The sequence below is a fragment of the Pholis gunnellus genome (assembly GCF_910591455.1).
Source record: "Pholis gunnellus genome assembly, chromosome: 12".
Lineage (NCBI taxonomy): Eukaryota > Metazoa > Chordata > Actinopteri > Perciformes > Pholidae > Pholis > Pholis gunnellus.
The window spans coordinates 14,576,199-14,846,676 of NC_136539.1; the positions used below are offsets into that span (position 1 = coordinate 14,576,199).

At 42.3% G+C, this 270,478-nt stretch overlaps 13 protein-coding genes across 19 annotated transcripts; 7 read left to right on the plus strand and 6 right to left on the minus strand.

Annotated features, from left to right (window-relative positions):
* The first annotated feature begins 8,037 nt into the window (after positions 1–8,037).
* On the plus strand, positions 8,038–21,922 carry prpf40a (PRP40 pre-mRNA processing factor 40 homolog A). Its single transcript, XM_079170676.1, has 26 exons — positions 8,038–8,082; positions 10,311–10,454; positions 12,182–12,265; positions 12,802–12,820; positions 12,900–12,919; positions 13,072–13,113; positions 13,254–13,364; positions 14,153–14,273; positions 14,538–14,562; positions 14,723–14,938; positions 15,190–15,295; positions 16,920–16,984; positions 17,082–17,246; positions 18,049–18,157; positions 18,294–18,444; positions 18,575–18,708; positions 18,888–19,002; positions 19,340–19,431; positions 19,575–19,691; positions 19,941–20,078; positions 20,207–20,302; positions 20,395–20,481; positions 20,617–20,707; positions 20,803–20,864; positions 20,963–21,118; positions 21,330–21,922. The coding sequence occupies exons 1-26, from the start codon at positions 8,080–8,082 to the stop codon at positions 21,417–21,419; spliced, it is 2,559 nt and encodes an 852-aa protein (XP_079026802.1). The 5' UTR covers positions 8,038–8,079; the 3' UTR covers positions 21,420–21,922.
* A 364-nt stretch (positions 21,923–22,286) lies between these two features.
* Positions 22,287–69,342, minus strand: fmnl2a (formin-like 2a). 3 transcript variants are annotated; one of them, XM_079169883.1, is made up of 27 exons: positions 68,841–69,342; positions 53,387–53,470; positions 49,707–49,787; positions 45,590–45,666; positions 42,449–42,532; positions 41,499–41,654; positions 38,135–38,243; positions 37,836–37,912; positions 36,813–36,906; positions 35,515–35,589; positions 33,853–33,963; positions 33,354–33,503; positions 32,883–32,984; positions 32,362–32,683; positions 32,022–32,216; positions 30,615–30,739; positions 30,325–30,527; positions 29,974–30,208; positions 29,747–29,815; positions 29,581–29,661; positions 29,365–29,494; positions 29,109–29,272; positions 28,877–28,978; positions 28,318–28,413; positions 27,606–27,729; positions 26,163–26,282; positions 24,022–24,160 (listed from the first exon to the last, which is right to left on the minus strand). In XM_079169883.1, exons 1-26 carry the CDS (start codon positions 68,952–68,954, stop codon positions 26,191–26,193), a joined length of 3,252 nt encoding a protein of 1,083 aa, XP_079026009.1. In that variant the 5' UTR covers positions 68,955–69,342; the 3' UTR covers positions 24,022–24,160; positions 26,163–26,190. The 3 variants fall into 3 exon arrangements, with proteins under 3 accessions (XP_079026008.1, XP_079026009.1, XP_079026007.1); XM_079169882.1 differs by lacking the exon at positions 26,163–26,282 and having other exon boundaries at positions 22,287–24,160; XM_079169881.1 differs by lacking the exons at positions 24,022–24,160; positions 26,163–26,282 and adding an exon at positions 24,175–24,695.
* Positions 69,343–72,585: 3,243 nt separating this feature from the next.
* On the minus strand, positions 72,586–75,761 carry sumo3b (small ubiquitin like modifier 3b). 2 transcript variants are annotated; one of them, XM_079169627.1, is made up of 4 exons: positions 75,644–75,761; positions 74,458–74,586; positions 74,290–74,361; positions 72,586–73,788 (listed from the first exon to the last, which is right to left on the minus strand). In XM_079169627.1, exons 1-4 carry the CDS (start codon positions 75,662–75,664, stop codon positions 73,723–73,725), a joined length of 288 nt encoding a protein of 95 aa, XP_079025753.1. In that variant the 5' UTR covers positions 75,665–75,761; the 3' UTR covers positions 72,586–73,722. The 2 variants fall into 2 exon arrangements, with proteins under 2 accessions (XP_079025753.1, XP_079025752.1); XM_079169626.1 differs by having other exon boundaries at positions 74,290–74,586.
* A 690-nt stretch (positions 75,762–76,451) lies between these two features.
* Positions 76,452–79,949, minus strand: pttg1ipb (PTTG1 interacting protein b). The gene is made up of 7 exons (XM_079170519.1): positions 79,818–79,949; positions 79,414–79,469; positions 79,198–79,306; positions 78,624–78,726; positions 78,206–78,271; positions 77,724–77,770; positions 76,452–77,206 (listed from the first exon to the last, which is right to left on the minus strand). Exons 1-7 carry the CDS (start codon positions 79,918–79,920, stop codon positions 77,163–77,165), a joined length of 528 nt encoding a protein of 175 aa, XP_079026645.1. The 5' UTR covers positions 79,921–79,949; the 3' UTR covers positions 76,452–77,162.
* A 1,254-nt stretch (positions 79,950–81,203) lies between these two features.
* myo10l3 (myosin X, like 3) lies at positions 81,204–130,783 on the minus strand (the record flags this gene model as incomplete). Its single annotated transcript, XM_079170155.1, has 41 exons — positions 81,204–82,958; positions 83,056–83,247; positions 83,405–83,860; positions 83,948–84,071; positions 84,213–84,349; positions 84,521–84,728; positions 84,831–85,128; positions 85,257–85,380; positions 85,788–85,945; positions 86,070–86,264; positions 86,449–86,591; positions 86,700–86,755; positions 87,656–87,749; positions 87,935–88,030; positions 88,139–88,382; positions 88,780–88,903; positions 89,614–90,459; positions 90,552–90,582; positions 90,687–91,067; positions 92,419–92,525; positions 95,359–95,473; positions 95,738–95,862; positions 97,417–97,497; positions 98,781–98,889; positions 99,003–99,085; positions 100,895–100,963; positions 101,841–101,933; positions 102,549–102,615; positions 102,998–103,098; positions 104,116–104,262; positions 106,009–106,127; positions 106,984–107,113; positions 107,359–107,465; positions 107,946–108,030; positions 108,162–108,175; positions 108,289–108,413; positions 108,613–108,747; positions 108,864–109,051; positions 110,020–110,178; positions 117,986–118,084; positions 130,763–130,783. The coding sequence occupies 41 exons, from the start codon at positions 130,781–130,783 to the stop codon at positions 82,854–82,856; spliced, it is 6,291 nt and encodes a 2,096-aa protein (XP_079026281.1). The 3' UTR covers positions 81,204–82,853.
* Positions 130,784–141,540: 10,757 nt separating this feature from the next.
* glb1l (galactosidase, beta 1-like) lies at positions 141,541–145,127 on the plus strand. Its single transcript, XM_079170797.1, has 15 exons — positions 141,541–141,644; positions 141,718–141,868; positions 142,038–142,098; positions 142,182–142,276; positions 142,356–142,536; positions 142,638–142,696; positions 142,794–142,915; positions 143,125–143,165; positions 143,272–143,390; positions 143,473–143,547; positions 143,635–143,724; positions 143,854–143,967; positions 144,150–144,281; positions 144,599–144,826; positions 144,923–145,127. Exons 1-15 carry the CDS (start codon positions 141,613–141,615, stop codon positions 145,115–145,117), a joined length of 1,695 nt encoding a protein of 564 aa, XP_079026923.1. The 5' UTR covers positions 141,541–141,612; the 3' UTR covers positions 145,118–145,127.
* Positions 145,128–145,139: 12 nt separating this feature from the next.
* ankzf1 (ankyrin repeat and zinc finger peptidyl tRNA hydrolase 1) lies at positions 145,140–150,255 on the minus strand. 2 transcript variants are annotated; one of them, XM_079170795.1, is made up of 16 exons: positions 150,201–150,255; positions 149,716–149,847; positions 149,471–149,622; positions 149,293–149,395; positions 149,009–149,220; positions 148,827–148,936; positions 148,463–148,616; positions 147,767–147,989; positions 147,568–147,666; positions 147,277–147,444; positions 147,022–147,150; positions 146,653–146,920; positions 146,414–146,525; positions 146,163–146,330; positions 145,992–146,062; positions 145,140–145,883 (listed from the first exon to the last, which is right to left on the minus strand). In XM_079170795.1, exons 2-16 carry the CDS (start codon positions 149,819–149,821, stop codon positions 145,757–145,759), a joined length of 2,202 nt encoding a protein of 733 aa, XP_079026921.1. In that variant the 5' UTR covers positions 149,822–149,847; positions 150,201–150,255; the 3' UTR covers positions 145,140–145,756. The 2 variants fall into 2 exon arrangements, with proteins under 2 accessions (XP_079026921.1, XP_079026922.1); XM_079170796.1 differs by having other exon boundaries at positions 145,141–145,883; positions 147,277–147,441.
* Positions 150,256–157,009: 6,754 nt separating this feature from the next.
* LOC306704054 (uncharacterized protein) lies at positions 157,010–161,596 on the plus strand (the record flags this gene model as incomplete). The annotated part of the gene is made up of 17 exons (XM_079170265.1): positions 157,010–157,069; positions 157,154–157,196; positions 157,273–157,332; positions 157,438–157,593; positions 157,725–157,842; positions 158,119–158,297; positions 158,411–158,492; positions 158,582–158,715; positions 159,967–160,040; positions 160,138–160,189; positions 160,288–160,347; positions 160,423–160,575; positions 160,663–160,780; positions 160,913–161,091; positions 161,191–161,272; positions 161,365–161,489; positions 161,583–161,596. 17 exons carry the CDS (start codon positions 157,010–157,012, stop codon positions 161,594–161,596), a joined length of 1,689 nt encoding a protein of 562 aa, XP_079026391.1.
* A 1,515-nt stretch (positions 161,597–163,111) lies between these two features.
* Positions 163,112–167,606, plus strand: tra2b (transformer 2 beta homolog). 2 transcript variants are annotated; one of them, XM_079170683.1, is made up of 8 exons: positions 163,112–163,231; positions 165,045–165,190; positions 165,347–165,509; positions 165,631–165,819; positions 165,917–166,032; positions 166,804–167,040; positions 167,130–167,200; positions 167,285–167,606. In XM_079170683.1, the coding sequence occupies exons 1-8, from the start codon at positions 163,199–163,201 to the stop codon at positions 167,293–167,295; spliced, it is 966 nt and encodes a 321-aa protein (XP_079026809.1). In that variant the 5' UTR covers positions 163,112–163,198; the 3' UTR covers positions 167,296–167,606. The 2 variants fall into 2 exon arrangements, with proteins under 2 accessions (XP_079026809.1, XP_079026810.1); XM_079170684.1 differs by having other exon boundaries at positions 167,133–167,200.
* A 3,333-nt stretch (positions 167,607–170,939) lies between these two features.
* On the plus strand, positions 170,940–210,168 carry igf2bp2a (insulin-like growth factor 2 mRNA binding protein 2a). Of its 2 annotated transcripts, XM_079169821.1 has the most exons (16): positions 170,940–171,361; positions 172,558–172,618; positions 194,507–194,555; positions 195,658–195,709; positions 198,093–198,156; positions 198,423–198,713; positions 198,974–199,108; positions 201,673–201,795; positions 203,515–203,650; positions 205,354–205,491; positions 206,041–206,109; positions 206,836–206,958; positions 207,388–207,462; positions 207,668–207,799; positions 208,016–208,129; positions 208,761–210,168. In XM_079169821.1, the coding sequence occupies exons 1-16, from the start codon at positions 171,187–171,189 to the stop codon at positions 208,857–208,859; spliced, it is 1,836 nt and encodes a 611-aa protein (XP_079025947.1). In that variant the 5' UTR covers positions 170,940–171,186; the 3' UTR covers positions 208,860–210,168. The 2 variants fall into 2 exon arrangements, with proteins under 2 accessions (XP_079025947.1, XP_079025948.1); XM_079169822.1 differs by lacking the exon at positions 206,041–206,109.
* Positions 210,169–213,419: 3,251 nt separating this feature from the next.
* tmem41aa (transmembrane protein 41aa) lies at positions 213,420–217,083 on the minus strand. The gene is made up of 5 exons (XM_079170560.1): positions 216,790–217,083; positions 216,001–216,151; positions 215,375–215,536; positions 214,827–214,965; positions 213,420–214,586 (listed from the first exon to the last, which is right to left on the minus strand). Exons 1-5 carry the CDS (start codon positions 216,963–216,965, stop codon positions 214,366–214,368), a joined length of 849 nt encoding a protein of 282 aa, XP_079026686.1. The 5' UTR covers positions 216,966–217,083; the 3' UTR covers positions 213,420–214,365.
* Positions 217,084–218,180: 1,097 nt separating this feature from the next.
* Positions 218,181–226,368, plus strand: ehhadh (enoyl-CoA, hydratase/3-hydroxyacyl CoA dehydrogenase). Its single transcript, XM_079170495.1, has 7 exons — positions 218,181–218,442; positions 219,140–219,243; positions 220,178–220,347; positions 220,608–220,719; positions 221,266–221,370; positions 223,858–224,199; positions 224,617–226,368. The coding sequence occupies exons 1-7, from the start codon at positions 218,369–218,371 to the stop codon at positions 225,867–225,869; spliced, it is 2,160 nt and encodes a 719-aa protein (XP_079026621.1). The 5' UTR covers positions 218,181–218,368; the 3' UTR covers positions 225,870–226,368.
* A 602-nt stretch (positions 226,369–226,970) lies between these two features.
* Positions 226,971–239,935, plus strand: LOC306703736 (UPF0524 protein C3orf70 homolog B). The gene is made up of 2 exons (XM_079169798.1): positions 226,971–227,431; positions 237,381–239,935. The coding sequence occupies exons 1-2, from the start codon at positions 227,248–227,250 to the stop codon at positions 238,079–238,081; spliced, it is 885 nt and encodes a 294-aa protein (XP_079025924.1). The 5' UTR covers positions 226,971–227,247; the 3' UTR covers positions 238,082–239,935.
* The last annotated feature ends 30,543 nt before the right edge of the window (positions 239,936–270,478 follow it).

The window sequence follows — 270,478 nt, forward strand, 5'->3', positions numbered from 1 at the left end:
CGGCTTCGAAATAGAGCATTCAATGGAAGTAAAAAAAAAAAGACCCGCAAAAAAAAACCTCCCTATCGTAAATACATTTTAAAAGTGTTATTGTATGGAAGGCATAAAATAGCTGAACAAAATGATATTTACCTTACAATGCACGTAAGTGAAAAGTGACTGGAAAATGAATTTTCAGTCCACCTATAATTGAAAATGTCTAAGAGAATGACATATCAATATACTGTATATGTGACATTTAAGTTAAAATCACCATTGTTGACTGTCCATTTTAATGCTCCACTAAGACTAAGGCCATGCTAGCGATTCGGTGGGGCTGATTTCAGAAAAATGCTAACATCAGCACGCTAATGTGCTGACAATGATAATGTTAGCATGTTGATGTATAGTCGGTATAATGTTTACCCCCACCCTATTTTAGAGGGTTAGCATGCAAACATTGGCTAGTTAGCCAAAGTGTTGGATAAATACAATGTCAGGGGATCAATAGTTGTTGGGGTATTTCACACAAAACCACAAATGTTAACCTCACAGTGGCGCTGGAGGAAACGTCTCACAGAAGTCACTAGGATACATTGTCTGGGGACCATGAATGTCTGTAATCCATCCACAATTACTGAAATATTTCCATCTGGGTCAAAGTGGTGGACCGACTTACAGATCAACATTTCCATCCCAATAGCCACGCCGCTCAGGAAAACTATATCTTCAAAGAATGAATTTAGTGAACTTCTCTCAACAAAACTTCAAACAAAATGTTCTGTTCTCTTGTGGCCCAAGTGGTCAATCGCGCATATCTAATTGGTGTTGCCAGATGTTTAGAAGCATTCTAGTGTGTTACAGAATTAGTCCTATTGCATAACAGATGTCCAATGGTTCCTCTGGATGAGCTTTTCTTTTTTTTAGGGGGGGGGGGGGGGGGGGGGTATTTATCTCCAGTTTCTCAAGTACTATGGGATTCAACAAAGTGTGGTGAACCTGCCATCGCTGCCCCATTTTACAGTACGCTTCACACAGCGGCCCTCCCTCTGGGATCTGTCTCATTCCACACCTGATGTTGGTTCCCCACCTGATCTCGTCAGTCTTTCAAAAACAACCACGCTCAGTTTCACAAACAGATGCCGCATCAGACCTACAGACAGTGCAGATCTTTTCCCTCTGATTGTTTGCACGGTGCCGAGACGTATCAAACGCATTTAGATTCATAAAGTTTAGTTCGTATCATTATCTCCATGGAGGCACTCTGACTGATTGACAGGCAGGGTATTACACACAGACAAATGAGCACAGTAATAGCTAATTGACCGCTCATTCATGTCCTGAACACAATGTTCTGTGAAGAGGGGAGGGACTGTATAACAGCAATTACAGTCAGCAGTGGAAGTCAATGTGCTTATCGATTCTGTGTATGTTTGACTTCCTTTGGGTAAGAAAGCCCTATGCTGTACTTTGAAGATAGGACTAATATCAGATGGGTTTAAATGGGCTTCTCTCTTGAAAGCAGTCTATATTTCAAAGCTCGCTAGAGCAGTGTGGTGAGTGTGGTTAAAAGCTATAGCTGATCCAGAGATTACATCGTAACCTACTTGCTCTTTGTCGCGATAAGCTGAAAAAATCCAATGGCTAAAATATTCATCCTGCGTTTGAGCATAAGTTCCCATGTCTATTAGTGTATGTGATGTTGCACTCACTTGGTGGAGAGCTCATATTTTAATTAAACCAGTGGTGTTTAGTACAAAGCTGTAATATGTGGCTGCATAATGCATACATTTAAGTAAAGTGCCTTTAATATGAAATTCTGTACAGAGTAGCTGAGCCGATTTAAAAGGCTGCACAGAATGAATAAAAATAAGCGATATTCATGAATATGTTGTTGATTATGTGATGGGGTAAACAAGCAAGCAAGGAGACAGGCAAGCTATTGCCTATATACATCATCATATAGGCAGTTTCCAGAGGGTGCGTGATAACGTTTCCTAAAGCCAAATGTAACTCGTGGACCTCTGCGTTGTGTCGGTAAGATGGGAAAGACGGAGCGTCAACGGGATCTCTTCATGGTTGGTCTCGGTTTATTCTGATAAACAGAAGCTTCATGTTACTGCCCGCACCAGTCTCTACACAAATAACATGAATACAGTTTACAAAACCAAAGTTAGCTCAGTTTGCCATAACTTTAAGCTAACAGCTCTAACTCTGAAAACAACTATTTTCAAGCACCAGTTTGTGGAGTTTGTGGGGATACATTTTCTTTCGCTGACTGCGGTCTTACTTTTGAGTTGTTGTTTTTTGTCTTCAAGATACAAATATGCATTTTAAAGAACATCACTAGCACAAACAGGTGTCTACTTACCTGAAAACATTCAGGCCAAAAAAACAATCAAGAAAGCTCATTTGAACAGCACCAAACAAGCCATCGTAAACTGGCCTGATATGAACACATTCATATGAAAATCACCTGCAGCAAATGAAACTTCTAAAACACCTGCAATAGTGGCAGCCATAATATTCAGCTATAACACCATTTTCCACGTAAGCCAAGTTATTTTCCAGCAAAATCACAAAAACACATTGCAGAAACAGGTTAGTCTTTAGAAAATTGGGAATGAAGGACATGGAGCATAAAGTCCCATTTCATAGACTGCTATTACACATAAATCCCCTGGCTCCTGCTGCTCCCTCCTTCTTCCCCAACCATTTCCTCTCACTATGTGCCACAGACACAGCGAGTGCCCTCAGCTGGACATCAGTCCTCAAATTAAAACAACTCACCACCTTCATTCCCACTTATATCCATCAAAAGAGAAACTCCATTTTACGATACATTCGAAATGGAGGCAGAGGCATTGCAGGAAAGACTAAGTGCATGACATCTTTAGTAACTAAAGTTTCAATTTAAATAATTATGCCCATGCTGTGAATGCATTTCAGACAAGCAAGAACAAGGTTCACTACATCTCTGAAGCCAGTCATTTAAATCATACCTATGCTTTTGCTAATGCACTGACATAGTGTAGTGGTTTGGTTTGCCACATGAATAGTCATATGTGTGTCACTGCCAGGCTAGATATAAATCACCAGTCCTTCATCTCCCTTGCTACAAGTCATCTTTTCTCAGAAATAAAAATGTTTCGCAAAATTGTGTCAATAGTTGATGGTGTAGCTTTGTGGGATAGAACTCTATACATAACAAATATCGTATAACTCAGAGTCTAATGGACTAGTTTGACATTTTGGGAAATTTGCTTTAAATGAGAAGATCAATACCAAAGTCATTTTTGTATCGATTTTCTCATCTAGCTCTCGTCATGGAAGCAAATAAGTGTATTTATGAAAAATGTCATGAATACCTTCTATTAGTGAGCTGCCCCACAATGCATTATATCTCTTCAGACTGTGCAGTGCCGGAGATTGTGAGCCAGGCTAAGGGCCTGATGCTGTGTTTTTTTGCAACCACCTATTGTTAACATTAGCTTAACACAAACCATGAACGGTACACTACGTAATAAGTAATAAAGTCAAACAGCTTCAGGTATCCAACTAAATTCACCCGGCAGCGCTCAAACCATATCACTCTGATTGAAAACATTTCCCAATAGATGCCCGAGGCTGCTAAAACACGCTCTGTCTGATCAGGGATGAAAGCTGTTAATACGTCACCTTATTGAGTTTTAATATTGTTCAGGCGAGAGAGTAATCATTTAGATTCCCAATATGGGATCAGTTTATCCAAATAACTTCCTGCAATGTTGTCGTAGACGTGAGGGCCGGGCTGGGCGTTAGTTGGGTGAGACCGGCCGTTAGTCATGTGGGTCTCCTGCTTGAGCATACTCGAGTGTGAACAGTGCATTGATTAATCATTCATTCAGTAGGCAGTAAGTACTGATGTGTGAGGCAGTACGAATGTGATTTCGAACACAGCCTGCACGTGTGTGATACTCTCTTTATGTCCATCTCTCCTAAACTCTTTATGTCCATCTCTCCTAAACACACGCAGCCTTTTCTGAGTGACAACCTGTCAGAAGCGTGACCAATTCATTTTCTGACAGATGACAATGCATCTCAGATCCTCTCAAAGTGCCACCATGTCCTCACAGGCCACAGAACACATTCAGCAGAAGCTCACACCTACTGAGCGTAATGTCAGGTTTATGAGACAGGAGATATTCCTATCTGAGCCAGGGGATCTTTCTGAGTCGCCACGTAGTTCAGAAGACTTTTTAAGAGATTTCTTAGTGTGAAAAGAGTAAGACTGACTGAAAATATGGTGTTTGACATTTACAGTGACATTCAGCTGGCACGTCTTATTCATACTTTTTTTTTAGCTGTACTCTGACGTCATCTCAATCAGACAAAGCTGGAAAATGTGGTTCATGGTGTTTGTGGTGTGTGTGTGTGTGTGTGTGTGTGTGTGTGTGTGTGTGTGTGTGTGTGTGTGTGTGTGTGTGTGTGTGTGTGTGTGGCATTTAAGTACAGTAGAACCTTTGATCTAAAGCGACTGATATTCATAAAATCAACATTTCAGAATAAGAGACTAGTACGCAATCACCAGCTTAATGTGTTTGCGCGTGATAATTACAACACAGGGAGGATTCTTACCAAAAATAGTTTCTCAACTCCTGATACAAATTTGCTGTGAAGAGCCTTTGTGAACATTTGTGATGCCGGGGTTTGATAGAAGCCAGCCACAGATAAACCAGCCTGCGAGTAGCATGTAGTAAATGGATAGTGTTAGATTTTATTGGGCTCAGAGGTCATGCTTTCATTGATCATGTGGCACTAATCAATCAATCAATAATCATCCAGAGGACAAATATGCTTTTAGACAAAACAGCAAAAAAAAAACACATCTTGGGTGCATACATACAAAGTGCATGATTTTAAAGATATACCATACTACACCACAAAATGACCTCCTACTACAGTATCAGTGACCATATTAACCACTTCAGAGTGGCTTAAGTTAGAGAGAGAAACTCTTCAACACATGATGAAGGTTTTATGAATCATCAAAAGACAACTGTTCCTTTTCAATAATTTTCTCACACACATGTTTGTTTTAGTGAAAGCTCTATAGACTCATATGACCTAAATCAGGTCTGTTCTGGCTCCTTTATTTTAAAACATGGGGATTGAAAAGCATGCCACAAATGTAATACTGTGTGCTATTGATAGTTAATGTGAATGTGGTTGACAGAAAGCCAATTGTTAGATGAGAGAAGTGTGCCTGTAAGGCAGGTCAGCCGCATGCTGGACTCAAAGCCTACTGGTTAAAAGGGCCAGAGGCAAACATTGACCACCTCATATATTGTGAATCAATAACACACACAACAGTGAGGCAGACACAACTGTGTTAGGATCTATAAATAGAACACTAAAGCGAATAATTTATACCGTGTGCATACATCTGCAGTGTATGGAAACGGATTGAGAAATGGTTTCAGCATGTTCAACATTAATCACCTACAAGCAAATGGATGATAGATAAAAGATAATAGTGAGATCAATACAAGTGTGAGTCCAAAAACTTGTGCCAAAGGGATATTTGATTTGTGTGAGACATCTTTTATTGATTCCTGTTGAGAACATTTTTCTTCACTAGTGATGTCTGGACATGTTGTCAGCTGGAGAACAGCTCCCCTGCTGGTAGCAGGGCCTTGGTGCATTGCTCAAAAACACTAAGGCAACACAAAAGCAAGCAGTGTTACGATCTAAAATGTTTTTCTTTTATATCACATATTAGTTTGTAAGGAGTTAAAAATGCAATCTTTTTTTTCTTTAAAAAATCCTCTAAAATCTTCATACAAAATGTGTATTGTTGAGTTCAGAACTGTAATGTTTTTCATTATGACATTCTATCTTTTTTAAATGTTTGATTTCACAAAATCCACATCCAATTTACATATAATACAAATAATAACTTTTTAAATATGGCAACAATTTATTTCCTGATGCATATGATTTGTCTGCAGTCAATAATTAGCATCTTAACTAGTTTAATAAATATAATAGTATACAACTGATATTTTAAGTTTGTCACACATTATTAAAGGCTAAAACAGTTTAATATGTGTTTAGAGTACCAAGCTGAGGAATGGTCTCTCTAGATACCGTTTCAACTTTCTTTCTGGTAAGCCTGAATTTTAAAATGATCTTTCTTTTTAATCATTCAGTCCAACCAAAAATATTTGCAGCTATTGTTGATTCATGGCTTGTTTCATGTTTGTTTGTTTCCCTGAAGAATAAAAAGAAGTGATGCTCTGTGGTTGACTGACTCCCATCATTAGGTTGAAGCTCGATCCATCACTGCCCCTAACTGTCGCCTTGTTGTCTTTTTGGCTTGTTAAGAGAATGGATAGGGAATTCTCCTTGACTTGTCAGTAAATACATCAGAGCTTATTTCAGTCTACCTTGAGTGTGGGCTCATCTGTTTCCTAACTCTTTGTTGCATGTTTCACACTCCAATAGCACTCTGAATCCCAGTGACAACTTGACAGTAAACAACAGCACTGAGCAGCATATAGCAGCTAAGATGAACATCACATCTGTTTTTTTTTTCATTTTGAAAAGATCTTGAATACCCTGGTCATTCAAGATGTTTAAGACAGTGAACATAGCATCTTTACAGAACACAAACAGCAATAAATGAAAATCAATGTGTTCATTAGGGCGTCAAGTTAATTTTCTGTTTGACTAGCCCTTATAATGGGTGAGCTGCTACTTAACCTTGCTTTGTGTGAGGAACAGAGATCGAATGAAGACCATAGCCCTGTGAATGGCACTTACAGAGGTGAAAAGTGTGTAGACTGAGCTCATTCTAATTTTCCACCATCATTGGGAATCATTCCAGCTTCGCACTGCCAGGAGAATTGTGTCAAAGAAGCCAATACTCTGGAAAATCACAGCTACTTCTCCAAATGATCCCCAATGCACCAAGGTAATTTTGCTGTGTCTGAACACCATGCAGCCCCAGTTTCTGAAATGAACACCTGCTTTAACGTCTAAAATAAAGAGGGAGGAAATCACCCATTAACAGAAAAAAAACTCTTTGGCAAAGCATTCTGTATCATGAGCATGTTGGTACAGGGTCAGGATCGCAAAAAATGTATTATCTAACACAGAATGTTATTAACGTTACAATGACATTTAACGTTGTTTCACAATTTTTTTATTATATCCACCTTTTTAAACAATATCCCTTTCAGAAAAAATGGCTGTGATGGGAAAGAGATACTACTTTGTATCTGTGTATACAACTGTGTATACAAGACATTGTCTTATTATATTGGCCATTCAATAAATACATTACTGTATATAGAAATGTTCTATCGTACAGTATAGTTATCACTACAATCCCGTACAGTATACAGTAGGAATTTTGACATGTATAGAAAAAAGTGTTTTTTGTTTTTTTGTTAATTGTTATACATTTCTGTCTATACAATGTAGCTCTACAACTCTTCTGTATTTCTTGTTGTCTACGTGTTTTTTAATCTAGTTTGCCTGTATCTTTCTTTAGCAGTAATGTCTTTTCTGTCTAATCTTTTTTAATCTGTCTAAATTGGGATATATTAAAATGTATTTATGTACATATTACATTTCATTATCAGGTAGTAATTATATTTACAGTATTTCATTTACTATATATATATATATATATATATATATATATATATCATTTTGTTTAGCGGCATTTCATTCTGTATGTGACTTTATTGTTGCTTAATCACTTTGTAATGTGGTTGCCTTCATTTTTCAGGACCCTTATTTCTCACTCACTGACTTTTTTTGCATTTCACGCTCTTCCTTGCAGATAGAGTTTGCTCATATCTTGTGGCGAGGACTAAGTTGTTGCATGTTATTGCGGCCGATTGTATTTTTCAGGAACTCAAACAGGTATAGGATCACAATATTGCCACTCTGGCTCCTGGTTGTTGCGCATTTCTGCGCAGTACCACCGCAGAATGACGCTACAGAATCTTTACCTTTGACCTCGCCACACGAGGAGGAAGTTGAACCAATCGTGTTGCTCGTTGTTGAGAGGTGTTCAAGTTTCTAGGAGGCTGATACCCTCTCGTCAACATGGTAAGTACAACCATTCAAAAGAATGTATTAATAGCAGTAAAATAAAAGTAAATAACTGTAAAGATGATATCTGCACTTATTTGGCATTGGGTTAACGACCGTCTCTTTAGCTTCACGATGCTATAATATTGTTGCGCGTCCTATAACATCACAGGTTAGCATGTGGTGTTAGCTTAGCGCCGAGCTATGGTAGCGTCACACACATACTGTCATGGTTCCGACTATGTCCTGGAACTGATACTTTTTATAAAATATAGGTAGAGGCCACTCACATACAGTTAACTTTGGTTATGTATCACATTGTTAAATACGTCTAACGATATTCAGAAATGTAAACCATAACCAAAGGCTGATAAAAGTCGTAATTAGCTAGCTGAATAAGTTAGTTGGCTAACTAGCTAACGCTAAACGCTCACGTTAGCTATACGTTAACCATTATTCTTCACCAGGTTTTAGACAGAGCCTGTAGTCATTCATTACGTACAGCATTGTACACGGTAACCGTTACCTAGTAAGTTAGCATTACACAATGCAATGGGGACGTTAATGCAATTACGGTATCCTTTAACGTAACATATAGGTTAAATGAATTTAGGTTACTATCCCTTTTAAGTAAAGTTTCATAAACCTAAACCAATGGAGTCTGCAGCAATATTAGTTTAATTTGAACATTTCTCTACGAATGAATGAGTTGGGTCAGTCAGACTCGCATGCATACAAGTTGTAATTTGCTAGTTAACGTTCGGGATGTTATTAAACCTTAAAACCGAATGTACCTACCCTTTGGCTAAATGTAACAGATTGTTGAGAATGTATTACTCTCTTATATTCTGACACTATGGATGCAAAATAAAATTGAGCGCTACAGGAGTTGTAAGAGAAGAACTAGAATTGAGTCCTGAATTTATCAGATTATTGCACCAAGCAAGAAAAATGTGTAGCTACATTTGAGCTAACAATATAGTCTCTCGTGCTCATAATGATTTAAGTCTTAAAACCCCTGAATGCAAACTCTCCCCAAAGAGTATACAGCAGTTGGCATCCTTATTTGGCATTAGCCCACTGCCTCCTTCTGACTATAGTCTCCCTGAATGTCATTCAAAAACATTGTGTAATTTGTCACCCAATATAGAAACGTCCCTCCATCCACACCTCGTAATTGTGCGATCCCCACCTTTTTCTCTTCTATATATTTTCTGAATTTTACTAAAATATGCTTCGCTGACTTGTTGGATTTTTTCCCAGATAATTAAAAGTGTCTTTGTTAAGGTTTCGGTTTGCCAACAGCCTCCCATTCTTCTTGCCATACCCAATTTGGATGCTATTTTGGTTTGAATGAAGATATCGTTCTTAAGTTGCACTCTCCCAATAGTGTTGCCAAAGTTGTTGTATTTTTCTCCACACTGCTTTTACCCGGTTTGTCATCTCAGGTGCTCAGAAGCTGCCAGAACAGTTAAAGGAAATTGAGAGATCTTGCTCAGAACCGATCAAGTGTATAATCGAGATTGCATCCTGAAATCTGATTCTGCTCTTATAAATCCATGCCTGTGCGCTTCCAATATATTGCCGTGCAGACTGAATAGCGCTTATAATTTGTTTTAGTGCATGCTGATGCAGTCCTGCATTAAGTCATCATGGAGGTTATAATGTTGATGTTTTATAGAGGTGTTTGATTTCACCTAATGGTGATTTTGGAGGCTGTAGTTTGTGATGCTGTTGAATTGTTCTGCCGTGTACTTAGAGGTATTCTCTTATGTTGTCCACCCTCCTCTTTAGGAATATTGTGGAATAATACTCACGTGTCCATTTTATTTATTTATCTTAACTGCAGTATTAATTGTAATATTGTAGCAAGAAAATATAAACAGCATTTTAAGGACATATTTGGAGAAACAGCAATGGTGGCTTTATTGAATTAGGCACGCTGATCATTTTGCGTTACACCACCTGCTGTTTTGAGTTCACTAACTCTGTGTGGTGTTTCTTATTCATGACAGTCTTCATTGGACGCTAATAATGGCCCGAGCCAAGCGCCACCTTATCCAGGTGTAACGCCCTCAGGGATACCTCCCCCATTTGTAAGTCAGTGACGGAAATGTTTACGACAATTAGGTTCTCGCCTTTTGTTGCCAGTCGTCGTAGCGGGTTGAACTGAGAGTGGTAAATATTAAGCTCTTTATTCATTTGAATCTAATCATCCCTCTTTTTCTCCATATTAATTTGTCTAGATGGGACCACCAGGAATACCGCCTCATTTCCCTCCCATTGGAATGCCCCCAATGGGACAGAGACCTCCCAGCATGACTCCTATGCCTCCTGGTATAATCCCTCCTGGTATAATGCCACCAATGGGTGCACCGCCAATGGGACAGGTGAGCCTTGTAGGAAGCTTGTAGGTTTGTCTCTAATTAATTGGAGTTGTTAGTTCTAAGGACTTGGTAGCCTGTGTTGCTGCTCCTCTCACATCAGTAGACATCCTGCTCCTGAGTACTTACCACGGTACATATCCCAAAGCAGATCAGTGAAAAAGCTTGGTGGCAGATGTTATTACTTAAATACTTAAATACAGAAAAACACTACTCCAGAGTTCACAGCGTTTTAGGTTTATGTTTTTCAAACCACTGTACTGCAAAAATAACTTTTTGTATATAAGGACTTTGCCCCAAAGAAGTTTCTAAGCCACTCCGCTGTTGATGATGTACAGCCTTGAAAAGTGAGTGTCAGTTAGGGAACGTTAATTAAAGTTACACTATGTTTCATTACAACTGATTGCTCTGGTCATTGGTTTTATTGGTGATGGCACCCACCAAAGTAATGGCTCAGATATCCAAAAGTGGCAATGTCACAAAAAAATGGGCATTACACATGAATGGTCAGAAGAAGAAACCTCCATGTTATCAAAGATAAGATTTTAGAAAATAACAGACGGTAAATACTAAATATCCATCACAGTTTACAGACCGGCTTCCTGGTTTAACTTGAACCCACTGGAGCTCATGGGTTTTCATGTGCAATGAGGGACGATTAGCGACATTGCGCTGTTTGGTGTCCCTCGAAGTTGCAGCTAACCTGTCGAAAAATAGATGTTTGCTGGTTTAAGTTGTAATAAACTTTCCTTCAACTCGGTCATTTGTTGGTCATTAGAAATATTAATTTTAACTTCTTTGTTTTGTTTGGCACTTCTGCACAGAAGATGTGTTCAGCTTTGACAAATAACAGTTGAGACAAGATACCGTGCCCGTAGTCCTCTGAAGAGATGCCATTTAACTTGTGCATCTTTTTGAATCTCTACCGTCAGCGGACTGAATACTGCTTTTTGTTTTACGGTGACAGCCGTGGCCGGAGGCTTTATGTTTCCAGGTTGTCCGTCTGTCCTATTTCCGTGAATACAATATCTCAGGAATGCATGGAGAGAATTTAGTGCAAACATCCATTTTCACTCAAGGTTGAGTGGTAATTGGTAAATAGACTTGTTTGTATAGCGCTTGTCTAGTCTTCCGACCTCTCAAAGCGCTTTTAGCACTACATGTTCATTCACCCATTCATACACTGATGGCAGGAGCTAGCTGCCTGCCCATCACGACTAACTAACCATTCACACCACATTTTCAGTTAAGAGCCAGGGATCGAACCGCCGATCCTCTGATTGACAAAATTAAGAAGTGATGACATTCTTGACAGATGTTGGATGTAAATTGTAACCGGACTAGTCGGTGGAGGCACACAACCACAACACGGTAATTCTAGTTTTATTTATTTATCTTTTGAAGCAAGAAATGGGTCACATTTAGCAGACATATGTGGTCATGCTTATTAATAAGTGTGATGCTGGAGGGTGTTTGATCAAGGTGCCAACACCAGCCTAAAAAGGTGACTAAGGGACGTAGTTCTGTGTGTTTCTGCTTCACAGATCGCAAGCGATGGCATCACACCATTCAATACGCACAGCAAACTCTGCCTCAGTCTCACCTTTTCCCCCCAGTTGCAGGCAGCCTTTCACACAGACACCAACACCATGTCTCACACTGTGTCTTAATACGTCTTCCTGCACTGGGTGGTATGGAAATGCCAGATGAATATTTCATGATTCTTTTATTAGATGCCAGGCATGATGCCACCTATGATGCCAGGGATGATGATGCCTCCTCGCATGCCAGCTGCGGCTGTTCAACCAACGGGACCGGTAACTCTCCTCACTACTTTTCCCATCAGTGCTCTGTTTCACACTTCCTAAAATTCACTGCAATCTGTGAAATGCTACGGGAATCATCTGCTCTGCCAAGTAGCACTGTTGGATGTGAATAGTGATCATTCACAAAAAATCTGTACATTTTTAACCAAAACGTAATTATATACAGTGACTGATTAAAATGTTCCTTATTGTCACTGTTTTGTTTTGGCTTTGCCTCCGCTGCAATCGTAATGACACACAGTTCTGTCCATTTGTCTTTTATACTGAGAGATAAGCAAATGATGCAAATGAGTAATATGATCTATAAATATTTTGTGACAACATCGAGGCGGCTTTAGAGATCATAAGACATCCACTTCATTATCTCAAGTGTGTTGTTGCGTCTTAAGAGTTTGGAGGTTTGTTCTAATTAGGAAGGCTTTGTCAGTTACTGTGTATTGTGAATGATTAGTATTCTCGGCTGAATTCATCATTTGTGAGTGTTTCTTGGGGAAATAATTCACAATAATTTTTTTTCTTCTCCTCAGCCTGGTGTTGACTCCTCAGGTAAGAGCCTTAATTTGTCACTTTGCATATTATGTATTCAAGTAAAGTGTCTGACTGATTTGTGTTTTTATCCTCTCAGCTGCTGCACCTGGAACCGCTGTAAGTGAAGCATAATCTTTCTTTATATGCAGTAATTACAAGTTTACAATTGCAACAATTTAGTGTTCTTATCATTAGCTCCAGACTATTGTCTTCTGTCCCCTCAATAACTGAAGTCTGCCAACATTTTGTTTGTTGCTTTGTCCTTGCAGAGTACCACAAATGGATCTCCACAGGACGACCAACCAAAGAAGGTTTGTGCACATTGAAAATGGAAAGACAGACGTGAAAAACTTGACAATATTAACTAGTAAAAAGATTTAAAATAGAGCCAGAGATGAGTCTTTTCTGTTCAGAACCGCACCAGCTGATTTGTTGTTTGTTTCTGCCTCAGAAGTCCCTGTGGACAGAACACAAATCATTGGATGGAAAGACGTATTTTTACAATACAGAGACCAAGCAGTCCACATGGGAGAAACCAGATGATCTGAAATCTCCTGCAGAGGTACAAACCGTTATCGCTTTCACAACATGTTTACAGGTGCTACATAATGATAGAGTGGAGTTATGTCTACCTGAGCAAAGAATGAAGCCACACTCCCTCTGTCTGTGTGCTTCTACTCCGAGCTCCACTGCGCTTTGTTTACATAGCCGGTCCCTGAGTCACAGCGTTTGTGCCCCACTGGCCAGCTAGTCGCTGCCGCTTTGCGTCGTTCTCAGACGGTGGTTACCGCTCACCCACAGCTTGTTGAAATTCAACAACGACCGTAATGATGGCAGAGAGAGAAACGCTGTGTCCTAAGTGCTGCATCACGTCATGTAAAAAAAACGTGTACCTATCAGCTGTTTGTTCAGATCAGACTTGAGATGCAACTACTTAAATGATGGGTAAATAAATAGTACTTGTAGTATTGTATAGTATAATAGTACTCTTCCGATGTTTGTACTTTTTTTGTTTTCTTTTTTGTAGAACTTGATTTCCATTATCCTTGAAGTCATTGAGAACTACTAAAAACATGTTGTTGTTGTTGTGTGCAAGTTTAGCTTGAATACATGTTACATTTTGACTGTGTGTGTTTACTTTATTACAATCAGTTGATGTAACTTTTTTCAAATATAAAAACTCCATAATCTTATACACACTTTACACAGCTTTCATGTCATAACAATGTCACAAATCCTTTTGGATTGAATCGTGGCCGATATTTCATATGGATCATAACATCACTCTAGTTATCTTTGTGCTGTTTATCTAATTGAAATATCTTCCCTTTTTGTTTTGCCACCTTTTAGCAAATGCTGTCCAGATGCCCTTGGAAGGAGTACAAGTCGGACACGGGGAAGCCTTATTATTACAACTCTCAGACGAAGGAGTCCAGATGGACGAAACCCAAAGAGCTGGAGGATCTGGAAGGTAAAGAGCGGCTGTCTGATGGTGTCAAACCTGTTGTGAGGAAGGATCTGATGTTCCATACTGATTTATGCTGCGCTGAATGGATGGGCCTTTTAACAGCATGATGAATGGTAGACCACTGGCCTGTTATACATAGAACGCCATGCATTAGAGGGGGTCTGGGGATTGTTGTCGTACAAACACAGGAAGCACGTTGTGGCTCCTGCAGTACACTTATCTCTGTGCTGTTGTTCCCTAAAAGCTGTCACATTTTTTCTATTCCAGCTATGATCAAAGCAGAGGAGAACGGGTAAGAGCTTCCTGTTTACCCTCAGTTACTCTTCAATGCTGCATGTAATATGAACAACAAATACAGCCATTAGTGACCCTTTATATACCAGTCCGCTACATTGCCGTGCTATTCTTCCTATCATGTGGTGTGGTTTGACTCGTCGTGGTCTGGTTTTCAGGACGGCAGAGGCGATGGCTCCCGGCATCACAGCAGCTCCTGCAGTGCAAGCAGATAATTCAGCCGCTATGGTAACCGTGATGGAGGCAGAAACTGCGACAGCGGTCTCAGAGGAGCACCTGTCTCAGGCGGCCGTGCATCACGCAGCTGAGGTCAAGACTGCAGATGCACCTGTGGCTCCCTTAGAGAACACAGCCGCCACAGAGGCCTCAGCCAGGTAAACATGCTGTCTCCAGTACTCAGACACACACTGTATTCATCCAGCCGGGACAGGAATAGAGCCATTATGACCCTGGGTTTATGTACAAAGCACCCTTTCAACGTAATGTATTCATGGATGAGGTCTATTTTTGCGTCTCATAAATTTATTTAATGTTCGCATCTGCCGATGTGATGAATGCTCAGTCTCTTAAATGCTTTATGCAAACGCGGTTAAGTTAATGCATTAACATCTTCCTGTGCCCTCAGTATTGAAGTCACAAAAGAAGAACGGCCAGAGCTGCAGAAGAAAACGTACAAGTGGAACACAAAAGAGGAAGCCAAGCAGGCCTTCAAAGAGCTGCTGAAGGAGAAGGTGAGGCTGTCGTATAACAAACACGCTGTAGGAGAGAGGCAGTGCTGTCTCCGTCAGCCCGTAGTAACTGTTAGCATTTTGACATTTAGCAGGTCAAATACAAAAGAATTGCTCTTATCAGACATACATTAGTATCCATGAATAATTTAGACTTCATTTTGCATGTGCCAGCTACAAAGATAAAATATGCGCACACGCTTGCGCGGTTCATGAGTTCGGCCATGGTAGATGAAGCGTTTAGAGCAGCGGGCACTAATAGGCGGACCGGGTCCGGACCCAGACGCCGTTGTATCCGGACCTGAAAAGTGGACAGCTTAACCAGAACCGTTAACCAAGAATGGACAGACGTTTATGTTAATTCCTCCTCTGGGCAGTTTAAAACCAGCGTTTCATGTGTTCAGAGGCCGTGACGATTATTAAAAGACGCAATGTGAAGCGTTACTACGGGACAAAGCACAAATCTGTTGAGCAAATGTTCCCACTCACGTCTGTTATGAAGGCACAGAAAATAAACCGAACAGCCCAATATGATCAGAATCCTAACGCATGAATTCACTTCCCAACAATGACGTTAACAGAGAGAATAGAGCTGAAACAAGATGTTTAATAACCACACATAAAGTCCATGCACGCAGATTTCTCTTATTAGAAGATGAGAAAAATATAATATTGTGGTTTTCTTGGTTGACATCACTTCACACCTGAATGAACTGAATTTAAAGCTGCAGCACAATTCAGTTCTATTCATTTTTCTAAAATTGAGTTTATTTTAAGATAAACATTTTTCAAAAGCTTTCTGTAATATTTTTTTATTTTTAAATCCAGCCCATTCATTTATTATGAGAGTATTTATAATTCATCCAGTTCAATTTGAAATCTGACAATAAATATAGTCGAGATATTATTGAACTGAACTTTCTTTATTTGTTTTGACAGCCACACAAACACGTGAATACAACTGCTCAATAATGAATTCAATCCGGTCAGTCTCTGTTTACCCGCACGTCCTTTGCATTGTGATCTGGATCTAATCCCCGCCCCTCCTCATGAGACCCGGGGAGGTCTTGGCTCCATTGTTAAGCTTCACCTTCTGGTTGCCGTGGATGTGTTGTGCGGCAGGGCGCCCCAGCACCACCCACCTGGATGCTGCTATATTTAGGCTCTTTATAATTTTGTGCACAAAGCTCTCCCTCTGAGATTGCTTGCCATTTCCTGCAAGATCTTAATGGCTCTTGTCTTTCTGATTAGCTTTATTGGATCAAAGGCACAGGGCGGGCTGGGATTAAGACAGTGAGAGAAAAAGTGGCATGCCTCAGTGAGTTCGAATAACTGTGACAATTTACAAGACAGGCAAGCGGTGGAATCCGTTCATAACGGATGAAGGAGTCGCTCCCTGAGAGAGGCGAGTGGCAGAAAGGGCGATTACATAAAGTCCTCGGCAGCGCTTCTTTGAATTATTGCCCCTCCACACCTCTTAACCAGATATCTATTAGTAATTAAGAAAATGTTTTGGCTTTTAGGAGACAAAGCAGCACGGCTCTCGTGCTTTTTCTAACAAAAAACAATCCGTATGTTCTAGAAATACAAACCATCATGACTTTAAATTGAATTCTCTGTATTTCAGGGTGTTTCCTCAAACTCCTCCTGGGAACAGGCTATGAAAATGATCATCAATGATCCTCGCTACAGGTACACTATTCTCCTTGGAATTTGTATCTTATTTAATATAGCAGGTGATGAAAACGCCCTTCTGACCTTATTTTCTCCCTTTCCCTCATCAACAAAGCGCCCTTCCCAAATTGAGTGAGAAGAAACAGGCGTTCAATGCCTACAAAGTCCAAACCGAGAAGGAAGAGAAAGAGGAGGCCCGGATTAAATACAAGGAGTCCAAAGAGACCTTTCAGAGGTTCCTGGAGAACCACGAGAAGATGACGTCCACCACCAGATACAAGTAAGTGCTGCAGCGATCTCATGTAGTCAGTTTTTTCCTATATTGATTTATAGTTCCATGTATTGTCGATATGATTATGCAGATGGGATCAGTGAAAGGTCACCAATGGGTTTTGCACGTCATCGTGCACTTACAGCCCCGGTCGCTTCCTCTTGAGGAACATTGTGGTTCTGATGTCGGGGGTTAAGTGCTTGTGACATTTTGGATTTGGATGTAATTCTCCACAACTAGAAATAGCAACTTTTTACTAAATGTGTACTTAGGCTCAGGGTTTATTTTTCACAGATAAACCGTAAGTAAGGAGTCATGCATCATATGTTATGCCAACATTTTAAATGTCTCAGCTTTGATCCAGTTCTCTCTTTGGTTCGGTATCTGTGTGAAAGTCATCGTGACGGACAGATCGACCAGTGACCTCGACGACGAGCCAGATCCAGCGTTCTTCTAGCGGGGGGGTTGTTGTGGTGACGGACTGTAATCTGCGATTGCACACAACACGCAGTGTAACTTGATCGATGGGCTCATCGTGTCTCTCCTTATATTTAATACCTTATTTCACAACAGTCAGCCACTGCCTCCTCTGACATGTTTAGAGCTTCAGTGCACATCGTGAAAGACAGCTGCACCTTTTCTTTTTATTAACATGAAATTCATTTTATATTGTCTCTACGCATCTCATGACTGGCACTACGCATTAGAAAACAAATGTGTTGGAGGTAAATTTTCCTGTGAAATGCTGCCCTCATGTGGGTTATTGTATGAAAATATCCTGATCGTGTGTGTATGTGTACCTGCAATCCAGGAAAGCGGAACAGATGTTTAATGAGCACGAGGTGTGGAGCTGTGTACCAGAGAGAGACAGGCTGGAGATCTATGAAGATGTTTTGTTCTACCTTGCTAAGAAAGAGAAGGTACGGCGTTGTTTGTCTGCATGTTTACTATAATATTGTAGAATCATTCAACTTTCTGTCAGTCGTCATAAATGATGTTACTTTTTTGAACACTGACACCGTTAACATCCTGCTTTCCTCCACAAAATGTTTCCAGGAGCAAGCCAAGCAGCTAAGGAAGAGGAACTGGGAAGCTCTGAAGAACATTTTGGACAACATGGCCAACGTCACATACCGCACCACCTGGTCTGAGGCCCAGCAGTACCTGCTAGACAACCCTACCTTTGCAGAGGATGAGGAGCTGCAGAGTATGACATTCATGTTTTTATTTACATTAGTTTGAAGATAATTGTAGTGAGAAGACACAGTCTCTACCTCATTATAGGTTCACTTGGTTCTCAGTTCTCCCTGTTGATAAGTGTCGTTACCTGCTGACAGATATGGACAAAGAGGACGCCCTCATTTGTTTTGAGGAGCACATCCGAGCTCTGGAGAAGGAGGAGGAGGAGGAGAAACAGAAGACTCTTCTCAGGGAGAGGAGACGACAGCGCAAGAACCGAGAGGCCTTCCAGGTGAGAGGGGATGGAGGGTTAAAATATGTGCATCTCAAAACACCAGGGAAAGAACTGCTGCCACTTTTCAAGTTGCAAAAAGTAAATTGTTGCACAGAAGGCACACATTGTATTTGTTTAACTATTGCATACCAGTTGCTGTCCTGAATTCTTCTTTTGTTGTTTTTCTTTCTTTTCAGAAATTCCTGGACGAGCTCCATGACCACGGTCAGCTTCACTCCATGTCTGCCTGGATGGAGATGTACCCGACCCTGAGCTCAGACATCCGCTTTGCCAACATGCTGGGCCAGCCGGGTAGGACAGCAGGCCACAGCCACACGAGCTGAGTGATCTCAAGCATGTGGTTGTGATATGCAGACAGCAGCACATGACATGAACACAGAAATAAAGCGTACACAGCTCAGGGTGTAAAAACGGCACGAACTACAACACTTCGTTAATGCATATGTTGTTTTTTTACACCATTCATTTCAGATACGTTTTGTTTTCATATATTTAACAAAACATTCAACTCAGATTTCTGTATAAGTGTTCTGATCGTGTGTGCGTGTGCTGCTGTTGGACTCTAATATTTCTTTGCAGCATAACACATGTTGTCGACATCTTTTGACTTATCCTTTCTGTTCTGCAGGTTCCACTCCCCTCGATCTGTTCAAATTCTACGTGGAAGACCTGAAGGCCCGCTACCACGATGAAAAGAGGATCATCAAAGATATTCTCAAGGTAAGTGTACCTGTGGTGTGTTTCTATCTGGCTCAGTGTCTCAGGACAATACTCCCCATCTGCTCAGATCAGTGTTTGTTGTGACACTTTATTCTTTTATGCAACAACAACTTGTTCATCTTCTGCTTCCTTTGTGCTGCTAGGACAAAGGCTTTCTGGTGGAAGTCAACACTGGCTTTGACGACTTTGGATCAGTCATCAGTTCAGACAAGAGAGCCACCACACTGGATGCAGGAAACATAAAGCTGGCATTCAACAGTGTAAGACTCCTGTCCCACGTACATCTTCCCCCCCGCTAGCTTTTCTCAAATCCTACACAGTTCCTTTTGAGTAACTTCGTTTAAGGTTTAAGAACTTAAAATAAATGTTATTCTAGTTAATTCATGGTTTTATTATCTGTGTCTTTTGGTCTGGGGCTTAGAAACGTTGCTATATTAAGGCCTTTTCCAGGTTGTTTTCATTGTTTGTATTTATTAGATTAACACGTATTTCCACCTATTTGTGTGTAGTTACTGGAGAAGGCAGAAGCCAGAGAGAGAGAGCGAGAGAAGGAGGAGGCGAGGAAAATGAAAAGGAAAGAAGCAGCCTTTAAAAACATGCTGAAGCTGGCCACACCACCACTGGAGCCAGAGACTTCATGGGAGGGGGTACGTCCTCAATGAAAAATACATTCTTATCGTTTCGGAGCACCAACTGTTCAGTTCTAATCATTTTGTAAATTACTCGTAAAAGCACGACACAGTAGCTTGTCCTCAATGTTTTGTGATGGTTTCAGATCAGAGATCGATTCCTAAAAGAATCTGCCTTTGAAGACGTGACTCTGGAGTCGGAGAGGAAAAGGATATTCAAAGACTTCATGCATGTCTTAGAGGTGAGTCTGCCAGCACGGTGGCAATGCGCTGACATCAATCTTGATGACAAAGGTGATGAAGGTTTACCGTGGCATGTATTTTCTTTTAACAGCATGAATGCCAACATCACCACTCCAAGACAAAGAAGCACTCAAAGAAGTCCAAGAAGCACCACAGGAAACGATCCCGCTCTCGATCGGTTAGTAGTCCTCACTGCTGTGCAGAGACACAATCTAGCAGTTAATAATCTGCATGAACACCTTTTGCCTTGATGTCAATACTTCATATCACGCCTCGTTAATCTCTGAATTACTCCACCTAAATGTTCCGACAGGGCTCCGAGTCTGAGGACGAGGACTACCACAAGAAGAAAAAGAGGTCGCAATCCAAGTCTCCCTCTGAACGCTCATCCAGTGGAGAATCCGGTGAGTGGATTTCAAAGCTCTGAGGATGTGTTTATCATTGTGTGGAAGAAGTGCAGCACTATTGACATTTATTGACATGTTCTGCCTGAAACCAGAGAGAAGCTATAAAAAATCCAAGAAGCACAAGAAGAAGGGCAAAAAGAGACGTCACAAGTCTGTAAGTATACAGGAAGACAAATCCATGTCGTGTGTACATATATACACGTATAATCTGAATGTGTTTGTATGGGAGCTGATGGTGATTATGACACACAGGCGTCGCCAGACTCCGACAATGAGAAGAAAGGAAGAGAGCGCGATGGAAAGCGTGAAAAGGACTTAGAGAAAGATAAAGAGAACGACAAGTCTCGGGGGAAACCTCGCTCAGACTCTAAACAGAAGTCTCCGAAAAGAAAAGCTGCAAAAGAGGAGGTTGGTTTTACTACTGTAAAAATGAAATATTGATCTTTACTTGATCAAACTGATGCTTTAATGGCTGCTGTTAAAGTTACCATTAACCACTATCATTTAGAGGTTGTATGTGACACGTCGGTGACTCACTTTCTTTACAGCGGTTAAGTTTCATTTCTCATAGTTTATATAATACTGAGTGTGTGTCTGTGTGTGTGTGTGTTGTGTTCAGGGTGGCTGGGATACATCAGGCAGTGAGCTGAGTGAAGGAGAGCTGGAGAAAAGGAGAAGAACTTTACTGGAACAGCTGGATGCACCTTGATGACGACCCCTCTGCTGCTCTTTTACTGTATTTGTACACTTCTACAAACATGCATTCCCCTCCAAGCTCACGTGACTGTACTGGGCGAACCACCCTGGACGGATTGTGTGACATAACACCGTTCTCTGGTATTCATGGGAAGCTTACACACTTATTTGGTGACTAATTTGATATCAGGAAACTGATCAGCTGATCAACCTTAAAATATCAGGTTGTCTTTTTGTTGCTTTTGTTAGTATTTTTTTAGTTGACTGTAGCTTTTGACATGTTTTCCATTGCCATCATTTTTATATTCAATTAAAAGTATATCTTGAATGTCACGCTGACTGTCTTTCACCTGGAAAAGTAGCGCAAGAAGAAATAGGTTTAAGGACATCTTTCATTGTCTCTGGATATGTTCAGAGATAATGAAAGTAGTTTTGATTTGGTCTAACTGAACTAGCTGTATTCTCTAATCATCCAAAAAAGGTTTTAATTTGAGCATCTGTTTAAATTGATCTACTGTAGTGAAATGTAATAAAATACTGTTTCAATGGATTACGTCTGTACTTGGATACTTCAGGAGATCAACACCATCAAAAGTAAATGTTATGTACTTGTGTTATTTATAAACACTCCAGTTCTACAGGATGTAGTAATGGACCGTGTTTCATTGATAAATAAGCCGGGTGATCCATCATATGACCGGTATTTAATTCAGTTCAATAAAGAATAACTTCCAGTTTATTAGGTACATCTAGCAACTCTAATGCAGGCTAATACAACTAATGGATAAATAAAATCCAGATAAACAGTGATTTGCAGTATTGAGTTTATAGCCCAAGAAAGAAGAAAATAATTACAAAAGGCAAACTGCTTTATATTCAATGTAAATACTTTATTTGATCATATTTGTTGAAAATCTCATATCACCTAATTTTTAAAATAAAGCTTGTTATTTTGTAATAAGCACAAACTGCCTAAAATACATTTCTGGTGAAAGTAAAATAGAAAAACATGCCAGTATTATCCAGTTAGACAAATGTTACGATTAGACTGAAGTTGAGAGAAAGAGATGAACGGCAGCACATCACTAAGCCACAAAACCAGCTGATCACAGGTCAGCTAACAGAGACTACTTTGATTTAACACAGTGTGATGGATTTGGAGTTTAAATCTGTTCAAATTTACAAACAATTTAAAATCCGTTGCATGTTTTTGTAGCTGGCTTTGATGCGCCTGTGACCCACCCACGTGACAGACATGACTTTACACTAATGTAGATTCTGGCTGCATTTGGCTTAATTAAATATACAAAACAATGGAAACAAAAACTATAAGTTAAAATAACATTCAAGTTGTATAGCACAAGGCAATGAAAACTTTTGTTTGAACAATATGTACAATATTAACCATCTGGTAATGTGAATTAAGAAGAAAAAAACAAGACATTGTAGCAAAATATCTGTACATTTAGGAAACATGTTTTTGTTGTGTACTTTGTTTTGCCATGTTTTTAATGTACATGGACACATTAGATGAAAACAGGAGCTTAAAGAATTCCTTTCAGTGGTTAAATACTATACATTAAAATTACAATAAAGTGAGTAGACACAGTAGCCTGGAATACAATTAATCAGTAAAAAAAAAAAACTTGACAGATGGAATGCAAAGTTTGATCCAGTCTTGACAGTGAGAACCATTTAGCAGGGTTCCGTATCTTTCCTGCAGTTTGTACGTTTAATAGAAATAGCTTTTTGTTGCTTTACAAGCTCGTTTACTTGTAATTTGTTCCCAGAAACCAGACGGACTGCTGTGCTGCTACAGAAATGCAACGGACGGTAAAGTTTTACTTCTATGGATCAAGCGCTACAAATTGAGGCTTGATCCATTAACTGAAGTAAATTATGAAAGAAGTCAGCACGGAGTGGGCCTGATGTAGATAATTCACATTAGCCCGGTCTTGTTTTGAAGTGGTTTTGATGTCTTTTTCTTCATTATTATATTTACTTTAATACAAATATAAAGTCTTAACTACTTCACCTTCTTCATGCCTGATCATCAGCCCTTTCAGTAGAAGTTGAAAAACCTCTTGAGATGTTTGAGCACGTTTGTATAGTAAGAGGAATGGAAAAGAGCACCGGAATGTACCAAGATACCACAGCGACAAACCCAACACTAAAAGATGTCATTTTTGTAACAGTTAAAGGGAACGCGTCCCATACATTCTACAACACGTTTCCAAGGAAGCATCTCTTCACGTGGCTCTTAAGGCCACCGCAAGTCCAGTTTTACACATCTTAAAATCAAAGCAAGGTCAGGTTGTATTGCTTGAAGTGGGTAATATAAAAAAAGAAAACAGTCCTCAGACAGGAGACGGCGTGACATCAGCCCACAAAAATAAGTTCAGGCACTTGGCTTGTCTAAGGTTTCTGAATCAACCTTTCAGACACTTAAAACTCACTCCCACACACACACGTGTCCCAGTCCTTCATAGTGAAAAGCTGCTGCTGTACCACAGACATGGAGTAACATGTATTTTTTATGGTTGCTACACTTGTCATCTTTCACTTATCATCCTTCACTCTGCATCGAACCTCCCGTCTCTCCCTCTCATACGCATCCTCCCCCAGCACATGCACTGCTCCCTCGTCACACGACCACTTCGCCGTTGTTACTCGGCCGCAGGTTCTGATCATCAAAGCGTCTCCTGACGCTCCTCCGCACAGCGTCTGCTCTCCTGTAAGGCTGATTCCTCAAATCTGAGGAAGGGGGGGGGGGGGGGGGGGGGAATAAAAGAGCTGTCAGTCATCTTGTGGAGGCGTTTTGATGAGCCCACATACCCAGAGTGCTGGCAGCCTGTCTTTCAAAGCAGCGTGACTTCTACACAGAAAAAAAAGAAGCTTTGCAGGTCATCTGTCTCTTGGTATTACGACAGTGACAGGCCACGGGGTTTTGACTTGTGAGTAGAAAAGCTTACATGGATCTTGTGAAAACCAAGATGCACCTTTGCCAATAAAATGGGTGAATTATCAACCGAAAAGAGTTGATATTTTGTATCGTTAGACATTCAAATGTATTGTTATGAAGGCGATATAGTGAGTGGAGAACAGAGGAAGAGGTAGGTCAATACTGAGTGAACCCTGAATGAAAATACAGTAAAAAACAGGAAAGGGAGGTAATAAAGAGATGCTTGCCAGGTTTGGGACACATCCACCACTACAGGTGTGCTACTGGAGGAGTTCCTTACCCTCGAGTAGACATTGGGAAATTTAGTAATATTATTCTTCTTTAGGGCTAGATGAAGAGAAGACAAAATGGAGGTTAAAAATGGAGGAGGAGGAGGCTGACAGGAGCATGTCAGCCCGACATATTCACCACTGCTTTGCTAAGAGAGCGCTAAGAGAGCACTGCGAGAGCAAAGCAATGTGGCAGCAGGCTGCATGGGGGGGCAGAGGAGGGGGAAGGGCATGAGAAGGGACAGAGCTGGAGGATGTTAACTGGTTCATCTGGCAGCGAGGAGGATCAAAGCTTCTGTAGTTTCTTATTTGTCTGTGTTATAAACTCAGACTGCTTTGCAGAGTGGCTACCAGCAGGATAGAAAAAGAGCCCGTTTCAAACTTCCAGTACAGAAGCGATTGTGAAGTAAAACAAACAAACATGGTTCCAGGACACAGCAGGATTGTTACATTCAACAGCATCTTGACCAAAAAGCAACCAAAGCATGCATGCAGCCGGCCAACACTGGATGACAGGTAAACTCAGTGAGACAACCTGGCTGCATGTTAGTAGCACGCACACACACACACAGAGAGAATGCAACCGCAAAGACAGACTGCTGCAACGTAAGAGATTATGCATATGTAGACGTCATGCAGAATATTAGCGAGCTTGCCACAACACAGAGAGTCATTTGACAGAGAGGTGACCCGTCAGCCGGCGGCAGGAGCAGGCACAGCATATGGGCTAACTGGGAGAGCAGGGATGCATTGTGGGAAAGCATTTGAGATGAAGCAATCAGCGTGCAAGAAGCGGTTTCAGCAGCAGTGATGACATGTCATAACGAACACACGAACATTCATTTTTCATTAAAACACTGATTGAAACACAAAGAAAAGCAAGTTATAATGCCACAGGCCCTTACACAATGACGACATCAGTCATACCTGTCATGTAGATGATGACTAAAGCTCATATATGTATATTTTACATACACACACTGCATTAAATAACCATTCAATTTGAATCTAATCAGTGATAGACACTAAATTATTTGACTCATGAGTCAGTATTTGTTTTTAATCTGTTAGCACTAGATGGCAGCACGCAGCTTAACCGTTCTACTCCAGTGCTTGATGAGAAAACGTACAATCTTTCACCGATTCCCATCTCCTGTCACTGCAGATAAAAGTATGAACATGGGAGACAGTTTCCTCTGTGACATTATGGTTTGCCATGGTTGATAAAAAAATGATGATGATAAATGACGGGGTCACACTTCATGCAGGTGGGCAGAGAAAACCGTTACACCGAGTCATGCTCAGGAGAGAGAACACACACACACATGCGCACACACACACACACACACACGCACACTCAGGCGTGTGCGCAAAAACCATGAGATCAGGCACGGTGCACAAACACAGGTCCGAAAGTGTGCGGGTTGAGTGAGACGGTTTAAAAAAAAAAAAGGGAGGACGTGTGAAGAGGCATGCAAGGGTGGAGGAGAGAGACGTAAAGAAGAGAATGTTTTGTTCCAGCAACCTTAGAGAAGAGAGACAGTTCTACAAGCTTAGTAATGGTACTCCTCATTGAGGGCGGGCTCGCAGAAGAACCGAGAGCCACGCTTCGCTGTGCGGGCGGTAAAGGGCACTGTCTTCAGCACTGCATTGAGAACAACAAGGACAACAGCCAGGACAAGACAGGACAAACACAGTTTAAGAAAAGCAGACTCCTACAGGGTTTTAGCACCGGTTAGCGCTATGCAAATATCTAACAACAGCATCAGGACGGGCCAGGAGAAAACCTCTTTATTCTAGCAGTTAATGTTCCACTGAAGGGTCTGGCAAAAACTAGAACTTTTACTATAAACTCTCTCTGGCTGGGTTTCTTAGAAGACAGCAAAGTTCTATTGTTACAGAGATCTGAGTTGCCTGATGTCTTTAACGCTAAAATCACATTTACATTATTACTGTGGCTAGCGGACGAAAACATATTGAGAACTTTTACTCTTGTAAAAGGAGCAATACTTCAGTGTAAAAATACTCCATTACAAGTAAGAATCTGCAGAGTTTAAAATCTTACTTAACTAAAACGTACTATTAACAAAATGTAATCCCACTTTTACATTATCACATCATAATATTATATTGTTAATACTAATGCATTAATATGTAAGTAGCATTTCAGTGTTGTAGCTGGAGACAAACGGTACAAAATCTATAACAATGCATTGTATTAACTTCTCATTTTGTATGTAAGATGTTATTTCTCAGAGTTAAGTATTAGAGCTAGACTTATATTGGCTGATATCAGTTTATTACAAATATAAATATATCTTACTGGTGTGTCCCTACTTTGTCCACCAGAGAGCACTGACAAGTTTAGTCTTCAACTTTAAAAATGCTCCGCTCAGTATTTAACAAAAACTAATTCAAGGGATCACTATCAAGATTGTCTGTATGTTATGCGTTTATGGCCTAAAAAAAATAAATATATAACATGTAAAGTACAACTGTACTTAAGTACAGCACATCAGAAAAGTACTTCGGTAAATTACACCACCGCCTACGGCAAGTTTATCACACTTCAGTAAACAGAAGATGTATTTATTCCAGTATAATGAATTCATTTCCTAGGAGCTAGTCCCAACCCGGCCCCGTCTACGTACAGATGTTTGTTACAAAGCAATGACAAAGCAGATAAGATTAGCAATGATCATCAGACACATTTGGAGCTGAATGTCACTAGATTAGCTGGACTGTCAGTGCATGTTTGTACTCATTAGGTTATACACCTTTAGTTCTCAAACATCTGACAGCTGAATTTTAAGAAAAGCCAAAGTCATTGTGTTAGTTGATTTAGATTCCCTTTGTTAATGACTGAATGTATAGCGTCGGAGAGGACCTTCATGCAGAGCGCCCTGTACCGTGTGTGTGTGTGTGTGTGTGTGTGTGTGTGGCAAGAGACAGGCCCAGGTGATATTACCCGTGATGATGTCTTCTATCGCTCCATCTTTGCCTTCGTAGACGTGGCGGCTGTCTTTCACCTGTTTCTTCCTGAGCTCCTGGATCAGCTCTTGCTGCTGCCGCTTGTTTTTATGAGATGGAGACTGAGGAGACACACACACACACACACACACACACACACACACACACACACACACACACACACACACACACACACACACACACACACACACACACACACACACACACACACACACACACACACACACACACACACACACACACACCTCATTTAACATGCATTAATAAGTCATACGCTTAGACATGAGTCCAGTATAATCTACAAAAGGATTCTCCCACCCACGATTTCTTTTAGCTCAAATATGCTTTTGCTCCACACATCGCTTCACTCTGTAGGTTTGTGTATGTGTGAGCTAAGTGAACCATTTAAGAAGTATAACCGCTGATCCTGAGTCGATGTGATGTGGCTCAGCGGGGTGTTAGACTGCAGAACCAGATATAACTACATCCGGCAGGCAGTCAGTGCTCAACTAATCCTGTGATCAGGAATCTGGAGGAAGGAAGGATGAAGCGGAAAAGGGAGGAAGTGGTCTTCATGATCCACTGTAGCCACCTGCCCTAGAAAGAAGGGGGGGGGGGGGGGGGGGGTATAGGGAGGGAGGGGATGAGGAGGGTGGAGGGGGTTGACAGTTGAAAGAACGGCGACTCACCTTCTGGTCTTCCTCCATCATGGCCTCCTGTTCGAGAAGTTTCTCCATCAAAATCTGCTCCTGTCTCTTTTTCTGCTCATTGTCCTCTTCCGCTTGCTGAGGATGTCACATAAACACGGCACACAGTTACAACTTGTTTAAACATACTGCCGTTACTATCATAGAGGAAACTATGCTGTTAACATGAAACAAGAAACTCTCGTTTCAAATGCATCGAATAGTTTCGCACACACGTGCTGTGCAAGCTGAGATTCTATTTCGGCACCATGAAATGGGATGAACGAAGTCATTAACATGGTTTGGAGGAGTTGGAGGATGCACTAAACAGAGTTGACACAGCAGCTGCGAGAGAAACGGCTGGAAACAGTCAAGAAGCTGTGAGTAGCAGTAACACATGGCGTGATGGGGTTTCTCCAGCACATCATGCTGAAAACTTGCAGATTTCTTTGTAAAATACTTCTTAGTTTTGGTTTAGAAGAGAACACGGCGCTGTAGTGATAACACCAGAGGGCGTGTTGATGTCTAGTCACATACACAAGCATTAACACATCACACTCACCCTGTAAGCTCTCACAAATCGCACAAACACGGGGAAGAAGACGGAGGGCGGCGTTGTTTTGGCGTTCTCCCCGAAGAACTTCACTGCCTCGTCAAAGGCATCCTTTCAAAAGACAGACAGTTGACTTACTTAGAAAACACTCGGATGACTTCATTTTAAACCTTGTCACAACAACAGGGCTTGAAAAAAAAACAAGGCATTAGGTTTGCAAAGCGAGGTGCGCTCATGTTACCTGTGCAATCTTGGCATCATCCTGCAGCTTCTTCAGCTTGTTCTCATTGTGTGTGATGAAGTCTTTGAGCATGGTGTTGTGGCCGTGCATGCTGTACTCTCTTTTGGTCAGCTCCATGCCTCTCAGCAGCTCCTTAACGTCCAGCAGGACGTTCTCCAACGACACTGTGAACACCAGCGGACGTGTGAGTGCACGAGCCACGCGCTGAACTGTAAAAAGTCAGATGAGAACGACACATGGGCACGACGCGACTCACCTGCTGCAGCTTTCTCCACATAGTGCAGCTCGTTGTAGAAGAGGGAAACTTGGGAGTATTTCTCCTTCACCACATTGGCGATGTAGTGCAACAACGTTATCTTACGGTCCGTCGACTTGGTATCAAGTAGCTGTGGAGAAAGTAAAACACAAAACTTAAGGAAAACATCTGTGTAGAAAAAGTAAAAGGCTTTAAAGTCAGAAGGAGGAAACTTACCAGGTCTAAACTTTGCAGCTTGAATCCGTACACCGCTCCTCTTTTGCTGCTGTTCATGTAGTTTCCCAGTGCCAAGATAATCTGGCGAAACAAGAAGGAACAAGAATGTGTAAGAAAAAGCCTGCATTCATTTAACATTATGTCCGGATATAAATAAATGAGTTACCTCGAGAATTTTCTTTAGCTTCTGTGACGACTTGATGGACACAGATGCTGCAATGACTGCATGGATTTGCTGCGGGGCAAACGAAGAGGATGACGATGAGAAGATGTGAAATTCAGTAAACGTTCTTTGGTCACAGCATCCCATATAGACTGCCTCTAATCATATTCAGTGTTTTACTGTAGGAACATATTGTCCTACACACACACACACGGGATCCCAGTTCTCACCGGTGTGAGCATCTGCACGCTCTCGCAGAAGTTGCCGATGAAGGCCATGATGGTCATCTTCTGCATGAGCCGCTCGATTTTACTAAACTGCATCATGAAGCGGTCCTCGTCGGTCAGGCTCTCCAGGGGTTTGCGCTCCTTCTCATACTGTCGCATGCTTTTAATCTCATGTTCCGTGGGCTGGAAGCGCATCAGACACTCCACAAAGTCCACCGGCAGAGTTCGCAGGTCGAAGCTGGAAGACGGCGAGACAAAGGAGGGTAGAAACACGCAGAGTATCTTACATAGACCATTTGATATCTTATGCCATGTTGAAAAACTACGATACGAAAATGAAGGACATCAACTTACATCTGAATGGCCTTGCAGATCTCCTCAGGAGTCTTGCCCACTTTCCTCAGTGTGATGGCCAGGTTCTTTGCTCTGTTGGAGTCCAGCAGCGTCACCTTGTTGGGCATCTTTTGGATGATCTTCTGCTTGTTCGTGATGAGGTCGATAGCCGGGCCCTGAGCTTTCGTCTTAAACATCTCCTCGAACTCATCCACGTTTAGGTCCTTAAAGATGCCGACAAAGATTCTGTTAATGTTCCATCATCGCTGACATGGGTCAGGAAAGGGGGACTAAACGATTCAGACTCTCACCTCGAGTATCCTCTCATCGTCGATCTCATTAAAGACAGTCCCGTTGATCTGGTTCGGTTTCAGGGCTACCCAGTTGAAGACGGGCATACGGAACTTAGTCTTGATGGGCTTCTTGATCTTAACAGCTACACAGGAAACAGAGGAGTTAGCAACAAGTCCCTATCTCCTATGAGAGGACACGCACGCACATTCACACACACAGGTGAAGGGGTAGACAGGTGACAAACGTGGATATGACTGTTTGATCTCTAAAAACATACATCCCTACTTCAAGTTGAGTTTGAATTGATTTTAAACTTCACTAAATGGACACTTGGTCCTACTTGAAGCAGAGTAAAGCCTGTCAGCCTCTTATGTAACCTGTACAGTAAATGGTGCACATGGCGAGGATTTCCTGCCTGGCCCGGTGACACACTTTATCGGACAGATTATGGCTATTTGTGGCCACTTGGGCCGATTCACCGAAGCTGAGCATCAAGGTGGCGCCTGGTTTAGTCACAGAGACGAGGTGTGAGCAGGGACAGAAAGATAAGGCCGTCACGAGAGGGCAAACAGCATTCCATCAGCTCTGCTCAAAGCCTATCACTTTCTATCCTCTGCGTGCACCAGCAGGTCACCGTGTCTCAGCAACCAACACTGAGATGTGGCGATATTTAATTCAACGCACACACACACACACACACAAACACATATACAACAAGACTACCGCAAGGTGTGAAGGTAAATCATTTTGAAATGTGGTATTTGCTCTGTCATCTTAATGTTTCACAGAAAGTCTCACTGTGAGAGCAAAAATAGAATTCATGAAGCCACAGTTCACTGTTTGGAATATGTGTTTTTATATGCTGCTGAGGTCATGTTAGAAGTGGCAAAAAGAAAATAATGTCTTTGAGAAACATGAAAACAATTATGAACTACTTCCAGGAGGCTTGAATTGCACAAATGGAAGTTGTTTGTTTGTTTGTTTTCTTTTGGGATTGAGAGACTGAAAATACCATTTTCCAAATAAATGTTGTCCTTGTGATGAAGAAAGGGAACATTGGAGGGACAAAACACCAAACATGACAAGCAGAACCTACAGAAAAGTTTGATGGGTCCCTCTGGTTGGCAGAAAAAGAAACAATTCAAAGACAAATCATTAAGGAATTGGCAGAGTTAGTGAGAAAGCTTACACGTGCACGTCGCAAACACACGTTTACCATCAAGCAGCTGCAAAAAGTGTTGAGGTGGGAACAACATAACAATTTTGCAATTAATAAAGTAGTTGGAATACAAGTCTAATACACTAAAAGTAACACTGTTTTGCAGAAAATATCTGCACATTACTCCATTTTCACCTATTGAAACAGTTCTTCATCACAGAACATCACATGTACACACAAACCTGACTCAATGTGTGTATTTTACCTGCTAACCCAGAGTTCATGATGACAGTGGGCGTCCCACAGCCGGGCAGCGGCGGCGCACAAGGAGGAGGCGGCGGAGGCAGAGGTCCTGAGATATGCGAGGCTAGCCCTGGAGGGGGAGGCGGAGGGGGAGGGGGGGGCGGTGGAGGTGGGGGAGCTGCAGCTGCAGGAATGGCTGACGATGGTCCGTTTAACACTAGGAGAAAGGAGAGACGCTCAATGCTTAGTATCACTTTTATATCAACGTACAAACTGTATATTCCCTCCCATTTTCTCTCTTCTTTCTGCATTTCATGATCAACAGTTTACATGGCGATAAACTGCACTAATATTAAACCTACATGTGCCGTTCACTGGCAGCGGAGGGGGTGGAGGAGGAGGTGGTGGAGGAGCCGGCATCCCAGCTACGACTCCCAAGTGATTTGGAGTGACAGCTGCACCGTTTCCTCCCATCACAACACCCGGCAAGCCACCCACACCGGAGGATGGCGAGGGCAGGATGGAGATGTCTCCGTCTCCCTTGTTGTGGATCTTGATGGTGCCTTGTTTCTCCAGTTCGTGGATCTTTTTCTCCAGGTTACTCTGTCGCTGGATGGCCTCGTCCTTCTCCTTCAACATCTGCCGCAGCGAGTGTACCTGCGAGCTGGTGTCTTTGTAGACTTCCTGTGTGGGGGAGGGGGAGACAGGGGGTTGAGAATTGTTAATAAAGTAATGTATAATCTTTTTTTTTTTATATATATTTCTGCCATGAGAGTGGAAACCTTACAACCCCAAAACTACATTTCAACAGTTGGCAGAACACTTTGAGTGCTTAAATGGATACTTAAAGGATGAATGTGAACGTTCACAGTTGGAGTCTGACCCTAATCGATTCAAGGTCCTTGTTTCTTTGCATCAGCTGCTTCTCAAGCTCCACGATCTTGGACATGGCCTCATTCTCCGTATCCTGCAGCTTCTCTGACATCTACAAGTACAATAACCGAGAGGAAAAGGGCGACACAGTGACATGAACTCATTGCGAAACATCAAACTCAATATGTCAACAAAGAAATCTGAGAGCATGGATGTAATATATATATATATATATATATATATATATATATATATATATATATTTATGAAGACTTGAAAGTTATGAGCGTTACAAAAGTGTGTCCATATTTAGTGTTTCTTTCCAGTCTTTTTATGGTGGATGACAGTTTGGGGAAAGAATGAGATCATAGCAAATCCCACGCTGACATCCTGGACATTAATACATAGCCTTTTGCAAGGGAAAAATATACGAGTTTTGTGGATTTTCAGAGAGTAAAATCAAAAAGTCGAGGGCTCTCACATGAGACATATTCTCCTCCAGCTCCTCCACACGCTCCAGGGCGGCGTTTTTGGTCTCCGCATCCTCCAGAAGAGCTCCCACATCAAACACGTTATCCAAGTAGGCCTGGATCTGAACCTGCAGCTTATCGCTCTCTGTATGCTTTATTTTCTGGAAAACATGCACACAAAAAGAAATGCCGTGGTGATAAGAGCGAGGCGGTTAGGGAATGAGAGGGAGGACACATTTACTTTTTCAGTTCAATGCATGAGGCCGACATCTCAGACCCAAAGGCCAGCATTGATCTCACCTGTGCAGTGAGACGGGAGACAAGGATTTACAGAACTGACAGATTTTTTTTCTCTCAAGTACTGGAAAAGCCATTATCGACTGCGTTTCTATGGTTGCTGTCTCGGGGGTGCTATAATGACAACCTGTGCTCTGGATTGAGCCGAGTATTAAGAGCGGGAGTGTTCGGTCTGTCTGTGAATTTTTCCTGCAGCGTCATGTCTCAACTCACGTCTAAGTAGTCGTCCAGACACAGCTTGGTGAAGTCGAACTGTAGGTGAACTCTGAAGTTCATGTCCTCCACTGAGTGAACGACTATGTTGATGAACTGCATACAGGCCACCTGTGGAATAAACACAGAAGAGAAACAGTGAACGAGGATCCTCGATGTTCTAAAATCCTGTATATTATGCACTCTGTGTGCGCCTGCTGACAATACATGGTAAATAATTGTCAATAAACAAATTTACAACAGGTTTCAATTTCAGCCTGGTACTTCTATAAAATGGCTTTATGCTCATTATCACATTTAATTCCGTTTAATATGGCTTGCACTGAAACTGTGTGTATAAATCCTCATTACTGTGCTTGCTTGGCTGGCAGAGTGGCTTATCTGGTAGATTAAGAGGATGTGGAAAAAACTAATTAACAAAATCAGCCAATTCAACTCCATCGGCTGCCTTATGGGAGCCCGTGTAAACAGATCTGGGGGGGATCTCCTCTTAGTGTCTAATGTACACACTTCTTCTCACGCTGACACTGGCTTAATGAGAGTAAGAAGCTCAGTTGTCTCGGTGAGACACTGACTGCAGCTTTGACAAAGTCTGTTTGCTTTAGTGCTGCTGTCAGACGACGGCCCACCAAGCGACTGTGAGCGGACTCGTGACAGAGTTCCTATTGAAGTCCTATTCAAACACAGCAGCTGTTGGTTCTCACTCACACACACACACACACACACACACACACACACACACACACACACACACACACACACACACACGCAGCATTTGCTTCACATCAATTAAAGACACCTAGATGGACACACACACTGAATCAAATACTGTCTAAGTTGAAACTTCCTTCACAGTGCGTTTTGTTCTTATGTCGGGCCAATTAGCACTACTTGGCCTGGCAAGGGTTCCTTGATTAGTGGCACTCCAGTTTGATGTATTGCATCACATATTTGCAGTTTGTGCTGTGATGAGAGCAATTAGAGGGCTTGCACAAAGACTGATAGCCCTGTGAGTGTGTATTGTGAAACTGGAAGCAAAACTGAATACATTTTTAACAAACATATCAGGACGCATGTGCAAAATATCTATATTTCTAAGCAGCTGAAAAGTATGCTGGTTGCTCTCAAAGACTGGATCGGGACCCACTGATGGGTCGCAGGAGATGTGATTAGGGTCGCTAGATAATGTTTATATCTGCAGAACACCTTTAAGCCACATGAGGGAGCCTGAATGTTCATAGCGTTCTGATAATTGCAGCCCACTTATAACATTGAATCACATCTGAAAGGCTAGCGTACATTGTGTTTGTTTTACTGACGAGAGGAAAAGTCTGTTAACTCCATCGAAAATGTATTTATCTGGTGTCATTTACGAAATATTTAACATGAGCATACGTTTTCAATTACACATGCTTAAATGTATGTGTCTTCAAAATGGCTAGTTTACCGTTTCAGTATTAATTGCAGTGAGAATGGTCAAGAACGTTCATTTACATACAAATTAGCTCTACTATGTATTTATAGATAACGCCCGTTGTGAATTGGGTTGCTTCACTCAAACATCTGTGGGCTGCCTGGTGATGTAGGATTTCAATAGTCATTAGGACTGAGTGTGTGTGCGTGTGTATGTGCATGTGTATGTGCGTGTGTGTGTGAACATACCATAAAGTCGATGTTGTTGTCCTCGTTCTTGAAATACTCCATTAGCCTCTCAAACCGCTGCGTCTCCACACACACCTGCAAAACAAACAGCTTCTGACTTATTGTATTTTTTGGAGTCTAGATGAAGAGAGCAACCCACAGGGATTTATTTACGCGAGCGATCACAGATTTGCATAAATGACACCACCGACTCCTCGTTATTCCCACAAACCGGGTCCCGAAACAAAGAAAAACCTCCAAGTTCAGGGTTAACTTTTGTGCTGCCCGTACACAGTGACACTAGAGATGAATGCTCTTCATCGGGAATTTAGCCGTGACCGTTACCTCATGAACACTTTTAACATATTCATGAACTGCTGTGCATCTGTGTTCAATATCGCTTGTGGTGCAACTTTCACCACTTCTACTGTCGTTTTTGTCCCGCCTATCTGAACTAGAATTTGTGAGACTAGAAAAGAACAAAGCGAGATAAAAAGAGAGAGAGAGAGAGAGATGCTCGGCAGTTCAGACAGTTCATCTGGAGGGCAATGAGGGAGATGGAGCATGATGAAGAATTGAGAAGGAAGGGGGGAGAGGAAGAGGAGGGCTGTGTATCCAAAAACCTCCGAATAACGACTCTCAGCTTGCAGCCCTTTCATCAAACACGGGATATCAAAGTCACTGAGCAAACAAGATCTAATGACGCCTTTTAAATCAAGGGAAAACCAACTGAAAACTGCCTTTGCGCTGCAAAGAGATACAAAAATGTGAGTGAGTCCTCAAATGCTTCCAGCAGCCTACACTATCATGACACTACCCTCCATCTCATTAGAGAAGATACGTTCTCCCTAAGCCTTATTCTCCCACTAATGCCGATGCCACTGAGAGCAACACTCAATATTTCATTCAGGGGTGTAAATATTGCATTAACTGCAGTCGTCCCATTTTCGCGGGCCGTACAGCGTGCATCATGAACCTAATACGCTTTTCTCAAGCAGCCAGAATACCTCATCCAGACAGACAAGGGTCAGGCAAGGCTGACTGTTGCATCTTTCACTCTGCTTTTCTGAAATCTAGTCAGGACACTTGTAACCGTTTTCTCCGGAAGTCGAGTGGGTCCTACTGTTCTATTCAGCTAAAGTCTGTGTCTGTAATCTGTTGACAAAGAGCTCATCACTCGATGCTATCCTGAGGAATCTGCTGGTCTGACATCTGCCGGGGACGCATTCCACCAGGGCTGAGTCACTGTTTGAAATTGCACAGTTGAAATGTAATGACATCTCCTTAGACCCCACTTCCCCTCTCCGTGCAGCTCGTACCTCCTTAAAGTTGTCGAACGCAGAGAGAATAATTTCGTGGCCGCCTCTCACAAGACAAACTGCTGCCAGGAGCTCCAAGACCAGAGCTTTAGTTCTGTAAGACAGGGAGAAAATGAAGGCGGGAACGGTTAGCAAATGACAAGTGCCAGCGCTGCGGCAAACTTTAACTCTGAGCGAACAAAGCGGAAAACAGTGTTAAGATCCCGCCAATGCTGAAACCTCGGTGTAGTATGGATCTACGTGGTGTTCATTACAAATAATATATTTTTAAGTTTATGCATTTTTAGAAATATTAATTTACAACTTGAACAAACTTGAAAAAAGTTTTGTAACGTCAGGAGGAAAGAAATAAAAGAGCTCCACATTTTCATCTTATCCACCGGATTAAAAAGGCTGCATGAATACTTCAGGCCCAGTGTGTGTGTGTGTGTGTGTGTGTGTGTGTGTGTGTGTGTGTGTGTGTGTGTGTGTGTGTGTGTGTGTGTGTGGGCAGGATTTCTCTGCCTGGATGAGATGATATGTGACAGGTGATGCGGAGTGGTTTCACATCCACTTTTGAGGATATCCTTAAGCCTCTGGGCAAAAAGTGAAAACACACCAACACACCGACACACACACACACACACACACACACACACACACACACACACACACACACTATAAGTGAGTCCTTCTGGTTGCTGTCTCAGTGAGCAGCTGCCAGTGAAGTGGAGTGTGCCAGCGGTGCCCTGACCCGTCTGTCGGGATGAATGTGCCCCTCAGCTACAAAGACACTCACTCTGGATCAGACTGTGCAGGTGCACTGAGGCTAATGTGCACCTGCACATTAGCCTCAGTGCTGAAACTCTGAATGTTCCATTATGGGTTTCAGTCTTTGTTGGTAAAATATCTGGATTTGTTGAGCTCCAAATATAAAAATGTCTCCTGGGTCTTCAATGAGCAACTTGAAAACATGCAGGTATTCATTTAGATTAAGAGCAAACAAATGATCTATCTGGAAAAAAACGTTTAGTTTGAACTTACCTCGGGTTCTTATTGTTGAGACTTAGTGCAATTTCATTCACGGCATGTGGGTGAGACATGACCATGTTGAAGCCATACTGGGAGATGAAAAACAAACCAGAGAGAGAAGGACAGAGACAAATAAGCTAATTAACAGAGGAGAGGAGCCGCCGAATAAACAAGAGGTGCATTCCTCTGCATATCAAATGAAACACGGAGAACTAGCAGTGGAGCAAATTCAATTTGGCTTCAGTTAGATAAGTGTGCTTTAGTCCAGAGGGACATGCAGTCTGTGAGGACGGGGAGTGCAGGGGGCTGACCTGGTAGTTCATGATGGCACGCAGGCACATGATGCAGACGTGGACGTCGTCTTTCTTGCAGACCAGTCTGGAGTTTTTCAGAGTTCTCCGGCTCGGCAGTGTGTTGCAGCTAAAAGCAAATTACAGAAAAGACGAAACAATTCAGTGATAATAGGAAAGTGTTTTACTGAAACAAGTGTTTGAACACAAACAATAGTGATCGAGGCCCGGATTAATAATAAAACAGATGCCATTTGCGATTGAGCCTCCATCCCACACCACCTCCTTCACATAGGGAGGCTGTTAAACTGCCACAGCACCTTATATACCTTATAATCTACAACCTCGCCACGGGCCACCGCTTTGTTTTAATGTTATGTCCTTCACAAAAGATATCACTTACAGCTATTACAATAGAAGCCAGTCATTTGCATGCAGCACAGTGATTGTGCAGCTTTATGTGGACAATAACAAGGCCTTTTCTCCTGGTGCAGCTCTCGCAGTACCAAGAGAAATGCTGGAGCAGCAGTATTACTGAATAATATGCAGAGCAAGTCGGAGAAAAACGGTTTATTTTCAGACTTTCGTCACGAGGTTCAATTACCGGCCTGAGTTCTGAGCAGAAATGTGTCTTCAGGCTACTGATAGACACACCGATTCGCATCAGCTCCCATACTTAAAGGCGTGACTCCTCTGTGAGTCAAAACCTGGCGTTTGTGTGTGCGTGTGCATGTGTGTGTGTGTGTGTGTGTGTGTGTGTGTGTGTGTGTGTGTGTGTGTGTGTGTGTGTGTGTGTGTGTGTGTGTGTGTGTCTGTAACTGTGTGTGTGTCTGAAAAAGGCTACAGCTTTCATGGAAATGTCAGCAGTTTTAAGACAAAGACAGAACTATATTTTTAATTAGGCAGGCTCACATCGTAACAAGATGGAAAACAGTAAATCCTGCTTTTAAATTGTTGTGTATCTTTGTAACTATGGGCATTCTACGTGTGTTCAGCAGAATGTGGTACCGGCCGGGTGTAAAACAAGTTCGCTGACATAATTGTGGTCAATTCAGGTGACATGCTGCTACTGCTGCTCATAGCAGCATAAATCTTTAAACAGTTCATCCAGGTTTACTCAACAAGTTAATCAACATACAACTTAAGGCGTGGCGCCATAGGGAGGAAATGAGTAAAACTATTTCTTAATCTCAAACCAAGGTTATGAGAAGGGATTACATAATACAATCAAAATGTAATACAGTGACCTGCTTTGACTTGTCTGAAGTTACTCAACTTATATAACACAACACACCGAATCAAATATGACTCGGAGGAAACTGGAGGAAGAAAAGAGGTGAGTCGTCCTAGTTAAAGAACATGAAAACGAAAGAATCCATTTTCTCAAAGCGGCACGATCACAAACAACAGAGCAGGTTCTAAAAAAACACCACAGAACAACATCAAACACTACAACTATAACTACAGTACAACTATACGATACAGGTCTAACGCAGCTACACATTTCTAGCAAACTCCATACCGTCTAATTTGAGAGCACTTCGGACAGCTCAGCGTGCTTGGTGTCCTTCAAGATGGCAGTTTGAAGAAGACACATACAAATCGTATTTTGACACCAGGTTGTTTGCAGTTATTGAGTTTTACATTATTCTAATTTAAAGCTAATGTAAAGATAAACACAAAAAGGGGCAAATATTCTGTATAATGGACATTTAAGAATTTATAGAGCAAATGCTTTATAATTAGTGTGACATCTCTTGTCAACCAGGACAACAGATAATGTATCCAAAATACAGAAGATGTGTGGAGGCTACCTAAGCAGCGTAACAGCCTGCGCTGTTACAGGGCTCTTGTCGAAACTAGGCTAGTTTCTGCACAGACTGGCATTTAGGGAGCCACACAAGCAGCACACAGGCACATAGACAAGAACAATGACTGCAGAAAAAACATTTGCTCCAAGGAAAGGAGAATTCAGTCTCCAGCGCGGGAGGGGAGGCTGGCAGTACAAATAATTCACATCCCCGACACAGACAGCGGGACAAATAAACTGGGCAGCGCTAGCAGGGCGGTATAAAATACAATGAGGCAGGGGGATTGTGTGTGTGTGTGTGTGTGTGTGTGTGTGTGTGTGTGTGTGTGTGTGTGTGTGTGTGTGTGTGTGTGTGTGTGTGTGTGTGTGTGTGTGTGTCGTGGGAGGAGGGATGCAGGGTTTAAGCTCACTGTGAGCCAGCAAAGTGAGAGACCCAAGACCTGCCTGCTGTCGAAGACTGGCAGACAGAGGAGCAGACGACTATGGAGGAACACCAGGACAGAACAGAGGACACAGTCAGAAGACACTCTGACCTGTTTGACACACTCCACATACTGATGATACAAGGGTACATCTGGAGGAGGCAGATGTGTTAGCGAACGTCACTTATGGGCCAATATTGATATCACAGGCGTACCAATGAAATAACCGTCAATGAGTCACAGATGAAATGAATAAGGATGAAAGAAGCCCTGACTGTCTGATGATAGTTGGATATTACAAAATTGAAGAGGTGTTTTAACAGGCTTTATGAACAGGACACACCTTTTATATCTATGACTGTCTATGATGAGTGGCAAACATGGATTAGAAGAGAGAGAAAAAAGCATGCTAGTATGCTACGTTAACTTATTTTACATGTGTTATTTTAAGTACTTTTGAGACAATAGGCGATAGTAAACAACTGACTTGATTGTCATGCAAGTATAATATTCAAGAGACATGTGCCTCCCTAAATCAATAGTGCTCTTTGTGTAAAACAAAAAAAGAGTTCAAGCTAGAACAGATTAGAAGTCACAGAAGTCAGGGCAAGTGCTGTACCGAAACATCAATCGAACGACAGGGCGGATTAGAGAATTAATACACAACTGAATAGGATTTGTGCTTCAGAGCATACAAAGCGTGGGTTTATGAATCAAATCCGCTGTGCATAGGATTTGGTTTGGTGTTAATAAAAACAAAACAGATTTGGTCCAAAAATAAGATTGTTTCTTCTGCCGCATTGTCCGTCACACGAAAAACTGTCATGTGTCATAACCACGTGCAAAACCAGCCTGACTTCAATCCTAAAAATCCACACAGGGACAAGGTTTAGCCTCCTGCTGCAGAAATGTGTCTTAAGCCATTTAAAGTCTTACAGACCTCATGACTGCATAAAAGGGGCATCATATGAAAAGTGTGACTTCTCAAAATAGTCAAAATATAACCACATTTCCCCGGCTGAACACTAGGTAACTATGGGGGAAGAAAAGAACCCTGAAAGGCAAAGTTAGCTGTGAACGCTTACAAATCACACAAACACACGTGGGTAAAAGTGATTCTTCTTAACCATCAATATGTGTGTGTGTGTTATACCGTATTGTGGAATGTCGGCCAGCACGTGTGAGGCTGTTTCCAGTAATGGAAGACGGCAGGGTGCCTCCTCCATGCAGGTCTTCTATAGAGCGGCTCCAGGGCTTAGACTTATCCATAGGGGCCTCTGGGTTGTTCTCCACACAGTCTCCATCAAACCTGTAGCACCATGAAAACAAGACATAAAATAAGGAACTTGCCATTAAACCCTATAGTAGATTTCTGAAGCCAGTATGATTATTTGTGAACAATAAAAAAAACAATGCAAATATAATTATCTGAGGTTTTCAACACATAACATAGACAAACCATTGTTACCGTTACTTAACACGCTAAATCATGAGGAAAATAGTGTCCAAGTTAAATAATACCGAAGTGTGCTGGCAGAGGTGAAAATGTGTTCAACTCCAGTTCTACCGCTAACGTTCAGCTTTTCGGTTTGGACATAATAATAGGTACGCAAAATGTCTCATGTTATACGATACTTGGCAGAAACCTTGGAAAGAGCTGGAAGTTATGGCATACCTGTTATGATCTATTTCACTTTTTAGACTGGTCGTTTTCATGACTTTTAATTGCTGCCGAGGTGGCGCTGAGGGTAAACACACTTTTACGGCTAACCATTCATAATGTGGACAGACCATAATAACTTACGGGGAAGTGGGGAGGGTGAATACAATGTTTAACTGCGTGGCTCTTTGGCCCAGAACAAGGACCTTGTGACTGACTAATAATCACACCATCAACCTTTGAATAGAAGCCTATGGTTGGTTTAATACACAGTGCCAATGTGTCAGCAACGGGCCCCGAGTGACTGCAACAGCAGCAGCAGCAGCAGCAGCAGCGGTGGAGGAGATGCATCAGCGGCTGTGCAGAATAGCAGCATTATGCTGGTTGTCAGTTCTGCATATAGAGTATAGTGGTACAGAGAGAAAGAACTGGGAGTGACTTACGTGACGGCATACTGTGCAAAAGAAAGATACTCCACCAGCACGTCCAGACCTTTGTTCTCCTCATTTAAGAATTCTCTCACCCACCTGAAAAGAGAGACGGACAGAAGTTGATCAGCACACAAACTCTTATCAAAATCATTTAAACCGTTTCTAGAAAGAGCACACGTTCAAATACGCTCGATCAGCAGTTAGGACCACAACCAGCTTTTATAATATTGTGAGTTTCGGAGTTGAAAAACCCAAACTCCTCTGGGATAATCACAGCAAAAAAAAAAAAACTCATCTCTGAGTCTGAAAACAACAACTAAACATGTTTTGATAGACGAACTTGAAGAATTTCGATATTCTTTTGTCTGTTATCTGGAAAGACTTTCATAATGAATGGGTAGCACTGAACCTCAGCGTCTTTCCTTTCTTCAAGCCAATTTGTTTATAATACGTTTTTAATTAACTACGCCGGCACATTTTGACAAAAACGATCAACGTTTAACATGACGCTGTAATCGACATGCCTCAGAATCACAACAATGAAAAAAAACGTACAAAAATTGCGTTTGCTCCTAGATCTGGAAAAGCCCTTGCTGTTACAATGACACTAAGATATTTTTGAGATTCCTATTTTAGTGTATAATTCTATGCAGGCTTTGACCATACCTGACCTTGGTACACAGATGTTTTCAGATCATTCCCCCTCTCTCCCTTGATTTCTACCTCCCCTTGCCAAGAAGAATAGTAATGACCCGTTTGACAGACTTCAAAGCTCCCTGGCTCAAAGCAGCAAACACATCCATGCATGTGTTAGCAAGAGCACAGGCGTCCACACACAATTATTGAATCTGCCTTGTTTGTTTCCCTACCAAACAGTTTCTAACTGTGGTGAAGGACAAGCACCCAGAATGATCCAAAGCCCATTCTCACCTTCCTTACAGGCCCTGAAGTGGGCCAGCCATTCAGCACTCTGCATGCTTTAAGCCCCCCTATTCACAGGGAAAGCTCCCGCTACCGTTGGCATGTGCTGCTCTCCCTCCATATTTAGAAGCAATGTGAGCCGAGTCACAGTTTTTTTAAATCGCTTCCCATAAAAAGGTGCCTTTCACTGGTGATTAGAGAAATTTGCAGTGGCATAAACATAACGACACGCGGGCAGGCTTTTGAGTGGTACTGTGCTGATGAAGATGTAAGGTTAAACTGCTTTAACATTCCACTAGCTGCTTCTTTATTAGCTCCCCTGTGGTTTGACTGCATGGGAGCGAGTGAGACAAACGAGAGCATCCGGTAAAGAGGTGCCTGGTGGGGCCCGTCATGTTTAAAAAAAAAAAAAAAAAAGGGCCTGTCGGGCCACATGGTAATCATTACCGCAGGACACTAACTAACAATCCTCCCATTCACCACATGCTGATGACCACCGAGCAACATGTGAGGAGCAGGCAGGAGGGGAGCTGGGGTTATCTACCCATTGGACAATCTACCCATTATACACAGCCGACATGACAGATACATTTCTCTGTTTCACCTCTGAAAAGAAGCAGCAGCTATTCACTGTCTGAGTGGGTGACATCTTGCTCCCCCTCCCCACAGTACTATCTCAACCTCTCTCCCTGTCCCTCTGCCATTATGATAATGCTTTGTCTAATCTAGATTAAGTAGATTATTCATGTAATCTAGTTTACCAACATACGGTCTCTAAAAGGAATTAATCCATGTAAACAATGCCTCGACCGGTTTGCCAGATGGACATCGTCTCTGGCGGCTGTGGCCGCAGTTTGTTTCGGTTTGAAGAGCAGAATCTGATCGGTGTGTGTAAACAGTGTGTAGGAGTGTGAGAGACGGTGTTGTCAGGAACACGGGATGATTTGTGTGACAGTCGGTGAAGCAGACAAAGTGAGGTCCAGTAATACGTGTGTGGGAGGGAGAAGAAAGAAAAAAGAAGAAGAAGAGAGAAACAGAGGGATTAAGAGATGTTGTCTAGATTACATGAATGTGTATTAGAGGTCTGGTGATGGTTGTGTAAGCAGCGTATCTCTGTCTGCGGCTCGTCGTGGCTGACTCGTCCTGTCCTAGTCATGCTCTTTATGTCTCTTGTGACCGCCCACCTTCAACACCCGTCCCAGCTAGACCGCATCCTCATTCCTACCAAAGAATCCCAAGGCTCATTTATGCACAGTGTTGTGCTTAAACCATGGATACGCTAGCTGTTCACACAGAATGGAGGTGTCGGTGGGTAGAGAAGGTTGTCCTTTAATCACGCGGTTGGCGGTTTGATCCCCAGCTCTTCCTGTCCTCATATCTAAGTGTCCCTGAGAGAGACACTGTTACAGTATAAAACATGGGTTTTATGTATGTATGTGATGATTAAAATTGTTTCAGTTTAGAGTCAGAATATGAAAATATGTAGATAAAAGAGCATTGCACAAAATATTCAAACTCACAAATGGACAGAGTGGACTGCCATTCTTTATTTGACCATAAAATAATAGTATCTTTATTTGTTTGAAAGCTGCCTTGATTAATGAGGCGCCTTGATCCTACAGATCCCAGAATGCATTAGGCCTCAATAGTGTTGCTGACTAATCCGTCACAGTCTTTAACTATCAGGGTCTGTAATCACGGAGGCGGGCCCTGACATCTATAGCCACACAAAGCACTGAGACATTGTGCGACGCTCATTGAGATATTGATCTCTCCTCGACGATGACTGTTACAGCACTCAATCAATACCAACTGCAGCAGGCTGAGGCTTGTTATCCTGGAATTACACATGAATACCTCGGGGATTTTATCTGTTGTGAAATCATGATCTCTTCCGTAACATCTACAATAAGGCCTCTTTAGGTCGGCAGACTGAAACGATAAAGTCAAGATGGGCAGCAAGAAAAATGTGTTTTACTTCCACGGGCCGTTCACATGTCAACCGCCTCAAACAATTCATCGATTCATCTTTTCTCCATCGCCACATGGCTTTTCTGTGTAATATTAGGCCGGAGCACTGAGGAGAATGGGGGATGGTGGTGGTGGTGGTGGTGGTGGTGGTGGTTAGTGTCTGCGTCTGCGTCTCCGGGTGTCTGGAATGTCAGACTTTTCCCCCTGAATCTAATATAACAAGGTTCGGGACATTCAACACTTCACACAAGAGTGACTCACCCTATGTGATTGGTCCGCAACGAAATTTCCAGTTCTCTCAGGACTTGAGTGGACTCCTGAACTCTTCGTCTGAATTTCTATGGAAGGAAAGAAGGAAGGGAGGGAGGGAGGGGGGGGGGGGTTAATATTTCATCGTACCAGTAGAACTGTAAATCATCAAGTGGAAGCCCAGCGATGTTGTGGCTGGAGAAAACTTTTTCAGACAACACAGACACAACCACAGTGACATCCAAATGTGAAAGCAGGCCAGCAGCCGTGCACCGATTACAGAATAAAGAGTCGGGATTGGGTTTGTTCTCATACGATTTTTAAGTGGGCCGTTTACTTGCCAGTAACCGTTCAACGGGCTAACAGAGAAGGCGAGCTGACTCATTGGAAACTGTGAATATGGAGTAGTTCCTGTTATCTTGTTTGCTCACATTGGTTCTTTATATAGCAGTAATCCCTCCTGGTAGCACTGTGATAAAATCAAGTAACCTAATTGGTTACCTCTCAAGCCGTACCAGCAGCCACACACACACACACACACAAACACACATTCTCTGTCCTGTTACTGTGGCTACCGCTGTATGTATGAGCGACATGCATGAAGGTATGAACTGCCAGTAAATGAAACAGGAAGCAACAGAACATCAGCGGGCTCCTCTTTGATTTCAGCTTCTGATAGGAGGTGATCTGCGAGACCGAACGAACAAAAGGCCCTTCAGGCTGTTACACAACCGCAGCAACAAGACGAGCAGAGTGAACGATCAGCGGGGATCAAACAGGAGAGAGAAATCCCTGATGAGCGGGATTGAAACTGTTGTATCAGAGAGGAAGGTTCATAGAAAAATGTTCAGTCACATATTTTAAATAAGAAAATATAACAATAAAGAGAAGACTTATTTAAGATTAACATTTTTTTTAACTATTTCTGTAAAACATTATTGAGCCCCAGGCCAAACTGAATATAAAAATTTCAAATAATCATAGTCAATTTTTAAGCACAAATGCCAAATATTCCCTAATTAGAACTTCTCAAATGTGAAGATTTGCTGGCCTTCATTTTTTTACCGTTTTCTGACAACTGAGATCAGGCGATTAATCGATGAATCTGGAAAATAATTGTCTGGACTAGCTCTAATCAAAATGTCGACATCAAGATTAAAACAGGTTTTTTAATTTTTGTTCAGGGGTTTTCTGCACATTTTTCGAGCTACAGTCAAAAGAAGAGGATCCACCCAGAGTTGGAGGGCCTGGTCACTTTCCATGATGCGTTTATACGAGGGAGGAAACAGAGCTCAGCCCCGTGTTAGCCTATTATTAACATCCACAGAGATGTGAGCCGTTCCCATAGCTAGGGTCGCTCTCTCTAGTCTGTGGTGTCTTTGGGCTTGGGCGGTGTGTGTTTGGCACATGAGGAGATGAGGAACAGAGTGTTTTTATTAGGGTGGAGCCCTTTGTGCGTTTGTGTGGAAAGCAGAGCATATTTAGGGGTACTGCGCAGGCTCCCAGAGCCTCTCTTCCCCCCCCCCCACGCCCACGCCCTCTCCTCCTTCTTCTTCTTCTTCTTCTTCTCCCACCAAACGCCCTACACTCCACACTTAAGTACTACCAGCTGCAACACAGAGAGAGCAGGACGGAAGAGAGGAGCCGACAGTGGGGGAAGAGGGTGAGGACGGCATGAAGGGAAAGAAGAAGAAGAGGAGGAGACAGGGAAAGGGGAAAGTGAGAAAAGAGAGACAGTGTGGACAGGAGGGACTAAAAAAAAAGAAGAGGTTTTTGGGGAGTGTGAGCTCAGGGAGGGGTCATCCTGGAAACAAATCAATGGCTGATAGATTCTCAGGGACTAGTTGGACTGCAGCTCTTCCTCCTTGGCTGCCTATTGGCTGGGAGCTGCCCAGAGGAATGCACCGGAGCCTGCCTATGGAAAGCAGAGGCAATGACCTCCAGCTCTCTCACAGCGGCACAAAGTGGCAATTGTTTTGAGCTTGAAGAAAAGGGGGATGGAGCAGGAATGTAGAAAGAAGCCCATAACTCTCTTTTCCTCCGTGCTCTCTCTCGTGCTTCTTTTTTGTCTCTCTCTCGTTCTCTGTCCATCTCTTTCTCCCCCTCCAACCCCTCGCCATCATTTATCAGTCTTCCTCCTTCCCTCCCTCTCCTTTGCCCCTCTCACTTTACTCTCTCATGAAATTCCTGTTTCCTTGTCTGCTTCGAATCGTTGATCAATGCCAGGAATAGGCCGAGGCAGCAATTCCCGCCAGGATGATTTTTTTCAAAATACCAAGTATTTCTGAAAACGAGACGAAGGATAAACAAAAAGAGGTTTGGGCATGTCTCTCAAAAGTTGCCCCATCTAGAGTGGTTTAAGATAGACCCAACAACCAGTTAGTCATGCAGCCACAGATGAGTTAAATAAAGAAATGTGATTAAGATCAGCTCTTAGAGACAAACAAACATTGGTAAATGCTGTCTAGAGCTTTAAACGTGGTCACCATCTACTTCATATATCCAGTGCACCCACCCTAAATCTCTTACAGAGACAGGAACTCTGCAAAAGAGTCCCGTTCCACATACCGACGGCCACCGACCGTCTCCCATGGGGCAGTTGGACGTGCCTTGCTCAACAGGACTTCAGCAGTAGGTGTAGAAGCAGGGAAGAGCAATACTTATATTCACAGCCACCCTAGATATTCAAATCAGCTGTCAACACGCCTGCGTCATAACCTTGGGACTATCGCTGCCCCAGCACAAACTGTTTTCGCCGCGCTTTACACTTTACAGGGTTTTGTCTCAACCTGCGTCAGGCTGCTCTTACTTCCTGCTTTTATCAGCTCTGTGTGTATAATCTCTCAGGTGATATTCCACCCACAAGCCTGTCAGATCAACTCAAGTAGCCCTTCGTCGTCACTACTAGTCATGTTCCAAATTTGCAAACCGTATGTTATGTGGCACTATAAATGATATGTTCACACAGTTGAGCTGTCCATGTTTGGGCTGGTTTGGTCAAGTTTGCATTCGTACTCAAACTCTTATAGCAACACATGGTGTTCAGGTGTTATAGCTGACTCAATATGTGGATCCCTTTTCTTAATTAGAAGAGAAAAAGAAGAATTACTTCATAACGATCAGGGGAAATGCAATTTTTTTTACTATTGTAGTAAAGTAAATCTTTCCACATACCCCTGGCAAAACAACCCAACTGAGGTGACATCATGTTGGAATCACTGTCCAGCGCATCATTAAAGCAGCTGTGAACCACATCACACACAGGATATGCTGGCCGACACATTTTTGCAAGTCAACAACTCTGTGTTTGCATGTGTGCTGAGATAAGCAGTAGTCTGTGTGTCACTCTGTTCACGCTGCTCTAGCCGGCATATTGTGATGTAAAATCTTAACTCCAGTCAGTGCCAACGGAATTATTCAGCGATTTGTTGTCATTCTGGCACATTCTATTGGTTGATTTGTTGATCACAGAGATCGGTCTCCCAGCACTGCCCCCCCACAGCTCTCTCGGGCCAAAAAGACTTCACTTTGGCAGAGCCTGAAGGCTGGCTGATGCTTCATGGAGCCCCTCCTCTTACTCTCTGCTGCGCCCTTCCAAGCAGCCAGGGAAACCGATGACATAAGAACATATTTATCATGTAGCTAAGATGCTTCGGATATCTCCTGGCTGCAAGGCAATGTCAATGTCAATGCAGAAATGAGCAAACTAGAACCCTCTCTCTGCCGGCCTCTCTATCAACACGATCATTCTCTCCTCTGTCTTCAAGTAACTCTCATTGTGTGTTTATCACATCGCTCTTCCTCACAGTGAGTTCAGAGCATGTAGCCACAGACATGTCAGCCACAGAACAGCCCCACAAGGGATCGGTAAGGATTTCAGTTTCCCATTTAATGACACATCAACTGGGCAGAGGTTTCTCAAAGCTGGGCGTTCCAGATAAACAACTGTCTTTATTCTCACTAAGTCACCCCGTTGACTGTCGAGTTCCCAAGCTGTCTGCCCCAGAAGCCCATGTGTGCAATCTTTTCTCAGCTGTAAGGATATCCTGGACAAGTGATAGTAGAGTTTCCGAGGGGAAGGAAAAGCTGCGGCAGTGGAACAGGATGGCGTGTTAGCGAGGGCACTCACCTTTCTTGTGACTGCGGGGTCTAGATAACTCCTCAGCTTTTGGAGGTACGCGTGAGGCGGGTTTTTCACTTGGAATCGCTCCTGTGAAAAGAAAAGAGGAAAACAAGACGAGAGAAAGACGACAATGACAGAGAGTTAAACATTTGCAAACCTTTGCAGTAACAAGGACAGAAGTTTACGCTTACTGTAAAATCATGAATTTAGCTTTCATTTCAGGCAGTTATGCAGCTTTATTCATGTTTTGTTCATTCAATGTGGCCACACATAAGGTAATAACAGAAATCCCACCATTACAAGTCATACATATCACCAGTATAAACTGTTGTAAAGTCATCAGATTGAAACTGAACCGGCTTTGAGTAAACGACAGTCATCATGAGTCATCCTTCAGCCTTAGATTATGTTCTACTTTAGGAGGCGGAAAGGATATAACAACAATGATCCCTGTCTTCTAGAGAGGACATGACACACCTTTGTATGACGATGATCTGGCTGGAGATCAGCATTACTTTGCCTCTCAGGAAACCATTCAATGATAATTGTGTTCGATTTTAGAATAGCTCCTGTGTGGACGGTTCTACTGTCCTGCGACTGCAAATGTAATGTTTGTTAGAGGAGGAGTTCGGCACAACGTGAACTGTCATCATATTTCCATTCTTCAATTAGCAAAAATATTCAAAGCTTAACATCAATAGTTCTGTTTAGCTGACAGACAGGTAGACGAACTCCTCCGACGTGACGACATGAGATCACGAACGATCTTGCGGCGGGTGATCGTGATGAGTTTTAACGTGCTGTAAAGCATGACCTGCTTGGGGATTGCGCCTTAACGCATATGGCTCTGTGCGTACATGTCATGTGTTCACAGCCAGGAACAGGTTTTAGGTCAAATCCCCTCTCGCTTGTGCTGTAAATATAAATACAAGAGATTAGCGCTGGATTTGGATCGGTGAGTTGAGTGGGAAACAGTATTGGGATCGGACTAAGCGCCACACCGCATGAATGGTTCTGTTAAGTTATTTACCACACTGCACCAGAGAGTGAGAGACTGGAGAGCATGCCATTGAGGAAATGTATTCTTTATATAATGTGGGCAACGACACTGAAGAGACTTCCTGACTTAGACAACATACTGCTACATATCATCCATTTTTGATTTTCAATGCATACCAGAGTATGCAAGGATCTCAGATGCACATCTAAAGGAAAGTACAGCAGGAAGTCACACATTCATTATTCCGCTGCAGGAAAGCTGTTCACTTTGTGGTTTTCTAAAGCAATCATATTTTCTACATTTTGTGGTTTAAACAACACCAAAGCTCCACGCAGTGTTTTAAAGTGGAGGTGAGCCTCCTAACCTGAAACAAAGACGATCTCCCCTGAGATCAGAAAGTGCTCTGTGCCACCTTGACAACCTGGTGTTGGCTGGATTTCTTTTAATAATCTGGGATGTTCTGCTCTCGTCCTTTGTCTCTTTTCATTGCACCGTCTATCTTCGGATGGATCGCATGAGGCAAAAGTGCCATAACTGAGCCTTGAATCTCTGCAGGGGTCGGTGACAATGTGTGTGCAATTTGCTAAAAACAATATATTTTTCCTCCTGACAAACCTGATAACACACCAGAAAGTGCTATTACACTTGCACTCTTTTACTGCAACAATTTCCCTTCAACCCACCATGTCTTTTTCTACATTCTACACGAGTTAGAGATATTTCATAGAAGGCATTTGGTCATTTTAAGCTAATGGCCATGGACATGTTGCTGGAGAGGGGTGAAGGAGTTTTTCAGTTGACAAAAGGTATGTTTATTTGGAAGGTGTTCCCTCTGTATACGATATGTAAGGGAGGCCAAGTAACAGATATCCAACACAAGAGCACCACAAAAATACAGCTGAAAAAGAGAAACTCCTCTCTGAAAGTCGCCCTCTGTATACAGATACTGAGATCAGATCAAATCTCTAAACTACACTGCATTTTCAGAAACATCATATTTATCGCTGCCAGAGTGTCTGTCTCAGAAAAACAGGAAAGACAACATGGCGTCAGGAAACAGACGGCTCGACCCTATTTGTGAACGTTTCTCTGCTAAAGAATCATCTGTGAGTCTGCAAAATAAATGAGTTGACAAGTGCTGTACATATCCTGTTGCCTGCAAAGATATGTGAGGAATGGAGGGCAGTAAATACATGAAGCGTGAGACTAAATGATAGAGAACGCACGTCTGTATTTTAGAAGCACATATCAACAGGTTCTAACATGCTGTATGGCCGTAAAAGAGTTTGTCTCGGGGAGCTGGATGGGATTATATTTGAGAGGTGAGGTACACTTCTGCACCCGAGCACAGACTCAATAGGAGGAAATCGGCTAACAAGCAGTTGTTTGCCATTCACTGTGTATATAGTATATACACATGTTTAGGATGCTTTCAAGTATGCATGAAGAACTATGAACTTATAAAAACGCTCTGTCGGTTGAAAAAGGCCTGAAGTCTCAGATTTTGACATTTTGAAGTTTTAACCTTTTGCTCACATCAACAGCATCCTCCATATTTCAAAGAAATCCCCATAATTGCCAGAAAAAGATATTTCAACCTCTGGCTGAGTTTGCAGGGCTTGCTTTACAAAAGGGGATGTACCCGTCATCTCTGCCTCCCTCCATCACTGTTGCCATGGTTACATAAAAAGATTGACTGCAGCTATGACACAAACGGCGCTTTACTCCCAGAGCTGTGTGTGCTGTCATGAGTTTAGTTAGGCGTGTTGGGAAAACAAGGGAGGAATAAAGACATTGGAGGAATAGTTTGGCAATATTCTTGGGGGTTTTTTTACGTTAAAAAACATGGATGTTCTTACACCAAAATGTCAACAATCGACCAGCTAATTATGTATCATGCTGTGTAGTTAAGAAACGTCACAGCTACAGTAGATACAGGTCATTTTAAAACATGGACACACTTCCACGTGTGAGAGGATCAAGAAACCAAGCTGCCTGTCACCAAAATCACAGGGAAATGTTTTTGGAAACCGCTTCACTGACAATGAAAGGGAAACCAATTATTTTCCCTTCAGGTCTGACAGAGGAACTTAAGAGTCCACTTCAAACTGAAAGAGGATCTCTGACTGCTGGTCATCAGCCTGCACCGTTCCCTTCAGGGTCAGTGGCTATCAATACAATTTGAGTGGGTGGTGGTCTTGATCTCGCCTCGGTTTTTTTCTTCTCTGCTCAGAGAGGCAGAAAAACTCTCTGGCGTGGAGGTTGCAGGCTGAGTGGAGCCCTCAGACCACAGCTCACTGCACAACGTGCACCGTCTGTTACTTCCTACACGCAGAGCCGACGGCAATAACCGACTGAGTGCTTTTAACGGATATTTGCGCCCCGCTGCGTCGCTTTACTCTATTGACCGGGGAAGCCTGGGCAGTGTGTAAAGGATAAAGGCAGGGCAATGGAGCAGAGGTGCTGTGGTCACGACACACAGTGGATTACATATTCAGCAGACAGGTGAGATAGTAGATACAAGGATCGCTTTGTTAAACTGCATCAAAGGCTCTTTAAAGCCATACAACTGTGAACCTAAACTTCATTACTTCCACATTTGTTCTGGTAATTATGCAGCCATGGTGCATTGACTTGCACTGCACTGCATGGCACCCTATCATACAGACGAGAGATCGATGCCCACCTGATCGCAGATGAGTTCCCACTTCTTCTCGTTGTCGTACTGCCGCAACAGTCGCGCTTTGTCTGGAGGAAGATTCATCGAGTTCTGAAAGGGAGGAAAAAGGTCACAGTTAATTGGACGTGGATAATGAAACGGCTTCAGTCACGTGAGTCCGGTAAAAACTGACATCCCAGATTAACTAAAAACAATGAAGCTCATACACAGGAGGGAAACGTATGCAGGAGGATTGTCTGTCATTGTTAGTGAGATGTATCTGGTGTAGGGAGAGCAGATCTTTCACAGTTTTCATTAAAACACTCACAATATCAGAGAATCTACAGCATTCAAGACATCAAATTGAGGATGTATATACTGAATACTGATATGTGTAGATCAGAAAAAGAGTTATATTAGCCAAAGTGAGGGAAAGGTTACGTGGTCATCGAAATGAACAGTTTCTTCCTCTCTGGAGCAAGAACGTACAAAGCAAATCTCGTGCCAATCTGGCCGTTAGTTTTCAAGTTACAGTTCCTCATCCGTGGATTGTCAAGAAACAACTTCTTACTTCGATCTCTCTCTTTCATTTTATTTGTTTGCTTACTGTGGTTATTTCCCCGACCGTGGAGGATTCAAATTCCTCCAGGTTGAAACATCTTACAGAACTATTTTCCCTTTCATACAACCCAGTTACCACATATGGTTGACACAAAAGCCACTAATGAGACAATCCCAAAATATCTGCAGAGGAAATCTTACAACACAGCTGGGAGAAGGAGGTGTCTCCTTAATGAGAGTTAGGTTGTGACACAGACGCAGAGAGGAGAAACATCGAAGCTCCGTTGCCTGAGTCGAGGCTTTGAATTTGACAACCAGGCGACCGAGTTCGACCCCGGCACACTAAACTGCATCGCATGTATCCGGCAGTCACTCAACACCCGTCAGATGAGCAGAAATCCCAAGAACGAATGGGTTTGAAGGAAAGAATGTCCAAAAGTTTGTCGGCGCTGTACTTTCTACTTGTTTCCTTTTCCTGATTATAATATATTATATTCCTCTTTCATGATGTAAGAGTGATTTCCTGAGAAGTGTGTTGTTCAGGACAAATCTAATCTGACCCATGTGTCTGACAATAAGCCCCGATCATCCAAAAAAACTCCTTTCTTTATCCTGCATGATTCACCCCGCCCTCATGTGAATTAAAAGAAGCTTGAAGCAATTAACCGGCACTTAAATTGTACCACCTACAGCATGGAGAGCACAGGACAAACAAATATGTCAGCAAAAAAAAAATGGAAATAAAACGTGTGTCGCAGCTGGAGATTGGTGGGCCAACAAACACTTCAAACAGACAAGAAAATATACATTCAAAACGTGAAAAAGCTGTCAAGTCAAGGCTACAAACACTAAGCATTTTATCTGAGTCCTTCATCTGCAGATTTCAGTTCTAAAAGACGTTGTTTTAGAGTGAATATTTCCACTGCTTAAGTGTAGAAAAAAGGGGAACTGCGGCCCATCATGCACCGCTCAGCTTGAGGTTCCTTTCCTCTCCACATTCGATGGGCTGGATCATTTATCAGTGTGCATTCAGTGCTCAGACTCCACTTTTTCCTCCGCTGGATTTTCCAGCCAAGCTCGCAGGGGGAGCGAGAGGAAGATGGATGAGGAACATCCTGGGATCCAGCCTATTTCCATGATCAAGTAATACCGGGACAGAATCTGACACTGACCGATTGGTCTGATCCACAACTTGCTTTGGAGTTTTCAAAGTGTTTCATTTTTTAATATTACCACATGGCTTTGCTATTTATCTATGCAATCATTCATCATTTGAAGAGAGCGCATTTGTAAAAGCAAATCACTGCAGAGAGAGCTGCTTAGTGTGTACTAACAGGGATAGGGCTAATACACATCTCCTAAAAGGAAGACTAATGTTAAGACAAACAAAACTAGATTAATACAAATGAGTTAACTGATAACAAGTGACGCCTCAGGATTACAAGTTAACCACGTTTGTAGACTTTTAAGCGAACTGATAACGTCATTATGTTCATGATATCATGTTCTGCCCCTTCCTGTTTGCTCTTCTAAATAGACACTGATGAAGCTCAATTGATTCCCTCCACAGGTTTGCCAATAAATCTCCTAAATTAATTGAAATCCAAATATAAGAGTACAGTTTGCTTTAAATGTTTATTGATGTCTTTAGATGCATCAAAATCAATTTAAAAGCACAGCAGTTTGGTTTTATTTGGTACAAATAGAAGGGTGTAGCCCGTCCAGTCTCTTCTACGAGAGCGAGCAGGGAATCACATTAGTATTCAGCAGACGCCGCCAGCCGGCTGATTGCTGCTGTGCTGACTGCAGGGAACTGGCAGTCGGAGAAGCTCTGTTGACTCAGTCTGGATGCTAACCAGAGGACTAGAGTTAGTACCCACTTTCCTTCCCTAAACACATTAAAACACAATCTGATACCCGAGTACAACGTGACATTTAATGACAGAAAGCCACCAACAGTCTCGCTACATTACACAGAAAAGTAAAAACAGACTCAAATTAAAGGAGGGTAAATCATTAAGTTATTTCTAGACTTCTGTGTTGTTGTGTTAGGATATTGGAGAACTGCTGGCCTGGAGACAAATGGTTTGAGGTAATGATGTAGGTGCTGTGCTTCTTGCAGACTGGTGGTTTGCTGAGTCGCTGTGGGTGGACTGAGCTGCGGGCTTCCTGCTTGGTGAGGCTCCAACTAAAGCAAAGAACCACTTCTACCAGCCTTCATTTCATCCCAACGCTAATGAGCTGTGACAGGCACTCAGCTCGCCGTGGGTCAAGTTACCCTACGTCTACAACCACAGTAGTTCTGCTCGCGTGTGTGTGTGCGTGTGTGTGTGCTCATCTGTGGCGTTAATGGGGTGATGTTGAGGAGGGTGTGGCAGCTTTTCACCAACACCTGATGGCCGACCACCCTGACAAATCCACACGCACCAAAAATGTCACGCATTAGGAGGATTTTGACCCATTCAACAGGCACCAGCGAATTGTGGAAAATCCAAAATGATCACATGGTTTGCCCACAGTAGCCGGGGACGCACTGATCCAACATGCAGTATCAGCATTGTTCTGAAACAAGCCATAAACACTAAATCTGATAGCAGAATAAATAGTTACAGTCAGATATAAAACTAGTGACAAACTTAACTCTAAGGTGTGGGGGGGGGGGTCATGGACTTTATTACTGGGCTGGATGAGCAACCCTCTTCCTGTGAAATGTGGGGTTTCAACACGTGCACATCTCCAGCCTCTCTGCCAATCGGACATTTTATCTCCAGAGCAGCTGTCCCACATCTGTAACTGCTAGTGAGTGAATTTCTTTGGAAAACAATTGGAAAAGGAAACAACTGGGAGTTTGAGCTCAAACATGTATCCAATATTGGACTAAACCACTCCAGGCTACAGTTTTGGGGCTCACACATGGTGGACTCCCCCGATGCTTGGCAAACAGAAAACACTAGGACATGTCAAAATAAAGTCAAATTATTATTTATAGATAGCCATCTTAAGCAAAGTGCATTTAATTTCTTATTAATTCGTAACTTTGTGTATTAAAAAGGAAGAAATTGTATCCGATTAGTGGATTATCGGCAGATAATTATGGTTGCAGCATTATATCAGAAATATTTTCTCACCAGTTTAACTCAGTATTTCTAGCCTTTTTAGTTTTAGTGTGCAAAAATCTTGCCGAGTAATGGAAAGCCACACGAGTTAATTACAAAGACACCCGGGCCAAAGAAAGTGCTGCATATCTTAAAAGGCATGGATAATAAACTGGAATAAAAGCCATATAAGTTATTGCTGCAGACTTTGTAGGAGGCGTGTGTGTGTGTGCATGTGTGTGTGTGTGTGTGTGTGCGTTTCAGCCATCTCTGAGCTTTGGCAAAAGGATGCTCGTAAAAAAAAGACACTCAGCATTTGATGCACTACACCATTAGTCACTGTGCATGTTGTAAAATCGGTCACAACCAATTACCCAAAAAGCACCACTCTACATGTAAACACTTGTATGTTCAGCCAAACAAACCTGAACATGAGTAAATGCTTCGACACACACACACTGCCAATCTGTTTGGGGAAAGTGAAAGCCAAAACTCTTCACCCTGTTGTTGCGTTGGAACAAGCCACAGACTGTTACGGTTCGGCTCTCTGCTCCCAGGTGAGAGCGGTTAGAGTCCACGCCTGTGATCACGTCATGGTGCAGCTAAAAGTATGCCACACTGGACCAGTCCAAAATGTGTAAATACTACAATCAGTAGCTTAACTTTAACAGCTGCTACTGATATCAACAAATGTCAATGGTTAACTTCACATCGGGCCACGAGGCTGAGAAATATGGACAGAACTTATTAGTGTGCATGTATCCTCTCATTCAGCAGTTTGAGTCATAAAAAGAGTAAAAATAGACAGCCGGCTCAAAGCCTACCAACCAGCCACTACCTCCGAGGAGGTCTGCGGAGGCACGGCCTTCACAGCACAGCTGGCTATAAAAGCAAACACACAGCCCACATGAAGGGCCTGCTTTGGGTGCTCTTGCTGTGAAAAGATGTAGACTGTGTTCACAAAAAAGAGAAGCTATCCACTTGAATAGCACCGAATATATTCTACAAGCATGGGTGTGTAAACAGACCCGATCTGAGCTTCTACAACCTGGAAAATAAAATACAGTCACACTTATACGTGTATGTTCCTCCTAAACTGTTGCCAGACCAGCTCCGAACAAGCCGTCTAACAACCTGTACACACTAAATGCACAAGCAAAAAAAGTTAGACCCAAGTCTTAAAGTCTCAATTTTTCGTGCACGCCTCCATGGAGAATGAAGAATCTGCAAAACGTCCTAAAAATATTTTTGATTTAGAGTAGTTTTGCTGTTAAACCAATCGCCCTTCACCGTGGAGGCATGCAAGAATCAATGTTGAAGAATTCAACATGCCGTGAGTAATCGATACACAAATGGTCATTTTCAGGGTCGCTGAACACAAGTTCACTTTTACGCTGTCGTGCCTCTCATCTCCTTGCAGACAGTACACTGAACAAAGTGGACGCTTACTTAACGTCCACATCATCACTTGACCCTTGAGGAAAACTGTCTATAAGTGCTCTTGAACATAAAATCAGCTTTGATTTGAGTGCCACCAACAGAAGTTTTTTTGGGGGGGAGGAGGTGCAAAAAAATGCGATGTGTTGACGACATAAAGCAAAGTCAAAAATCAGAGGTGAAGGTGAGTGAGTGAGTTAATTAGCTCCCGGTACATGCCCCATTAGATAGCCTTCTTGTTCCAACACAATCTAAAAACAAACCCTATCAGCGCAAGAAAACTGCTTTAAAGAAAAGTTTAGGTGATTGAAAACAGACCCATGCTTCACGGTGTTAACTTTCTCCAATATACGTATTATACACAGTAACAAGAGACAGAAACGGACAAAAGTGTTCCGTGCAGCGCCTCTCAGATATCTCTCTGAGCAGGGATTGATCCGTCCTTGGGGACTTTGAGGCACACCCACGCTCTCCTCTTTCTTCCAGCTCTACCTTTTTCCTCTGCTAATGCACCACAACCAGAGGACTGAGTCATCAGACCCAGTAGTAGGTTTTCTCCTCTCTTATAGGCAATATTGACAGATGAAAATCCAACTAATGACCTCAGGGGATTCCATTTCTTCCCGTTGTCAACACCCAGTTTGCATCATTCTAAACAACGTTCCAGCCTCTAATGTATTGCTGTTCATAGATACCTCCCGCTGCCTTTTTAAAGGAGCATTAGAACTATAGACCGCAACAAGAAAACATCTGACTGCATCAGTTATTGATGACTAGTCATAACAAACATTTTCAAATTGCTCAATACTCCGGAAATGACTGGATGCTGCACTGTTCTCTCCCAATGCTTGCTTCATCAGTCCCCGGGGGTGTTGTACGTTTTCAAGGCATTTGCACATTCATAATGACGTTAGCTCTGCAGGCTAACTCTAGGAGTTGTGAAACACCTCCACAGGTGTACCAATACGACGCCGTTTCTCCTCCCGTTCACCCTGCAGTGAAGTGAAGGAGCCCTGCAGCTCACACATATAAAAACCTAAATCATTTTCGTAGTGGAGGAAGTGAGCGATAAGTGAGAAAGGAGTAGGCCGGCCCCGGGGCCTGCGCTATCCAAACCGAGCTGTCCTCCCCTCATTAGCACAGCGTGGATCCGTAATCCTTGGTGTTCTTTGAGGGCACAGGTGTCCCCCGTCTGTTCTCAGATTAGTTTTGTAATCCACAGGACCCCCTGCTCACGCTCAGCAGTGCCCCCCCCCCCCCCCCCCCCCCCCCCCCAGGGACAGTAGTGTTTGTTTGTGAAGCTGTTCTCCGGAATGCCTCTCGACTAAATGGTGAGTTCAAATGTTTGAGCCTGGCCTCTCATCTCCCCCCTTACGAGCACATTCCAATGAAATTCCTTTCATTTACCTCAGTGTGAGGACAGTATGATCGCTCTGTACTTCTGCCAAAACCCCATCCACTAACAGGAGCTCATCAACAGCTACTCTTGGTGAAGGATATCCCCTCATTGGGGTTATTTTCTCAACACACCGTCCCAACTGTCATCATTCAGTGAGCCTCGACATGCACCATCATACTGCTTATGATTCATTACACGGTGAAATCAATGGAGATGCACACAGAATACAAGCAGCTGCAAGTGGGAGGAATCAAATGCAACTTCCTCTGTGCAAAAATATTAAAATGTTGGTGTAAAGCCAAGCGTCACTGTAAGAAGACATAAAAAAAAAATAAAAAAAAAACACTACTTGGCTGCAAACACACAAAACATTGCAAAAAGGCTGGTGCAATGTTTACATTGTGGGTAAAAACACTTTGGCTCGATACAGGATGGCTTTTCGTGCTGGACATCATCCAAATAAGGAAAACCTTATGGAGATGGTTTGGAGCAGCAGGAAGTTGTCCAAACAAAACAAGTGATACATGAACACAGATGAGTTCCAGCCAGGCCAGATGTTGCGAGGTTGCAAAAGTGTCTGGACTGAGGTGGAGTCCATGTTCTAGCGCAAGTGAAAAAAAAAAAAAAAGAATAGGAATCAGAAAAGTTGTTTATCTGTAAGATAAACAATGGAGCATAAATGTAGCGGGCTATTGAATGAAATCATTGGTTTACTTGAAATTTGGTAAATAGAGGTTTGAAGAAAACACCTTCAGATAAAGTTTTGTTATTTGCATAACCGTAAACCTTTTAGTAGGTGGCAGTGGGACGAACAGGACATTTATGAGCTCACAAATAGGAGGCTGACTAATTTAATGATGCTGCTCAGTATAATCCTTTAAGGCTTTTAAACCATCTTCTATTAACTATAACATCCCATGACGACCACACAGTCAACTAAAGTTGTGATGTATCACATATATATGTATCTATATACATACATATATGCATCTATAAGTCGTGTTGATGATCGTCCTACGATCAAAACCTTCACAATGCACATTTTGGATATGTAATAAAGTGATCCTTTTTTTGTTCGTGTGTGTGTGTGGGGGGGGGGGGGGGGGGGGCATCTTCTCCTCTGTTATGGGAGCGTTTTGATGTAGCACAACATTACATAACCACTATAATGAGATTTATTCTAGACTCATCACACTAGAATGGTTGCTGTGGTCCACCTCCTCCTGCATTGAGGCCACGATCAAGCGACTGTCCCCTCAATACAACCCATAAAGTAAATATCTTACAACAATAGAATAGTAGAGTAAGTGCAGAAAACATCTACTACCACAAATAACTATAAACGGACTCAATACATGGATGGATGGATAACCTTTCCAACACAAACAGAACATGCACTTCTTCTAATGACGCAATTAATGCAAGCTGAATTGCAGGTGGCCAACACAGAAATGTGCTTTTGTATCGTGATGAAATAAAAGAACGGCTGAAAAAGACGTGGTCGCTGATCACATCGCTACCTTTTTGTCAACAAACAAATCAAGAAAACAACTCCCGTCCTTCGGGCCAGGCAGACGTTCATCAAGCAGACACAGTGAGGACAAAGTGCCCATTTAGAAATTTAGAAATTAGGATTGGCCCAATTCCAATTTGTGTCTTCACGGTCATATTTGTCAAAGCTAAATGTCGGACTGAACCTCCTCACGAGTCTGTAAGAAATAGATACGTCTATTAATTTGTCCTGCATTGTGACTCATGAGCCAAGTTATTACAGGCTTTTCATTGAATGCGACGTACGACTTTGGTGATCCTGTAATACTCAGTTCTGTGATCTGCTGTATTTTGTGTGATAATTATATAAATGTGTTTTTAAACCACATAGAGTAAAGTGTCTGAAGCCCCCACTGTAGGAAAAATAAAATAAAGCCTACAAAAGCAACAGGGTGCTGTGAATCTTCAGACCCTCTGAATGAATGCTCTTTCTTTTCAGGAAGACATTTGATCAAGTCCCTGCTTTGGCTTTTTGAGTTTTACTGGAAATACATAATAACTTAATCTAAATCCTAACCCATGACACTCCGGCCGGTCCACTCTGCTTTGGTTTGATGTGGGGGGTCCGGGGTGAGCGGCCATTGAAGCCTGAAACAACAGACTGCTGCATTGTCCGGAGCTGCGATGAGGCCTATATCACACTCTGGCGAGGTCCTGTTGCATGTGAATGTACTTCAGTGATCATGTATTCAAATGCAACAGCACCTCTCATTCTGTTCTGCAGATGTTAATTCTGGCAAGTTGTTACCCGACAAAACCTGCCTTTTTGACTCCGGCAGTGTCAAAAGCAGCATATGTGCCACGAAAAAAAAAAAAAAGGTGCAGGAAGAAAAGCCCAAAGAGAAACTAGGCTACTTTAAAGGGAACTTCTGTGTCTTTTCAACAACAAAAATATTAGACCACACGTTCAATCTGAGGATATACTGTGTGGTAAAATTCAACATTGTAAGTACGTGTGCAGACATAACACAGATAATGTACAAGGTTGTAAAATGTCATTGGAAAAACAGACTATTAGTGTGATTATACCAACCCTAACCCACATTCTGCAGATACAACAAAACAGCAGTAAGTAAGTCAACAGAAAACAATGTGAGGTTCCTGCAGATCAGAGGAGGCCTATTGGCAGACTGTAAACATACTCAACATGGCTCAAGGCCCCTAAAAGACAAAAATAATAATATCAATGCCACAAGATAAAGCTGACCCTGAAGCCACAACACACCACTCATTTGTCACAATGACATTCAAAAGGGTTTTCTGGAATTGGCTTCTAATTAAAAAAAAAAAAAAAAGCTCAACACAATGAACACCAACATCTGATTCTTAACAGCTCACAACACAACACCCACTCTTGTGCAGCACTTTGGCCGATGCAATCTCATTTTATTAGCACAGCTGCCATCTTGGAGCCGGGACAGATCCTGCCCATAATGCACTCCTCCACAGAGTGGTGACCCTCCTGTTCTTTTGTGTGGCCGTTGGCCCGGTCCTGCCGGACAACACTGGAAACTGGCTGTGACCGACGTGAAAAGGACAGAGCCGGCCTGTTCCGAGCTGCATCATCGTACACCTGCTCCTTACGCAGGAAGACCTACAGCAGAGATATTCATGGCAGAGTACGACGCGACATCCACTAAAGCCTGACTAAGCAGTGACGACAAAAAGTTTATCTTTCTTTCAGAACAGTCTCTTTTCATAGCTGGCATTCAGTAAAGTTAAGAAGAAGAAAAAAAGCTCAACTGCTCTTGTTATTCGGTAGCTGAGACGGAGGGCCGCTAAGCCTCCAGAGACTCTTATTACTACTCCAGCACCCAAAGAAGGGTCAGGGACTGTCGTAATCAGGTATGCTCGTTCTGATTTAAACGTCATCTTATCGCATGGCTTGGTCAGTACCCGCTGCCACCCACGCTGCAGTGCAGAAAACCAAACCGCCCCCCAAAAGTGTGCATGTCCAAACTGAACCGGGAACAACAATGGTGATTAAAGCCCCGGTGGTTTCAACTCAGCGGTGCCCGCACACAGCCAAGAGAGACCTGTTCCCACGTAACCATCTGACCCTCTGCCGGCGAGACCGGATGCCTCCAGGCTACGCTTTCTGGGTTTTGAGCAGCACATTATCGCTCAACGCCGCAGCACCTCGCATGTCTTCTGAGAGACTGCGGAGCCCGGCAGCAGCACACTGGCTGCAGAAGTACATTTCATCGCTTCCCCCAAGCATTTCATGCTCAGCTCTGTTACGGCTAATTGGTGGGTGAGCATCCCCGGGGCTTCGACTACAGCACAAGCACGCACGCATGTACGCGCACGTGCACACACACACACACACACACACACACATATATTTGGGTATGTGTGGTGGCCTCTCGCAGCCTGCCGGGTCTGGGTCCAGTGCCAGGCTCCGTCTTGGGCTCTCCACAGAATAAAGAGCAGCTCTGTTTCCCGGGCCTGCAGCACGGGATTCAGCCAGTGTTCACCCTCTGCTCCTCAGACAATACCCATTGTTTTGCTTTTTAATGAAGAAGAGTCGACATGGAAAAACTATAGGGTTAGCTTAGTCGCTTCCTGGGCCCCGTGTAGCAGCGTAGGAGATGGATGGACCACTGTGCTCGCACAAAAGGCTAAAAAGTACAGTAAGCAAAACTGAGACAAATCACAAGATAAGAGACAGGCTGTCACTCAGAATAAACTCAATGTGTGTACATAATGCCACTATCTGAGTTGATTACACATTTTTCTTCTCAAGTCTGTCAAACTTCACTTTAGGGAATAAGAGTATATGTAGATATTGAATAACAAAACGGCGATTTTAGACAAGGTATGAACAAACGTCAACAAAATTGATGTGTCCATAACAATATAATATTGGAAACAATGAAAAAGCAAGTATTCAAAAGCAGCAGTAATTGATGTCAAGCTGAACATCACACACACACATTTGACACACGGTCAGTGTGACAAACTACACCTCAGATGAACGTGACGGCTACTCGTGTGATTGATCCGGGGAGTACATTTCAGAAGCACAAAGAACAGCAGTTCAAGGTGCTTCAGCAGCCTTTCAACAAAGTAGCTTAGACATAATCTGGACAGACTATTAAGAAGAGCAGCTAGAACAGCAGCTAAGCCCCGGAGTCCCCATATGGCATTTGAGCAAATAATGGCCGTAAACCCTCTCTGCCTCCCTGACAGCAGCAATGATATTCAGCAAACACCGACGGCGCTGAGATTGACGCGGACGGTGTCCTGGAGATGCGGGTACAATTTCCCTCGATGTCAGCTCCGTGGCCAGCTGAGGCAGAGGAGCAGGCATGAGGCCTGGGCTGAATTCCTGTTGCACAGAGTCATGTTCCTGTGGTTCACCGTGAAGCATATAGACGAGCTCATACTGTACACGTGAGTCACGGAGATTGACTGCAGTCATTTCACGTGCTTTCAGCCAGCGTGCACTTACAGACCAAGACACTTTGTAAGCGTTGCTTGTACCCTCTAATGGTTGGCTGAGTGGCGGTGTGGGATTGACTCGGCAATAAGTGCGGGCAGATTGATCTACTGGGTAACGATATGACCGGTAGAGTCACTGGGATGTCGGCGCTGTGCAGAGTTAACATCCAGAGGGGCTGCCCCTGATCCCGGCTCATCGTCACGTGTGAGCCATCTTCTTTCTTGTAGACTTGTCTCACCAACACTATGGCAACACACAAGAGAGGTGAAGACTTGCAAACATGCGCTCCAGAGTACGGAGCCAACCAGCCACATTGACAAGACACACAAAGCAAAGAGCAGGAATTGAACTGTGGAAGCCACTGCTTATGGAAAAACGTGTGAACATTAACAATGAATGAATGAATTCCATCCTTCCCCCCGATAGCGCTTGAAACAATGACTATTTGGGTTTAAACTACACCTCACTTCATGGCCACGGTCACATGTGGATTAGCCCCTCTTATCACGGCAGAGGCCGTGCATGACAATTAGGCCCCGAGTCTATTTCGAAGATCAGCCCGTGCCTCAAGGGATTCATGAGACAGAGACTTCAATGGGAGCTTTTGATTTAGTAGAAAACGCAGACTCAGGAAGCAGTAAAACCCAACGAAAGAAAGTAGTACTACAACCATACAGCCAGATCACTCACTATGACTTCAAGTCAGACGGAGTTCAAATATCTGGAAATACTGATATGCCTGCTGAAGAATGTTGGCACGATAGCACACACAGTGTTAACAGCTTTGAATGAGCTGAAGTCAGTTTAAATCATATTTGGTTATGTTCAATGTATTTAGTTTGGAAATGCATACCATATGTATGCTAAGTAGATGGGCTGTGTTTTATTAACTGGAAAACCTGTCTTAAAATGAAACGCCATCTCTTTAAAAAGACTAACGTGGACGTGGTAATAAAAGTTATATCCTGGTGGGGACTTCAGTTTCTTACTGTTGCCCCGTAACCAACGTCAGAGTGTAGTACAATATGCATTTGTGTACGTAGAAAACTCACTAAAGTTAGACATAATAAAACGATAAAACGCAATCATTGAGCGTTACGGTTCATTATCGACCTTGGCAACAGCAGCTGACAATCTCCACTCTGGTTCACTTAGACACTTGTTCCTCGCACCACAACTTCCTGGAGCTTTTGACCTACAGTGGACACGGTTTTGTCGACCACATTTTTCTTATGTTTACCGTCGGGCTGCCACCTATTAGTGGATCAGTCGACTAATTGGCCGTTTTGGTCTCAGTAGACTGAGAACTCTTCGGTTAAGTAAATGCTTCTTTTCCCATACAGAATGACTTAGTTCCTAGAAACGTAGGAGTGCATCTCTGGTAAACACAAGATCTCACGGGATTCTTTGTGGAGTTTTACAGATCTGTCGATAAAATCAACTCATCGTTCAGTCGTCAGAATTATATGAGCGTTTCTCAACTAACAATTTATTTGGTCGAGGACAGCCCTAGTTTACTGCCATTAAACGTTGGTGGAAATAGTTTTTTTTATGAATTTTGTTGATTTATTCTTTGATAGGACATTTTATAATCTAAATGAGGAACATTTTAGATTGTTTATTCAGCTAAGAATCAAATAACTTGTACAGCTGATGACAATTCTTACTTATTCTGTATGTGTGGTTACACACATACCTGGTCTGCTCAAATGATGGAGGTCATGAGTCAATATTTGAAAGGAACCTTTTCACATCACACAGTATGGACCCAAATTCAAATCCCGCACGTCCTTGATAAGAAAAATCAAGGGTTTAGTGAGGCGAGTGCACGAGCACACAGCACGAGCCTTTAATCTAAACGGCTCCCCACTGGGATCCAGGACTTGCCTGTTGATCAAACATACGAGGAGTGGCAGGTAAACGGCCCTGCTGCTACTCTATCACGCCTAGGTTGAGGGAAAACTACCATCAAGTCCAAAATGTATGTAATTGTCAAACAACAATGGTCTGTTAAGTGTGACAGAATTGATAAAAGGAACCGATGATTAACGAGTAGGTGAAAGGACCATTGATCAGCAGCCAAGCACACTTTAAATATTGATTCCTCAGGTCTGGGAGCCACTGATAGGTTGGGATACAAAGACAATTGAGAGGCGAGACGAGGTCTCGTCTTAATCATCCGCTATTCAAACCAAAGTGAGGTCATCAGAGTCACACAGTGCCACTCGCTCCCGCAATCAATGGAGCCAACTGCCATCAGGCACGGCTGAGACACATGAGGGTTTAAATGGCAGTAAATAACACTAAATGCTGTGATTATAGCACTAAGTTATTCTAATGCTGGAGGGCTTCCATCCCGCCAAGAGCTGAGGCATCATGCTGGCAGCAGTGGGGGGGGAGGAAGGGAGCGAGGGGGGGGGGGGGGTCCTGACATGCTGTGAGGATCGGCTTTTCTGATAGCCAGCCCACGAAATCCTCGAGTTAGACAGGTAGGGTTTGTTTTCTAAAAAGCATAACAAGGATTAGTTTTGCACAACACATTTATGGATCCTAATCGTTCTCTCATCCCCGACAGTTACTGCCGTTTATAAACCCAGAAGCAAGCGGGGAAAACCTCGACGCTCAAAAAAACAAAAACAAAAAGTAGGTGATTCTAAAAGCGGGAGGTGATTAAGAAGAAGGCCCAAATCCCTCCGCGCTGTGACGTCAAACCTCCCGACACCAAAGGCCGCTGCCTCCAGGCGCAGAGCGGGATTCATCAGTGTCTGACAAGCAGCAATCGCACCCAACACACCCCATGTGGGACACGATGATTTAACTTCCACCAAAACTTGATCCCCCTGTCTGTGATGGGCTTACAGGCTAAAAAGATCTGTGCCCATTTGAGAACCAAACATGAACCAAAACAAAAAGGGGGGAAAAGGCAGCAACGGGGAACCGATAGAACGCGAAACATTTCAAATCACGCTGCCGTGAGAACCTGCTTGCTCAAGTCAAATTCCCCTTACTGAGCAGATCATGTTTATGAGAGCAGTGGGCCAGGCGACAATCACGTTTGACCCACATTTTACCAGCTCTCAAATTTCACCATCGCTGCACTGTTCTTCTATTTGGGCCTTTATCCACTGACTGAGGAGCAGTGTGCTGGAAATGCTCCTCATCAGCTATTTGTTACTCACAATAATGGCCTCTTGGCGCACCAGAGAACATGGTGAATAAACGCGTCAGTCCTTCCCACAAATCAGTCAACAGTTTTAGTCAACCATCAACATAAACACTTTTCCTTCACCTATTAACTGACCTCCAAGGCACTTTAAAGTCTGGAGGATCTGTCAACAACACCAGGAATGTTTGGCGTTCACTCCCAGGTAACATAATTGTTGACAGGCGCTGCGGACGCTTTATGATGTGACAGATGTTTGGAAAGGAGCTGGCATGCTGGGCACTTAGAGCTTCAGTCGTGAGCCAGCGCCTGGACTCATAAAGTTGGGTAAAAAAAAAAGACTGCCATAAAAACAATAATTTGACCGCAGGTGTCTGGGTGCCACTATTACAGAAGCCATCCAGGGCTGGACGTGGGCTGCTGAATGAGAAGATCACTGCGCTGTAAAAACATTTTGTTATCTTGTGTTTTGATGTATTTCCGCAATGTGTGGCCAAAAGTTGAGAAACTTAATGAGTCAAAAATAAGACTAATTTAAAGTGTCAATGTGCTCACAGTCCTGTAACTTTATCACTACTTTGATAAGAGTTAACTAGACTTTACTTCACCCTCACAGTGCAACAGATGCATATCTATTGTACCTCTGACACAAATGGCTTTTTCACGGAATACCCCTTTTCCCCCTGAACAACAAAGGACAGGCGTGCTGGACAAACAGAGGTCCAACCTACACGCACAGCTGTCCCGTCCCGGGACATCGAAGCATGGAGGGGAACAAAGAGAAGACAGATGCAAAATGTTTTTTTTTTTTCTTCTTCTCCTCCTCTTACCAAAACGGTTGCAAATCGTTCCTCCAGTTCACTCGGCTCGGGCATGGGGAGTTTCAGAGGCATGTTGTGTCCTCTAAAATCAGCGTGGTGGTCCATGCTCCCCGCGTTTCCCATGTTGTCCTCTTTTGAGTACAACTTTTCTCTCTCTCCTACTTGAGACAATCTCCACACGGGCGAAAAAAGTAAAGTAAAAAAAAAATTGAATTATCCGCACGTCCTTTGGTTTTTTTGTCGCCCTTCCACGGACTCCTTGTACAGGTTTGTATCCTGGTCACTTCTTCACCATAAAGCACATGTGAGGGAGGCAGGGGACGGGTCCGACAAGAGGCAGCAGCGGCGTGCGGCAGCAGCGGAGCCTCTGGTGAGGCATTTTTCACGGCGGAACGAGGAGACCTGGGGAAACTTGACTCGATCCGCAAAGGACCTTTCTTCTCCGTTATCCGTATCTTGCACAATTTCGGCTCCACTCCCAGCCGGTAGTAATGACGACGACCATGATTCACGCTTATTGCAATTTCCCCCCCACCCCCCCACTGTTAGTAGTGAGTGGAGCTGTGCTTCACTAATCCCTCCGCTGCTGACCAGCTAGTTAAGGAGGAGGGGGCTCCTCAAACACACACACTCACACACACACACATGCACATGCACGCACGCTCACACCGCGGCTGCACACACTCCCATCCCTCTCTACAATGAGTTCTTTCAGGGGCAAGCCTCCCTCTTCTTCTTGGGGCGTAGCTCCCAAAAGCCCGTAGCTAAGTAGATGATATTTGTCTGTGTTGCATTGTGGTACTTCGAGTCCATGGTGAGAGACAACAAACTTGGGCGCTATAGGTGAATTCATTCTTTACTATTTGTGTGTGTTTTCCCCCTCAATTTGTGATTGAGGTACCCTTGATTATAGGGTCACTGCAGTCAATAAGATCCTGGAACTGGCGCACCTGGATGTAATGCAGCAATTATTATTATTATTGAGTACACCTGTGTTTGATCTGTGAAAACATCTGGCAAATTGCACGCAGTAACTTCTACTGTAAGTTAAGTACACGTGTCTTAAAACAGCTTGAATAACATTGGTAGCCTGAGTTAAAACATGTCTGAAAAACAAAGCATGAAAAGCAAATATCACAGAGCCTTTATTCTTACAGATACAGATATGACTTGTGTTTTTAACCTTCTTTTCTTATCTATTCTGTGTGTTTGTTTATCTGGGTTGTGGCAAGCTGAATACATTTGCTCTTTCACGGGTAAATAAAGTGGTTTTGTAACATCATTTACTTCTTCATAGGGCTCCATGAGATGTTTTCAGTGACAAACAGAGAAACATGTTTTGTTTATTTAATCTATTTTCTAGAATTGAATGCTATACTCGGAGGGAACCTGAGATTAGTTTAACCTTTCCTGTCTCCTACTCTTGTCTCTAACATCTCTCCTCAGCCATTATCTACGGGACAAAGCCTTGAGCAAATACAGACAGGTCTTTTGTCCAGATTCTATCTGAGGATTTATGACTTTCAAATATTCCCTGAGTGAGAGCAATGTGGCTTTTTTTTATTTACCAAAGACATTTTGACATGAAAAGAACAGGTGTTTTCTTTCTATGACAAGTCAAAATGTCTAAAAACAAGTTCACCCAAAGTTACAACAACAATTTTATGATAACACAGCCACTGACACGTTTATGCTCCCTCAAGATCTCTACATGCATCGGAGGGAAATCTGATCTGTCAACAGGGTGGGGACCACATTACGCACAAGAGGGTGACATCAGCATGCAGCGCTCTGGAGACGATCCAGAGGTTCTCCAGATGCACAGTGGTTTCATTCAGGCTGCTGGACTGATTCAGCGAGGGAGGGTGTCACATCTGACGATGCTGGCTGGACACATTGAGGATGCGAAACACGGCTGACTGACCTCATACGATCATTATGTGTTCCAAGTTAAGCTGATTTGCTCTGTCTGAAGACCCCTCCTCTTGTGTTGTATAATGTATGTACGTGTGTACTACATGTTAATGCACTTATTGGATTTTACTTACGGAGAGGACGCTGCTCATTCTGATGTTCATCCGAATCACACATCAATAATTCAACTACCACTGTGAAGGAAGGAGGTGAACGGACAGAATTCAGCCCAACAAATACAAATATAGCACATGGGTTTGGATGAAAAAAAGAAAGAAGAGTATTCACATTAGCTTTAATGAAGACAGATAATGTGGAATTTATTATTCAATTCAAGAAAATGTACAAAAATTAACATAATGAGTATTTGGAGCAGCTGGCCTGTAATGTAAGTGCTCTCTGCCCTTACTTTCATCATGTGTATTACTTTGTTACAGATTACAGCCTAAGCGTTGCGTTGAATGTGTACACTAAAGTGACAACAAAAGTATAACAAATAATGGGTAACTGATCACAAGATAAGGAAGAAACTGTGGAGCAGGTGGGCCTATTAACCCCCTATTGCTCCCCTACTCTGTGCGCGTGTACAGTGTTCCTACGATGGATTATTACATGGCCCCATGTTTGCTGTGTGGTAATCCCATTAAACACAAATTAATTAGTTTTTTTTTACATTAGCCATCTTATAGCAGGGCCCACATGAAGGCTCTTATCTTATCAGTTTGAAATGTGCTTCCGGGGCGGTGGGGGTCCGGGGCCCCGGCTGGTAATAAGACTTGTGAAAAAGGGCCAAGTTTCATTCACCAGCATATTTTTTTTTTTAGTTCTCATACAATTCTGTCTTTCATACACAGAAGCCTGTATTCGTTATTCATATGAACATAATTCCTTTTTATTCAGAATACATGCGAGTGACTGTGTACTTGGACTCAATAATCCACCTATTATCTTGTCACAATAGTAAACAAACAATCCTTACTGTATTGTGACAGCAGAGCCGTGCATGTCATACGACAGACTATGAATGAGCGTTAACACAATAACGATAATACAAAGCTTCTCTCCATTATCTGCAGTGAAAAAACAATTGAGGACATGTGGTTCCTGACACAGCTGATGGTGACTCACAGCACCAACTAACAGCAATGCCCTGACGATATCTTTAATTAGTTAACGTCTGAGTGCTTTTATATAACATACACACTGTACGCAGAATCGAGGTGTTTTTTTTTTTTAAATGTATGGGTGGAGCCTGGGGGACATATGAGAGACTCCAGATATATCCACAAGGAAATATAAAATGCAAAGAAGATGCCAGAAATAAAAGGGAGCACAATCAACCCAGTGTGTGAGGAGGCTCACAGGGAGTTCATTTGGCTGCTCAGTTAAGTAACATCTGTGAAATGAAGTTCTCTTAAGCAAAAAGAAGGCCCGTGGAGTTATGGCCCTCACAAGGCTGGAGTGGAGCAACAAATGTGTCTTTGTGTTTTAATTTAAGGGCTGGAGACGTCAGCGATTCAAACAAGTAGAAATGCAGATCTCGCAGAGCAAGCAGTGATCCCGAGTCTTCAGAACAACAGCGCTCTCTGATGTACGTAAAGAGTATTGCCTCCTCTGGATCAAACTACTTTAACACAAACGACATAAACAATCACTCTTTAGTTTCCACAATAGCATTAATTAGGTTACATGAATCAAACCACCGTCCAGGAGTGTAGTCAGCCCTTCAACTGCATGTTGTTAGAAGTGAATATTTAAATTTACTTGCCCTGTAGCATGCTAAAAGATGAATCTTATAGCACACAAATGGAAGGTAATATACAATGCAAGAGGCTGAGTATCAAACTATATTTATTGTATACAGTATAGGGACAACAAATAATGTACAAATCCCAAAACAAAAATGGGGAGGGGGGGGTGATCTGCCAATGTCACCCTGCAAAGCTAACAAATGAAGACACAAAAATGAAGGACATTCTTATAAAACAAGATTTCTACTTACCAACACACAAGAGTCAAACAAACTAAGGATGTTTGGATAGATGTTGGACAAATGTATTCATATTGGCAACACAACATTGACTCAATATATATTTATACACGGACTGAATTATATAACCGCAGATTGGACACTGGTTAAGGGGAATTACTTTTATTCTGAAGTTCTGAAAAGCTGGAAAGAAAACACATCAAGAGAACTGTTTTGCTCACAGTAACTCTTTACATCTACATATTATATATTAACCAAACCCTTTTTTTTAATAAAAGAACACTATTCATTTAGCTTTTTGGTCCAGAAACATGACTGTACTTTATTTACCAAAGAGTCAAGGGTGACAGTATTGAGGTACACCAGCCACATGGATCTTTCTCAGCACAAACAGTTCTTTCTTGGGCAGGGATACATCAAATCATTTTCAATGTTCCTTAAAAACCAACTAAAAAAAACAACTAAAAGTGTATTACTTGAAAGTTGTCAATATGTCTTTCCCAACTACAGAGAGAAACCGCAGGCTGCCATCTAGCAGCTATCCTCCAAGTACATGAATTAAAAATAGTTGAGCCCAACCTGAATTTAAATGCTCACAACTATCTGGAAAACTTAAACAAAAAGAGGGGGGAAAAAAAAAATAGGATTTTGGCATGTAGTTCAGCTTATGGTTTATGAGACATGCATGTGGTCATTTCAACATCAAAAGAGCGCAGTGTGTTATTTTATTTCTTCATTACAAGCCATATCTGTCTGAGACGTGTCCCTGTCTCGGACAATTACAAATCATCCATTCATGTGAATAAAACACTTTTTAAAAAATTACCCTGCATCTCAAAGTTAGGATTTGGCCCCAAATGAAAAAGCTTCTTTTATGTTGTGAACAGCCTGACCAAGCACAGTGGGGGGAGGGGGGGAGAATTAAGAGAAAACAAATACAACATGAAAATAATGATGTGGATGTTCTCCCAAGAGTCCACATCCGACTTAAGAAGAAACTCCTCCCGTCTGTTGTTGAAATACATCAATAGTGTCCTCATCCTCCATCTCCAGCTGAAATAAACAAAACAAAAAAAGAGATTATTCTACAGCAAATATAGAATATTTACCCTCATAAGTAGAGCTGGGTATAGACGCCTAAATACCATTTGGTACTGAAAGCAATGTGTCCTGCACTAGTATTGAAAAGTACCAGAAGCTTCGTGATTCAATCAATAATTTTAGACAAATGTATTTAGGTAATGTTTTTGGATGGCGACCGTCTTTACGCTGGGTTCTTTCTTATTTTAACCGCGATCCAATGAATACGACACCCACCCCATGATCTTTGTTACCAGCTACATGCACTTTTTACACTGATTAAACAGGTGTGAGCATTCATGCAGCTTTACAGAAACACTTCACCAATTTGGACAGTGCACAAAGGTCAATGACATGACACACTAGTGTTCTGACGCATTACCCAATTGTGCCTCAAAATAAAATATGAAACTTGATTGACCCGAGAACAGTTTGCCTTTTTGAGGATTTATGAAGAGACCAGCTTTCACCAACCTGTGCAGGTGTGTCCGTTTCATTAATTGGCTGTCCATCAAACCTAAACCGTATCTGACGAATTGACAATCCCTGTAAAAAAAGACAGAAATAAGATATCAATGAAACAGTTCTATTGTTATCCCTGGAAAATGCGCATTTATGTTTCAGTCTTTCAGAATGACTTACCTGTCTTTCGCAGTATGCTTTCATTAGTTTGCTGAGTGGAGTGTGCCTTTTGATTTTGAACTGTACGACTGACCCGTCCTGACCAGCTACCTTGAGGTTAATGTGGTCGTTCTCAGTCTTCACTCCCTCCTGCAACGAAAAACACTCATCAGTGGAAGCAACATACCTGCTTTATGAGAACGTTATGATGAAACAAAAAGAAAGAAGGTGGATTGCTGTAAGTACTACACAGTGCATGGTGTCACAAATTAATCCGACAGTATGTTGAACAAGTGAGGTGGCTGAGCGATGAGAGGAGACACACACACACACACACACAGCCTGTGCAGGTTATAGTCGGCTCCTTCCTGAAAGGCCTAGACACAAATTACTCCCATATGCTGATTATGTTATGGGAGGGGGTTCAACATTCAAACGAGAACTAGTCAGTCCTGTTAGGTTACACAATCTCACTCACCTACACATCTAAAATGAGAGTGTATTGGATATGTTATTCAGAGAAGATACAGATTATTCGGGAAGAAAGCTCTGCTTTCTCATTACGCTCTCAACCTCTGCCGTCACAACAAGCTACCACACATCAGGCCATTAATTAATCTGACCCGAGTTGATCTGGGACACCGGTTCCCGGTGAATCACGTTTGTCTACAACAAACAAGCTAACTTAACTAGCCGGCTAACTTCAGTTAGCTGCAGTTACATTTAACAAGACACGAGTTGTCCGTGGGGGCAGGCTTCGTCATCCAAAACACTGCACTCACACTCATTTCGGTTCTCCATTTGGTTAGCATAGCAAAGCTAGTCCGCGTTCAAACTGGCGCAGAAAGCCACAATGGCGCAAATGAATGGGAAAACACAATTCGTGCATTTCATTGATAATCGCTGATGCCGACGTTAGCAAACATATTAATTTAAAAGTGAACTAGTGAGTAACTAGCAGTAGCCGATGTTTGCATTAGTGGGACTCTGTAAACACAAAACGGAGCGTCTAAAGCCAAAATATCCGCAAATTGGTCAACCTTTGTTTTCTCCGTCGACCCGCTCAAAATGCGGTAACTGTAGCCTGGAAGCACGGCTAGCTTAGCAGAACGTGCTAGCTAACGTTAACTTGTAACTAGCATCATTAGCAACTAACGGCAAACATGTTCAAAATGTTGCTTCGAATAAACTCAGTAACGTTACCGACCTTTGGCTTTTCTTCAGACATTGTGCTATTTTCCCGGGGAATTTAATAATAACGCAGAGAGACAGACTGTTTGCGGTGAAGCGGGTTATCGGTTCCTCCGGCGTTTTGCTTGGACCAGGAGCGCGCACTGAAATTTAAAATACAATTCGACGAAACGGGTCACGTGCTCCACCTTTTCTTCGGGGCCGCGGATACGTGAGCGCGCAAGCTAATTTGCGCACTCCCGCGACATAGGTAAAACAAACGGGCCGTTTTGCAAGGCCAGGCTTTAGTACAGGCCACGGCCGGTTAAAAGCATTGAACTGAACCTGCAGTGGGAGTCAGAAACAACAACAAACCAACCAGGATTAAAATAAAATGGTCTCAGGATATTTAACATTTCTTAGTCATGGGATGAAATTTAGGATTTTACATGGTCACAACTAGTCCGTCACAGTATTCATAATTTGTAGACGTGCCCCAAAAAACGACATTCCTGGATTTGGTTCAGTGTGGATCTCAACTGTTTTTCTGAAATCTTTGAAGGGAAAGTTATACTCAGGCACTGCAACATGCATTGAGTTTTTTCTGAAAGGTGATAGATCTAGGAGGGTGAGATGGAAGCACACAGATAACATTGATTCCAACATAGGAATTATGTTTCCATACTTTCCCCCAGTTCTGAATAGCTTTTTTTTGTTGCCATCTCTTGTTTCTGTATTTGTGTTTGGGTAGATTGGGGCTTGAGGTAAATGGGGAAATTTGGAATTTGGAAATTGATTGACAATTAAAGTCACAAAAAAAATAAAATTATTCATTTTATTTTTAAATGGTCACAATTTGTTTTTCACAAAAGCTGCACACAAATCAAATCCCTCACACATAGTTACATTTTGTTTATCCAGGAAAGTTCAGGACTATTCTGATCCTGATATTTATTCACAGATAAAAAAAAGCAATAAGCGTAAAATGAGTTACATGTGATAAATTAACTTTTTATATAAAAATAAATGTTGTACTTGAGACATGAATGGCAATCAGTAAAATAGTGTGTATTACTGATATAGTATGACAACGATACTGCTGGTTATAAAAGAAGCACCACAAACTCTGATCAACTCTTGAGTTATAGAAATCTAACAATAGTGCATGTTGTGCAAAATGACACAGTAATGTTTGCATATCATGGTGGACAACAGGTTTTGACAGAGTTACCCTTACATCTAAGTTTCTTGTGTGGACAGAAAAACAAGTTAACTGAACGCATTCTCCTATAATCATTTATAACTAATTAAGGAATAAGAAATATGAATGTGGTATAACAACAGAGAGCAACGTGTATAAAACATGAAACATTAGGTGAATAGACTGTGTTTGAAATATAGTGCACACTAAATCATTTCAAAACATCTTGGTGTTTTTTTTGCAGACACAGAAACCAAATCAGATAATCACAGTTTCTTATATGAATCTCAATGTTACTGGCATCAATAAAATCAACTTAAGGAATTTGCTTATGGAATCACCGCTGAAATACTTCTTAACGATCGTTCATACGGGCGTATGGATTATCCTTTGCCATACCTGTAAAAAAACAATGGAGAACAAATCTTATAACCCATTGTATGGCATATTACTGGATTAGAAATACAACACATCCGGACTAGTTAGCAAGTGTTTGCTGGTTGCATACAATTTAAATTGTGGGTTAAAAGCAAGTAAATCACTGTATTTCTAAAATCCTTGTCTCCCAAAAATCAAAGTAAAAAGCGTTAGAATTGAATTAGTGTCTCAGCTTTGTACAGTGTTGTTTGTATCCAGTAGATGGCGCTACTTGGTCTAAATTGTGGTTTATATTTTGACTCTCTCTTGTTTTATGAAGACTTTTCTTATGTTGTTCCTCGTTCCCTCAGCTCAGGTTCCATTCTCTTTATCTTATGGTATCGATCTTATCGTTCCCATACCCCCTAATGCATTCATTTTGAAATTCTTTTAGCACTGTGCATGTAAGCAAAGCTGTGTGAAAAAAAAGCATATTTGATATTCCAGCATTTACATTTATTATCCCACTGAAACCACACAACCAAGAAACGAGTCTCACCATATTTCTGCCTGATTTCATCGTGTCTCAGCTGCATTTCTGTACTCCTGTAAGGGACGACACAAAGACAAATTGTTGGACAGCAGAGAACACTGGACACACTCACGCCTACAGTGTTTGAATCCTCACAACACAAAGTACTGCTGAAGTAAGCTGATGGTAAATACCACAAAACCTATTAATTCATTTTAAATACCTGCCACTTAAAAATACACAAGATAAAATTACATTTTTGAGAAGGCAAGAACATTTAGCCTGTTTTATCTTGAACATTTATTCATTAACAGGCTGATGTGGACAGTCCACAATACGTGCTTTAGGAGACTCCCTCTTATATTATTTTATAGTTATTGTCATAATGACATTTACAGAAATGAATATGGGTTTGTAGTTTGTTTATCTGAATATATATATATATATATATATATATATATATAGTTATATTTGTTATTTTTGTAGATCCCTCCTCAACGGTTACTTACTTCGCCTTCTGACGGCTCTTCCTCGCACGGGTTTGTCGCTCCACTTTTGCGTCTTCTCTCTTGTTCCTAGAATAAACAGTTATACTATTGTTCATCATAGTTGTGTTTTTGTAAATAAAAGCTTACATTGCAATATAAATGACAATAGTAAGACCAGAAGTCTATATATATATATACAAACGTATATGTATGCCATTGTTAAATTAACACATTTTTAAAAGAGGCGAGACCACGGCTAAATAGAAAGATCAATGTTATTATTTTCAGAGCTAAGCTGCAGTTACACATTCTGGCAGGCTTTTGGAGACGGCGGTATCAGCCCGGGCTCGCACAAAAACGACCCATTGTGTTCCCCGTCCTCCTCCTTCCATGTTAAACCAGATTTCCCAGCCAACACGTCACGTGACTCCATGCTCACCCATGTCTTTCACACTTGCAGCAGCGGCAGCAGCAAACAAGAAGGCCAATAATGATGATGCCACCGAGCACCGACATGGTGATGATCAAAATCTGGAAGTTTACTGGAAATCAAAGGCGGACACGGAGAGAGAGAAAAAGAAACACTGAAAATCACAAAAACAATCACCAACAAAATGTTTTTCTGTAGAGAAAAAGCACCATAATTAGTCATTCAGTCAATTAACTGACTAGTCAATTAATTGACATTACATGATTACTAGTAAACTAAGATGTTCTGGAATTAATGTCCTTATTAATTATTCTGCTGATAATTGTTTCTATGGATTAGTTCAACTTCTAAAATGTCAGAAAATAGTTTATAATATTTCCTAAATCACAAGTTCAGTTCTTCAAATAGGTTTTTGGATATTCACTTTACTTTCAAGTAAGAAAGAAAAAAGCAGCAAATCATCACAAATTAAAGGCTGTAACGAGAGAATGTTTGGGCAAAAATGACTCAAACAATGAAATAGTTGCCATTCATTTTTGCAGGATACACCCAGATGTGAGGTCTAAGCTGTTGTCAGTCTTACCCCAACACAACCCCCATCGTGCATCACTCAATGGACACACACTGCTGGGGGGCAGGATGTTCCTCACTGGATAGTCTATGCATTGTTCGGTCGGTGAGCACCACAAACACTGCAACAAAAACACTGGGCTTAGTATTGTTATTCATAGTAATACACCTCTACCAAAGCTGAAACCCGTAACAGTATTTGTATTTGGCTGGAGTTCATGAGACTCACTGTCACATTCTGCAGACATTCAGCACAACTGGTGTTGGATCTCGAGGCACAAGGAGCTGAAACAGAGATACAATACAGAGTGTTATATTGTTTTATGGCATTCTGGCCCTCTTTTTACTTTGTAGGTTCAAGCTGTTGTATAAATGGCCTTACAGGAAATACAATCTTAAGAGGTTCAACTTTATTCCCACAGTGACAAATCATAAACAGAGTGTACAGTTATTAAGACACAAACAAACTAAAGATAAAGTTTGCTTGCGAACCATTACCATGAATTGAGATGATTATCTTTGCCTCCCCTGGTCAGTTTTTCTGCAGTCATGTGACCACCTCCTGACCCAACTCTGGTAAACAAAGCACAACGGCTAAAAGCTGGAGAAAAACACACACACACACACACTTACTCGGAGCTGGAGAAGGAGTCGGTGCCTGCGCCTCTGTGGTCAAAAACACTCCGTAGAAAATCAAGACAAAAGCAAAGGCTGAAGCTCTGTAAACTCCGGACATTGTGAGACGAGCGCAAACCGCCGACAGCATGGAAGTAACTGACCAAACTAACGTTTCCGAGGAGTGGAGGGTGGACCTCCTCGAGGGCTGACGTCACGTTCTCCTGACGCTGGTTCATGAAACCCAAAATAATGTCTTTTGCGAGGCCAGAACATGTTCAATGTAGGTCACAGAGAGTGTCCGTTCCGTCATGTTGTGTTTTAAAAAACAAACAAACAAAAACTGTCCAAAGAAACAATAATAACAACACGTTTTGGGTTGCCAGGTTGTGAAAAATCTCGAGCAGTTTCTCCTCTTTCAGCACGACACATTGCTTTGTCACACAATTACAGACAAGTGGTCGTAAAAGTCCTTTATTAGTGGCTTAATCTCATGTGTCGTTTTAGAGAACTAACTCTGAAACCTTACCTTTCATTAATGGCCACTTTTAACATTTTTGACAGCAGAATTGATGGCGGATTGGAAAAGTACATCAATTACCATTTAAATATAATTTGCTACAATTTGTAACCGATCCATAAAACGTCAGTGAATAATTTATTAACATTATGAAGTTGTAAAAAGAAAAAACTTTATTGAAGGTGCCTGGAAGTTTTTCCTTCCTTCACAATTAATCCAAATTATTTTAGTTCACAATAAATTAAAAACCAAGAGCCACAATATTCAATATCCAGCCCATTCCAACATACCATGCAGAATCCTAAAGGAAACATATCAGCTCTTTACACAGTATTTATCCTAATTTACTGTATGCCAGATGAGTTCTCCACAGACTAATCGATAGAACAGATTATCGAGTAATAAAAAGCTTCATCAGGTTGTTAATTTGGTTTGACTACAAGGCTAGAGGCAGTGGAATCATCTTGGAATAATACGTGAACCTCTTCAAGTTCAAATAAATGGAGCTTTTTCAGTTCCTCAAATTCTGCCAACAGTGCATGATGCAGCATGATGACGGGCAGAGCTGTGATGATTATAAGAAGTCACACTAATAAGATTGCTAAAGGTGTAATTGGTCCACTCTAACAGACGCAAACACAGACTGTTAACAGTTAGCTGTGGCACAATTTAGCAATGCTTTAATTGTATTGTTTATTAATTAATTAATTGTATACACAAAAATGCACATGGACCACTTCCAGCTTCAGTGTTTCAGCCGTAGTATAATGTTAACATTTTTAACAGATTTACTGTACATACTATTTTGTCCCCCGTGAGACATGACAATGAGACAGTAATAAACACAAAACAGCATTTTCAAATACAATAATTTATTAGAGCATCTTTAAATTCTGATATAAAACATTTTCTGATTTTTCTTCCTCAAAACAATCAGAAATCTCAGAAATACAGTCATCGTCAATGGCTAGATCAATCTCTGGTGTGGCCGCCGGCAGCTGACCAGATCGCCTAAGTGAGTACGATTGGAGAGCGATGGAAGACAGTGATGCGAAGTGAGGTAAATACTAAGCTCAATATGTTTGGACCATAACATGAACTATACTGTAAGTCAACTGGCATAGGCATCCTTTGTGTTCAATTACATTGGAAGAGAGAAATATCCTATTAGATCAATAAAAGGAATTGAGCATGTTGGGTGTCGAGGGCAACACACTTCGGTTATTTGATGTTGATAGAAGCTCAGAAACAGGGCACAAAATGGAGAAAAATCATAAGTAAGTTATGAACAACTTGTCTGAATCTACATTTCGGTGTCCAAGAATGCACAAATAGAAAAATCAAAAGTATTAGGACAACTGCGTCAACACATTTCCAGCACTCTGTTCACCTCCGCTTGTTCTCCCAATCCATCGACACCTCCATAAATAAATAACCCACCCTTACAAGGCCTATGACATCACTGAGAAAAACACAGTAAAACTGTCTTTAGACACAGACACACTCAACAAGCACTATCCTCGTTTCTAAAAACACAACCTTGGACATCAGTTTGAGTTACATACCCTCAAGTCAGTACACAATAAAACAGCTCAACAAAAAGTACTTGTTCTAGTAGAGAAGTATATTCTTGGTTGGATTGATTTTTAGTAATCGTGCATTTTGAGAAAATACTCGACTGCAGTGGTTATAGACGATGCATCTCCACTGATGCAGTGGTTATTCATGTTGAATTTTCTTTTTGAAAAGATAGGGACGGGCTTTTTGTAGCAAATGCACCAGTGGAGGCCATACCTACCACTGACCACTATACTCAACACCCCAAAATTTGTATTCCATTCCTGAAAGGCCGCATATACACTGAATCTTTTAGTCCAGAATAGCTCAAATAAAATCTTAAATAAGGCAAGATGAGGGATATCTCCCTGGGACAGTTTCAGTTTCTGACACATAAACCTGAGGGGATCTCCATTAAGGAGAACATTCATTATAATGGGGCACAACATCTGTAGGAAAAACACTTGAAAAAGGGTGACAACTCAGTCAAGTTGCCACTGTAACACATTCTTATTTCTAGTTTGGATGCACGTTTAAGGAAAATGTACACTTTTAGAAATGAAAAAGTCCTAATTCAGATGTTGAATAAATGTCTGTTTGGAAATTTGAGACATAGAGTCTAGTTTTCTTGAATATTTAGCAAAAGAAATACTTAAAAAAGATGCCTGAAATATATTTCAAGTAAGATGTGACATATGAGCAGTGTAACTAATGAGACTGCATGGAGGGCAGCAACACTTGGACTGTAAAGCTTAAAATGGTGCAGCTGCTTAAATGTTCCCACTTTTGTCACAAGCAGTGGTTCCATTTTTTTGTGTGTCTTTATTGAAAGGAATCTTTCTGGATGGAGTTAGTCTGCGTTGCTAAGTAGCCAGTCGAAAGCTCTGAAACACGACCTCTGTGGAGGTTGCTTTGTTCCTCTTGCCATCTCTACATCTTCTACTGTAGCAGAGTACATGTCGAGTCCTGTCAGGGAATCACCGGATCCAGTTGGTTCCATAACTGGACACGGACTTCACACTGCAGCGCTTCTTCACAATCATGTTGATGTAGGCTTTCATAATCTTTGTGATCTCTCCAACCTGGCAATGTACAGATGAAACACACACAGTCAGCAGACATCCCTGTTTCCTCTTACAAACAAACACAGTCTGATATCTACAGAAAAAGTTGACGCACCTGTGGTGTTTCAAAGAGCATCTCTCTCTCATCCACGGTGATCTTGTAGGTGCAGGGCTGTGGAGCGCCAAAGAAAATGATGTGCTCATATGGGAAGGTCTCCAGAGGCTTGGGCTCTCCTCTCTTGTAGACCGACACATTTTCAGCGCTCACACTCAACCAGAGGTCGTGAGGAAAGCCACCTTCTTTGCACTAAAAAGACACAAACGCAGGGAGGTATGAACATCATCCAGTGTGTGCAGTGGAGTCGCAACTAGGGACGCGCTGATCTGATCTGCCGTATCAGTATCGAGGCTGATACCGACCGCGTTGATCGGATCGGGCATCAATCAAAGACGCGTAAGCTTACCTCAACGTCAAACAGTGTGGATCCATATGCAGGCCACTCCTTGATGATGGTCATGTACCCGAGCATGGCCTGGTGCTGGTCCAGACCACTGAGGCGGGACCATTTCTCCACGATGCTCGCCCTGGTGGCAGACATCTCCTCCTTTATCCACATCTCCAACATCTGCTCCTCCTCCATGCGCTGCTTCTTCATCGAGCCCGTCTTCAACCCCCGTCGCAGGGTCCCGTCCAGGAAGCTAGTCCTTCGACGCTCCAGAGTTTGGCCCGAGCCCGAGGCGGCGCCCACCTTGGTGAACTGGAGGATGCGGCTGCGCAGACGTCCCACGGGGTAGACGTTATCCAGGCTCCAGGTGACCTTCGCTTTGTCGCCAAACAGAAACTGCAGGCGTAGAGCGGCCAGGTGCTGCAGGGTCTCCTCGCGGGAAGGGAAGTGGCCCCGGGTCAGACTCTCATGGGCCTGGAGGAACAGCATACGAGTTATCATCATGAGCACCATTGTGATTGAAAATAGTCAATAAAGTGCGACAGGATGAGTGAAACACACCTGCTCAAACATAAACGCAAACTCCACTCCCTCTTTAGGCATGCTCTCCACATCCAGGAAGCAGTAGAGTTTAAAATAGAGTTTCCATTGGCCTTCATCCTCAGCTTCCTCACTGCCAGCAAGTCTGGTGGGAAAAGCCACAAACTCGTCACTTACATATCGATTTTGGTTCTTTCTTATCAACGGGGGACAGGTATCCTATGTGACAGGACCCTGAATTTAGAGTAACATTATCAAATACTATATGTAATGAAGAGTAACGTACCTTTCAAATTTAGCCAAAACATCAGCCACAAGAACCCTGCTTTCTACAGCTCTGTCTATAGTGTTGTTGTGTTCAAAGAGTGCAAACATGTTCCTGCTGTCCTCCATAGCCAGACCTCGGATCAGCTTCTCCACCACCTGGACAAGAGCAACAATCACAACGCTTAGTATGTATTAGCACAGCGCCTCCTCTTGCCTCGTTATAAACTAAAACATCTGCATCAGCGTTTGTGTAAAGTAATCACAGCGATATCTTGCAGAGGGATATTTTAAAAACTGCTTGTGTTGCAGTGACGACGGCTCTCTTACCTCTCCGGCGGTGGTGTGCGAGTTAATGGAGATCTTGCAGGAGCCTCCTCCGTGGCAGTACACTGTGGTGGTCATTTCCTGTCTGGTAAGCAGTGCAATGATTTCCTCTTGAGAGGGAACAAACTCTCTGTTCTTGGTCTTCTTCAGAGACTCACCGATGAAATGGGCGAACATTTCGATCTCTGTACCAGGAAACAGCTCCTTAATCCTGAAAACACACAAAGACAGTCAAATAGAAGTTCCGACCCGTTGTAATCTCCGGCCATGAGGTTGTTTTGAATCACGGCACGTGGCCAGAAATAGACTGCACCTTTTGAGGTGAAACTTGAGGTAGCGTAGGATGCCTCGGCTGGGCAGGAAGGTGCAGCACATACAGGTCAGGAGATGCCAGTGGGCGCGATTGGCGGGGCTGTTTGGGTGCGGGACGTGATTGGTTTGTTTGATCAGCTGACAGTAAACCTCATCTCTCAATGGCTTCAAGTCTTGACAGGTCTGTAGGATTCCCTGGATGATTGGGACAGGGTCTGACACAGCCTCCATCTCCTGCAGCGAGTTGAAAATCTTCACCGCTTCATCCTGCAGGCTGGTATAACCCTTTTCCTTTTGCACTGGGACAGATAGACAGAGAGGGTATAAGTCCAGCCCAACCAGTTAAAGCATTTTTTAACGGACATGAACATATTTTCTTTACTTTATACCTAGTATTAATTCAATTACAATAGACCACTTCACTCACAGAGTACGCTGACATCTCCATAGGGCAGAGGTAGAAGAGGGGAGTGCAAAGGATGCTGGGTATATCTCAAGATGGGGTTCCTCCAGTATGTCTGCTCCACAGCCTCCACGTTCAAACTGCTCTCCTGGACAGACAGAAAACTAGATCAGCGATCTCAAAGTAAAGATGTCATGACTTATATTTACAACAAAGTAAAGCACCATTAAATAGGCAGAAGGTTATATTTAGGTGACTTTATTAAGTCAGTGTGGGAAAAATAACAGAGTAGCAACATCAGTGATGGATATTAATATTGCAGTAAAGCTAAAGAAACAGCTATTTGTGAGGAAAAAAAGGTAAAAATACTTCAAGAAGATCACAGCACACACTCAGTGAGTACAAGTACCTCACTTTACTACAGTGTGTGTTCCTGCCAATGGTTTGCATGACTGAAAAGAATTGGAGTTCAAATAACATCAATGTGTTAATGACATCGCATGCATTGCACACAGACTAGCAGTTATTAGCATTGCAAGGAGAAACCTTTAATACCTTGATGTCCCTGATGAGTTGCTGTGTTGGCGTTTCAATGGGAACTTTGCTGTCTATTGCTCCCTGTATGGCATTCGCCCACCGCATGGCTTCATTCAGCATTTTGGTGTAAAGACGGTAAGAGTGTTTACGTCCATGGACGATTATATTCCAGTATCCTGGGTGGACAAGACAGACGGTAAGTAGAGGCTAAACAACTCCCTGGTGGAGCTTAAGACAATTGAACAAATCAGAAATATCTTTGCTCAAGACGAGTGAGAATAACGTCGACCATGAACTAACCGGTGTCCTTGAAGACCTTCTCGTCTGGCTGCACCACAGAGCAGAGACTGTTGAGCACCAGAGTTCCGAGTTTGGAGGCGGTGCGCTCTGACGACTTGTAATAGTCCAGAGAGTTGGTGGTGAGAACAAACCAGCGCTTCTTCAGCTTGAGAGAAGTGCTTTTGGCTCCTGACTTCATCTCTTTATGTAGCCAGCCTGAGGGAGGATAATTATGGAAAAATATAAATGATTGTTAATCCTTTTTAATATTTCCTTCCCTCAAACCAATTATTTATCCTCTGCGCAGAACCTCATCAGCCATTAATGGAGCGAACCAGAGTACATAAATCAACTCCTAAATCAGAAACATCCCAGAGTGTGTGTGTCTCAACTGACTGACCTCTGACTAAGAACTCCTGTCCGTCAACCCTGAGGTCTCCCTTGGATTTCTGCAGCAGGCCGATCCAGTGGTGCATCTCCTCTGGCGTGTTTGAGTTGCAGTGGATCACCCGGTTGGCCGTGATGATCACAAACGAGTTTGGTCTGAAGGAACGGAACACATAAAACACACACGTGTAGTTACACCGATGGTGTCGTACTACTTAGACTGCAGTTTGAATCTATCTTTTAGGTTTGTTAGCCGTTCCTCACCTGTCGGGGTTGTCTGATGCACAAACAGAATCAATCAAGCCCACATCTAGTGTGCCCTGGACAGAGAGAAGAGGGGAGGATGAAAATATTAAAATGTTAGTAGCTGGTTGCCCATTTGCAAATATTTTCCTTGGGTGAGTTGAAGGCAACAAGCCCCCCCCCCCCGATCCAGTTTCAAAGACAAAAAGTACATTTCCTCACACGCTCATCACTTCTGCATCGATTTATTTAAAAAGACTCAACATTTTGGTCTTCTTAAAGTGAAATTAAAGTGCAAAATAAGCATGCATTACATTTCTATGATTAAGACCCAGCTAACTCACCCTGACACAGTAAACATTGCCACCTGGTACTCCAAGCTGTTCTATTTTAAGACTGATCCACTATTTGATCAGGGTGTCCTACTGGCCTGATGTGGTTTCAGGTGACGACCATGAAATGTAATCTTCTGCTGTATATCATTCCCCTTCTCTCTCTCCTATAACTTCCTGTCATCTCTCTCCTGTCATCTCACTAATATACTTGAAAACAACACTTCTTGCTGTAAAGTAGAGTTTATTACTACTGTATAATACGGGATAATTGAGAGTCGGGGTGAGATAGTGAAGAGGTTCCAAGGGGAGTTTGGTTTATTGGGAGAAAATGCCAGGATAGTCTGTAACTTCTTTCTATGACATTTGGCTTGCATGTTTGTCTTTCCATCATTTTGTTAAATTACATTTCTAGCTCATTGGATTTCATAAATCTGCAAATGCCATTAACTCCACTGCGATCTTTCAACGTCCATAGAAATGACACACCACCGTGTGTATTCTGCTTCTTCAGCTTAAATGACTAAATGACCCACATCTGAACCGTCACACTGAAGCGGATTCAGTTATGCGCTTCATCTTTACTGCTGAAGCCCGGAGATGAGGCTGGGGGCCCAGGCAGTGGAGAGGTAAAACAGCACTAACCACTGCATTCTTTGGGTTGGCCTGTTCGTGGTGCATCTCCATGAGTTGCTCCGGGCTGGCGCTGTGGACCCGACTCAGCACATTGAACCAACCACTGGATGGGGTCAGAGGGAGTTCAGAAAGTGAAAGTCAGCAAACATATAATTGAAAATTACACCGTGAGCTTCCACTGGCAACCACAAGGGGGAACTTTATTTCCACACATCACTTTTACAGACAGCACCTATAACACAGCAACATCTAGTTAAGGATTTCTACGGTACTATGGATATACGGTACCTCGCATCTTCTGGAGACTCTGCATAGATGTGGTACGTCCTCTCCTCAGTCACAACATTCAGGGCGTTTTCCTTCTCATGATTGTCCACTATCTCCCTACAGACAGACCCGGAGTAGAACAAAACTTAGCGAACCGCAGACTTTTCCGTCTCTTTTGAGCAAAAATTAAGACCCTCAAACACCCCGATGAGAACAGGATCTTACTTGGCTGTGCGGATATCGATGGTTCCTTTCAGCTTCTCTTCGCTGTCGCTCTCAAAGTACATGAGCTTCGACTCCCGCAAAACAAACCAGCGCATCTTCCAGTTGCGCCGAGACAAAGTGGACATTCCTCCTCCTTTCTTGTAAAGCCAACCGGATTTGAGGGATTCCTGCTTGGCCCGAAACCACATGAAGGTCTCGTCCTTCAGGACACACCAGCGGCGACGCCACGGGATCATCAGACCACCTGAAAGAGGGAAAGGTGCGGAGAGCAGAGGCAGACAGAAACTATGCTTGATTACTAATGTATCATGTGGAATCTCAGTATGATGGGAGTAGTAAAAACAGACACATTAAACACCTTAAAACCGCTTTAACACCTCCCAGCAACAGATATTCACACACATATGCATGCATCCTCTGGCAACGAAACACACAAATGTGCAAAAACAACAATAAACTACATTTAACAAAAAAAAATAAATACAGTAGACAATGTAAGCACTAGAACATAAATAAAGACAGCAAACAACGAAGGCCTGTCAGACATTTCTGAAAGTGATGAAACAACGAGAGGAGCTGCGTTCAGCTGTGGAGAAGTCATCCGCATGCCTGCTGGGCGGTGGTTTGGTAAAGCTACTCACTCTTCATGTAGAGGTAGCCGTGGAAGTACGGAGGCCCGCTGCCGTTCAGCATATTCACTCTCCCATTGGAGACTTCCTCGTCCGTGTCCACGTAGCCGTCGTTGTCCTCATCGCTGTCAATGAACTGAAACACAAACACCAACATTTAGCTGTCTTCCATTAGAATACCATGTCCTGCACAAGCAATTTATATAAATTACAGTTCATATAACCGGCACATTAGTAAGGGAATTTTTAAGGGAAGGAATTTTTTTTGTTTTTCTGTAAGTTTTTAGTTTCACTACTTAAATCCGTGCCCAAAATCTGTCTTGACCTGGTGTTGTCGTAAACACACAACCACACTCCCTTCTTTCCCTTTGACATTTTGCTGATCAGACTGTGTTATCTCTGAGCTCTCTGCTTGACTTGCAGTATGCGTGAATAGATTGACACGCTCATCAGCGGAGCCAAAACAAATAACTGCAACAGTTGTTTCACTCACTGTGATTCTAACACGAGCGGAGCCTTTTGATACGTTAGGAGGAGATTCAGGCTCGCACACGTGCAGGCATCATCGCTGCATTTGCACGGGGGAATTAATGTACCCAGAAGAAAGCTAGGTTTGTGTCAGTGTACATGTGAACGATGGCTTTCACAGTTTGATCTGACATGGGAAAATGGAAAATGCAGCAATTCCATGTTTGGGTTCAATTTGAGGGCAAAACGCATTTGTTTTTTGGTTCAACAGCACTTCCTGTCACTGTTAACGGTAAACACTGATACCACGAATGATTACCCATCAGGATTGGATCTGTAGCATTTGACAGAAATGATTCTCAGCCTGTTGGTTCTCACCGAGTCCGAGCTGCCTCTGAAGGAGTCCAGGCTGTTTTGGGTACAGGAGGATTTTCGCAACACCTCCTCATCTGTGATATGGCCGTCGTTGGTGCTAGCACCTGAGCTCCTATGAGCCTCCTCAAACTCCTCCTGGTCGTAGTCTGACTCGGCGTCTGGCAGGTTTGAGTGGGACGGCTCCTCGCTCACAGGCTCAAAGTCTGACCCTCTGCTGGATCTGTGGCACGGTGCCCTTTCTCCATTAGTGACTACAGGAGGAGGAGGAGAAGGCGGTCCGGAGGCTCGGGAGTCTGTGAGAGCCGGGCTATGACTCAGTCCGTTGGGGGTGAGTGGGGAGAGCTTTTTTGCCGGTGTAGGAGAGGAGGCAAAGGAGGGGGTGGCAACTAGTCCTTCTGCAAAGGCAGGCGGAGGAGGGGGAATACTTCGGAATACTTCCTTGTCCAGAGGAACTGCAGCCGGAGGCGGGAAGTCGGGTAAAGGAACACACTCGTCCTCGGCGTGGAAACCCTCGTCCACCTCGTCCACCTCCTCCTCGGCCAGAGGGGCTGTAGATTCAGCCGGGTCGTGGAGGTTCTCCTCACTCGAGAGGGACGGCTCTAAACCACCAAAGTCCAGGAGCTCCAGAAACTCAGTAGCCACGCGGGAAGCTTCCTTCTCCAGTCTGTAGATCTCAGCGTCTCTCAACTGCCGCAGCTCCTCGTCGGAGACGTCCCCGAGAAGGGACACGCCGTCTTCCTGCTGCTTCTGCAGACGCTCGATCTCCCTCTCCAGCCGCTGGATCTCCTCCATCTGACGGCTCTCCTCCTCAGAGGTGTGACTGTGGGACAGAGTCTGGGACAGCTCCTTCTGTAAGAGCAAATTGAATTACGTTACGCCACCACATACACACCTCATAATGTGTTCTGTTATTTGAATGAAAGTTTTTGAAAAGGAATTACCTTCTGACAAACACCATTTACCAGGGAGTTCCTAAAAAATGAAATAAATAACATTTGGGATGACAAATGTGCATATAAAGGAATGATCATCTGAATAAATGCATCATCAACATGTCACAAAGAGCGAAAAACTACCTTTTCTCGTCTGCTTTAGCTGCCATTTTCTGCCCTTCCTCCTTCTCCTTCATCAGTCTCAGCGTCTCTTTCCTCATCGACTCCTCCTCCTCCCGCCTCTTCACCTCCTTGTCCATGAGCCTCTGTCTCTCCTCCTCCTCCTCCCTCAGTCTCCTCTCCTCCTCCATCCTCCTCTCCTCCTCTACTCGCCTCCTCTCCTCCTCTCGCTTCTGTTTCTCCTCCTTGAGTTGGCGATGGAGGGATCGGGCCAGCTGGCCTCTGTGATGTTTCTGCAGGACGATGGAGGCGAAGCGCAGCCGCAGGAAGACACGTCTCCAAAAGTGAGCGCGGTAGTTCTTCTGGATCGTGACGACGCTGGACTGAACCCTCTTATATCGTTTCCTGGGGAGAAAATCAAAAACGCACACCTTTCAAGTCAAGCACGGACGCATATTTAATCCAATGTTGTGTGTCACCACAAACTTATTTGCGACGTTGCACAGCATCAAAAGAAGCTCACTCTGTTTAAACACACTGGTAAGAACGCCTGTACATTGTGAACTGAGCAATGTTGAGAGTGCTGTTCCATTGTGGCGGCCATGTTTAGCCCTGTGACTCAGCCCCATCACCCACACACTGCACATGCATTGACTACACACACATATATGTGCACACACACACACACAAATACAAGTAACTTGCAGAAGGACCACACACACTGCTCTGACTCTCTGACCCGTAGCCTTGCCTAGTCTCCACAGTAATCACTCCGTGGCCTCCGACTGGTCTCAGGACAGAGATAATGTTACATATAATAATACGAAGGCTTTGCTTGGGTCTTTAGGGAACTTCCCTTGCCTCTGTCTTTAGCATGAGTGCCTCTGAAGTGAAGGGAACTCACAACCTGAACACTGTCATCAGTCCCATTATACTCTCCCAGCGGAGCCTTCAGAGGACTGTATGTGACATGATATGTTGTAGCACGCAGGTGCAATTAACATCCCTGAGGGTGTCTGCATGTGAACCGCAGCAGAGATGGATGCCCTCCGGTCTGACAGGGAGAGTGGAGAGGGGGGGAAAAATTGCCGCTCAAGTGAAATATTTGAGCCCAAGACTCTACGTGTTTTTAATGGCTGCACCATTACATCATATGGAAATATTCTAGACATCGTTCCTCCAACTGTGTAGGAATTGGAAAAAAAGGGAAAACTCATTGTACTCAATATATTAACGATGTTTTGTTCCACAGACGTTCAAAACTAAAGTTTACCTTATACGTTATTGATAAACTGAGATCAAGTGATACAAAGAGCAGCATTTTTTATTATTATTTTGCAATCAGACTTTATGATTCCACACTCCTGCTATAAGACTTTCTGGAGTACAACAACATTTGTAGTGAATTTTTTTCCAACATTATGCATGACATATCTGGTATCATAGAAAACTTTTTTTAATGTTCTGTAGGTATGAACAATGTAATGCATGAGTTTGTAATGACCGGCCAACCAGCAAGTCAACAAGTTTTATAAGTTGAAATAACTGAACATCTTTACTGCACTGATCCTGTATAACCCACACAACAACACGCACACATACAAGTAAGAGGGTGCAAAGGCATGCACATATTAACCTAACGCCCCTCCAAAAACCACGCACACACGGCCTGTATACCTCCATTACAAAACTAAACAATGACAACTGTCGCTGCCACTCAGCCCCCCCACCCCCTCCTCCACACTCCACCACTCACCTTGCCACATAGCTGAGGATGTGGGCGCGGATCACCATGCCAGCCCTGCGCCGCACCTCTTCCCTCTCCTTCTCCAGCCTTTGCTCCAGGGCCTCCTTCAGGAACACCTGCGGGACGAGCAGCGCCACGGCCGACAGGGAGTGACAGAGAGAGAGAGAGAGAGAGAGAGAGAGAGAGAGAGAGAGAGAGAGAGAGGGGGGGGGGGGAGGTTAGGGAGGGAAGGAAACCGGATGGGTTAGTTCCTCTTCTTGGTAAGGGCTGCAAAAAAAAAGGGCCAACAGAGATGTGAAGGGCCCCCCTGTAGTCTGTTGGCAGCACCCTGTGCCCACTGCAGAGGAAGCTGTGATGCAGTTAAAAGGCTAGCAGGCTAGCTGCTGCTCTGCCTGGCTGCAAAGCGGAGCAGAGGGGAAAACTGGCACGGGGACTGCAGTGTTGCTGCTAGTGCCGCTGCTGCAGAGCCTCATTGTGTCGAGGCGTCCTTCCTGAACATTTCTCTACTACTACTGCTGCTGCTGCTGCTGCTGCCGCTGCCGCTGCGTTGGTAGCACGACTGACATGCACGGAGAGGGAGTGGAGAGGTAGGGAGAGGAGGGATGGAGGGGTGAGGGGGAGGGATGGTGGCTGGTGTCCAGATAGAAAGCCACACCCCTCCTTGCTCTTGTGAAGGAAGGAGAAAAAGTTGAGTTAACCCCTTCCTCACTCCTGGAGACTTTTTTTTAAAGTTGCTACTGTGGGACAAATGACAGCCTACAGCTCATCCTAGACTAAAACACTAAAACATATAAGTTAACAAAGAGTGGTAATACAACATTATAAATCATCAGATTTATAATGTCTGACCACGTTAGCAGGCTGGGAGAACCAACCAGCTGTGTTATCTGGGTTTATGTGATAATGCGATAGCTGTTGCTAGTCTGGAGGATCAACTGGGGGGGGGGGGGACCTTTGAGTGACTGTGTGTGTGTTTGTGCCCCAGATGTTCCACTAATCAAAGGATCCCACAGCTGCAGCCCTGCAAAGTCTGTGAGAGGAGGAAGCTTCCTCTTCGTCCACATCCTTCCCTAGTCTGTAAAACAAATGTCTCGCAAAAACACACACACACACACACACACACACACACACAGGTTGTGCAACATCACCCAAGCTCCTAATTCTGGGCAACACACTTCCTCTGCACACAATCAGAACGTACATAATTACACACAGATTGTTTCTCCAAAGGAAATGTAGCCCCCATCTGTCTCTGAGCCCCCGTTCCCACAACCCACACTACCCTAGTTCCCTGAGCCCAAAAATATTACGCTGCCATCAAAAACACAACCATGTGGACAGAATGACACAGACTCCGTCTTAATTGAAAAAAAAAAACTAGTCTTGTTCTCCTTCTATTTTTATAGTTTACGGAGTGTAAAGTGAAACAGTCATCGGCAGAGGCAGCAAAAGGTCAAAATTCTCACCCTGAATGCATAATGAAGTGTTATCCACACAGAGGAAACACTTATTTGTCTCTCTGAAGTCTGTGACACACAGTGACTCTGGAGTTTTATACTATGTGCATGTGTGAAAATGTAATATAGATAGGCATGTGCACATTAGTGGTTATGCTCTGGTTATATACCCAATAAGAACCAACACATCAAACACATTAAACATTTCTGGTCTCGACGTGTATTTCAGCATGTGTGCAGCAGACACCGTTCATCCAAATGGGGTATTACAGTGAAACGCTCGGACAAATTTGAATGTTTCAGTGATTTAACGGCTGCAGAGGAACCACAACTTAGAGCAGGACGTAACAGTGGGACAAATGTGGATTTAGCTGATTTCAAGAAAGCCTATAAAACTGTGCTATTTAGACCCCTTTTTTCTGCGGCGTAGAGGCCATCGATGCCGAGTTCAACATGAAGAAAAGAGGTTTCGCTGTCCAGAATCGAACTAGTCATTAAAGGTTAATCATTCAATGGGAGTGCAGAGAAAAAGAGAGGCCTTTGCCGAGGGGAGTTGATGATTGTTTGGAATAAAGAGGCCAAGAGAGAAAACGAGAGAAGATAAACTGTGTTGCAACAGATGGAGATCAGAACGCTACAATAACTTTTCTAAAAGATGAATGCGTGACTTTCCTCTAACCTCTGCAACGCTTCATCACTGCCTCCAAATCCCTCACTGGGAGTTTAGTTTATTAACTCAACAGCTCGACGAGTGTCAGGAGGCCAACGCTCTTCCAGCTAACAATAAGGCTGCCTCAGGATTACCGTAAACCCCGCGCTGGTTTACAGTTACAGAAACAGTTGTTGGTGTCGGGGGTTTTTAAGGAGTAGCCGCGTAACTCTGTAGTTGTCAACAGGAGAGCAGAAGATTGACCACAACCGGCCAGAAACATTGGGACATGAGTCACAGTTTGGGCTGTCTAAACTGTGGCACACATTAACAGCTTGGGAATGACACCAGCATGACTTCTTTAGGGAAAATCAGACCCAGAAGACACCAGATTGAACCAATATGCTTAAAAACTGTTGAACACATTTTCAAGAGCTTGGCTGGTCCACCTTACAGGGAAACATATGTGTGGGTTTGCTCTTGTATTAATTACATTGTGGGGACAAATATCTGTTCACATGTGTTGCATTATGGGGAATCGTCTCCCATTTTGGAGACAGAAAGCTGGTCCTTCCAATGCAACACATACAATTTTAGGGTTAAGACTTTGTTTTTGGATCATTTTGGGATACGGTTGAGGGTTAAGGGTTGGGGCTGGTTTTGGATAGTGGTTATGGTTACTGCTGTGAGTATCTAGGGCATGACAGTAAGTCAACGCAATGTCCTCCTAAATGACAAAAACATGTTGGGGCATATTTGTGTGTGTGGGTGTGTGTGAGAGTGTGTGAGTGTGAGAGTGTGTGAGTGTGAGTGTGAGTGTGTGTGTATGTGTGTGTGCTCCACCTTTGTCTTCCCAAGTTGCCAATCTGTTTTGGCTTTGTCATGAAGTGTGAGAAGGTCCGAGCAGCTCTGCTTCTCATCGTCTGAGTGGATTTTGTTATTCAGGATCATCTTGTACCTGTGGAAACACACACACACACACACATACACACACACACACACACACACACACACACACACACACACACACACACACACACACACACACATATACGTGTTTAGATTAACAGCAGAAGACAAATATTGGGAATTACCGCACCTGAGAGATTGATTTTTTTATTTGGCTTTTGCTGTTTTTTTCCAGTTGTCCAGCATAATTCAATCACTTTTGGATGACTCGTCAGCCTCAGTGTGTTCAGTATTTTCTTGGTATTTTGCTGACCTGCTGTAGAAGTCCTGAAAGGTTCTACGGACGGGGAATCCAGCCCTGCGGATCTTCACTGTTTCAAGCATCCCAGAGTATGTCAGCTGGTTCAGGACTACATCAGGATCAAACCGGTTGGCCTTCTGTAGATGACAAACAAGAAAACAACATGAAAACTACAAACAACCAAAATGCCTATTCATTCCTCTCAAATGAGAACAACACCACAAACCGTTCTATGCTTACAAGTCATTGTCAGCTATGCATTGAAAGCTCAGCACAATTGATGTTTTGGTGAGTATCTGCGAGTGGAAGATATGGGACAACAAAACACTCAAGGCAATGGGGAATGCTATCATTTTACATTAACAATCAGGTTACTGCAAAGAAAACACACCCCATCAGAGAGAAACATGAACAGTGTTAAACAAGACCTGGCCAACCGGGTTTGGCCTTTCTTTCTGGAATAATCAGCTGCATTGTTCACAGCTCCGTGTTACAGATGATCCTCAGGTCTGCTTATCAGAAAGCATCTGTGATGTCTGCCGACTTCCACCCCTACACAGGCCGCCTGACCGCTCACAGGGACCGCACGAAGGCCATTGTCCCCCAGAGGGCACGCAGTGCTGGATAAGCCCCACATAGGAGCACAGCATTCCCCAAATGTGTCAATCTAATTACGGGCTAATGCTACTATGCATGGAAACAGACACTTGGCTGCAAAGGCACGCTTGTATGTGTTCATGTTCATAATCAAAACACACACAGACATAAATGTGCACCACTCTGAGCTCTGAACTCTGCTCTTTAGCAGAGGATTTAGGCAGCTGAAAGAGGTACGGCATGTTGACTTGTTTGAGCGAAAACAAGCTGACCCTTCCCTCAGTGACATATTTTCCAAGGAGGGTGGGTGCATGTAAATCATACAAATACATTGTAGGTGGTGTCTGTTTGCATGCATGCAATCCTATCATTTCTGCAGGATTAACAGAGGCACGGCTTGTTCCATCTTGACCGACTGAGGCCAGGTGAGGAGCGAATGCAAGGCAGAGCCTTGTAATAACTAACAACACTAATAGAGAAAATGCTACTGGATTACGAGCAGCCAGCTCAGTCTCTTACACAGAGAAAACATAGAGAAAACATAATTCACCAATTCACCAACCATCCAATATCAGAAAATTGGATAAAAGTGAAAGGGTTTGCAGTTATCTGGTAAAGAGCGGTGGAGGAATGGAGGCCTATTAAATAAACGTCCCCCCTGGTTTCACTACAGCCACAGCACTGTGGTCTTATCTTGGCATTCCACCGATGCAGCCAGATCAGCAGAGCATCAGCCAAGCCGCTGCAGCTGGAGTGGCCAACTGTGACCTCTGACCTCTGGTAAAAGGGATAAAGTGGTAGGAATGTGCTGGTATATACGCAGACCTTTTATTAGAGGAAGTACAATGGGAGTCTTTGCGCCAAAGCATGAGAGCGGTATCAGTTTAATAGTAAAGAGAATTTGCAGCAAAAATAAAAAGAATAGTTACTTTTCAAGTGGAACATTTATCTGACTAAAGATTAGCTCTGAGCAATGGGAGCTATCAATAGCATCAACGGGGTTTAACTTTGCAGGCGCTGACCTTAACAAGACCTGGCAGGGTTTCTCACATTTTCTATTTTTTTTTTTGTGTAATGAAATTTGCATGACCTACCTTGTCCATGTTTGGTTTGATGCAGCGTACAAAAAAGGGGTTGGAGGAACTGAGTGTTGCCATCAGGGAATGGAGAGAGTCCTGAAACACATCAGCAACAAGAGGATTAAGATCAAGACAGCAGATATTCTATGTAATTAAGTCATTCAATTCAAATATATTCATTTATGTCTATGCATGTGCGTCTCATCTTGTGGACAATAATAAAAAGAACCAAGAAAAGTTGAAATCTATCTTGAAAGAAGACAGCATGAGGGATTGCTGCTTTAGAATCTGGAGAAATGTCACCTTAATTTAGAAAAACTCATAAAACTAGGTCACATCTAAACAGTTGACATTATCTCACTGCAATGCTTTTTTCACCTTTCTAAAGAAAGTAAGACTTTGAGGATAAAATTACACTAATTACTTGGTAACATGAATATTTCTGCAGTGGTTGCATGATGCAGAATGTTAATCTACAAAGTAGGACCAAAAGTACAACAATTCTCTCTGAAATGTAGTAGAGTAAAAGTACAAAGTAGCAGACACTAAAATGCACCACAAAAGTACAGTACTTGAGTAATTGTACTCCACCACTGTCACAGGGCCTATTGTAGAATACGTTTTCAAATGTTGCTTGAGTAAAAGTACCAATAAAACAATATAAAAAGTCCTAAAATTAGAAATGTTAAAATAAACATGTATAAGTATTGTTCACAAAATGTATAAAAGGGTACAGATTCAATGTAATTTGCTACTTTCTGTTTCTTTACTACTCATAACTCAGTCCATATAAACCATAACACACACACACACATGCACAAACACACACACCGAGGACCCTTGAACCTGGCAGGCTATGTCAGCCTCGCTCTCCTCGCTGCCTCAGACAGTCTGTCTCCAGCGAGGCCTGGCCTGGCAGAACTGAGCATGATTGGCCCCTGGTTGGCCCCTCTCTGCCCAGCCATCAACCCTAATCCCTTGGCTTTAGGAACTGTAGCCCAGGCAGCCAGCCAAATCCTCCCCTGCTCCTTCTCTCCCCACTGCAGTTAGGACATGCTTAGATAAGCCCTCCACTGCTCCCCCTCCACCGCCACAACCACATATTTTATACATCCCATCACCCATCATTCTCTGCAGATCAAATACACTAGCAGCATTCTCCTTCCCCCACTGTCTCTTCATGATTTCTGTCCTCCTTGTTTTCATCTGTGCCCTCGCGCTCACACTCATCATGCCAAGATAGACAGCCAAGAGTTAACAGGTTAAGTGATCCTCATATGCAGCAGCACATGGGAGACTATTAACTCGTTGTCTGTGTGATGACACAATCATGCGCTGAACTGGGAGTGACAGTTAGGTCACGGAAGCTTCGGTCTCACCCTGAACTGAGAGCTGACGGTGGGCTTGCGTCGGGCCGTGCCCATCTTTAAAGTCTCGTCTCCATTTCTGCTACCGACGCGCTCAAAGAGGTCGTAGATGAAGTCAAGCCTGCAGACACACAGGGTGCAGAACAGGAGGCGTGAATGTAAAAACTTGCATATGAACTGAATCATACAGGCGTGTGCTCAGCATGCTAGAGGACAAGAGTGCGATATGCTCACCTGCTGTCTTTGAGAATAAACAAGATGTCGTCTCTGAAGGTGTCTCTGTTCTTCTCCAGGATCCCACGCACATCGTAAAGCACCTACAACAGACATGTAAACAAAAAAAGTGAGTAAGCGCAGAGTGTGTTTACATTTCAAATGAGATCAAATAAGACAAGACTGTGTTGATGATGCAGCAGTACTAGAAAAAAAAGTTTAAAAAGAGAGCTATATAATATATTAAATGCAACAAAACAGTATAAAATAATCTACATGAGCAGATGTAATGAATTTGCAATTTGCTTCAGAGTGATTTGCAGCGTTATACAAATATAATCCAAGTTTATGATGACTCAAACTTTAATTAGAACTATTTGTATTCACAGATGTCATAATTTCAAATGCTTTCACGGTTTAATGTCAATCAAGCACAGAGTAGAAAGAAAATGAAGCTCATTTGACTGTATTGATATACACTATATTTATCTTCTGGAGGCTCATTATCCAGACTGGGTGATTAATGTTTTCTGATGACAACATTCACAAAGTGTGACATGATTGGGGGCTGTAAATGCATGTTTTGACACAGGGGGGCGGGCCAGTGGAGAGCCTCTATGTTAATGCAGTCACCTGTTGAGTTCTGTTCAGCCTTCATCTTAGCGACACGGCATTCCTCTGCATTGCCCTGACCCACATGTAATGCACTCTGAGTTTGTGTTTGTTGCTGGTTGCACGTTTGAAGGAAAATAAAGTATTTTATGCAAGAAAATGCATGGAAATAATAATAAAAAAAACATACTGTAATCTAATCACTGAAACATTTGTGTGCATATGTGTACATGAGCTTGTAGTCACAGCTGTGTGTGGGTAAAATATAATCCGATAACAATCCCCACCCCCCCATTCTCAAGCCTTGAGGCTCATGGGAAGCCATGCGATACGAACTTGACAACACATGTATTTATAAATTACAGGCACACTAATTACACTCCACTCCTCTCACATTGGAGTAGACTCGTACAATAGGCTGGCTGTGTTTGTCACTTTCAGGTTCAGTTAACTAGGATGGTCTCAGGATGCAACAATGAGACCAGGAAATGAGGATTTAACCTTGCAAAAAGCGCAAAATCTTACAGGTGCACAAACCATGCAAACACTGAATCCACAAAAAGAAAATACAGTCCATCCGAAATGCTGTGTTGGCAAAGTGGCTTCTTTGCATTCTTGCTTTTCAACTCCTGAGTTCACGAGGTGTGGCAAGTTTTTTTTATTGTTGTTGTTAAAGTTCACGTCCGACAATGAGAACCCCCCCCCAGCACCACGCTGATAATCAAATCAAGGGGAGGACGCTACTATTTCCCCGCTGAACTCACAGCAAAGTTTCAGATAACAGAAGGAGCTTTAAGAGAGACAAACTGGAGAGAGAGAGAGCGAGAACAACTGGTTGGCCTGCCTGTCCTTTCTGAACCAAGTCATTACCATAGACATCCATGCCAGGCTTGTGACTGAGCTGCCACACTGACACTGAGGAGACCTTGTCTGAGGAGGGCTTCATGAGGCCATCCACCACACACACACACACACACACACACACACACACACACACATGCACACACACACACATCCCCCCTGCCCTATTCACTCTCTCCCTCTCTTCCCTGATCTCTTTGACTTTCTCTGCACTTCCTTTAGGAGTAATCTCTGCTTATCGTGTAAGCAAAGGAAGGAGAGGACGACAGTGAAGCAGTTTCTCCTGACTCAGGGAAAAGCTGATTTTGGCAAAGAATGCCCTGCTGCCCGTCCAACAGCTACCTCACTTCCCCAACACACTTGTTCAGGAAGCAGTAGGAACCTGGTTTTTGCCCTGTATCTGTGATTTGATGTATGTGTGTGCAAGTGTTGCTAATTACCTCTCCAGCGTAGTGCTTGATGCCAAACTGGTGGACGGTCACTCTGGGCTTCACATAGTATGGGTTTGTCTGAGGAAAAAAGGACAAAGAGACCACTGACTTTTAGAAATGTTGTTCATGTGCTTAATCAGTGATAATCAAATTAAGCAGAGTACATAGCTAGGGGGAGTTCAACTGTGAGGTTAGTAACACATTGAGGGCGACAACTAATGAAGATTGACATCAAATTTTTATTACCTATTTTTTTCCCTCTAAACTGATGCATTTTAGAAATGTGGAGAAACTTTGTTTGAATAACTTGAACGGCCTCCTGGGCACCTTTGCTGCACTAGTTTGAGATTTATCGCTTTTTGACAGCCGCCTATCACTGTATATTATTTGGTGTTTACATTTTAATTGAGTGTGCACTGAGAAAAAGCTAGATCCTTTTTGCTTTGAGAATCAAAACTGCTGTCGATTAGTTTTAAAATATTTCTATTAACATCAACCAATCAAGTAATTGACTAATTACTTCAGCACTAATCAAGTTGCCTGCATGTAGTGACAAAGCGAGTCCTTCCAACGAGGTCTCACTTTCGACCTCTTCTGTTTTTTCCGTGAGCCACAGAAAACCGTGCTGGGTTTTCTGAGGACACTCTTTTCTCCTGCACACAATGCTCATCAGTCCCTGAGAATGGCTGATCACATTTCAGCATTGTTGTGTTTGCATGCGAGAGTGCTCGGGGGCGTGTACAAGTGCTGCACAGACGTTCAACCCTTCACCGAAGTCAACAGGCGATTCATCGGCCCAAAGAGAGGTTTAACTCTTTGGGGTTGTCTGAGCTGGTGGGGGGGGGGTGGAGGCATTTCTTCAGCTTCGGAGGAGGGATACGGGTCATTTTCATGTCTTTGTGAGGGTCTCCCCGGCATGTGTGAAAGATGTTTTCACGTGTGCGTGTGGACTCACTGCGTGTCGGCTGTGTAGTTTCTCCAAAAGGGTGTAGTCCGTGCCTTTGGGGAAGCGACTCTCTTCATTGATAAGAGCCAACATGCCCAGCTTCTAAAGGGGAGACAGACAAGAGGAGCAGGGAGAGTTAAACACAACGCAGTCATGATGAAACTAGTTATAATCCTAGTGGGGCACATCTGGCAGCTTTTATCATAACAATGCGTACAGGAAACAGCAGAAGAATTCATTCAATTTTCTTTTTTATTTACAAAAAGAAGGTTCAGGGAGCAGGCACTGTGTTTGACAGTTACACATAGTCACACCAATGCAGCAGAAATCCTCTTATAAAGGGCCATCAAGCCCGATTGAGAGTATAAGTAGGGACAAAATGTTTGTAGTGTGTCCTTTTGCTTCCCCTGAACTTTTCCCCAACGTTTGTGATTTTGACCCAGAAACCTTTCAGACACAAGCCCACCTCTGTAGAAGCTCATCTTTCACCATCATTATAACTATGGTGGTAAAATAACACAAAACGTCTTAATGCTTCACTTCAACCAGCCACTGACTGGTGTACATTACTGTGCACACAACATGCACAATGAGACTGTATAAAGACGGAGTATGGAGATGGAGGTCAATGTAAGCACAGTGTGGCGTCTAGGTCGGTACGCTCTGGCTGGTGGTTAGCGGTCGACCCCGGTGGAGACTTTGCTCCCTCTGGGTTACCTTTTCTATGAGATCCAGACACTCTGCGTTATCCATCCAGTCTATGGCCTCCCACTGGATCCCCTCCCTGAGAGGACAAAGACACACACACACACACACACCCACTCACTCACCATGTATATATACAAATATAAACAACTATGAAGACACAATGGCTGTATTGTCCAGCGTGAGCATGTGATGAAATGAGCCATGTCCAAGCTGCTGGCTCATTATACAAGAAAACAACTGTCTGGGCAAGAAACTGAGCCGATCCCCAACCTCTGGCAGACTGCCTGTATCGCCGTGAGGAGGCCCAACCCCCGACCCCCATCCGCAGCTGTATCTGTCTGTGGGACAGTCTCCAGCACATGAGTCTTGTTTTGTTTTTCACTGTATTCGCCAGCAAACAAGCCCCATCTGAAGACATGGATGTCTCTGATTGTTTAGATATGGGTAAACATCTTTACCTGTTGTACTCCAGCTGTTCCAGCGAGAAGATGTGCTTGTTGAAATACTCCTGGAGTTTCTCGTTGGCGTAGTTGATGTTAAACTGTTCAAACCGGTTCACCTACAGGATGGAAGAGCACGATTTAAAAGACAGTTCTGTCACTTAAAGATCCCCTTCAGACATATTTTAAGACATATAAAATATTCTGCTTTGATTAATAGTTAGTTTTTACCACTCAAATATTCAACTACTGTGATAAAAATTCATAAAATCACATTTTCTCTGTCTCCCTAATTGTAAAATCCAAAATCTATGAACATCAAATGTTTTTCCTACAGAGGTTTTTCTACTGGACAAATTGTCTCTTCAGAAAAACGTCCATTCTCAGTGTTTATGCACTGGAAGTTTTGAGTTTCCACACCCCACTTGTGTAAGTTGCATATTGGACCACAATTCACAAAATCCTGCCGGTAAAGTGATCTCCCTTTCCAACTCCCATTGCCTAATCCTGTTATCAAAGTAGAAAAAAACAGCACACTATCAAAACTTGTAAAGATATGTAAAAGTTTGTAAATGACCGTGATATTCCCCTTTTTCTTATTTTTTACTAACAAGCCGGCCCTCTTCAAACCAGCAGGAAGAACACAGAAATGCGGGGGTATATAATGCTCATTTTCAGGTTCATACTTGTATTTGGGGTTTCTAATAGAACATGTTTACATGCTTTAATGTTCAAAACACATTATTTTTGTCTGTCTGTATTCATCCTCTGTCTGAAATGCTTATTTTTCGCGCCGGTCGTTTTAAGCCCCCCTCCTGAAAAAGCCCAGTCTGCTCTGATTGGCTTGTGGGAAAAACATGGTGCACCTTTGCAAAGGTAGTTTTGAAGCCGTGTGTGGAGATACTCGGTATATTCCAATGAGCCAGCACGTGACACAGGAAGGGGATCCAAATCTGAATGGCTTGTTGACTCACATGTTTTATGATCCAGGCAAACCACAAAAAACGGACTGGGTTGACTTATTTCACAGTTTGTGGGTTGGTAGGCAGTAAGTAAGTGTTTAAGCACTGACAATGTGATTTTTTTTCCATTATGTGTCCTCTTTAAAAGCTTAATTTAGACAAGTGAACTTTCACCTCAAAGTTCTCAAAGCCGAAGATGTCCAGGATGCCGATGGACTTGAAGTTGTCTTTGCCTTTGATCTTCTGGTTGATCCTCATTATGATCCAGGAGAAACACTGAGAATAAAGTGCCATGGCAACAGAGTCCCGCGAGTCCACCGCCTGCAAATCATGACACGGAGAGAGACGAAAGGTTACCATGGACAACAATGCAGGAATAAATACAGGACACGTTGCAGTCTGTGTCTTAAACACAACATACAGTTCACCTTGTACGTTTCGTCAGTTCTGTCAGATGGCAGATAAAAACGTGATTGAATGTGATGTGGCGCGTGAGGCCTCGGTCGGGTGTCCATAAAACAAGAAGTGTATTTTGTCGGCGTCTGTCTGCAAGCAGCAGGAAAGGCAATGTCTGTTGTCACAATAGACAGCGTCGTTCATCACCTACATATCTTAAGAGTGACGCACCGCAGGCAGTATTTGTTGTTCTATTTCACAAATCCAGTGAAAACAAAGACAAACGTACAAACATGCTTTTGTAGATGATTGTTTTTTTTTAAACCCTGCACCAGGAGATGACACGTATAACTTTCTTCTCACAAGCTCCAGAAAAGAGAGTAAGTGGACTTTGAGTAATAATTATAACATCATAATCTATTTAATCGACTCTACTTGATTGATTAATGAGGTAGCTGTTATAATTTGTGACAAACTCTCCTAATTTAGCTCTCCACACAAGACAAACTATGACCAAAAAAGAAAAAACAGACATTAGACACAGCTCTGATTTTCTCCAGCTGCGGTGAAGTCGGCCTTTCAGCCAGACAGCATCCGTGTGCGAACATAAAAAAAAGGCTTGAGCTTGCCAGCTACACTTCCTCCACGGGCATTGTGCTTGAATTGAAAACAAAACAAGACTGTCGCGGTGTGTACTGTATTTGGGGCAACAATGCTCCTGGGCTTTTTTCAGTAATCCATCATGCCCCGTCACCTCTTGCAACTAGCGGGTGTGAACAGAGCGGCTGGTGGCTCCAGGATCTCCGTCACAGGGGTGAGAAGAATGGCTGTTTGTCCTGGACGGCGAGGGAGAGGGGCTAGTGCAGGCAGCCGCGGGGTGGGTGACCCCTGGCCGCTGTGAGAAGAAGCCATTCTTACCGAGTCCAGGACTGGAATAATGAACTCTATTAAGACACAAGCTGCTTCAAAAAGGCTTGGCAGAACAAGCAGCAGCAGGGTGACAGCACAAGGTCTTTGTCTGCTGATGAAAAGTAAAGGTCCATGCTGCATATTCGCTGATATTTATGCATATGAGGTGGCTGAGGGCTTGAGCTCAGCCAAAAAGGCTTGTGTCATGCGTCAGAATGTTCTTGTGGCGTATGGTGAATAGGATAACACACGCAGATACAAACTTGTGTGAAATATTCACATTAATTACAGAGCACGACGTGGACATGTGGAGCCGAGACAGAGTTATTACACCGACGTTTTTGGTGCTCGGCTGCGCTGCCTCCAGAGGAGAAGACTCTCGCTTCACCCTCAGTCATTGGCTCTATTGTGCTTTTGACTCAGATCGCTATCACGATGGGTTTATTGTGCCAGGAATCTGGCAGACAAAAAGCAGGAAATGGCTGGGAGTCACGCAAGGGATCTGGAGAGGCATGTGGGGGGGAGAGCGACAGAGAAAGGCTGTGTGTGTGTGTGTGTCACCGGGACAAGGGGAGGGAGAAGGGGTGAGGGGGTGAGGACAGGGGGGCGACAAACAGGCATCTACTGTATGTTTCAGTGTCTTTAATTCAAGAAAAAAAAAAAGACAGTGTAGACGTCTGAACAATCCCTAAATTCTGGGATGTAACGGAGCTGTGTTATGCTGTTTGATTCCTGAAATGAGAAATTTGGATGCGTCGTTACCTGCTCCACAGTGAGCGGTGAGCAAATCTCCTCTCCTCTGAGGATCATGGAGCGTTGGGTCAACACCTCTGAAAGCTGGAAGGAGTCCAGGCCTAGCAGCTCGCTGACATTACTGACAACTGAAACACACACATATACAAACAAATGTCTCAGGTGTAGTGTATATATACAGCGCTCAGGTGTCTCCTATTCATGTCAAACAACAGACGTGACATATAGCCTGTGATCCTATACAGTCTATAGGTAACTCTGCTCTGCTGGCTGGAGTTGTAGTTCTCTGCTGTCACTGTAGTTGACTGGTTCTTTGGAAAAGAGGTCAGACACAGCAAACAAAAGGAGCCTTGAGCTCATGTTACAGCCTGTTCAGAGCTGTCTGCTAGTGCAATGTCAATCAAACTCAGGGGCACGAGGAGTACAGCAGAGTTTGACAAACATCAGATGCATTTTGTATCCAGCTTTTCCAGCTTTGTATTCAGTTCCCACAAACACACATTGCCGTTATGTTTAGCTCATTAGGTTAAAAATAAAAAAATCTTTGTCTGGTTACCAAAGCACTGTGCTCACATGTTTAAAAATACTTTGGTTTTCAAAGGGAATGAGTAACTTCAGATTATGTGTAACTTCCAAATCATTTCATAATGATTTCCTACTTAGTGTCCTAGAAATAACTCGTTTAGTAGTAAGTAGTAGTAATTATAGGGGGAACAGGAATTTCCTTCTAGGATTTGCTCCATTTAAACCCAAGTAAATATACATTTAGTACTTGAAACTTACCTGTTGATAAATCTTTTAATGAGTGTCTAATAATATATTATTAGTTCCAAATGGCATTCCTAGGAAATGACTAAGAACTTATCTGTCTCCTTCAAAGTTTTAACAGTGCGGTACAGATGGAAGATGTGTATAACAGGATTAATTTAACATACTCTGTGTAGTAGATCTGTTATATATCATCCTCTTAATTCCTTCCCTTACCTCCTTTGGAAGTGATCTGAGCTCCACCAGCAGTCATGAATTCAATGTTTCCCATCTGGAGGACAGCCGACAGCAACTTGAACACGTCTCTGATCTCCTCCTCGGTGAACTCCATCACGCTCAGGGCCTCCTGCAACACAACACAGACAAAGTTAGACAACATTTCACTAGAAACACACTCGACCCATTACATATGTGATAGCAGTTAAATCTTTTTTTAAAACACTTATATGAACATAATACATAATGTTCCTCCGAAGCCAAAGAGTCTGTCTTATAAGGCGTTATCGCACTCATGATAAAGGCTTATGGCGCCCTCTGGGGTTCAAACAAGCTACTTACACTAACCAGATGTCCCTCTCATCATGTCCTTACCATCACACTGTCAAAGAGCTGCTTGTCATCCAGACTGCCGTCCTGAACGCAGCCTGACTGGCTGAGGTAGTAATGCGACTCCGGGCCCTCTGACAGGAGGTACATGTCTGCAACACACAGACACGAGGAAACTCACACTCAAATAAATCAAATGTAATCGTTCATGCCCAACAGTGTGAAAAAGCACGTAGTCATATAGACACAGAGGTTTCTATCGCAGCTCGAGAAATATGTTTCAAAACATAAACAGATCTATTCGCTGCATAATGATCTTAAGCTGCACAAAGTATTTTGTTGCTAACCTCAACCTTTTCCTGTGAAATGGTTCTCCTTTTGTTCCTGTTTGTTCAAAATGTGGATTTGTTTTTATCATATTTTTTATGTAATTTTTTAAAAAACTTCACATGGAATGCCTGTGTTTAAATTACAATAAAGCATTTCCTTAAGAGCTGTTATTAAGAGCTTAAGATATCATTTTTTATAACTCTGATATTTTAGGAACATGTTATCAGTAATAAGGGGTTGAGTGTATGTTTAAGTGTTAGTTGGTCAAAAACGGACAAAACTGTGTATTCTTTTACACAAACCTCTGTGGTCTTTGTCTGCTCCTGCTAACAGAGCGTAGAAAATGTGGTAGTTCCTTTCTCCAGGATTCTGTCGAACAACGCGGTTCTTGGAGAGAGAGAAGATGGTTAGAAGAAAATATCAAAAGTATGTCATGAGAGAATGGATTTTGATGATGACTGAAATATTACACTTGCTGATCTCAGTCGCTGCTACTGAATGTTTCAACACAAACTTACCTTTTCCAGCAAATCTGATAATTCAAAGTCAAGGAGAACAATGAAAACGTACAATACGTCGTCTGGAACAGACACTATGGACATGTGATTTGTCTAGAGTAGATCTAAGTGAACCGTTGAAGGATACAGTCAATGATGCAGCCTCCCTGAATGTTTCCGTTTTGGGAAAAGTGAAGCTGGATAAACTTCCCAAAGCGACTGGAGTTATTGTTGTACACGGTCTTAGCATTCCCGAAGGCTTCCATGATGGGACTGCAGAGAGAGGAAATGCAAATTACTAAATTCAGGGGTTTTGATGGGAACGTGATGGTTAATCAAACAAATATATTCCAATATGGACGACATCAAAGAGTAACAAGATTCATTAAACAAACACTTAAACATATGCAAGTAATGCAACACTTTCATAATGTAAAAATAGGAGGCGTTGACTCTTGATTTCAAACAGTACCTGCTCTGGACGAGAGCCTGCTCCACCCTGGTGGTCCTCTCTGACAGAGGAGTGCCTGCTGAGTTTTGACTCATCACCGAGAGAAACTTCAGCAGCAGCTTGGTGCTCTCCGTCTTCCCGGCTCCACTCTCCCCACTGACGGTACAAAGACAAAGAAGGATCTATAAAATGTCCATGAGGAGTTTAAAAATGCTATAAGTTCATTCGTTTTGAATACTTTTGTCATAATTGTATTAAATGTGGATCCTCACCTGATGAGAACACACTGGCTGTCGTGTCTCTTCCACAGACAGCGGTAACACTCGTTGGCCACGGCAAAGATATGAGGAGGCAGCTCCCCCATCTGGTGTTTGCTGTACAGATCGACTGCAGTGCCGCCATACAGGCCCGCTATCTGCTTATAGGGATTTACTGCAGCCAGGATCGAACCTATGTTGGTCTGAGGGAAACGATAAAGCAGACAGATGTTCGAGGGAGGAAGAGGAAATGAGAGAGGAAGACGGCAGGAGGAGAGATGACACACATGGTATGAAAGGACATTTTTTTGGTATTTTACACTAGAATTTGCAACTTTTACATCATGGACAAATATTGCACTTCTGCATGAGATTTACAGTATAATTACTTAACACTACCAGCTCTGTAGATTCACCTAGTTTCCTGTGTAATAATCTTAAAATACTGCATATGGCCTAGTTTGCACTGAGGCCGGTAGTATTTTAGAATCCATTGCTTCGCTCGGGTAATCGCTTTGGGGAGTGCTCAACAAAAGTGTGTTTGTGGGTCATCTTTCCACAATGATATCGTTCTGCGCCGTGCAGACGGACCAGCACACACCCTCCGAGATCAGATTAGGAGATAGGATTTCCCCCCCAAAAAAAAGAAAAGTTACCATGTGACTGTGTGCAATGATTATTTTAATAAAGCCTGGGTAGTGTTTCAAGAGGACTTGAAACACTACCCTGCTGTGAAAGTAATCCTGGGAGTGAGACAGGGTCAAACAAACACATCTGAAATCTTAATACTCTTCAGTGCATTCCATCATTATGATATTTAATATTGTTATCTTTGGTCTGCCTCGCTTGCTTCTGTTAAAGTTAGTTTTAGTAACTTATTGCCCTCTGACAAGCCCCCCAAAAACTGTGCGTAAACTTGTTTTACCATGTTGTTGCGTTGCATTTGAAATAAATAAAAAATTCACACCAAAAACAGATATTTGCGGTTGATGTTTTTGATGCTTTGAGATTTGCTACACTTTGAAATCTCAGTCTAGCTGCACTGAACATCCAGGTTCCCAGAAACATGAAAAATACACCGCTGACCAGGACAATAGACCCCCAGCTTCCAGGTACATCATGGTGGTACACGGTAGATGCGCTCACAGATTAGGACAGTGTGGGGCCTTACATAGATGTTGTCTTTCTGGTAGCGCAGGAAGAGGTTGTGCATGATGGCAGCTTCATGCAGCTCTGCCAGTGTGGACATGTCCTCAACTCCATGGATGCTGCTGGGGTGCATCGGGTACACCGTCTCCCTGTTCAGCTCCGCCGTCTGTAGGTAGATCACCTGGAACAACACAAACGTACAAAAGGTTTCACAACCCTGTATGTCTGTGCTTGAATGAGCTAGACCGGCAGTCTGCATAGCATGAACATGCATCATTTAGTACTAAAACAATCAACAGACTGGAATGGAAGAACGTCAGTTGAATACATTCGAGCTGCAACTAACACTTTAGCCGTGGTGACACGCCGACCAGATCCTGGCACATATTATCACGTGATCAATGTAATTAGTAGATGACGCCCTAAACAGCAGCCACACTCATGAAATACATGACCTTTGCCGTGCAATTATCTAAATTGTTGACGATCAACAGATCAACATATAATTTCAATACAACACCGCTGTCAAGGTGAACTGCACCGTATACATCTTAAATGCTAAAAAGAGGACGAATTCATGCTCACTTTCAGTAACTCCCATCACAGCTGACAAGTCCTACTAAACAGTCACCACAGCCTCAGGGTCTGAACAGCTTGATGCAGAAGAAGGGCAGGTCGACACGTTTACACACATATGAATCTCTTTTCCACTCTTCTACTGTGGCCGTGGCGCTGCATGCATAATTGCCAGCAGATTCCACCCATGATACAGAAATAACTGGGGTCAAAATGACAGATTGAGTCCCTGATGTGTGCCTGTCTGTGCGTGCTGCCAAGCATACCTGACAGCTAGAGAGCCCCCCCCCCCCCCCCCCCCCGGCTAACCCATGCCCGGAATTCTCTCCTTGATTTGATCGATTCCCTTTTTAGTCTCTGTACAACGATCCCACAACATGTCGCATTCCAGCAAAAAGGTAGATAAGATGCAACAGTAGAGCAAATGTGACGATTGGAGCTACAAATTGTTTCTAATTGTGACTTGAAATGGATCAAATGGGAGCTAGTGAGAAAGACAAAGGAAGGAATACGCCTCATAAAGCAACATAGCTCCACAGAGCTACACGAGATGATGGGAAGCACTGTTTGGATCAATACTGATGAACAAGGAGCTGGGGGTTGTGGTGTCCCAGTGCATCAATTCTGGCTCTTTGTGTCCCAGTTGGGAGCAGACACTGGTTTTCACAGAACTGCTGAGTCAGCACAGGGGGGGGGGGGGGGGGCTGCTGCTGGGAAAAGCTGCTGAGGTTGGTATTTTAAAAACTGTAGTAGTGATTAATTGCGTTGATATGTGGATTCCATCTTTCGTGAATCTGTATAAAAGGTGTGGAAAGGGCCTTCCACGTATGTGAGATGATGGCCATTAGAGAATGGGCGTACGCTGGGGCCATAGCACAATAACAATGCAGTCATCAGTGGGTTGCTACTTGTTTTTGTGGTATTAATGTTTGTGAAAGGGTGAAGAGGACCTCGGGGAGACAAGCAGCACGTGCAGTGATGTCATCCGCCGAGCAGAAGGTTGCAGATTTACAGCCAGATGTCCACAAATATTCAGCTTTAACCCCACCCTCCTCTCGCTGACAAATTGGCCCCGATTCACTAGGCAGGGCCGAAAACTGATAAATCAAACTGGCCTTTCGCTTGTTTTACGTCCTTAACCAGTATTATCATTTTACATTCAATAACATCGCTCACTTAATGTGATTGATGTCAGTATCAACACCTGGGCTCTGGAGGATTACTGACTAAAGTGTCATACGAATCGATATTCAATCTATTTCAGAGTTTCAAAAAAAATCTGCACATTATTTGACAAACGCATCAAAAAGCGCAACTGCAAAAAAACACTTTTATATCTACATCATTTTAAATGGATAGAAAATCAATTAAAAGCAAAGGATTTTACTCATGACGCCTGATCTTTAAAAGGTATAATGTGTCATTTTTTCACATTAAAATTCATGACTTTTAATCCACTTTTAAGCCACATTTTTTATGATACACTTTTCAGATCATTGGTCATTTAAAACTATAGACTGTATTTTAACCTGATGAAGGCTGTTCGTCATCAGACATCTGGATCTTAAGTTATAAGAGAAGCAAGCAGGGCAAAAGTTTCGGTTCGCAGCACCGCTGGGACGTCCTGTGTCGGAGGAACATCGATTTTTAAAGTGAAACTGTTTAACCACCCGGCTCCCGGTAAAAACCTCCTAAATGATGAAGGAATCCCAACCAGGAGAAACTGACTCCAATGTAGACAATTGTTGTGAAGACAACAACTCCCATTATCCCACGCTACGCTACGTCACGATGTAAACAAACTTCTTCTTTTGTTATTTTTTTGATCGAGAGATGCCTAGCAGCAGAAAATGTGTTATTTCTTCATTCTAAAAAAGGTACACAGTGTCGCTTTTAAAAGAGAAACAAAAAGCACTTGCAGCTGTTTTGTAGCTTTGTTGGACATGTTGTTGCAGTACATTTGAAGATAATACACTGTTTATTATATTGTCTTTCATACATAATATATAAGGAACATGAATTCAATTCTTCACCCTTTCATTTATTTGAAAATACTTCCGACCTCACAGGTGTGAGTTCACTTTCTGTTGACACCGACGGAGAGACTCAATACAATCTTCTGCCCGTGTTATCATTCTTCACATTCCCAAAAGCACTGGTTCAAAGTTACATCGAGGTGGCTGTGGTAAGAGGATATTACAAGATAACAAGCAGCGAGGAGACGGTACACTCTCGATTGCAGTGGGGACCTCAAGTGGAAAACAAATACGGCTGCAGAACAATATACAACAAAAGAGAGAGGAATTGGCTCGTCATATCGTTGTGTGTGTGTGTGTGTGTGTGTGTGTGCAGATGCTCTGCAGTATGTCTTGTTTCTGTTTCTGTCTCTACATCATATGATGTGACCTTTGTTTTTTTTATCTGCTCTGGATAATTTACTGTTCAGATTTCACAGAATGTGCCTCGAGCGACTTTTTCATGCCAGGAACATCAGAGATGCACAGAGAAAAAAAAACTAAGCTGGAGTCTCCAGCTTCAAAAGAGGTTTCACATTCCTCAGGTTTTGGTTTCATTGTTGGTTATATTCCTGTGAGATAAGTCACCGAGCTTTGTCCCGAAGCATTTCTCATCCATATCCATTTTTGTCTTCATAAATTTGTTTCCAAATGATTTACAACAACAGCAGATACGGCTAGAAGGAAACTAAGATGGAATATGAGAGCAGATAAGGTCTCGACGCAGACTAATACTCTTTACTATTTCCATTTCAATGCTTAGGAGGTACAATCATGTTCTGTTAGTGTCCATTAAAACAATTAGACACACTGGAACATTTTCCATACAGGGACTGTGGAACAAAAGCCTGACTAGCCCAACAGTGATGTAACAATGTGTCTACTGTTATTGAACAACTTCCAAAAAAACAAATCACACTTTGGATCTATGGAACTGCTCTGAATTCATGTTCAAAACACACTATGTGTTTATTTTGAGCACACATTGGCTCGAATTAAAGTTTCATTTCTGCCCATGAGTTCAGTCAGTGCACGTCAGACAATCATCACAGTGTTTGCAGCCTCATCCGTGTTAATGATCTGAGTGGAGTAATGACGGCTGGAGATAATTTCATCCCACTTATAACAGCATGGGACTCGCGATTGATTAGTGAAAATGTTCACTGTTAAAAATCAATATTCTCCAAATGGAGCCTGGTGTTGACACTAGTGCTCTACGCCGCCGGCCACAAGGCTGGACGCAAAGCAGAGAAATTAACAACACTACTCACTGAAGCTTTTGCTGCTCTAAAATTCACAACTTTATTTTACTCTTAGATTTCGTGATGAAGGTTTTTAAGCATCTCAGCTGTGAGAGACAGACAGTTGCGTCTGCCTGTGATCTCTTGTGATAAATAGCAAATCAAAAATAATCAGCAATTATTCCGATGATTTATCACCAAAGTCATTTTTCATGCAACAACATGAACCGTTCTCTGGTTCCAGCTCCTCAGTTGTGAACATTCATCACTCTTATTTGTAGATTATGAAATGTGGATTTCAGTTGGAGCAGTTTTCCTGATGACAATGATGAAACAAAAGCAACAATATACATTTTAAACTTTGCTGCTGATGTAACGCTCTTTCCCTTTTGTTCCCTCCTCCCTGAAACCACACCCTGCTGCTGCTGCTTTGTTCGACCAGCTCGGCTGAATATTCACATGTGGGCGGCGTCAGGCTCTGTCGCTCTGTGGCCTTTTACTGGCAGATATATTCAAGCCTTTAGAAACGACACATGGGCAGATACAGAATCACAGGCGTGTGAACACAAACACGGTCTTATTTATCTTCTTTTTTTATTTTTTACTTTGACTCTCTCTCTCTCTGTCTTACAGTTAATCCATCTGCTGATGGGAGATCCCACCCAGTCCCCCGAGACATGGGGGGGAGGAGACAGGAGTTAGGTTTATTAATGGGGAAAATTGTAAAAACAAATAGCAGAGACTTTTACATTACATCCTGCTTAAAAATCCACAATATCAGAAAACATGGCATAGAGCAGTTGTTTCGCACACACACAGATGCTCACAATAACGTCTGAGAGTGCATGTTATTTCTTGTGAATACACATCACTCGCATAAAGACTTACATAATGCCTCCATTGACCAATAATCCAGAAAAAAAACTGAGGGGCCATAAAAGACCTATTTTAAAGCTCAGAGACTGTTTGGCTGCAGGCCGTGGACGACTTCAGACAGCACACTTAGTGAGAGACACATTTTGTAAAGCAAGGCATCGACACAGAGTAATGTTTATTGTGTAAATATTGTTTTGTGCACAAGATGACAAGAACAAGAGCACAAAAACCACGAGGAGCTCTTTTATCTGTGTTGTCCTTTAGCAAAATGACTGAATTAATGAATTTATTAAAAGGCTGCAAATAACACTTCATTTCCTTATCGATTCATCTGTTCATTACTCTCTCAAGTACCCGAATAAAATTTTAGAAAAAAATACAAAATCACCATTCCCAGCCAATGCTGTCATCATCAAATTGCTTCTTTTGTCTGACAAACAGACAGAAACCCAAAGATTTTCAGTCTAATATCAAATAAGACAAAATTTAGAAACTGTAAGTGGAGGAAATTCATGGAATTTTTTATTAAAAATGTTCTTAATTGATGATTAAATTATCAATTGTCTAATAATAGATTAATCGACAAATTGTTTCTGCTTTGTATTTATTACAAATCAATGTCTGGCCATAATTTGGCTGCTTTTCATTTTACAACAAAAATAAAATATGAGCTTTATTAATAATATGTACTGCATGTGTCAAATGATTGATGCGTAAAAATGGTGTTTGTGGCTCGTAGACCGACAAAGTTCAATCGTATCGTTCGGGTAGGCAAAGATGACATCACCAGCAGCTATTCAGTTCAGGTGACAGAGCCGCTTCCTGCTTTTCTTTACACGTGCGCCCCTCTGGGGATAACTCACACACTGTTAATCCAGCTGGTGCCATCTGGTCAAGACACACACACACACACACACACGGACAGATGCGAACACACACAAAGCCACAAGACATTTATCTCAGCTTGAGTGTGTCTGCTGGATAATACTGGTCCACTCAGGTCTGTGGTGTATCGGGGATGAGACAGTGATGAATGCTGATATGATGGCTAATATGACAGCAGCCAGGTCAGCCTGTAAAAGCCGATGCAGTGTGGGTAAAGACACACTATTGAGTCTGCAAGATGAGCACTCAGGCAGGGAGCTGCACCTTAGTGTGAGCGCTGAAGCAATGGATAATGGTATATATCCCCCCCAAGGTAAAATGCTGCCAGGATTCATTTACCAAACTACTTCTGACACTGCACACAGGAGTGAAGACACCAGGACAAAGACAACACACACACACACACATATTACACTTAACCTACTAGAGGAGCTGGGTTAAATAAAAGGGATAGTTTGGTTGTATGGGGTCCATAGTAAGTGTATTACCTACAGCAGACAGCAGTCTGCACCCCTCTCACTTTGGTGAAGCAGACAGAAATACCAGCATGGACACAGCAATGTACTGCTGTGGACCCGGGCAGCTGAAATGTATTTTAGTCACCAAAAAGTAAGGCCGACCTGAACTGAACTGAAAAGTGGAACTTATTTAAACTGTTTTAGTCAAACAGTTTGCTTCGAAGAGAGAATGTATAAGTTTCACGTTCAGATCGGTTCCTCGTCATTAAGGGCTGTCTGACAGCACGGTAAAACTGTGAAAATATGCTAAGTATCGCAAACATTTAAATAGATTTAGATTTTCTTTTCTAATGAGCCTTTCTTTTAGGTGTCTAAAATACGTTTGGCTGCTTCCCCCGTCCACAGCAGTTTGCTGGTACTCCTGTCTACGTCTCCAAACTGGGGGGGGCGTGCAGACTGTCATCTACAGGAGGTAATGCACCGACTATGGATAATTATTACCTCATACAACCCCACTTTAAAACATCCAAACTATCCCTTTCAATAGAGATCACAACTTCATCAGGAAATGCAAATAAACCTCAGCAGATACGTCATCCAGAAACAGGGGATCATATGAGGTCAGCCGGTGATCCTGAAGGTGGAGACGGGCTGTTTTTCAGTCTCGCATTCCTGTCATTCTGGCTGCAGAGTCTCAGACCATATGCCTGGCCTGATGAACCAACACCTCCCCAGCTTGCACGTGAGGATCATATGAGACAGTCCAGCTTCAGCTCAGCTACACCCAGTCACATAAAATAAAATGTGACGTCACATCGACCAAATGTTATTTTTTCTAATCCTACTGAGGGTGGTGAAAGCAGCACTCAGTGGTATTTTCCGGTCTTATTAAGACGGATTAATTTCTCAACCTCTAACCTGGTGCTGTGGACCCACTCGAGCTTTGATAGATGGTGTTTCCATTGGTCGGAGTTATCCCCGTCCTTTTGAGAACACATGGTTGACTTCTCACACTACAAGAATCCCCAGTGCTGATTATAGAAACATCAAACACACATGCTCAGGATGAGTTCATATGTTCACTCTCTTCCTTCAACCCACCGCCGTCAGCCTAGAAGCCTGCGCTCCAGCCATGCAGACCAACTGAGAGAACCAACATGCCAATGCTTGGCGACCTCTCTTTCATATGCCACCCGTCTTCATATGAGCATTCGAGGACTCCAGTGAAGGAATAAAGCAGGGCTTCGGCTTGTGGTTCGGACGATGGCCGTCTGGGTGTGGATGTGATGTTGTATGTTGAGATCCTGCAGAAAGAGTCCGTCCTTGGGCCCTACCCTGTTCCTTCCTGCAGCCCTGACCTGACCAAAGACCTGCGGCTGACTTTAGACAGTCAGGAACTAAAGGACGATTAGATGCACTGCTTTTAGGGTTTGACCCACACTCGACATTTGACTGAAAAACAATTTTTTAGCCGCCTCTATCTCCCTCTCTCTCTCTCCCTTTCTCTCTGACAGGATTTCCTTCAGACACAAAGACCACCCTGCACTGCCAAACAGATAAGCTCGGGCCAATGACTTGACACAAGGAGCCCATTCCTGTCATTCTTATTTTATTACAAAAGGTGTTGATTCCACCGCTGAGCCATTGAGATGTAACACGTGTGCAAACAATTAACCTTCTCACATGCACTCTGGGCCACTCCTCTCCTACGTTATACTACAACCTTGTAAATTATAAATGAAATACGAGGGGAGGCTTCACATGTACATTTCATCAGTTAAAGCCTGCAAATGTATTGATATGACTTGAATGAACAAGTGTTTTTTTTTTTCCTGACTTTAAGGGGTTTGTGTGCAGACACACTGAGACCTTTCGGATGGTTTAAAGTGAGTTAGGAAGCATTAAACGCTTCAGCAACGAAAAACAAGTCTTCTTACCTTCTCATAGTCGGTGGTGAGGACCAAGGACGAGTCATCACAAGAGCTGACGGTGGAGGGGAGGAGCTGTTCTTTGTGTCTCAGCCAGACACGGGCCCCCTGCAACACAATAGCCAGAAAAACACCATTAGCATCTGGACACATCCAGTAGTCATATTGAAGTCGTCGGTTTGAGGAAGACATTTTAACATTTTAACATTTTAGGAACAAGAAAAGGCAAAGTTCAGTCAGAAGAGACAGGAGAGGTTAGTTTTCTTCCTTCTCTGTCTTTCCACCATTTTCTCTTTTCCCAGCATTACTCACCACTCTGCCACACAGCAACTCCCTCACCGCACTAAACTGGCACACGTATCCTCTTATTAGAGTGTCATTGCCTTTTAGCAGAGGAAAGATGTGTGCCAGGCCTGCATGCTGAGGGTGTGTCAGAGACTAAAACTACCACTCAGAGTCACACACTCTGTAAAACTGTCAAAAAGGCTTTCAGTCTTTGGTTGTGAGGGGTTTCTATACTTCAATCAGGCAACCCACAAGACGCTTCTTGCCACCGTCCCGGATGAAGTCCTAGTTCCAGGTGGAGATTATCGCCAGCACTAGCTGATCTGGGCGGCCTGCTCTCCTGTGTGTTTGTGTGAAGTCACCGGCCTTCCCAGACATGTTTGTTAGCAGCTCAGTAACCAGGAGCAATAACAGGAATCTGAGGCTGGTTGCTCAGACGGACTGTCATTTCCTCACAGTGTTGGAAGATACATTTATAGAACCGGCTGCATTTTAATGACCGTAGTGGAGGAGAGTGAACGCCTGTGCAGTCGAAATTGTAAATGTCTTAGGATGACTAAATCCACGCTTGTTAGGGTGAAAAACAATAAATGTGGCCTTTGGTTAAACAACATAAATGAGTGTAAACTATCTGATGATGAATGTATTACCCTTAAAGGAACATTTTTAGAAATGTGCTTATTCTCTTGCTTAGCGAGAGTTAAACGAGAAGATCGATGCCGCTCACAAGTTTGTGTGGAAAATATAAAGCTAGAGCAAGCATAGCATTAGCTCAGCTTAGGATAAACACTGGAAACAGGAGGAAACAGCTAGCCTAGCCTAGCTACTTTGAAGGTAACAAAATTCACTAGCATCTCTAGAGCTTACCAATGAACAAGTCATATCTGGTTTGTTTAAATGGTCAAAAACTGATACGCAAAACTGACAATTTGTGGTTATGAAAGTGATCTTTCTGCGAGAAAGCATACTTTAAAAAATGTCAGACTTTTCCTTTAAGAAGCTTTATTTTTATGGTCTCAACTGTAAATAATGTCACACAAATTGAATATTTTGGTTTTCAGTGTAACACTTATAGGATGTGCTCTTTGAAGAAATTCAGACTGTAAGTCACCCTCTCTCGTTTGACTAACTAAACACCATTAATCATCACCGCCATTGAAGTGGCCGGGGAACACACGCAGCAAAAAAGGGAATTGTGTGTCCAACAGAGCATAAAACTGAAGAGATCAATATGCATGGATTCCTCTAGGAAACCTTATACAAGGTCACCGCATCCAGACATCAATCCTCATTAACTATTAACAACAGGCTGCCACGTGTGTGCACACATACTCTCATACATGGAACACAATTGTGTTTGCCACCAGGGTCAGAGGAAGGATCGAGATGCTTTTGTTTTAACAGTGAAATGCAATCTGCTCGTAACATTGCTGAATCACAGAGACAAAGAGGAAATTGGTTCAGTAAAGAATTACTCAGAGTCCATTTACTTGCTCCACCGCTCACAGTGATGATTGGTCTCGATTCTTTGCTTTATTCTATGATTTAGGTTTCCTTTTTGGACAAAGGGTCACTCAGTACAACCGGGCAGTCTGCAAACCTATTTCCAACATCAAGTATTTTTTTTTTTCCCTTTCAGTCGGCTAATGGAGCACAGCTAAATGTAGCTCTCTCAAACCACGAGGGAGGGTGGTGAGTGGGATAAAGGGGGTCGTGTAAATTAGGAGGAGGCTGAGGGGGGGGGGGGGCCGAGAGGGGAAAGAGGAAGGGTGCAGGCACCTGATAATGTCCCGCCTCCCATTGTCTGGAGAAAGAGGCAGACAAACAGAAACATCAGGGCACAAATATAACAGAGGTATTCTCCAACACGTGGCCACAACACGTGGCCAAAAAATAGAAACTCAGTTTCTACTTAATATGAGACGACTGGTGACTTCCACACCAGCGGCCGACTGTGTCCGCCTGGTACAAGCCTGGCATGCACGGCCTATTCAGGGAAAAGCTGCTTCACGTGAGTTCTCTGAGGTCCAGTGAGGAGATTTACTCTATAGATTTTAAGAAGATCACTTCTGTTATGTAACTGCAAATCACAGGGACTTGAAATCAGCAGAATATAGCTGGTAGTACTAGTCGTCTCGTAGAGGTTGTTTGTATTCAAGACTGCAACAGTGGAGCTGACAAAGTAAAGAAACTTGCAGGGAGTGGGTTATAACAAAAGGTAGATTATATGAGATGTTACACAGACTAAAGCAGCAGACAGGCCAGGGCATGGAAAGCAGTGAGACGGCTCATAATGCGGTGTTTTTTCTACACCACATCGTGGTTTTGCTTCATTTTCACGTGACGCAAATATTAAAAGAATTTTTCCAAGATTCGAATGGTTTTGTTGCTGAGTCAGAGTCTCATAGGTTTTCCATTCACATGAACATAGAGAAGTCCCGAATACAATTTTATGGATGAAGTCAGATAAAACTCTTCACACAGTTCAGTAATTAAGAGACCCAATAAGTCACATAATATCTGGTTAATTAAATGAGTCAACAATATATAGTGAACCAACAGTCAGCAACGGGCTGGCCCATAAAGATGCCAATTCTGGCTTGGCTTGCTGCACCAGCGTCTGTGCAGAGTGACTTGCTCTCTGGAGAACTGCCCACCGGGCACTATAATCTAAATTGTGCTGAAAAAGCCACATCAGTAGTCGCCTAACAAACAAAAAGCTGTGCTAGTTTCGTGTTGCACTTTTACTTTTTTATTCATTTTAACATTTGTTCACATTGTACCACATACAAAATACAGTCTTCTGGCTTCGTGATTCAAAGATATACATTTTTTTTTATATATATATAATAATTATAGCTCACATTTATAACAGTTCAACTCCAAAATGTGCACGGCTGCCACAAGCCATCGCAGAATGAGGAAGCATTCATTGCTTCGTCTTAGTAAGAGTGATCAGAAACGTCATGTTATCTCAGGAGTCAGCATAACACCATCAGCTGTCATTCACTGTAAAACAGTCTATCCTCAAAACCTTTGGGTATTTAGGTCTTCCTCCAACATACGCTGGGATGTGTCTGGATGACTGATAGAAGAAGTGGTGTGGTCCTCCAGTGACCTCAGCGCTCAAGACAGACAACACCAGACGTGTTTGTCCATTTGTTTGCGTCTTTGTTTGTGAGTGTGTGTGTGTGTGTGCCAAAAGAGTCCGAAGCTGAAGGGTATAAAGTAGAGATGAATTGTCTCAGCAACAGATGGTCTCACCAGAACTCCTCCCCCTTGTCCCCTCCATCCTCAGGAGCTCCGTCACTAAAGTCAGGACAAAGGCAACCACCTCTGACTGAGAGCTCAGAGGTTAACCAGGCGGAAATATCCCAAACAAAAGCCAGCTGGGACGCAAAAGGGACACGGGCATCAGCTTCTGTTAAGTCCCCTAAACTTGAATCACCTGCTGCCGCACAACTAACCTTTCTGTCTAAACTAGTGAATCGGAAATGTTCTTGTTGCAGAAGAATCATTGAAAAGTGCAGCGTTAATCTCACAACAAAACGCATCCTACGTTGGATTTAATTATCGAGTTAACCCCCCACTCCCATGCCTCTGGTAACCAGATGTTTTAACAGCTCCATTAAAAAAAGCAAAGCTGAACTGCTGCTGTGACATTTCCAGCTCAAGCTCATTTAAAAATTCCTAATGCTGCATGTCACTGAGCCTGCGCAGCTGACAATAGTAATCCAACCCACCAACACAGGCCGCACACTGACGTCCCATCATGCTCTCTGACACACAAACCACCGGTTGGAGTTGGGAGGCTTGAGTTTCTGCAGCTTGTATGATGACATCCAGCTCCAGAGATTTGCTAATGAACGAGCGTTAAATATTTAAGGGAATACACAGTAAAAAGGTGCCACGGATCTTTCGATGCAGTCTGGCGTAGTGTGAGCACAGGCGGGTATCGGGTGATCGGATCAGCCAGAACAAAAGAAAAGCTAATTAACTCATCCTGACTTGGACACGGTTGGACAGTTAGTTATGACAAGCCAATTTCTTGGATCACAGCATGGTTTTCGAAAGGGCGGGCGAGTGAACACCTGCCCAGCAGAACCAGCAGGGCAGCAGGTTCAGCTGACTGCTGGCCAGGACTGGTGCCTGGCTGAGGAGACGAGAACATCCAGCTGGATTCAGACCAGCATCTCATTTGTTGTGCTAAGATAAACGTAACACCGGAACGTATTCGTCTAAAAGAAACTCGAGCTGTAGCTGCTTTCACTTGTCTCTCTCAAATGTGCCTTCTTGTGTTCATTCAAGACTACTTGTGTTTGTCTAAGTCTGTCGGAGTAAACTCACATTTCTCAATGCGTCTCATTTAGAAGCAGATGTTCAAAAACACATCTGGACCATCGTCGAGCACGTCATTTACACTTCAAATACCAAGACCTCACAGCATTATCATAACAATAGAGAGGCATGAGGCCGGGGCCCTTTGTGACCTCACTTGGGCAGATGTGCAGTCCAGAACACTGGCTGGACGGATAACCTGCATTTAAAAGGTCAAATGGCATAATGACACGTGCATGTTTCCTGCATGTGTGAGAAATAACTCTTTTGTAGGAAAAATGATTATTTGATATAATCAGTATTTGCAAGGAATATAGGAATAACAAAGCCACATGAATGCATGTAGCCAGAAGAATAAACGACAGTTACAATGCAGGAGTTTATTGCTTTGTCCATCAATAGGGAGACGAGCCAAATTCAGGGATTGTAACCAAATCTCCTGAATGCGGAGTGAGTGGAATGAGGAGGAAACGGCCAAGTAGCGGGTGAGATTAAAGAAATGGGCTGACTGCAGCTGAGAGGGGAATCTGGGCAAAGATCCCTCTGTGTCTTTGGCCACAAACATCCCAGTGGGGCAAAAGCAGGACGTCCTACGTGTTATCTACACATTTTATATATACGTTTATATTTTCTACTGTTCTTCTGAGCAGCTCTTCTGGGCCAACCGAGGGTTGAGTGTCGTTCTCAAGAGCTCTTTAGTAGCAATTATTGAGGATAATTTATTGCACCGGTTTTCAAAGGATTCAGCCCTCTGGCAACATGCTATCTTCTGTAACCATCAGGCAACCGTCTCATCACGTTGCATGTGATTACTGACCAGTATAAAAACTCAATCATAGAATGAATAACAGTGACGTAATACAACTGTGCTTCTGTGTGCCCCTCAAACATTTTCTTTGTTTCCTCGTCTGCCTGCTGAGGCCCACGACCAGCATGAGGTGAGGGCGAGGGAGGGCAGGTTTATGTGTGACCGAGGGGAGAAATCATATGATTAAAGGCAACCGTCAGCATCTGTGCTGGAAGACGTATGAATTAATGATGGAGGGAGCAGCTGATCAGAAATTAGCTAATGGAGGAGGAGGAGGAGTCCCTTAGGGGAACAGGGCTTCCCCCTCGTCTGTGGTGGAGGGGGGGGGAGTGAGAGAAGAAGCAAAAAAAAAGGGTGCAGTTCATCAATTGTTCTCGAGGAGCTGCCTGCACCCCCTGCTGAGGAAGCTATAAACAGATTTAAAGCAGGAGGGCCCCGGAGGCAGCAGCCTCACCAGTTAAACCCATGCTTCATCTGCATATTCATAGACTGTTTTTGTTACAGGAGAAGCTCTGGGGGTGATGAAGTTATGAATGCAACTGTGTCACTGGGTTAATGGAAATCAAACACATGCAACACAGCAGCAATTTGCTGCCATCGCTGTCTTTTCAACTATTTTCATTAAAATACTAAATGGAATCACAAGAGCAAGTTAAGCAACTATGTGCAGGTTTACGTGTGTTTGTCTGTGTGTGTGTGTGTGTCTGTTGTGTCTGTCTGTCTCTGTCAGTGTGTGTCTGGGGGTTAAATAGCACCTCCCCTCTGTCATCGTCTGATGTAGCTAATCTGCCATGTTGCTAATGAGTTCACTGAAGAGAATTTGCATAACAAATCTTCAGTCTTCAGGAGCACATGAAGAAGAGGAGCACTTGACACAGGCTTCTGTCACAGTGTCCTGCTTTACATGCTTATCCCGCGCGCACATATTTCCCTTTCACTGCTGATCTACAGTGATCAAGGTATTAGTGTGATCCTGTGCTCAGGGTTATGATACATTTTCTAACAGCAGAATGGGTTCCAGGCTGGAGACGAAGAGGCAACAAAATGATGCGATTGCTGCAGGTTTGATTGGATTGTCAGCTAAGCTTTAATGACTTTGAATAGCTACGAAGCCACCTGGCCTTCCTCCTCCTGTCAGCCAACCACATATCTAGCCTCCTCTGAACTCATCTGTTGACTGTTGTGGGGTCACACAGCAGGAATCCAAGAGCTATTCCAGGAATGCTGCTGTCAGGACTGTGTGTGTTTGACTGTGTGAGTCATCTGGGGGACAGACCAGTGGGAGGAGTGGTTGTTGAGGTTGAGTGGAGCCATCGCTGGAGGACCTGGGTCCTGTTACATTGACTTTGACCTTCGCTCATACCTCACATTGTCCCGGATTGATCACTATGGCTCGTGGAGACCGTCCTGTCTTACACAGTTTATACATTTTGGACATGTGTTTTCTTGCTAACACAAATGATTGATTAATTAAATGACCAAAACTTGATGTCTTGACTGTCTCAGCTCCTCAAATATGTGATGTGCTTGCTTTTCATCATGCTCAGCCTCTTTGCCATTTTGTTGACTGACACAAACACAGACAGATAAAGAAAATGAGTCAGTAGATTAACTGCTATTTTTAATAATCAATTAATCGATTACGTTAACGAAAATGCCAAACATATTCAAGCTTCTTAAATGTTAAGATTTGATTCATTTCCTTACGTGAAAGTAATCTGAATAATCTATCGGCAGATTAATATATCGTGAAAATTATGAAAATATGCATCATGCATACATGCATGATGTATCATGGTCAGCAGGGAGGGCGCATTGGTGGTCAGGATGACGTATTGATTGGACACAGTGGAGATATGCATGAGCTTGTGCAGCATTTGAAAATTCATGTGCTTTCTTAAGGAATGTGGGGAGTATTTTATATATAGCAGGAGGATGTGAAGGAAGGTTTGGGCCCCAAGTGGGAGAAATAAAACACTTAACATTGCTCCACATGCCCGTCTCAGTATCTCCGTGTACGATCCTACAAACAACCTCGGGCCAAGCCACACACACTCAATGTCTAATAAAACAAGCATGGGAATGGATGGGAAAGCTAACCGGTCATGACTGTGGATTGTGCCATGCTGCGCTGTTTGCCTCTTTAAGCACCAAGGTGCCAGTTAGACTCTTCACGCCATGGCAGTAAAGGCTCATGCAGTGTGGGATGTATAGTTGGGCCCAGCGGGGTGTTCCTCCTGCAATTAGTTCTGAAAATACAACTGCAGCAGTCACCTCATCACGAGGGAGTCAACAATTTTACAGTATATTCCCTTGTGAATGTTGCAATGTGTTTAACCAGGAAAATGTAATATACAGGCAAGTGTGTGGAGACAGACTCCATGCCGTAATAGGCTGCCTCTGAGCGCAGTAATCATAGGGGGCTAAAAAGGGAAAGTCACCATCTGGCCCGGGAGCAGTAATCACAGGTTGGCTGTTATTAAGCTTCCAGACGAGACCTCTGAACTCAGAGGATTTAAGCTATACACTTATTACCAGCTCACTGTGTCTGTCAGGTAGGGCGGCCAAGATGAAGGCCAACAGATAGTTATTGTGTGAGGCTTAATTTTCTTTGCGTAAAGAACTCCTGCCGCGCAAAATACAAAGCACGCCATTCTGATAAAAAAAGAGTCACCTGATTACTGGAAATCTTATCGAGACATGAAGAAGAGACAGAACAGCACACTAAACACAGACAGTGGCCAAACAGATAACACGAGCGGCATTTTGAGAAACAAATACTCCCTTATGTCTGCATATGTGTAAATATGAGGCTAGAGCCAGCAGCCGATTAGCTTAGCTTAGCAAGAAGTTGAATGAACGAGACCATAACATGTTAATTAGGTGGATTTTGTTACTTATGGCCAGAGCCAAGCTGATTTTGAAGTATTTGTGCTGAGCTAAGCTTACTGACCACAGGCCTCAGCTATTTTCATTTAACTTTAATGTCAAACTATTCCTTTAATTAGTTCACGAGTGTTTACAACTGGATTCAAATGTAAACAGCGGCCTCCTCTCAAATAGTTGTTTTTCTTAACTCCCTTGAAGAAATACGCCCCTTGTACTCTTCCATGTCGCTGTTGCTTTGACACTGAACAAGGAGAGTACATCAAACCATGAGCTATTGCTTTAATCAAGGCCAGACGTAACTCTGCATGACTGTACAAAGACTTCTTCATTTCATTTTAGATTCACAGATATAGCAGACGATAGTCGAGGATGTTCTCTTTCATCGTGACCTGAGATGACAGAAAGTTACCAACTTGCACAAGTGCTCCAAGTAACCTATGATGATTTATGTTTCAGAGGATGACACACCCAGGACTGCCCTGATATGAATACACACACAGAGACACACACACAGTGAGAGGGCAGGAAGGATGGGTGTTGGAGATGGAGAGTAGATTGAACATTAATATGTTTTATGAGCTGCGTCTTGTGAACATATAGGATAAGTGAAGGTCAGCTGAACAGTGTTTTTCAGAAATAGAATAATTCTCTTTCTGGCCAAGAATTAGATGATGAAAAACGTTGTCACAGCACTTCATAGAGCAACTGTTTGTCCATCATCGTGAGCTCATAGACAGGAAGACAAGCTCCTGCGCTGCGTTAATTTGTCATTTGTGAACAAACTGTGGAAAGGTGTTCTTTTCCTTCTATCACAACAAATAGACAGCTTTGTCTGAAAAGCTTGGTAACGTAGCAGGTTGAAGCTAAAGTCAACAGCGTGGTGTCAGCGGGAGGTTATCACAGCACTGAGCTGTGTGACGGTCAGCTCGCTGATAGACAGGGATCAGGTTACTGATAGAGACGTGCAAACACAAGGTAGCACACAGCTGATTCTAGTTTCCAAGCAGACCTTGAATGTAGAAAACTATCCGTTATGTCAAAATGGAAAATCCAACTTCAACAAATTCCAAATTTTCATTTACCTAAACCGCCTCCCCTAATAGCACGCGTCTGTGTCATTATGAGAACGGATTATCCATGTTATTTTGCGCGTGTTCAGACAAATGCCTGTTGGTAATTAGTGCCAGCGTTCTTGTGACAGATTAAACCACCTCCAGACTTTACCAAAGCTGCAGGACTTCTGCTGACACACATAAACCAACTCCTTAATAATACCTCCCTCTGTTTGTTCATAAACAGCCAGCGCTGTTCATTCAACACAACTTCAAGACAAGGCTGCATCATTGTTTAAAAAGTCCCCTCGTTTGATGTGACAATGCACACAATAACCCCTTCCAAGTATAATTACATGCCAAGACCGACAAAATAAAGGCAGGATCCATTAGCCATTTGTGTACCTTTCCTTCCTTTCTTACATCCTATACTTCCTGACTTCCTTCCTTACTCCATCCGCCGTCTGCGTGGTTGGAAGCAGAGAGCAATGATCTCAGATGCTCAGCCCTCTAAAGTGGCAGCTGGAGGAAGTGACAACTGGGTAGAAAAGACCCCGGGTAGAAAAATAGTCCGGCCTCCGGAGCAGGTTGGCCTTTCTCACGTTACCCATTTCAACGCAGAACGCTTACCGAGCATGCGGACCCACGGCTCCGGCTTCAAAGAACTAGACATAAACAGCACATAGGGCTGTGAGCGATGTTTCAGGATTGGGAGAATGTGTCCGTGTGTGTGAGTGTGTGTGTGTGTGGGGGGCGGTGGCGATGGTGTGAAACCTAAAGCCTTGTCACCGAGGCTCCACAATGCAAGGATGACAGGCCGGCCATGACCTGGGAATTTCAGGGGTCAGGGCTGGGAATCTGGGCTTCCCTCTGTCAGAGTATCTTTAAGAGAAAGGTATTCGGCGTGTAGTGCAGGGAAGTAGTTAACTGGTGTGGAAAGGTCCTCGAGTGGCTTTACAGTGTGTAACAGCTGATGCTTTAAAAGAACTGATTACCAAGTTTAGAAAATTCACATAGCTGGGATTTCACTTCATCAACAGGAGGCTTTCACGAAGATGTAAAGATTCTATTTTCAAAAACGCATGAAAAAAATCCACAGATGTGGGAATATTATCGCACGGATTCCTGACATATGAGAGTCTATGATGACCAAACCCAGCAGCCTGGCAAACGTTAGAAGGCAGGGACAAGATCTGTAACACACTCCAGGTATGTGTGTGTGTTTAGTGGGTCGTATCCAGTCAGAGGACGGATTGGGTGTGGAGTGGAGGCAGCGCCGCTGAGGGTTTTACGGTGTTGTGTCAGCTCCTGAGAGGAAAGGCTTGGACAGGATGAGCTTTCAGGACAAACCTCTGAGCACACACCCTCGTACCTGCCACTCCTTTTTCTCCATCAGCACCTTCACCATCGCCAGTGACATGCAAGGATAAGCTCAAGATTAGGCCTAGATAAACTGACTTTTGATAAAGGCTGCACGGACAACGTTTATTTCAATTAACCGGATTTGCAAAGGAGTCTCTTCTCAGATCGAGAAGCAGATTCCAACACGGCGTTACAAGCAAAGAGTTGAAAAAGACGATCATATAATTTATGTGTTGACATCAACATCATGTTAGCTGTCAACATCAGACCGACTGATCCACTGGATGCACAGTAATGAATCACGCCTAAGATTTATCCTGCTGCACGGAGTCTGGTTTAATCCTCGTCTTACTTCACTTCCAGAATTCCTCTTTAATTAATTCCACACTGGTTGCACTGAGGAGTTCAGGAAGCTGATTTCTTTCCTTGACCCAGAAGTCATTTAAAAAACCAGGACATTTTGATACCCGTTTTGCTACTTTGTCTACAGTTGCTGCCAATAAAGATACAAGGTTTAACTTGATGTCAGTTGACTTGACCAGGAAAAAAACATTGATGGAATTTAACCAAACTACACGTTAAGACTTTGTCCTTTACAAATAATTTGAAGGCACAAGACACAGGAAAGCATTTTTGGGTTACATCACAGGATGAAAAGCTAAAAATATACTACATAACCACACTAGGAAAATAATAAAAACAAATGCACCCTGGATGAAATTCAAATACATGTTTGGGGAGATCAGTTATTAGAGAACGAAGGACACACACCAAATAACAACAATGCTCTATGATGATCTGATCTGAAATCATAACCTTCCTCTGGAAAGCAAATCAGATTATGACCCAAAATCCAGTTCACCTCAATCTGTTCGCTACACATTTGGTTTATGCAACAGAATATTGAAAACTATAGTTTGCATGGGCTTTTTAAGGTTGATGTTTTTAGTTCTAGACTGAAGTCACAGAAAGACGCTATTTTGTAGAAATATCACTCAGTTGAGCCACTTTCTTGTTCGAAAATGACAAGAATTCAGTCATTTCCTTGTACTGAAACAGCAGTTTCTAGAACTCACAGTCAGACACCATGACGGCAGTTTTTGAAGGTTGGTAAAACTCTGGGACTTTGCTGTAATTATGAAGAAGACCTCAGTTAGTCTTATAATGGTCCCTATATATCAGTTTTAGAGCAATGTTTCATTCTGTGTACAGTTGTAAATAGGGAGCAGCACAGTGGGAAACAGCATGAATCAGGAGTCCCCTCTGAAACACTACCTACACTGAGTCACAACACAGCTCATCACTGAGGGCCAAGTCCAGTGGATGGTAGAGATACAGGAGGTGAGTGGAGGAGACTCACATCTGCCTCTCTCTCTCTCTTTCTGTGAGTGTGAGTGTGAGTGTGTGTGTGTGTGCGCGCGTGTGCCCTCCTCTGACTCAGGGGAGGGTGACAAAGCAGACCTACAGCCTGTCTCTACACAGCCTCTATACGTGTATAGTCGGTGTCTGGGCTGATTTGCAGATGACACATCCAACCTACAAGGGCAACACACTCAGCGTTTACAGCCAAGTTGGTAGGTCACTGGATTCTCAGTCATAAACTAAAACTACAAAAGAGGAACCAGAGAATGGCAGAGATGCTTTCACATAATCCTGTATGCCTTTGGCCAGTAATGAGATTATCTGGGAATAATTGCAGGAGAGTATTTTTTATTTGGGCAGCAATAATGTCCTTAAATGTAGCTTGTTGGGGGCATTACTGCTCCCATTACAGCTGCATCCTGTAGACCAGCCCGGTGCTCGTCTGGGATATTTATATTTCAGTGAGTGAGAAAACTCATAGCAGATTGGGTGTGAAAAAGTGGTGCTTTTCTTTGGTGATAAGTTAACTAACACTCTACAGATAAGGCTCAAACGGGACCAGCCAGACGCAGCTGGCACGCGCACAGCACAAGTAGAAAAACAAAACAAAAGACCGTCGCGGTCCCAAAATATTTTGGGAGCAAATACAAAAAACAGTGTCGCTGTGTGGAGAAAGTCATTCGAACTTACCTCTGAAAAGAATGTATCCATTTTCAGCAGTGCCCAAACCTCTCGTCCCTTTGTAGTCTGAGTTCAGGGTACCACGGTTGAGGAGGAGAGGAAGCTGTACTCCCAAGTGATTTCCATCCGCGTCGTCAGGATAAAGAAAAAAGTTATTCTCTCCGTCCCCTCGCTCAGAAGACTGGAGCCATTTTGCGGTGCTATATTCTTGTACTTCAGAGTTTTTTCTTCCCCGTTTTGACGAGTGTCCCGTGAAGGCTGTGTGGTGCCGCGCTGCTGTGTGTTCTGCTGTCTAGTCGTTTCAATGAAGCCGGCACATTATGCAGAGAGGCGGAGCCTGCAGGGTCACAGCCCTCCCCTCGGCATACGCCCTTTTTTGTGTCCATTCCTACAAAGAGTCGGATGGTTTTAAAGGATGTGCACGTTTCCCCTGCGTTATTCAACACACACATACACACACACACACACACACACATGTTGACACTTTAAGGAATATAAGACAGGAATATGTGCACAAAGGGAGGAATTGTTGCAAAAAATGAATAACAGGTCAGTTCCTGCAGCTTACTGAATTCACTCCCAGTTGTCCAAGTGTGTGTGTGTGTGCTACAGACTGAGGATGAGACGAGTTATTACTTTGACTTCCTCCTTGGGGAAAAATAAACTGAGAAGGAAAAGGAAGAGGCAGACCTTAGTCAAAGATGTTTACCAAGTGATGTGGGTCCCAGGATATGCAGAAATTTATTTTATTTTATATAAATGCAATGTTATACAGACATTTTGTAATAAAGGCTGACATTTTTTAAGACTGGTCCAATAGATGGGACACTGGCTGGGGTATTGTACTTAAATATGGCTCTAGCACCCAAGTACGCTGTCAAATTGTCAAGTACTGAACGATGGCATTCAATGGTTGGTAACACAGCATAGTAGTTTTGTACCGATAATACAAATTGACTAGCTAGTGAGAAAACTGGGATTTGATTATGTTGCGGTCATACATTTTAAACACAATAAACATTGAACTAAGCAATTCCAAGAACCAACTACAAAATAGGCCCAATTCTGCAGCTGTTAGCTTTTAGTTTTAGCTTATTCTGTTCGTTTTCTGGCCCATAGATTTATTTTATTTATTTATTTGTTTATTTGTGAAGGACAAGTACAGGGAAGCAATGACGGTTGCACTATATAACCACAGCTAATTTCCAACACCAGTCCCTCGATGGGTATTTATAGTTTAAGTAATTCTTACAATTTCATGCTACAGTTTAAAATCTTAAAAGCAGTGCATATAGTAATCTAAAACATGTACAGCCATTCATGACAACACGCAAACAAACAGTCAAAACGACAAAATAACAGAACGCAAAACATTTCTAGTACATTAAATGAATACACGAATACATCATACAAACCCACATAAAGTTCTGTTCTCTCACTTTTGAGACAATAATTACCTAATAATGAATCCAGTGAGAGTATTTGCACTGTGGCAAACAATCTTGCTGGAGCATATAGATAATTGTGCACAAGCTACACTAAACAGAGCTTTATTATTATTGTACGCTTTCCCCACAGTCACCAGATGGAATCTTACTGGTTGTCTTTTAAGCTTACAATCAATTCAGAGAGAAAAAAAAACGCAAGGCTTTTTAATCTGCTCCCTTATGCCAGTAAGATCAGCCACCCACTCATGACCTGGGGATAACAGTGGATAGACCGACATTAATCTATATGCAATAGTCATGCAAGACATCCAGACTGGCAAATTGTGTCGCGTTTGTTATGTAATCAGTGTTGTCTGTGTGGCAACTAAAGGAAGTGACATGGCAGAGCACATTCTCTGAAATTCCTTTGGTAATGTTGGTTGGAGCTCCCAAAGCTCTTAGTGGCTTTTTTTTGGCATTTTGTTCTCCCATCTGGATACTTTTTAAAAACAGAAATGCATCATCTTCTCCTCTCCTCTATAAACTAGGTTGGACTTCTTGGGATTTGTGTTTTGAGTATATGGTAATGTAGTTTTTTGGATGTATTAACAATAGTTAGTAGATCAACATTACAGTAATATACAGATGTATATTAGTATTTTTTGTCGGTACAAAATTAGACAAGTTTAATGTAAGAGCAGCTTTAATAAGAACAACCTAATCATTGTTTCGTGCTCTTGTAAAGACTTTAAGAGAATCATTTTGCCGATGCCAAAGCTCACAGACTGTTTGACTGTAGCAGTACTGAAAGAGGGCTTGTCCAGACCATCGATGTATAAGGTTCTGGTCCAGACCAGACAGGTTCTCCTTTCACACTCACTGCAAGTTTTAATTCTGTCTGGATAATTATATTTTTAAACTAAGTCATTTCCTGTCAATACTTGTAAAACATATATATATAGGATTATCATAGTTATATCATAGGACATAACAGATATGGACGTAGCAGTAGCATTTGCATAATATTTAATACGTAAAAAGTATGGTTAACATTTCTTTGTAACTGTGCTGATTTATATAAAAATGGATCATACGCATTTGCAGTTTATTTCATAGAGTTTATAAATGTTCCTTAGAAGGAAATTATGTGCAGTGCTAGGGACATTTGCTTTTTATTTGTAGTTGCTATCTTCACAAGGGCTTAAAGTTACAGTCATATTTAGTTCTGAACCCCAACCACAGTTTATTACTGAAACATCCACAGTGTGCTTTGAGGAAGTTTGAGGATTGTGAGTGGTACTGTATTAGTCAGCATTAGGAATGTACAGTACCTTGATGACCAACTTTGTGCAGGAACAGTCCACATCATGTCTCAGGTGATCTGACCTTAATCATAAAATCCTGGATGAATGTCAGCTCTGACTGAGAGGAGTCAGGGTGGCATGTCGAGGATATCCAGCATTGCGCTGACTCAGCATTACCCATTACACATTTGCCAAAACCAAACAATGGTGAAAGAAGTGCTCTTTGAGTAAGTGACTAATTTGACCCCTTAATGTGAAAATAGAGCAGATTTCGAGAAAGGCTGACTTTCACTCTACCTGAGAGGACAAAGAGAGCAAGAACAAAACATCCATTTGGTCATCAAGATCCCCAGAGGGACCGGGGGAAGGGACGAGGATCATAAGACCGGCTGTTGTTCATTCCCGCTATGGTCTCAACCAGTCAACATTTGCTGGTGGGGTCCTTTGAGGAGAACAACCGTGCAGGTGAAGGATTCAATATTGAAAAACACTTGTGGACCGTCGCAGCAGGACAATGGCTCCGCATGTTAAAGAGGGAAACAATCTATTTTCGCTCACATAAGACCAAGCACAACAGCATTATTTCAGAGCCAATAACACTAAATTACATTTGTCTTCCTCTCTACAGCCTTTTAACTCATTGCTATCAGTGTCAGGGAGGTATTTTGAAAAGTGCATGTGACACCGTATATTTTTGCATTACGTTTGAAAACACATCTGTGACCCTATGTAACAGACATGGGATGGGCGTCGAAGGAGACGACTCAAGAGGATGCTTTGCTAGCAATTATTTGCTGCAGAAAACAGTACAAGACACACATAAATTGACGTCTGGTCTCTCTCTGCACTTCTGCTCCCTAAACATGGAAAACAACATAATTTACACCAAGAGCGACATGGTCTGTATGAGAGGCTTGACTAAACGACCAAATCTTGACCTGTGCATTAGAACGACCACAGAGCCTGGGTGAGGTCTGAACATCAGTGTGCAAAATGTCAGATGTGTTATCTGTCTGTGTCATGGTGTCGAGAGCAGAGTCCGGCTGTTCAGCGTGAAATTGAAAGCCACGAGCACATGTGCTTCCATATTTGGACGACGGTTATCAGTCCTTCATCGTGCAGGAGCAACAAACGCCGTAAGGAGGTCACAGGAAGATGGAGTTGTACGGCACATTAAACGGTATCAAAATGTTTTTAAAAGCTAATGTTGCAATTTGCAAGCTGTAAAATTAAGAAGCAGCGCTAATATGGATCTACTTTACAATCGTTGCCCCCACTTCCTGCTCTTACAGCATGCAGTACATTTGTGTGAAGATCTGTGGCTCCAGAAATGGTCTCTGTGCCCACATGCAATGGCACCAACAAACAGAGCCAGGTGCTATATATGTTGATGGTCTGCTCCAACCGGGGTACCGAGCCGAGGTAATGTGACTATTTCAGATCAACGGCTCTGTTAAATACACATCTGATTAAGCATGAAAACAGTGCATGAATTGTTAGGGACTGTGTAGGTGGAGGGCTGATGGAGTCTGTGATGACCCTCGTGTTAGCAGACGAGACCTCAGGCAAAGTCATTCAGGTCAGGTGAAGGACACTTCAGCCTCATGTCAAACAATGAAGTCTGGCTCCAGCACATGTGACGGAGGTCCCACTGGCTGATTGTCATTGTTTGATTAGTCGCTCAACAGCCAGACCTTGATAATCGCTTAACTGGAGGCTGTTTGATTATGTAAAAAGCACCCATCCGTGTATTATTGCCTGAACCCCGAGTGCCCTCTGAACACCAAGCACAAACATTGATCTATGCTCAGTTATATCATTATATCACCGCCTGCTTTTTTTGTTATGACGTATATGCTTCAAGCAAAGTCAGTGGCAACATGTCAAATTCAATAAAGTCCAACTACTGAAAATTCAGACACTCTTTCTTTGTATTTAGCTGAAAAAAAAAGAAAAGAAAAACCTCAAGAGAAACAAAATGCCAATATTTTGTAAATAAAGTATAGATATATAATATTAAGTAAATATTATGTGTACCAAGAGTCTAAAAGGATATTGTGTGAAGCTGAAGCTACACATTACGAGATTAGTGTGGTCATTGCTTATTCATCTTTCAGGATGGGGGCCGCTGTGTCCGAGGAGCAGTGGTTTATTGGACACACCCAGGGAACAAAGCAGACAAAGAAGGAGGGAGGGAGAGGGTATAAAATTGATTGAAATAAATGTAGTTTAGATAAGATGGATGGCAGGAGGAGAGAAGAGAACGTGAACGTTGAGATAAAAATGGAACGTCTGACAATATCATTAAACAAAGGCGATTCGATCTTTATTGGATCACTTTCGCTGGCAGCGTCATATTTATGTGTAAATATGGTCGATGACAAATCCTGGTGCCACATTTATTAAATTATGTGGCTGATCCTGGAACACCAGAGGGCCAACAGGTCTCCAACTGAAAGCATTACTCACACCTATGTCAACAATGTCCGCTGTTTTCATGATGGAGGGCAAAAGATGATGTAATGAAAATATTCCGTAACGATTCAGCGGATTCAATTATAAGTGTTTTTGTTTCAATGAAATGCTATTGTCTTCTCCTTTGTTTTTTTTTCAAGGTGCATTTAACAGAAAATAAATCCCAGTTATTAATGCAAGCAAAACATCTAAATCTAATCTACAAAATCTAAACAAACTATTATTTTGCAAAAGAAAAATGTTAAAGACTCAAAGTAAATGATCGTGTGTTTCATGTGGCATCATATCGTCTGAAACCAAGGGGAAAGCTGGTGTATTTGACATATAGCTGTATATTTTTAGATTCTGTACTGCATACATATCTTGAATCAACAAATACAGCTCTGCAATACATGGATTTAATTTAAGGGAACAAGAATGCAAACACGCATAAAAAAAGAAAAATCTAAACAAATCAAATAATAGTCTACAGCCATGCTGGCAGCTCTGTGAGGCTGCTGTACTCATGAACAGCGGGAATGAATGTAAATACAACATTTTTCATGGCAATCCTTTTGATAGATGTGTCAGTCCGAACCAAAGTAGTAGACCAACTAACACACGTTTCCATAGAGCGCTGCTGCTAGTATGGCTAAAAATAAATAAACTGAGAAAGCTTATGGATTGACAGATACAGAACATATGACAAGGAGACAAGGAGGGGAAAGAACCAATGAAAGATGTTCATCGCTGCGACTAATTTTGCCTAATAAGCCTCTCCATCAGCTTTGACAGCAGGGAGCAGGATTTCACATGTCTCACCACAAACATTCCTCCTCAGACGTGCTTGCACCCCAAACACATACCGTACCTTCCTCGAGGCTGAGGAATGGGGCCCAGCTCACACACTTCCCATGCTCCCCCGCACTGTCAACTTCCTGTTTGTTTCTAGAGCTTCACATGTCAGTGCTCCCACAGTAAGATTGCATTCTACTCCCTATATCGGTTCCTATATTGTGGATTAACTGCTTTAAGAAAAACTGGAAAATGAAGCCACGGATGCAGACAACTGCATGCTGAGTTAAATCTGTTGTAAAATGCAAACACGCCACTGGGCCTTTGTCATGTTGCCGGGATGTTATTGTTTATTGTTTAGTTTCTCAGAGCAATTTTCTCTCAACGTCCGTAGTATCAGCATGAGTGAGCCCAGCAGTGACTCACTGGCCATTCAGAGCCTGAGAAAACAGACAGGGTACATTCCTCAGTGTATCCTGAGCTCGGGACTGATATGGAGAACGGTGGGGAATTCTGCAGCACTGTCTCATGTCATGTGATTCAACTGTGTGAATCACGGAGGATTGCCCCTCAACTACTACATCACTAATCAATGAAATTTAATTTATTTCTTCAGGATTGGCAAAGACAAGACATTGGTGTTTCACAGGTAAATGCGTCTCTCTACAGGCCATGTAGAGGTTGTATGTATAGAGGATGTATTGAGAGCCTTCACAATGTTACCACACCATAGTGTCTGTTATATTATAATTTAGAATTATTATTATTACTGCTGAGTTACTGTGTGTGCAGCATTTTAATATTTGTTGCTGGTAATGGTTGAGTTAAATTAGTTTATATTGGGAAGGTCAGTCAACAAATGCATCATATTCTATAAGCTGATCATATCTTAGTCTTGAATCAACTGTAGAATCAACCTAGATCAGGCTTATAGTTCTAGACTTGACAAAGTCAAACTCAGGAGGTGGAACAGGTTGTCCATTAACCAGCAGGTTGATGGTTGAATTACCAGCTCCTCTTGTCCACATGTCGTCAAAGTGTCATCGGGCTTTGCCCCGATGGCCCGGTGAGCACCTTGCATTGCATCTCTGCCACCATCGATGTGTGAGAGCGGTACCAAGACACTTAACCCCCAAATTGCTCCCGTAGCAGTGTATGAATCTGATAGACAGGTGTCACTTAGCCCCTGCCATCAGTGTGTAAATGGGTGAATGATGACAAGTAGTGTGAAAGCGCTTTGAGTGGTCGGAAAGACTAGAAAAGCTCTATGCAAGTACAGTCCATTAACCATTTACTCCTCATGACAAGTAAACGGTCCTTTTGATAGAGTGCGCCTTTGACATCAGCAGTTCCAAACAAAGAAATCTGTATTTCTGAGAGGTAGAGGTATGTGGGGGGTGGGGGATCTGAATACACCTGCTTCCATCACAAACAACAAAGAGGGCTATTTTGAGGGGTTGGTGGGGCATGGGGGGGGGTTCTTCAATCTAATTACAGACTCTGGGGAGATGACATCATTGAGGTGACGCCCGACCCTGGGGTGAGTGTTTTTCTGTGTCTCCCATCACATTAGGAACAGGCCTCTCCAAGTACTGTAGGCAAGCCTGGTCTGTACCTTTACACAGTGACTGAAAGGCTAACTACAGTGTTTTGCAAGTCAAATAAGAAGTTTTTGAAACCATATAAATGTAGTAAATGCAACTTGAACTTATCTCACAGTGTCTGTGACGGCAGCAATGAGAGTTAAGTTGTCTCTGTGGTGTTTGTATTAGTCTCAGTCACTTCCTTTCGACTTCCAGTCTAGCTGTAGTATTTCAGTAAGTGGTGTTTTCCTCAGTGCATTATTCACTTGGGTTTTGTGGTTTGAACATCCATTTTCCACAAGCTCAGGGGCTTCAAAGATGGGATACGGAAAAGCTATCCTCGGGCACCGCCATGCTCATAACCAAATTACAAGCCTGTGTATGTCGTTCATCCTCTCATTCCCAGGACAATTAACTGCGTCTGACAGTGGGCTAATGAGCCAAAGAGCCATAGCATTTGTCCAATCTGCAGTTGAGATCAGTTGTCATTAGCAATTGGGAGCACCCACCCTTTCAGTCTTCCTAAAGTGGAGATTGGCAAATAATGAGACGGTGAAGGAAATGAGATTGCTGTATGGACGATCATCACTGTTGAGGGGGTGGGACTGGAAAAAGAGTAAACACATTGGGAAAAGTATGTGTGTGTACATATGACCACAATGACAGGCCAGCAGGCTGATACAGTCATTATTAACCCAAATGAGCAAGATCAACTGCTTTGTGTTTACATGACAGAGATAAACTGTGGTTGCTATTCAGCCACTTCACTACCAATTAGGAGCTTTCTAGAACCAGAATGATGTGCATGCACCGTCGGGACTCTTGGACACAAATGACTGCAACAGATGTAGTGACAAGACACCTTTTTTTTTTTTGCTGGAAAAATGCAATTAAACAGGCACAATAGATGCATTCAAGACCAATGAGGTAAAGTAGAAAAGACAGTTTGACTGCTTACAGATCAATGCTAATGAATTAATAGCATATAGACATAAATCATGCTTGTTTTTTATATTCATATTTTTAGGTACAACAAAAAAGCATTTAGAAAATAAAGCCTAATATAAAAGCACAAATCTTCTTAAGAAACAATGTAATTGTCTCATCTCAATCATCAGCTCACTTCAGTTCTCATTTAGGTATTGAAGCGCCATCTAGTGATGTATATAAGCATGTGACGTTATTACACATTTAATTGTTATCAGAAGTCTAACTGCAAATGTACTTGAATCATTAGAAAGAAACATTACCAACTCATCACGAAATTGAAGTGTCGCAGAGTTCTGTTATTATAAGTGCCTTGAACCTTTGAATAAATATGTGAGCTTTATGATGAAGGGTTGACATTTAACCATTATTCAAACAACATGAAGAGAAGGACGGGGAAGAGCCATGTGCTGCAGGTATGATAAAGCAAAACCATTCCTGAACTGGCTGCTTTGTTATCTTGCTATGCCAAACACAATGGAATTGTTCTAAACCTACATAATGCATAGCATGTTGTGACAGCATCACTTGTTGGCTCTCTGCTTTTTCCTTACCCCACACAGTTACCTACTTTAATTTGATTTAATTCATTCATTTTATCATTATTTAACTTGGGTTGTTGACATGGATACTCCATCCAGCTTTAAACTATTTCTTTACCATGCTGAACATATGCATGAGTATTAATATGTCACTTAATCTAGTAATCTTTTCTCATAGGATGAACAGTTTAGCGTGAACACATTATTTTTGTAGTTTTAACTCAAATTATTTGTATTATTTTTAAAGTGAATTGAACACTAACATTTCTATGGAAGCCCATTTCCACCACTGTGATGACAAAATAAAGCTCCTCCAAGTCAATATAATGAGAAACTTTCTTAAAATAAGGACTTAGCATCTCATATTTATGACTCAGTATCTCTTTAATAATTACGAGGTGCTAAGTCATAATTATGAGATACTAAAATCATAATTATGAAACAGTAATAGGACTTAGTATCTCATAATTATGAGATGCTAAATGTCTCATTATAATGACTTACAGGATGTTTTTTTCGTCACAGTGGCGGAAACGGGCTTCCATACACATCTTTGTTATTCATTCCCAAAATACCAAACAGAGGACTGTCTATGAAACTAATATCTTGAATGTGGTCAACCTCGCAGAGCAGTAGAAACGTTTACAAGCAGCCAGGACAAGGCTGGAGGTGAACTGGTTGGTCTTTAGGACCCTGCGGATGCCCAGTGATAACCACGTGACAATGCTTTACAGGCAGTGACGTTGACGATGATTCTTCACCCGCTGCTAACGGACCACTGGATGCAGCACAACAGCAATAACAGACATGAAATAGTACTCTCATTATGCTTATTAGTGATGCACTAGTGTAAGGTGAGGTCATCGCAGGAAGGCAGCGGACATGGCTGCTGGTCTCTTACTCTTCGTTGCAGTGAACCTCGCTTGTTTATCCGTCAGTGGAAACTTGGTAAGAAAGAAACTAAAAGTTGACTGAGGGTACATTAATTATAGAAAAAGTCACCTGACTACCCACAGCTCCGTAGTTCCTGGAACCTTTTATAACAGTTAAAGTAGAAACAGTTTTCCATTTAATCTTGGTTTTATAAAGGGGAAACACTATTTGAATTCAATACATACCATACTGTATGCAGTGCAGTACTCAGATAATGTATATATTGTATTTATTGTAATCAAACAGAAATACCAGAGTGTACAAGTAAAATTCCTGCAACTCTTACTCAAGTAAGTGCATTACCATATATTTGGATTACATTGACATGTCACAGCTGGTCAAGGTGAAGGGCTAATTTAAAATAATGTATTTTCAGCTGTGTAACTTAACCTACAATAATATATCATGATTTATTAGTTAATTTTATATTTTGTATTAATAATCTAAATCTGGAAAGTAAGTTATGACTAAAGCTTCAAAATAGATGTAGTAAATATTTACCTCCAAAATGTAGTTGAGTAGAAGTATATAATACAATAAAATGGAACGACTATCGTCATACTACGTGAACAACAAGTGTCTCAAAATGTTACATTTGTACACCACTGATTGTATCTAATAGAGATTACAGTGTCAATACAAACTTCCAGCTTTTTTTAAGACACACCTTACTAGATACTATGCCATCTCTTGCAGGTCTCTGGAGAAAGGTCATTCTCTATAGACTACAAAAACAACTGTTTCCTCAAAGATGGGAAGCCTTTTCGGTACATCTCAGGCAGTATTCACTACTCCAGAATCCCACAGTACTACTGGAAGGACCGTCTCGTAAAGATGTACATGACTGGACTCAATGCTATCGAAGTGTAAGTTCAACACATTGAATATTTCGCGTTGGGTATGCTCTTTCTTTACAGTATGTATTCCGCTTCCACACAGATATGTGCCTTGGAACTTCCATGAAGCGGTGCAGGGGGTCCAAAACTTCAAAGGGGACCGAGATCTGGAGCATTTTTTGGATCTGGCCAATCAGACAGGTCTTCTGGTCATTCTGCGTCCCGGACCGTACATCTGTGCAGAGTGGGAAATGGTGAGACATTGAGCTTTTGAACATTTGTAGTAACATCAAAGCCTGAAGCACAATAAGTGATACATTATCAGGAAAAGTGTCTTAAACCAAGAATGACAATGTGGAAATTGAGAAAAGAGTATTTTTTATTTGCTGCATTCTTTCAGTGATGTTTGGTCTTTCTACCCAGGGCGGATTGCCAGCGTGGCTGCTTCAGAAACCAAACATCCTACTTCGCTCAGCTGACACAGGTATGACTACTGCACCTACTGTATGTGTCTTTGTTTTTTGTTTTTATACCAACATGCCATCGATTTGTTTTCCTCTGCTCCAGATTATCTCCAGGCAGTCAGCGACTGGCTTGCTGTTCTTCTGCCCAAAATGAAGCCGTGGCTCTATATCAACGGGGGCAACATCATCACCGTCCAGGTAGAGCAGGAAGTGGTTACGTTTTGTATGAATTAGTATCATAATATTGGTTTTAAGTATGCATCTTCTTTGGCCACAGGTGGAGAATGAATATGGAAGTTACTTCGCTTGCGACTACAACTACATGCGTCACCTGCGGACTCTGTTCCACTTCTTTCTGGGGGAAGACACGGTCCTGTTCACCACTGATGGAAACACAGACAAGGAAATGAAATGCGGGACTCTGGAGGGATTATATGCCACAGTGGACTTTGGCACAGGTTGGTATTTGATGAAAATGATTAACAAGATAGCAAGCACCCTGTACTTTATGTTATTTATACGGAAAGTTGCAATTTCTACAATTTATCCCCTCACACAGACACCAACATAGCCAAAGCCTTCAGCCGGCAAAGACGGTTTGAACCTCGAGGGCCCCTGGTTAGTTGTATAGTAATTCACTTATCTAAAGATGCAGTTATTACTGACTCCTCAAACCAAGCATACGATGGTTACATGTTTTAAAATGATGTTACAGGTGAACTCAGAGTTCTACACTGGCTGGTTGGACCACTGGGGAGATCAGCATGCTGTGGTTGATGCTCAGAAGGTCAGCAGAGTGCTACAAGAAATGCTAATCATGGGGGCCAACGTCAACATGTATGTCTCCCTAAACACTCGCAAAAAATATCCTGGCATTGTTCTAGATTTTCTTATTAACAAATCCCATGAATGTAGAATATTGCCAGCCTTTTCTGTAGGATGCATCAACCCGACAGTTTGAGATGAAACTGCTCCTGCACCTTTCTGTGTGATGAACAGTAAGTTTCCCACACTAGGTAACACATTCCTTCTCTCTCTCCTCTCAGGTACATGTTTGAAGGAGGCACTAACTTTGGCTACTGGAACGGTAAAGTCATTGGTTTCATAATCAGTACCTCAGTTGTTCACACGATTTTAGATAAAGATAAAAGCTCAGCTTGTGGTTCATTCGTCCCTTTGTAACTCCCCCGAAGGTGCCGATCATGACACCAGGTTCCGCTCAGTAGTGACTAGTTATGATTACGACGCCCCGCTGTCTGAGGCAGGAGACCCCACCGAGAAGCTGTTGGCCATCAGAGACGTCATTAAGCAGGTAGCATCGATTTAACTGAGGTCCCGATTACACTTGTTCATATGTCGAAGATATGATTAACGCATCGCTGTTTTCTCTACAGTTTAGAGATATTCCCTCTGGCCCCATGCCACCAGCAACTCCCAAATTTGCCTATGGCTTTGTGATCCTGAAAAAGGTAAAATAATCTCAGCTTTTGACGTGTTAAAAATTATAAAGAGATGGAGGTTGTGACCGATGCCAATAATGGACACTTTTTTTTCAGGTTGGCAACGTCAGCAGCCTGTTGAACACGCTCTCACCCCTCGGCCCAGTGAAATCCCAGTATCCTCTGACGTTTGAAGAGATGAAACAGGTATAGTGTGCATGTCCAAAAGGCAAACAACAGGGGAGGGGACTAGTGTTGTAGTGGCATTAAACCTCTTGAAACGTGGAGAACTTCTAGACTGTTGTGTCTGCAACCTGTCATGTCTATTGTGTGCAGTACTATGGATACATGCTTTATCGGACCACGTTGCCCCGGGACCTCTCAGAGCCTACGCCACTTATCTCTCCGCTGAATGGGGTTCATGACCGTGCATATGTGTCCGTCAATGGGGTAAGCCTTCACAATGAACTTTTGTTGTCTAGCCAATCAGATCCGTCAGGTCAGGTATAGGGAAAACATCACAGGTTGAAAACAGGCATGATTGTTTTTAAAATGTCAGGTGTGAAAAATCCAATTCTTCCATCTTTTTTTTTTAATGTCCATGCTCATTGAGTGTGTGTCTGTGTGAACAGGTTTTCCAGGGTCTGTTGGAGAGAGACACTGTGCTGGTGATGAACGTAACTGGACAGCAGGGGGACACTTTGGACATCCTCGTGGAGAACATGGGCAGGGTGAACTTTGGCAGCAAGATCAATGACCACAAGGCAAGAGAACAAAGTCCTGTAGACAGCAAACTGCATGCTTGCCTGCACACACAATCACTTCTTTAACGCCCCATTGTTTAGAGTTCTGCGAACCTCACTGCTGTGTGTCTGAATCCAATTACTGCTAAATCAATCTTAAATTAAGTTTCATATGATGGGGTGTACACAAACAATATTACCAGGGACATTCCTGACAAACCACAAACCCTAAAACATTTATGAAAAATGAAGACTATTCCTATTGTTGATAGTTCCTGTGTTTAACCTGACCTACCTACACAAAGTATACACTATTAAACAGAATGCATGAACTTCAGGGCCTCTTGAGCAACTTGATCCTGGGTAGAGATGTGCTGACTGGCTGGAACATCTACCCTCTGGACATTGATGGAGCAATCGCTGGAGGATGGCCTCATTCAGACAGTCAAACGTCCTTCCCCGTCCCTCAAAGAGACCCATCAGTCGGACCAGTCATGTACATGGGGACCTTACAGCCCAACGGCCTGGCCTGGGACACCTTCCTCAAGCTCAGTGAATGGACAAAGGTAATGTTGAATGTTTTTTGAATGGTGGGTGTTTATTCCTTGTGGGTTTACCTCAGGATTCCAGGCAAAAAATAATGTTGTCCTTTTTTATATCAGGGTCAAGTTTGGATTAATGGTGTGAATCTGGGACGTTTCTGGCCAGCAAGGGGCCCTCAAAAGACTCTTTATATCCCTGGACCCCTGCTCAGCACCACCCTACCCAACAACATCACAGTGCTCGAGCTGGAGCGGGCCCCAGCACACCTACGGGCTCTTTTCACGGACCGGCCTCAGCTTAATGTCAACTGCTGAAAAGTCTTAATGGAGCGCAACATGCAGCTGAAGGAATGCTACATTCCAACATCTGACTAAAGCAAGTTTGACTGAATTCATAATCATAGCAATCCAATGGCCACTGCTTTAAAACAGCAGCCAATCAGTCAAACAGTGATTCAAAGAGGATGTTCAACATACACCGACGCCTGTGGTAAAAATGACAATGACATAACAGTATTAGTTTTTTTTTTTTTATTGCATTTGCTTATTTACCATTTCCATAGTTTCAGATACTGTGAATAAATTATACATTTATCATGTTTAATACGGTTTGTTCTCCCAGTTGTCTTGAGATCATCTGATGTGATAAAAAATGAAATCTCAAATCCATGTTTTGAGTTGAAAATTAAACTAGCACATTGGCAAGACACAGCGATCTCTATCAAGGCTGTCAAATCTCACTTTAGTTTTAATGAGGGAGCTTCCTTCCAGCCAAAGATGATTTTCTTTTCTTTCATCATTCTCAGTTGTTTATTAAAGCATTATGAAATCATAATCTGAAAAGGGAAGACAGAAACTTGCCACCTGTTTTTTGTTTTTTCCTTCTCTTCTTTAAATAAGATTTCATTTTGTTAAACTCACACTTTTTTGGTTGACTCCTAATTGAAATGGCCGTTAGGTCTTTCCTGGAAGAGCGTGGGCTTTTCGATGTGCTTGGACACAGGGAGTGGAGCAGAACGAATACTCCAGGTACTCAAATGGGATCTTCCCGAGCAGAGACTCTCCACACGACCAGCACCTCCTGGAGACAAAGAGCTCATTGTAATATTTGTTTACATTATTTCCTAATGCAAAGTCCTACGTTACATTATGACGAAGCTCAATGAGAGGACGGCTCTTTGGGACGTACTTGACATTAGATAGGCCATCTCCTGCTGCAGATACTTGCACTGCTAGCCTCCGCTCTGCTGCCAGAGCTCTCTTTAACAAAAAAAGAAAACAGTTAACATTTTTAAGATGTTTAAAAAAAAGAAAAAAGAACATAACCTGAATATCAGAGATTAAATACACGTTAACTCACCTTTTCACGATCAGTCAGAGATGCAAACCTCTTCTTTTCCTCTACCTCTGACTCTTGTTTCCTCTTCTCCTCCCTCTGCTCTTTCTCGCGCTGTTTTTTTACTGCCTTTTGTGCCTTTTTCTTCTCCGTCTTTTTGGATTCAATCTCTGCCGTTAGGGGCCCAGGGACCTAGAGGTGCACAGGTTGTAAAGAATGAGTGCTCTGCTTGTATTTAATGGCACGCATGTAAGAGTTAGACTGCACATTCTTACCTGGGCCTTGACGTAGTCATATTTGTCCGGATTCTCGCCCATGTATTTACGAAAGACATTCCTTGTGTCTTTGTCAGGGCAGACAAGATATGGCGTCTGCCCTTTGTTACCCCTGTAAAGGAATATTTCACAAGTAACGTTTAAGACCGGGTATAGAATCACTGCGTTCACTACAATTGCTGCGGACTTTCTCACTGAAGTTTTAACCTTTACTACGCTTGAAAATATAATTTCTATACCTGCAGGCTGGGTCAGCTCCTGCATCCAGGAGCAGCCTGACCACGGCCTTCTGTGCAGCAGCTGAGGCAACATGCAGCAAAGTGAACCCCGACGAGTCTACGGGCTGATTGAGGAGCGTTAGAGGACTTGGCACATCAGAAGGGTCTCCACTCTGTGGCGTTTCTCCGGGGGGCTGAAGGAGCCCACGTAGAAATTCCACATCCCCAACCTTACAGGCTGTGAACACTTCATCCCTCAGGCCATACTCTGATGACTCATCAACACTTTCTATAGACGCAGAAAGCTAAATAATAAGTATCTTAAAACAGGTGGCAAGATTGAGCAACAGGTGCAACATGATGAATAGTGAGAAAGAAGCACTTACTCACCTTCTAGTTGCTTCTTGCTCTGTGCTTTCCTCTTCCTCTTGTGCTTGGATTGGGTCTCTAGAGGGGCATCTTCTGCTGGTGCAGCCTCTAGCACTTCTTCTTGATTGTCTGCTTCTGTGTGACTCAATTCTGTGTCACACATGGATGTGAAATTTCATAAATCTTGCAGAACCTTTACGTGATAAATAAGCATTCCTTGGGGTTCTGTAATGTAGCTATAGCCACCAATGTGGCAACACGCTGGACCAGACCTACCCTCGTTCTGCAGTTTGGATTCCTCCCTCTTTCTCCTCCGTCTTCTCCTTTGCCTGGGGGGATAGATTTCAGACTCCCTGAGGTCCAGAGTTCCTATTGTCAGCTCCACCATCTCCAGCTGGATGTCTCCACCCTCTTCTTCACCAGAGCTATCGTGGTTTTCATCTGCTGATGCCAAAAAGAAAGAAAGTGTGCTGAAATACCAAAATTCACAGTCAATAGTTGACCCACATTGAGCTCAATAGAATGTAAGCCCGTAGTGTACACACTGAGTTCACCTCTTCAGCTCACCTTTCTCTTCATCTGTATTTATTTGTGCTGTGGGTTTGATCCTTTTTTTCCAGGCCTTCTTAGATGGAGCAAAGACTGCAGACATGTCCGTGTCTTTCCCTGCAGCGAGATATTTTGCACACCGTATTGATTATACCCTAGCTGTACGACAATGAGCAGATAACATGTCATTATTCCATGGATGTATAATTCAGCTTACCGTAAACACGGACGGTGGAAAGCAACTCATGTGCCCTCTTTGCCTCCCGAAAGGTCGCCCTGCGCGTGGGAAAGGGGAGCGTGTGGATCCTGGGGTCTTTTTTCTCAAACGGAGCTGCACGGCCACCAAAAAAGATGCTCTTATTGTAGCTGGGAGCTCGTACAAATATCGCAGAGGCTTCCTTCAAGTGTTCCGCCCAGCTGACCAGAAGATCCTGGATGTCCTGCAAAAATGTTACACGAGGGTTTGTGTGTGCACATGGAGAAGTTGCTACCTGACCTTATAATTGAGTTGTAGAATACGCTGCAGAAAAGAAAACTCCTAAGAATGGATTACATCAAAACATGTTTCATGGGTTGATTTTCTAAATTTAATTAAAGTGTTGAACGATCATAAAAAGGAGCAATATGTGTTAAATGAGAAACATTGTTGCTGGCCATTTTTGGGAGTTGTCTTCTGACAATCCAATGTTCCTTTTGGAATAAGTGACCTTTACACAGAGAGCAAACTGTTTTTGTGAATGAGCAGCACCTCGGCGCACTCGCATAAGTAAACGAAATGACCTGGAGGATGGATACACTAACAGAAACTTATTTGGTACTAGAGAAAAAATAATGGAAGTCAGCAGAAAGCAAAAGTAAACTATCATTGTGAGGGAAGAAATGACAGCGGCTGTTAAATGAACTATAACCTTGCCTTGACTAGCGCCGCCTCATTGTATCGCCTCAGAGCAGCTCCTGCAGACTTCGGCGCGTGACTGCGGTTCTGCGAGTCTCTGAGTCCTTGCGCGGTGCCGCGCTTCGCTCGCACCGTGTACCGGTGGAAGGTCTTGTGCTGAAGGACTTCTTTTCTGTAATTCAACACATTGTGTTAAGACCATTCACAACCTATTAGTACACAAACACAACTGTATATACTGTTTAGCCAAAAGTTAGTTAGTTATTGACCAGGTTTTCATGTTAGTGATAACTCTTCTTTTACCACTTATAATTCCAGCCATAACGTGTAATCTAAGGTCCTGAAAGCAAACAAACCAAAAACACGGTTCCCTCACACTCACCCGTGGAACACAGCGCCAGCAAAGTGGCCTCCACCCGTCATGAGAATGACCCACACAGTCTTCATACTCATGGCTCTCAGGAAGGATCCCGCTTCTTGCTCATCACCTGACTGAAATAAGTAAAATGCCTGTTAGCATACACATCTCACACACCGCACCGTACTGTACCTGCTGAGCCTCACCTGTCCCCGTAGAATGCAGCGGTACACTGACAGATATTGTCCGGCCGAGTTCTGGAAAACCACCTTGTTGGGATGCCGGACGGTAAATAGACTGGTCTCAACTGAGCTCTCGTTATCGGTGCCGGTGACATTGCTGCTTGTTCCTCCGCCCTCGCTATCCGAGTCTTCTTCCCCTGAATCCGACTCGGAGCCCGAGATGCTCGACACGTCTCCTGTAAAGCAAGAACACGTGTTACAAACTATATGGTCGCTCTCGTTTAGGCGTGGGACTCCGGTTTCCTCACCTGCTCCAGTCTTCCGTTCAAATTCCTCAGCTGTGACTGGTGGCATCGCCGAAATCTTGAGTCTCAAGTTGAAGCGATGCCAGTCAAGCTTGTAGTGCTCCATCTGAGATATATAAAAAGACAATGTAATGTCATGTACAGTCTCCAGTGCATTAACAGAAGTTTGTTGTGTTCTCACCTGTTCCTCACGACTGATAAAGGGACATTTGCAGGCCGAGCAGACCATCTTGTCCGACACCTCTCTGACCAGGCTGGACTCCCGCTCTCTGTCGTCTCTGACCAGGCTGGACTCCCGCTGTCTGTCATCCTCTGGGGATTTGTCTTCCAACTCTGTGAGGGAGGCAATTGAGGTCAGCTTCAAATAGACAGAAAATGACCGTCTTTACTACAGAAACCAAAAAGCTACAATTAATTCATACACACCGTGTGAGGCTGGGTAAGTGTTGGAATTCACTTCTCTCAGTCCGATCAGAGCCTCGTCATTTGGGGACAGATGAAAGATGGATCGGTACTCGGCACCAGTCGTCATGTTGTGGACCTCATCGACCTGCCAAGCTAAGACATAACAAGTAGAGAAACCCACCGTACTGTTATCCAAAACAATACGTTTCGGATATTGCCACAATAATTAACTACTAGCCTGCAGTTAACAGCTTAGTTTAGCTCTTACAACATCGTTGTCATGAGATGGCGACAGCTTATAACCCATTTTTAACCTATTGTGGAAGCTAACGTTATCTCAGCTGATGTAACATTAACATGCTCTTTGAACGCCACACGTAGTAGTGACTAATAACCATTATCTTCTTTACAAAAGTGTGCTGTCTACCTTTTTCTAAAAGGTAATTTAGTATATTACAGCTAGTGTAAGTTACAATTAGCTAACTTAAAAATAGCAAACAACTTACCATAAAATATGTTTCGAAAAGTAGTGCTAACGTTGCGTTGCCTCGCTTCACCATGACAAACCTACGGAAGCCCGGAAGTGGCAATAACACGTCAATGAGAAGGCAGTCTATGGTCTGCAGCGGCGGAAAGTAACTAAGTACATTTACTCTGTAAGAAAGCTACCGTTTTACCGTGCTTGTACTTTACTTTAGTATTCATTACTCTCCTACATTTTTAAGCAGACATTTCTACTCCATTACATTTATTTGATCGTTTGTTACTTTACAGATTTTTATCAATGCCAAAAAATTAAAAGAAATTTTATTTACCCCCATTCTGTACACAGAATGCGTCATTAATTACATTCCAGTAATTCTGAAATGGGCAATTCTGCACGATGACTGCTTTACTTTTGGTAGTTTAAGTATAATTTGATGCCTTTTGTTAGTTTCAATGCAGGACGTCAACTTGTAACAGAGTATTTCTATGCTGTGGTACTGCTGCCTTTACTCGGTGGACATAGACCTTTTATTTATTGCACGAGTTCTGTCCTTTTCTGTTAAATAGTAAGGCTATAGGAAAGTGGTCGTTTCTTGTAAGCAATAACAATTGTTTGTTGTATGCACAGTGAGAAAAGAGTCATCAATATAAGTTTATGCACAGGGCTGTTTGTATGTATATGTCACCATTTAATGTCAACAAAAATATACTGTATATTACGTGTCTGAAATGAATGTGTGGGGGGGGGGGGGGTTCTGATCAATGGCCACATTTTGTGTGTAAAACCCAACTAATCAAGACAAGACACAAGTAGATTTTAACACTAATAGTTAGACAGACAAACAAAACAGGTGTATCAGTGACCCAATTATCCTTTTAGTTGAAGGATATTCGTATTTCTCAGTATTCAAGCCCCTTACTAATATCATGCATTTACTTGGGTTGACCACCACTGTGACAGTTGAGTACCACCACTTGCTTTTTGTTTTTAACAAACTAAATATTCATATGCATATCCAGAGAGCCATCCTGCTGGGCTATTAAATACAAGTGCTCCTGGAAGAAGATAAAGTAAAACATTTTATTAAGTGAAACTAAAAAAAAAAAAAATATATACACAATTCATTTTGAATATCAAATGCATTGAAAATTAGAGAACAAACATGCCTGTAATCTTTAAAACAAATGTTACACGTTTGATTCACTTGGGTTTGCTTCGATTTCTCTTTGATTTGTTAGTTGATGATTGGATCAAAGCACGTGCTGTTGGCAAAGAAAGATGGCAGATTACAAAACACTGCATTTCAAATCCAAGTTTAGTAAGCTCCATGCTCCCCTTACCAGCCATATTACGAGCCTTTGCCTCTGCCAGAAGCTTTTCCACCTCCCGAATTTCAGCAGCAAGGCTTCTCGCTTTGTTTGCGACGCTCTCACCAATTTCCTGCAAATCATTCCTTTCGTTGCTGAAAGACAATAAATATAGTGAAATCATTCTGGATAGGGTAACAAGTTTGGTTTATGCAAAGGTTACACACTCTCTCTATGCACACAGCACATTAACCTGTCGACAGAGGCGTGTCCATTCAGTTCTTCAGAGAGGCTCTTCTCCTCTTGCAGCAGAGGACCCAGTGGCACCAACTTACTCACAACTTTACCTTTTCCCATCATCAGATCCATTCTCCGCACAGTTTCTACTGTACTGCAAATGAGAACAGGAATCATAAGACAAATACAAATTGAACAAAGTCATAACTGTATGAGATTATAGTCTATAAAAGTATTGTTTGGTCAACCTTAAGTGAAGCTAGAAACTGTTGGGTAACAGGTCGGGACACCAACTGAGGTTGATCACGTAAAAGGGATCTATGGTCCGTTCCTGGAAGCAACACTTCCTTCTCGTGTAGGTCATTCTGACTATTTCTCTGCCATGTTATGTCAAAATGTTTGTTGTGAAAAAAAAGGTATATTTGACATGTGGCTGTGTCTTTACATTTGGTTAAGCATGCTGCATATTACCAGAGAGGCACTAGAGCAGGCGACTCACTTCTATCACACTATTAACAAATGTAAAAATCAAGTTTAAAGACCTGCAACTCATCTTGACTTGTTGATAACAACTTACAAAGTTAAGAGTCTCAACATGTTTTGCTTAAGCATAGTTTTGATTTGTACAACCTCCCCTTTTTGACAGCTGATAGTGGTAGCCTTGAGCGAATGCCACTACTCCTCTTACTGGCTGCTCCTAAACTTTGTCCAACTTTGCTCCAATGTAGCCTACATTTGTTTAATTGTATAACTTCAGTGTGGTCATGCAAAGTACTTCCTCTCACAGATGGTATCTGTTTAAATGTATACCATTTTAGATTTTTTTCTGAAGGACATGAAACATTTAGGAGGCCAAATACGACAAAAAGCTGAACATAGTCAATAGTGTGCTTTTCTGTGTTTGTTATTTAAAGCTAGAACAATGATTTTATACCCATACTAATAACCACCGAGTGACGTATGCAATCACGTCACAGAGAGGACACAGGTGGAGACAAAATCGTGTTTTTCCCGCATTTCCATCCAGAGAGACAAACTTCCTCAAGTTATCCAAACCAACGCTAAATACTCGGACTATAATACCGGTAACGTTACCATTGATTTATCTCTTCTTCAGCACGCTGTCTTTGTTGCCTGACTTCGGCCAATCTGCGAATGTTTTCTTGGATGGCATGTTGCAGCTCTCTGATCTGCTCCTGCAATTTTATGCGAGGGAATCACAACGTTTAGTTTTCTGAGAAAGAGGTAACAAACGCCAACACTTGCTGTAATGTTGTCATTAGCATCAACCTACCGTAGGAGAACAGTTTTGCAAACGAAATGTATGATCAGAAAAAGCAGGCATGATGTAGCCCATATTTTTGGTACGAAAGTGTTTCCTAAAATCTCTGCCAGTATTTATAGGGTACACCCCAAGTCTCTTAATTGCGTCCACGTTTCCCTCACACTTGGGTCTTTTCCTTGAGTTTTAGTCCCTCCCACCAGGGTCCGACTGATAGGATTTTTCTCAACATCACTGGAGTTTCATACCAGAGTTAAGACAGACAGATTGAACTCAAGTTTTATATATATGTCTGAATAACAAAAGGACCACAAACAGCTTTCTTCATTTATAAAAAAACGGTCTTTTCATCTGTTATTTCCCTCAGTAACTTTTATGGATACAATTAAAGTCAGAGAGAGCTAGAGAGACGAAAACGTTTTACATAATTTACCCTCATTTCCATTCAGTCGTGAGGGTGATAATTGTGGGGTTTGATGAGTTATTTGTCAAAAGTCTCTACAGCTGTTAAAGCCGATGTGACAGCTGATCCGGCTGTGATCCGGGACCGATGTCATCAGAAACAGACCTCGCTTCATGTGACGCTTTATAACGAATGGACGTCTCATTTCTCTTAAAACATATTTCCTCGATTCCTCTGTCTTTGCATGGTTTCCTTACAAGACGCAATTAAAGACTTTGGATGTACCCATAGACCTGTGGTACCGGGAGTCGAACGCTTGTCCGGCCTTTCCACTTCCACCGCTTTATATTGAGCACTTCTGGAGGTGATGCCAGAGCCCGGATAGCTCAGTCGGTAGAGCATCAGACTTTTAATCTGAGGGTCCAGGGTTCAAGTCCCTGTTCGGGCGGTAGTTTTTTCTTTTCTTTTTGAAACCTATTTGGTTGAGAAAATGTTTAATAACAAGTGTGTTTTGCAATAGTAATTGATCATCTCAAGCAGGGCAGCATAGCATGCCAACTGTTGGTGAGCTTAGCTTCAGTAGAGAGAAAACAGCCCTCCTGGTAGATGTTAAGACACCCAAAGCCTAAAATTGCCCAAAAACCTGTGCCAAACATTAAACCATTTCATTTTAAGCTAGTCATTGAAGTGGAGCTGTAATTACCCACAGTGACCTTTGGCGCTCCATTCCATGTAGCTCGTGAGTCGAACTAATTCTTGGTTGTGAAAGCCAATCACCGTTCAGCCTGTAACCACAACTAAACCAGGAAGTGTCCGCTGTGGCCAATCGGCGCTCGCATCGCAACCAAGAATCAACCAAAAATCAACCAAGGTTCAACCAAGAATTGACCAATCGGCGTCTTCGAGCTCAGAACATTCACGATGAATGACAAAGTGGGACTGTCCGCCATTACACTGTTATTTTACTTTTCTTTTATCATTCATTTACAATAAAGTAATGTTATATAAAGCATGACAAGACCTAAAATAAAATGACCTAGTATTCTCGTCTGTGAGTCGTAACCTTTACAATAACGTTTTTAGAAATAAATGGTACAATCATCAGTCAAGTCTCGGTCCATCTTTCGGAGGGATATGCTACAAGTATATATTAGTAGAAATGAAATGTAACATTCATAACTATGTTTTCATTAGTGTATTATCACTTTTGTATTAGTGTTTTCATTCGCTTAGAATAGCCCTTCATATCTACATTGATACATAGACATGTAGCTATGTAACTCAGCTGCTCACGTCACCACAGTCTTGGAAAAAGAGCTGAGCAGAGCGGTATTCAGCTGCTTGCAATCTGTTTATTAATATTGGTTGTTTTATGTTTTCCCAGGTTCAGCAGGCATGGCAGGGCACTTGAAAAAAACATTTTTGCAGCAGGGTATCCCAGCTCCAGATGCACCCTTAGCAGGACCAGAGAAGCTTCCTGCGGCTCTGCAGAAAGGGCCATCTCTGCATTCTGGCAGTTTGGCTGAGCCCCACCTTGTCCTCCTGCCACCAAACACTGCGGGAGAAGCAACACTCAAGAAGAGACCGCAACGTCAGGATATCTCCCAGGCTCCTCCATCAAGTCAGGGATTTTCTTTCATTGCACCAGCACCACCCGTCTCCTTCCCCTTCTTTTTCCCCATCTGTGGGGCTTCCTATAGTGCCTGGACCCTCAGGGGTCAGGTTTTTCAACTCCAACCAAACCCCAGTTTACCTTCAGCTATGCCACCTTCAACTCACACATCCAGTCAAGCTGTTCCTTACAGTGCTCAACAGTACTGGAAAAGAAAAGAGGCGATGGAGCAAAGTGGAACCGTCAAGAGAAAGTACGTGAAAAAGACAGACGTGATCCTTTGCAGAAAGTGCAACAAAGACAGAAAGCCACCGTCACACCTTCAGTACTTTGGGAACTGGTACTGTCCAGAGTCTGACACTCATTTGAAGAATGGAGGGCTCTGCTGAAGAAGCGGGGTTACGGGAAAAAAAAGCCAGGAGATGAAAACCCTCCAGCATCTTAATATGTTTGGAACTGTGTGGGTGTGGGTGTGGGTGTGGGTGTGGGTGTGTTTTCAAATTCTTTGCACTGTTAAAGAGTTTGGCTTTACAACGGTCACTGTTTTAAGGCCGGGGGCCCACATGTTGGATATCTGATCTGTGACCATCTTGTCTCTTCACTTTAACGGTCACACCAGTATTCCAATGCTCATAAGCTTTATGTACACAGAATATTTTGTATTCTTTTTTACTGTATTTCCGATTATAGAAATTGTTTCTGTTACAATTTATTATTGTTGTTATCATCATGTTGTTGTTGTTTCAACTATGTAGAAATAGACAACACGTTCAGATATTTCTGTGTTCTTGCACATTTATGTTGCACTTTATTATTATTGCCATTTTTGTTGTTATTGTTGTTTTTCTGTAATAAAAAATATAAAACCGCCTTTTCTGTGTTGATAGTTTCTTCATCATCTTCTTTCTATTTATCATTATTATTATTATTTAGTTATTACAACAACTTTACTCAAAAACAACAAATTACAACTTTGAATATCTACTCAAGAGAGGATTATCTGAACTCTTAACTCTGTTGATAAATAATAATAATCCTCCTATTTGTCACATTCTTTGTTTGCTCAAACATAAGGTCCTTAGTTTGGGTCTGCGGGCTGACATTAAGTACAATTTTGAGGTACTTGTTCTTTACTTGTGTATTTACATTTCATGTTACTTTATACTTCTAGTCCACTGCACCTCAAAGGCAAATATTTTCTTTTTTTCTCCACTACATTTATTGATATCTTTAGTTACTTTGAAGATTCAGATTAATAAAAGAAAATATAATCAACTTTCCACCAATGCTTTAACATAGGCCTACTATGGTTATTTTAGTTGCTGACGTACATATTTCTAGATGATCACAACGAGTCAAAACAGGCACGAGCAGGGTTCGTTACCACGCAATTATGGCGCAGTTCAGGTTATTCATGATCTGTTACATATTCCAATGCGCTTTGTCTCTGAGACAGTCGGTAGAGCATCAGACTTTCAATCTGAGGGTCCAGGGTCTAGGTCCCTGTTTGAGCGGTACTTTTTTCTTTTCTTTTTGAAACCTATTTGGTTGAGAAAATGTTTAATAACAAGTGTGTTTTGCAATTGTAATTGATCATCTCAAGCAGGGCAGCATAGCATGTCAACTGTTGGTGAGCTTAGCTTCAGTAGAGAGAAAACAGCCCTCCTGGTAGATGTTAAGACACCCAAAGCCTAAAATTGCCCAAAAACCTGTGCCAAACATTAAACCATTTCATTTTAAGCTAGTCATTGAAGTGGAGCTGTAATTACCCACAGTGAGACCTCCCATTATCCTACTGTTGGAGTTGTTGTTTGTGAAAGAATCAATCTAATATGGGGATTAAACTCACTCACAAACAAATAACAGTAACCTAGTACTTTACCTGATATAATCATGGGTATTATCTCTGGACAGAGATTTGGAACACCTATAAAGCGTAGGTGTTTGTGCAGGTAAAATGGCAACACTGAAGATCTGACTGGCAAAGATGGAGCAGATTATCCTCTTGTGCTTGGCTTCCACCTTTCTATCGGCCATACATGCTCAGGTAAATATCCATGGGATTGGACTGGGACAAGTTCAGCAGCAGACTGCAACAGAATTTAACAACTTTCTCCATCTTTTTTTGCAGAAATTTTTGTTCAGCCCAAAATGGGGTCCTGTTGGCAATAAAGGTAAATGCAATTTGGATTGGATCTAAATGTTTATGTGAGACAGCAGTAAAAAAAAATATATATATATATTTTTCAGAAAAGGAAGAGTATGATGGGACAGCAATGGATGAAATCATTAAAGCTAATGAGTTCCGAGGTAAGTTTCACACAATTTACTTGTATTCTTTTGCAGTTTACACAATAAATGCGCTCCTGTTTGCCATGTCTAGAATGATTTCATGTTCACTGATATTTGTCTCAGCTTCCCGAATTATAGACGGCACAACCAGTCTCAGAGAGGGAGACATTGCTGTTTCCTCTGGAAGGCGCTCCAAAGTCTGCTTTGCTCGTAGCTGCCTCTGGGCTAAGTCAGTGGATGGACATGTCTATGTTGCATATAAGCTCTCACCTGAATACTGTATGTTATTTTTACTTTTCTAAGTGTAAACAGATGCAACACATTACAGTCTGATACTTTTTTCGAATTCACTAACTTTGTATTTGATGATTTCGTCTGTTCCTCACCGCTCTGTCTATACAAATATACAGCTGAAATGGAGACAAAGCTCATAAAGAAAGGGATGGAAAGTGTAGAGAAAGGCACCTGCGTGCGGTTTGTTCCTTGGACTCACCAACGAGACTACGTCGACGTCCAGCCGAAGTCCGGGTGAGAGTCTTTGCTTGGAAAGCTTGATCCCTGCAGTCTTTGTTTTTAAGATGTTACTCCTTTAGCTAAATGTTTTTTCTGTGTGGAAGAGAAGTGAAATGCAGCAGCTTTTAGAAATATAAGTAGACTTTAAATGGAAAGACTTTGAATTATCATTTAATATCAACTTTCCTGCTCTACGGTACAGCACTAAACTCACTCCTTGAAGTTGATCTAATGACATGTGCTGTGTCTATGTGTGTGTGTGTGTGTGTGTGTGTGTGTGTGTTAATCCAGCTGTTGGTCCTACCTTGGTGCGCGTGGTGGAAGACAGACCGTGTCTCTTCAGAGTCCCGGCTGCCTCCGCGTTGGAGTGATCTCCCATGAATTCATGCATGCCCTGGGCTTTGTGCACGAGCAATCTCGCTTTGACCGGGACAACTATGTCACCATCATGTGGCCAAACATTTGGAGGGGTAATTTCAAAGGGGCAGTAAGGGGGGCGGGGCATTGGGGAATGAGATCTCCACAAATGGTAAATTGAAGAACAATTATGAATAACTGTATTTCTATACCAATTTAAAAACAGATCGGTTGAGGAACTTTGAGAAATTCAAGACCGAGAGTCTGGACCTACCGTATGACTACGGCTCGATCATGCACTTTGGGATGTAAGTAATAATTTGATGTAGATCCCTCAATAATATATCATACTGTGGTATATGTATTATGATGTAACACATACTATTTACATGCTCAGGTATGCCTACTCTCAGCACGGGGAGCCGACCATCATTCCAAAGAACAGCCAGAACAGCAAGGACATCCGGCTGGGCCAGGCGTCAGCGCTCAGCCACATTGACAAGATGAAAATCAACAGGATTTATAAATGTGGTCAGCAACAAACATCCTGAACTAACCTCAAGTAACTATTTCAGAGCCGAACCATATTGTAAAATGATCCCAACCATGTCACTTTTTTCTGTCTCTCTCTCTCTCCATAGGTGTCAATGATGATAACTAACCAAACTGAACTGAGTTGAAACAGGAATTTGCTGAAAGCTAATACAATAAAACGATGTTAAATCACCAATTTCAATAAAGATTGATTCAAGCTTTGTATCAGCATTTACCCTGTGTGCATACAGTCGTGTTTGTTTAAACAAGACATGTCGCTGATGTTCAGAAGGCTAAGAAAGTGAGCGGGGGTGTAAACTATAATAGTAAAGAGAGAAGTAGTCATCCAAGTGTCCTTACCCACCCAATATAAAGTATACAGCATGTCATTTCATGAAGCAGTAACAGATGACTTGAATGTGGAGAGAATGTAATACTACTTTCATACATGCTGGTATACATAATACTGCAGTAAAAGAAACGTTTTGATGCATGGGTCATGTGATCACATTCAAGGATAACTAGATGGAAGTACGTTTTAAGTAGAGGAAGACCGGAAAAAACAAATACCTGGATTAATAAAGAACCAATTCATGGTTTACCAAGACACAAATGTATCCATACTTGAAACCACGCACCCTTAACTCAGATACAGATATATTATAGTACTCTAATGTTCTGCAGTGACGTAGGCAGGATTTCATAAATGTCAGCGTTCGTCAAATTGGCCCCTTTATAAAAATAGAAATACTATTTGGAGATGGATAAGGGTTTGTTTTTATATATTTACCTATGCGACAAAATGATTGTTGTCAAGACAGTTATCAACTGATAGTTTATCACAAAATCACTGGTTGCTGGTACAGTCAGACACAAATTGCTGGTCTGTTGGACTGGGTGGAGAGTTATTCCCGTGATAGCAACTGCTGAGTTGTAGCACATCCAACAGCAAAACACCCTTAAAGTATCTTCATTTCTGAAAGTGCTGAATCTTACATGCACTAAGTACAGGGCCCAAGTCCAGGTCAGCATCAGGACCACCTGTTAAGGATCAGCAGTGGACTTGAGTAAATTACACACACTGGATGATAAGGGGTCTTAATCATGCTTCATCGCAGAACATGTGCCCAATCAGTACAGAGCAGAGGAGGAGAAGTGCCTATATAGATTCAGTGGAGGGGAGGAATTCATTTAGCTCTTGCATCGGAGGACTGCAGACTGAAACTGGTACACCAGTCTGAAACACAATAATGCATTCTACCATGATCCTCCTGGGTGTTTTGTTGGGCTTGCTGACCCAGGCGTACACTCTACCCGTTAAGGTCAGTACCACGAAAAATGGTTTTAGAGGAAAAAAAAACTTTTAATCTCATCATGCTTTGCAACCAAAATGTATTATAATGCACCTTTGTATTGCAGAACTCTACTGGAGTGCATGAGGGAAAAGTGAGGTTGAAAAGGAAGTACTCAGGTGGGCTTTACATTCACTTCATCACAAATGTAAATAATGATGCTCTACATATTAGAAAATCAAGGAAGAATGTAAGATCTGTCTGTTTTTGTGTTCAGATGAATTTACAGACCACGATGACATGAATGCAATGGATCAAATCCTGGAAGTCAACAGAAGTGAGTAAGCATGTGAATTGGGTAAAAGTTGTTTCGCACACCCCGGACTAAGTCGATGTTATTGTTTCCCATCAGGATTGCGAGCCCCCCGAGGACTGTCCTTCAGAGAGGGAGATATTGCCACCTCCTATGTACGGAGTGCCATAACCTGCCCAGGCAATCTCTGTCTGTGGCCAAAAGCAGTTGATGGATTTGTTTATGTTCCCGTCATGCTCTCTCCACAATATGGTATGAATACACAGATTTAAGAGGTGTTGAAAAGGCACAGGGAGTTCAAATCCTTCTGTTAAACTCAAGTGTTTTTTTTGGGGGTAGACGACATGGACAGAATCACCATAGAAACTGGGATGCAGGACATTGCCTCTGGAACATGCATTAAATTTGTTCCACGCACTCATGAGGCCAGCTTCCTCGATATCCAGCCTAGATATGGGTGAGCGTGACAGCGGCATGTGGCTTTTTAAACGTCTTGAAATTGACTGTGTGTGTGTGTGTGTGTGATTCTTACGTGGTGATTTTGCATTGTGATGATGACACATGCCTTTTCTGATTATGTACCCCCAAGCTGTTGGTCGTTTCTGGGGCAGACTGGAGGCAGCCAGGTCCTGTCGCTGCAGACTCCTGGGTGCATGTGGTCAGGAGTGGCCTCCCACGAGTTAATGCACGCCCTGGGCTTTGTTCATGAGCAGTCTCGTTCAGACCGAGACCAGTATGTCTCAATTGTGTGGAGAAACATCATGCCAGGTTTGGATGAATGATGACCTCTCAACATTATCGTTACATTCAGAAGAGCTGTCTCTTTACCAAGGTAGTGATTTCCTTGTATCTTTTATGTTTTGACAGACCGCATTCATAACTTCAGGAAACAGGCGACAAACAATCTCAATAGTCCATATGACTACAACTCTGTCATGCATTATGGAAGGTGAGCTGCTCTTTGAGGCAACGTAATGATTGGTTTTGCATGTTTTTGCTGGGGCGTCACAATACCATATACTTTATGTATCCTTCATACAGATATGCCTTCTCTGAAGATGGTGGACCAACAATAATCCCCAGACCAGATCCTTACATTCCCATTGGCCAGCGAGATGGACCCAGTAACCTAGATCTTCATAAAATAAATGTCCTATATAACTGTGGTAGGTGAACTTACACATATTCTGACTGAAAAAAAAAATTTTTTCTTTCATTCAAAATCATTGATTACATTTTGTCTCTTCTCCCCACTGCAGGTGTCAACGCGTAACTGGATCCAGAGTGTTATATCCTGTCATATTCTGTTGTCAGATGTGTGAAGTGGTTCATTGTAACTTCTGGTCTTGAGTAGATAAGATGGGCAATATTACTTAATAGCAATTTCATCTTTCCATAGTTTAATTATTATCAAAATTCTAGTCTGTACTTTTAGATTGCATTCAGTCAGCTCCGAGGAGAATCTACTAATCTGTGCTAAAGATAAGGATAGATAAAAGGGGCTAGTAAGATTTGAAAGCTGCTTTTCTCTAATATAGCTCAAATCAGCGCTGTGATAGGTTTCAATGTGCCTGCTGCTGCCAATGAGATCACTGCATCTGATCTTTAAATCAGTTTGTTCCATTGTCTGCCTCCTTCTCAGCTTCTGCTTACTTAAAATAAAGAAAGTGCAACTGTAATGGAGTAATAGTCTGTTTCATACATCTTTGGTCACATCTCTGTCCATGGAATGTCTGGCATTGCTTTCAGGTGGACGTACATTCTACTGAATTTCAGTCTGACAAGACTTAACCTTTTTTTACCCATTTTGTGGAATGATTTAGGGTTTTACTTAAAGAAAAATAAAAAAATAATACATGTTCACCTTACCCTTTCACTGCACTAAACCTTGTGAAAAGTGTCAGGAGTTTTAAATCAGACTAATCAAATCTTTTTTATCACCTCTGTTAGGTGCTTTCCTGTACCCCTGCCACCTTACAATCACTTACAATAGCTATAAGTGCTCTTACCCTGGAATAAAACGCCACATCTTAGTTATTATGTTCTGCTCTTCACTGCCTAAATAAAGTTGTAGTGGAAGAGAAAGGAGAGGAAAGGCAAAGGAACTCTAACAGATAGCAGGAACAGACAGTTAGCGGTCTGATGTTAATGGCATGCATACCTATTGCCAACAATGTGGGAAAAATCTTTATTTTCGAAAACATGGTCTTAATCGTGTGAAAGCATAAAATTGCTTATAATCGTAATATGATTTTTTATTTTTTATTTAAAAAGCCCTTAAATATAACATTGGCAAAATGTTCTGATTTCTGTATTTCCTTGCTAAAAGGAGAATTACAAAAAGCATGCAGTTAGATTATCTTTGAAATAGTGCACATGGTTGATTGTTTTCATATAGTTACTTTATTAATCCCACAAGGGGAATATGGTTTAATAAACCAGTACAGCTCCTACTGGATTTCAACAGTATACTAGCATTTAATGTTTTCATTCAGATGACACTGTCGTTGACAGTAGGCTTGACTGTAAATCCCTCAAAATTCAATCGCAATCTCAAACTCTTTACAACCATTATTCCCAATGTCTCAGTAGTTTACTATGTTATTAGGATATACACAGTCAAATAGTCAATATGGACCTAGCTTTTTAAGAGGCTAAAACTAGTTGAAAAAAAGAGTATATTTTGGAAGAAAGTAGCTTAATTGCTTATCATACTCATGTGCCCGCTGCATACATTGAGGAGGAGGGTTTTTATTAGACCCTAGTCTAGTAGCTGCTGCAGCACACACACACACTCGCGGTTGTAGCTAGCTAGCTGGTTAGCACCGCGGCATTAAAAACCTGATATTGTAATTTATCTTCGGTGGCACTAAAAATGAGCGATAACGACAAAGGTTACGGCGAACGGGTACGTATGTGCTTTGTGAAGACTTTATAACGTTTTAATTGAGCTAACGTTACAGCTGAAATTATAACACTAACGTTACGTTAACAGTCTTCACATTGTGTGGACTAACGTTAGCTAGCTAGCTAGCTAGCTCAACTCTCCAGACAAAATATCACTAGATTAGTTTATGAAAAATGAACATGTCTAATTTATTTTAGATGTATTTATATAAACGCTAGATGCCTCCACGAGGGCAAGCCAATGTAACGTTACTGTAAATTATAACTAATACCCTTTAGCTAGCTCACTAGCTAGCTGGCTAACGCTCGCTGATCAACGTTAGCTAGGCCGCAACCATGTTCTTAAAACCCAAACCGTTAGTCGTTAAAGAATTAATAATTTGGAACCAGACATTTAGCATAACGTTGGCAAATGTCGTTATTTAAGCAGTCAGACGTCTCAGCTAAATATCTTGAATAGCTAACGTAAATTCAACCATTTTATATCGGTATAAGGCTCATTCTGTATCTGTATCTGGAACTTGAATTATGGTTTCTCTCATTTTGCTTATGGCAACAATATGTCAACAAACGGCCTCAAGATGTCTTCTTATTAATTTGCATTAACTCACGTTCAGCCCTCGTGTTGCATCGTGTTTTAGTTAACGTAAATGGTTAATGCAAGGTCACAATGTGTATATGTGTGTCAAGAAAATGTATTTTTACTGTGTTACACCCAGGATGTCATGTCTGTTGTGTCTGTGCTGATGATGCAAGTTAACACAATTGATTGGCAGAAGCATCTTGAGGTCGTTAGGGATAAATTAGGCCTAATTGTTTTTGTTTTATAACTGTTGATGGGGTTTAATGTTTAGTAAGTATTATACACATTCAGTGGTTTGATGTACATTTGGATGCCACTTAGAGGCCACTTTACATACATTCTTTGAACACAATATATTTATTGTGATGAGAGAATTGTAAGTTAAAAATATGAGGTAAACATAGCTCATATTCACCTACAGGTGTTTGACATTTTAAAAAACACAACCAAGATGCCTCTTAGAGGTTCAAAATAAAAGTGGTCGATATGACATATCAGTAAATATAGAACCACTGAATGTGAAATATTTACTGAACTTTACATTAAAAGATTGTATTGTGTGGTCTTAAACATTTCCATGCATGTCATAAGATATAATAACACTTAAGTTGAATGAGGGTGCCGTTTTTAATCGTAGTCATATATTCTTCATCCTTTTCTTTTTCATAAAGGTTAAGAAGAAAGTGCGGAAGAAGTCCACTTAATTTCAATAATATGAAGCTCTGATGTGTGAAGCTCAATTGTTGAGTGCATGCTAAAACATGACGAGGGAAGAAGTATGGGCAGTGTGTGAGATGGGGGAAGTAAGAAGAAGTAAAACAATTGAAGAAAGAAGAATAATATGAAGTTACAGAAATGAAGTTGGTAATCTGGATAAGGCCACAGTGCTAAGTAATTTCCTGGTCTGTTTGTCAAATGCGTGCATGTTCTTGTTATTGAATACAACAAGCAGTTTAAATCATTGCACTTTTTTTTTACACAACTGACAAATTCCTGTTATTTCATCATGTTCAGTATAATTGTATTGATTTAATGTAATTTTGTTGCTATCATATTATCCATGTCAACCAAATAGCATTTACCTGCATTCCTAATCCACTATCCTGTTTTCTGTACTTTTCACAGGATAGTCTTAATTACTACATAGACTTATTTAGGCAAATTTCTCAGTCTGTCCTCTCAATGACGCTGATAAGAGGTGTGTTGGTGTGTGTGTGTGTGGTTCGTTCAGGAGTCTCGCTCTGCGTCCCGGAGTGTGAGTCAAAGGGGCTCCGGGAAGTCGGCAAGCCGGTCACCCGCCCGCTCACCTGCCCGCTCAAAAGAAGGCTCCCGCCACTCCCGCTCTAAATCTCGGTCTCGGTCCAGGTCAAAATCAGGGTGAGTGACTTTTTAAAAAAACACTCCACATGCATCTATACATCCACCATTGCATATGTAGATGCATATGTGTCTCTTTTTCAGCAGCTGGAGAGAAATTGAAGATGAATAACCGCAGAACCAGTGTGAATGTTGGAAGTGATTCTGTCTACACAGGTCTCACTCCCATCGGGGCTCACGGAGACACTATAGCCGATCGCGCTCCCGCTCGAGGTCGTATCATCGGCGGTCTCACAGTCGGTCCTACAGTGGAGAGCGCCGGCGCAGGAGTCACAGCCGCTCACCGATGTCCAACCGCCGCAGGCACATTGGCAATCGCGTAAGTCAGCTTTGCGTTTGCTCTTTCTGCATAATGTTCATCTCGGATCCTAAACACTACTACCTTTTTATGTTTTGTGTATGAGGGACTCTTCAGAATCTTAATATTTGTAAAATTGCAGGCTAATCCGGACCCAAACGGCTGCGTGGGAGTGTTTGGCCTGAGCTTGTACACCACAGAGAGGGATCTGAGGGACGTCTTCTCTAAATACGGCCCCCTGGCGGACGTCTCTATTGTGTATGACCAGCAGTCGAGGCGCTCCAGGGGCTTTGCGTTCGTCTACTTCGAGAACAACGGTGACGCTAACGAGGTATAAGAACACGAGTTGTGAAAAGTCCCCTGACTGACGTGTTCATGGAATATGTTCTGGGTCTAAAGAGGTAACTTGTATGTTTGTTCTCTGTCAGGCAAAGGAACGAGCCAATGGCATGGAGCTGGATGGTCGTAGGATCAGAGTGGACTTCTCCATTACAAAAAGACCTCACACCCCTACCCCTGGAATCTACATGGGTCGGCCCACATAGTAAGGCTTCTTAGTGTTTGATTAGATTTTGTTCTCATCTATCAAAGATAAAGATGAATACTTATACAGGGTTTTTTTAATGCTATTTATTTCTATTTTCTATAGTTTTTTTTTTCATTTATCAGATAAGACATTGAGATAAGCCATCTCAAGAAAAAAATATTTACAGAAAGATAAAGAATATTGTAAAGAAAAACCAACAATACAGCATTCCAAACAAGACGGATCCCAAAAATATATATGTATATACAAAAACAAAATGTGCATCATAGTGTGTTTTAAGCATACATAGGATAGACCACCTGTAAAGAGTTCATAGTTCCAAGCCAGGCTATTCACATAGTTTGTAAATGGATACCAGGTTTTGTAAAGTCTATTACTGGAGCCGTTGAGGGTGCGTCTGATATGCTCTGCTTTTAATTTCTATAGTTTTACTGCCATTTATTGAATGGATTCAGCTCTTGTTACTTTACTTTGACTCAAATGAAGTGACACTTTTAGCTGAAGAAGAATTGTTCTGTTGTATTGGAAGTGTATCATCAAAGGTGAGTAATCACTTCCTCAAGACCTGTACGTGTCATTAATTAATCTAAATCAAAGTTACAAAGTAAACACAGAATACTGCCCTTACAACCAAAGATATAGAACTTCCAGCTGCTGAGCTCAGTCAGGAAGAAAGAACAGATTATGTGAAGGAGCACTTAAATGGAGTTTATGTAAATCTAAATAAGTTGTAAATGGAATCTCATCTTTGCATTGTCTTCTGTACAGCGGTGGTGGTGGAGGCAGCAGCAGCAGTGGTGGAGGAGGAGGAGGAGGAGGAGGAGGTGGTGGTGGTGGTGGTAGTAGTAGTGGCGGTGGGGGCGGCGGCGGCGAAAGTAGTGGTCCACGTGGTCCTCGTCGCAACTCTCGTGACTATGACCGTGGGTACGACCGCGGGTACGACCGTGGATACGACAGAGGGGGCTGTGATCGCTATGATGACAGGGACCACTACAGATCATACAGGTGAATACCTCACATCGTTTTAAAGGTAGTCGTTTCTGATTAACGATGGGAAAATGAGTTGTTAAAATGTTAATTTTGTCTCGTTTCAGAAGGCGATCTCCGTCCCCATACTACAGAGGGGCTTACAGGTCTCGGTCCAGATCGCGGTCTTATTCTCCCCGTGAGTCCTTTAGTAAATGATCCACTTTTCTTATTGAGGCATGAAACAGGTTGCAGTGGGTTTAATCACTTTTTGGTTCCACAGGTCGCTATTGAACGTTGCCGTCAAGCCCCTCCCACTCCCACAGACGGACAGGAAATGTTTCTGAGTGGAATGATTGATTTCACAATAGATCTTCTTTCTGAAGGAGATCTTCATACTTCTGTTTGCTAACGTATATATGACCAGTAAATGTATACTGGGATCAGTTTTGAAGCAGTGTCATTTGACATGACTAAGCTGTCCCCTCATGTTTTTAATTTTAAATGTATCGGCAACAACTGCCATTAAAAAAAATATATTAATGTTTTTATTAATGTATTTTTTGTACACAAGTGAACATTCATCTTTGAACCGATTAAAAGGAAGATGCATTTTTTTTCCACTTTGACTCGTGTCCTTCCTTACGGCTTTTCTACAGTTAAACCATTTTCTGCTGCAAGGCTGTTTATAACACAAAGATACAAAACCTTCATCTTATCACATTGCTTTGTGTTAACTTTAACAGTAAAAACAGTAGCTCCATAACCACTTCTAGCACCCTTGGATTGTACAACAACAATCCTCAAATTCTACTCAACTACACACCTGTAAAGTTTGGCCACAGCATCTTGCACCACAGGTGTAAAGAAACATAAACACCTGGCAAAGTACCCAAAACCACTTCCGTGGTTGTTCCTGCTAGAATAGGTGTCTCCAAAACCACATTTTTCCATGATTGCACACACAGACTCACAAGGTGAAAACAATACTGTGTTGCTGTCGCAGCTGGTAATGAGTACAACTCAACACATTTATAAAGTTCCAGTTTAAAACTAGACTGCATATACCCTTAGCCTGCTTCCATATCTTTGAATCTTTGCATCTCTGATTCTTGCAGTAATTCAAGTAATAATGACGAGAAACTAAATGGCAATTTCTTCCGATTTTCAGACTAATACTCCCCGACCAGAAACTAAATCTGTTTCACCAAATGTCACTGTGAAGCACAAGTTTAAACTATACATGGGTTATTTTTTGTCACTTTTTATAGTCATTGAAAGTTATTGGGATGAGTAATCCATGAGTAAATGCAGCTAAACCAGTTAGTTTCACCGAGTACAGTGTTTAAACTGGTAAAGCAAGATCTGCCAAGTCTCACGTCTACCCCTACTGGTCACACATGGTACATGATGAACTGAATGACTTGTTGACGTCTCAGTTTATTGTATTCTGTTGATGTAGTTAAAGGGTCTATTCAACTAAATAATCTAAAGAAATGTCATCTAGTGGGATCAGGCAATGCAGATCACTTTTGTTTCATTTGTCCGTTTTGAAATGTTCTGAAATTCTGCCCGTCACCCCGATACAGCCGAGGTGAATGGATTTTATTTGTGCTCCCACTACTCACGGTGAACTCGCCCTCTAAAGGTCTGACGGTATTAGCAAATATAATGTAATAGGTATCCTGTAGCACTACAAGATGTAGTTGAATGTAAATGTTCTCAATTATACTCTTTCTTTTGTACTTTATAAGGTTTTAGCAATCTAACAAAGAACGGTAACAGTGACACTGACCGTTCTGTTCTCGTGTGCAATACTTGACTAAATCAAGTAAATAACTACTTTACACGTTCTGTTGCACAACAAAGGAAAGGACCTTTGAGACAGTCTAGATATTAATAGGAATTAGTAAACTGTTATTGGGCCATGTTTGATCCCACAGGGGATACCATAGTACAACCAGACACGTGTTGGGAAGATGTAAACTGTATTATTAATTCCATTAGTTTGCTATTGTGCTGCTGTGTGGATTGTCCTTTTCTCCAACCCACCCCCTCTTTTTAACAGTTTTTATGAATGTAGCTGTGTGTGTTTTCTCCATTATTTCCTATGTTGTGGTTATCAGCATTGGTTTATTAGAAGTTTTTTTTTCTGACAGACAGTAAAAGAAGGTTACATCATTAACACAGAAAATGTAATACAGAGGTATGACGGAGAGGAAAGGGAAAAGACACCAGTCACACATTTGACCGCAGCTGATCAAACAGCATCAGCTCATTTCTTTCCCTCTGCTACTTTTAAGTCTAGACTGCATGTGTGTTGTTTATTTTGGTCAACAGGTCGCTCACTGTTACCGAATGTCACATTCCCTTCAGTTCTGCTTAATTTTCCTTTCTGAGTGGAAGTCATTGTGGAAAAGGGGAAATTGTCAATGTAATGTTATTTGCTTTGCGTTTATCTACTTAGAAAGGGCAGGTAATGCCATAACTAGATATTGTTTAATTTACAAATGTCCAGAGTAAAAAATGAATATAAAATGTTTGAGTAAAGAAAATGATCGTGTCATTTATTTGAACTCTTAATGAGTCTCAGCTGACAGCAGAGAGGCCTGCAACAACTGTGTCAGCATGTCATCGGGAAAGTAACTAAAGAGCTGTTTTGTAAATAGGCCACAGCTTGAACATTCCTCTGTTCACACACTGACGTAAACGAGGCGAGGAACATTCACTCCTGCTGCTGGCTCTCTCTCCACTACTGTAGGGTGGCAGTCATGTTCCAGTCACATGTAGACACACTCAAGTGCTGTAGGCAAGAGGCTCCGCCCCTTGGTAACTGGTGTAGGTACACATCCATGCATAAGCACTGCAGCCCTGCCCCCCCCCTCCAATCGCCTTGCAGCTCCACAGCCCTTCCCCTTACATTTCAGCTTTTGTTTTGAAATCCTCCTTCCTTACTTTGTAGCTTAGGTGTTTCTAGATGTTGCTTCCCTAAACACACCCACATGCGCACACCTACATCACAAAACAAAAGAGAAAAAAATATGCTATACCATGTTTGTAGCCTGGAGTATGAGCTCAGACTGGCTGAGTGACACTGCATAGAGGGCCCCTCCCCCATGCAAAGATAAAACCGAGGGCCAGGAATCCCCTCATGTCTCCTTATCGGCACCTAAAATAAATATTTGCTTAGTTTTACACTTTGCAATTGGATCCATTACCACCATTCACGGGCTAAACGCAAAGCGAAAGTGGCATCACCTTTAATAACATTGTGTAAAGCTGCGGGTCGAGGCCCTAATCCGTGGCCCCTGATAAGGATGCAAAACAATATTGTTTATTTCACTGTTATTTCTGCACGAGGACAGAATGTACAAGACTGGCTGTTTCTAGGTTTCACTTTCTGTATTGTTTTAAAAAGATAGCTTCAATTGTCTGTTTTTCTTGTTTACAAATGTATAAATGTAGCAAAATCCTAGAATCATAAATTCACAGATGTTTTTATTATAGGGTAATATCTAGTGCAGGCATCCATGGCGAGGTTTGGACCCCCTGCGTCCATAGCTCCATAAATCCATATTTCTGTGTCTCTCATAAATAAATAAAAGGCAAACTGTGGAGATCACTGACATTGTTTGGGTCGACAAGTATAGTGACAACGACTTGATTTTCCACACGGTAGCCTTTTTTTTTCACTCCCCCAGCCTGGAGGGACCCAAGGCACGGCCCTTATTATGATTTGATGAAATAACCTCTCTGCTTCCTTTAAGCCCATCCCTTCGCTAAATGTACCCAGTGATCATCATGCCACTTCCATACCCCAATGTAGGCTCCTTTCTACGCTGGAGAACCGGGAGCGATCCCACATGCACCTCCAAACATTTTTTCTTGTGATTTTTTAAGGGAGATTGTATTTAGAGGCGGCGCTTGTTGGCTCCAGAGTAGCGTCGTAACGACACTTTTTTTCCCCCAGTCCCTGTTAAAAGAGTTAGACCGGGGCCAGAGTTGGTGCTGGGGGGTCGCCTATAGTTTAGTAATCTCCTGGGGGGTAATTGCTGCGTTGTTGTTTTTTAATCCCATCAGATTTTCTATTTTATTTTTTTATTTTTATTTTTCTACTTCTCTTAAATATCGCCACCCTCTCACTCTCAAGATCTGATACCTCTTCGAGATTTTTCCTCTCAGATCATGAACAAACTATATGTTGGCAATTTAAGTCCTTCGGTTACTGTCGAGGACTTGAAGGAGCTCTTTGGGGAGAGGAAGCTGCCAGTGGCCGACCAGGTCCTACTGAAATCCGGCTATGCTTTTGTGGACTTCCCCGACCAGAACTCGGCCATAAAGGCTATAGAGACTCTTTCTGGTAAGTGTAGATTTGATAAGTGATGCTGCTGGTGACATGGGAAAAAAAATTCACAGCGAGTCAAACTGCAAGATCAGGTTAAAAAAACACCATGGCTCAGGGTGTCCAAAAACGCGAAATAGTAATCATATATTGTGTTAATATGTTCTTGTTGTTGCTCGGGACAGTGTTTGTGATCACATCCGTGTGCCATCAGAGTTTCGATGAACGCTCAGCCATGCACGCTTCAACAAAAAAAAAAATGGATCATTTATCGATCACAGGACACACTTGGGGCTTTAGTGCCAGTTTGCCTAAAGAAAACACGAGCCCTCGTAACGCTATAAACGCGCACAATAATCTATATTTTGGAGATTCCGATGGTCTGGTGCGCTACTTTGCAATCACCCGCTGGAATGTATGGGATGGTCTGATGGTTCGGGTAGGCATAATTATTTTTCACTTATTTTTTATCTTGATTTTATTGAAGAGAGCAGAGCGAAGCGAGAGCGGAAAACTTGTCAGATCCATGTTCCTCTGATGTCTGGCTATGTTTTTACGAGGTGTCTTGGAGGTGGGTCACGGGGGTCCGGAGGAAAGAGCTAATAAACAGGTAGCTGAGGGGGGACGAGGTGAGACGCTAATTCCGTGCTGCGCCAGGCCACTCATAATAACGAAAACCCGTGTTCAAGCTTTCGCCGAAGAGCGCTTCAAATTCACCCCTGGCTGGGTCAACACGGAGAATTAAGAAGCACCTACCTAGAATAGAAAGAGTAGGCTACAAGTCATTCTCCTTTCAAACCATCTCTTCTTTGATGTTGCATTTTTTTTTTTTTTTTTTTTTTACTGAGAGCCGAAACAAATACCCCTCATTGCACTGTGAGGGTTGTGGGAGTGGAAAGCATGGCTGCCCATTCTCTCTCTCCCTCCACCCCCCACACCCCCCACTCACACTATATAAGCTTATCATGCTTCATTTTGGCGCCGATTCCCCTCAATTGTGACGCTCGAAATGTCCCACGGTGGTTGTTTTAACACAAACATAACCAGTTTATCAGCCACCGTGCGCACAGAGTACTTTTTTTTTTGTGCTTGTTTGAATGGGGACGCACCTACTTGGTGAAGTGATTCAAAGTGTTGCTGTGTAGGCCGACCAGCTTGCATTGTTGCTTTCCTGGCACACAGCTAATGTTACATTGTCATTTTCGTCCCTACAGGTAAAGTTGAATTACACGGAAAGGTGATAGAGGTAGACTACTCTGTTCCCAAAAAACTAAGGTAGGACTACGATCTCTCACTCTCTCTCACAAACACACATACACACGCGCGCATTCACACATTGTGTCATACGCCTATACTGTGCCCCATGGCAGACCGTGTGACCTGTAGGCTTCCGCTGTGAAATATAGCGCGCAGATTTCCCCTCTCTTCTCGGCTTCTATGTGTGCTTTTGAAAATCAGGCTGCTGTTTTATTCCCTGGCGATGTAAATGTAATTTACACGGTGATTGAACAAAAGAAAGACGGCGAAAAAGAAACAATTTAGTCCCAACATCCGCAGAACACACGGGGGCTGCTGCCATATCGCGTGATCTGCAGAAAGGCCTATACCACTGTAACACGCACGCACACACACCCACAGTGCATACACACGTAATAACATGTAATAATTACATGCTAATTGAATCTCTCATATGTACTGTAATCAGACTGTCATGGCAGCTGCATATACACAATTTGGTGTCCCTGTATGTAAGCGATAAAGTTCGGTTTCATTATTGACTGCAACACTGCAATGCATGATGAGTTGCATACCAATCAGCTCAGCTGAGGCTCTATGGTTACTATATGCACGCGTGTGTATCTATGCGAGAAACACAGCTTGTGTGCGTGTGTGTGTGTGCGCGCGCGTGCAAGGAAAGCTCGAGTTGACGGTTTGTGAGCAAATCTGTAGGTCAACACCGAACTCCACGCCACCACTGTAATATTGTGTGCTGTTGTATCAGCTTGCCCACGCAGTGTACAAACAAAATAAATCCACAAGCTTTTAATTGCATGTAAATAATAATTACCCCCTCCCTCCCTGGGCGTAATGCGTAATACGTAATAAACGCCTTACGTTTGTGGTGGATTATGCAGCCTACACACTCAACACGTATAGGTCCACCCTTTTTCAAAAACAATGCCTTTGGCTTTAAGGAAAGACTACATTGCGTGACAGAAAGGTAAATATGCAAGCCCCTTGTGGAGGAACACGTGACCCATACTTTATACGCTAGCAGCACCGTTCCTCCCCCTTCTCATTTCCTGCTTTACAGCTTTCGCCTTGTTTTTGCTGTGCTAAAGACAAATATGTATGTTTGAAACGTTAACCGACCGAGCTGATGTGCTGTGTTCTCGCGAGGGCGCAACACGGTATAGAAGCTTGCGCCACTCCCCACAGTGAGTGTGCACGTAGGCCATGGCAATTGTTGGGAGAGCCTCATAATGGCTGCCATGATGGCCCCTGCACACGCTGCGCAGCTATAGGCGGAATCAGATGGAGCAAATGTCCATACATGTGCCTGCATGTGTCCAGTCGACACCGCGTGGAGCCGCTGACAGCGTGTGCGTGATCTGAACAGGCCCCTCTTTTTCCTTCGCCATATCTGTGAGGTCGACACGAGGGCAGCGTAAAGCACGTACAGGTGTTCATTTTGAATCCGTGGAAAGTGGGCGGAATCACGTGGCGGTGAAACTCCATGTTGTGATTATGCTTTCCACGGTGATAATTAAATGTAATATTAAAGCCTCCCTATAGTTTTCCAGTCATTGTTAGACATTATTAGAGCCTTTGTCTATTATTGCAGAAATATTTACATTGATTTAAAATGTAAAGATTAATAAGCACTTTTTTTTGCTCCTGCAGTAAATACAATATTTACTAATTGTTCCTAATTTATAGAGCTATCTGATGCACATTTTCAATCTTAGATATATCATTTAAATCCATTGGTTGTCGTTTTTCTTGTTATTTTGAGAAATAACTTTTATATTTAATAATACAGGTTTAGAATACTTTGTGGCTGTATTTCTTTGATTTAGATAATACAATAATTACAAGTATTGTTACGATTTGATTTTAGAATTATGAATGGTTACAGGGCTTGAGGAGTGAACCAATCACCGGTTTTTGTTTTGTCATTTAGGAAGCAGCCTGTGAGTTCATCTTCAGGCCTGCTGGTTATGGTTTTGTGAGACTGTTGTAGTTGCAGCTGCTGTTTGCTGTGATTACAGTTTATTTATATCTGTGTTGTGTTTTGCTGTGTAATTTTTGCTATTAGGCATAAGGGGATTAACCATTAAACTATGTATATTTTTAAAGGTAAAACTTGTGATTGTTTCTTATACTTTCTTTGTAATAGCGTTTAGTTTTTGAATGGGTTTATTAAAAGATCGGGCCTTTTTAAATGCAACTTTCAATTGTTGAAGTTTTAATATCCTATATATATTTTATATGTTATTTCACTTAGATACAATTTATATTTTGACATTCCAAATTGGTTTAAAAGTGTCAGCTTTCATATTATTTTGATATAATTAATTTAAGTAGAAGTAAACTATCTTTTAGATTTTATTAGTTAAAACTTCTGGTCATGGAAACAGAATAATTGGTTGTACTTTTTCAGTAGTATTTCAAATAGATATCTTTAAATTATTAGGGTTATTTTGACTACAATTATTGTTTTGATGTATTGCTTTGATTTGTTATAATAATGTAGGCTACTTAATGTTACATGAATTGTATTTGAAAGTTATTCAAAATGAATCAATTATCTTTCGTTTATTATTAGTGAGTTAATTTTTTGTATACATGTTATTTAATTTCTGAGTCTGAAATAAGAACTGTTAAATAATTTGATGGTGAAATAACCAATACAATAAAACTCTTGAAACATTAGAGACAATAAGTAGCTTCATGTAGAATTCAGATTATTTAGATAATAGATGTAGATTGTAAATACTTCTTTCAGTTATATCTTATATTATATATGTCTATGTTTGATTGGAATAATTACTCTTGGTTTGATAAGATAATTAAATTTGTTTGCTCAAACCTAAAAATCTTTTTGCTCAAGTTTTTTTTGGAATGGTGGCTTATTTTTACATTAGAATTGTTCTCACCCTTGTTACGTTTCCTTGTTAAACAAAGCATGTGGCTGAGTCTCTGTAACACCAGGAAACAGGAGTGTGACTTGGTGTTTATTGATACTGGTGCTACATAAACGATATGCGGTGTTGTTTGACTGCCAAATAGACGAGGTGCTGAAGGTGTGGACAAAGCCACTAACGTGATCCCTCTCTGTGAGCCGGATCCATGAGTAATGTCAAGCATGTGAAGACAGCCTTGCTGTTGTGGGGTTAGCACATTTAAAGCTGTCTTCCTGAAAAGTTTGTTTACTTGCTTGTTTTGCCCATGATAGTAACAAAACCAGAGCTTTCACCTTCTGATTATCTCTCTACGTCTTTGACTTAACCGGGACTGAAAATGTGTTCAAATATACAGGTGATGAATTTCAGATTGAGTTACTCTCCATTCGTCTGCATCCAATAAAGGCAGGTTGAATTATTTGTGTTCTTCATATAAATCCAAGATTGCTGCTTAATGTTGTTTGAGGAAGATCCATTGATTGCCAGACCCCTTTTTTCTTACAAGACATGGGTGTAAACATCTGCAATGCACCACAGTGGGGCACATGCACATGTGTGAGCTGGGTCGTCAGTCCACACTGGGTCAAAACAGCGAAATATGATAGCCATCAGTTGATCCACTCTGAATCCATTAATACTCCCCAGTTGATCCTGGGTGTAGGGGAAGCTCTCCAATTCAGACTCTGGTTTTGTCCGGAGCGATGGCAGGAGGCACTGCACTGCTGCCCTCTAAAGCCACATCCGCTGCATCCCCCCTTCCTAACTCCTCACGCCTCCCCTCACCTGTCTGCGAGGAGGGGAGAGCGCGCAAAAGCAATCCGTTTCATCGGAGTGAGGGGAGCACATCCACGAGTTGTCTCTTCACCAGGATTTTATGCCTCAAAGAGCATGTCGTTGTCTCTCTAACTTTCGGTTTGTCTCGTCTCCTTAAGAGTGAAGCAGACTCCCTGTTGCAGAACAAATTATCTTTGACTGAAGTGAGAAAGTGAGAAAGTTCTCCGTGAACACTTCCAGAAATATTGATCTACTTGTCAGGTATTGGCTGAAGCCTTTTATTTTAAGTGTGTTCAAGCTACTGAATTTTAATTTGAGCCCTTCCCCTAGATTTGTATAGCAATTATTAACTTTACTCATGAAAGTGGAGTGTATTTTTCTCCCGTATTAGCTTAGGGATAGCTCAAGGGAGCGGTGAGATAAGATGTGAGAGCAGTGTAAATGTATTGTGTGTCTGTCACACCTGTGGGATCGCTGTTTTAGCTCCGCGAGAGTTGGAATCTCCTTCTTTGAACAGACGCTCGCATGTGCATCGCAGCAGCAACTGTAGGGACAATCTTTTAAATTGTTCTCAGCTGTCATTCATATTCCCCCTCCAACCGGTTGCATGAGTAATATCTCACTGCAGAAATTACACTCATTACAACCAGGAGTAAAGTAATCAGCGAGGGGACTCTCAGGAGCAGCGGCGAGGAGCTGTGGAAGGTGTGGCCGAGATGAGGAGGATTTCTCCGGCTGACCGTCCCATGTCTCTCATTTTTCTGCTAATACTAAATCACGAGATGGAGGGGATGCTTCCTCTGCCTGTTTTTATTTGTGAGCTGACCATTACGCATTACCTCTCAGTATTGAATTAGGAGAGTAAAGAGGAGGCCCAAGAGCTAAAATAAATGCTCATTGATTAAAGATGAGAGGCTTGAAGCCTACTTGAATTGAACCACTGAGGCCATTGTTCTTCGTTCTCATTGGCTTGTTGAAGTCAGCTTCTGTTATTAGAGTTTTCAATTCTGCACTTGTTTTGGTCAATGTCAGTGCTGACTGCGATAACTTCGTACATACCTGTCTGTCTGTGATAACCGCCCTAATCTTCTAGCAAACAGGCCGACATTTGGTTTGAGCAGATGTTTGAGCTAAGCAGGGTTTGATGAATTGCTGAAATCTTAAATGTGCTTCATGTGAATATTTAATGAATTATAGATAATGATTATGAGTGTCGCAGTTTGTACCCAAGTCCTCATTGGGGGAAGTAGTTTGAAGATGTAACAGCTGTTCTGTCTCTCCTTCCTTTTCTATATCCCTCTGTTGCTCACTCCGTCTGTGTATGTGTGTGTGTGTGTGTGTGTGTGTTCAACACTAAAGAAACAGAAACAACTGTAATATCCAACCTGAATGCCAAATGCCGGATGTGAACTGTAGTGTTACTCACCTCTCTGTGTGCCAGTGCTCCCTGTGGGCACTCAAGGGTGTGGTTTCCATGGAAGGATGGGCAGCTGAGGCGCACAGCAGGTGGCATTTCTCACACAGCCAGACCCCGTCCTTGTCCCATATAACCCCCGCTGGAACATTATAGCTCTGATGGGTCTTGAGCAGGTGAAATTAATATGGCGAAAACTCCCAGCAGCCAATCGGAGTGAGTCACGGGCCGTTAATGCTTACATGCAGCCAATTGTGTGTAAGCAGGTCGAGTGGTATGGTTCGAGGCCCATAAAGAGGCTCTGTTACACCGGCTTAGAGCCTCACGCAAAGAATGCTGTTGGCCTGAAGCGTCACCCAGGACCCTGCTTGACTTCATAGTTGTAATCAAACAAAGTAACTTGACATTTTTACACAGAGTATGAATTTGTTGGAAATGATCACCTGTATTAACATCTTATGGCACCAACAGTCTATGTGCTGATGTGTACAGTGAGATAACTTAATGTGTAGTTCCTCCTCAACTGCTTTAGCTTTGTTTGGCCCAACGGCAACATGCTTAAAGGGATTTGTTGCAAAGCAAAGCCCTATTCACAGAGCTGTCACCTTTCTTATTCCGCTGGAGTTTGCATGCCTAACATTTTTACTCCTTTTACAAATGTGTTTCTTTAAAACAATGCCTCCGTCTGGATCCCCCGTTGAAATCTTTTAAAACCTGCCCCTGGTTGCAGGAACATCTGTATATGGTGTAACAATATAAAATAACATGCATGGATTGTTTTGTTTAAACTGTTTCTCCCATGTAGAGGTGGGATTTCTTTATTTTGTTTATTATGTCAGCTCGCTGTGCAGCGGCAAATGTCAAAATAGATACGGCAGAAAGAGACACAGGCATCTGACATTTACAGCACCTTGATTTTTGGAGCAAAACTGCGGCGTTATTCTCGTGAATATGTGTGTCCTTGTGTGTTTACAGGTAGCACTGTATTCAGTTCCCCGACTGATCCAGGTTAGGTTCTCCACGTTGCCATGGGAACCAGTTTTTTGAGTGTTTTGCTTGGTTATAGGAGGAGAGCTCTGATGATGAAGGTTTTGGAAATGAACCCAAAGTCCTCCAGTGTACAGCAACACCATGCAAAAGTTGAGTTTACTGCATGCAGCACCCTAAGATTCCCCCTACAAGTGATCACTACACAGTCTTTTGATATCACTGTCTGAATCCCATGATGACGGCCTCAATTTGTTATGAACTGCTGTCCGTTTTGGGACCCTGTAATTTTCACCCATTTCCCAAGAGGGTGGAAACATGCCTACCGGTTATAACGGCAGTTCAGCTGTGTGTTGGTGGCTCAGGCTATAGCCTGGTAAGGTGCCTTAATAAAATGGTGTGTACAGAAACCATCATGTGCTTATTTTCTTCCCAACAAGTGCTGCAGGGAAAACGGCTGAGTGGGCTGTCCATCTATGTCACCGCCGCAGCCCTTTTGTGACCTTTCTTATTCATAAACCCACTTGGAGCCACCATTTCCATCCTTTTCCATATGTATCCAACGGAAGCTGGGAAAATCCCCCCCCCCCCCTCCCAGAACAAGTCTTCTACAGTATGGTCCACACACAGCTGAGCCTCCAACACAACCTAAAGCACAGTCCGACCATTGTGTTTCCTCTATTTCACACTGTCTCTGACGGAAGAGGAAGACGCGCAGAAGACTTCCGAGTCAAAGGCGTGCGCATGACTTACGCGCATGCTTTCCTCTCTCTGTGTGTGTGTGTGTGTGTGTGTGTGTGTGTGTGTGTGTGTGTGTGTTTGCTTCTGCGTGGGGGAGAAATGAGCACTGCTGATAGAGGGCAGTATTTCTCCCCCCTTGGGAGGCTGCTTTTGGCTTTTGGCCTCTCTTAACAGACTGTGATGGGTCTGCTCATAAGCAGGAGGATTTCTTTGAGAGTGACAGTGTGTCTATCATCACATCGAGTCTTACCTCCTTATCAACTGATTTTATTCCCTCAATGAGTTTGTATCCTAATTTATATCCAGCCACCTGAACATGAACGTTTTATTTATTTGTCTAACGTTTTTAACATGTGTCTTAAAATGGTCAGGAACCTTGATTTACGCACACATTCAGTCTTCTCATTATTTATAGATGAGGCCTATTGTGAATTGGTTTGCCATGTTTTTTGTGTTTTTTTTTAATGTTATTTGGGAAACACTGGACTGTTGAGGTGTGAGGAGTCCTTTAACATTTACAAACCTTACTGCTGGATGCGGATGTGGTATAGTTCAGATCATTTCTGAAGCTGTCCATCAGGTTTTTTTCTCCTGGGCTGTATAATGGCCATACCATACAGTTATTGAGAAAGCGAGCACACATTCTATTACTGCTCTGTAGAACTGCAACACATTACCTTTCTTATCCGTCTTAAAAATAATAGTTTTTGGCGAGCTTTCTTCTGGATGATGCTGAAGTTGTCTTCCCATTGGGTATGATCTGACCACTGGGTCGGCTGTTTATCCATTATACATATATGAAGAGCTTAGCTTAGCATACAGACATGCTAGCTCTTTCTCCCTGTTTCTGGTCTTCCCGCTCAGATGAGTTAACCGAGCATACCCACTCTCATGTGTATTTAGCATGCAGATATGAGAGCGGTATTATCTTTTCATCTAACTCACGGCAAGAAAGGGAATTCGTGTAGCATAACTGTTGAGCTATTCCTATAATGATTTCGATTATTCTTGTCTAGTGGAAACATGTAAATCTCTTTTTAAATTGTGCTCTTGTCATTATTTTAATTCGTTGATTAAATCTCCCGTCTATTAGTCCACATTTTTGAACATCCACCACCTGCGACCCGTATGTTTTTTTAGAACTGGGCTGTGGCAGTTTAGTTTCAGCAGAAGTAGTTTTTAAGCATTTGGCAAATAGTGATTTGCCATAAAGCCTGTCGTTTTACACAGCTGTGCCTGATCGTGGCTATGATTTGCTGAGCCAGAGATGGGTCGGGTAATATGGGCCAGGCAGGTGCTGGAGAGTACAGCTCCATCTGCCTCCCTGCCAAGTGACCTGGTCTATGCCAATACCCAGTCAGTCGTAGTGCGAGAGAAAGAGAGAGAGAGAGAGAGCATGTATGTTAAAGAGAGCGATAGCGAGAGAACGATGGAAAGGCAGAGAGGGAAGAACAGAGTTGCAGGGTAAAAAAGAAAGGCGAGACCTCATGGGAGTCCCTTTTGATTGTATCACACCAAACGTCAGGTTGTAGCAGAGTGTTCTCGTACAGCCGCTGCAGAGAGCTGCACACGCAGGGGCAGAGTAAGGAAGAAACTGTTTGTAAATAGTTGTTGTCTTCCTGACCCTCGGCTAATATTTCCTCGGAGCCGCAGAATGTTTTATGATGTTCAATCTGTGTGCATCTCACTAAACAGTCTATACTCAGGGTTTCCCATGGGTGCAGTAGCTGCTGCGGTAGCTCTACTATAGCCCTCACGAGGAGTGCGATGGCAATCCTGAGTTTTTTTTTTTTAAGATGTTTCCATTTTAAATGCGCTGTTTTTATGAGTAAAACATCACAAAACTGAAACTGACAAAATGTACGTGAGATTGATTGAGCGTATGTGCTTAGTAATGAGTTCTTGATATTCTTGGGTTGTCATCTGTCTTCAGCTGTTGCCTACACACTGGTTGCACAGCCAGCAATGCAGCACCTCTGTCTCGCGCATGCAAACAACATCATGACACTGACTGATGAATTTCCGTCCCTGTCAGGTTAAATGAAGCACACGCTGACACAAATCCAATTAAAATTGAGGAGAGCCCCTATAGCAGAGCACGATCTTGATTAAAAAAAACAACAACAACGGCAACAACACGGATCTTCTGCTCACCAGGATTTTAAATATTTGATGCCGATGCAGCCATGCATGAGTTCTTGTTGGAGGGTTGCAAAAGTGAATGGGGTCTTGTAAGATGCCCCCCCCCCCCCCCCCTATGTTTACTGAACCTCAACATGCTCATTATGTGCATATTCAGGTGATTTCCTTTTTCAGTTGATGCTGAATTCCACAAGATGCAGCTGTAGTTCGCCTCCTCGCTCCAGGGAGAGTCACACTCTCTTTACACTGCAGCATTTGGCTTCCCTCCATCCTCCTCCTCCTCCATCCTCCTCCTCCTCCTCCTCCTCATCCCTGCATGCGCATGTTTTGCGTCAGCGTACCATGTCATGTGAACCACCTAGAGTGCGTGCATCGTCTCTCACCGCCTCCTTCCAGCTCACAATGTCACAGCTCCCCTGGCACATCGCGGCAGAGCAGAATGAAGCCCGGCTGTGTGCTAGCATGACCGCGTGTAAATAGCGTAGCCTACAACTCTATATGTTGTGTATTGTGAGCTGAATGTGAGCCACCCTATCAGATAGTGTAACTCAGACAGGCAGTTTATTCTTAGTAGAGTCGTATTACCACAAGAGGAATTCTTTAACAACAGTAGACGTTGTGTGTGTGTGTGTGTGTGTGCGTCCATGCCATAATGTGTAATGCATAATGTGTGTGTTTGTACAGTGCCTCTGTGTTCCTGCCATTCCCCTGAGTGGGAGGCAACAGTTCATTTCGGAGATGGTTGCTCAGATGGTTTTGTTTTAAGTGGTGTGAGAAGTGACTCCAGGCATGCCGGTTTCCGGACGCTTGACGTTGCGGGAGAATAAATTACAGAGACATAGAATGTTTGATGTCAGAGAGAGAGACAGTGGTGTGGATGTGGAGACGCTGAAGATGATGCATTAAATATGCGGCACTTAAAGAATAGTAACAGTGAACAGGACTTGCGTTTGTTCTCCCCGTTTCAAGTTTAGTTTGAGGCATTTGAAGAGCATTTACAGTATTGCTGCTTCCTCCCCATCACCGCACATCATCAAAGCTGTCGCATCCCTGCGCTCAAGGCACATGATTCACAACCCAGGTCCACACGCACATGCACACAGATGGGCTCTGATTTGATCACAAAACGTCTGTCCAAGTTACAGAAATGCCACCAGATAAAACGCAGCTCTGATTTGCTTTTCACAACACTGCCTATTGCTTTTCAGAGCAGTTGTGCCGTGGCTCTCTTATGGAATGAGCGGCCAGGTTTTCAGGTCAACCCTCACTCCTAATAGCCCCTTTAACTTAGACACGGTGTTTGTTAAAGAGGGGAACCAGCCATGTATGTTTTCTGCCAGGAAGGATGAAAGCAGCCCGCCCGTAAATGCTTGCAGATTTGTTTTGGTGTTTCTGTGCGAAGGAGAGTCGCAAGCTGGAAATAGCTGTTAAATTAGTGGACTGCACCCTTAAATATCCTGTCTAGCAAAACATAGACCATCTCTAATTGTTATCAATCCTTTGATATTGAGCCTCAGGTGGTACCCAGACACGTGTTTGTTTTGTTTTTGACCTTACTGTGCTCGTGTAATGTTGCATTCGTATAGTTGTATTTTGTCTAAAAATGAAACCTAGAAGACAGACAATAAACAAACGTAGCTCGTCACGGAGGCTGCAGCTTTTGTGAGTTGAAGAATCGCTCCGGCTCGGCAGGCGTTTACTGAGTGCCTTATAGTCACATATATACAAGAGGCACCAACAACAAACCTTCCCCTCAGGCTTTCTCACAATCGCCAATAATTCTCCCTCGCCTTCTCTGTCTCACTTTAAATGCTGCCCACACAACAGGCATTTCCACCAGCTCTTCTCTGCAGTGGAGCTCCGGTTTCCTAACTTAAGATATCGACGTCAACTCAGGATATTTACTCAAGTATTTATCGCATATTGATCAGGGCTTGAAACCCTGTGAGTGTCTCCGATAATTGAATTAGTCTATATTACATTCCCACACAGCGTACAGGCGTCCTCCAAACTTGTCATCAAAATACACACACACACACACACACACACACACACACACACAGCTCTTTGTCTGAACCATCCTCAGCATCAACTTCCTATAGAACCCCCTGCCTCATTTCAGAGAGCAGGTCAGGATTTGGAGCCATTTTAGCTGCAGGATTAAAGTCGGACAGGGATAATGCCACTTCAGCCACTTGTGAGTCACGTGACTTAAGATGATTCAAGGTTTTGGGAGGAGCACGACGTATGTAATTAATGTATCGGAGGCCCTTATCCATTTGACTCCACTCGTAGTAGAGCTGGTCACCCATAAACAATAAAAGCGGCTCTTTTACAGTGAGGAAAACGGTGACGTGTTGTTTTTCCACGCTCACTTTTGCACCCTTCCACCCTCTGCAGTCAGTAAATATAATCCAGTCTCTCTAATGCTTAGAGCTGCTATTGATGTAATTTTAACCCTAAACCAGTTTGTGCTGTCCTCCCAACCCGCACAAGTGCGTCCGAAATAGATAATCCCACCGCCTTGTTAATCTCTTGATGATTTATCGGGTTAACTGCACTTTATTTACTTTACTACACTTCAGTCACTTGTGTAAAATCACTGCTTGAATGCAATTTATTTAATCTCTTTATCTGGTCTTATCTATCGCAGGTTCTGTTTTCCTTTACTTGCGATTGTAAACTGATAAATACATAGATGACTGTTGATTTATGGTTGATTTCTTTTGTTTTTCACATTCATTATTAATAACCTCCAGGTCTCTACATTTATTGGGAGTACTGAAGAATTCTAATATTTCAGGGCTGCAAATCACAACAATTTTCATTACCAATTTGTCGGTTATTTTCCTGTATAAATCATTCATTATTTGGCTTGTCAAATGTCAGAAAATGAGCCTGTTTGAGATTTAAATACAGTTCTAAATACATAATTACAAACATAAACAGGCTAAAACAACTGTAACACACTCCATAATAGTTTTGGCAATATGATCCAATAAAATAAATAAAAAGAAAGTGGTATTTTCTAACAGTGTTATTTTTTAGATCTTTTAGAACTTAAATTATCAAAAAGCGAACACGCAGCTAAAATTAAACTCATGCTCCATTACGTGCCCGTGTCAGCCACTGTCACCCGGCCTGGCATCGGTCCTCGACCCTGTGTTTGAGAAACACAGTGTATGTTTCGCTGTTTCCAAAAGCTCTGTTCTGCCGCTGTTTGGAGAGCGAGGACTCCTCGGTTGACAGCAGCTGTGACTGGCAGGGGTGTTTTGAAAAATGCTGCTTATTGAGCAGGTTTGTCAGGGTTTCTGATTCCCAGAGGACGAATCTTCAGTCACCTCCTGCTAGCTGCTTCACATGCTTTCCCTCACTCTGAGAGAAGCTCCCCGCAGCCAGGGGGAGGAGAAAGAGCAGAGGTAGTGCGTTCATGTGTGTGTGAACATTTAAAGCTCGCTCTCCAGAGGGAGCTGGAGGGAGTAGTGAGACGGGCAGAGAGAGGGACGGAGGAGAGACAGACCGGAGACTTGCCGGAGACAGGGAGGAAAGCAGGGCAGGGAAACAGTTTGAGGGCTTTCGTAATGTTGAGTGGTGTGCATGAGGTATTGATCCTGGTTAACCCTGCCGGGACCTACACCTATGGCAGACGGGCTCATCCTCCTGGCTACAGAATAATACCTCATGGTCGGCAGATTAAAGGATGAGACCTAAGGAGCAAGCCGCACAGCTCAACATAAAGCAACAGAAGCAGCCATGAGGAGCAGCTAACAGCGGACCCACACTGCACCGACGCAGTATGAGCTGGTATTCACCTGTCAGTAGCTGTTAGCGCTGAGGTGTGTGAGAGAGACACAGAAAATACATCAGTGTGTGTGCATGTAGCAAAGAGTAGGCACACCGGTCAGCTGTACATTAGCGTGTGTGTGTGTGTGTGTGTGTGTGTTTGTGTTAGATGTGTGTGATTGCGTGTCAGCTGTGTCCCTGTGGGCTCGCTGCGTGCCTGTCAGTGACAGTGCTGACTGCGTGCTTTGTGACGGGGGACTCAGAGGAGTCCTCAGTTAGTGAAGTAGCAGTGTGGAGGAGCAGGCGAGCGTTTGATGTGCGCAGGACAGAGCAGCGTGGCACATGACTGTGCAAGTCCTCGTGAATCATCTTTCTGCTTGTTTATTTATTTTTTTTAGTCTGACGCTTGTGGCTCAGTGGCAAGGGAAGTGGTTTTAGCACCAGTAAATTGAACTAAATGCTGTAATTGCAGCTCACTGAATGATGTTTGCTGCATTGTGCATGGTTTGCAGGAATTACTTCTGTTTCTTTTTGAGGGCTGTTGGTTGTTGGTATATGTGCGCGTGTGTGCACGTGCGTATGTGTGTGGTAACCATTTTTAAAGTCCCTTTCCACTCAAATATGTATTTTGCTTATTGTTTCTTCACTTGGATATTTGACCTTAATTGTACAGAATGATTTATGTGCAGTTTGACATACGAAGGCTGTTTTCACACCTTAAATGTGAGTTACGTACAAGCATGTTGTTGTTTTTTAATATCACAGCTAGTTTGGAAACCGGTCACGATCCAATATGATACTTAACACGCGCTTGATGTGGAAACCTCCAGCGCACTTACACTGAGAATGGACTTTTGTGGACTCTTGTGTGCAGTAATTAAACTTTGAAACGAACAATGTTTGCATATTCATAGTTTCTGGATTTTTCACTGAGCGAGAAGAATTTTCTATAAATTTTAACTAATTGAAGATTTTGTGAAAAAACAACAACATATCAGACAGAGTATTTGTATGCACCATAATCATGTCTGAAAGGGACTTTTAAATATTTTAACTGGACAAAGATCTGACTCGGATTAAAATATTTGAATAAATATGTGGGATGGAAGCTCCTAATTCATCAAAAACATGTATTTTAGATAAATGTGGAACAAGAATCCATTAAGCACCCAATGTACAGGTCCAGATTTGATTTAAAATATGTGAATGCATGTTCAGAGACATACTGAGGGGCGTCAGTTGCTGTGTCGGAGCAAACACTTTTCAGTTACATAGAAATGCATTTTGACGCAGTGATAGGCAAATGGAACACTTTAAAATACTCATTTCACAGGCTTAGTAGGCGTGACAGGAGAACGTTTGTTTTGTGTCAGCTGGGCCCCCCCGTGGCATTTTAGCACTGACTGGAAATATATTTGTTGTGATTACACCTGAGGACTGGACATAATTCCATATCTGCAGCAGCAGCAGTATGCAAATATCATGTTGACACTTCAAGAGAAAATAAGTTATAGAATAGATGTTTTCTTCGTTTCTTTATGACATTATCTGCATATCTTTGAGCTGACGTGTAGTGAAAATCAGTGTCTACAGACGATTATTTTGACACAGTTGATAATGAGAAAATACTGTTTGAATCAGAGTAAAACATTTGTTCATGCTGGTAGATCTCAAACATGATTGTCTTGCTTCACCTGGGTCGTTGAAAATCTTTTGAGTCGCTTGTAATTATCCCCATCAGGTGACACTGAATCATTCCCTGCTAGAAAATATTAATCTACTTGAAATTTCCCTGCGTACCAATAGACCTCGTCAATGAACTTTGTACCACACGAGATGGAAGAAGCAACGACGTGGAGTCTCTCCTTATTTACATCCTTCTAGCGGCCGAGTGAGCGATCAACAGGAAGGCCGTGGCTTCCATTAGAGCTGCATGTGCCTATAGCTGCCTGCCTCTCGGCCTGTGCCTCCCTGCCTCGGAGCCACAGAGAAAAAACTAACGTGTGAAGAGAAACAGGCAGCCAGGTGAGCCTGCTGAATTCTGATGAGTTCTCACCCGCTGAGGGCTGGAAGGGGAAACAGAAGCAGGCACCTGAGCGCTATACACGCTGAGATGAGACGGTTAGCGGCACCGTGGAGCGGCAGCTTTGTTCGTTCCGCAGTATCGGTGTGAAAAATGTGTGGTTAGGGAACAATGAAGAAGAGAAGATACAATGGCTGTTTTCTTAGTTAGGTGATGGGGGGGCGGGGGAAGATCCTTGATGAATGCTAATGAATGCCTGGAGGAATGAAAGGATTTAATGAGAATGAATGTAAGGAAACTGTCACCGGGAACAATTTGTACTACTTTGCAAATATCAGTTCAGTAGATATATTCTTTTAGATGAACCAAGGACTGCCTATTTTTTTGTCTCAAGGGTCTCTCTGCAATTTGAAGGAGCAGTGTGAAGGATTAGGGGGGATTTATTGGCAGAAATGAAATATAATATTCAGAACTAAGTATAATCACCTGAAACTAACAATCTTTGTGTTTTCGATACCTTAGAATGAGTAGTTTTTAGATACAGAGAGGGTCCGCCATGTTGCACCGCCATGTTTCTACAGTAGCCCAGAACGGACAAACCAAACGCTGGCTCTAGAGAGGGCTTTTACCGTCTTTATGTCACCTGGAGGCCACCGTAGTTCTCTGACATGCTTGGAAAAGGAGGAGTGAGCGTAGGGGTATTTAGTTGGAGGCAATCTGCAACTTTAGCACTAGATGCCATTAAATCTTACACACTGCTCCTTTAAAGACAAATTTTCTGTCTCTGAAGATTCTCATTCACCCTTAAATACAAGCAATTTGATGTGATATGTTTGTTCTCTTTTTCTTTCTGTTTAGGCCTAATAATTGTTTTACACTGTGTTTAATGTAAGTATGACGATTACAATGATACTTGACTCACTGGCAAGCAAAGACTGCAAAATGATTCTACTATACAATAGTGAACACGGTTAAGGGTTGTGCCATGGTTGGTGCCTTCATCACCAGCAGACCTTTAACCAACGTTGAATAAATTGTTGAGTCTTGGCAGCTGATATTGCTTTGCCAACTACCGTTTCCAAGGTCAAGAATGAACATTCAATCTCTATTTCAGTCCTGAGAGTAAATTATTTAAAACATAGTTAATGAACCATCTGGGCTCAGAAAGAAGAGCAGTCATCAAGTAATCAGAAGGTTTCTGCTTCGACCGCCGGCTCCCCCAGAGTTCCTGAAGCGCCGTCCTTGAAAGAAAAGCTCTATTGAAACCCAGGTTACTAATAATTTACTATTGGAATTGTTATTTACCGAATGATTCACACATAATGAATGTAATTCATCTTTAAATACAGCCTAACATGTGAGCTAAGGAATCGCTTCAGGGTTTGTTTGTCCTTCCGGAGGACAAAAAGCAACACATCTTTGTGGCTGAAGGACAATAACTACGCATAGACACTTCTCTCATACAAATCCTGTTATCTCTGCTCCACAACAACTGGATGGGCCTAAGAGAAGTGCTTATAGGAGCATCACAAAGAAATGGCCTGAGCTCTGTCTTAATCCAACATCCCGAGTGGGACACGGTGGGAGTGCCGCCGGAGTTTGAAAAGAGGAGCAGAGGGACATCTCCCACACAGTAGGGTCTTCTGAATATCGCGGACTTGTTGCTTCCTCTCTGAGATTTCAGGGCATTTAAGCGCTTAAGAGCTTAAGGGTTAAAGCTAGAAATTGGGTTAATTCAGATTAGACGAGTCTGTGGTTGGTGTATAAAGACCACCAGACTATTTGACCAAACCACTCAATCTGACCCATATAAGATAGTGCTGTTTCACTTCTAGGCTGGGTATAAATTAAACCTTTTTATTAGTGCTTGTTGCAGTAAGATGTAAAGGAATAAGAACAGTGCTGACGTATTTGTCAGCTTTGAGCTTTACAGTCTTTACAGTACTGATGATGTGAGAGCTCGCATACATGCACACGTAGCTGTAAATGCAGCTGATTGTCAGACGATCACATTATCCTGCACTCAGCACGGAAACGTTGGACCACCACACATTAAAGAGGCAGACACATTAGTGTTGCTTGGACAGTGCATATTACAGGATTTGTAATATGATCATGTAATAGGTGCATAATCGCATGCTTCCAGTGTGATTTATGACCGCAGACGTTTTCATTTCCTCTTTTATCTTCGCATATAAGGCTGTGATGAATGCCAGATAATCTTTCAGTTTGACCATCAATTATCTTGCGTGTGATATTGAGTCTTTCATCGGACTGTTTCGGGACAGATGTGGACTTCATTTGTCTCTCATCAAATGTGGCTTTTAGCAGGAGCAAAAAAACGCTTTGGTGATATTGTGCACCATTTTAACACAAGGAATGAATAATCTCGTTAAGCATTAAGCAGCAAATATGTGGCTGGCGTGAAACAACGGCGAGGCAGGCTTTAATTAGAGACTTTTGCAGTGTCAGTCGGCGAGAGCGGTGACAGCTAAATGGACACAGGAGAAATGAAAGTGACAGTTAAATGGAGAAAAAGCATTATCGGTCAGGTGAATTTTCCATGTAGAAACAATTAGGTGTGAGGTTTCTATTGGAGGTGACTGTGTGCGCAGAAGTGTCTGTGAGGCAGTGTGCTCCGGACAGGGCTCGCGGACTGAAAGGCCGTTTAGGATGCCTTTTTTATTCATCCAGAGATAGAGCTTCCCTGCTGGGAACAGGACAGCGTGCCTTATGAGCCGATGTCTGACAGCATACATCCGCACAGAGCAGGGAGGGAAAGGTAAACAAGGCTTTTAAAGGCCTCATTAGACCGAATTCTTGAGCGGAGAAGGACATGTTTAATCATTCACTCCTGGTAGTTTCTGTTCAAAAAAGAAAAAAAGATTTTGAGCTCAATCAAGGAACTCTGAAAGGTATCAAAGTGCTCTGACTTTTTTGACTTTGACTTTTCTGACTTTCCCTTTCTCTATCACAGAAGGAAAAATGTGATAAATCATAAATAATAAATCAAGCGAGAAGTAGGGTTATTTTCTCATAGACTTCTATACAATCTGACTTCTTTTTGCAACCAGAGGAGTCGATCTCAACTGGCCATTAGAAAGAATGCAAGGTTAAGGCCGATTTTAAATGCAGGACTTTTAGTTGGTTATTTTTATAATATTGCTACTTCAATTCAAGTAGAAGGTCTCAACACATCTTCTGCTGCTGGACATAAGTGTAGGTCACATTATAACATTATAATGTCATTTGCGGTAGTTTGTAGTCTAATTTAATAGATCATATCTCCCAAAACCTCACAGTATTTAGCAAATGTGTCCTATATTTTAGATTGTGTTATGTTTTATGTCTATCATTTGTGGTGGGATTCTTCCCAGACTGTCCTTAGCTGTTGACGTCTCATCCCACCACTTTTCTTTGCCTCCACCAAAGATAGTTTGGTTTCAAAGACAGACACACGCTTTTTATTCAATCATCTCTGTCCACATGTAGCCATGTGACTCGTGTACAATGGACTCCAGTTGTAGTCATTGTCATTGTTCCTTACTACAGGGCTGCAGCTATAGCGAATCATTTATTTACTGATTAATCAGCTGTTAATTTACTTGCTTAATTGTTTGAATAAAACATTGGAGCACAGTGAAAAAAGAAGAGCCCAAAGCGACGTCATCAAACATTGTATTTCATCCGACCAATAATTCAAAAGACATAATTTGGCTTTATGGTAAGACCAAGAAAAGCAACAATTCTCACATGAACTACGATAACGATTGACAGCCTTGAATTATGGATACATTTTCTCAACTAATAGATAAAACAACTAATCGTTGTAGCACTATTCTTTACAGTTCTTTAAACTTGTTACAACCAAGTGAACATTCAATTTCCACATCAGGGTTCGATTCCCGGTCGTTGACCTATTGCTGTGAGGCGACAGGGCTTACCACTGCACCACGGCTGAGCCACTTCGTCTTAATGTGTGTAATGTTCATCAAAAGGCAAAAGTAAAAAAAAACTGCAGAAAACTAAAGTTTAGAAAAATAGTGTTTCAATGTATAATTCAGCACTTATGATGATCAGATGTTTATTTTTAGGAACACTGCAAAATTCTGGCGAGGGATGAATACCGTCTTTCTCACCCCTCTGTCCGCCCGCCCTCTCAGAGGTTAAAGTCCTATTATGCATGTGTGTGTATTAGTACGCACGCGTGTTCGCATACACAGTTTCTTACCTCACGCAGGTGGGCGCAGTAAATATTAGCTTTTCAAATGAACATGGCCACCGTCAGATATTTAAAGGCTGAAATTGAGAGGCTTTCTCTTTCCTTTTTTTTTCTTGGCAGTCTGCTCAAAACCAACAGCAGACAGCTTGGTCACATTCAACAAACATTAAGTAACCGTTGACTTCAATCTTCTACTGCAGCTCATTTTGGACTTTTGGGAAAGGAGGAGCTGAGAAACGGCGCTGGGTTCACCTTTAATGCAAACAAACGGCTGCTTCATATAATGCCAGAGGACAGTCGATGTCTGTAGCTAGACCTAAACACTGCAGTAGACACACAATAGTATATTTTGCCGGGTGGCATGTATCACGGGCCTCTCCCTACCCTGGAGACAGACAGTGATAGAAAGCAGTGATCCTATGGTTAGCCAGCGGCCACAGGCATGCAGAAAATGAGACCTTGAAGAACTGTCGGGAGACACTGTCACTTTTTCCGAGAAATGTCCATTCAGGGAGCTAGCACGGCATATTTCCGGATGAGAGACAAGCAAGTGGCATTTAAATATTTTAAAGCTACAGAGAAGAAACTAAAGGCACAAAGGTCCTGCTGATAGATAGATAGATGAGACGATATTGATAAAAAAAAAAAACTCCCACCGTTTCTTCCTCCAGGAGTTGGCCTCCCCTGACAACGAACCCTCTCACATTCTTTAAGAGCACAGAGGAGGTCATCACTGTGCTGCAGTGCAACGTCTATAGTCTAACATTACATCAATTGGAAAATCAATTAGCACAAAAACACAATAGACAGCTGAGCCCTAAGGTTCCACGGGGCTATTGAAGCAGAGGATGCTGAATGAAAGGATCTTTTAGTGTCTTTATTGGCCGGCTCGGGGATGCCAGAGTTTGGGGCTGTTTTGAGGTTCGGAGTTGGCCGAACACTTTTCATCTATTGGCTGCTTTTGGACAGCAGGAGGTTGTTTACTACGTTAAAAAAAGGTTATGTGTTTTTGTGGTACATGCTGATTTCTATTGGTTTACCCTTGTTTGGATACCGGCTGCCAAGAGAGATCTTTCATCGAGCCACTCGCTATAAACCACCATCAGTGACAGAAGGCTTGCAGGACACCGTAAACGCAGGGACCAGTTGTTGTTTTCTGTCCGCTGTTAGTTTTTGTTGTAGAACACACATGACGGAGGAAAAACAAATGTTTCCTTTTATTTTATTTATGGAAACATTTACCTTTTAGTTACTGATATAGATGTACAGAGTTATTAATATTAATGCCATTTATATGTGAACATTTTCCACTATTTGTGTCATTGCTTACCTTCTAATCAATGAGAGCAGTCTATTCTGTTACTCAATGTTTTAACAATAGTGTAGATGGAGGGTTAGTTTAGCAGAGGAGAGAAGAGGAGAGGGCTTTCCCAAATCCGTGTGGCTCTGTGTTTCTCTTTTTTCCTCGAGTAGCACAATCAGAACGAGTCATTCATTCATGTCCAGCTGCCGGCGCGGTCCTCTCGTCCTCTCTTCGCTGCTGACAGGAAATTCTGACCTGCAGTCATTTTGCACTCAGACGTATACGGAGAGAAAGATGCAAAAGCCTAGATAGAGAAATGCGTCTTAGTGTGTGAGCACATGCATTGCATCCGTGTGTCTTTGTCTCCAGTAGAGAATCCTGCTGAACTCAGATCTACCTCTTTTATATCATTTTTTAATAACCTTTCCTCCTCCACTTTATCTCTGTACTCAGTGCATCCTAATTGTCCTTAAATTATGTTGGGGGGGGGGGGGGGGGGGGGGCACGGTTGCTCAGCAGTGTGGCTTTTTCTCCGCCAGCCTCTCTTCTTTTTTAAATCAGCAGCTCTCATTGCGGAGCTGGACTCTCTCACGTTAATGTAGTTGTTAACAGCCTGTGGTCAGCAGGCGGTTTGTGTGGCTGTGCTGTTTGAGCTGACATGCTCACCAGAGAGAGTGGAAGCCTGTGTGGATCCAAAAAATGACCGGCCAGAGAGGGACGCTGTTGCATTTGTGCGTCCATATTTCTGCCTTCTGACTGACGTGTTTTGATAAAGAACTAATAGATGTGGTTAAACCAACCTCGCTCAAATTATTAGACTTAATCTTCAGTTGATTATTTATCTTGTAAAGTTCCAGCACTAGTTTTCTAAGACAATCCCCCCTTCATTTTTAATCTATCTGTGAATTGTATGACTTCTACCAGATTTTTTTATTTTTTATTTTGGACTATAACTCTAATTATACAGTGCTTTAAGCAGATTATAATTCATTATGAATATGTTTGTAATGCATTTTAGACATAAAAAAACAGGTTTGTTGTTTCATAATCATTGAATTACAAATTGGGCCACTATATGACAGAAATGTATGGTTGTTTTTTTCTCTAATAATCTCTAATATGTTATGCTTCATCGTCCTTGTTGTATTAATTACAGCTATTTTCATTAAAATCTGCTTATTCACGTCTTTTGTGTCACTTCAACGTCTCGCAGTGAGAGTATAAAGAATAGCACTTGTAGGAGGGTGTTACTGAGAGTCACTAGCTGCAGTCTAATAAACATCTTCACCTACAAACCTACACATCTTTCAGCAGCTCGATGACATTCTTTCGATTCATGACACTGTCTAATGAGCTGTGGGTGTTTTACAAAGTAAAGATGACACTGACTGTCAGTGCACAGCTTTGGCTCTGCATTTCTGCCCTCGGCACTAAAAACGTCCCTGCTTCTCAGCTGTTGAATGTCCGTACTGTCTATGAGTTTGGCTTTTCTGTGCCCAACACAACAGATAACTGTTACTCCCAAGTGTGTGAGTGTGTGGTTCAGGTCTGTTAAATCCACTCCGTCTGTGTCTCTCATCTCTGCAGGAGTCGGAAGATCCAGATCCGGAACATTCCCCCTCATCTACAGTGGGAGGTCAGTTGTTTGTTTGTGTGTGTGTGTGTGTGCGTGTGCGTGCGTGTTGCAGTGAAGCACCAGGTAGCACATAAACTGGTCTCCCAACCATGAGTCACCAGCTTTTATACTTTGTTCTCTGTAGAGTTGAGCATTTGGGTGCATGTGTACACTTATATCTCCGTCAGTGGTAGTTACTCTGTGAATGACACTGTTTCTGTGCGTCAATATCTGCGACCTCGCCGCTCCACGTTGTTTTTTTGTTGTCTCTGTCTTCATGCCTGACAATTTTCCCATTACTATTTCTCAGGGTTGCAACTATACAGTATATATCCAGGTTATCTACTCTCTGAGAAAAATCACAAAACTCCTCAGATCACTAAGGAATTAAAAAATATCATTAACGGACTCTCACTCTTTGTTTGACAGAAATAAAATGTTGGCATGTATATGTACGTGCAGTAGTAAATAAAATGGGGAGTAAACCCTAATTTCAGATCCTCTATCCAGGCAGACATCTATAAATGAAGATATGTTTATAGATCTCAAATATAATATAATCTTTGTGGTCTTTATTATAGATCATTATTTGGAATAAAACAGAATAAAACATAGCAGAATTACATTACTAATGTAAACAACCTTCACGGTATTGTCCATGTGTTAAAACATCATTCTGTGAGTTATATCAATTCTTTAATCTTATCCTCTGAATTTAACATTTGTATTATAGTTGGAACCTTTAAAAAGCATTTACCGTGTCCTCAATAAGTTCTTAGTAACTTTCAAACTTACTAAATCAGGTTTTATAAACTCATATATATGTCTCAAATAGTAAAATCCAAGTTTGTGTAAATTGGTTGCTAGGAAACAGCTGGAGAGACGTCCAATCACAACAAATCATAAACATTATTATACATTACAAATGCCAAAGGGAATTTAAATGAGTTTCTTAAGTTCTCTTTGCTTCCACTTGCTACATCGTTACTTGATCATTGGCCCACATAAACACCAGGAGCACCAGACGTGTGTGTGCGCGTGTGTGCGTGTGTGTGTGTGTGTGTATCCTTGTATGTTTTCAGTGGCTGTCGTTCTCTAACCCACGCTCTCATTTCTCCCTCAGGTTTTGGACGGCCTTCTCGCTCAGTATGGTACTGTAGAAAATGTGGAACAAGGTACAGAACTCTTCTCCTCCCTGTTTTCTTCACATCACATCATCATCTGGCTCCAGCTTTACAATGCACATGTGTCTATTTAGCAACACACACACACACACACACACACACACACACACACACACACACAAACAGACCTCCCAGTGAGTCAAGTCTCTTGTGTGACTTGACTTCCTCGTTACCACCATCCCACACACCCATTATCTAAACATAACCCATCTTTGCATATAAATCAGGCTTTATCATCTTTTCTGTCCGTGTGCATGTGTGTCATATCAATTTGATCCAGGGAGAGCAGCTTTTCAATTACATGCAGCCTCTATAATAAGCACTGTGTATTGCCACGGGTCCCCTTGGTCTCAGTGTATGGATTGAAGTGGGCAGACATGGCAGACATCCAGCAGTGATGTGTCTATATATGTGTGTGTGTTTATGCCTGTACGTGTTTGCTTGAGCGAGTGTTTTGTTGAGGGGCATCGGGGTAATGGGGGAGGACACTGTAGGCGCCTGTGGTGAGGCTTTTGCACTGTCTGATGGATTTGTGTGTACTATATGTGTGTGTGTGTGTGTTTGTCTGTGTTTATTTGTCCCTGTGTGTGCTCGTTCACTACTCGTGCACGTGTGTGTAGACAGCTAAAAGTTCATAGAGCTGACTAACCTGCACGCACGCGCGCACACACACACAGTGTCTCAGTATGTGTCAAAGCAGCCAACACCAACTACCGCCCACTGTAGTCATGACAGGTGCTAAAAGAAAAACCAGCAGAGAAATTACTCCACTCAGAGTTTCCCAGACGCCGCCGTAAAACGGCCCACTTCATCTGTACTGTGGCAGACACCGGCGCGGCATTTCCTCTTTCTTTTTCAGCCCGGCTCCACAAGCGTCAGCCCAGTAGCCGTGTATGATCAAACCCTTTTCAAGAGGGCCAGCTCGCTCATGTTTCTGTCCCCGTGGTAGTCGCCCTCTGTGTCTCTGTCCAACTTCCTGTCTGTCTGTCACTTTTTCTCCGCCCACGTCCGTGCGCTCTGGTTACGTGGGGAGGTTTTGGAGGAGTCCCATGGTCTTCTGTGGCATGGTGAAGGCTGCCCGTGGCGGGGCAGGGCGGGTGGGGCGGGGCAGAGCTGGCTGTGAACACTGGGGCCGGGCACCATGCCACGCTCTGCCCACTCACCCTCTCTCTAAGCCAGCCGGGCAGTCTCTCTGATTTTTACCCTTCCAAACCTGCTGTCCGCAACTCACTCAAAGGTTTTTGTTTTCACTGACAGAGAGACTAGATCTGATGCCTATTTATTTTCCAAAAAATACAGTCCACTTTAAAACATTTTGTTTCACTATTTCTATGACTCACATGTCTATATTTTCTGAGAAATCTAAAGCATCTGCATCGGATGTTTTTTTTTAGCAGGCTTTGGCGTCCTTCCTGGCCATCAAAGAGCAGTGGCTTATTTGTTGACTCATCATTTTGACATTTAAAAGTTACACAAACAGAGATCCTTGGTTGACATAGCAGAGATGCCGTTGTCTCTTCTGACAGAGGACTTGGTGGACCAAAAGGCATTTCATGAATAAGACATACTGTTTTACACTTGCATACAAATTTAAATTACGTAGAAAAATATCCCTGAAAGCATTTAATATGATGGCTGGTGATGTGCTTATTTTGCCAGACTACTCAACTTTTAATAATTGGTAGTCCACAGTCTAATTATATCCCATTTACAATATCACAAGCTAACAAAAAGCAGGAAATTCTCCTAACTGAGAAGCTGAAACTGGGAAATGTTTGTAATTTTGGCTTGAAAATGTATTTAAATTATTAATTGACCATCAAAATAGTTGCAAATTCATTTTCTGTCAATCAACTAATTAATGAATTGACTCATCGTGAGCTTGTTTTAACATGTGCTGTACTGTGGACACCTGAGTCAAAGTCAGCCCGCAGTTCAATCATTTAAAGCATGCATGGTCGCAGTGGAAATCAAACCCATAACTGTGGCAGAGTTAGCTCTGAGCAGCACAGCAGAACCAATAGTCTTCCCAAGGTGTGACACCAGTGGTTGCACTTTATCATCGATAACTTGTTTTCTTTAGGCTGTCGTGTCGGGACTTAAATCCGTCATTGTGCAAGTGGCAGAGAGGCTATTGTGTTTAGCAGCTCCTGTCTGTAGAGGCAGCTGCCTGGTCTGGAGGGAAGCCAGTGTGGTGATGGCTGTAATGGATTCACACAGAGAAGAGGCTCCTTGGGTCACCTCGAGAACCTGGACACGTGTCTGACTCACCTACAGCAACAACAAAGACCTACTGTTGGCAAGTGTAAATGTGGCCCGAGCATTTGTTAACTTTATCTTGTGCTTCTTTCTCTCTCTCTGTCTTGTCTCACAGTGAACACAGATACAGAAACAGCAGTGGTGAATGTTACGTACGCAACCAAGGACGAAGCTAAAGAGTAAGCAGCACAAATATTGACTCTTAATTCAAAGTACTAAAAGTAAGGCTTGTCATGTACCTTTGTTTTACCTGTGTATGCACAGACAAGCAGCATTGTTTACCTACAGGAGGATAGAAAAAGTACATCCACAAGGAGCAGGGCAGAATCATTCCTGAATCAGAATATCCTACATTTATTACAGAGTATATTACATTTTGAAATATAAAAATCCCATCATGTTATTGTTATTGCCTCATACCTCTTGTTCCCCCCCCCCCCCCCAGAGCTATTGAGAAGTTAACGGAACACCAGTTTGAAGACTACTCTTTCAAGCTGTCATATATTGTGGACATGGATGCTGCTCCGCCCGACCAGGCTCCCCGCACGCGGCGCGGGGGTCGGTCGTCCCGGGACCAGGGCACCTCTCAGCCCGGGCCCTCGGGAGACTTTGGCGCTCCGCGCAACAGACAACACGACTTCCCCTTGCGCATACTCGTGCCTACTCAGTTTGTGGGAGCCATCATTGGCAAGGAGGGCCTCACCATCAAGAATGTCACCAAACAGACACAGTCCAAGTAAGCTTACTCTGATGACCTTGCGTGGTTGCTGCTGTTTTTTGGCTTTCCTGTTTTTTTAATGATTATATCAACAGCTCTGCTGTTTTTCTTTTGTGATTAAAACTCCATCCGATTCTTAAATTGTTACCCTTCTTTTTAATACCTTAAATTGTTGTCTTTTTGATCTTCTTTTCATTACATTCATCACCAACATAATTATTAATTTATACACAATGCAAGTAGATGTTACTCTGACTGTCTGTCTCTCCCTCTCTCAGAGTGGACATTCATCGGAAGGAAAATGCAGGTGCGGCAGAAAAGCCCATCACCATCCACTCAACTCCTGATGGCTGCTCCTCCGCCTGTCGCATGATCCTGGACATCATGCAGAAGGAAGCCAGCGAGACCAAGACGTGAGTCTTCACTTTGACACACACAAACACGCATAGACGCACTCAGATGTCGCTTATGCAGAGCATGCATACGCTCCCACAGAGAGATTAGCCATAATGTCTGCAGGGCTGTAATCTTATCCTTTAACCTGCCTGCACACCTTTTAATCTCACTGTGCATTCTCTCGCTTGAAACACTAACACAGTAAGCACAGTGCACACGACACACTCACAGGCAAACACGTGATCGCAGCTTAGCATTTAAGAAACGAGGCCAACTTGTCTAATTGGGCGTGACACTTTTAACAGGACGCTGCACCTTTTAAACTATTTGAGCTTCTGCTGGATCTCAGCATCGACACCCAGCTTGTGTGTATGTCCATGTTTGTTTTGAAGTGTGTTCAGAAAAATGCATTTGCATTGATTTAAATACTAAAACGTTTCCACAGACTTGCATTCTAGGAAACCTTACGCTTAAATTTGCTTCGTCAAAGGCTATTTAATTTCTAGGTTGTTTCTCGTGCCCAGTGTTTTGTATCAGCGTGGGTTCCTATTGAATCAGAGAATATTTGAGCATTAAGCAGAGACACAGTGCTTTCTGCCAATCTCCTGACATCTAGAGGAAGTTAGGTCTTAAATCTTTGTGATCACATCTGTGGTCTTCTTCTTCTTTTGTTTGCTAGGAAGACGTCCAAGCCAGGTTTCATACTGATATAGGAACAGTTCGACATTTTGGGAAATATAAGGGGGAAACCTGGGGAAACAGCTAGTCTGCCTATATCGCATTTGTCTCACCTGCACAAAAATACAATTCACTGTTTTAATTAGTGAGCTGTTTGGTGGATTTTGTTTACTTTTGGACAGAGCTTGTATGCTACGCTAAACTAACCGACTGCTGGTTGTAGCTCCATATTTACTGCACAGAGTGGCATCGATCTTCTCATTTAATTCTTAGCAAGATGCCACACATTTAGAAATGAACATGTCACCTCGGCTGCCTCACACCCTATTATTTCGCCGAGCGTATGGAGGCCCAACACCCAGTGAAACCCCAAACCCCTAAACTTTGTCTCTAAATGCACAACACTGTCATCTCTCCTTACTTGTCCCCCAGTTCACCCTAAACTAACAGCAAAGATCAACATTTACAGATTATTACATGCCCCAACCTGCTACCCCGTCCTCCTAAACATATGCACACAAAATACAAACATTTACACACACACACACACACACACACACACACACACACACACACACACACACACACACACACACACACACACACTGCCAAGTCTGTGAACCAGCCCAAAAGAAACGCCCAGTTTCTGGTTACCCTCCACCCCACCATAACCTTAATTCACACACAATTAACCCACAGAACAGAAATATAGATCATACATCATGTTTTTATTAGCATGGGCAAAATAGAGACAAAGTTCTGAGTCCTGTGGTAGTTTAGTTAGTTGTATTTGCGTTTAAAAGCATTTCCAGAGAAAGTTCTTGGGGAAAAAAGCTGAATTTCTCCAAATAAAATATTGAGTCTTAATTATTATTTCACAAAAAAAATCTTTAGGCCTTCAAAGAGAAAATCACAAATAATTGGAAATGAAACATTTACTATATAATACTGGAGAAATCGGAATAAATATTTCTTCTGAGACAAAATTAGAGACTTAAACATCAAAATAAAACAACCATTACAATTTTAGCCCCTCAGTGCACCAAAGAAATAAATAGTGTTTTGTCGAGCCATTTTATAGAAAATAAACTCTGGTAAATCATCATAATTTGTGCGACACAAAAGAAAATGGAACTCACTTTCCACTTCACCTAAATTACACAGTTTACACCGTCTGTTTTCTCCTAAATCTACCAACTTCAACAGCAAGAGGAAGAATACCAGTTCTCAACTGTGACTCTGAAGATAATCCTTCGATAATACATAAAGGTCCTTAATATTGGATTTGACAAGCAGCATTGTTTTTTTGTGTTAAATTGCATGCTTGCCCAGATTTAAAACTTCAATTAATTTGGAAGTGGAAATTGAACACTGTCACAATTTAACCAATATTTACTGGTTCTTTCCAGGAAACTTCCTCAGAAAATATTAGGAAATAATGAGGAATTAAACTAAATAATTGATCAGGACTGCAGCACATTATCAGCAGATCATTTTTGTTTCTAGCCTGTTCTTCTCTTCTGCTCCTATTACCTGAAGCTGTGGTTGTTGCAACAGTACTTTGTTTACTGTAAACTGCAGTGAACAGTGTCTTCTTGATGCAGGAAGCGTTTGGTTGCATGTGGACAAAAGGTCTCGGAAAAAATGGGTTAAACTGATCTTCTTTCTTGTAAAAGAAAATCTGGTCATTTTTCTGTGAAAATCTGTAAAAGACAAAAGGAATAATTGTTCACACATTACTAAATAAACAGCTCATGTCTTAACATTGTGCCCCGTGCTTTTCCCCATCACACCATGACATATCTCACACCACATCAGTGACACTCAGCGACGCTTATCTTCTATTATCTAACCTGAGTGTCTGTGTTTGTGTGTGTGTGTGTGTGTGTGTTTGTATATGTAGGACGGAGGACATCCCTCTGAAGATCCTCGCCCACAACAGCCTGGTGGGCCGGCTGATTGGGAAGGAGGGCCGCAACTTGAAGAAGATCGAGGAGGACACAGGGACCAAGATTGCCATCTCCTCGTAAGTCGCCTCTTCCACCGCTCCCGCCTTCCGCTTTCACACACGCCTACGGCACTCTGCTGCTACGCTGGTAGCCATACTAGCACCTTCAGGAAAACACACACACACACACATACACACACACACTTTGATGTGAGAGCTTGTGTGATTGTGGCATTAAAGGCATTTTGACACAGCTATCAATTTAACCAAAGCAGAAATTACAAGCAGCGATTCCAACTTCTTGGCGCCACACCTTTCTACAATGGTGCTCATTAGCCACTTGGCATGTGATTTCACTGGACTGAGTTGTTGGAGACCAAATGTGAAGGGTTGCTTACACTCCAGAACATGATATTAGAGAGGTGGTGATTACACCCTGTTTAACAGGCCGTGCTCACTGACCTTTGTTCATTTAGGGCTAATGAATTGCTCTGTCTCTGAGCTCTGAGGACATAATGAGCCTCGAGAAGGAGACAGGCATGAGGAGAGGGAAGGAGAGGATCCTTTTGAAAAGAGGCAAATAGCACATTCAATATTATCGGTTATGTGATGTGATTATTGGCGTCCTCCACGTCCAATGACACCGATGAGAGGATAGATTGGTTCCGCTTCAGAGGCACAAAGTTGTTATCGTTCACACAACTTCCAGGCTTTATGGAGCGATCATTTATTTGATTCACGTAATATTGGATGACGTTTAGCTGTAACTGCTGTGCTATTTTCTCAGTTGTGATGCGTTCAGCTCACCTGCTGAATAGGTGTCTTGTATAGGTGAGAAAAAGAAAACTTGGTAAGATGTTACTAGATCCATGCGAATGACTTCAAAGCAACATAGTTTCTCACTTTACTGACCTGAATGAGGTTAACTGTGGTTTAATTTCAGACAGATTGGACTTTATTTGGCACAACACGATGCGATTAAGTTAAATATCTTGCTGCAGTGCAGGGGATTGATAAATCCATTTTCTTCTTTACTCACGTGTGTCACTGTGCTGATATTCACATGTTTGAGAGGGTGGTTTGCAGTTTGAAGGGGCAATCCACCAAGCTTTCACATAAAGATGTGTTTACTCATCATCAGGAGTCCAGTACTAAAACTGTGAAGAGAGTTGTATTATGTATTCAATCCATCTGTGTCTCTGGAGGAGTATTGTCATCTTAGTCTGGGCAAGGAAACGACAAATTGATGACGTAGGGTTCAAAAGATGTCTGTGTTTCCCAGTAAGGAAGGATATTTATTTAGTTACGGAAGTAATTACGAGTTTCCAACTTGTAAGTTGTGTCAACATCCAAGTTGTTAGTTACGACTGGGATAGTCAGATTTTTCTGAATGCTCTGATGATGATGATGTGACGTGACAGAGGTGCTCTGGAACGCTATCGAACTGCATTATGGGAAGTGATTCGGAGCCACTTTAGGGAACTTAAAGTCAGACTATCGCACTATGTCTGCTGCCTCAGTTTTCATCATTATTTTGTTCTTCTTCTGTGTCTTCCAACTTTATGGAAATGCAACACTAAATTGCTTGTCAGCGAGCAAAATGTTTTAATGTCAGTTCTTGATGGTGATGACGAAGCCTTTAACAACACTTAAGTTAGATAAACACAAAGACAGGAAATACAGTTAAAATCAGCTCAGTCATATCCACCCTCTGAGCAGAATGTGAGTGCTCCTGTCCTCTGTATTTGTAGTTCCACTTACATATTTATGTTTGTGCTTATGTGATCTCTCTTGCAGGTTAAAGGACTTAACCATTTACAACCCTGAGAGGACCATCATGGTGAGGGGCAGCTTGGAGGAGAGTTGTAAAGCCGAGGTGGAGATCATGAAGAAACTGAGGGAAGCCTACGAGAACGACATTGCTGCTGTAAACGTAAGCTGAGCTTAAAGGTTACCATCTGCGGGCCTCTTGAACGTTCACCGCTTGCGTGTGTGTGTGTGCGTGTGTGGTTATGATCTCAGGTTGACTCAAATAGACTGACAGGTGAACAACGGAGTGATGATATACAGCAGGATGATATCGCCTCCCCTTTCAGTACACATTACCACCGGCATTAGTAATACCCGTTGTTGTCTGCTTGGTAAATGGATAACAGTAAACGATAGCTGAATAGCTCATCAGTGAGTGTTTGTCTACAGCGTACTTGTGTGTGTGTGTGTGTGTGTGCCTGTTCCACGGAGCCTCTGACTCACGCTCACTTCCCTGCTGTGTGTGTCTGTGTTCCTGCTGTAACACACTGCTTTTCCCAGCATCCATCTGATATCTGTAGGCCGCTCTCTCACACTGCCCCGATGACATCACCAGTGATATCACACTCCCTACAACACAGAGACGACTGCTGTATTGGCTGTGATGATGCTCTCTCCACAATGAGCAGCAGTTACTCAGAATTTATATCTGCTTTTGTTCTCCTTCGTTTTGATCGGGCAATTATTGGCTCAGAAATAATCATCAAGAAGTGTCACGCAGCATGCGGTTAAATTGTACTGGCAGGGGAGAGCTGGCACCTGTCGGGCTCAGCGGGGACTCTACAGCAAGCGGTGAGGGCCATCTAGTGAGGCACTGTGGATATTACACAAAGCGCACTGGGAACAAGGAAGTGAATAGAGGCCTCGTGTCTCTTCACGGACATGAAACCAGAATAGCCGAGTTGACTTTGAGGAAGAAATACTTTTTGAGCAAACAAGCCCTGTTTTTGATGTTGTGACAACGCACTCTTCAGTCATAGTCAAGTGTGTCTTTTTAAATGTTTTATTCATCTTAAGAAGTGGGATTGTTTTCTCCACCCATTAAAGACCACTTGATCCTTCACTTTATCTGATTCACGGTTGTCTCAGGACAGTGAAAATATACACAAATAAACTACACTTTACATGATTGATGGGTGTATATAATTGAGTCATTAGTAGTAGTAAAGGAACAGTTCACAAAACAAGCAATTCGCTATTATTATTAACTTTTTTTAATTATTAATTAATCAGCTGATTATTTTCTCAATGAATCATTTAAAAATAATAGCTTGTCAATTCCCAATAAATTAAATTTAGTGTAACAGAAAACAAAGAAAAGCAGCATTTGCTTATATTTAAAAAACTGGAACCATTTTCTATTGTTGCTTGACAAATAATTTTAACATTATTTGATTTTCAGGATTGTTGCTGTCCACGTCTGGCACATTACATTATGCACGACATATTTCTTATCTTACAGGTGATGAAGAGACGACATGAAGAAGAACAGTTTGATTGATTTAAGAACCGTAGCTTTGTTTTTTATTTGTTTAAATAAAATAAAAAGATGTACTTACTTACACTAATAAGAGACATTTGCTCCTGTTGTTTCTCTTTTACCATTTATTAGACGAAGTTCTGCTCAGTGTAGAATGATTTTTTAAAAATGTGTTAACTGTTTTAGTCAGCGTCCTCTCATAGAAGGAAACAATAATTCTGAGGATGTGTCCTCAGCATATCAGCAAAATATCTTTGGGTGAAAAATGTCCCCTAATTAAATTCTAATGTGTCGTCTTTCTTGTAGCTTTCAACTTGTTTACAATCTGCTTCTCTTCTTCTGCACAGCAACAGGCCAACCTGATCCCAGGCTTGAACCTGAACGCTCTGGGAATCTTCTCCTCTGGTCTGCCGGTTCTGTCCCCTGCTGCTGGACCACGTGGTGCAATGCCCTCTATGGCACCAGCAGGATACAACCCATTCTTAGTGAGTATGCTCTGTTTAACCTCTGCGCACACACATAAAAGGTGGTGAAAAAAAAGATTTTGAAAGGCTTCTTTTAGAATGACTTTACCGCCGTTGGTTATACACGCCCAGCTCAGCGATGCACAGCTCCTCCAGGGAATAGCTTTGACTTGATAAAGCAATTTGTTTCCAACACATGGTAAACCAGGTTCCCCCTGGAGTGCTTTTTGAAAAAACAACACAGTGCTGACTCAGGTCTCCCTGCATGATGTTGTACACAACACAGTTAGAAACATCCAGAATTCCCCCATCTTTTCCAGAGATGAGTCAGTTTGTCTGTAAAACAAAGTCTCCACTCATTGCCTGACGAGGTCAAGCCAAAGTGGTGTGACACAGTGTGTGAGAATGTATTTGCGTGCTTCGTAGTCAAGAGGGTTAATGTCTGAGTCACTGTGAGTTAATGCCCTGAAATTCCCCCTTTATAAGAGCTTGAGTATGGTATGTGCATGTGTCTGTAAATGTGAGTGTCTGTGTGCCATCTGAACGGTCTGCTTGTCACTTCACTTTTAGAATCACTCTTCACATCTCAGTGGCCTGTACGGGGTTCCTCCAGCAAGTGCCATCACCCACCAGCACTCAGTATGTTCCCTAAAATCTGCACTACAGTCAATGTTGCCTTGGTGATCAGAGATTTCACCACTAATTACTTGGCTTTTGTGAAGCTAGGTACATATTTTAATAGCTGAAAGCATGTTTTTTTGCACACAAAAAGCTTTTTAAAAAAGCCTCAAGCTTAGGATGTTTTCGAAGCATATAGTCTCTCTTTGCAAGTGACTTGGTATACATGGGAAGGACTGCCACAGTGTGGAGAAAAGGAGAAAGGTACAAGACTAATGGACAGGGGGACATAAATACGAGACCATGAGAACCTCTCAGTCAGCGGCTATGACGAGTGAGTCTGGCATTCCTGCACACCATCACCCAGTCACCAGAACACCACAAATATTTCTGGAAGGAGACTTTTCAGCCCGGAGTTGTCCTGTGGCTCATCAAAAAATCACTTCATAAACCTTGAGTACATGAGTGTTACCATGCTAAGAAAAACAAAAACACAGGGCAACCCTCGGCCCTAATAGGAAATATTCCGCTTCGACCCGGCGGGATGTTTACCCGAAGAGAAAACCCTCAAAGAGAGCTCAGTTCAGCTTTCCTTGCATGTGGTGTCATCGCTTTCAGTATTAAATAAAACATTTTGTGACTGTTTAAAGCGGTTTTTTGAAATGTTTTTCTCTGCCACAATCAGCAGCAGAGTACAGCAAACGTGTTGTGAAATACATTTCTCTGTGTGGTCTTTTTTTTTTTAAGCAACAGGCTCCAGAACAGGAGGTTGTCTACCTCTTTGTTCCAACTCAGGCAGTCGGGGCCTTGATTGGCAAGAAGGGCCAGCACATCAAACAACTCGCCCACTTCGCTGGAGCTTCCATCAAGGTGGGTTAGTAGAGCGCGGACTTCGATTCGGGGGAAAGAGGAGGTCAAACCGTGTCTAAATCAACATGCTACACATTCTTCGAAGGGTGAAGTTGGCGGTCAGTGCTGGCTGAGTCAGCAGCATGTCATGGACCACAGCTGAGGATGTTAGTTAATTATAGTCAAAGAAGGAGATGACTAGTAAGCTGAGCATCTCCATCTGGAGAGATTGAACAGCTGGTCAATGAATTCTCATATTGTAATCTAAAGCAATATATTCGTAGGAATTTGCAGACTTCTCAGATGATTCAGTGGTTACATGCACTGAATCACCGCAGCGCAAAATCACCAGCTTTTGTCCGCATTTTCTCCCTATTTGTCTCTATAACCCGTGTGTGTGTGTGTGTGTGTGTGTGTGTGTGTGTGTGTGTGTGTGTGTGTGTTTCTCAGATTGCCCCAGCTGAGGGTCCAGATGTCCCTCTAAGAATGGTTATCATTAGTGGAACCGCAGAGGCTCAGTTTAAGGTAAGAGCACAATAAATGTGTGTATGAAGATGCATTCAAATTTGATTATTTAACACTGAAAGTGAATACATCCATTTTGAGGAAAAAATAGCTACTTCAATTATTATTTAAATGGTCCTGTATTAAAGTAAACAGCGGTGGATCACTGTGTGTATCCCCATTTCCCCCAGTCTCTCGTTGCCTCATTCCCTCCTCTGTATTCCAGGCCCAAGGTCAGATACATAGGAAGCTGAAAGAGGAGAACTTCTTCTCAGCGAAGGAGGAGGTCAAACTGGAGACGCACATCAAGGTTCCCTCAACTGCAGCTGGCAGGGTCATCGGTAAAGGCGGCAAAACGGTGAGTTGATACTTGAACTGAGTTATGGTCGAGGATGGAAAAGAAAGTTGGATTTACTTATGTTACTTTAACATAAGCATCAAATAGCACCTGATTTGCTTGCTTTTATTAAAAGGTGTTTCAGTTTACCTTAGTGAGTAATGTGTGTTTCGTAAGTGAGGCTGGAGGGGAAATTCAAACCAAGATAATGATCGCTGGAGTCGGGTTTTTATTCAGGTAAACGAGCTGCAGAACCTTACGAGTGCTGAGGTCATCGTACCGCGGGACCAAACTCCAGACGAGAACGACGAGGTCTTTGTGAAAATCAGCGGGCATTTCTTTGCCAGCCAGGTACGCACAACAAGTTTTAAGGTTTTTTTTAAGGTTTACATGTCGGCGTATGCTTCTCTTGACAAACATATTTTTTATTGTGGCATTATCTGACATCATGTGCTCATCTTTGCTTACAGGCCGAATCTGCACACTTTGGTGTACCTAGTTTTAATTTTACTGCAACTTGATGTACACAAATTGGAATTAAGGGAATACTTAACACCCTAAAATAACCAATTTTACATCAATTACAACGGAGAAAAGTCTTGATGAATTTCAGTAACTGGGGGCAACAATTAACAACAGCAAAACTATATCAAAACATCTGTTTACAAACTCTCACACAACTAGTGTGTAGTATAATCCAAGACTCATTTATCCAGTCGTATGCTCAGCACTTCCCAACCATTTCCATATATATATGCAGGAAAAAACATTGACCCACACATTCCAACCTCTTTTGATGCTTTGCAATTCATTGAAACGTGATCTGTAGATCAACAGTCTATATCTAGGGTTTAACTAAATCAATTGACATATAGGTAATAATTAAGGCAGTCATTTTTTATTCCTCTCTTTTTTTTGGAACATGGACACCTTGTCAGATATCAATTAACGCCTCGTCCCACATGTGCTATCTCTCCAACAGACTGCACAGAGGAAGATCAGGGAGATCATTCAGCAGGTCAAACAGCAGGAACAGAAGCACCAGCAGGGCGGCGCCGTGTCACCGCACCACTCCAAGTGACCAGCGGGGTGGCTCCAGCGGGCGCCTGCCAATGAATGTAGCCCTCCTAAACAAACAGAGAACTACCCAGACAAAGGCCAAGGCCAAGGGGGACATGCAGGGCAGACCAGCAGCACCGGGATCAAAACCAAAGAACTTCACTAGGGGGAAAACAAGTGAGAGCCAAAGGCTGAGGGCATTGTGTGCACTGCCAGCCCTGTGAGAGCAGATAGAGTGGGAGAAACCGTACTGATAGAATATAACAAGAAAAGACCAAAAAAAAAATCTACAAGAAAGGTGGAAACGACAGAGAATTTGGCACCTGTTGTTCTCACAGTTAAAAAGGTAAACAGGAAGTAGTATGTTGCCCTGCATAACGTTATCTCTTTAGTTGGACTAACATAGGCCTAACAAACTGATAAAGCATTGGTATTAACATGAGCATATAAGGCATTGTGATTATTATTTTGGGTTAGGACGAGAGCGAGTGACAATGGACACCTTCTCTCACAAGAGTTTGAGATATTGAGATTAAAAAACTAAATATCCTTAGCAGTATTAACACAGCGTAGATAAGTATATTGATACACACAGAGTATGCACTGTTATTTTTCTATCAAAATGGCAGTGCAACTTGGTGTAGTTTTTAATATGTTTACTTGTTCTAGAGATTGATTGGGCTGTGACAGCCACATAAAGCAGTTTCCCTCGTTTGTTCACAATATAGGCCACTGAAATCAAAAAGAAAAGAAACCCCTATAAAAGTAAATATGGTGAATGGATCTTTGTAACAAGCCTGTGTGTGCCAACGTAAAAGATAACGTCCCTTTGAAATGTCTCTCACCATTCATATCTGATGCTTTACTGCTTTTTTTTCTTTCTTTTCTGCTAATTTCTGCTTCACTTCCTCATCACTCTCTCTCATTTGGCATGTTTTTTTTTTAATAGGATGAAAATGGTTGTTGTCAAGAAACACTTTTTGTCCCCCCCCCCCCCCCCCCCCCCCCCGTAGCCTTATGATAACATTGAACTGACTGCCACATTCACTCAACAAAGGTTAAACACAACAGAGGTGTTTTTATCACTCTTCCATCGTGTGCAGTAGACTATATCTACATTCATGCTTGTCCTGATAAACAAACAAAAACAAATTATCAAAAGGGTGTCTCTAAAAGGCATTCTCCTCAATGATCAGAGCAAAAATTGACGTCTTTAAAAAAGTGTACGCACCTTTGCTTGCTAACAGTCGACCAGTCATTTTGAATGTGTACCGCCACACGCTCTGCCTTAGGGGACGTGGGCTTAAGGGGGGCTGGGTCGTCGGGAGGGTGCAGACTCAAGGTGTGTGGAGTGGCAGTAAGTTTTGGGTAGAGGGTGGGTGGTGGTGGTTGGGGTTGGGGGAGGCACCGGGAGGAACCGTATGACCTGTGGTACACACACAACCGCAAACATGACCGCGGCCGCGTTTGGCTTCAACCCTCTCTTGTCAGGGAGCTTTCTAAAACGGCATGACAGCTGTGAATGTACGATATGCAGCCTTTTCAGAAATATCACCCCTGCCGTGTCCAGCAGGCCGGCACAGAGGCACAGATTGTCATTCTCACTCTCGCTCTCTTTTCTGTTAACTTTTCTTTTGTTTTTCTTTTCTTTTGGCGAGCTGGAGCTGGACACGCAGGTCCTGGTGTCCCTTTGTGCTTTACTTTGGAGACCACGGAAGCTTGTTGCCTTATTTTGTCACCTTTCAGACATCACCCATCAGCTGCATCTTCCAGACGCAAGGTTATTGCCAATACGCACAGCTTCCTCCGTGTGTGTGTGTGCACATGTGTGTGTGTGTGTGTGTATATATATATAAAAAGAGAGAGTAATATTTATGAATCTATTTTTTTTCCTATTTTGTGATGAGAGCTATTGATAAGAAACAAAAAGAAAACAAAGTCCTTTTCTTTTTTTTCCTCAGTGGGACACTGCCATATTATTTTGAAGGGAAGTGTTTATTTTCTTGAAAACTAGACTATGAATAATATAAATAAAAACCTGAAAAAATAGGAGAACAGTAAAGTGAACCACGGCGTTAACTTTGGTCAGGATGTGAACAGTGCGCATGTCAGTATTGTGATCTACCTCAGGCTTCAGGGTACCTCAGTCCAATCTTTAATTTCCCCTTTTTCCACATTTTATATGCCTTGTTAACTGATCATTTGAGCGTTTTTAATTTTCTTTTTTAATGAAACAAAAAAGAACAAGACAAAAGATCTACAGTAGGCTAATCACTAAACTCTTCAGGTCCAGCCAACTAGTGAAACTTTGTAAACCGTAGTCAACTCTGTTGGACTGTCTTTGCCTGGACGCCATACAACCTCTTAATGATATACGTCAAAAGGATTTCCAAGTACATTTTTGCTAGAAAGGAATGAAGGATGTAAGGGGTACATACCTGCCCGAAGTGGTTCTGAATGTGGATGTTGTGTACTGATTTCACCATCAAAGAAAAACAAAAAAAGGTACAAATCAGTTGATAGAAACCGAAACCAACCAACTGTACCTCCTGTTTATCCCAACTGTACCTCCAGGTTTTTGTTTTTAGACTTTTAAACAAAACAATGAAGTTTATTCACTTGTGAAAAAAAAATAAATCTTACCAGCTCTTTTTGATAACAGCATACTCTGGGGTTGATTTGACGAAAACACGAAGCTTAAAAAAAAAAAATACACTGACGGGACTCTTGAACATGGTGTACAAACCCTAGTCTTCTGTGTAGAATGTAGAACAACTCTAGTCGTTAATATGTCACTGTGTACGACAAGATAACTGTATATCTGTAAACATGTACAATAGAGTCACACATAAATGCATCATTTTCGTCTCTCTATAACACTTATCAGTCTGCACCTGCGTTGTGAGAGATGGTGGGAGAATTTTAGAGCGTCCCAGCTTTCCTCAAAACTGAGATTTTTTTGTTGTTGTGCTGTATATTTCAGAAATACCTCTCAGAATCCAAGGCTGACGTTAGTTACTAAAACCAATGTAGGGCAAAATAATTAAATAAATGAATGATATAGTGAAAGTTATTGTTTGTCTTTGGAGTCCTTTTACCTGTTGAGAGATGATTTTAACTGTTTTTCGAGGGCAGACTTTTGTCATCAGATGAGTTGGATCCTTTTCGTCCCAGTGAACACAGACTAGCAGTGCTAAAATAAACATAAAAAGGTCTATCAAACTCACACAATGCCTGAGGCTGGCAGATTCAGCGAGCCTCCCCACAGCCGTCACAGTACCTCATACTGATGACGATAGCTCACCAGACCTGGTTCAAATACCCTGACCTTACCCACATGAATGCAGTGCGGTGCTTCTACTCCCAACGTGTGAGTCCCGTAGTGGTCTGATTCGAGGAGAAAACGGCTTTTCGCGGTAGCACTGGAAATTGTAGTTTGTCCCACGTGGATTGTTTGACTTGTCAAACTTTTGAAGAGCAGTTTTGAAGTTGAGGCTCTTTTCTTGCATTGCAGAGGACTCTTCAGACCTCTGTCGCTCTTGTGTTTTTGGCTCTTTACACAGCAAGGGCAGGTTTTCCTCCAGCTGGTTTGGTTTCACTGTGGTGCTGTCAGCACAGCCTCCTGGGCGAAACTTGTCAAGATGACAGGAACCTTTGTTTTGTTTTTATTTTACTTCCAAGGATTGGTGTTCCTAGGTTTTGTGGGGTGTTGCTAGACATAAATATTCAGTACCAGAAAATCACAAATACACACATCACTGTACTGTGTTGTTAGTCATATCACATGGTGGTTTGATAGTTTAGTTTTTTTTTTTCTGTTGATCTGGTTTTCTCGTCATTTACACTGATTTAATAATGTAGTCCGGAGCAGTAGCTGCGATTCTTTGCTTTAATATTCATTCCTTTTAGATCACTACCAATAATACTAGTTGTTAAAATTGTGGTTGAAACATATCCTAGCTAGGAGTTCTAACATATTTGAGAATCAGAATGGCAAAATAAATGAATCTGTGACATGCAAAGAAGGAAGGTTGACAGAGTATCCAAGTCTGATAAAATCTTGTTCTGCCTTTTGAAACTAAACAGAAAAAGAGGGCATTCAACAACCATCCAAAAAATCACAGCTGAGGAAGACTTTAGTAAAGTCTGGTTGGATGTATGCAGAACCACAGCAGTGTTTTTGTACCGTCTTGTTGTTAAATGGGAAAACACAAAGTATTGCATGAGACCGTTGTCGGCGGTCCAGTATGTACACTTCATATAGCACCAGACTTTCAGCAGTGGTTTTACATGGATCCATTTCTGAACTGCATTTCACCATTTGGGAGATTCCTTTTGTTACAACCCTCAAGTCGTACATTTCCCACGGGCCTGAAGGTCCCAAACACCTCAAGGTAATCGGTGACTGTGCGCTGGACAGACGTATGATCCATTTTGAATCCATCTTGTGGATACATGCCTTTCTGGAAACAGTCATGCTGTTGTTTTGAGTGGTGAGTGAACTGTATTGCTGAGCAACCTGGATCTGAGCAATAAAGAATATTTGAAAAAACAAACAAAAAGAACAAACTGCTTTTTCTTCATGTTTACCGTTTTATTATTTCAAAGTTCTTTTCCCCTCTAAAATAAAAGATGGCGCGTCATTTGTGATCCGAGACGCTATAAATGTGCATTACACTCAAATAATTTACACCTTTTTGAATTTACAGGAATCTGACATAAGACTTTACATCTTAACCCACATGATGAAAGAGTTGAAAATATAACCATTACTGTACAAAACACACACACACACACTGCATGAACTAACTGCACATTCACTTTCATGACATTTAGTCTAAAAAGATAACGATGTAATTCAGTTGTTTACTCAAAAAGACTCGGAGGCCAAATTACACAATTTGAAAAACTTTGAGTTCGGAGTTTAAAAAGAGTAAAAATTGTCCAACACACTGTATTACAATTTGTGCTAAAATTTCAAAATGCGATTGTCAAACAAGAAAAATACAAACTTCAAGTTGTATAATAGTTGCTGCAAACATCAGACATATTTCAGTTACAAACCAAATAAATTACAAACAAACTTAAAACAACAATCATCTGAACCATCCAGCCACATTAAACATGAGTAGTCGGTCACATTAAAGTCCATGTTGGAGGTAGAAGTTTGAAACGATTACTGCACGACAGGCACTTAAAACACTAGCTGTTAATAATAGTGCAAGAGCAAAGTCTCCTTCAAATTCTCCACATGATTGCTGTACATTCATACATCTAGACACACACATATACTGTGCATGCTGTGCCCTTAGAAGTTGTGGCACAGAAACACCAACATTTGGTTACACAAAATACTTGGCTTCAAACTCTCAGTGCGCCAGTCTTATTTCCCTAAAAGCTCTCCTGCTCCAGAAAACGTAAAGCACCCCAATTAAAAGAAACCATTCGCCGCGTATGTGTGGGCCAACCACCGCTTTAAATACATTCACTCTCGAGGGGTAGAAGGCATCGAAGCGCCAGACGACAAATCACTGGACCTTCTTCTCTGTGATGAGCCCGTTCTGCGGTTGGACATCCAGCTTGAGACGCTTCTGACTGAATCGGCGGATGAGTGCGCCGGGCAGCAGAGCCATGCAGGCGATGGCCAGCAGCTGCAGTAGCCTCACCCAGGAGAACAAGTCATCCAACGACGCCACCTCGGACAGCATGACGCCTGTCTGGACACAGATGAAGTTGTACGGCAGGAGGCCTACGAAACGCAGACGGCAGAACAAAAACTGTAGTTTAGACATCATGCAAAGCGTTAATGCAGAATGTGCACGTAATAAAAACACGTCTCTCGCTGAATGTGAAGTCCCTTTTCTCTTAGTGTTTACATTATTTATCTGGGATGAACCCAACAATGGACCACAATGGAACAATCTGTGTTGTACAGTGTGATGAATGTGTCGTCACATCGTTTACTCGTCAGGTGATCGTGTGCGCTCACCAATGAAGACTGAGCCGAAGAAGAAGGTGATGGGGATGTTGACGATGGGGGCAGACATGTTCAGGAACCAGTTGGGAGTCATGGGAAAGAATCTCAGGAAGAGCAGGAAGAAAAACAAACAGTCCTGGTTCTCCTCGACCTGGGAGATGAAGATGAGAGAGGTTGTAAGATGATGTAACAATCTATGAAGGGACAGCAGATACACGTTTCTCTATTGAGTGTCAATGTTATGTCACACCACTTTCTGATACTTGCATATTTACGTCACCAATCGTCTGACAGTTGAGACAGGGGATCACGTTTACACGTGTCGTCCCGATGTTCTGTTCTAATGAGATATCTTTTGCAGTGTTGTGTGTAAAAGTGTACGTGTAATGTCAGAGCATTGAGATGTCCGTGGCAATAAGGTGAACCTGAAGTCAACATGGTCTACGTCTCACTCTAAGACGCATTTGTTGTTTGGCGTTTAATAATAAGACACGTTCACATTCGTCTTTTATTTGAGCAAGTTGTGCGTGAGTTGTTTACGTGGGGTCATGGATTTTTACCTTCCTCTGCAGCATGGAGACTTTATCGGGGAAGAGGTTACTGATGTAGCGCTTTCCGAAGGCATTGGACAGGAGGTAGCACATGGTGGAGCCCACAGTGGTGAGCGAACAGACTAGCAGCAGTCCTTGATATGGTCCAAATATAGCTCCCGCTAAAATGTTCTGCACAATGACACGTGGAGAGGACCCGGGTTACTAGACATCATCAACATGCGAGTGTACTGATCAGCTCCGACACGCACATCTATAGTAACAGTGGGTTTTTTTTAAGTGTAAGACGTTGGGTGTCACGTTAATCAGCAGTGTGGTTGAGTTGTCTTCAACCGTGCTGCATGCCAAGCTTTGATTAATGTAAGCGGGGAAGAAAAACTGTCAAGATTGCAGACACACAAAGGGAAGTCTGGCATCCCTTTGTTGTTTGAGCTAGCAGGATATTTTTATCCTCTGCAGCATCTTTAGAGAAGAGAGCACCAGTTGTTTTAGTGGGCCTTCCATGCAAAAAGCCTACTTTATTTTACTCCGACCAGACATTGCTCATATTTTATCCAACATTAGAAACAGTTTTTGCCTTGTTATCCAGCAAACGGAGAGCATTTTTAACTTTTTTTAATTATTTTTCACCTTACCAGGAACGAGGATCCAGGAATGGCAAAGGACTGCTTGTAGAGATATGCACTGCAGAAGAGCAGCAGAACATATCCGGTGTGCTCCGTCTTGTAAAACTGCATGAGCTCAGCCAGTTCCCTCAGCTCCTCCAAGTCTGAGGGGAACTTCAACCTGCAACAAGAAGTCAGTCTCATCATCCACTCTTCTTTGTGTTAACAGTCAGGGATGGAATTTATGGACAGAAGATATCGTTGGAATCCACAATATTTAAATGAATGTATGTTCGCACATACATTGTCATGATTCAGATAGTGAGCATTGTGAACGGGTAACCTGAGTTTAAAAATATTTCTGATATTTATCTGTTTATATCTCACACACACACACACAATCTCTCGCACTCTCACACACACACACACACACACACACACACACACACACACACACACACACACACACACACACACACAATCTCTCGTACTCTCTCACACACACAATCTCTCTCTCTCACCCTCTCACTCTTACACTCACTCACTCACTCACGCCATGATTCTCAATCCATAACTACGATATGAGGATATTTAACGCGATCTCGTGAATTATTGCCCTGCCCGAGTTACCTGAGCGTTTCACTGGTAGTGGTGCGTGTGAAGGAGAGATTGAAGAGATTGGAGCATGTTAGCATTAACTAGCGTTAGTGATAGCCCCGTTAAAGTCAAACACCTCTTTTAATGACCTAGAGAGACTAATAACCTAGAGATGTAACGTTACATTATCTTCTCCGTTTGAAAGCTACTAGCGTCAGTCACCTGCTGGGTTCCTCGGAGCTGTCAGCGGGCTGCTCGGACTCCGCTGTCTCCGCATTTCTTCTCTCGGCAGTCGGATGAAGACGTCTTCGCGGAGCCGCAGGCAGGTACAACGACAGGGAATACAGGTACAAGCTGGCTGCAACCACCACCGCGATTAGTCCGACAAGTGAGCGCATATTCCTCACTTTGTCAGCCGGGACGCGGCTTCACCTCCTTGTTGACAGCGAGCGAAGCTATGGCCAACCTTTGCTTCTTCTCCTTCTTTGAAGTAAAACAGCAACCGGCATCATTGGTGTTGCGGTACCGCCATCTTCCGGAAGTAATTAGAGCTAGCTCCTATAACGGCTGTCTGGGGTTATTATAATATTTTAATTTAATTATATTACACTATAAATCTATGATAACATACTACATCGAGAAAGCCAAGTTAACGGAATATTAGAAAAACAAGGGAATAATAAATATACAGAATTTAGTTTTCTGGTTGGCTACAGCCCAGATGGGGGCGGTAATGCTCCGAGTCGTTGCCATCAACGGCCAGCAGCAACCAGAAAAAGATACAACGAAGAAGACCGTTTGGAAATATGCCGTATCTCATTTTTTAAACACTTTATTAAAGAAAATAATATACAATACATATAATATAAAATATATACAACAACACAGAGCCCAGGAGTAATCAAGGGCAACAAGGGTTTTTCATTCCAAAGTCCAAATCATCTCACCAATTGAAGTCAAAGTCCATCAGTCCTGCGAGTACTTTGAATATGTTATCGCATCTACATATTCATTGAGTTCAATCGTAAAATGGGTTGGAACCATTGCATTTGCATTTGTTGATGTGGTATTTTGTGAGTAAAAATACAATATTTATCATATAGTTTCCCCAATTGTTCTATTATTATTCTCACTCTCTGTTGAATAGCACAGACCAAATGTTGTAGTCACAAGTCCCTATCTTTAAATGACATAACTGTACAATGGTCTGTACAAGAGTTGGCTGTTGCCTCACAATATGTATGTGTGTAAATTGCAAAAAAAAAAAAAAACATTAGACACGGTGTCCAAACAGTGGAATTACATTTTTTCATGTGATGCCATGGGACCCAAAATTACGTTTTTTAAAGGTAAATCAACTTCCCAGTACGAACACTTAAATGATCCTTATTTAAATCATAAGGCCCTAAACGTTGTAAAATTCACTAACAGCCGAATCCAAACTTTCCTTCCTCCGTTCATGTGAATGAGTCCGAGAAACGAGGCTGGTCCGCTGGATCGACGGCTGGGAGGCGGGGTTAAGGAGAACGCTCGTGCGCTTGCTCTTTGGCCATTATCATGACTTCCATGTATGATAGTCGAACTTGTTTTGTTTCATGCGCCATTGAGCAACTTTCATAGGAATGAACGTGGCGCCGCCTCCCGACGCTGTAAATCGTTCTGATTAAACATTCACGATCTCATGTAATTCACGTCTGATAAAGGCAATTCACTCTTGTCAGCGGGAGCGGAGTTACAAAGTTCGGTCTGCACACCTAAAAGAAGTGCGGTAGCTTGTAGCAGTTCTTCTTCGACAGGCTCGATGGCTCAATATACTCGTGTTTCGGGGGTTGTTGGCTTAATTACTCTCCAGAATCCGCCTGTCAACGCACTCAGGTGAGCTGAAGTCAAAAACAAGGCTGCAGAGCTTATTAATTAATACACGATTTACCGCAAATCCATATGTTGGGCGTCAGAGATGCAATGAATTTTCTAGACTTGCACACGAAAAGGTGCACATATAACTTTGTCTGCGAAAGAAAATAACACGATTTGTAAACACATAAGAAAAAATCTATATTTTGCCACAGGGTGGCGTCATAGGAAAGACTTTTCTTAATTCAATTGTGGAATGTAACTACATTTGTACTGTTCTTGCTATTATTGGTCATAATATTATGACATTGACAAATAATGAGTAGTTTAACCTTTAATACTCTAAGTACACTTTGCAGAGAATACTTCTGCAGGCCTTTTACTTGTAGTATTATGGTATGCGAGCAAAGTCTGATCTCCTGGTCAATGATCTACTGCAGCAGGTAGGGGTTTAAAGTTGTAAAAGGCACCTCAGTGGTTTTTCTCACAAAAATGTAATTAGACCGCCACTGCCTCATTTTACAGAAACATATTCCATATCAAATGTATGTCATGTTCTTGATAATGCACGTTATTTTGGGAAGAAGGGCTATAACAGAAATATCTGTATTGTCCCTTAAGCCAAGCTAACAACAATTCAAAGGGTAACAACCGGGTAAACTTCAGCAACATGGTACGTCCAGTATCATGTAAAAATGTGTCTTTTTTTTGTATACAGTGCAGTGGTGAGGCAGGGCATTGTTGACAAAGTGGAGACAGCACTCAGTGACCCAAAGGTGAAGGCTGTGGTCATCTGTGGCCAGAATGGAATCTTTTGTGGCGGTATGGACAATTTTGTTTTCTTCTTCTAGTTCCTGTACCTTCACAACCCCAAATAAGGCTTTTTGTTACATCCAGATGTCAGTGAGACCTTAAATATTTGACAAAGATAAGAGTTTTAAAAATCGTTTCAAATGGCAAAACTCCATGACATTCTGGTGTTTGCAAATACTGGCTTTCATTGGTCCCACACCACACACTTGATATCTTCCCTTCACTGATTTTTACAATCTACAATAAGGAAGGTAACAAGATAATTTGAAGATATAATCCAATTGCCCTCTCAAGCAATAAAAATGAATGCTATTCCAGGTAACAATCTTGAATTAGATTGAATTTTAATATCGCCGTCTATTACATTTAAAACACATTATTTGGGGAGACAAAAATATGTTAAAATTGTGTTTTTCTGTACTGCTCTCAATTGTAATATAGCAAATGTCCCGAATTAAACCAATGCTTTAGGGCTTTTGATTTGACTACAACTACAGATTTTTCTGGTGATTTATGGGATACACTTCAGCCTGAAAGCAACCATGGAGGGAAGAAAAGAGAGAGGATATTATTACCCATGTTTCACATAAATTTGCACAGGATTTAATCAAAAACATGCGAGCACAGCATTTACATGACTACGTTCACAGGTGCTGATTAGAGCAAGAATCGCATGACAAATATGACGAAATGAAAAAAATAAATAATCAGGAGGCTTGTTTAAATAACCTTCAATAGTTTGTGTTTATTAAATACAATTTGCATATTTTTGTTACTTAACAAACTCATTAAACATGAAGTATTGAAGAAAACTTCTATGCGCCTCCTGGTTATTCTCTCAAAATCAACATCCAGAAGCAAACATCTTTGTGGAATCAGACGCACTTCTTATTCTTAAAGTTTGAACCCCTAGTAACAGCATGAATTCATTTTTGCAAAACAGGGGCGGACATCAAGGAGTTTGCGACCAAAAGGTTCGGACCTCCACTGATACCGATGATCCACTCCATCGAGGCTGCGAACAAGCCGGTGGTGGCAGCCATCGAGGGGAGCGCTTTTGGCGGAGGCCTTGAGCTGGCACTTGGCTGTCATTATCGAATCGCGCACTCTAAAGTTAGTCCATGCTTCATATCGCTGTCTGTCAGTGTCAAACTGACAGTGTTGTCTTGCATGTTACAGAGTGACTGTGTTAATTGAATTGTTATGTGTTTCTAGAGTCATTAGAAATAAAACCAGTTCAAAACACATTTTGTGATGCAAAAGGATATTTTCCATGTAATAACCAATGTAATGTACTTACTACAGCTGTCTTTATGAATGTCATGAAAAACCCACACTGATCAGGACATTCAACAAACTGTGTGTCCTTTCAGGCCAGACTGGGTCTTCCAGAGGTGACTCTGGGTCTGCTGCCAGCTGCAGGAGGATCCCAACGGCTGCCAAGGCTCATCGGGGTCCCAGCGGCCTTAAACCTCATCACCACAGGTAGCAAAGACAGGTTAACCTTGCCTGACTCTTACAGAGTTGATGGTAGACGTTTAGACCGTTTTTTAAAGTAATCAGATAAAAGGAAGTATCAATAAATATAAACATATATCTTGGTCTGTTTTTCTTCCAGGGTTCTGTTTGTGCGCCCACATTGTGTCGTATTTTAGTTGTACTTCGTGCAGACGACACAATTATTAACATTAACTGGACTGTTGGTTGTACATGAACCATGTACACAAGAGTCCAGCTGCTATCATGTAGAGATTGGTAGTTTACTCTGATGCCCAGTAGAGGTCAGCATGTGTTCAGTTTTACCATTGCCATTTCTGATTCACTGCTCTGTTCTGAAAATGTTCCTAATCAATGAATTCAGATTGTAGTTCTTCATCATTTCTAAGATTATTTTTGTGTCATTGTTTGATAAATGTCAGAATCTAACAGGGGATCTTACAGTGACTGGATGGCTCGTTATTCCTTATCTAATATTTAGAAATGTCACATGTCACCCAGATGGACCTTTGATGCCCTTCATGTCTCCCACAGGCCGCCATGTGACTGCCGCTGAGGCACTGCAACTTGGCATCGTGGATCAGGTTACTGATCACAACACAGTGGACGTGGCTGTGAAGTTTGCCCTGAGTGTTGCAGGTGAGACACAGGAAACGGATAGCTCAAGGTATAAAATCCACTCTCTCTTTGGGGCAAGTCCAACATCAAGAAGTGTCAACATGTAGGTTTGTGGAAGTCAAAGGAAGCAGAAAACACGGCAGGCAGATCCTCCACCACAGAACACATACATGTTTCATGGCCCTGTCAGATGTGATCTGATGTCTTCACTGCTTTTGCTGCATTATTCAGAAGGGCGAAAAGGGACAAACTTTCTTACAATATTAATAACAGGCCCTCGCCACTCATTTAGGGGGATGAAGATTTCTCCGTGCACGAGAGTCAGACTCATTTACCCACTGACTGGATCGCTAAAGTGTGCCATGTCCCTACAGTTTACCACAGTCTGTGTAAAGGCTAACCCATTCAGATTTCCTACGTGCTTCGTGAGAGTACTGACAGATACTAGTAGGTTCAATTTAAATGAAAAATAAAACATTTAAGATTACATTTTAGATTTTTTTTAAGCTTCCTGTTTAACCTTTAGATATGGGAGTGCTTTTAAACATCTCATCCAACCCTCGGCCACAAAACTATTTCTGTAAGTGGTTTTGTAAACTAATACACATACCACCCACTCTGGTGTGTGTGATTTATGTATGTTTACATTGTCAGATTACATGAGGGGTAGGAGTAACTTGTTTAGTCTTGCCTTAGCAGGGCCTTGGTTGTACACACATGCATGAAATAAACATGAGAGGATGTTTTTTACGGCTGTATTGTAGTTAGCCAGTTACTTGCTTCAGAGATTTCTGTCATCTTTTACTGTTTGTTGCTAGCTTACTTGGAAATGACAGCACATTACTAAGACATTCAAGTTAGTACGAAACCTGTTAGCTTGTGCCTAACGGCAAATGTCTCACTAAATGGCAACAGTAGTCTCCAGGATTGCCTGAAAAAACATTTCACAATCGAAAGATGATTGAAGTCTTGTGCTTTTTACAAATGCTTTCCCCCCCCCACTCAACACTGCCAAGATGACTTTGAGTGGGTGAGCAACTGAGTGTTTGTAACGCTGAGGCTTAGAGTGAGTCACACAGAGAAGCCAACAGTATACACGATGGGAGATGTGAGGAGATAGGACTGAAATCTGTGGAGACTTACGGATACTCAGATACTGATTAGCAGGCGTGTTGAATTGGGACTGGAAATGTGCATCTAAATATACAAATAAATCGTGTGAATGTTGGTGACATTGAGACGCACGGCTGGTGAGTCAACCAGCGCAGAACAATTTAGTCTGTCACATCCATACATGCAATTCATAAAACACTACACAGCAGTAAAGCTGGCACATGGGTGTATGTAGGCAAAAAAACATTTGAACTGCCGTATGTGGTGGCTGATACACACACACACACACACGCACACACACGCACACACGTGCACAGATTCAAGTCTCTGCTGGTGACGAGATTAACATTTTTGCCCCAGTAGTTGCAACATCTGCCCGCTACATCTGTCAGGACGACCAGGCTTTCTACCCGCTGCACAATAAATCCATCGACACAGCTCAACCATTTACAGATTAACCGCTGCAATAATGCCCTCCTGAAGTACATCGGTATCACATTGCTCTGCCACACAGCTTCACATTGACTTTCCAGAATGTACTTTTAACTGACCATTCATTCTCCTTCCGGATATATTGATACTGACTTTATAAGGCACAATTGTAAGTAATTGGACTAAGTGGAGACAACAGATCAGATACGGCTGCTCTTCCCTTTTAAGCTTTGCCATGGTGACCCAGATTCTGGCCTAGACCCTCAGCTGAGTGTAATTCAGTGGAGCTATGAAGGATTCTGACTACTGCCCCGTGTAATCATGTCAGGGGAGACAGAAATAGGTATCAAGATGCTTTTAACAAGGCTTTAGCAGAGTGGCCTTCTTCTTCATTCTCATTGTTTGCAGGCTTAAATCTCAGCAAGCAGGCAGTTCGTGTTGTAAAGTTTTTAAGTCTAATATTAAATCCTCTCATGTATTTGCATCTAGAAAACAGCTCCAGTACTGTACGATTGCTCACAGCCCCCCCCCCCTCCGCTCTCAGAGTTAGAAATTTGCCAACAATTTTGCCCAGAACCAAATTGTTGCTTTTCATTAAGTTTTAGATCGGTGTTATTCTAAGTGAACTTTAACAGTGCACTGGCACTGGAGTCCTTCCAATTATGCTGGAAATGGTCTTTCAAATCATTCTGCCCTTATAAGCTACTGGGCTATTTTGTGATTGAGTGGCCAATTATTTGCAGACTGAGTGCTGGCCGACAAATTGGGTAAAGTGGAAAAAAGCTGTACTAATGGAAACTAGGGAGCGCTTTTCAGTTTAGAAAATAAAATGATGCAGGTGAGCGCGTATAAAAAATGTAATTACAGAGTTAATTTTGTAATTTACTTTGAGCAAAATTCAGAGGATTATAAGTAAAAAGATAATTCCTCTGGAGTCATGTTTCTTCCATGTTTGTATTTCAGGTCAGTCAGTGGATGCCCGTCGTATAAGTACTTATCCGTGTCCACGCCCGTCTGATTTGGATGCTCTGTTTGAGGAGGTGATGCAGAAGGTGCGTCAGAGTGCCCGTGGAGCTATAGCGCCAGTTGCATGTGTCCAGGCGGTGTGGGCGGCTGCCACCCTGCCGTACACTCAGGGCATGGAGCGGGAGAAAGAGCTGATGGCCACTCTCTTCACCTCAGGCCAGGCCCGTGCCCTGCAGTACATTTTCTTTGCTCAGAGAGCCGTTGCCAGGTGGAGGATGCCCAGTGGAGCCAGCTGGGACACAAGCAAGCCCAGGCCCGTAAATAAAGCAGCTGTCATTGGTAAGAGCTTTGGACTTTTAATCTCTGTTTGTCCGAGCTTTCAATAAGCACAAGCACGTTCACTCATCAAGCTATCTGTGTGGCCTTTCCAAATTCATGTTGCCTATGGAAACTAAGCCCTGGTTTATAGTTCAGCTGAGTGTAAATGGATGAACCAGCTCTTCACTGCAGGGAGGATTGGCTGCATAACAACCTGGATATGTGAAGCTCTGCAGCTTGTGCATTAATATTGCATGCTTTGGAAAAACTTCATGCTCCCAGGCTAAAACTATTTACAGTCTCGCGTTGTGTAGAGGTCACTAAAGGTATCATTTCTGTGAGATAAACTTGTGTATACTGTAATTGTGTCTGTGATATGTGTAACTGGTGATTCTGAGGCAATATTTCTGTCGTCGCCATGTGATTTTGTCTTCAAAGGTCTCGGCACCATGGGGAGAGGCATAGCAGTGGCCCTGGCTCAGACAGGGTTGTCTGTGGTTGCCGTTGAGACCCAGGAGAAGCAGTTGACGGAGGCAAAGCAGGCGATGTCTAGCATGTTGGAGCGAGGAGCTAAGAGACGAGGGGGGGTTCCTGCGCTTGGTTTGATCAGTTATAGCCAGAGCATCCAGGCTGCAGCGGACGTCGACCTGGTCATCGAGGCTGTGTTTGAGGACATGGCCCTGAAGATAGAAGTATTCAAGCAGCTGACTGCTGTTTGCAAACCAGGAACTCTCCTGTGCACCAACACTTCTGGACTAGATGTGGACCAGCTGGCCTCTGAAACCCCTAACCCAGAGCTGGTGGTCGGCATGCACTTCTTTGCCCCAGCCCATGTCATGAAGCTGCTGGAGGTGGTGTATGGGCCACGGTCCTCTCCCCAAGCAGTGGCCACTGCCATGCAACTGGGAAAGAAAATGGGCAAAGCCAGTGTGGCAGTTGGCAACTGCAGAGGCTTTGTGGGGAACCGCATGCTGAGGTTATACGTTGAACAAGCTTCCTTCCTGTTGGAGGAGGGAGCTACACCTGAGTTGGTAGATCGAGCGCTGGAGGAGTTTGGTTTTCCCATGGGTGTGTTCAGAATGTCCGACCTCGCTGGGCTCGACGTGGGCTGGAGAACCAGGAAGGCAGCCGGGCTAGCGGAGCCTGGAGAGGCATCCGGGCCATCAGCTAGAATCCGAAAAGGCTACAGGTACAGCCCCATTGGAGACCTGGTCTGTGAGCAGGGACGGTTTGGCCAAAAAACAGGCCAGGGGTGGTACCAGTATGATAAACCCGGCAGTCGGGTGGCCAGGTCCGACCCCTGGATGCACAGCTTTCTGGAGCAGTACCGAGCCCGGCACGGCCTGGTGGCACGCAGCATAGACCACCAGGAGGTGCTGGAGCGCTGCCTCTATTCCATGATCAACGAGGGCTTCCGCATCCTGGAGGACGGAATAGCTGCAGGACCCGAAGACATCGATGTCATCTATGTGTTTGGCTACGGCTGGCCCAGGCACCGGGGAGGTCCCATGTTCTACGCCAGCATGGTGGGGCTGGCAAAGGTCCTGGAGAGGCTGGAGCACTACCACCAGGCTCACCCTGATGTGCCCTACCTGGAGCCCTGCCGCCTCCTCAGGAGGCTGGTGGCCAGTGGCAGCCCACCTATCCACATGTGGAGGGAAGTCATCAAGAAAGTCCAGAGCCAGCTTTAAATCTCAAACATGTCAGCTTAAATCTCTTTATTCACTTTAATGAGGACCTTATACTGTGATGATGAGCGGTTAATGAACTGCACTTATGTTGTGCTTTATAATAATGCAGATCTTTTTCTATAATGTGATTATGGATGAAATTGTCTCTTCTGCCTTATCTGTTTCTTATTGTATCCTCCTGTATGTAAATGGTCGGTGCTCAAAATAATAGACAGACCTACAATATCAACGTGACAAGCTTTACGACGGTTGGATGTGTTGCATTATATCGGAGTGAATTAGAATAATAATCTCTAAATCTACCGCCTGATGCCTCGATAAACACCTGTTATAGATTTATGCATTTTCTGTGTGATTTATACAGTCCTATTTGTGCGAATCTGGTGCACATGTTGGCTTGTTATTCAGGAGCATGCGTGTGCCTTTTTGTTTGATCTATTTCATCAGTCAAACAATCTGTTGTGGAGGAGAATAAATTAAAACTTCCGCTTCGTGTGGTGTGTGTCTCCGGTTTCAGTTTTTTTTTCTACTGACTCAGCTGGAATGGTGACAGAGGAGAGCTGAGGGAGACACTCAAAAGCTAAATTGCTTTTATATAAATGATTGGCTTCCTCCCAAAGAAATGTCACACCTCAGCAATGAGTAGATGTTGAGGTTGCCATCTAGTGGCCCCAAACTCAGCAGCTGGATTAAACATTATGATGCTCCATTTTGTCTGCAAATACACTATTTCTGAACCTTTCGTTGTTTAAAAGCAGGTCAGTGCATGACCAAAAAAAAAAAGTCAGGACTAATGAATCAATATGATTGTGAAATATTACCAAGATTATATAATAAGCACCTATTCAGATATGCTAACCTATTAGAGAATAGTATTCAGATGGACTGGAGTATTTCTTTCAGATCAAGAGCCTGCTGTTTTGAAGTTTTAACGGGGCCGATGAAAGCCTGGATGTGTGTTTGAAGTGCGCAGAGCAGCTGGCTTTGTGTTGGTGGACTCCTCCCGTCGTGTGATGAAGTTCAGACGCGCGCCGTAGTTCCGTACGCGCGTCACCAGCTTTGCACAGAGGAGCTTCCCGACGCGAGAGGAGGATGGAGAGACGTGCTGCTCGCGACCACGGGAGGCTTTGAATGTCACATTACACGAAGCTAATTGACGCGCTTTCACTTTTACGAGGTCATGTTTCAACGCTTTGCGTGAGCAGGGACCCGGCTGCTCTGGATTCAGAGATCCAGCACCGCCTTTCACGTCCGTCCCCGAGTTGAGAGGCTTCCTGGGCTGCGTGGACCGTAAAAAAAAAAAAACGTGACTCGTAATGTTGTAGTTCACTCGGACGAAGCTTCTTCTTTTTTGGGGGGGGATACAGGAAATGTTGGCATGGCCTCCTCGCGAGCACAGAAGTGTCAGAAGAGTGAGAAGTTGGACGAGGCGCAGGCTTTGGCCAAGAGCTGCGCGGGGCGACCAGACTTCCTGCCTTGCGATGGGCTCTCCATCTGCGCTACCCACAGCCACGGGAAGTGCTTCAAGCTGCACTGGTGCTGCCACTTGGGCTGGTGTCACTGTAAGTTTGTTTACGTGGTTTAATCGCTTTCTGTATTGCCAGGACTCTCGCGGTCACTGTGGTTGCTAAAATATGCTGGTTGACATTGCCATGTTGAGAACGCAGAAGCATCAGTTCACTGTTTTCCAAAAAGGACACAATGTAGCAGATATGAACTCGATATTGACGCGCTCACAGTGGACATTGTGCTGCCTCATTGGCGCTATTCACATTTTTGGTAAAACTTCCAAACATATTTTCGAGTCTGGTTTTGTCTTCTTTGCAATAATACCGAGGTCACATTTTTAGAGTCATCGTTATCCTTGATCAGAGACCTTCGAAGAGACGCCCTAGTAGTATTCAATAGTTTAAACAGTGGAGGCTGCAAAATGCAGAAGCAGGGAAATAGATGTTTCAGCGTCCTGGTGTTTAATTCTATTCCACTGGTTTTATTTTGACTATTTTATTTGTGTTCATTTTTAATTTACAGCCCAAACTCTCGTGATACAGTATGCTGTAGTTCAGTGCAGGCCATGAAAATGTAGTGACTAAAACAGATTTCATTAATGCAGCCCTCCTGTATCTATATTGTTTGAATCTTTAACATCCAGTTGTAATGTGTTAAAGTTAAAAAAGCACAGATTATTATGAGTATGATGATGTTGAGTTGAATTATCTTTCTGGAAGTGCATGTATCTACTTTTAATGATAAAGTATTCCATTTTGAAGGTATTTAGGAGTGGAACAACTAAAATAATCTTAATTGTTTTGGTATCCCAGTGTCTTCCAATTCAACTGTATTGAACTCCCAAGTAGCCCTATGGCTTATACTGTAGCATATGCTAGCCTGCTATGACTGCATATGTGTGTCTTGCATCCTAAATATGAGAGAGAGTATATTATGTAAAACCATCAAAAGGAGTGCACAGACATAATCAGCCTTCCTTTACTTCACTGTTAATGGAGATACTTAGAACAAGTGACATCACACTTGACACCACTTTCATTTCTGCTTTTAAGGATACGTCTTGTGATATATTTCCTAATGTCTCAAATCCAGTTAAAGATCAAAAAACAATTTTTCTACTAAGAAATGTTGTTTGTGTTGCCAAATCCTATTTTAAGCACATCGTTTTCACATCACTATGAACATGGGGTTTATTTTGAGCCAATCCCACATACACAATCCAAGTGCAGTGAATACACTAAAGCACCAAATGTGTATTAATCCACAGCTGAAAATAGTCCCCAACAAATGCATTATGTATTCCCGTTTGAGTAATGTTTGCTAATACAGTGCCCAGCTGTTTTAGAAAAATATGTTTGCATGTTTTACAAATGAAACTGCATAGTCGGGACCAACACTTAAAGATTTACATTTCCCGTAAGAAAGAATGGGCTGGGCTGTTGAGAGCTATAGCGATGTTGGAAAGTACTGAAAGGTTAATTAACATACTGCTTTGGTCTTTAGATGGGACTTATTGACAAGAAGAAGAAAAAAAAGAATATTATTATCATCATCCTTTAAAGTAAAATCATCCCATGTTCAGACAAAGTCAAGTTAGTCAAGTGCATCAGCTGATATTCTTCAGTTTCAGGCCAAATATTTGATAATGTTAACTTAACTCAATATTACCACATTGTGTTCGATATCATTTATCTTGACTGTTGAATTGACTGTATTGGTAATAGAGTACATGGTAGCTGCTCCACTCAAACATGGAGAATTCTCTTTTCTCTCTGTGAGGTGTTAGTGGCATTTCCACCACCCCTTAGACTCCGTTTGAGCCTTTCTCGACCTGCCACTTCCACACCACCGCAGAACCACAATAGCTGTGCCTGAACCTGACAGGATGTCCGTCTCTTTGTGCTGCCCTGATTTATCCCATCTCTGGCTGCTCTGAAAATCCTCAGATCAGTGTGAAACACAATCACCCTCCACTCTGCACCGTTTAGTCGGGGCTTATAGTGTGCAAGTGCACAAGTCACATTGTAATCTTTGCCATGTAATCATTGGATTTAGATGCCTGCCTCTGTCCAGAATGAGCCCAGTGATTTGAAATATGTGATGAAGCGGAAAAAACGATGAATTCTTTCCGGTGTTTATGATGAGCCACAACTGGGATTTATGTTTCTCAGCAAAGCCTGTGTAGTGTTACATCATTTGTAAACATTTAGTCTTGCTCCTCCTTTCTGCTTTGAAATATGCATCTCCCAAGCTAAACATGTGCTGCACAATGGACATGGAGCACTTCGTCCCCATTATTTGATTCAGGCTAGAAAAAGCCAGCAACGTCATTAAAGGAGATTCTCACCTTCACATCTCTGTCCACTGTAATTTACAGGTTCCTCTGGCAGGACACTCATGCACCACAGGGAGAATAAACCAGCTCAGACTGCTGAATCAGGCAGAAACCGGGCACCCAGTGAGAAAAGTACAGCAGCGTGCTTCTGCATGCAATGCCCGCCCGCTGTCCCTAGCTCACACCCTCCTTTCTCGCTAATACATAATAGCGCTGGATGCAAAAGAGTGAAATGTTGTAACGCCCCTTATCTCGTCAGTTTTTACATTTTAAACGCTCGTTTGACTGTCGTCTGGAGTATAAACTTCTTCTGAGGCTGATAATTGTGCATTCACCACAGGGAGCCTTGCTAGACTGCTTTTTAAATTACATTTTTAATAGGTTTCCAGGCAAATAAATACAAAAGGTCAATGTGTAGTGAGACTTTGGCACAGTATTTGAATTGCCAAACACAAATTATTTCCATTATCGTACTTGTGGAGCAGCGATTACCTGTGACTTAATTTCTGGCTTTTTTTGTGTCCTACGTGCCGTTGCAAGCGAAACATTTTTAGGTGCTTTTCCTCTCATTTGCTGCTTCCAGACTTCACTCTTCGTCTAGAAAGTGATGCTTTGGCGGCCTTCCAGTGGTTTCCACTCAGTTGTAGCTTTGTTAAACCTTTTGGCTGAGGAAATTGGGAAAACTGGAATTGGATGTATGTGGAGGCAGTGTTCCCAGCTGGTGACAACATCAGTCCAAACCTCTCAGTGGTAATTAGCTATGTTTAGTGTCACCGCCAATATGTCATGTCTGATGAGAGCTTCTGCTCACAGCAACGCTGGAACCACCTGGTCTGAATATTGTTTCTCTCTTTTTATCCTCTACTAACTGATTACAATTACCAGACAGAGCAAAGAATTACTCATTAAGAAAGTCTAACCGAGTCTAATGAGTCCTGAACAGTCTTGTCAGTCTGCTTGTTCTCTGCCAGTTCCAATTTTGTACATTACAAAGTGTACTTACTCTTGTAGGTGCAAGAAATAGGGATCGTTCTGTCCGACTTCCTCATCTCATCTGTCACACCGTGCAACTGTAGCTCACAACTATTTCTAAAGGGAATATGGAGGGTTATTGGATAAAGCTCTGCCTTACATTGATTGATTTGCTGACCAATTCAAAATTTGCCGCAGTGCTGAATCATAAAAATCTTCAGCTATTATTAAAGGGTCGATACATTGTTAGCACAGGCCAGAGGGGATTGATTGGTTGTTCATGTTTGGGAACCACTTTAACTGCTGGTCTGTCAATGTTGGAAACAGGGCAGCCCCCAACTAAAGTTCAACACGTTTTTAAAAGATTATTGTTTTCAGGTCTGTCATAATACTATCACTTATTTGTTTGTCTTACTGTCCCCTCATTGCGCCTCAAAGTTGAAGAAATTTACAAAAAAGACTGCAACATAAAAGATACCCACTTCATTTCTCTCACATAAAGCCTCATTGTAGCCTCTTTAGAATGCATATTCTCATTGCAACAAGGTCACTTCCTCAAATAAATCTGCTCTATTGATTTGAATATTTAAACCCACGGAGCATTATTATTGTTTCATTAATCCTGGTGACTGTTACCTCACTGTGACAAGCTAACAGGTGACTAAAGCCTTGTTGTTGTGGTCATGTCTTTTAAAAAAAGGCAGCAAACAACACCACCTTTATCCACGATGCTCTCTCTCCACGCATGGTGTTGAACCCAAATGGTTTGGTGTATATGCTCATCACACATTAGCCAAGAGAACAACAATTTTCGCAGGAGGACATTTTGACATGTCACCGTTGGAGAAGCAGAGGTGTAAATGATAAAAACAATGATGGCTGAATTCCATTTAGCTGCCTCAGTTTCAGGGTCTGTTGTGCCTGCTGGCTCTCTGTCAGTGCATATTGGGACACTAACAGAACAGAGCCATTGTTAATGTTGTTAGTAACACCTGTGCTTTTCCTACGATGATAAGTCACAGTGTCTGCTGCGAAAAATGCATTTTACTGAATTGATTGATGCCGTAGATCCATAGAGCAGATTGCTGTGAAGGAAGTGCATTCTTTAAAAGTACATTTGGGCATGTGAGCATTTCCTTGAGACAGACTTTAAGAAATCCGAACCTATCCTTTAAGGCCTTCACAGGAGTTGAAGCATAATGCTCACCCTGCACAGGAAAAACAGTCCACAGAGTTGCATTTCTTCACCATGAGGACAGACTTAACAGTGAATTTCAAACTGGCTGCAAGTCAGGAACGGCCTTTTGCCTCTGGAGGCATGAAACAGGAAACAGGAAAGGAGTTTCCCATGATGCTGGGTCAGACCATCCCCTTCTCTGAAACCTGAAACTTATGTTGTTGCCTCGGCTGCCTGCAGCCTCTTGGACAGATTTAAAGCAGCGGATGTGTGAGCGGACCGTATCCACCGGCCAAATGGGTGCAGCAGCTGTTGATAAATGAAAACAATCTGCTAAAATGATTTTGTTCACCTGATTTTGCCAACACATTGCTTTAAACTGGTGTGTGGCATAGAAGATTTGCTCAGACTGCACATAAAGACTTCTGGCTTTCGCTCAAATAGAGGGGGTTGTTAATGACTCAGTTACTACTGAGGCTTTGATATAATCTGTTATTAACATGAAATAATCTGTGTCATGCCAATTCATTTTGACTACATGTTGAATTTGTCGATAATAAAAAACCTTAAAGAGAGAGAGAGAGAGAGAGAGAGAGAGAGAGAGAGAGAGAGAGAGAGAGAGACATTGAGGAGCTACATGCTGCATTATTCAGAGAGACTATCTCCTGTATTAAACTAGACTGTGCAGGAGAGAGAGAGAGGATGGAGAGAGAGAGAGAGGATGGAGGCAGGTGGGATCAGAGGAGTTGGAACTACTCATACTTCAGCTCCTCCACTCCACCCGTCTCATTAACCTCTTGAACTCCTGATTTTTACCAATTAATATTTTTATAAAACCCTTTTGGCTGTATATAACATTCACTTAATTAAGTGATTCCTGCGCTTGAATAATTAATCCCAAATTTCCCTCATTTTTATTATAGATATCTTATGATATTTTGCTATCTTTAGACACTTTTCTTTGTATTTCCACTGACAAAGTTCACTAACTGTAAAAGTAGGGGAGAGAGTCACCTCCACTGCTTTAAAAAAGCGCCTGAAATGATAATTACATTTTTGTGACAAAGAGCTGCTGCTTCCTCTTTTGATGTACCCTACTGCCTCATTTACATCCCGTCTAGTCCGTGATCTCCTACATCCCCCAGAATGCCTTTCATCAGTCTCCGGTGAACTTGTTGCTTTCAGCGGCTCTTAATTATAATGTGATGAAAGGCTTTCCAGTCAAGAAAACAAGTAAGGAGTCATTTGCTTTACTCAAAGTGCAAAATGCCCTGAGGCTGCATATTATTCTGGTATATTGTTGCTGCTGTCAGTGGGAAACCTTGTGCCTGTGTTTCCTCTGCAGTTGGTTTTTCAGAGCAAGATTGGCAGGTCTACAGAGAAAATATGGATGTTGATGTGTTTCTTTTATTCTATCAGTCTTCATTGCAGCAGAGTTAGAAATGTCTCGTGACAGCATGTTTATCTGTGGCCAGTTACCTTTTAGGAAGAAAACTAAAACTATAAAACAACAAAGAGGACAGGAAATGTAAGATATATCACCAGCACTATTCAACGTTCTGCAGTCTCATTAAAAGACCAAAAAACAACAATGAATTGATCCCAACAAATGTTTTCTGTGCTGTGATATCCCTTTTCTCTGTGTGCTATAGACCTCCATATTTGTCCAGAAACTATTACAGACACACTCTTGCATCCGTGGGACATATTCCTTCATTGACATGAACATGGACACAGTAGTTTATTTTGATTCAATCCCACACACACTGTCCTACTGCCATACATTCTCAGCCCACTAAATGTGTATTAATCCACAGAGAATAGTCCCCTACAAATCCGCCACCGCCTCTCATTGCCCCTAAGTAACATTTGCTTAAAGCCACGTTGCAGCTGTTTTAGAAAATAATTTAGCTTCTTTTTTTAAATTGAGCTCAACAATTCTCATCTTAGAAAATCAAATGGGTGGGCGGCTGAGATCCCCAGACAGGGGAAGGAAGTCAGAAAGTGATAAAGTAAAAGAGATTAAATTTGTTGTTATTTTTATTTTTTTATGGAATTGGTTGACTATATGAAAGAATATAACTCCAGCCTCACCTTTCATGTCTTGAACCTAAACTAAGTGAGAGGTGGCAAAATGTCCTCAGTATTGTGGATTTAGCCATTTTTTTCCTTTGTGAGGACATCTGGTCTTTGTTGGTATAGAAATACACACACACACACACACACACACACACACACACACACACACACACACACACACACACACACACACACACACACACACACACACACACTCACAGGGCAGAGGCCGCTTAACAACCGACATTGTAATGCGAGGGCTTCAGCGCTGGGAAACACAGGATAGAGTACAACTGAATATCATTAAAGCTGCATAGACAGTGTTCACTGGCTGTCAGTATACTTGTAGCAACCAACATTTTAAAAGGAATTTTAAATGAAAGGTGCCCCTTTGAGTTTACTTGTAAACAAACCATTATAACTCACTCAAAAAGTATCGTACATATGGCCTTAAGGCCTGACAAACGTGCTGCATTGTCTCCCTCATGCAACATTTGCAAAGTGTAAATTGTGCACCTTGTTCATTAATGTATGCCGGCTTGCAGTCTTCTTCTCTGCCGTTGTGGCTGCATTGATCCTGTTAGCGTGCAAGTGAGCAAAACCGGAACCCATTTGTAAAAACGTTGCTCTGTAGCGCTACTAGTGGTCAAAACTTCACATGGTACCTTTAAATTATCATAGTCAAAGTATGTGAAAGAAAATAATCCCATTAGGGTTAAAACAAACAAATGTTTTCACTATTGATTCATCTTCCAAACGTTCCCTTGATAAATCTGTTGATCATTTTGTCTATAATTTCTCAGAAAATGGTGAAAACAACATCTTCAAATGTCTTATTTTGTCGACAATCCAGTCCAGTGCTGTTATGTGTTACACAAAAATTTAAAATCCTTATTTTTGAGAGCGGCATTTTTGCATTAAAAGTGTATTAATTAACTATCAAAATAGTCGCTGATTAATTTCCTGTCAATCGACTAATCGTAGTTCTATGCTATTAATAGAGACTGAAAACAAAGTATCTTTTACGTAACTACCACTATTTGTTATAATACTAGTGTTTGTTAATGTACAGCATTTGTAATAATCCAACTCGGTGTATCTTAGAGCATGCAGTTTAAGCATTTGGAATCAGAAAGTTGTATTTTGGTTAACATGATGATTCTTCTCTTCTCTTTTTTAATAGACTGAACAAGATTAGTCTCACACATAATGCAAAGTCCTCTGGGGCTCATTAAAACAGTGATATTTGCAATTTATTGCAAACTAATTCTGCATTCTATACACACACCGTATAAATCTACAGACAGGCTGTGTTCCCTCCTGCAAGGCTGTTGAGGACAACCAGCGTTGGTGTTGTTTCATTGTTGTCTGCCCGTGCATCTGTCTGTTCCCCAGTATTGCTCTTGGTATCTGCAACTCCAGATGGATGAATGCAATTAGATGTAATATGCTAAAAACTAAATGCCGTACACATTGCCATCTACAGCTTTAGCTCTCATTTGTTGCCGCTATCGTGTCTGCCTGAATGGCCTCATCTCAGTCCGAACATGGACCATTGAGTTTGTCTCATTAAACAGAGGACTGCTACTGTTCCCCCCCTTTAGTCTGTATCGTTTTAAGCTGCTGTGTTTACAAAGAATACGGACATTAAGCCTCTTTTAATGGTTTCACATGGGTGGATGATGCAGTTTTGTGTCCTTAATAAAGATGTGGTCACCTGAATTAATTTAACCATTCTTGTGGGCAGTAAATAAAGATTTAAGCAACAATCTTGAAGATTTTAATTTGAATAAATGTCTGTTTAGTCACTGTCTATAGCTGAAAGAGGTAACACAATGGTAATCGAGCCTGTGGCCCACTGATGAAAGTATTGCAATATTCATATATGTGCACTTTTATGATATAAGTGTCTGTAGTGATATTCCTGGAAGAAAAAATTATGTTTTCACTCGAATAGAAATTATAAACCAACCAGGACTGAAATCTTAAAGATTGCCACTTTAATTAAGCTTAATATATTTTGTGTGGTGCAAAGTTTTCACTGTAACCTGGGAACAGATTTTGATTGAATGGGTCCCCCCAGCCGGTGAGACAAAAGACAAGGACACGGCGTGAGAGGAAGTGATGCGTAGGCCTGTCATCTTCTGTAGTTTCTCTCTCTTCAGGGAGCGAGTTAAACACACATCTGAGCCGCACTATTCAGGCAGCACGGCTCAGAGTCGGAGGCAGCGGGCTGCAAACAATGAGTAACATTCGGGAGCAGTCATTTTGCACAATCACCACCAGTATATGGGTTGCCAAGATGGGAGGCATAACTCACATGGAAGGCGTTAGAAGATTTGTATGAAAGAGGACAGTTTCCAGAGCAAATTTGGGGGCATTATCTCATATAGGATTTATGTGACACTATATATTACACCATCACAAGCCAATATGTTAGTAATACAGATGTAAATCCAGCACCACATTGTTGTATATATGGCCTTAATCCTATACATTATTTTGTCATGTTTTCGTTGAGCCTTGTATCAGCTCCTTAGAGTCAAAAATGATTGCTGCACTGCTCTGGAGGGCCTGCAATTTAAATTATGTTACATTCTGGCTGCAGCTGCATCTCAGAAGGTGGTGGCAAGGCAAGTATTTCTGCCTTTGGCAGCGCAAAATCCTTTGTGATGTGATAATTGCTACCGCTACCACTTTAAGAAAGGACAGATGATAGGTTATCACAGACACTTCTTGGCATCAAAAACGTTGTCCTTGGTCGAACCTGACTGAAAACACACGTTTATTAACTACTAATATTACATTTATATTGTCTTTGCTAGCTACAACGAATGATGTATGAGCTAAGGGGTCAAGTGCAGTTTTACATTATGGCTTTACACTTGATTGGATGGATGGATGGATGGATGGATGAATACGCCCTCAAGTGTCATCTATTTGGCCTATCCATTTCCAGATGACTCAAAAATACTTGAGACATGTATTTGGTGCAGTGAACAGAACAGTTGCGGCTGAGACACAGGATAACAATGTGTAAAATCTATTTTTATTACCCTGTGTCTTCTAAAGCAAAGCTTGCCTTAATTAACATTTTCTCAGTGCATTTTCACGTTGCTGTCGGGATTCCTGCCAAATGTCTCCACATGGTGCCAGTTTAGAGTTTACTATTTTATTGATTTAAACCTGCAATGAGTGTTTTTGAGTTGCTTTGGGGCAGTGGAAAAACAAGCTGGAAACACAACACTGACATATAATCACCTTTTAAGTTGATGTGGTGAACATATTATTAGGCATAATAGATCCAATATTCATTCTTCTTTTAGCTTTGTTTTGGTGTCTAACAACTCCAGAAATATGTGTCAGTTTGCTGTTTGGTGTTGAGAGGGAAGCATACAGTGAATTAATCAGATCCTTTTATTTGTTTCCCCCCCTTTAGGCAAGTATGTGTACCAGCCCATGACCAATGTGTGCCAGCTGCCCAGTACAACCGTGCCAGCTGTTGAGACAGAGTACAGTAACACCATGGACCTGTCCATCGCTCTGGCTGAGCGCTTCCTGAAACTCGCCCCCTGCTTCCAGTCCCCGCCTCACCTGGAGTCGCCCAAGTACTGCGTCATTGCGGATCTGTTTGTGGATGACTACATTGTCAAACGCATCAACGGAAAGATGTGCTACGTGCAGCGCCCTCCGCCTCCCTTACCAGAACCTCCTCATCCTCCCACCCCTTCCCCACCTGCTCCCTCTACACCTCAGATGCCCCAAAACCCCGCTCAGCCTCGGAAACCAGTGAAGCCTGCACCACCAACCCAACACGCACCTGCGCCTTTGCAGCCGGTCCAGCCGGTCCAGCAAGTGCACAGTGAACACAAACATCCTACCCCTGTGGATAAGATAAAAGGCCCCAAAATGGACCACTGCTCCTCTCCGTCCAGCTCCGAGGACTCCGGCATCAACGCCTTGGGTCTGCACTACCTGGAGTCCTGCGAGGAGGAGACGGAGGAGGAGGAGGAGGATGACGAGTTGAGCACAGATGGGAACTCCAGCCCCGGCAGCCTCTGGGATCAGGACGACTGTTCTCTGCTCTCCCCCTCCAAGTCTATGATAGAGATCATCGAAAAGATTGAAACAACTGTGTAACTGACACAACATCGACATGGACACCAGCTGTGAGGGAGCGAGAGCTACAGAGCAGAATTAATGAGAATAACACTTGAGGATTTATTCTACAGAGACTAATAGGACACAAACCCCTCGCTGATGCTTCAGAAGGGCTTTGCTTGGTTGTTTGGTTGAATTAGTTCTCCGGCAGGTGGTCGAGGACTGTGCGTCTGCGCTCGCACACACATCATGTAATCTGTCCACATCCCCTGCATGGAGTGAATTTCTAGAATTTATTACGATACAGAAGAAAGCCACAAGCACAAGAACATTAAGCACATGCACAGTGGACCAAATAGACCTCCTGTACGTGGTACATACGCACTGAAACAATTAAAATACAAAAGGACTCAATAGTAGGTGCACTTCAGTCAGAGGAAAGTAAGAGAAATAGTGAGACTTTTTTCTGTGATTTTAGAATATATTACTGGAGCTAAGCTTTGTATGAACATAGTTGGTATAAGTAGGTTTCCTGATGATAATGAGCAGTTAGGCCATTCTTAGAGTTCTCCAGTCGGCAGGCTGCCAGACAGACTTTATTCTAATTCAGCTTGTAAGAGGCAGATACGTAAGTGTCCCATTTCTCGTTTCTCTGGTCAGTGACTCCACCCACACGTATTAGTAAATCTGACACTTCAGCATAATAGCTACAAGGCCAGCTACCTCTCATGGGCCTGAAGCACATCAGCCCGTTAACCACTCAGCTCCGGGCTCCTGGGACGCGACTGCTTCTGTCACGTTAGTAAAAAAGATTCCGGGCCGACAGTTTGTGTGCACTTTACTGACACCAACACGAGCCGTAGGTAGGAAGGTAGGTCAGTGTTTGACAATCAAGGATTACACAGAAGCACATTCCGATACTGTTCCTGCCAGCGAGGACCAAGGCTACTCTTATAAAACCATTTATCAGACATTAACACATTGTTCTGACCACATATTCTGGTCAACCTGGTCTGAACTGCTGTGCTGTTCAAGGTTAAATGGGGCGTTAAGCATAACATGACTTGTATTGCCCTCTATTAGCAGCCAAGAAATTAGATAGCACAGACGTGTCTCTGGCAGAGCTACAGTGACAAAAGAAGGAGTCGCGTTGTTACAGCAGAAACTAGCAAAGAGCACCTAGGGATGAGGGAATATATCTAATATATATATATATATATATACATATAAACTTATACAACAATAAAACTGAATTGTTATTTGCTTTTTGGGCTTGACGGTGAAATGTCCTGTGAAGCCAGCTGAAAGGGAGTCTGGTAAAGTTGTGCAGGTTAGACTACGTCACAGCTATGTTGTGTTATGGGGCAGAAAAACGTCACTTAATGCGCCTTTAATGGAGAAGTATGGAATAGGTTGCTGAGTATGTTGTGATGTTATAAGAAAAGCACTTAGATATAATGTTTGTGAGACAGACCCTTATTAGTCAGTTAGTTAAATGAAGATGGGCTTGGTATTTAAAAAAAAAAACGTTTTAATGTTTCAAAGTGTTATTTCCTGGAGAGTTATCTGCAAAAATCACTCAAATCTTCACAAATATGTATTGCTACAATGATACGCTAGATGTAAACACATTTTCTTTTGAAAAGAAGTAATTTTGCATGACTGCATTCATTTGCAGAAGTCCCTCAAGTAAAAAATACAATTTAACAAATTTGTGGTTTAGAGTGTTCAAAAAGTGAACAAACCCTATATCTGTCATTCAATTCAAATGTTTTTCTCTTATTCAGGAACCTGGACACTGAACACAATCCCTCTTAATGCATTTAAAACTTATGCTATGTTCTTATTATTGTTATATTATTTTCATATGAATAAATCCAAATGAGACTCACACTTTTTCTCCCTCAACTTGTCTTTTGTAGTCAGTGTGGAGAAAGTCTAAATCTTCTTTGAATAACTTCCTTCTCCTGACACACAGATGACTAATGCTCTCCAGAGATTGAGTGTAATAGCAAAACAAAGTGAGAGATATACTAAAATTGAGTCATTACTTTAGCTGTGGTTGCTTTTCCTCCTTTGAAATGTCTCGACGAATGTTCTTTGTTTTTGTTTCGCACATTCCCTCCTTTGTAACCTTTACTTTCTTGCACTGCGCCGGCGTAGAAAAATCACAATAGAGCAAGAGAAAAACAAAACTGAAGTGAGAGGAAGAGCGGAGGTGGTGGAGTTAAGATAACCTGTGCCTCAATTTGATGGTGTATATTATGGTGTAAGAAATACAATGCAGGTTAGAGTCAAGCCCCTCCACCTCTGACCCACAATCTTCCTCTTATTGATCCACACCAGGGATAGAGACGGTCCAGCCATGTCCTCTGGGTCTCTGCACCAGACAGTCTTCATCTAGCAGCTGATTTTATGAGAGACCATGCAAGTACCTCTCTCACCTTGACTACGAGCCCAGATTGATTTCTCCATGCTTCTCTTTTTCCGCTTCATTGAGTCTATCGATTAGCGCAAAGAGAAAACCAAGGCCGGGATGAAATGTTAATCTTTTTTATATTATGTACTGTATATACATTCATTATCCCGCTGGGTGAGGAAGAGGAGGGGTGTGCTACTGGCTGCTGGAGAGCCTGGATGACAGCACGAGAGAGGAGAGGAGAGGAGAGGAGGAGAAAGTGTGAGTGCCTGGATGGAGTGCAGCGACAGGCAGAGGAAGCTCAATTAAAAGGATGATTATGATGCAAGCACATGTAAGGTCTTTGCACGGACTTGCGTGTGCGTGTGTGTGTGTGCGTGTGCGTGTGTGTGTGTGCGAGCAGGCACACAAGGTTGCATGTAGTTGAACATCTTGAAATATTTTTTTTCATGAGCTACAGACAGATTTCATGAAGAGATAGATTGCTGTTACAGTTAATCCCTCGCAGCAAAGTCATTCAATTGGCAGGCTCCTTGAGCATTGGACAACTCACAGACTCTCTCTCTCTCACACACACACACACACACACACGCACACACACATAGGACGATACACGCCAAATCAAAAATGCCCTTGTTCAAGGACTGCTTCAGAAGCAGGGTTGGCACAGCACGAGTCACACGATCGGTTGAGAGATGTTGTCAGCTCCATTTTTTTTCTTTTTCCTTTTGATGTGCGTACCAACAGATTACCTTCCTCAGGAGATTTCCTTTTAATTTCATATAATTGCACTTTCTCTCTAGTGGCCACTTATTAGACAAGCAAGAACCCAAATACTCAGAGGAGATTTTAGTGGCAAAATCAAAAGATGGAGTGCCAGCAGTGCATTACCTGAGTAAGGGGAGAACCTTTTGACTGAATCAACTCAAAGCATTTCCTGTAACAAAGAATTTGTTAGAATCTTTATTTATTTGATTCAGATTAAGTCGTTTCTCTCTAAAAAGTTGATTTGGTTTGACACATCGGAGGAATTTAAGAGAGTATGGTATGCAGGTAGAAGATGGCGGTAATTTTGTATTTGCGATTGACATCTACTGTCAATTATATGCCAAATACTGTAAGTGTTAAAAAAACACATGAATGACAAAAACATATTTTTACACCAGATATGTGGGCATAATGGGTCATGAACTCATGTCGTCATGTTTTGTTCAAATCACCAGAACTTTATTTTGAATTCTAGTTCAAATTCTAATTATAGTGAACATCACAGATTTTGGGGGAAATTATAAAACGGCAAAACAAAATTCTATTAACATCACGTGAACGTCATGTAGCTTCAAAGAAGAGCTGGAAGAAGCTGAAACAGTTACAGAATGTGAATCTGTCAAACAGAGGTCAATATCAAAAAATCAACTTCAAAGTAACTTAAAGGGAAAGTTAAAAGCAGAAACCAGAAGTAAAGGGGTTAACATCATTTATAATTTGACAGGGAACCTCATGAAAATCCATATCAGCTCCCTTCAGGGAACCTGCACTATATTGCAGGCATACAGCTTCCTCATACAGCCCCATCTCTAATGTGAGCCATTCAGAGTCAAACTTCAACACTCCATCAAAACTGTCATTTATACGTCCAACATAGTGTCCCTGTGATTGGCCTGCCGCAGGAGGTAAGCAGGTACCAGCGGACCACCAACAGGCTGCTGATAAACAATCAGACACATGGCTTTGCCTTGGTCGTGCTCGATGGCCGATGGGCTTCTGCCTGATAAGCTTTATAAACGCGAGAGTGTCACCTGAAGTGCAGCTCTGCACTCCCTGCCTGTAAAATATTCATTACTTTTTTTCCGTCACTGTCTGCCCTTCGTCTTTGAAATGGATTTAGGGCACTTTTTCCTTTTACACACAGAGCGTGACTTTCTCCCTGCAAACTCCAGACAACAGCTTCAAGTTCTTGTGAGGATAGACAGGGCTGTGTTTGAAAGTATTCCCCCTTTGTTGCTTAAAGCGATTCATCCTTGGTGCTGAAGAGCTTGCGAGTGTACTTTTGTGTGATGGCAGAATGACTCACAGTGACATACCGTATTGTGATTAGTTGGCTTTGTTGCTGTGGATTAGTCCGTATAGATGGTGATTCTGTAGTTCGAGAAAGTGCTGTATGAATCACATTTGCACGTAAAGCTTGCAACACCTTCTTTATGTTTAAAATGGACTTTCCATTTCTCACTCAATGATCCTGAGTTCAACTAGTTCATGGTTACACAATAATTCTCAGTTGACAAAAAGCTAACTCATGCTTACTTTTCTGTAGTTTTCATTGTTTTATTAGCGGCCATTGGCAGAGCAATTGTGTGTTTTGTGAGCTCTGAGGGAAAGTCTGAATCCATCTTAATCACATCAAAGAGTCAGAGGATGTCGGGAAGGCCTTCACTGACTTTCAACTTGAAAGCCAGTAAAGTCAATATGGCCGCCTCCTCCATGGTGTCTGCTTTTCAGTTTGTTAAATCTTTTCTCCCATAACTTTTATTCTTTTCGTGCTTTTGATTTTTAGAAACAGGAAAAAGGGAACATTAATTACCGACGTTAGGAATGAGCGTATGTATCTACTCTGTGTGCACTTATTTTACTTCTCTCTTATCTGACTCATTTCTTGAGGCTGAACATGAGAGAATGTGGTTTATTTTGAAAGGAGTGCAGCATATGAATTGATACACGTTCTTGTGTAGCCCCTTAAGATACTGAACATTTTATTAGAACATTAAACATGATGACAACAGAGTCATTTTCACACTGAAATAGAACACAAAGTACCTGTGGAGAGACGGTCCCCAATTCAAAGGTCAGCACAGCTGAAATCACTTGAGGAATTCATCAAAGCAGGTTGCCTGAGTGTCCTACGGGGGGCTTACAATCACTTGAACTATGAGGACACAAAAACTGCAGTATTTAATCGTGTCAATTCAACCCTCATGCACACACAAAAACTTTACATTCAGGAAATGATGGAATTACGGAGAAATTACAGATGTGACATGAAGACACTGTAACATCATGAGACTATTTCCTCTCTGTCTACACCAGTCGAGGGTTGATTAGCATCACAGTCTACATTCACATGATTGATTTTGCTCCAGTGCTCTCCTCACAACACTTTGGACAGATGTTGCCCTCATCTGCGAGAGTATTTTATAATGCTGCCGCTCAAAAATTGCATTGTTCTCCACTGTTTAATACTTTCTAAAAGGTTGCCCAGAATAGAGGGACAGAACTAGGCCAGCACTGGACCCAGATTGCTTCTAGCAGATATGACTGAAATAATATGGGACGCAAGCTTTCTAAATCTAAATGCCCACTGCCTGTCAACCTTAAAAAACATTGGTTTCGGGGGAATTATTGCATTAGGAGATCTTAGCCATTACAGTGCCCCAGGATGAGCTTTGTGGATCCATTAATGTGCGTGGAGATCTTGAAGGAAAATCTTGTCCTCGAAAACACATCATCCTGTAACTCAAGTATGAAAAGCAATGATATGTTTTTATTTATTCAGGGTTTCTAAAATGTCAGAGTGTGTACCTTGTGTTTTTTCTTATTTTTCTGTGGGTGCACCCACATCAACACATTTTTCCACACTGGCTGAGACTTTTGATCATCTACAGCTGTCCATATTTTTTTTAACAACTATACACAAATGCAGAAAACATAAGCAGTAATGTAAATGTCCAAACATGTCTGCTGTGGAGCCAGCAGTCAGTTAGCTATGCTTAGTGAAAAGACTGTAAACAGGGGGAAACTGCAAGGGTTTGATAGGAATCTGCCTTCTACCACCTCTAAATCTCACTAATCAACACGTTTATATCTCATTGTTATGTGCTAGACACTTTCTTGCAAAGCAAAGCGAACCTGCTACTGCCTGTAGCTTCATATTTAGCGTACATGTGAGAGCTGTTTGGTGTGGTTACCAGTATACTTCAATCATGGCTCTACTGTAGGAGGCTATTCTTGGGCTTTTTGCAGTACACCCACACCAACCTTTGAATTGCATCTAAATAGAGGACATTACACCTACACCACACAGTGAGAGTGTGGGTGAAAAATAAAGGTTGCTTATGGCCTTGAATCCTGCTGTCAGTGACACAACATGTGCATAAAGACCGAGGTACATTACACACAGACGTCACACAGAATAGCTGTATATTTCAACTCAAAACACACATGAATGTCCACAAACAATAGCATATAGATCAAAGCTAACAATGAAAAAAGACTTCTCCAAACTGCGAGACATTTAATGGTGGCCAAAGCCTGGTGCACAACACTGCCAGCTTAGCAGTAGGAAATAAGACCGACTAATTTGTGTTTGAAAAGAGGCCTGGCCGTGTCTGTGTGCCAGAGCGAGAAGAGGAGGAGGCGCGTCTGATTAAGCAGTGTGTAAATGGACCTGCTGGCTGGACCAGATGAGGACCAGCAGATGGTTTTCCACACCATGGGGTTGTATCTGTGGGGCTACGCTGTGCCGAACCATGGCCCCTTAAAAAGAAACGCCTGAACTTGCAGCACAGCGTGGCCCCCTTCCCCGGCCCCATTCTCATCGCCTCCACTAACACCATTAGCATGTAAATGAGAGCTGAGCCCCTTTCGCCTGTGGGTGCTGATAGGCTGAACCAGACCTCCAGCTTCTCGGTGCATTAATGTAATTTTCTCCATTGTTGTGAGATTATGTGGGGTTGGGTGTGGAGCGGTCAGTTTGGCTTGATACTTGGTATGAATATGAAAGGTTGTTGTGTTGTCGAGATTCACACCACCTCTCACGGATAAAGAGGCAGCAGCGTTGCTCCCTCAAAGACAACATTTCTAGGCTGTGAAGGTTCAACAGAACGCCACACAGGAGGAAAGGAGAGATGCCACTGGGAGACAAACAGTTAACATAAATACATTTTCAGTTTCTATACATTTTCAGTTTCCATGCAGCCGTTTGTTGTATTTTTTTCTCTCACTTATTGAAGGTCATATGGGAGCTTACAGAATCATACATTATTATTGATTCTACGAGACATTCTTCAGTTCATCAGCATCTTTAGAAGGTGGAAATAAATGCACATTAACACAGGAAAACCATGTAATCTAATTACTAACCGCTGTCTCCACTTTTCTGAATAGGTGCACACAAAAACACAACCAAGAAAAAGCGTCAAAACCGGCAGAAATGTACACAGACACATTCTAATGTCTGATGTTTAGTGAGTGTACTTCAGGAAAGGTAACTTTAAAAAATAGTTTGACCCTTCGGGAAACACTTTTTTGCTGTATTGACGAGAGTTAGGGTGATACCTCTCATATAATTACTGTGCGCTAAATAGGGACAGTCATCAACCGGTGAGCTTAGTTTAGCATGAGGGTTGAAAGCGAGGGTAAAATAACCTGCTCTCCAGCACCTCTTAAGCTAAAAAATTAACATGTTAGATCTTGTTTGTTTTATATGTTCATGAACAGAAATATAAAATTATTAGTATGGAGCCTAACAGACGTGTCTTGGCATAGAATAAGCATATTTTCCAAAATGTCAGACTCTATTTTTGAGCAGAAGGCCTACATTAAGCCGATCTTTGAGGGGCATACGAATCAACATGCACTAGAGTCCATTTCAGTCCAAAATCAGTAAAGAGACCCCAAATATTAACAAACAGTTCCCAGTTTGTTCCACATAAACAGCAAATACATATTGCAGCAAGGTCAATGAGTGGACATCATTTCAGTGATATATTGTACTTTAATAACACTGACAGTAATTTAAAGTTTAGCCTAGATTATTCTTTAGCTGAAATCCATTTTCTTCACCCAAATATCCTAAAAGATGACACTAAACTACTGCGGCAACCATTTTGTTCTTGCCTTGAAGAAGGTCTTAATGGCTGAAACGTGTAGGCATGTTTTAACTGGCACTGTGACTAAACAGCCAGCAGAGAAGGCCTTTGAAACACGACCTTCTTGAGCACCTCAACAACTCTTAGGATCCCCACACTGAGGAGCACCAGGGGGACACCTATTTCACACCTGAGCAGCTGACCTTTTTGTTACAAAGTCATACATCTTCACCATGCACCTATTGTTGATTCATTTGCCTTCAATGCGGCTACTTTGTCTTTATTTCCCGCTCCATTTCCCGGCTATGTTTCCCAATGTCGGCTCCTCATTTTTGTGCAGCACATTGAGGCTTCAGAACACAATTACAATCATCTTGATTAATCGCTAACTGTGAGTCTGGTATTTTTAGCCGAAGGCTGCAATGATCGTTTACCAAAATAAAAGCCATGGGGCTACTGAGGCGCATGCAAAAATCATACAGAGAGAGTTGATGAACATCACATCCTGCATCAACCCACCCACATAAAAAAAACACATTCACAAACCCATAAAGTATTTAGAGCTGTAGAGTAGTAAGTTGCAGCTTCCTTTGATCAACCTCCTTTTTAACTGTCTCATCCTGACTGCTGCAGGAGTGCAGTTGATGCACCCCAACTGTATCCTGCTGCCCGACTTCACTCTGCATTTGTATACTTTAATCATCAAGCTTGTATATGTCACACCATAAACAAACCTTTAACCTACCCAATTTACTCAGAGCAAGATGTTAAAAGAACTTGTACTCTCTGTGAATTATTTGGTTTGTATTTACATGTCAAGTCAGGTCAAACCTGCATTTTTCAGTATTTTTCAGCATCCTGATCCGAGTGTTTTTTGCACTCTGCGTTCTGTGCTTTGTGAAACAGCAGGTATTGACACAAAGTTACTTCGGTAAACTAAAGTAGACTATATCTCACCTTTGCTGCGCTTTCATTTGTTGTGATGTCTGCATATTTCAAGGTAGTTTCTTCAGCACTGTGCTCACACAAACACACACAGATGTATGAAACGGCTCTTACTTGTTGTAACAACACAGAATGCCAGTGGGTTTATATAGCTTCTATATACAGTAGCATAGGTTAGTGAATGCCTGTGTCCTTCACTGCTCTGAGCTTTCTGTAGCAGCACTAAATTATTTAACATACAGCAGCCATCTCTGAGGAAAGCCAACAGCCTCTCCTCTGCGTCCCATGAGCCCAAGAAGAGGCAGACGGGTAGCTGGGGCACCGATGCCGGAAATAACATGGCAGAGAAATTTGGCTGTAATGGCTTTATCACAGGGCTGGTATCTGGTTCAGAGACCCCTGCTGCAAATGGAGAAGAGTGAAGGTTTCTAAGCAGATGTGCTGATGCCAGGCAGGAACAAAGGCCTATTCTCTCGGAGGGTGCAGGATCACGGTGGAGAGGATGGCTGTGTGTCTCAAGAGCATTTTCGGTGTGGTGGGCGCAGCCAGGTCCAAACAAAAGTGGCTCAGTCTTCAACTCAACCTCTGCTGCCTTTTGTCTCGCTGCCAGCGCCCCCACTTCCCCGCACTGAGACGCCTTTCTGAAAGTGACAGTCCATCTCTCCTCATCCTCAGGCGTGACTAATCAACCCTGAGAAGGGTGATGGATGATCACTGAGTCGTCTCACTCCTGCTCCCAGCACCTCACCGCTTCAATCTTTTGTTACACCTGTCACCCTGCAAATCCATGTGTGCAGAACAGTACAGTCTGTTTTTTCCCCCACTGCACTTACCTGGGGAAATACTACAGTGCATATTCAGATATTTCTACTTTAAATTGTTTAAATTCATGTCCACACACAAACAGTAATGGCGAAGTTCTGTTTCTGCAGCATGATTAACAGATAATAGATAAAACACATTATATTGCAGCCTGGTTTCCATTCATGCTGTAACTAGCAACATTAGCTTCAGAGCAAAAACTACTAAGATGATGCTCTTGATTCTTCTTTCTTTAGCCCCCCATTGAAACCCATCCCAAGTACAACACCTGCATGCTGCTCTGTACTTATCAGCATGTCTGACTCTGTTTCACAGTTTGTCAAAGCTGTCTGCAGTTACATGCTCAGCTGTGTCTGTGGCAAAGTCAGACAAGCGGGCAACTAGTTTGAATTAATTTGGTGTAATTAGATTTAAATTCAACATGACAACGTGCAAGGTTTTAATCACCATCACACCTCCACATGCACACAGAAACACACGGACATAAAGTGTTGGCAGTGTGTCCTTTTAAACTGACGAAATGTCAAGTCAGGAGATGTCTGGTGATCGTCTGAGGCCTGTTGTCATCCTTCTCACTCCGGATAATCATCACCCATCATCTCCCTCACGGTTTGGATCCATCCTGTCAAACCGTCTGTATTTCCATCACGCTCACCGTCTCAAACTGCATCAATGCATTTTGCAAAGGTCACTGTGGAGCAATAATGTTAAGCAGCAGATATTGCCTCAGAATCGCCTTGGGCTGAAAAAACACACACGAAATGAAGACAAAACTCTTTCAATGGGTGTCTCTTAAATGTCTCGAGAGTGTTTTCCAATCACTCTCTGCTTCCTCCCGTGGCCCAAGACACAGCTGCACTGGCATGGAAACATTTCAGACAAAAAAAACAACTCCTGATTTTCTTTTTCTTTAATTTGTTTATTTTAATTAAAACAACAGTAAGTTACTCTCCACACGCATGGTGTGTTATGTCATTTCTTGAATAAGGCCTGGAGATTTGTTCCTAGAGTTATGTTTTTACTCTCAAAGATCTTAACCTTTTAAGATTGCAGTGAGGCTCCTTTTTAAGATGTCGGGCTCATTTTTAGACATCATGCACTTGCTCTGCTCATTGCTGAGCATGTGGGACCATTGTTAGCGGCTGTCTCATTTTGTCTTTGGAAGCATTAAAGGCTGGCTGGAGCTGCAAATATGCAAGTAAATAAAAAACATACCTAGGAGAAACAGCCACAAATAAATGTCACACATGTCTAAAAACTTAATTCTATAATCAGATGAGTTAGTTCACATTACTAGCTGTAACATGATGCCCTTCCTTTTTATTCAAAAGACAAGGCAGGAGACTCAGAGACGAACATTTCAGCCTCACAGCTGGACTTCTGTTGTTGTTGTCAAAGGTTCTGCATGCATGGTGAAATTTGATGCAGGCTTTTGCACAGTTTATTCCCACACTCCATTAGCCAATTTAATTTCCCATTGTCTTAAGCTGGATGTCTCCTTGATTTATGCTCAATTCTTCTCCATCATGGATCATTACAGATGTTGTTATAAACCTCCCAGCATCTCTCTGCGTTGCATTTACTTTCTCATTCGTTGAATGTAAAAATAGTTGCTTTTTATGTTAAGCTGTTGACATTTTGGGCAACACCAACTGTTTCTTTTCTTACTTTCCGATGCCACTTACAACTGTTTCAAATACCCACGAATGAGAGAAAAGGAGAAGAGTCAGTAAATGAGGAGGTCCTAAAAGAGATGAGTCTCTGGGCTACTCTACCTTCAGCCTCACATTTAGCGTATTTCCACACATATACATTTAGTAAGTATGCGACGCAGCATTATGGGCACAGTAACTGACCTAGTTTAGAGAGCGAGATATTCCACCCATGGTGGGAGATCAGGACGTGCAGTTGTCACGTGTGTAGTCAGTTTACATCAACCATGCTCTTTTCCTAAACCTAACTAAGAGGTTTTGTTGCCGAAACCTAACTTCCTGTGAAGACAGAAGTTTAGCGCCATAGTTTGAAGCGTAATGCCATTAACCAAGGGGCGTTATTTGACGCATTGGTGTGAGAATGGGGAGTTGTAAATTATATCATTATAGCTTAGGTGCCAGCACAGGAGCTCCTATTTCTCCCTGGACGAACCCAACAGTGGGGTGAGGATTATGTTCTTCAACTTCTCCAGTGCCTTTAATACCACCCAGCGCAGACTGCTGAAGGATACTGGAGGATATACAGGTGGACGCCTCCATCGTCTAATGGATCGAGGACTGACCGACAGGCAGACCGCATGTTGTGAAGCTACAGAGCTGTGTGTCTGCACGTCTTGTGAGTCACATTGGGGCCCCCAGGGAACTGTGTTATGTCCCTTCCTGTTTACCATCTACATGTCGGACTTAACGTACAACTCCGAATTGCGTCACCTGCAGAAGTTCTCGGATGACACTGCCATTGTGGGGTGTGTGGAGGGTGGCCTGGGGGAGGAGTACAGGGACCTGGTGGATCGCTTTGATGTTGTTGGGTGAACCACTTGCAGCTGAATGTGGTTAAAACGAAGGAGATCAGGAGGAATAAGGCCCTACCTCCTCCAGTCTGCATCAGTGGGAGTGACATGGAGATTGTCACATCCTACAAGAACCTGGGCGTACACACGAACGACAAACTGGAATGGTCCACCAACACAGCGGCCATCTGTGAGAAGGGCCTGAGCTGACTTTCCTTCCTGACATAGTCTGCAACAGGATGCTCCACATGTTTATCAGTCTGCTGTTGTGAGCACCATCTTATATGCTGTGGTGTGCCGGGGCGAGGGTATCAAAGCAAACAACCTCAACAGACTGAAACAACTCATAAAGAAGGCTGGGTGTGTCATTGGCTTCAAGCTGGCCACACTGGAGGAGGTGGCGGACAACAGAATGCTGGCAAAACTGCTGATCATCATGGATAACACCTCCCAACACAGCATGACAGCCGAGCCAAAGAGCCCCTTTAGTAGCAGACTTATTGTGTAAAGGAGCAATAGAGGAGATAATTTGTGCTGGATGCTATCAGACTCTGCTTATTGCCAATCCAGAACATTAAATAACACTTGAATCATTTGGAAAGTACACTGTAATAGTGTTTATATTGACTGGCTTTATATTACTGATATTTGAATCTGTGTTTGTTCGATTGGCTTGTATTTTATTGTGTCTGGCTGCTATTTAATTTCCCTCCGGGGATTAATGAAGTCAACTGTCTATATGAAGCTTAAGCGCAAGTTCAGTCAGGAAGACTATCTCTACACTCCTTTTTATTCATAATCTCTCTCTCTCTCTCTCCTTATAATTACTCTATCAGCTGATCGGGGGCGTTCACTTTAAAGTAACCAACCACATTCTGCAGTTTCCTTGAAGCCAATCACATCGTAGCTGTCGAACTTTAAAAAGAGTTCTCCTCTCTGCTGCTGTCAGTTGTCATTTCAGCTCCAAGCAGATGCGACCCTCCTCCATCCCAGTCACCTCCAGTCGGCATCACAGTCATGCTCCTCAGTCATCGTCAGATTGCAGCAACTCCTTTCACCACCGCCAGTGTCTGGACTCCAGGGGGGATTAGGCCTTATTGGACCTCAGTGTCTCTACCCTCGGTGATATTACTTCAGGATGGAGTCCAATCACTAAAGACTTTGCACTATTCATATTGTATGCATGTATAATAAATCATTGTTCAATTCTAAACAAGTCTCTCCTGATTGAACTACATCTATCTATCTATCTATTCCTGTCGCTTGCTAGATCCAGGTGAAAAAAGCCAACATACAAAGACAAACTGAGCTGTCCTACGGCAGAGGAATGACACATTTTTATTGCTGAAGTTCTGCTCCCTGCCTCTTTGGAAGTTGCAGGTGACTAATCGTCTCTAGTCAAACAGACAGGCTGACTTTTATTTTTTTAAAGCCAACACTTTGAAGGTCTCAGCTCATTCTGCCGAGTTCGGATGCTGCTGATCTATCCGGTCCCCTGTAGAGAAAATAACTACAGTATGATTCGTGTACTTTAAAAGCAGGGCTCTGCCTTAAGGGACCGAGTCGCTGAGTCACGGATTAATCAAAGTCTGTGAAGGATGTCATTAGTTAGCTGCTGCAAATGCCAGGCTAAGACTGACATTGTGAGAAAAGACAGTGAAGCAGTTGGACCAATGTTATGCACTGCAATGAAGCATTGTAAATACTAATATAGTATGTGGAACTGTATAGTGATATAAAAAAATCTAATTTATATGACTCGTGAACATTTGGTGGTTCATTTTTACCTGTTTTTCGGTTATTTGAAATGCACTAAAGTCATTCACTCAAGTTTGCCCCATTAACCTCTTCACCTCACACCACCACTCCTTCATTACATCAGCCAACAGTACAAACACAGGGCTGACGTTTTGGGTTGAAGGACGAAGGACTGCAGAAAGGAACAGAAGAATGCAGATGAATTGGCATCAGAGCTGAAGGCACAGAGGAACAGCAGGTCCCTCACGCCCCAGCCCCCTCAACTGGCTTTGTTCCTGCATCTTCTTTGCAACAATTTAAAAGCAGCTTGCACAAATTAGACCCATGGGAGGAGAGAACAGTCCAACGTGCAGCAAACTACTGTCACTCAGACAGTCTTCTGCTGAGGAGAGCGAGGAAGGGGACACTGGATACGCAACATGCTCAAGCAGACGAATTGGCCACGAGGGACCAGATGTTCCTCTACAGTGGAGCCTCTTCTATCTAATATATGCCGTTGGCATTACACTGCAGCATATACCCACATCCTTTTGTCTTCCCTTGCAACTTCATTATTTTTAAGGCATGGTGGTCTTATCTGATGTGGAGAAGAGGAAGCATTTTTTAGGTGTGGAATAGATGCATTGTTTTCTGCTCCCGGCACCCGCTGAAGACAAGCGATACAGTTGCTCTCTGTGTCCTTTGCACACACACACACACACCTGGTACAGATGGTGACGAATGGCGACATAAAAGAGACAGGAAGAAAGAGAGAAAGACATACAGAGAGAGAAAAGTCTCGCCATGGGAGAAACTTGGCAGCTTCCTCAACTTTGTAGAGCGCAGGTGTTGTGTTCACGATCGTGATCGAGTTAGGAATGCCACACATCATTGCAGACGAGATGGCAGGTGTTGTCTATGGAGAGACGAGCTGGCAAGCACTAGGTGTCATATGTGGAGTGGCTTGTTGGAACAGAATAAACCCTTATTCTGTCAAAGCTAGCCTTGTGATATTCATCATGGTTAGATCTACTGAACTTATGCACTCAACATCTACAAAAAAAGCTGCTCAGAGCGCCAGAGGACTGTGTTTAAGTGTGTGTGCGTGTGTGTACATTACTTCTGTGCAGTGCTTCAGCAGGTTATTGCTTAAATTGGATTCTCCACACATATTAGTTACACATTGTATTTCATCCAATTGAGGGAATTAAACATACTTATTTCAGCAATGCTGAACATTATGGACGTGAAAATACACGAATCACCAAGTAAAAAAACACAACATTTTAAAAGGGGACTAGAAGGATTTTTGTACTATTCGGTATACAACATTTTTTAGTGAAGAATTAAGTACAAATGAAAAGCGTTTTAGACCTCAGCAGATCTAGATAAAAGTAGAACATTAGAAACATGCATATTCTTCATTTTAACCACCAGTTTGTTCTTTGAACATGTTTCTTTTCTTTCTTTTCACTGCCATTGTCAAGGATGGCGTCCAGTTTGTAATGGCTGCCAATTACAGAGGCTTTTCATCCAGGAGGCAGCATCAAACGGTTCAACTCTCAGCTTTTGTTGCTGGAGGCATGACAGACAGACCAGCCTGGGGAGAAACTGATGCACACAGCAGCACTTTCCGCTTCTCTGAACGCCCCATCACTACGTTATAAACGGGGTTAGGAGTGATCGTTCAAACTCTGCGGCAATTACGACCTCTTACAGGTGAAAGAGGTGAAGGCACAGACAATCTTTTTCAAAGTGGCAAACCAGCTCCATGATCATCAGAGCAAAAATATAAGCATATGCAGCTTTACGGCATGAGTGTTCGCTGATTTCAGAGGGTCTCACTTAACCCTACATGTTTGTCAGTCTACTGTATCACCCTGTTGCCACCTGAGGGACTTTCCTGAGCACTGTAGCTGCCCCCCTCCTGGGACCTAATAGACCTAACAGATGCAGCATCAGAGCATTGAAAAAGCTCTCAGTTCACACACACTCACACACACACACAATGTATGCATGCACACAGACAGAGCACAGACGTAAAGGCAACGAGGGACAAACGGTTCCTGACTGGGAGGGGGTATATTTAGAGTCTTGCGTAATGTGCTTTTAACACAACACGGAGTGGATGAATTTTTAATGCCAGGAAAGAGAGAGGGTGGGATAGAGAGAAAAAATGAATAAAGTTAAGTATTTAATCTGTGATGTTGCTTCGGGGTGAGACAGAGATCTGAGAGCAGCCTATAAGCATCGGGCACGGCATAGAGGGTAGCCACCGATGTACCAACTACGGATGAATGGGTCTGCAAGAGAGGGGAGTGGAGAGCAGGAAAGAGAGCAAAGTGAGGGAGGCAGAGAGAGAGAGGGGAATATTGGGAGATAATGTAAGGCAAGAGGAAGAGAGAGCTTGCATGAATGAGCGAGCAGGAATAACTACGAGCCATGTCAACAGTGTGCTGGGTATCCCGGGGGAAACAAAGAAGTGCACAGCACCGTGGTTTCTCTGCAAAGCCCTTACACTCGGATCTGAATGTTTACGATACAAAGACATGTGCAGACATTTCTACCACACTGTTTGGCTGGCATGGGTACACATCACCATGATTAAATATAAGATAAATAAATGGCTAGTAAAAATACTTTTTTTCAGCTATTTCCTTCTTTTATGTCATATTCATAACACGGTTTAACATCATAGGAAAAGCTGCGGAGAGTAAATCAATTTGAATAAATCAGCTTCAGATAGTGATGGTGGTCACCTTTCCTGATATTACAAAAAGAGATGACATTTTCGTGACTGACATAAAGGGCAAGCGATAAGGTGGTGTACTGTGCAGATCACTCCCCCGCATGCAAAATTATTGAAATCTGAATTATTGCTTTTTGGTTTCTATGTTCATAGCTTGTTGTTTTCACTCTCAAGACAGTTTTGTTCAAAGCCCCCCCCCCCCCCCAATGTTTACAAAACATATGCCCACAACCAAGTGATTAGCTACAAAACAGATGTTCAGTGTTAATGTGTTTTACAAATAGAATCATTTTGTGGAACCATAGTGATGTCCACCATTGTCAGCAAAACAACACATTTTCTCATAGACAGTTTCTTTCATTAGGCTTTCTTAAAGTTCTTGTTACTCTATGTTTTTCTGATTGTCAACAAATCCCAGACTCAAACCATTATTCTGTCTTTCTTAGACTACTGTCTGACTTTCCTACCCTACTGTTTGGTCCTCAGTCTCTTCTTCCTACTGAAGATGTAAAAATGTACAGCTTACAGGGCATCTTGCAGCGTTGTGTTGGCTCTGCTTCTGGCCAAAGGAGGAAACGCCGCTGGTGCAAGTCGATGGCGGCAGCAAAGGTGGATCTTGATGTCAGTGGCGGGCTGTTCACTGCCGGAGGCCTCGCTAGAGTTTGAGCTGAAGGAGTTTCTGATGAACCTGCATGATTTCATCTGATTTCGCCAGAATCTGACCTGGTGGCACCGATGACAAGCATTAAGAATAATTATATGGAAATAGGCATTCTTCTCGCTGATGGTCTTGTTTACTTCTGTAGCTCATACGGAGGCATCAGTATCAAAAATCAGACTGTTCCATAACAAGTTCAAAAGTTCCTCCAAGTAACTTAAAAGTGAACCAAAAGCAGCCCACTCCTACATCACTGAGTTCAATTTTCATACCAGACACCTGACACATTTCCTTGAGCTGCTCTTTACCTGCAATGACAGGCTTTCGAAAACTTGCCAAATTACTTGAGCTACGAGCTCCGGGGACGGAGTGTGCAATTACACATAACACTTCATCAGGGTCAGGCTAAGTGATCGACATACTGACTCACTGACATACAGTATTTCATACTCTTGTGCCAGAACCAAAATAGACCAAAACCTCATGCGAAAATTAACAACACCTTTCCCTGCTGCTAGCTTGAAAACACAAAATAACATCAAATATACTTGAAACATCTTGAGATGTCTTGGAAACACCTGCCTTTAAAACCAGCTGGCTAGACAAGTCCCACTAGGAGCTTCATCGCCTTCTGCTTGACTCACTACATGATTTTACTCTCAGCCTTATTGCTTTCTTCGCCCAGAATAGTACTTGAGAGACAGACAGGACGACAGAAAACATACCACAGAGACTGCTTGGCCTTTTGCTAGTGTTTGCCTAAAAACATGATGTCACTGAAATTCATGTGAAATAGCCTCTACACTCTCTATAAACCCAGAGTGTTTGGTGCTGATGGCATCTGGAATTGACAGATGGCCGACGAGGAGCTGAACGAGGGAATCTTTAAGGGCAGAGGATTGCAGAACAACCAGGATCACCGATCAGCTGGCGTGCAGGCTCACTGCTGCTAATCCTGCCTGTATGCTCAAAGAGGAACAAGAATGACATGACGGTGAGTGATGGTCAGATTGCATCAGGTATGGGTGACGAGGAAATAACCTCAGCGCAGGCTGCAGCAATAAATGGGGAAAAGGTCAAACGAGGTGCCACACATTCAATCATTCTTTCAGATGCACTGTAGAGTAGTTACCCTCCTTTCACCTCTTGTTTCACTGTTTGTCATTAAGGTTTTCTTACCGGCAGCTCATGGCCAAAAAAAACATTCTGTAAAACAGCTTTCACCCGGTGGAAAATAATGGTCTTCATCTAAAGATTGTATGTTACAAAATCACACAGAGGCCTAATTAACATTTCAATTAACATTCAATTGTGTGTAGCAATAAACTGATAATTAAGTTAAATCTCTTTTTCTGATCGAGAAGTGAAAATTGCTTCCCTGAAGTGCTGTTTTCAAGGTCAAGAATGAACGTTGAAGAAGAAATGGACGAGAAATTCTTCTGAAAATCTACAATTTCGTGACAACTTGGCAAACTCCTTATGTTAATGAAGATCATGTGATATGAAACAAAAGCTCCAGAACAGCTACTAAATCTACCCTGCGGTGAGATTGTTTTCAAAACGCTTTCCCCCTAAGTGAAGTCATCACACGTGGAGCACCATTTCACCATTTCATGAAGGCACATTTGTTTTGCAGACATTTAATTTCTGGTGATTTCATATGATATCGGCACTTGATATCACATATGAAAGCAACAATTTCACATGTTATGAGTTTATAGGCATATAGGGATTTTGAACATGTTGAATTTAAAAGTATTAATTGCACATCAGCTTTTTTTGAAAGACCATACATGTATTTTATTGTGCCTTCTTTCTCATAAGATACTGTGACAAATGCTGCCAAAATGAAATAACATGTGCGCAATTAATCCACTAAACAATAATTTCCATACATCTTCTTTATGGAAGAAATGAATTATCATTTTCATTATCAATCAATCTGCTGATACAAATATTTGCTTAATTGTTTAGTTTAAGATATTATAGAAACTAGAGAAAAAGAGCCCCACAAAGATATTAAATATATAATAGTTTATTCTTGAGAGGCTTGAACCAGAGAATGTATCATCGTACTCTTAAGCGGATGTTAAAAAAAAGAGCTTAATAAAATGTTCATTCTGTCCTATTTTTATTCCTATGTTTTATTCCTAAAACAAAACGTTCCACCACCCTTCTCCTGCTGTCCCATTCAGCTGCGGCAGCGTTATCCTGGAGCATCAAACATGTTTGTGTACACACTCAGGGGGCATCTCTTCATGCTGACTTTGCTGATAGCAGAAATAAATTCAGAGACCCATCAGTCAGAGAGGTAGGAGTGATATTTCTTCCTCCACAGTTTCACACTGAGGCTATAAACCGATCTCTGTCACAGGAGGAACAAAGCAGCCAAACCAGACAGTACATAAGCAGCTGCAGCATATACAGGAGCAGGATTATTGCCACAGAGGAGCTCTCTATTTGGATATTATTCTCTCTGTATACTCGAAGCTGAAGCACCAGATGTGCTGGTGTGATTTCCTGTTGGTTTTCAAATCCATGTGATGCTTCATAAGACGGAGATACAAAGAGGAAAGAGAGTTGCGATACTCATGGAAAAAGGAAAATTCGAAAAACAGTATGAACAAATACCACTGTTGGCTCTTACCCTACAGGGTATTAGGTGCTATATTTTTCACATGGTCAAATTGACCTACCACATCGATTAAAGGAAACATCAAAGTCATCAACAGCAGCAGCCTCTTAACTGTGTCCCTTCCTCTCTCTTGTGATTGATGGAGCCCAGAGGTGTGTGAGCTGCTATCTGGGCTCATCTGGCCCATGACGGCCCTGAGGTGGTGGCTGTCACCAACAGAGCAGACCTCCTGCTCCCAGTCGTGGTTTCCGTTGGGCGGAGGCCGGCTAATGAGGAACTTATCAGATCAGTGTCTTCAGCCTGACACAAGCCTCGCCGCCAGCACAACTGCAGATTTGACCTTTTTCCTCCTGCTCTCCAGATGAACGACCAGGAGCTTCACGCAATATAGTCACAGGAGGTGGGGGGTCATAGATAATATGTAATATTTCTAGGAGGTGAATAAGAGAAGGTTATATGATTTATGTGACACAATTCAATTTAAATGTATCCGGGTTATAGTGTTAATTTTAGTTTACTTCTGTACTTTGAATGGTCAAAGTCTCCGCATCAACAGATTCATTAGAAAATGTAGCTTTTATTATTTCATATGTGCATTAAAGGAGCAATATATGTGTAATGTACAACTCTTTTAACATGCTGGTGTTCAGCATATATAATGTTTATCATGTTCAAAATCTTAGTTAGCATGCTAACATCCGCTAATTAAAATGTGACCTCATGATGCACTTGTGGAAGAGTAAGAAGATCATTATACTTCAATTCACCCGTTAAATATCTGAACCAAATTTCATGGCAATCCATCAAATAATTGTATAGATACCAAAATGTCAACCTCACTGTAGCCCTAGAGGAAAGTCAGGGGATTAACTAAGTCCTGAATGACAAGAATGTTTGTACAAAATGTCATGTCAATCCCTATTTGTTGAGACATTTAGTCTGGACTGAAGTGGTGGAGCGACCAGCCTTCCCCGAAAACCCACCAACTGCCGTGGGTGACAATAGCTTTTTGTTGTCATTTTATAGAACAAAGCCTGTGATGAAGGCTTTGTCAGATTAGCACATTTATGAACTCTTTCTTTAATAGAAAAGTCTTAATGTGGCACATAGTGTGAAGTGATTAAACAAGTGCTGCTGTTATTTTAAAAAAAATGCTCTGAATCAGTGACAGAGCCACTTAGACACTGCCCTCAATGCTGCCCTTGGTGATGGGTAATTGTTCTGTTTGTATACGCGTTGCTACCTCTCACTGTCATTCGCCGAAAAGTGTTGCTGCCTTCTGAAGACTGTGATTTTTAACAGGGCCCAAACTAAGTGTAAAAACTAGCTCTGATTGCTGTGTATGCACTGCTGAACATTTGCTTGACAGAGCAAAGTTACGACAGATTAGAACTAAGCAACAGCAGAGAGCCATCTGTTTTACCCTTAGTCCGGAGATGACAGTGAACATCAGCGCAATTCACTTCAGGAATGTAAAAGCAGCATTTTTTCCTGCTGTTTCAGAGCAAAAAAAGAAAACTTGCATATAAACATAAACATACACCACCGGCTCTGCAGCCAGAAAAGCATCATTTTCTCCCACCGGAGACCCGAGAGCAAATTGCCTTCGTTTACTGTTTTATGCTAATGCACCAACATAATTATAACCATTATAATGGAAGAGAGGTGTCTATAAGCTGAAACTAATTTTAACTTTGAATTGTCATCTCCAAAACAGAGCCATTCTATCATTTTGACGGCCTTATGTGGGCCATTAGTATGCACAATGAGGTGCACTTCATCTTCGCACACAGAGAGCAAATTAACTTCTAGCACTGTAGCGGCGTTGTGTAATGTTGGACTTTGAGGGAAGCTGTTGTTTTTCTGTGGTTGGGTGCAGTCAGCTAAGGTTGTAAACATCACATGACATCATATTCATGTATTTTTCCCTCTATCCAGTCAGTTATGTGGGCAGAGAGACAACATACGGTGCATCTATTGCTATTTCCAAAATGGCATTTTGAGCCGCGACATTCACAGAGCATCTATATGCCGCAAACATGCTTGAGAAGATGACAGATGAATGTCCTCGGTGACAGCTAATTTGGCTGCGTGGGAGTGAGAGGGAGCTGCCGGAGTGTTTATTTCCCTCGGAAAAATCAACATATCTGATCTCGGGTGGGAGGGAGAGTCATTTTACAGAGTGAATTTTCTTCCTCCCTGCGAGTACCGGCTGTCATAGGCTGCACAAGATCACTGCCTCCTATTGTCACAGGATTCCTTTCTAAATTGAGATTAGTCACAGAGGTCGTGCTGTTACTAAATGCATGAATTCGACAGCTTCTTGCAGGCGACTTAATGAACCTAGCAGCCTTGAATGAATATGTATGTAACAAACAAAGTAAGATATGCACAGAAATATAAAGCGTTGATCCAAGAGCATTAACGCTGTTAGCCTCCACATTGTGGTGTATTATTTTAATTTTGTTACCAGCAATACATTAAAATAAAAGTCTCTTTTATTCAGTCAAATTATTCAGTATGAATAAATTGTGGTGAATAAACATGAGAACTTGCTAATCCAATAAAATTAGTACTTGCATCAATTAATCTTGTTTTGACATTTAATGTAAGGATGTAAGTGTAAGTGTTGCATCATCGGATGATTTAAAAGCTGTGGATATTAAATATCACTTTCTATTATGCTATGAAAAGTACAAATGTACATACTGTGAGGGATTTTCTAATTCCTCTTTGATTAATGAATGCAGTGTGAGATCTAAATAAGTAATGCTTTCTTTATTGTCTTTGGTGTCAAGCGCAGCATTAGCAGCAGAGCAAATGACACAAATGCCAACCTTTTCCCCTAATTGTGAACTTAATGAACATCTTCTGTGAGTGTGACAAGCTGAAATGCTCAACAGGTTTCAATTATAATCCAATATCATCAATGTAATAACATCGCAGCAGCCGTCAGCATGAGTCTGTCCCAGCGCCCAGAGGTAATAAAAAGGTGAACAGCTGCATTATTGTACTTGTTTGAAGCACTGAATCTGTGAATCGCTGTGTCCCTTGACAATTTGAATGGCTGTCACATTTATTAACACTTCACACAAAGCCCAGTGTTGTTGCTGCCTCAGGTGAGAGTAGCTGGCCATATGAAACAGAGTTAAAGCCTCAGAGAGACTCTAAAAGAGGAATTGACAGGGAGACGGCCAAGAGAGCCGAGAAAACAAATGTATTATTTAAAGAAAAAGTAGAGAGCGTAATTTCAGAATGCATTATGCTTGAAAAGAAATAATTGCATTCCGCTTGTCTCTACTGGCATCTAATTTCATAATCATTGCCCAAAACTGATGAAAGTAAAAGATAGTCACCTATGCGACTGCTGTTTTTCAGACCACTGGTTCCAACCTTCTTCACCTCGACTGGAAGAGGACATCGTGAAGGTGATGAGAGAGGAGCATCTGATTCGTGCAGTCTTTCCCTCTGTCTCCGTGAGCAGATGGTGAATTGGATCAGTGCCTTTAGATTGGCTGCTATCTTCTCATCTGTGTCCCGTCTGTGGCAATCAGCAGCTGCCTCTTGGGCGGTAAACATATTGATTACAGGTGGCACTGATCTCTAAACAGCCAAGTTCAGGCATCTGGGACTTAGTGGTAGAGAGCAAGAACACAAAGAGGAGCTCAATGCTTCTCTACCAAACAGTAGAACAATAGTATCGAGATTTATCGCTTCTATCAAGTGAGTCTTTAACAATAAGGGGAAGTTAATGAGAGAAAAACCCTCTTGCTTCTGCCTTTGCCTTTGTTGAAGAAAAAGGTGCGAAGATGATGTAAATGTATAGGCTCACTAAATACAGGATGCCAATTGCCTGCATGGAAACTAGGTAACAAGTTTAATTAATGTCAGCGTACATGACGGATACACACATGCGCATGCTTCCCACGCACACCAATTAGTCATAGATCACTTCCTGATTGATAAATGATTCATGGAGGTCCTCTCTACAGGAGTGATCAAATCTACACGTGTTCTGTTTCCAAGTGTTCCAAGCTGCGTAGGAGGTTTTCTTCTTTAACCCTCATTAGATCCATGATTACACTGGGTGGCCTCCTTACTTGGCCTCTCACAGTGTCTATTGTACTTCGGATGAATAATTAAGAGAACTGGGATCCGCAGCATATTCTTTTCCTCTGGATAATATTTGCATCGAAAATATGTCAAACGCCAAACTGAGGCTGTCTAATCAATCAGTCAAAGTGTTTGTGTTGACTGACAGTACACACATAATGTCTATGTAAAGCTATCTGACTTACAAAATATAATTGATTTTGTACAAAGACATTTTTAACCGCAGTGTAGAAAATGTGGACTGTCATGTGTCTTTTTCAGAGTAAATTCAAGTATTTAAAATAAGGCTATTTGAAACAATGAGGGGTGGAGCTTCCAACACCTAAAGTCAGGCCATCTGCATCTATGTAGCAACGATCAGATCACTGATATATAAGTTGGAAAAAAAAGGGATTTTTATGATGACATTAATGGAGAAACGAAGCTTACAATATTGTAACCCTATTTCTATAAGCACAGATAGAGCCCTCTACTGGACTCTATAAATGGCTGCCGTTGGGGCTGCTGCAAATGCGACGTCTGCAGAGGTGGTTTGCCAGCCTCAGCTTGGATGATAAGCAGCACAAGTGGTGCTTGGTTACCATTCCCATTACCCATTACCATCTGGCCAATACCCTTATCTGGTTAAGGTCAGTGTCGTTGATCTCTGGGAAATATGGTATATTGTTCTTTCAGAAAGTGCAGATATGTTACTAAATTGGTCCTCAAGGAATAGTTTGACATTTTGGGAAATTAGCTCAATGCTTTTCAGCTAAAGAGAAACAAGAGAGCTAAAGCAGCCGGTTAGGTTAGCTTAGCATAAAGACTGAACACAGGGGAAACAGCTAGGCTGGCTCTGTCCAGAGGTGACAAAATCCGCCTACCAACCCCTCTAAAGCTCGCTAATTAACACGTTATATCTCATTTGTTTAATCCTTGCAAAAATGAAGTGGAAGTTGTGTTTTCACAGGGGATTATGAACTCGACAAATCTCATTAACACATTTTAATTAGTGGGCTTCAGACGTGCTGATTCCCGCTATCTTTATGCTATGCTAAGCTAACCAACAGCGTCATATTGAACTGACAGATATGAGAATGGTATCAATCTTCTCATCTAACTCTCTGCAAGAAAGCAAATTAACTTATGTTTCAAAACAAACTGTTCTTTTAAGAAATGATAAATGTAGGACCATCAGAGTGTTAAGATATTTTTGGAAATGACTCTAGGCTTTGGTTAATATTCCTGAATCATCAGCGCCTATACTTCCCAACTTGAGAAATGTGGCTCTGACTGTGTTTGATACAAGATCCAGGAGTAGAGTACATAGACACTAATAGCCTTGCCCCTGGAGAACACAGACAACATGTTTTGTAAAGTAACTATGCCAGAATCATGTGAGGTTCACTGAGTACAAGTCAGCAGGAAAACATGCAGCACCCTGGAGCTAAAGAGAACAAAGCTGCTATAGAGAATGTAAAGCAAAGACGGCCCGAATAAGAATTATAGTCCTCAAAATGTCACAGCGTACACTGACGCGGAATTTATTCAGATCCGCCTTCTAAAATAAAATGTCTTACCCAGGCCCATTGAGGAGTGTTTAAGAACATCTGAAGGTATTTTCTCCAAGGCTGAAATAATAAGGTTAGGGCCTTGTGGATCCCATTTTAATTACGTAGTTGTGGGCAGAGTCCTGGGAGAAGAATTTTACCTTGCTCCCAAACTTCCCCACAGAGGCAGCAAGGTCAAACACTTAAAGAAATGAACATTCTTAAAACACCAAAATCAAAGAGTCCCTTCAGGTACTTTTCCTAATTAGCAAGGTTTTGCCTCATATGTCCCACTTTGAGACAGTCAGGGAGGATGCAGGACACGGCTGTATATGAATATCTAAATATGAATGACACTTTAATCCTCCACAGCATCCTCCACAGCATCCTCACGAGCCTGATATTGTTGCTAAATGTCATGGTAACAACCTTGCAAAGCAGGGTGCAGGCTCCCTCTCACACAGCCTCCTTCCTCACTTTCATCATTAAACTGCACACATGGGCAAGAGGCTTTCAAAAGCCTGCCACTATTGAGCACTCTTGAAAGGAAGGCTCTTTTCATTTAGTGGTTTACTGAAGATGATTTGCATTCAGGGATTTTAATTGTGCTGTGTAATGTTCAACAGGCTAAGCTGATCCAGAGAGCCTGCTCTTCTCATCTGCATTAGTGATTGATGGTGGGCTGATTTTCCCTTGAACTTTCAGGGCTGTAGAGTTCAGAGCACCGGGGGCGGGCGTGATGGTAAGGGAGAAGGAGGAGGAGGGGAGGGAGGGGAGGCACGAAGCAGGGAAGGGGGGGCTCAAGGAAGACAAGCTCTTTAGTCAGCCCATATTCATAGATAATCAGACAACCAGCCTTTTGAGAAAGGCTTGATTGTAGTTCTCTATGACAGTAAATAGTCATTCAGTAATCTTCAAAAAAGGGCTTTTAGCTATAATTCCACAAGAACTAAACAGATACACTATCATTAAATTCACAGTGAAGCAGCGCTTTGAGAGCACCTTGCATAATTTTACATATGTTCTTTTGAAATGGGATGTGAAGTAACACATAAGAGATTGCTCTTATACCTGGGGAAATTATTCAGAGGAGAAGGGCAATTTTACAAAGCATAAAAACCCTGTCTCATAGAAATTACGTTTCTAAACTAATTTGCAACAGCAAGTATGTCCTAAAAAAATGCCACCCACATTATGTTATCCTCTCAGGGGTTTGAAAACTAGTAGTGCTATGGAGCAATGTCTGTAAGTATTGGTCCCCGTTTTATTTGTATCATATATTCACATGTACCTGCACAAGCGCTGCTTCCTGACAATAGTTTCACAATTTAACACTAATTGACAGCTGGTGGTGGTGATGTGCAGCGATGTGAAGCATTACAATTACAATGTTTGTAATATGTTTATGTTTATATATACGTATATATACAAGACTCCAAATAAACTATCATGTTGCTCTGTAAATGCGTAAGTGATGTACAAATAATGAACTTTTTGCGAAGAAGTTCACCATGTCAACACAAAGTAATTGTTTACAACTTGTGTTTGCGGCCCCCAAGTGGCCAGAAAATATGTTGTGCAGATTGTGATTGCAACCACAAAGCTAACCAGAGCTGCACTCAACACATAAAAGTAACTCTTCCTATACTAGAAAAAAATGAAAATGTTGCTGGACAACATAATAGGCAGTAATTATAATTCCCTACCAACATAATTTGCTAAACAAATCAGTAGTATATACCCATAATGTATTGGAGACAGGAGATGAGATTAGATTTAATCAGTTGACAAAATAATTTCAACTCAAGGTCCACTTATTCACTTCGCTCTGGAGCTTTTACTGGCTAATACAACATCTTCATCAGTACGCTCTGTTGTTATGAAACTGATAAACATGATTCAGATTAGATTATTTTAGATTCAAATTTGAATTTATCGTCACATTTATCAAAAATGTGTCATTTTTTTCTCATGCAAATACATTTAAAAGGGAATTCATGTTTCAATGCGTTCAGAAACAGCTAGATCAATATTCTGCATTGATACTATAAAGTTACACAGCGTTTGATTTTATTGTCTCAGCATTTGGTGCACAGCTGTCCACCTCACTATACCAATCTCGGTTCTAACATTATGCTCCACATTGGCCCACTGTGAGCCCATCGAGTTGTTTAACAGTTTGATAGATTGAATGGGCTCTGCAGCCTGTTCAGTTTATCCTGAGACATCATAAACTGTCTATCATACAGTTTACAGGCTGATAAAAGCCCAAATGAAAAATCCAGAGGAGTCATTCTTCTTTTGCAGCTTGACGTTTTGTGTACCGTTTAGTAGTGATGGTGTGTTGGCTAACACCTTATTGTACTTAATTATTATGCAGCTTGTGGACAAAATTACAGGCAATATTCTATATTAACAATGGATGAAATTACTACATGCAATGTTAAAGGGCGTCACAAATAGTGAAGAACCCAAATATCATCCAAACAACACACAGAGGCAGTCTCGCCAACAGAGATTACATTTTGTACTTAGAAATAGCAGCACCTGTCAGGTATATAGCTTTATGAATCAATTCAGATAGAGTCTGCAGTTAGTGGCAGCCTCCTTCGGCGGCTGTTTGTTGCCAGTTTCTTGAAGGCAAATCAGTCATTAAGGGGGGATCTTAAATGGATTCAGCCATATTTTATGCACCAAGCCAATTCCTCCATTTAGGGCTGTCACCATTTAAATGATCTTGCATTGTAAATGTAATGCTGTGGAGTGGAGGCTACCTTTAGGCGCTGAAGCAAAAGGAAGATTGGCTCAGCCTGCAGATGCTCGATGTGCTGCTAACACTTTTTGGTGATAAAAGCATACCCAGCTGAACGAAAGTGAATTTGACAATCAACTCCAATTCACTTTAAAGACAAGGCTAATTCAATAAACCCTCATTTTCTGTATACACTCTAAATGATAGCTGACATCTACTGCTGAGAGCGTGAATAGGTATTCTCTGTTGTGAGATAAACAGAAAGCCAGCGGCATTTTTATTGCATCTATAGCAAGTAATATTAGCATCACAAAGGTTGTGTTGTTTTATACCTTTTCAGGGAAAACATACCCGAGCTGGGGGGATTTAGTTAGACCAATATTAATGCTGAATGAAAACCCTCCTAGCTGAATCATGAGCAGTGTTGAGGGGAAACAGCTAACTATGAGAGCTTGTGGTGGCAGTCCATCCTCCAATGTGAGCCAAGCACTTCATCTTTACTGCATTCAATCTTTGAATAATGCATTCTAGCAAGCAGCATGCATCAGCAGCAGATGCACAAGCTCTTATGGTCTTATGGTACCCTATCTGCACCCTATCTGCACTGAAAAAAGTAGCAGCAGTAGTGTTACAGCGTCCCAAAAACGTTGAGGCTTCAATAGGCCATCTGCATAAAGGGAACACTGCCTTCCTAGTTGCCATGTGGACTGTTTCATTATTCATTTATTATTATCGTTATGTTTTCAGGACTTTTATCTATTCCCTTTTTTTTAATTAAAAACAATCGGATCATCAGCCCAACATAAAACAGATCCTTTGCTTTTATATTGCTGTCTGTGCATATGTCTGTTTTATTTTGTTACCAGTGGATGATACAGTGGGATAGAGATTTCTCAGACGTGTGAGATGAAAGATGGAGGCATCTCTGCTCTCTCTGCTTTTTAATGGCAAAGATGGCAACTTATTGTGTGCCATCTGCAGCACTCAGTTAGGACACACAGCTCATTTGAGAAGCTTTTCCATGACCTCGGAGAAATCCCCCAGGCTCTCCTTGCGTGTCTCTGTATGCCGTCAGCCGTCTTCAAAAAGGAATAGGGGAGCTGCGGTTTCTTTGGTTTGACAATTGTGAGATGCAGCCTCCACAGATGCTTTGTTTGTTTTGCATGTCTCAATTGTTGCAGCTTTGTATAAGATTTTAGGATTATGTGCTTTGAGCTTTACACAGAGGCATTTCTCATCTTTTATCCGTCCGCACCGGTTGTGGCCAAAGAGGCCTGGCAGTCGTAAATCAGCTGCTGCCATGTACAACCTGTATGCCTAAAATCAAAGAACTTGGCAGTGTTTGGAGTTTGTGCTCTCTGTGTGAATGCTCACTGTTATTTTCCAAATACTTGGATCATCAAGACACCTTTCAAGTAACAGACAGAACGATTGGAAGTAAGGAGAGTATAGCAATTCGAAAACAATGCTTGTCTCTATAGCTTTCACAAAAAGCCCCGCCAAATAGATTGTGGGACTGCAGTGTTTGCTTGTTTTGCCTCATGACTCACAGTGGCTATCACACAGATTGCTTTTGTCAAGTACGTCGCTATTGCAAGAGCCCTGCAGAGCAATAAAAAAATGCTGAAGAGCATGAGACAAATACAATCTTAACTTCAGAATGGAACATATTGAACATATTATTATCTCTACATTGAGTTCTATTCTCATAAGATTTGCAGGCAAAGTGAGGATGAAATCAGCAAATAAAACTTGGAGGGGAATAACATCTAAAAGAGCTGCAAGCTTCAGGTCTATTATCTATAATCATTTGGGAGGCTATCCGAAACAAGACCTTTAAACCACAAGCCAACCCTCCGAAGACTGTCTACACTAATAAACTGGCTTTTCAATTAGCACCTATCTGACGTTACAACGATAACACAAAACCAATTACACGCTGTGCAGCAGATAACTCGTAATCCACTTAATAGGTCTGATTTGACTTCTTCTTTTTTCTTCTCCCCTTCCACCACTGCTGCCCCGGGGCTTTTTTTCTCCAACCAGGACAAGGTATCACTTTGACTTATCAGTATTGAGGGCACATCTGAGATGTCAGCTTTGGATGAGAAGTTCTCATGTGTTAAACACGTGGATTCACATTTACATGTATGCATTTATCTTTAAGTCTTTGTTTAGGGCTGCAACTAGCAATTTAATGACCTATTGATAGTTGATCTATTAAACACCAGAAAACGGTGAACGTTTGTCATCTAAATTTTCCAAAAACCAAGGTGATGTTATCAGGTGTCTTGTTTTGACAGACCACAGGTCCAAGAACAGAAAATTGTCCGTTTACTGTCATGTGAAACAAAGAAAATCAAGATCAGAACCATAACATGTTTGGCCTTCAATTATGAAAATAGCTTCCAATTCATTTTCTTCTGATCGACTAATCGATTCATCGTTTCAGCTCCACTTCTGTCACTCTGTCATTATCATTAATTTCACAATATCAGAAACTGTAGACAGAGAGAATATATTTCACAGAAAGAAAATATGACCGTGATAGATGTAAAAAGGTATCTGCTTGTCAATCCAATCAAAACCGTATGCTGAGGAAAGAGAGCAAGTGAGCTGCAAATGTGGGAGAGGAGGCTCTCTGGAAGCAGCAGAGCGTAATAAGTAGACTGTGTGACTGGAGCCATTAACCAGGAGCTGTTTCAGCTGTGACAGATAACAGAGACCTGCCTCTAATGATGCCACAGAGTCACAGAAACAATCTAGCTCTTTAATTGAGAGGAGAAGGAACAGAGATTAGCTGCCTTAGATCAACATTTAAACTACAATGCGGAGCAATCCGCTGCACCTTTGCTGCTTGTGACCACTAACAAACCAAAGATGAACAAATATTGATGAATGATAATAATAGTAAAGGTAATCATGAATTTCCACATTTCAATCAAAACAGGTCTACTGTATATATAGCCCCGAGGGAGTTTCTTTCATATGAGGCAACCCATCATGCAATGCACAAATTAGTCATGATTCGCGGCAAAATAACATTTCAGAGGAATCCTTTCTCACGTCTCATTGCATGTCCTACCTTTATAGGACCGCAAATAAAAGCCCCTTTTTTTTGCTCCAGGCTGATTTGTACCAATGGATGAAAAAAGATGGTGGATGCATTTTTCAAACATGGCAATTTGCTTAATGGACTCTGACAAAGCCATTGGTGGTCTTTATTTAGATGCAGATGACTTCCTCCATACTGGCTTCCTCTGTCACTGGAAGAGCCGCCTGTCAGGCAAAAGAGAAGAAAGCTTCCTCCTGTTTCTACAGACTGACAGTCAATCACTGCTGCTGTCTGTCTGTATATTAGGAGACTGACTGACTGCTGGTCTACACTCCCCCTAAACCCCCTTTGGCTCACACTGTTTCCCCTTCACTCTGTATAAACTATCCATTAGTGCAGCGAAAAGAGACCAAACTACCTCTCAGTTGGACTTGTTCATGTTTATGAATGTACAGAGCCTCACATGGTCATGGTTGTCATGATGTAAAGGAAAAATGGGAAGTTGGCTGATGAAATACCAACAGCTGTAAAACTGTGTCTATGCTTCATTACATCCAGCACCGTATCACTCAAAAGCATAGCTGTCACTTCTAAACACACCCTGGTTAAATAGTGTTTCTAAAGCTTGCATTATACACCATGACTTTTAACAAAT

Bases quoted from the DNA above. Each gene is read 5' to 3' on its own strand.
- LOC306703736 (XM_079169798.1), top strand. From the start codon at position 227,248: ATGGCCTCCTCGCGAGCACAGAAGTGTCAGAAGAGTGAGAAGTTGGAC. The intron at 227,432-237,380 runs GTAAGTTTGTTT...CCCCCCCTTTAG, and splicing joins CCACTTGGGCTGGTGTCACT to GCAAGTATGTGTACCAGCCC.
- ehhadh (XM_079170495.1), top strand. From the start codon at position 218,369: ATGGCTCAATATACTCGTGTTTCGGGGGTTGTTGGCTTAATTACTCTC. The intron at 220,348-220,607 runs GTTAGTCCATGC...GTGTCCTTTCAG, and splicing joins ATCGAATCGCGCACTCTAAA to GCCAGACTGGGTCTTCCAGA. The intron at 221,371-223,857 runs GTGAGACACAGG...TTTGTATTTCAG, and splicing joins GTTTGCCCTGAGTGTTGCAG to GTCAGTCAGTGGATGCCCGT.
- prpf40a (XM_079170676.1), top strand. The intron at 12,920-13,071 runs GTAAGTGAAGCA...TTGTCCTTGCAG, and splicing joins CTGCTGCACCTGGAACCGCT to AGTACCACAAATGGATCTCC. The intron at 20,708-20,802 runs GTGAGTGGATTT...GCCTGAAACCAG, and splicing joins CTCATCCAGTGGAGAATCCG to AGAGAAGCTATAAAAAATCC.
- sumo3b (XM_079169626.1), bottom strand. From the start codon at position 75,664: ATGTCTGAAGAAAAGCCAAAG. The intron at 74,587-75,643 runs GTCGGTAACGTT...TTTTCGTTGCAG, and splicing joins TGTCTGAAGAAAAGCCAAAG to GAGGGAGTGAAGACTGAGAA. The intron at 73,789-74,289 runs GTTGGTGAAAGC...TGTTTATTTCAG, and splicing joins AAACGGACACACCTGCACAG to CTGGAGATGGAGGATGAGGA.
- pttg1ipb (XM_079170519.1), bottom strand. From the start codon at position 79,920: ATGTCCGGAGTTTACAGAGCTTCAGCCTTTGCTTTTGTCTTGATTTTC. The intron at 79,470-79,817 runs GTAAGTGTGTGT...TCTCTGTTTCAG, and splicing joins GACTCCTTCTCCAGCTCCGA to CTCCTTGTGCCTCGAGATCC. The intron at 77,771-78,205 runs GTAAGTAACCGT...CGTCCCTTACAG, and splicing joins AAGAGCCGTCAGAAGGCGAA to GAGTACAGAAATGCAGCTGA.
- glb1l (XM_079170797.1), top strand. From the start codon at position 141,613: ATGTACATGACTGGACTCAATGCTATCGAAGT. The intron at 141,869-142,037 runs GTGAGACATTGA...CTTTCTACCCAG, and splicing joins TCTGTGCAGAGTGGGAAATG to GGCGGATTGCCAGCGTGGCT. The intron at 144,827-144,922 runs GTAATGTTGAAT...TTTTTATATCAG, and splicing joins AGCTCAGTGAATGGACAAAG to GGTCAAGTTTGGATTAATGG.
- ankzf1 (XM_079170795.1), bottom strand. From the start codon at position 149,821: ATGACGACTGGTGCCGAGTACCGATCCATCTTTCATCTGTCCCCAAAT. The intron at 147,445-147,567 runs GTGAGCTGAAGA...TTTTGGCATCAG, and splicing joins AAATACAGATGAAGAGAAAG to CAGATGAAAACCACGATAGC. The intron at 146,921-147,021 runs GTGAGTAAGTGC...CTGCGTCTATAG, and splicing joins GAGCAAGAAGCAACTAGAAG to AAAGTGTTGATGAGTCATCA.
- tra2b (XM_079170683.1), top strand. From the start codon at position 163,199: ATGAGCGATAACGACAAAGGTTACGGCGAACGG. The intron at 165,510-165,630 runs GTAAGTCAGCTT...GTAAAATTGCAG, and splicing joins GCAGGCACATTGGCAATCGC to GCTAATCCGGACCCAAACGG. The intron at 167,041-167,129 runs GTGAATACCTCA...GTCTCGTTTCAG, and splicing joins GACCACTACAGATCATACAG to AAGGCGATCTCCGTCCCCAT.
- igf2bp2a (XM_079169821.1), top strand. From the start codon at position 171,187: ATGAACAAACTATATGTTGGCAATTTAAGTCCTTCGGTTACTGTCGAG. The intron at 198,714-198,973 runs GTAAGCTTACTC...TCCCTCTCTCAG, and splicing joins ACCAAACAGACACAGTCCAA to AGTGGACATTCATCGGAAGG. The intron at 207,463-207,667 runs GTAAGAGCACAA...TCTGTATTCCAG, and splicing joins CCGCAGAGGCTCAGTTTAAG to GCCCAAGGTCAGATACATAG.
- tmem41aa (XM_079170560.1), bottom strand. From the start codon at position 216,965: ATGCGCTCACTTGTCGGACTAATCGCGGTGGTGGTTGCAGCCAGCTTG. The intron at 216,152-216,789 runs GTGACTGACGCT...TTCTTGTTGCAG, and splicing joins AGCTCCGAGGAACCCAGCAG to GTTGAAGTTCCCCTCAGACT. The intron at 214,587-214,826 runs GTGAGCGCACAC...TGCGTTTCGTAG, and splicing joins CTTCGGCTCAGTCTTCATTG to GCCTCCTGCCGTACAACTTC.
- fmnl2a (XM_079169881.1), bottom strand. From the start codon at position 68,954: ATGGGAAACGCGGGGAGCATGGACCACCACGCTGATTTTAGAGGACAC. The intron at 45,667-49,706 runs GTGAGTGCCCTC...TTCCTTCCATAG, and splicing joins ACCCCGCAGTCACAAGAAAG to AAATTCAGACGAAGAGTTCA. The intron at 28,979-29,108 runs GTAACATGAGCG...GTCTTTTGAAAG, and splicing joins ATGATGCCAAGATTGCACAG to GATGCCTTTGACGAGGCAGT.